We start from the raw sequence: 239,675 nt of genomic DNA, 5'->3' as shown, positions 1-239,675 counted from the left end.
TTTGGCCTAAATGCAAAGCATTATGTTTGGAGCAAACCCAACACAGTGCATCACCCAAAGAACATCATCCCTGCTATGAAGCATGGTGGTGACAGCATCATGTTATGGGGATGTTTCTAATTGGACTGGGGCACTTGTCAGGATAGAAAGGAAAATGAATGGAGCAAAGTACAGAGAAGTCCTTGAGGAAAACCTGTTGCCCTCTACAAAAAAGCTGAAACTGGGATGGAAGTTCACCTTTCAGCATGACAACAACCCAAAGCACACAGCCAAAGCTACCCAGGAGTAACTAAGGAATGAAAAGGTAAATGTCCTTGAGTGGCCCAGTCAGAGCCCCAACCTAAATTAAATAAAAAATGTGTGATTTAAAGATTTCTGTCTGTCAACCCTCCCCAAGGAACTTGACAGAGCTTGATGTTTTGTAAAGAAGAATAGTCAAATATTGCCAAATCTAGGTGTGCAAAGTTGGTAGAAACCTATCCCAACAGACTCACATCTGTAATTACTGCCAAAGGTGCTTCCACCAAGTATTAACTCAGGGGGGTGGAGACTTTTCCCCTTAACTGTGTGGAGTATGATGTGTAGATAAGTGGAAAAAAATCCTCTTTTAAATGCATGAAACTCTGAGGCACTGACACAACAAAATGTGAAAAAAGTTCAAGGGGGTGTAGACTTTCTATAGGCATTGTGTGTGTGTGTGTGTGTGTGTGTGTGTGTGTGTGTGTGTATATATATATATATATATATATATATATATATATATATATATATAGTACATGTGGTATAAACTTAAGGTTTAAATGTAACCCTGACTGAAGTACTGATGTGGCTTTCATAAAAATAAATGCAAAAGCTGCTCACTCTTTATATTTCATAGAAATATAATTCTGGAAGTTGTGCAGCTGTACCTAATAAACAATCATAGACGTGTCTATGCCTGACGTGTAAAATGTCAACAACCTGACACAATGACATTCCATTTTTAAAGTCCCATGTTGACAATGCACAGTGCAGCAGAGGGTGTCTGGCAGTATCTGCCAATGGAATATGAATTGTGTGGATCAAATGGGTTTTGAAAACATTTGTATCCCCCAAATATACAAGAATCGTGTCCTTTCATCCCTGCGGTTGGAAAAAGTGATCTGTGGGGAAAGTCCAGAGTAACTGTTAGATTGATGGAACTGTCAGTGGTTACAGAGTGGGTTGCAATGTTCTGGAGCATTGTCATCACTTACCTTTATCCTTTACACTGCCAGGAATCTATTCAAAGATTTTCCATGAACAGAGAAAAAAAAAACAAAAAAACTTGTATGTTGTCAGAATGCATACATTGCAACTAGAGCTAACCGTCTATGACAGTAATATTGAATGGATTGAATTTTGATAAAGCCACAGTAAATAAACAATATCACTAAGATTGTGATAATTTGGTACAGTGTAGTAAAAGGATGTTGTCAAACTGTGCTTGTGTTTGTTTAAAAATACAGTTTAGATTTAGAAGATGCAGATAATAACATATGTAAACTGAATCAGTTTATGGATGGATAGTGATGTCAGCTACAAGAGCGCTCTGTTTAGTATAAAATGACAAAGAAAATAAACATAGACATTTTCAAACATGACATCCTCAGTTGCTGTACCCATTTAACTTGATTTGAGGTTTCATAATAAATTGTACATGGTATGTTTTTTAGACTGGGACTTGCAATGCTGGCAGTTACAGCATATTATAAAACAGATGGATCGCTCAAAAACACAGTGCTCCTAAAATGAAAAGCTAAGTGTCCTGAAAAAGCAGCAGTTTATTCTCTTATCTACCCCCATGCAATCTCAAAAAGCTTATTTATCAATTACAATATCGTACAGTGTTCTCGCCTCCCAGCAGGAGTGTTGCTGTACTTCAGCGCTCACAAAACGAGATACAACTCTGCAGGAAGTCTGAGAGCTCTGAGGTGCTATATAAAAAAGAAATTAAAGAACAAAATATATTTTGACATTTATTTGCCTATTAAAATCAGCCTTCGAACACTGTGGCAACTTTTAAAGCCTACTGACAACTGAATGACTGAAATGAGTGCTAATGGACATTTTAAAATCTATTATCATCCGTTTTCTTTCTCACATGGTCTGATTACAACTAGGCCATAGGAGTGAGTTTGAACTACAACAAACCATGCAAGTAAAAACAGAATTGTTAATATATGGAATTACCAGACTGGTTAAAGAAGTATCCCATTTAGATCACGTGGTAAAGGTTGTGGGTTCAAATCCTGAGATCCATGTAAAAAAGTGCTGAACACATAGATGTAGTTATATATTTTCTTGGTAAAACTTCACTGTGAATGACTGTTGAAACCTTAAGAGCAAGGGTCACCCAGTAAGAATAAGAAAAGGAGAATCAAAGTGATTATGTGTTGTGACACACCAATTGTTTCACTTGGACTTCAAGGATTTGTATGAACTTCTCAGAAGAGGCTTATGTGGAGTGGAGCTTGTGGGTCTATAATATTAAAGGAAGATGGGTTCCTTTGATCTTAGGAAAAGCTTTGTACACCTACTCCATACGAGTGGTCGGAAGAACGATGTGTGTCCTTTAAGAATCTGTGCACGTTGTAGTTTCGAGCTGACAGTGCGGGAGGGCTTTGACTGCAGACTTAAATCTTAAATGCACAATTCCTACAGTAAAGCTTGGAATGTCTTACCTTCTTGTTCCCTGTGACAAGAAACCTACTGTGAAAAATGAGTCACATTTCAAACAGATTTTCTATTTTTAGACAATAAAAAAATAAGATGGATAATCTAGCCTCCAATATTTGCGCACACACACCCACACACACATATTTGTATATATATATATATATATATATATATATATATATATATATATATATATATATTATACGGTGAATTTTCCTACTGTGACTAACAATCTGATCAGGGTACTTAATATCTTGCCACTTAAAGGATTGATTCCTGGTGAATGTGTTTCATGGTAAATAAGCTAATGGTGCATATATATATATCACACTGACGGTATGAAACATATTTAAATGTGATTCAGTATGTTTCTTTTCATGAAATTGCGCATAGATTTTCAGTTTTAAATGTGTTAAGGCTTTGTTAGTGCTTTCATCCAGTACAACTTTTTCTTCACTGAAATGTTTGAAAACTACCAGTGTAAAAAACCCAGGCAGACCACAGCATTACAGTAGCTATATGGATCTGGTAAAAAAAAAAAAAAAAAAAAAAAAAATGCACAACAGTCCTGATCCAGTAACTATAATAGTGTAGGTCTGATAAACCAATGTACACGTATGGTTCATTGCAGTGCACTGTAATGGATTACACGTGTGGTTTATCAGATCTTACGAATGCTTTTTTTTTTTTTTTTTTTTTTTTTTTGTGTAATACATATGAAAATGCCATTGCCATTGCCGGTGTTACATACAGGGCTACAAATGCAGTTCAGTTTATACATATATTTGCGCAACAAATTCCTGTTGAGAACAACTGCTATTTTAACACCTATACAGCAATTAAACTGATTGATTTGTTTTGGTAAGACAATTTTACTGCAAATGGACTTTATTGTGTGTGTGTTTTTTTTTTTTATTTATTTTTAAATTTTTTTCTTGAATTCAAAATCACCGTTCTTCAACCGGCATGAGCAAGGCTACCAGTTAAATTGTAACATTTTCCCCCACAAGGTGTCTCTAACGTTGACTGAATGTATTTGTCCTCCATGTTCCCAGAAGCCATAGCAGGTAGTCTGCCTCTCTTTGTTGGTGGCGATATTTGTTGTCTGCTTGGTTGGTAACCAGGAGGAAATAAGGAGCTGAGAGTGATCCTAAAACGTTCAGTTTCAGCAGTGAGTAAATGTGACTGTTATTATAATTTGCAATTGATAAATAACGAATAGCTTATTTACTGTTTTATTAATTTAAATAATTGTTATTGGTTCGTGTTTGGAAAGTCAAACGAAACCACCGGACGAAGTTTGAGCTGTTTTTGGTCACATTACGATATTGTTTGATAACAAACTGCACACAAGTTGTTTATAAACAAAAGTGTACATAAAACACATCTGTGTTCATGATACGAAAACGTAATTAACCATGCTGGTGTCTTAGCTTTTTCATGTTGGTGAAACTACTTTGGCTTTGTCCCAGTGCATCGTGGTGCACCTAACAGGTGCCGATCATTATAACCAGCCGCTGCTAATGTCTTCATATCCCCAACATTTTTGATTCGTCAGCAAAATAAAAAAAAAAAAAATTGTCTGTTATACTTACTATAGCTGTCAGCAGCCATTTATAATGCCAACGCTTGAAACACAGACGCAGTTATAAAGCAGAAGCATCTATAGTAATATGTGGGGGAATTTAAAAGAAAGAGAGTTTCCACCAGACACACACTGCACTATTACTCGGGGTTTGTTTTGCTTTGTGATTGTGGCTCTTAAAACGGTAGCCATCGACATAAATGTAAATTCATGTTGATAAAATATTGTTTTCCACATATCACAAAATATATTAACAAATAATAGTGATCATAAACTGCTTCTATAGCGTTTGGCGAAATTTAGGTCAAATAACAGATTGTCAAGAAAGATGCACCATTGGATTTTGTTTCCTCTCAAATGGACATTCAACAGAATATTTATCATAAAACTACATTGATTTATTTTCAAGCTGCAATATTTGTAGATACCGTCCAAATAAACGCAGCTACAGCTGATTTTAGTCATTCTGGTGCATTTATAAAATATATCTCATCGCTAGACAAACATCTTTTATATTATATTGAATTAAGTTTGGTCTGCCAAGGAAATTATGAACATATGCATAAATCAATCAAAATATAAAACAAAAATATATAAAGAAACAAAATAGAAAAAAATGCGTTGCTTTACGTTTCTTTGTTGCTGGGAATATTTATGGCATATGCATTTTAGCAGTTAATGGAACCCAGACATAATTTGCCAGAAGTCAAGTCTGTGTTGTGGATATGCTTCAGGGATGCATGTATTAGCAAGAATTTGGAAATCAGATTGGTTCATCAACGATTAAGACACTGGAATTATCAAGAACACCAAATACATAGCAGAGAGGTGAAGGTCAAAGTTGCATGTAAGAAATCAATATAATTATGTAACTTTACATACTTTTATGTATTCTTTGATTCCATCCACTTGGAAAACTGATCTTGTTCACTTGATAGTTATCGGGTAAGCTTTATATTTTGGCTGATAAACTGAAAACTGATCTTCAGTGTTACAGTAAATGGCCATGCTCTTGATCAGAACTGCCCGTGGGGTTTGCGTTATTTCTGTGAGCACTGTGAGGTTCCAGTATTGTTAAGAGGTGGCTTGGTAAGTAAATTGTCCAATTTACTGGTTCAACAAGCAGTTTGTTTGGTACATAATTTCTCCCTTAGATGTATTACCCAAAGGTACTACAAATACAAGTTCATTCAGAGCATTTTATGTAAGGTACTGTTATCACAATAATGTGGGAAATCCGGTTCTACAGAAGTCCGCAGCTGCATTAAACATTGTAAAAACATTTAATCATGTGATGTCTACAGTATAGGGTAATCCTTCACTGACTTCTAGAAAAGCTCCATTATGTAAACCCTATGAAGTAAAACACACACATATATTACCTACATACATACATATACACACACACTGAGCATCAAAAGAAAGTTATCACTTATATTTGGATAAAATTCCCTAGATGTGATCGAAAAATTACAAACTCTGTTTTGGAGCAGGTGCAGTGACTTTTTATTGTGCCGATTAATAATTGACATTGTGAAGATGCTGCAAAATGATCTGTCGATCTTGGGCAGGTGTTGTGACGCTTGGTCTCCCAGTTCGTGGCCTGTCATCGTGTCCGGTTATATCGTCTCGCCAGCTTTGAAATTGATGGCTGTGAGCACCCAAGATGGTGAGCCACTGTACGCTGCCCTAGTTGAGCCTCCAACATGCTGATTGCACGAAGGCGCTGCTCTCTTCACAGAGGTGGCATATTGTTTCTTTTTCTGTGATTTTCTTTATTGCTTTTATTCAAGCTTACAATTCAACAGCTGAAATCACTCCATATCCAGTGTTCAATCAACCGTCTCACTAATTAGGTGATTAAGTGCATATGCTTCAGTCATAGTCTCTGAAGTGTGTCATGGTCAAGGGTGAATGATCGAGTGATAAAGAAACCAAAAACATTTTGTCAATGTCCATCATTTATATACCTTTTTTAAAAAATAATAAATGTTATGTTTTTTTTTGATACTCAGTATATTTTATGTATATATCTCTCTATCATGTGTCAATACTCAAAGGAAGCACTGATATGAAAATGTCTCTAGAGCATTTTACACCTGTTTTATCTGCACCTTGTTAAAATTTGCTGTCTGTTGCCAGTTGTCTAAAATGCCTAAAGCAAAATTTCTCCATATAGTTTAATGGTGTACTAATCAGCACATTTAATTGAATGCTTTGGATAAGGGAGACTTTTGTATTCTTAAAATGAAGATATTAAGTCTGTTCTAATGATCTAATCAGCAGTGTATCTAATTGCCCATGTTTTAATAATAATCTTGCTGGGTTTTTTTTTTCCACTAAAGGTAATTTATTGCCCCCTTGTTAAAATCATTAAATAAATGAGCCATGATAGGCATGAATAATGCAATGACTTAATACTACTTTTGTGTCTCAACAAAACAACTCCCTGCAAAGATACCTTGTAACAATCCCTAGGAAACGCAGAAATTACACTAATGCCAGTCTGTGACCAAGGTCTGGGGGGGAGGGAGACATGACCCTGTAAGACTCCATAAAGCTATCCTGGCATTTTGAATACAATATTGTCATATTGGTTGACAGTGTTTAATGTGACTTTCTTTTTGTTATCGCTCTTTGCTAAGGCACTGTAACCATTCCCTGTGCGGTTAGGGGAGCCTCTTATTCAACATACTGCAGCTATTATATTGGTTGCAGACAAACCACTGTAGAAGCTTGATGTGTTTAGTAGATAGATCAATATGTATTTTATTAAATTTCTCCTTTTACTGCCCCGGCCAAGAATCAGACCCACTGCCTATTAAAAAGTATCTCGATGCTAACATTTGAGCTATTGCCTGGTTGAGAAATATTTTTTTGGATTGACTTGATATATCCTTTTCCTCGATTTAATGTCTAAGTTTATCATTTTCTTTTTGGCAAGCCTTTAAATATATCTCTCTTGTAAAAGCTGACTTTGGTGTTTCCCAGGACCAGTCAGAAATTGTTTTCTCTAAAACAAAATAGAAAATAGCTTTTTGACCAATAAAACTGAGTGTATGTATTTGGGATGGTGGTGGGGAAGATTCAGGAAGCATATGTGTTTGAAGTGGGATTTATGGGTATGTATGTCTGGAAATCTAAGGGTTATTGTGTAATGTGTGTTTGTATTTGTATCTAGTATTTCTGTAATAACTGAGTAGGAAAGTTTGCTTGAAAAGATAAATAACTCTCCACATGCCAAGAAAGATATTCTTTTATGATTAATGTTTGTAACCTACATACTTCCCAAGGCAGTAAATACAGAACTACTCTATCAGATTTATGAAAAAGTAGATCATTAAGAGCTAGGCTACATAAACTGTTATGTACTAAAAATGTTGCTGTAAGATATACGTAAAGAAGGAGAACAGGCACCTCCTTGAATCACAGATTTGAATGCTGTCAGTAGCTGAAGTGTGATTGATTGTACCACAAAGGGATCATTTATTCTCTAGATGTAAAACATACAAACACACTATATCCCAGGCTATTATAGTTACCCATTTTAATAGAGCACATTGCTTAATTTTCTGTAATTATCTCATACTTTTGCAATTGCTCTGCTGGAAACTATCTCCAAAAATAATCTATGGACTTCTGGCTTATAACTACACTATAGCTGGATTTATTACTGTCCTTGAATGTCAGTGTTTAAAATCCTTTTTTAAACTAGTATTCTGGTATTAACAGCAAGACAATAATTGTGTTAGTCATGTGTAGAATTCCTGAGAAATCAGTCTCCAGCTGCATACAGTTCTCTTATGATCTTCGGTCACAAGACAAAGTACTGAAAGATTTTGCTTAAGGAGTTTCCATAACAGTGAATGTGAAAGTTGCATCTGAAGTGAGATATGAGCAGTGGGAATAGCGGGAGGGGCAGCAGATGACTAAAACATATAAGCTGCCCTTGCAGGGATGCTTAATAAGTAATGCTGTGCAGTTCATTCTTATGTTTTGATTTTCTTCCCAGTGAAATCTCAGCTGCCCACACTCTTTCATGTGACTTTTGTCTCTGATTCAAACTGTAATATTGGCATAGTTGAGGGGAGTGGACCAGTGACATGCTTTGTAATCAAAATTAGAGCTCGCAGGAACATGAACAAATATCAACTACGTCTGCACATGTAAAAATGTAAGCTTGACATCACAATTGAATAAGCACTTCCATAGATATGTTTTAAAAAAAGGTTGACATGCAGATGGACAGAGGGAATATGAACTTGAAAATAAACAAATGATCCTATAGGAAATGGTTCTCTGTTGAATGCTTTTAGATATCTGAGTCGTGATAGGACTTGGACAATTCTTTTTATTTATTTATTTGTTACTAAATACTGTATGCAGTTTGCTTTCATACGCTGAAAAGTAGAGGTTTGTAGTAGCATGATTGTTTTTATATGAAGTTCATAATCAGATTTTTTACATCGGCATATAGGGCATTAAGCATTACACACATTTTTGTTTTAAAATCTTTAACAGGTTATTGGAAACAGCATAGTTCAATTTGACATCTGAACTTATATGCAACAGACATTCATATTTAGACTAATTAATAACATCTGAGTCGGTGGGTAGCATATGAGCTGACACGGAATAACCCTTTCATCTTGTACAAAGAGTTTAAAGTGTCATTACCAAACACCATTACAGCAAAATTGACAACTATGACTAAACCACTGTTACAAAATCAGGATTTTTAAAAAAAATGATTATGTAATAAACATAAATGGAAGATTTAACAAAATAGGGAGCCATAATTCAATTTTCAGTTAGGATGAAGTCCAAAACACTCTGTCTTTGGTGTTGTAGATTATGATGCCATAGAAGCAAGACTTTCCTGAGGATATCATTATGGAGGGTTTATTTGATAACCTGTAATTCTTCTGCAAGGCACACGCTGTACTGTGTAGACATGGATTGCAGTAAGACTCCCACTGATAGCTGTTTCAGCCATTAAACACAACCAAGGCTTGCTAACGTCAAGCTCGAAGATATGCAGTGGGCGTTTTTATTTCCATCCATCTGTCGATCAGGTTTATTATAGATGTTGTTGAATTCATGCCATGCATATTTGATCACAGTTATGGCAACTAACCAATGTTACACTTGAAGAATTTAATCCTTTCAATATATCAGTTGATGTTATAGCTTAATGCTAAATAATTGATATAAAATGCTCCCCCTCCCCCAGAGTACTGTTCTTCAGATTTTATATATCTTGCACCTTCACTTTAACATATACAAGTGCCTCTGCTCAAAACTAGTGCCTTTAGCCTGATGAACACACTCGGAAACTGGGTAACATATTTTGTTGCTCCTGTAGGTGGCACATGTGCTGCTTGACACAGACCACTGAAGTGCCTCCTACTGAGAAACATTACTTTTATTTAGCAGCATGTATTGCAAAACCTTGTTTATCTCTGTGGGGAGGAAGTGAAAGGGTTTATAGAGCATTTATCTTTTGAAACTGTACACAAAAAGACTTTTCAGAAGTCATCTTTGGGGTCTGTTTCATAGAATGGCCCAAACTTCAAAGGTTAAAAGGATGAAACAAAAAATAAAAATAAAACTGAGTTACTGAATTATTGTTATTCCTTGCTTACTGGCCTTCCTGACTGTGTTCTCTAGGACTTACAAATCATTCCCAGTTTTATTATTATTATTTTTTTTTTTAATTTCTTAGCAGACTACCTTATCCAGGGCAAAATATCACAAGACAGTATAACACATTGGAGATCAACTCTGTATGTTCTTCCTAATTACTTTTGGATTGATTTCTTAAACATCTTCCTCAATTACTGCGCAAATCCGGCTGTGCAAGGTCACACCATCAGCTCTGGCAGCTCTGTCTGTGAACTGCTGACTTCACAGCACTTTAAGTTGTTTCTGGAGGTCTCCAAGGTATCTAGCCTCTCCTTATTATGCCCTATGACTTTGGAAATTCTTTGTAGAGGAGTATTGACTCATAACATTTGTGACTTTAACACAGTCTTAATTTGTGCACTATCCAGTTTAATGCAGCTGATCATATACAAATAGTTAATTAAAAGGTACCAAATTGAGTGGGAAAGTCCCTGAAACCAATTACACAGGTAACGCGTTTCATGATGTTTTAGCTTAAAGCAAATAGTTCCTCTAAATCTGAGTGAATAATGAGTGTTAAAACTTCTGTGTGAATTGGATTAACTGGGATTTGAAACATCTACAATTAAGGGTCACTACTGGCTGACTGTTGTACAGATGTGATTGTTTACGCTGGAGGTGATTAGGACTAACCATGCATGATTGGGTTAGTCAGCAGATCAGACACAATAGCAAAACCATTACTTGCCATGACATTAAGGCTAGATTTGGCCATGTTCAATTTCCCTGTCTCTTACTAAGGTTGTTTCTCCACCCTGTCTCTTCCAGTGGAGATACTGACATATCAAATGAGGATAAAGATAAAGGGATGTTTTTTATTTTTTTATATCTCATAGTTTTGTATTCGATTTCCATATTGTTTGAAGTGAAGCCATAAAATGATGTCCGTATGACTTGATTAAAGGGTACTCATGTGAAATAATCATCCATTCTCCTCTTGTCTGGACAAGTATTGCTGTGTGGGGAAGTTAACAATTTTAATGTGCTGTAAGTAAATGAGAGAATTTCTCTTAAGCAATTTCCTTTATCAATGAGAGAAATACCTTCTATGTAGTCGCAATTTGCATCTGAGATTTGGAAAATGAAGTAATCTTAAATTAGCCAAGTCAATCATGTTATAGGTAACTGTTTAAACCCATGCATGCCTGTTTTACCTTGGCTACATATTCACAATGTGCTGAACTTAACCCTCTTAGTCATGCTAATTAAATACAGATCTATAAAGCCTAAGATTTGTGACATTTGACAAGTAAGGTTTTGAAAGGATAAAAAATTATGGTAAATGATTACTGTGGAAATTCACTGTTTTGGGGGGTTGTCTTGCAATCATTACTGCCCATCCTCTTAAAATCCTGTTATTTTAATTAAATGTTTATTTTCTTGATGCTAAATGGTTAGCCTAATCAGGGAAGCAGATTAAAACACAGCTGTGTGAGTATACATTCATAGTAATAGCCAGGAAAGAGAGGATTAAAACATCAAATAGGTTGTATCCATTTTGTAAATCCAACAGTTGTAAATCTGGTCCAAGATTCTGTCTTGAGTAAGGAGTCCGAATGGCTTCTTTCTTGGATTTCTGGATAATTCTGTGCTATATCATTTTTGTCATATTTGTTTGTCACATGGTCTCTTGGCCATGTCTGTTGTAGATCTTGAGAGACCTGGCATATAAAAATAAAATGTAATAAGTAAATGAAATAAATAAGGTATTAAATGTGACACATTATACAGATCCACAGAGTTCACAAAAACTAGTGAAATAATTTGCTAATATTGAAGCATACGCATAGCGTATCCATTTATGAAGGCTTTAAATTTGTTTAAAGAAAGACATTGCAGTTTTAGATGTTTTAGAGACTGCCGATTGTGTTTAATGTAGGTCGAATTCATACATGACAGTGACCTTCAGTAAGCTTAACTATATCAGCCAACTATTAAATGGTAGGTAACTCCAAATGAACAATAATTATATCTATGTGAAGATAAGACTCCCCAGTCCATTTATATAAATCTCAATGACGAACAGAGTTTAACATGTCGAAGCTGCATGATACAGAGGATATTGCTACTGTACTACTGTCGAAGAAGGTCAGTCCACCCAATGTTGTTGTTTGGTATCATGTACTGTGTTTGTAGCAGGGAGAATGTGAGCCCTGGTTGCAAATACTTAAGAAAAGCACCATGCGTCTGAAAGCTTTCTTATTGTGAAACACCATGACCCAGAGGGCATTAAAGCGTTTCTGGATAGTATATGACTTGGTAAGAACCAACAGACAGCAGGCTGAATTAGCTTGACTTGTTCCATGATCAGGAAAGCAATGTTTAATGTACAGGCTATAATTGAATCATTAAAGAACCTTTTTTAATGGATATGTTCCCTGCTGTATACAGGATGTCTTTGTACTTTTTGTATTTGTCAGTGAAAGATGAAGCACAGTCTTGCAATAGCCTGTAGCCAAGATTATTAAATTCTTGACGGGTACATTTTGAGTCTCTACAAACAAGGGGTGGAGTGTGTTCTGGTTTATTGGTTCCGAATGTCTAGATGCATTTGTTTTTAGCGATTTACTCTGGCTACTACAATATCTTTGTTTGTGTACTTGTATGTGTGAGACATTTCATACATACGTTCCAGGGTGTAATGTAAAGGCTTTTTCGATTAAAGACACCATGCAATTTCTGCAGTTACACATTTTGCTAAAGCTTCTCATAAAGCATGCATTAGCTTTATTAACTTTTCATCATGTATAATCTGGGAAAGTGCTTTTAGCCCAGCTCTTGTTTTTTTTTTTTTTTTTTTTTTTTTTACTGAATTTGACACGGTCTCCCAGGCTACCCATAGTTTTCCCCAATATAAATTATATAGATAAATGTTTAATCAATAAATCTGAATGTCCTATAAGTTTGACTCCTCAATGATGATTCTTTATTATTTGAAAATGTGTTTAAACTTTATTGAAATAAACTTTATATTAGGCTAGTAGTAGCTGAAAATAGAAGGCTGCATTAATGCTGAAGTATTATATGTTAAACTGTTTGTTTATATATATATATATATATATATATATATATATATATATATATATATATATATATATATAAAAAATTAGGTACAAAAAACAAACAAACAGGGTTTTACTTAAATAACACGTCATGTAACATCTAGCTGCAGTTGCATAGTTTCATCTAGCAGTCATATGCTGTGTTAATTTTCTATATTCAAAATCCTGTGGTCCAATAGGAGCAGGTTTTTATATTACTTTGTGTGTGTGTGTGTCGGGGGGGGGGGGGGGGGGGGGGGCAGTATGTGTTAAGAAATAGTTTTTAAATCCACTGAAGTTGAATAATAGAGAGTGTCAGTCTGGATAGCATCCCTCCACTAAAAAGCTCTTCTGTATGTAGCAATACTTTAAAGCCTGTCTCTGTCCAAATTAAGTGAATGCACAATTCTTTCTGAGACTGCAGATAAGCTGTCAGCCAATAGAGGCACTCAGTGATAAATGTGCCAAGCACAGATTGCTGTTTAACGTGTTATAAAAGGCATCTACTCCTTGCTCTACAGTAATGCAGTGCACGTAATGCACAATAATAATAACTTCAGGAACACTGGAGGGATGAGATGTCAGTTTTTTAAATGAGAGCATATTTCTTGATCTTGAGGAGGAAATCAATGCATGAAACGTAATACGGTGGATAGCAAGTCTGGAAGCATTTCAGTAGAGCTTTTAAGGCTCATCAGTGTTAAAATATCATCTTTTAGTGCATTTTATAAATTAATACTGGGCAGAATTATTACTGCAAGAGAAACTTAAATTCCTCTTCACATTCAACATTTGTCCCATAACATACCTGGTCATGGACTGTAGATTTTGTGGAAAACTGTTGACCCTTGGGTAAGGAGCAGTGAGTTTAGCCATCTGTGTTCAGTCAATTCTTTGTCTCTGAGGTCAACAGCTTTTCTGCCCTCCATATTTGGGTTGGATTCCAAAAACATGTCATACAATACTGGTCAGTTGCATTGCTAAGAGCAGTGGAAGATTTACATTTATTTTCTAGGATAGTGGTTGCACATTTAAGCTTGTGGGTAGTTTTTCCATTCCCGTTCAATGTACCCGAAATGAGATTCCTGCAATGCTTTTTTTGTGTGCCGTTTATTTTAAACCGCAACTGCTTTCGACTTCACGTCCCAAACTCTAAGCTCTTTGAAGGTGTCTTTTTGAAAACAAAATCGAATCTGAAGCCTGGCTCCCGCAAACAGCTTCACAAATGGCTGTCCGTTGACTAATTGGCCACCCACCATTCACTGCCTCTAAAAAAGCTTTGTGACTTACTGATCTATCATTGCTAATTGGCTATGAGTCAGTGGACAGAACAGACTTGGTGTAAAGTACAGTGTAGCTGATTCAATAGGTGAAAAATTGGGACAAATTAGCATTTTCTTTGCCTTTTTTTAGTAAATAAATACAGTAGCTGAACAGGTTTAAAGGCACTGCAGCAGTGACGCAGTAATGGAACAGTTAAAAAGGATGTAGTGGAAATGCAGCCTCCATCCATTCCGGTTATTTAAATAAAAGATTCAGGCGTTTCCTTTCGACTTGGCAGGTAGACCAGTTTATGGTTTTTCGCACGCTATTTCTTGTCCGGCCCAAACAAATGTGTGCAGTTCAGATTTAAGAATTACCATATTTAAATCCCAAGTTGACAAAATCCAAATGCATTTCAAATGGCTATTAATATCTTGTAATGGGGTTGTTCTGTTACTGTGTAAGGTATCCGACGAGAGAGAGACAGAGTTTGTATTTGAAAACGCTCCGGTGTCCAGGTTTTATTAATACAAATGGACAGGCAGTTGCAGTGGTTGGTGGCCGCCAATAAGGTACCAGGAACCGTCTCCCTGCATAAACTAAATAAACTTTGATAGGATTAAAAATCCCCTAAAATACACCCTGCCTGTTGTCCTAAGGCTATCAGTTAAACACGCAGTGGTCCTAGGCTCACCCTGGTTCCACACACCGTCATGAGGGTTGTCCTCCTTCACCTCCAGGCTTGCAAAAGAAAGCACAAACAAAGAACCACCAAGAAACTGGTTTTAGATGAGGCAGGTGACCAGGGTTAATTGATTGTCAATTCTTCAATTGGCACCTGGCCACCTGCTGCACATTCTGTTCCATTAGACAGGGGGGGTTCTAATCTCCCAGCACTGCCATATCTAATCAAACAAAAAGACATTCTTATTTGCAAATCAAGCAAAAACATATTCTTTACAGGGGCAGCTCCTCAGCACTGCAACATTTCTTAAGCTGTTTAGGTAGAATTTGAGTGAAAATATAGTGAACAATTCCTACACTAGTATCATTTCAAAATAAATAGTGTAATTGGAACTGATGTGTTCTAATGGGGATATCATTTTGATTCTCATTAATTCATTGATTCATGTACTATTGTGTAGATATCAGAAGCGACATCTCTGCCTGTGTATTCTGCTGAGGTTCACTTGCAGTTCTCCAGCACAAGATGGTAATGTTGCACTGGTTTATTTGTTAGTTAATTGGTTCTGTGTACCAGATCTTGTCAGATTACAGATGAATTACTTTAATTCTCTGTTGAATCAGTGGTGTATCTGAATTTAATTCAATTTAGAAAAAAAAAATCATCTTTGCTTCTCTTTTTAGACACAGTAATTTGGCTGCAACTTGGAATAACAGATTCATTCTTCGTCCTTAAAAATAAAAAGCTTGGCCGATTTTTCTGTTACATGCTTATAAAAAATAACTGCTTTTTCATAATGGAGATGTTGATAGGAAGTGTGCATTTTGTTTTTCAACAAAATATGTTTCCTTTTGATTTTTTCTACTTTGTGAATTAAATCATTAGTTTAAAAGTTTTCAACAGCCTGATGGGAAAGGCAGCATTGCACTTACAAAGACTAATCTATCTTATTTGTCCAGGTAATATCAAGCAGTTTAGTCAATGTCATAGATTACTTACTGGATAAAGTTATACCAGCTAGGGTATTTGACATTTTATATCTGGTCTTTCTATACTTTTATAGAAGTTTGTTACTACATTTTAACATGTTAAATATAATTGGTACCAAGTTATTACTCTTACCGTGACTGTCAACTCCTAAATGGCCGAGAAGTATATCTTGAGGCTATATCTTGGGAACATCTAGTCCTTATTTGATTAAACCTGAAGTATGCCTGTTCATATGTGTCCTCGCAGTTGCAATACGAATGCTACCTATTTTTTACACACAGAAATATCACGGGCACAGAACAGTGTCTTCCATGGCATCTACGAATCAAACGGTTAACATCCCTGCCCTGAAATTCAAACCTAAACATGCACTGTAATTTCTTTCCCCTTGAAATAGTGAGTTTTTATCTGAGAATTTCTACAGCAGATCTTTAACAAGCTGTTTGAGGAGGGTAAGAAATTATTGTTGCACACCCCTGGTCATTTCTAACCCTGATACATTAGATAAATTCAGTCTTGTTCATGCTTGCTCATAGACTGCCCAAATATGCAGGAGACTATTAAACATGCCACGTGTCCAGGATTGCAGAATGAGGTATATTATTAGTTAATAAACACATTCATAATCTTAAAATTCAGAAAGTATTCCTTTTAAATTTCCATTCCAAACATACAGTACTTCATAAGTAGGACTCAGAAGGCAATGAAAGAATATCCTGTTTAGTCGAATCAGTATATTTTAAAGCAATAAAGTCTCTTATTCATTAAGACTAGTTTTCCCTCCAGAGCCTTTTGCAAAGCAGGATGTGTTGATTGATAAATTAAAAAGCTGCGTTGCTAAGTGCATTTCTTCAGTAACAAGATGCTTATTGTGTTACTCTGAAACTGATGTGAAAGAGACTGAAGCAAGCAGACTATCCTAGTGTCAGGAAGCTATACAACCAGAAAGGCTGTGTTCTAACCATAGAATTGAAGGAAGCTAGGTTCAAGAGACATGAATGCAGAAGGCACTGTTATAATTAATGGTCAATAATGTAATTATACAGTGCATGTGGGTGCTTCTGTTGGTGAGAATGCCATTCATACAATTAAGGAGGCTGTGTGGTCCAGAGGTTAAAGAAAGGGGCTTGTAACCAGGAGGTCCCCAGTTCAAATCCTGGCTTACTCATTGACTCACTGTGTGACCCTGAGCAAGTCACCTAACTTCCTTGTGCTCCGTCTTTTGGGTGAGACATTGTTGTAAGCAACACTTTTTGATCTGGGGCTTAAACCTGTGTGGCACTAGAGTGAGTCATATAAAGATGTTGGAGCCAAAAATCAGGAATTGCAAATTGAACATCAGTACTGGGGTACCCTTAAGTTTAGACTTGCTTTTCTCACTCTAGCTACTGTAGGTAGCTGACCTGTTTGTAAATTAGACCTGTTTGTAGAGTGTTGAAGCAGGGCAGTATTCTGTTTACCAGTTAATAAAAAAAAGCTTATTGAGCACCTTTGCAATGCAGTGCTAAATATGTCAATATATTTCAACCCGATCGTTGATTCTCATTACTCCTAATAGCTTTTCCAGTACACTGAACTCTTTGTACTCTTGGGCATGTAAGAAATAGAAGAGACGGGTGATGTATTGAAGGATGTGTGAGGAAATGGCCTTTGTGACAAAGGTTACATTTCTTGGCAACCAAAAAGGTGTAGAAAAGCATCGGTGCTCAACTAGGCTGGCATTTGTTTACTTCACTTTTTGGAAGAGCTTCTTAATGGTGTGGATAAAAGACAATCTTGTCAGTGATGTTTTCTATGTATGTCAACAGAACAGGGTAAGTGTTCATAACTTTGGCCTTCAAAACAGTTGGAGTCCATTGGAAGAACAGGGGATTTACATATTTGTTGGATTATCTCGACAAACACTGAAATGCCTCCTCTGGGGAAGTTTTCCAATATATTGCATGAACCAGTAGAAAAATGAAAATAATGTTTTTAATCTCCGAAACAGTATGATTTTTAAAACATTTTTTTTAGATAAATCGCTTTGCAAATTGTGCTGACTTCTAAAGAGCAAATTACATCTTTTTTCAAAAATTAGCAACTAACTTAGTTGTTTCATTCCTCATTCCACTCAAAGGGTTATAAGCACAGCAGTATTCCTATCTCAGAAAACATCTCCATACCGTTTCTTTGAGCTTATTTATTATTGTCACCCATCTAATAGCCTCCACAAAAGCTGTGCGAGAGAGTGTATGTCTCTAGTCCCAGTGTGACTTTCACCCCCCTCCTTTTTACTTTGAACAGAGTGCCTGTGTTCCTGAGAGCCCCTTCTTTTCACATTTACTGCATAAGGTTGATAGCATAGGGAATAAGGGGTAGCTGGCCGTGTTTAGTTCTGCTATAACCAATCTGCTTTTATTTCATGTTGTTCTATTAGTGTAGGTATTTTTCTTTGTGATACAAGTGGAAATCTGGTTCCCTTCAGTATTGACCAAAATATAAAGTACAAAGGCAACCTCTGTTCAATTGTCACAGTGCCGACAGCTCTCGCCGGACGTACAGCCATCTACATCAAGTAGATGTAGGTCTATATCCTGCTCTCTGCCATTTTCCAAAAAAGGTTTGAAAATCCAGGCCCTCTTTAACCAGAGTATGTCTGCCTACTACAGTATCGGTTTTGTTTGCCTTTTACTTATTAATGGTTCTCCTTGTGTGTGTTTGTCTGTATACAGTACCAAACAAAAGTTTGAGTATACTTGCTACAAACTAGTTTTTTTTCATAATTTTTCATAATGTATACGACGTAAAAAACATTTCTACAATACTTGAAAATGAAACAAGTGACAGTATACAAAAGTTTACAATATACAAAACAAAACATAAGGAGTATCAAAGCAATGTTCAAGAAAATTGAAAATTGTCTCTAAATCTTGGATTCCTCAAAATAGCCACCCTTTGCCTTAATAACAGCCTCACAAACACGAGGCATTCAGTTAACAAGTTTCAGCAGGAAATCACCCGACATGTCTTCCCAGCTCTTCTGCAGCAATTCCCAGAGATGTAGGGCACTTGTGGGTAGCTTTGCTTTGACTCTTCTGTCCAGTTCATCCCATACAAGTTCTATGGGATTGAGGTCTGGAGACTGGGCAGGCCAGGTCATTAGATTGAGTTGTCCTTCACTTTCCTTCTTCGCCAGATAGTTCTTGCACAACTTTGAGGTGTGTTTCGGGTCATTATCTTGCTGAAGAATGAAGGACTGCCCAACTAGCTGTAATCCTGATGGAATGGCATGCCTCTGAAGTATGCTATGATAGCCATGCTGGTTGAGCTTGCCATGGACTTGGTAAAGATCACCAACTCTGTCACCAGCAAAGCAACCCCAGACCATGACACTGCCTCCTCCATGCTTGACAGTGGGAACCACACATGCAGAACTCATGCGCTCACCCTCTCTGTGTCTTACAAATACTCGGCGGTTGGACCCAAATATTTCAAATTTTGACTTATCGGTCCATAAGACCGACTTCCACTCCTCAAATGTCCAGTTTCTGTGTTTTTTGGCCCAGGCAAGTCTCTTCCTCTTATTCTGCACTCTTAGCAATGGTTTCTTTGCAGCAATTCTTCCAGTTAGGCCAGCTTCACACAATCTCCTCTGAACAGTTGATGTTGAAACATCTGTACTTCTAGTAGCATTTAGCTGAGCTTGTATTTCAGGGGCAGTTAATCACCGGTTTCGCAGACTTGTGACTCGAATGAACTTGTTCTCTGATTCTGAGGTCACCCTTGGCCTGCCTGACCTTGTTCATCCTCATGAGTGCCAGTTTCTTCAAATCGTTTGATGGTCTTGGCCACAGCAGTTACAGACACTACTTGACCTTCATTTCTTAAAGTAATTACAGACTGTCTCTTTGCTTAACTGAGCGTATTTTGCCATTTCCTGCTCCCTTACATTCAGGAATGACAAACTTGTGCCTATGCTACCTATATTTATAGTAATCATGGACCCTCACCTGTTAACAATAATTGGTGACAAAAGGTTAATTAGGTAACATGCTAGTTAACTCAGAGAACATCTAACAGACACTTTTTATAACACAGTGTTATACACATTTCAGTCTTTTAACTGACATGGGCTTCAGACTGAAATCCCCTTGCTTTGGGTGACCATTTCATTGAAATTGACAAGATTTACATTTTCATTTTAAAATAATTTTTTAATGCAATTCACTTAGGATTATCAGCTTACATAAGAACACGTACAATATAATGAAATATTAAGTGTTTATAGACAAGTTTATACAGTTAAAAGCATAGATAATCATGAAAAACCTGGTTTCAAGCAGGTGTACTCAAACTTTTGACTGGTATGTGTGTGTGTGTGTGTGTGTGTGTGTGTGTGTGTGTGTGTGTGTGTGTGTGTGTATATATATATATATATATATATATATAATAAAAACATGGCTTGGAAAAATAACCACCTCTGATTGGTTAAACAGCATCACATACCGTGTGTATTGATAGCGTATACGATATCTTGCATACTGATGCGTCGATTCACACTGAATAAATCACTATGCACCACTACATTCTAAATTCCATGACAAACTGCCATGTAATTTGTTATTAGTTACAAACCACTGCCAAAAATGAGTGGCATTTCACTTATTTCCTTGAATATATTTGGGGATGAAAATCCACAAAACTGGTACAACACCAGCTTTCTGAGTGAAGACAGCAAGTCTGTCTGAAAAACTAAATAAGTGCACCAGCAAGAACAGACACGAGAGTTGATGAGGAACAGCTAAATGAAATAGAAGAAAACAAAGATTGAAAAAAACACACACAAAAAAAACTACAGTATGGGCTGGTTAATGTAAAATTAACCAGACCAAAATTATATACACTCCTTTTGTGACTTTGAAAACATTTTAACTAGATCAGACATTAAAAATAAATAAATAAATAAAAAAATTACTGAAATGGTGTGTTTTCAGTTTTCCTTAAATTAAAACTCCATCCAAGCATAAGTGTAACGTTAACGTGTTTGAGATACAGTAGTCTAACCCATTTTCTAAGTCTCTTGTACTCTGTAGCTTGTAAACAATGTATTTGGTATTTGGAGTTACTGTAAAGTGGTCTTTAAAGGGTACATAAGGACCTTTTATTTTATTGTTAAATGTTCCAATGTGCTGTTTACATAGTGTGTATATTTAATTTTTAAATTTTATTTTTTTTTGTTTTGCATTTAGACCACTTTTTTAAATTGCATTCCCTGACTCAAAGTGGCTTCCCGTGTACCAGCATGGACCACTCAGAATCCCATCATCCTCCTGCTCACTGGTAAATCCATCTTAGTTACATATGCAAGCAGGAGGATGATGGGAAATGTAGTTCTGAGGTCCATGCGGGTACACACAAAGCCATCTTGAGGCAAGGAATGCAATTTAAAAGTTTAAAAAAGTGGTCAAAATGTAAAAGGAAAAAAAAAAACAACAGTACACACACCTTACGTAAACAGTTATAGCAGCACATGGGAACATGTAACACAATAAAAGTACTCTTAATGCTGGAGGTTTTGTACAAAGGCACATGTAATAATTGTAGTGATTATCCACCGAATAAAAACCGTCTTTCTGAATCTACAGAGGTCACAGAAACAAAAAATTGTCAACTAGCCCTGTGAGTCAGAAGGGTTGGGAATGGACTTTAGCTTTTAGGTAAACAAGAAGCAAAACGCCATTTTCTGTTTGGCAGCATATGTCAGATGTAGGAACGTCTGCTACGATTTAATATTGCAGATTTAGCCCTGGAAGCAAAAAGGATATTAAAAAAAATTCAGTAGTGGTTTTTATTTAATTTTAAATAGGTTCCAGTCATGATCTAAATGAAGACTTTGTAACTTTAATAAAACTAATTGTTTTCCATCACTTTATACAAACACTGTTGACACTTGTAATTAAACTGTGAGTTGATGACTTTGTGTTATATTTGATATACCCGGGAGGGTCCCACCCCACCCCACCTGGACATGAGATTTGTCTGGGAAACCAGGAAATAGTGGTTGCATTATCAACAACGACTGCGTTCAAAACAAGAAATCACTTTGCGTAGTAGGAAATAAATACTTTGATTAGCATACTGGCTTATTCCAGCACATATTTGGCACATTGATAATTAGTTGAAAGTATTCAACTAATTCACTTTCACTGGAACATGAGTGTGATTAGGAGATTTCTTAGTCCATTTCTGAAATGTAAGTTGATCCTTTTAAATCATTCAGGGGAAGTTGGATTTGGTATGAAACAATCTTAGAAATTTACATAGTGATGCATAAATCTTTTTATAGTAAATTCTAAGCTTATAAATGCCCCAGCTGTGTGTTCATTTAGTTACTTAATGCGTTTAAAGATCCACATATAAACTCGAGCAAAAGAGACTAGGAAAAAGCCATTTTATAAATGTATGTGCTGTAATGAAATAATATTTGTTGTATGCCCAATTAATTTACATCTTGTCCTAGGTATCTGTCCAGATTAAATGCAAAGTAAAAATGGGTTCAGACATATCGTAAGGAACTCGTTTTGGAGCCCTCACTTCAAATAGACAAATAGTCGTGGGTATTTGGTATTTACAGCTATATTTTATTATCTTTAGATACTCAGATACTGAACGTTCTGTGACTGTACAATCAACACCACATTCGTTCTTTCAAACAGCCCCTTGGTCAGTGTTGTTGCGATTCAATGCTCTGTCATGTCGCCTGTACATGTTTGTCCTGCAGCCTTACCAAGACACTCCTCGTCCATTCTTGAAAGTTGTATCAATACGTAGAATGTAGAAGAAAAATCTCAGTATATAGGCTCTAATTATATAGGGAGCACTTTCCTATAACTTAAAAGATTTCTCTTAATTTGCAGCTTTAAAAATAATCCAGTGCAGTCTGCAGTAACACCCCTAATGAGTTTCTTGTTCTAATGGTCACAAGGACTTGTTTCATTAGCATGTGCAGAATATATTAAGTAGTTTTTATTTGAGACATTATTTCATAAAACCTGTTATGCTTCCTAAGGCACGATTTCTGTCTTGCATTCACATGTGACCCTTGTATTGCGTCTAGAGAACTGCTCATCAATTTGTGATATTTTTTGAGATGGAAATCTGGGTTTATATGGAAGAACCTATCATCTGTATGTCACACCTACTTTTTGTACCTACATATGATGTGATTATTATTTCTAGGTAATGGGTAGCATAACTATTCCAGATAAATTAAGTGATTCATAGTTTTCTACATTTAAAATATTTTACCTTATGTCCTTGATGGTGAATGTTCCTGGAGATGGAGTATGTTTTAAGTGTCTGTGTCTTATACTGTCTTTAAGGGCAACTCACTAGTTCAATGAAGAATGCAGTACTCAGTCTTTATAACGAACCTGTTGGGTCCAAACCTTTTGTTTGTTATATCGAGGGGTTCATTACAGCGAAAGGACAAGAAAAATGAACTATAAACTGTTGGAGTAAGTTAATGAGATGAGCTTGTGAATACAAGTAGAATTGCATGTACCTCTTCGTCTCCTGTATGCAATATTCTGCCTTTGCTTTATCCTGTTCGTTAAAGAATTAAAACGCAGTACAGAAAGGACAAATCCCAAATTGAAGCTGAACATTTATTCAAAATCAATCTGACATGAATTGTTTCAGAGTGCACCAAATCTTAATCCAACATGCAAGAATCCCAAACTGAGCTTTTATTACAAATCCTGACATGAAAAGTTTGACATGAAAAGTTCAAGTTTTTTTTTGTTGTTGTTTTTTTTCTTTAATCAAATTTGCTTTGCCACATTGTTGCTGAACAAGACAGTGTTTTTTTTTGACAACCTATATTCATGACAGAGATATGCCAGCGTTACTCCTTTTCAAGCCATTAATAAAGTTTCCAGCTTTGTTGCAACATAAAATTATTTTAGTTTTGGATGTATAGTTACACACTGCGAGTTTTTTATTAAGACAAAAGAACTGACTTTAATATATATAATTTGAGGTCCAGGGACCAAGTTCATTATAATGAAGGCCATTATAGCGAGGGTGTACTGTATTTTAACACCATTACTGTATGGCTACTTCCAAATTCTGCATACTGGTAGCAATCACTTCCATTTCCTACCCTTGCCCATTACATTTCAGTGGTGCTGTATATAAAATGACAGCTACAGTACATGAAGATCTTTTTTAAAGTCCTGCAAAGCAATTCCTTGTTCTATTGAAATGCTGGGTAAACTATAGATTAACGGATTATATACCTGTTCATACAGGAACAAAATGATGCTTGATTTACAAGGAAAAGGGGGAAAAAAAAAAGTTCATTGCAAAATTTTTAGAAGAATGACAAGTCCTTTTTGGGGCGTTTCCAAAAAGCAAGGGATTAAAGGTTAAATCATTTCACTTGAATGAGCATTCCATCTTCCTGATTGCGATGTGATCATGTGCAGAAAACCATCTGTTATAAGGACAGGGCCTTGAGTGCTGCCTGTTGCTGGGAGATTTTATCCTGAAGCCCTTTGCTTGTTCTACATCACTTTGTCACTTCAATTTCAATACATTACTTTTTTGCTTATTTAGCCCCTTGACATCACCCACTCTAGCTTTCAGCAGACAGAGATTGGGGGAGCTGCTATAATGGAATAAGTGGTTTATCAGAAACCCAAGTTATTACCAGAATAATAATGGTACAGGCTATGCAGTCATTTTGTTATATTTTATTGTCATGAGACTTTACATACAAGATGTTTCAGATTGAAACAAGCATGACATTTTATTTAGCTGTGTATCCATATGTGAAAACCAATGTAGACCTTTGTGTCCTTTTAAAACGGTGTTCAGATACAAAAGACAAGTTTCAATACACAAGCTCATTTATGTGCATTCGGACCACTTGTGTACCATATTCTGTGCTCTGTCAACATTCTTTTTTCGTCAGGGCTTTTAAATGGAGAATTCCCACTCCAGGAAAGTAATCTGTTAAATTGTTAATGAAGCAAATGGGAGCCATCTATAGAAATAGTACCAGCTCAACGATACTTCTGGGATTAGTTCTACCAATTAGAGTGTGTCATTAAGGTTAACCTTAGTCTTAAATTAGAGATTGCAGTCAGATAATATTCAACCCTTTTGCCCTTCTTGAGTCCTTTCCAGTGCCATCTTTGTTGAGCCTGCTGTAAGTGTTCACAAGTACAGCCTCACAACCTAGAACTCTTCTTTTGAGTGACAGTTTGTTTAAAGCCTTAAGCTTTACAGGCAAGTAATATTTAATCAATGTACATGGATTTTACATTATTTTGGTGCACATCCTTTGTTAAAGGCATTGGATTAGGGTAATCCTGCAACACAGTAGTTCATTCAGAGGCTGCCCTACTGCTAGGATGTGTAGTGAAGCTTCCTTTGTTAATCAGCACTGTTGCAGAGTGTTGCAACTATTTTTTTATGTAATTTTTAGCGCTGATCTTTAGCCCTTGTACTGTGACAGTAATTGTATTTGTTTGTAATAGAACTATATATATATTGTAAAATCTGTCATTACTTAAATTATTAAAGATGACTTGTCATTTGATTGTTCAAGTGCAATTAATTTAATATTGAAATTGCTGATTTATGTTTTAGATCTTCTGTATAATGATGTATTCAGTGTTTTATTGACTAAGTAAATGAATTAATTTTAATCCATTTTTTTTTTTTTAGTTCTCATCAAGGATTCATTTTCCTAGTTGATTCTCCCATATACGTTTTTTGGTATAGGCCCTTTTTGGTTCTGGGGACACAGTTTAGGTCATGGTGATCTGGTTTAGAGCTAATTGTGAGACTTGGTTTCGATATTCTTCAGCACAGGTTTTTGAGGGCATCAATCTGGGGGTAAAATCAAATGAACATACAGCTTTTCAATTCTAAAACAGCAAATGACACTAGTTGTGTGGAGCTTGACTTGAAGACACTATCAAGCCATTCAGTTATTGGTTAATATTTAATGGCGCTAAGATTTTTCATATTAGAATATAATACAAGTCCGTAATGGAGATAAAAATTAGGTATTCAGTGAATCTTGTTTTATTTTAAACTTAAGTATCAATAAAGCACATGTCATGTCAATTGAGCAGTGTTTGTATGTGTTAAATTTACATTTCTCTATCTATATGAATCCTGTTTCTCACAAAATGGTGATTTTGAAAATAATGCAGTTAACTTCTTTAGGATATTAAAGTGCTGAATCTTTTTCTCTTTATGGCAGAACAGTAATTACTCTACAGACACTCTCTCCTGCCTCCAGTTAAGCATACAAAAGGAACGTAAGAGATTGCAATTCCTCTCAACAAAAAAGCTCCAAAAGGGAATTTTTTTAATACATTTTTAGATAACCCTAGCATTTGCCATTTCATACGATGCGGCATATTTGAGCCACGGTTTGACACAAATGCTTGCAAACACAGGTGCTTGCCATTTGCACATTGAATTAGGGTATGTGTAGATGCTGATTTCCACTCCATTTATCTGACAATACAGAGACCATTGCATACCAGAGTTGGGAGGAAGATAATGCATAGTATTTATATAAAAGTCAAAAAATCACATGCTAGTTATATGGCAGAATCCATCAAACCCTACTGTCGAATAGTATAAAGCCCTGGGTGGGAGAGGAGATACTGGAGGAGTGATCACCTTCACAACAGCTGCTTGTTCTTGGGTGAGGGTATTCCAGTAATAGCATGGGATTTTAAAGTTATGTCTCTTTTCTGTATTATGCATACATGTTTGATTAAAGCAGAGTTTTAAAGGGGTTGTTTAATAACCAAGAGCTATTTTCTTTCTGTGATGCAGCCCTTACAGTATGTAAATGAGCTGTTGTCCCTGCATCGCTTGTCTTAAAAAGCTTTTAAAAAAAGTATGGAGGAGGTGATCAGAATAGTCAATGGGAGTGAAAACACAGAGAGTGACAGATGATTGGGAACACTGCAAAAAGCAGAAATATGAGAAAGAAGAAGGAAAGGTTTTCAGCTAGGAGGTGGGAATTGAAGTTACAAATTGTATTGAAGACAGCCAATATTGTTTCATCCACATCTAGCTTCTGTTTGCCATGTCTTTCTGGAACTTTGTGTCCTGCTTTGTAAATTGACCTGGGACACGTTTAAGGCCCAACATTAGTTTAACCTGTGTGTCTGCATTAATAAAAAGCACTTAACTGAAACTGAAGTCCCAGCTGAAGGAAATTACATTTCCTATCTTATATCTACTTCTGTTACACTGGGATTTAAGATGTAGTGATTATTCTTTGTGATTGCTATGTTTAAAAATGTGTCTTTGTCATAGGTCAGAAAAGCTGCTGCTGCTATCGCAAGGTTCTGTCTTTTATAGCGTGGTAGCTAGGCAGCCCCTACCCCCTCCCCGTCTGAGAGTCTGTAATAAGATTCAAACCTTAACAGCCATAACCACAAGCTGATTTGTGCTGTCTGTGCTGTCTCCGCACACTAGGCTGTTTAACATCAGTCTAAATTTGGGATCTAATGTTTTTGATTCAGTTTTTATGGTTATTAATGTCCTTTATCTATGCTTTAGTGCATGCTTTATTGAGAGTGGAGGAGAATCATAATGTAGGTGTAGACTATAATTGACCCTTTTCTTGATGCCAGTTACGTGCCTGCCCGAACAGCAGTCAGACTGCCAAACAGGTTGCTCAGTGAACTTTCTGCCAGCGATGCATGCTGATGGTTTAAAATTTCAGGCACATCTCATATATGAAGTTTATGACCTCAGGTACTGCCATCAGCCTTGATGTTGAGGCTCTGTAATATACAGGTATTAGTATTCGTTGTGTTGCAACAATTAATTATTTATGATTTGCTTAAAGCCAATGCTCCACTCTGCAAAAGCTGGGAAAAATGCACGAATAAATGATGTTATGAGAAAGTTTTAGTAGTTAATAACTACCTTGTGCACATATGCAGAAATGATTTAATCCCTGTTTGTCTTTGGAGAGAGAGAGAGAGACAGCCAAAATTAGGAATTTTCCCCGACCAAATAAAAAAAAAAATAAAAAAATCCTGACGTTTTAACACTTAAGCTGCAATTCATGAAACCGGATGTAATGCATCTGTTTCGTGGTATGCATCAGCCTTACCGTGGTGTGGATGCAGTTAGCTTGCTGGGGTCTGTCTGCCAAAGAACTAAACAACATTCTCAATTGCAGTTAGATTTATTTTTACAGGATAAGAACCTTGAATTCAGATGTCATATTTAAGAGGATCCTGGTAATATAGTAGCGGCAACAACAATTGTCTGTGCTGATTCCAACATTCATTAAGCTTTGGTGTCTAACAGAATCTCACCTTTTAAATCCACTTCAGTGAGAACCACTGCAGGAAAATACATGAGAAATGGACAGCTGATATTATTCTGTCTGAGCACCTACTCCTGGATTTCTATTTCCCTATTGAATCAAGTATTCTCCATCTTTGAGGGTTGAAAGGTTACTGAGATGTGAATAATTTTAAACATAAAGGATTAGGGTGGAACATAACTATCACTCTGAACAATTCCCTAAACCTGCAGCGATTGCCTCAAAGTGAAACATGCTTCTGCATACATGAAAAACATTTAGCATCTGTTCCATATTTTAAATCGCTTTTGTTTTGAAATCTGTTTTACAATCATGCATTATTGCAGCAACATTTTTTGTGTAGCTGGTTTTAAATATTGTGAATCAAAATCCAGTTACAAATACACATTTCATAAACTGCATTTTGCACTGGGGGAAGACTTTAATGGAGCTAAGAGATTGGATTTCAGGAAGGTGTTTATAAAGAATCTGTTGGATTGATCAGACTTGGGTCTGTTACTCCTTTGATGTGGGATTTGGCATAGATTTGTTATGGATGATATTGTTACTCAATTTGGTTACATAGTCTTTACCATGTATGTTTACAGCAGTTGTATATTGAGACAATAAAACTCATCTGTATATTTTAAAATGGTCTTGTGATTGTGATAATATAATCAAACCCTTAAAGGGTTTAAGGCACAGTTGTGCCTTGGAACACCTTGGTGTGTTAATTGTACCCCTTGCTGTGACTTAATGTGTTTTTTATTCAGTTGTAATTTTTCAAGACTTGGGACGTGTTGAAAAGAAAGATCTTTTTTTGTGCAAAGTAGGAACCCAGGATAGAGAGAAAATCAATATATAACCTCACTAGTGCAACAAATGGGCAATTCTCCCCCATTGAGCATGAAGCATCATTCATATTGCCCCGACACACATTTACAGAGTGTTGTGCATTCATGTTATTTTCATGAAGATGATTTATACTTGTTAGTGCTATACCAGTGAGGCTGCCTTCTCTGTTGGTTCCCTATAAGAGCCACGGATTGAAATACAGTGAGATGAATAGAGCATCCTTTATCAAGTAGGGTAAACTGGCTGATTTAAATCATAATGCGTTGCTCGGTTTTGGCAATTTAGTGACTTGGTATTTCCCAGATTGCAATGCTGCATTCTGTTTCCACTCCAGTGAGTATATTTTCCTTGTTGTATTTGAATCAACTGGTAATGACGTTCAAGAAGGGGTTATGGTTTCACCTCCACCACCTCTAAATGATCATAACTAACCTCTAGTTTTCCCAAGCCCTCTATGACTCATTTACGGTACCAGATCTTGACTGTCTCCTCAGAGTCAAGAATGTCCACCTTTTAACTCCCATTAGCACTGTGGCCAACCATAGCATTACATAGAAAAGCATAAAATTCATTCAGGGAGGCATGAGAGCTTTAAACTGGTAGTTGTGAGGGGTGGTGATGAGATCCTGACTTCCTGTCTTATTTGGTGTTGGGCTGCCCTGCTTGAGAAATGATGATCACGGTGATCAATTTATAAAAATGAAAATACATGTTTTTAAAATTCTTATAATAAAAAGCAAGAGTATTCTTGGGAACCAGACACATGCCAGCTTCTATGATGCGTCACTGAGTGCCGTAGACCACGAGAGGCTGGTTTATTTTAAATCCTTCTGAAAATACTGTCAGATGTACTGTCTTTTATGTTGTTTGCCACAGATCTGTGAAACTGTTACATAAACAGTATAAGTGCTTAAGAATGTTAGACAAATGAGTTGTGCAATGAAAAATGAGCCAGGCTTTTTACAGTTCATTTGTAATCTTAAATCCCAGCTGTCCTATCCTGATTTTTTACCTTCATTGGTTTTGTAGAATCTTCTTTCTCAACACACAGCTGAAGCAGACAGTAGAATGGTATAGTGCAGTGGTACTCAAATCTGGCCTTCGAGATATATTCCAGTCCTGGTCTTCATTTCAACCAGGTCGTAAATTAGTTAAATGCCTCTTGGCAGCTTCAATTCAGTACATTAGAACCTGCTTACAGTAAAAGCCTGGACTGGATTTGATTTCGAGGGCCAGAGTTGAGTATCTGGCATAGTGGCTCATTTCTTGGTACTCTTTTTGTTTTGTTGGAGGAACAAACATCTGCCTGAGCATCCTCGTACCCCACTTCCTTTATTTAAACTGTCAATCAGGCTGGTGTGTGACATCCAGTTACAGTTTGAAATATGCTTTCGCCGTCAAGTCTGCTGAGTACAAGAGTGCATCTTTATGGTAATCAAAGCTTCGACAGATATGCATTTACACAGTGGTGTCAGATGTTGGAACTGATGCTGTTAACATGATGCTGACAAATGTGTAAGCCAGAAAAATGCAGGTATAGTCATCAATTTGTCAACCTTTAAATTATCACCAAGAGTAAATGAAACATGATACAGACTGCTGAATGCCATTATTTTAATGTATCCAATAGCTGCAGTCTTCTATATTAAGCATAATAAAATATGTATGCATGGAAATTATCTTAAGTTTCCATTGATGTCCCTTGTAAAATACAATTGTATTACAAGTATTACTGTAACTATCCTTGGGTACTCCTTTCTGTAAATGTATCTGGTGCTTAAGAGTTCAAGAAAGCTCTACGTTGCCTGGCTTACTTTAAGGTAGTTGCTATTTCACCCTCTACAGTGTGTCAGTTCTCCTTAAGTGACTTTTGGTGTTAAAACTGGCTGCAAAGTTACTAAAGAAGGAAGACAGGAAAGAAAGTGTTGAAAGGAAGGATGTCACTCTCCAAACTAAACATTTTCTCTAAAATGTGCTTCTTTCAAAACTGCACACTTGAGACTAACAAATGGAAATGTATGAGGGGTTTGATATACTAGAATTTTATTTCATTAGTTATACCTCTTTAAATGTTGTTTGGACTAACACTCAGGTGTTTCTGAATATTAACCTTTATTGTCAAAAGTGTTGCTATTGACATAGACAGTGTGTTCCTCATGTTTTGAATGGAGCATGTGCTGGGCTACCAGATTATCTCGGGCCTCCTTGCAATGTTGACATTTATCCAAATGTATAGAAGAATCTATGAAGTCTTCTGGGTTTGTTTTGTTAATGTTTTTTAAATTTTGCTTGCAGAAGTCACAAGAGAAAGAAGTTGTTGATTTAACAAGTCTCAGGAGGATATGCCTGACATTGCTTGCATCACATTTCACTTGCAGATCCACAAACAGAATAAATTCCACCCATGCACTGCTGCCTTTAATGATGTTTACTTTATTAAAAAGGTTAGGTGGTATTTTCCTGATAGAGAACACAGAGTACGACAGGCCTCTCCTTTGTTCTGTGGTTTATGCTCATGTAGAGCCTCTGAACCGTCCAGGCATAATATAATCCCAATTATGTGTAATAAAGTATTTATCAGTTGAATGACTTTCTTTTCTTGTTGCTAAGCAGTCTCTGGCATGATGTAGGAGGTATACTTAAACTTTACTGCCAGCTGTCATCTGTTTGTTTTAACAGCAGGTATGACAGCAGTGTTGCTGCCTCTCAGCTAGTACCCAGGGTGAGAAGGAAGTTCAGTCTCTATGTCCATCCTCCCTTTGACTAATGTAAACTCTTCAAAGTGTCCGTGCCCTGTATTTGGGAGACAAGTGCAGATCCATTAGGAAATTAGATGGAAATGGTTATCAGTACTCATAGAAAAAAAAACCCTGAGGTGGAAAAGCTCCATGTTTGATTGCCAGTAGACTGAGCAACCTCATGCCTCCCCTGCTCTCCTTACTTTATTTTCACTCTTCTAAGATTTAAAGGTGTAGTTCCAGCTCCGTGTTACTGTAGACACTTAGTCATATACATATGTTCAGATAACCCCTGCAGAAGTTAAAGTAAAAGGAGGTGAAATCAAAGGCGAGCAAGATAAATCACAAGCTGGTAAAGTTGATGAGATGGATCAGAAGCTGGTAATGTGATTCGTATTCCATCTCTGCCATGCTGTGCTACCTTTGGTAAGGCTGGTCTTGTATGTCTCTGGTGCAGTAAGATGAATTGGCCCTTGTTGCCAGATTTATTATCTGCTTCTTGTGATGTTGTTTCATTGATTGTGTTCGATAAAGCAGGTTTCAGAAGGGGAGGGGTTGCTGCCAGGTTTTTGTTTTATTCTTGCTTTAGAGGACCACCTTTGTTGAGATGAGGGGAACAGTACAGCCTTGGGTTTATAATTGGTAACTCACTCAACTTGTAATCTTACTGTAGATGGTTCAAGCACTATATAGATATAAAGAGTGTCCCCGGGGTATGTGTCGATAGTTTGCATCCTTAGATGAAAATGTGTCGACTGCCTACAGTAGGTTTCAGTTTGTATCTCAGATTATTGTCTTTGGTAATACTATGCCTAAAGATTTGTAGGTGCTGGTTTTTGGGGCTTTGCACGAAGCTAAAACTGTTATGCATATGAATCATCTCCCTTCTCAGGACTCCTCAAATCTTGTTTTACTTTTCTGATTTATTTTGACCTTAGCCATGCAGGTTTTGGTTTGCTGCTCCCAGGTACTGCTGGTTCTCAAAGCATAATGAGGTTTGCTTACTGAAGGTAAACACCACGTAGCCTTCAAAGGTCTTCCAGTACACCACACATTAGTAATGGATTAGAATAATTTACAATGTGTTTGTTTTGTTACTCCATTCGTCAAACTGTGTTTTTAAACTGCAAGGCCTAGCATAGAGTCCGTTTTAAAGAATCATTGGGCAAGGTGCGATACTGTAGCTGTTTGGAATATGGAGCACATGAACTGTATCAATTGGATTAAAATCTGTAGTGATAGTGTCTTATCTTCAAGAGCACAGAATCTAACCTGCAGGAAAAGACAATGAATCATTCTGCACATCCTCTCTACAGGAAAAAAAAAAAAAACTTGTTTTTATCCATTCTGCAATTCTTTCCCTCTCACTGTGTATCCCTTAAAACATCTTTTATCCAGATGGTCCTGTCAGACCATGCGTTCCAAACTGCTTCTCTAACTATTTACATGGGATGAACGGCTCTGCAGTAAAAAAAACAGTGAAAGGCGCTTTCAGGTGCATACTGTACATGTGTTAGCGATCGTCACACACGCCCACTTACAATCCTGTCAGTCCTTGCATCGCTTTAACAGCACAAGTAAACAGGATACCCATGTGACAATGGAAATTACTGACAAAAACAGGTCAAAATTTGGAATTCCTGATGATATGATCTCCACCCCTGTTGGATTCGATAAGCTCATTGCCACAAGACTATTTGCTCTGAAGATTCTGCAAGGAGAGTAGGTATGTAGTAGCTCTCAAAGGGACCCCCACAGGAGAACCGCCGTCTCTCCCCTCAGTCTGCGTTAATTAAGTCTAGACATTTTCAGCGTTTATTAGGAGCTTTATTTCCTGCAGACTTTGGAAATTACTCTTCAAGCAGTTTAATAAAGTTTAAGAAAAATATTGAGCCTCACTTTTTTTTTTTTTTAATAATAACAAAAACAGCAACAAGAAGTGTCCCATTTCTGATGCTGAATTGTAATAGGCATATTGAAATGAAAATGAGATTTTTATGCGTTTCTCGGCTGCATGCCTATTTAGAGTAACAGGCAAGCTTTAAGTGCGGTTGCCGATGGGTTTCTGATTACTGTTCTCAGAAGTAAATTGAGCAGTACAGTGGCAACCCTCTTAGCCAGAGATGATGATGAGTTTCTATGCTGCTAACTTTTTTTTCTTTCCTTAAAAGCACATTTTGAGTAATTTTTTTTTTTATATATATATTTCAGTAGGAAACAATTTAGACAATTATTGTAGCCTAGCGTTATCTTGGTTATAATTTCTATGGTTTCTTTTAAAAATTGCTTTTATGCCCGTTGCAAGCCTTTTTGTAATTTTCACAACTGTCTCAGGATTTACACTTCACTTTTCACCAAATCCATGTTTGAATTAGTGGGGGGAAAATATTGCAGGAAACGTGGTTTTTGTAATACAGAAATTGAATGAAAAGATTAGATGGTGTTAGCCCACATCAACATTTGTTAAAAGCACTCTCTCTCATTTCTAGCTTTTAGATGTTTCATGCTTATTTGTAACTGTATGGATGCTTGGCAACTGGTAGCCTACCTGCTGCTTTTGACTTCATTAGAGATGCACTTAAAAACAAGTTTTGTGCATCTTTAGAATGGTTTTATTTTATTATTGTCAGACGCATTAACACATTAACCAGATAAATGTACAACCAAAATGAAGTTTGCCCCTAGAAGATGTGCGTTAACTGTGAAGAGCATGATAAAACATCGACTGCTTCCATGTACATTTCTTTAGCCACAATTTAGCCCGCCCCCCCCCCAAGAAACATAGTGCTCAAATCGAATAATTACATTTAATATCAGTGCTTTGATAATGTCTCTGGTGTTCTGTGAAATATGTATTGTGGTGAAGTGTAAATATTATTAGTGACAAAATTAACCAGCAATTATGCTTATGTACATGTGTTCATCTTTTATATTGGATTCATTTAGCAAGTAATAAGCTGTAAATGCTGTAAACCATGTGGCCCCTGAAGGCATACACTACTTTGCTGTAACAGTTGGCCAATGTTACAAAAACTATGTTGCTTACTTAAGGGTTAACCCTTTTCAGCTTTTGACCGATGTATTGAGAAACAGTCCATAAAGAAGACATTGTCTTCATGTTTCCAAATATCACCCAAGTTACTATGTCAGAGAGCTCTTAAACTTCTGTAAGTGGCAAGATAGTGTGGAGCACCACCATTGTAGCTTTAACCTCAGAGGAGTAAGCTAGATTTGCTAACCTTGACTTCTTTGAGAAGGTCAAAGATAAGTTTGGCAAACTATTCAGCTATGCAAGTAGGTGGTTGTCAGTGGTCAGTGTTGAAAGGGATCTCAAGGAACAGTATCGTGACAATATCCAGTGTAGTTGCAATATAAAGAAGCCTGTAAACTGTAACAAACATTTTCTGTTTCTCATTGTATTTATGTTGGACAAGTCGTGCTTATTAGCAGCTTTACTTTTAGGAACATTTTTGTGACTTAATGGTCATCTGATAATGTAATCTGTATGAGAAAAATGAAGTCTATGTGTCGACAGGACTAGGGGTTTACAGTATTTGTGTTTTGAGAATCTGTATTACACGTCCGAGCTGGAATGACTTGGATGTATACTCTGTAGCCATTGGGAAGTGACATCAGCAAGCAGATGGAAAAGTAACCATTGACTGCACCTTTAAAGGCCAAACCTGTCATGTACTTAATTACTCTTCTGTTAGGTGCTAGTGTGAAACCGAATAGTGCTATTTTACAGGGTGTAAATTAAGTGGATGGATTATGAGGTCTCAGTGGGGCATGGTGGATTTACAGCAGCCTCACAAAGCATTGCTTTTGCACTGTGCTGACACACCTGCTAGAGAAATCCACAAAAATGCACGCCACATTTCTTTATTCAAATGATCCATCACACATTTTTATATATTTGTTTATTTATATTCTTTACAGAAGTCCAGTAGTTACGGTTCACAGCTGCTGTTCGGACAGACCAGAGACTCAGACCTAAGGTGACAGGCATTACGTCTAGTGATGTACAAGGACTACAGAGCAGGAAGAGCTGGAGGTAAGGCATTCTGTTCAAGAATACAGAAAATTAGGAAAAAAACAAATAAAGCAACCCATATCTGGGTCTGTGCTTATTGTGTATCAATTAGCTGCAGTGCACGACCAAGCAGCGAGGTGTGTGCTTTGCTTTGACTTTCTAATTATTTTGTTCTGTGGTTAACAAGCTTGGGTGGTTACTGCCCCCAGCCAAAGGAGGATGCCACTGTTTTCTAAATATACGCCTATATTTCATTGTTTTAGAAATTTAGTCTATACCAAGCTTGTAGATTATTGACTTATGACAGGCAGATACAGAGTGACCTTCAGGGCTCCATTGTTCATGAGCCCGGCAGGATTTTAGTGAGATGCACCTCATATGTATCAGCTGTCAAGATGATTTACAAATTATTAGACTGGGTACATTTTACACTGCCATACACATTTGCTACTTCAAAAAGCTAGAGATTAAATATGTAAATAAATAAGTAAACACATATAGACCTAAATATCCACTCTCTTTAGAGACTTGAATTTGTTATATTGTAAAGATTGTGATATAAAGAAATAGCAGTAGAGGGAGGACCTCACAATCATCAGCATTAATAGTTGTTAGGCCATTCCTCAGTTGTGGAGATTTATATACAACCAATACCCATCTGTATCCAATGAGATAATAACCTCAGATCTTAATTGTCAATTCTAGTTTTGGAGATACAAAAGTTTGACCTGTAGATCATATAAACATGCATTTTGAATGTTAAGTGAACACAGTCCTGAATCTTAAGTAGATTAGCATATAGTTTGGCTGCCATACTACACTATCACTTTTGTTCTCCATACGCATTTTCTTACCTTCTAATTTAAATACAGAGGTACAATAATGTGTAAACATGTTTCCATTTTGGCTTTGTCCAAGCCTTAAAACTTCAACACAGTTTTCCCTCTTTCAGGAATCAAACGCAGAACATCTACCATGTTTGTCTGAAGTGGAATCTGGTATTAGGAATCATACACACTTCACACACCAGTGCCAAAATACTCATCAGCTCCTGAAATCCAGTTCGATTCATGTCATGGATGAGCACTTAGACAGCGTCTCTAGCAAATATTAGCATTTTTTGTTAATTGCATTGTGAATGTGTGTGCATTTACCTCTGGGGCTGACTGATATGTTGCAAGGTTTCCTATTAACAGGGTTTAAATTGTAACCCAGAAAGGAAGGCTAAACAGAGTAGGGTTAAAAGGTATCATATGCAGTGTATAAAATCTCTTCCATAAATATTTATGGGCCAAACTCCCCAGAGGGGAGCTTGCTGGAGTTTGCACCTAATCCAATTTAGAGGATACCGCTGTCACTCCCTACCAGCACCACAGAGGAAGCTTATACTATTAAACTTTCTGTGTCATAAAGAAGCAATGATAAAAAAAGACCTGTACCCCTTGGCAAACCTGTGGCAGTAAAAACACCCCGCCTTCAGTATCTCTTCAGTAATAACAATATCAATGCAATCAAATGTGGTCTTTGAGGCTTGCCTAAATATGTTAAGACTAACACTGTTTTTGGTTGTTGCTTTCAGTTTTTTACCCAATGCTGTGCTGGAATTCAACTAAATGTACTTGCAAGCCGGTGACTGTAGAAATAAATTCAGGACCTTTAAAAATGATGATGGCTTAATGAAAAGTGGTGGTAGCCCACAGGCTGCAGAGCTCTGATTCAATGTGACACGTGTGCCTAGGTGTTTTAATTGTCTGGAGGGACTGTGACCATTCCTATTGTCTCTCATTCCTTCAGGAAAATCGTGGCTGGAGTTTGAGTGATTAATCAGTCCTGCGAGATGCGGATCATTTACATAAACCTAATACTGCAAGTGTATAGAGATTTGTTTTTCCCTGTGTAGTAAAATACAGTATTTTTCCTTTTACCGTTCATACGATTATCTTTGGTTCTAAGATTGTTTGTTTTTATTGAGTTGTTGTTGTTTTTATATTCAGTGTCTCTACTGGTTGAGCTAAAGAATGCTTTAACTTCACTCTCTCATTGCTGGAGTTCAAGGTAGTGGACCCCACAAACCTGACATTAAGTGGTCATTGAGAAGCATAACAACTGGTTTATGTCAAACTGCATTCCAGAATTTGATCTGTTTAAACTAGGACTTGTGCAGTTTAAAGACGTTTTAGAAAGAAACCGTGCTGCGGCTCTCTAAATTGCCAGTGGAAGTCGACTTCATTGATAATCATTGGTTTTCATATCCATGAAGTGTACTCAGAATACAGGGCACCAAACTTATGGCTGCCATTGCTGTTTAAATTATTCCTGTAGCCCTTATCAGCTGTGGGGGTGATTTGAGTTAACCAAGCCATTAATATGGAGGGCTGGCTGATGATGTTAAAGGTTACCCTTGTTTCAGATTAAACAAGAGGTTTCACAGCATGCGGAAGATTACTACAGTGTAATAACATTCTGTAACATTTCCACCTTGATCACTGACTATTACTTTCCAATGTAACAAACCATATATTGAACCCTATTTACAACCTTCAAATTATGGTAAGGACTGGAAAATTACCTGGAAATTTAAACAGCTCCACTCTGCTAGTGGTAGCATCAAACTGCAGAAAAATAAAAATGTAACTTTGATATCTCTATTAAGAAGAAAAATCTTAACAAGAAAGTAGCTCAGGCATAAGATTAAATAAGTATTTTCTAATCAAATATTAAATATACAGTATATGACCATATTTTGTAACTAGAGTGGTGTATAGAGAAAGAGCTGTAATTTGCAGTACAGCACTTTTTTCCTCTTCTAGCAGGTTAGTGTACAGTAATACAAAGTCACAAAAGTGTAAAGTAACAAAGATTATACTGCATATCTACACAAGCGCACCCCCTGTTGTTACTTTACAAACTCATATATATATATATATTAAACAAAAAGTGTGTTGTGTGTGTGTGTGTGTGTGTGTGTGTGTGTATATATATATATATATATATATATATATATATATATATATATATATATATATATATATATATATATATATATATATATATATATATATATATATATATATATATATAATAATAGATTACATACAAAACACACAACACAAATATTTTATTTGCTAAAACGAATGCAATTTTTTCAGCTAGCTTTAGCTTTGTAGGTCTTGCTACTTTTAATGCCAATGGTGAAATTGTCGTATCTGTTCTTAAGCTTAAATACAACTGAACAAAAGAGAAATGCTCAGGGGAAGATTAAGCCTGCTCTCTTGTAACATTTCATCAAAGAGGAACATCCCTCTTGGCTCTGTGAAGCCCTTTACAACACTGCAAATTACCAGCTTTGCTTTGTAACTCTGCCCATTTAATTAATATGCTGTTTTTGGTTATGTCATTAATTCATAAGGACGGTGTTTACAGCAGTTAATTTCCAGATATCACCTCCAGGCTACAGAGCTCATAAGTAGTAGTTGTGCGTAGTGTACAGGTTAATTTTTTTAATGGCTTTATCTAAAGACTCGATGGAGATTTGGAGAAGTTTGATTGCAAGTATAACCCTCCTTACCCTGTACAATGTGATATTTTTTTATTAAATGGTCTGGATTTGATAGTGTTCTTTCTAAGACTGAATATACAATACAAAAAACACTCCTGAAGGTGCTGTTTCGTATATAGGGTCAGAAATCTGTTTATTGTATTTTATGTCATTCATTGGTTTGGAAAAACTCCAAAGCAGGAAGCATAGTGTTCTGTTTGCCTGTTGGGGAAAACCATTAAAGTTTTAATACATTTTATTTTATAATCAAACTACTAAAAAACCATTTGTTACAATTTGATCTTTCTGATGCAGTTATTATGTCTTCATCCGCTTCATTATTTTCAATACCAGGATGCCACTGGTAATGAACGTTACAGCTCACACATCATGCCATGGTATAATTTATGGTAATCAATGGCTTGTCAGAACAAATTCTCTGTCTCTCGGTACAAAAGGATGTTGTTGTCTTCACTTGGATAATGCACCGTGTTCGTCTCCAATAGCTGAAGGGCCAAACCTGAGCAATAGGGAGTGATAATAAATTCTAATCATGGGCATGCATGTTATGAAGTTGTGATTTGACAATGCATGCCATATTATTAGGCACTGATGTCTGAACATTGTTGAAGGTTCACAGAACATCATGCTACGTTTTCACCTTCCCATTCCTCTCCTCCAGCCATTCACTACTAACCACACCACTGCTCCAGTAAGGAAGAATGAAGCAGTCACTCAGTGAGGACAGACAGTGACACACACTGTTACAGATCACAAGAGCCAATTCCAACCCTCTTGCCCTGGAGGAGTCTGCAGTTTACATTGCCTGCCTTTTGCGTGTATATATGTGTGTGCTGGTATTAGCTAAAAAGGATCCTCCTCTGCTTGCCCTGCCTACTGTGGCTCATTCTGCTGTGTGGAGCTGAGCTGAGCAGAGGCATTGTAGCAGAGCTAGAGATTGTTGCAGCTCACATTACACATTCGTTCCTGGGAAATTTAAGCTGAGAGAAGTCTGATCGTTGTCACCAGGGCTTTGGACAATGTTTCTTGTGCAGTACACAGGTAATTGTCAACTTTACACTGATGGTGTGTTTTGTGTGTAATGTCTTTTGGTTTCTTGTTAGGTTACGCCATTGATTCTAGCTTGTTGTGTTTTATGTGCTTGTGGTTAGAAAGATGAATGAATGAAATAAATAATTTTATAGTAAAAGCAAGCCTTTTTGTACCACTTCAATAAACACAGTGGAAGGCAACTTGTTTTTGGTACAAGATTAAAAATAAATAAGAGCACTCTATATAAAAAGTCGTTGCTAGGTAATCAACCTTTATTTCAGTAGTGAAATAATACCGTATGCTATGCATTGGGTTCCTTGTTATCTGCACCTGGCCTCACTAACAGTGGAGATGGTTTTAGAAGGTTTCATGAGCTCTGTGATGATCTTATTTCCCTTACTCCCTGTGTATTTTCAGTGTGTGTGGTTTTGGAAAGGAATTTCCCATACTCCTGTGGTTTTAAATAATGTATGTATGCACTGTATGACAGGGTTCTTTTTACGTTTTCAATAATCGTAGAACCGAGACGTTCAAATTAAAGGACCACGACAGTATTTTTATTTCATTTTTATTTTTTTCACTTTTAACTGTTTTTTTTTTCCCACCTTTTCATTCATGTCTCATAATTCATCATGAACCATTTAAATTCTCCACACAAATGTACAATCTTTAGACTATGTAGGCTATCAGGTATAATTGCAATAGTTCACTTATACATAAAATAATGTATTTCCCTGGAGTTTTAAAACCATCCTGGTGCCATTACTAGACTAAATAAATAATCTAACACAGTTATATGCAAATATATACATTATGATATGTTGTGTTGTTTTTTCTTTTTTTTTTAACTGTGGTTTGAATCTACAAAGTTCTTGTAGATCTTTGTTACTGCGAGGGTAATTTGCAGACATTAACTGTAACTCTGTAATTGACCCTTTGTTGCTGCCTATTGATTAAAACATTCCTGCCAAACACAGCTGTATCAGTTTGATCTCCTTCCTTGCTAATTGGACTTGAGGCATGATACAGTTGTTCCCATTCCATTTCCTAAAGATTTCCTTTGCAGCATTCTGCAGAACTAGTTTGGTGCCGTGCCTCCTGATCCCATAAACGAGCAATAATGTCATTGCATTAAAGGCAGCCAAATGTCCTTTAATAAAAATGTTTTTGTTAGTTTTAGCTGTATTGTATCAGGGGTCCCAGGTTGTAATACATTACAACAGACCTGGACTGTTTTCCAGCAGTCTTTTTTTTATTTTTTTTTAAAATTATTTTTATTAATGGTCATCTACCAGTAGGCTTGACAAAATACATTATCGTAAATTATTCAAACGGTAACCCTGCCTGACATATGTATTTACTGCTGCACTTGTCCCCTGAGCTCCAGTTTTTCCAAAGAAATGTAATTAACTTGATTAGTCATTTTGCTTAATAAACACAAAAACTAAAAATATATATATATATAGTATATATATATATATATATATATATATATATATATATATATATATATATATATATATATATTTTTTTTTTTGCTAACCTTTTGTGATTTTTCTTCCATGTTTTACTTCAGGGGGAAATTGTTAATTTATGAGCGCACAGACCCAGGCTTGGCAGTTCTGTCACCAGGTAGATGGCTTTTGCCATTTTCAGTGCAGTAGGTTCTGTTGCGACAGCTGTCTCCGTTGCTCCTTAAAAGATTTTCAATGAGCCAGAGAGTGTCTTTGTCTTTTTTTTTTTTTTTCCCCTAGTGGCCAGAGGCAACACTTACATCTCCATCTGCCGGAGTGAATCATGTCAAGTTATGTCAATATGGGACCATGATGGATACAGGTCCATCGGGGAATATGACACCTGTTTGGTTTTATCTTGTAGGGCTCCGCACTGATCGATTTGTGATTACTGTACATTTCCTGAAATGCCCTGTGTCTGCGACTCTATACAGTTTGACCGGCCTATGTTTAAGATCCAAAATCGGTCAATAAAATGTAGTAATAATACTTAAAAAAATAAATAAATAAATAAATAAAATAAAAAATAAAAGAATAATCCGTGTTTGTCAAATCATTTTTAGAAACCCGGGTTGTAAATTTCTTTCATAATTTTCTCCAGTGTTTTTTAGTTATAGTTTTATGAAGTGCAGTAATGCAGCACAAACATTAAATACAGCTGTTTGAACACAATATTCAATATAAATATCTTTGGTCTTAAAAGTATTTTTAAACAAGAAATTTCTGGTACCATACTTGGTTAAAGAAGTTTACCTGCACATCCTCTCCGGTGTATACTTGCACTTATTAGATTTTTGCCTGAAGTCAGAACCTGGCCCTGGCTCCCATGAATATATCGGTCATTAGGGAAAGAAACTAACTGGACATAAAATGAGTTCAAGGGAAACAGATTTGATTTGTGTTGCATATTAAAACTTTAATTGTAAGAGCTTGACTTTATTATTTAATTTTTTTTTTTTTTTTTTTTTTTTTTTTTAAATGTACACTGAAACATAATAACACATTGTTTTTAATCCCTGATGGTGTGGCCTACTACTTGATGTTACGTTAACTGAAGTGTAATATTTGCCCCGAAAGGACGCTTGCAGCAGATGAAACCTAAAGGAGTCATTAATACACATGGCTTTTTAACATCGACATCAAAGACCTTACTATTTCCTCCAAAGACGTTTTTTAAGTTTTTTCAGTTCTCTTTCTCGATACATTTTAATTGCACTCCACACACATTACAACTCTAATATCCTGAAACAAAATATCCAACACAATTAGAAAGTACTTCCCTGCCATGGAGATATTTTAATTGCAATTTGAGATTTTGTTACATTACAAATGTAAGGGCTGTTTTCATATGAGCTGTACAGCAACCACCTATTACTTTGTAGCATAGTATTGATGGCTGAATTTTGATTACTAGGCTAGCCACCTGTATAACCGAATATGAAACCCTTGCTCTCTTATTTTAATGCTCTTAGCTAAAATGTGATTACCACCAGCAGCAAACCAAATGTAGGCTATCTCCCAGTAGACAGCTTAACCTAATTGGAATGCTGCAGTTTTTGAAAAGCAAAATGCATTTGATGTTACTGATAGAATGAGCTTGTCTTCACAGAGTATTGCAGTAATTGAGTTTCTAGTATTTGCATTGATTTGTGTGTCGTACATGCGACAGGATCTCTTGCTGCTCTAGGCTCCCATGGATTGCTAATTAAAAGCAACGGTACCTTAAGCTTAACAACTGCACGACTGATAATTGGTATTGTAACAGATAGCAGCTGGTCCCTGTTGAGAGTTGACCCATCTCTGTGTGCTGTACCAGTGCACATATTTTAAATTATATTTATATTAGAGTGCTTTGCTGTGGTGGTCTAGAAACAACAACGCTGTTGAGTGAACAGAGAATAACATTAACCTCCTGGGTCACCAAGGGAACCGAGAGGCTGGGCACAAGATCTACATCATATGTCGTGTCACTAGCCACACAGGAATTAATATTTAATAGTTTGTGATTTTATAAAGCTAAAGTATGTACAAATCCAAGGTAGGTACTGTAGATACTTCCACAACCTGTGAAAGTCCTTATTTTTGGCTTAGTTGACCGAAGGATATGAACAGAATGGTTAGATCCTGTTTCAGCCTTTTCTAAAATGTGTCCGTTGATTAAAACGTGATGGATTTACTGAAAATGCCAGAATAGTCATAGTAGAAACAGAAATACTGTAGTCATGGAAGCAACCAGTATATCAGCTTTTACTACAGTGTACCGGATTGTGGTGGGGTTTTTTTTTTCATTTTATATTTCAAGGCTGTCAGAATAAAATTATTGAAATGGTGCAGCACATCCCTTGACTCAAGACATAAACTCTTGCTTTATGGTAACTATTTTCATTGTGCTTGGCAAGAGAATGCGTGTTTTAAAGTGTGTTTTTCAACAGTTGTAATTATTTTAATTTGTTTATTAAATTTGTACTTGTTAGGGAAAACACCAATTTATGTTGACTGGAGCCTTAAACAGTAACACAGTCTGCTGGTCTGAGATGGGTAGATTACAATAAAAATGACATGTATTGAGTTAGAGCTCTTCAGTACATCTTAACATTGATCTAGAAGTGTACTGAACCCTGAATTAAAACACTTAAAACACTTGGTTATACGTGAATTCATGCTACAGGACCATCTGCTGTGTAGAGATTAATGAGGGAGGTAGCAGTCAATAAAGATGCAGTGTGATGAATGCATGCAATGAGTATTCTGCTTCTGATTGGGGGGTCAAATATTATTCTGAGCTAAGTCAGGATCGTGTTTAACCAATTTGCTTTTCACTACTTGAATACATATTTCTCTGCTGCAAAGGCTGAGTTGTGTTAGCATTGGGGGATGGAGGGGGGGTATGTTTACCAGCTCCCTGGATGCCTGCCTTACCAGCTGTTGATACACAGAGGACCCCAGTCTTGAGTGCATTCATTCAGGTACCCTTTAAACACACTCTAAATGCAGGAATTTGGGAGGAAATAAAGAAAGATAGTGTTTAGTTGAATGCGCACTCTGTATGTTTGAAAATGCTGTATTATATGTTTGGCTTTCCTGTTTTCTGTGGAGGATCTGTGCATGTGTAGAGACCTTGCACTGCCAGGCTCCTGGGGTTTTGAAGGCAAGCTATTCAGTCTGACTTAGTTTGAAGCAACCCAAGTCTGTTCCTTGTGCCATTGTGGCCCTGCAGTAACAGGCACAGAGTAAATCAGCAAGTATATTGCAGTGTGGTCGGGGTTTGTTTATACAAAATATGTACAGTAGGTACATGCAGCACACTACTGTTGTGTAAATGAATGGTCATATATTAATTCAGAACAGTTTTAAACATTTTGTCTGGTTCCATTTGGTGGCCATGCACCCTATTGAAATGTGGCTCATTCTCTGCTCTCGCAGATGAGGTGTTTTTTGTAATGATCATCTTCAAACGGTAGTCTGAAAAGGTCAGTACTTGGGTCTATAATCATCTTCATCTGTCCACCATTACCTTGCTTTCTCCCCCATGCAGATGTGACCTTGAAAGTCTTCCACTGACATGTACACCATTGCCATTGTTCAGTTATGAACTGAAAGTAGAAATATTGCCTCTCCCAGTTTAAGCTGAATTATTTTTTCTTTCAAAACTGCATACTAGAGTTATGATAATTTGTATCGTAATAGAGGCATTTAACCAGAAGCTTATCATAGCTCATTGTAGTTCACCAAGTGGTCATTCAGTAAGAACATGTATTTTATGTATTGCTATGAATACATACTATACCTCTCATTTAATTTTAGTTTAACAAAATAATCCATCGCTAAATAATCATTTGATCTTATTATGCCTCATACATCATACAAGTAGCCCATCCAGACATGTATTGTGTTACATATCATATCGTGATACATATTCTGTCATGACATTAGTGTATCATTGCACCCCTCTGCATTCAAATAAACAATATTTAACATTATTTTATTTGCATTTTATTTTGTAATATCAAACTTTGTAAAAGACTAAACAGATTTTAGATGTTCATTATTGTAATAGTGAATCCTTTTTATTGTGATAGATAAACGCAATTTAAGAAAAGCTGTTAATTTTTTTTTTAATTATGTATTTTATTATAGGTCCCCAATCATCTGTAAAATGTGAATAGCTTTCCCATGAGCCGTGTTTGATTTGTAATTCCATATTGCACTCTGGGGTATGGATGAGAGATTGGCTGCTGTCATCAGTAAGAATTATAGCAGTCAAACATCACAAGATAGCACCTAAACGCATATGTCACATAGAATTTTAAAATTCAGACATAGTTTTTTGTAAAAATTATATCGTAGGTGTCTACCGGAAGCCATAATAGTAGTGCTGTGTTTCATGTTAGATTTTGAAATTTGTCAATTTTTTTTTTTTTAAGTATATGGAAAATTACAAAGCGGAATGCAATTCAATATGTTAACGTAACATTATTCAGCAGGTTTCATTTGACTTTATGAAGCAAAATGTGTTATTTCTGTAGGGTGATGCAAAACTTTTGGGTATAGGTGTATGTGATCAGTTAAGTGGCTAGCAAGAAAGTTCACATGTTGATTAGGTTGCATACAACGGGGTTACACAACAGAGTGCCTAAGTGTGATTCCAGAATCAGAACAATGGATTATAATAACTACAGTACCACAATAGGATATTATTATACTGTGTTGTAACAACTAGTCCAGGGCTTGATTTTCAGCACGGGATCGCGCATTTTCCAAGGTACTCCCGCAGTCTCTAAGGAAGTGGGTGTCAGTGACAAAAACACTATGAGCCACATTCTGAGTAGTTCTGGTTAAAATAAATAAATAAAAATAGTGCTGGATATTTTAAGTGCCGCGAGACTTTATTCTCTTGTACGTGATTCTCTTTAAACATTATAGAAACTCCTTACACTGCAGTAAGTAAACAGTTTTACCAAAAGAAATATGATATTAAGTCTTATCTAGGTGTTGTTTTGCAAGCTGTGACTTTCGCCTTAATTCAGCCACATTCATTTTGGGGCGCCAGCGCACTGAAGGTTACTCACATAGTATATAGTCACCGTAAAATCCAGAAATGGCTTGTTTTAAAAGTACAGACTCCAGGCTTTCCATAGATGTATACAGTGTGTGTATTCAGTACTTCTAGCCAGAACTATGATTGCCTGAAGTTAAGCCTCTCAACGTGTGACAGAGTTCATAGCTTAGGTTTCATTTTGAGTCTGTTGCTCTGCATTATATCAGCTAGGCTGAAAGGGGTGGTATCATTGCAAGCTCAGCCTTCTACCCCTCCCCAATTGTTCATTTCATATTCAGGGTCAATGGTGCATTGTTGTTTGTTTTGGTTTTGTTTTTTGTTTTTTTAGCCATCCATGATTACAATATATACAGTGCCTGTAATAAGTCTACACCCCCTTGAACTTTTTTCAAATTTTGTTGTGTCAGTGCCTAAGAGTTTAATTGCATTTAAATGATGATTTTTTTCTATTAATCTAAACATTGTACTCGACACTGTAATGGGGGAAAAAAGGTTTTATTGAGAAAAATTATGTCTTAAAAATACAAAACTGAAAGATCATGATTGGATAAGTCTCCACCCCCCTGAGTTAATACTTGGTGGAAGCACTTTTGGCAGCAATTAAAGCTGTGTGTCTGTTGGGATAGGTCTCCAACTTTGCACACCTAGATTTGGTAATATTTGACCATTTTTTTTTTTTACAAAACTCTTCAAGCTCTGTCAAGTTCCTTGGGGAGCGTTGATGGATGGCAATCTTCCAGTTATGCCACAAATTTGTGATTGGATTTAGGTTGGGGCTCTGACTGGACCACTCAAGGACATTTACCTTTTTGTTCCTTAGCCACTTCAGTGTAGCTTTAGCTGTGTGATTTGGGTCATTGTCATGCTGAAAGGTGAACTTCCATCCCAGTTTCAGCTTTCTTGCAGAGGGCAGCAGGTTTTCCTCAAGGACTTCTCTGTACTTTGCTCCATTCATTTTCCCTTCTATCCTGACAAGTGCCCCAGTCCCTGCCAATGAGAAACATCCCCATAACATGATGCTGCCACCACCATGCTTCACAGTAGGGATGGTGTTCTTTGAGTGATGCGCTGTGTTGGGTTTGCCCCAAAAAGTTCAATTTTAGTTTTGTCAGACCACAAAACTTTTTTGCCACATGGCTACAGAATCTCATGAGTGACTTTTTTGCATACTTCAAACTGATGCAAGGTGGTTTTTCTTGAGTAATGGCTTCCTTCTTGCCTCCCTACCATACAGGCTAGATTTGTGGAGTGCTTGGGATATTGTCACATGCACACTTTGACCAGTCTTGACCATAAAAGCCTGTAGCTGTTGCAAAGTTGCCATTGGCCCTTTGGTAGCCTCTTTGATCAATCTCCTTGTTCGGTCATCCAGTTTGAAGGACGGCCTGATCTAGGCAGGATCTTGGTGGTGCCATACACCTTCCACTTCTTAATCGTCTTGACTGAGCTCCAAGGGATATTCAAGGCCTTTGATATTTTTTTATACCCATCCCCTGATTTTGTGCCTTTCAACAGCTTTGTCCCAGAGTTTTTTGAAAGCGCCTTGGTGCTCATGGCTGAGTCTTTGCTTTGAAATGCACTACCCAGCAGAGGGAATCTATAGGATGCTGAATTTATCCTGAAATCATGTGAATCACTACAGTTAACACAGGTGGAGGCCACTTAATTTGGTGTGTGATTTTGAAGGAGATTGTTTACACCTGAGCTAATTTAGGATTGCTGTTACAAGGGGGGTGGACACTTATCCAACCAAGCTGTTTCAGTTTTTATTTTTAATTATCTACAAATTTCTAGAATATTTTTTCACTTGGATGTTGTGGGGTAGGCACTGTATGTAGCAGTGACCAAGCACATGATTTTTTTGGAAAAGCTTTTTTTTTTTTTTTTAAAAACATATATTCTCATCTCTACCACTTAGTATGCCTGATCCTGTTGCAACTTACATAATATGAAAGAACATTCTGTGGCAGTACAAACTATCCAGTAGTTTAAACTGACATATGTAAATGACAACAGTGAAAAACAGACAGAAATAGGGCTGTGTGTGAAGAATTAAAAACAAACAAGCAAAAAAAAAACTCTGGAGCGCTGGTTTAAAAGAAATGCACCCTTTTCTTCTTCTGCTTGCAGAAAGCAGTGGAGAATGCTCTCTCACACTGAACAGCTGTTCAGTCTCCTGAAAGCAGCTTCTTATATATAGTTTTTTTTTAATATGCAAAAGTGCCATTTTTTTATTTTCTTTTTTTGCCATTCTACCCAAAAATTTTGGAATCTCCATCCAAAATTCAAGCCCAGCTGTCTCTTAGAGTATGGAAAGCAATGCTCCACGGGAGGGAAACTTTCAAGTGTTGCATGATTAATCAAAACAGCTGAGCTGTGCATAACTTGATGTACAAAGTTAAATCCCTTTGGTGTGCAAGCTTAGTCTCAGCAGGTGAAGGCAAAATAGTTTCCAGCTATTAGCCATAAGCTGGCCTACCAGAAGGCTGAGTAACAATTACTGTAGCAATACATTAACACTTGAACACTGCAGGTAAATGCTTCTAAATCTATCCTAGGGTTTCAAACCTTTGGGATCTTTTTGCTTTTTATCAAGGAGAAGATCTGAGACGTATTCAGGTGTAAGAAGTCAGTACATTTACTTGTTTATTTTAATTTTCATACCATGTAATTCAGTATATGACCATCTAATTTCTATTCAAAAGCTGTTTCAGAAATGCATAGGCTGAGCTTATAGACATTTCAGTTCATAGGGAGAGATAGAGATTGAGTGTTGTCAAAACCCTGTCGTGGAGTATTTGTAATTGGAGGCATTATGCTCTTGGCTGTGCTACTTGTTGGATGCAAGAAAATTCTAAATACATTGTTTTAACTATTATTTTTTATTGCAGTGGATGATGTGAACTGAGCGGTGTCGCTGTAGTCTGCAATGACAGGAAAAGATTTTGAAGAGCACAGAGGCTGTAGATATCAGCGGGACTTGGGAATGAATGTATGCACACAACGAGGGATGACCTGCATTTTATTTAGCGGTAAAGCAACATGTAAGAGAGCCTAAATAAATAATGGTTAGTATGATTTTAACTGAGGCCTGCGCCTCGGGTGCCTCAGCTGGCTAAGACGTTGAAGTAATAATCATAACCTTAATTCTGACACAAGTTCAAGTAACCAGTGTGTAAGTTAGGAGCTCTACCAAAAAGAAAGTCTCTTTGCCTCAATGTGGAGACAGATCTCTCGCACAGATACCACAATAGCTCTTTTACATGTTACTATACACAGTACTATATGGATAAAATAGTTGGATCAACAAATCATCAAATGGTTGGTTTTATGGATATGCTCTGTGTCATGACACTGTATTTCAGTGGTTCCTGTGGAAAATGACATGACTGCTTGTCAGCGTTTTGCAGGGTAGGCACGCCTCACTAGTTTAGAGATCACAAGGTCTCTATAAATGATAATTACAAACTTTATTAAATTCCTCCTGCTTTTTTCGCTTTAAAACAAACAGTGTGGTTTTTCTTTTATTTGTTATGAAATGTTTTAAAGCAAATATTTTCATTAAAATCCGTTTTGCTACATTGTAGTATAAATTTTAAGACGCTGAATGAGAACCTTTTTTTACGGTAGGATGACCTCCCATTCATTTTCAGCAAGTGAAAAAACCTTTCTGTATCACTAATTCACTGTGCCAAAACCACTTTGTCCCTGTCATGTTATTGAACCTGAAAGTGTCTACTGTAGCTCTTGCTTGCACCTTTTCTTTCTTTCTCACATGTTTTAATGGCTTGAACAGGGGTTTGCCTCCTATTGGTTTTGTTCTGACATTAAATTGTTACTTTTTCTCTTCAGGAAGAGATGACGCTATAACTAAATCCACTGTGTACTGCTTAGGGTCAGCAGAAGGTTATTGTTATAGAACTGTAGATTGTCTTAGTCTAACTGGGTTAGTGGTCCATGGGGGAGTGGGTTTGTTGGATGAATGAAATGTAAAACAGAACTTGTGTACTGGTACTTTTTAAAGGGTATTTTATCATGTAAAGGTGAAGAGAACAGTAGGCTATTTCAGGCAATAGGAACACAACCAACACCTTTCTTGTTTAAAGTAGTATGATTCCTTGTTCCATCTGAATGTATTAACCTGGTCCCATGCAGCACTCTGCCCTCGCTTATGTGGGGACAAATCAATTCAGATATACTTGGGTATAACTAAAAACTGCTAATAACATTTCTAACTTGCTATGAATTATTTGTGGATGGTTGATTATAAGAAATCTATGTATTTATGTAAGAAATTATAATCCTTTTGTATTGTAATTTGCCATCATAACACTATGTAACACAATTTTTGTTCCTGGGTAGTAAGTGTTATTTCCTAATTGCTTATGCCTCAAAAGTATAGAAAATGGTTGTTATTCCCCACAAACTTTGCTTTTGTGACCAGGACAGTGATATTTCAAAATATCACTATTTCCAATGGGAAAACGGGCAAATGTGTGTCTTTTCATTCACATAGTCAGAAAAAAACAACATATGAATCCAAATTAACATGTATTTATACTAAAGTAATACAAAAATGACTACAAAAGATTTAGAAGTGAATAGTTTTTCGAGATTTACGATTATACTGTATTTATAAATACATGTTAATTTGGATTCATATGTTGTTTTTTTCTGACTTTATGTGAACGAAAAGACACATTCGCCCGTTTTCCCATTGGAAATAGTGATATTTTGAAATATCACTGTCCTGGTCACAAAAGCAAAGTTTGTGGGGAATAATAGCCATTTTCTATATTTTTGAGGCATAAGCAATTAGGAAATAACACTTACTACCCAGGAACAAAAAAAAAAAAAAAAAAAAATGTTACAGGGTGTAATCTATTTTTACTATGCGCTTCTGTTTGGAATTTAATATGGCTTAATCACTTTTTTTTAATCACAAATCATCAGTTTGTGTATGTTTCCATACATTATTTTAGGCCTTAGGTGGAAAAATATGCAGATTGATGGTATAGTGACATTTTGTCACACATATGTGTTGACAGCATTTCTGTCAGTTTTGTGTACTGAGCAGCAAGTAACTGACTTTTCTTGTACAGTCTGTTATATTCCCTGGAGTTCAAATGCCATGCTTTAGTAATTCTGCATTTACTGTGTGACCTGTTATTGTCAGAATGACACCTTTTAGACAATTCTGTCAGTCACCCCCAAACAGCAGAGTCCATTGTAATCCTAACTTTTGTAGTTGTAATTCAATTATAAGCAGCTGGTATTTCTTCCTGTGCTGTTTGTGCGGGGGTGGGTGCTTGTGTGAAGTGGCAGAGGGGTTTGCAGTGCTGCTGTGGCAGTATCTAGAGTATGAAGAGGAAAACAAGAAAAAGGGGGGCATTCATTTGCAGTAGTCAAAGTCATGGACGTGAAAAAGCTCTCTCTTGCATATATATCTGCTATTACTAACCAAGAAAGTATTGTGTTCAGGGACTGTGTAATGGAACCATGTGGTGTTTATCCTCCCCACAAAAGGGATGAGTTGTGTGCTTTGGTGATGATGTGCAAATGAGACACAGATAAATTGCTGCAGATGTTCACACAAACTGTTCATGAAATAAAACTAGGAATGCACAACTCACCCAAGATTGTTTTCATATATTAAAGTACAACTGTACCCTGAAATCCACAGATTGATTATCACCACACAAGCATGCAATCCTTATATTCAGTAGTTTTTATAGGCCTTTTTCTCCCCTTCATTTTAAAGTTGTTATATAATTTATGTGTACCTAACATGACATATGGTCTATTTAGCAACTTCTAATCATATCAGTCATTGAGAGTGGACAGCGGCTGGTTGCTAAACAAGCAGGCAAATGTGAATTGACAGGTTCTTGGGAAGGCTGGGATGTTGTTTGATTCAAGGAAAGAGACTAGATGTTGGTAACGGAGGCCCTTGCCTTTCAAAGTGAGCTATCTTGGAACCAGAACACAGAGGATGCAATTGATTCATCCGAGAAAGTTCAACTAATGAGTTTCCAGTAGTGAAATAGAGCTGTCATTATGTTTACAATATTTTAACTTGACTACTTTTGTCAGTGTTTTTTTTTTTTTTTTTTTTTTTTTTTCTACTGGAAGGACACCAATTTGTTTGGTATCCTTCCAGTAATAGTCACTGAAGCCCAATGATGGCTTTCCTCATAAACCCTGTGGCCTATAGGCAAGCGCTGTGCTCCCTGTGGGTCCACAGCCAAGACCTGCAGCTTTGCAATTTAGTAGAAATTGTTTTATTAACTTTGTAAAGATTGCTTTCTGTAAAGATGGAATGCTGAGTTTATGGTCAAAATCAGTAAGTGGTAATGTCTACAGAGTAAAAAGGATGACTGGTTTAATTTGCCATGTGGAATACAATGATGCATGGCTTTGGAGATTTGAGATACAAATCTAACCACCTTAAAAAAAATAAAAATAAAACATCATATATTTTTACAAGCATTTGGTTTGGTAATTAATATACTTAATGTGGTATAATCACACTAGTTACTTTACACATTGTAAATACCTAGCTGTCTTTCAGTGAGCAGATGAGGTGTTCATATCATGGTAAAATAAAATAAATTATAAATGCAAGAGACAGACAAACACCACCACACATACCCACAGTCTTATATTCTCAATAATAATAATGTTGATACTAAGTTTTATAACAATTGAATGAGTGATGTTCCAGATATATACACATAGAGAAGAATGTAAAGTGATATACATACATATGTACGACCCCTCCACTATATTCACGTGCTTTGGTAAAAATGTTAAAAACATGAATACAAAAGTGATTTCCTGTTCAAGGTCATATGATGTGATGTGATATGAAATGTAATTTGTGTTGAAGCATGCAAAGTGACAGCGAGACCTTGTCTTTACTCAAACAACTAAAGACAAGTCACCTTGTTGTAAAAACTACTCAAAACCTTTTGATGTTGCTCTTTTGATGTTGCAAGCTCATCAGGGATGGAAATAAAACTCCTGTTGCATAGCCGTTTCACCCATTCCAGGTTTTAGTACAAGCTTGATTAGCCAAAGTGTGTATGTAACAAGCTCAGGTATGGCTTATTAAACCCCTAGTAAAACCAGAATAAGATCAAACTGCTATGCAATAGGAGTCTTATTTCCATCCCTACAAATGATGCTGATGTGCAAGTGCAGAAAAACAACTTCCTTCATAGAATATGAATGATTGAACCAAGAATCAACCCTGTTTTATGCTGCTGGTCTCTGTATTGTTCGTTGGTCAAATCATAAAATATTCAACAAAACACTTGTGTCAAGTGAAGTAATTTTCCCACAGACTAACTAGAGGTCAAAGAATCTGTGAACAATGTTCTGAGCAGGTAGGATTGTGACTTGGTTGTCAAAGTGCATCAAGGCTGTAGGGACACACAAATGCTTATACAATAAAAATTATTTTAACAGTTTGATCAATAATGAAGGACATCAAAAATGCTTTAAAATTTGGATGGCTATGTTTAATTAATAGAATCAGATAAAACACATGCACATGTACTGTAACATTACTTGTTGATTGTGGTGGACTGTGGTTCAATGGCTGATTTTATTCTCCTTCATTCAAAATAAGAACCCCAATAATAACTAGAACTACTGCCAGGTGGTTCCCAAGGCGTGTTTAGTTCTCAGTGTGCCAAGTTTAAAATCAGCAACTTCAACTGTTCCACAGGAGATTTTGAAAGTTTTTTTTTTTTTTAAATGCATCAGGCAGTCATTTTGTTTAACGTGCGTTTCTTAAGTCAGTTGTATTGCTACAGTGTCAGGGATGATGCTTGTGAAGTTTCAAGTTAGTCAAGTAAGCAGTTTGTCAACTGAGGCAGTTTTAAATTTCAGATTTAAACATTCACCTGGTGGCCATCTTGTTTTATAAAACATAACCATTTTGACATTTGTATTCCATTGTTACTGGGACAATAACTACCATGTTTGGAGTTTGTTGGTCAAACGGTGTTCAAATAGCAGCAGTTTGCTGTTAAGGGCGCATTTCGATAAGATTTGTGGCCGCCATTTTGACATTAAAATTTATCACAGAAACTTACTTTTCGCAAACTTGATGCGGGTTTGGATGCTGATGATATATGCAAAGTGTCAGATCAACCGCTTCACCGGTTCCCAAGAAGATGATTTCGAAAGGTTTCTAAAAAAATGCGTCAAACAGCGATTTTGGTTTAGGTCAACACCATTTTTTTAAAAGTCAGTTGCACTGATACAGTTTCAGGGAAGATGCTTGTGGGGTTTGGAGTTAGTCAAGTAAATCGTTTGTCAACTGACACAGGTTTAAATGTCAAATGAAAATGTATAACTGGCGGCCAACTTGTTTTTTAAAACATCACCATTTTCACATATTTGTATCACATTGTTACTGGGACGATAACTACCAAGTTTGGAGTTTGTTGGGTAAACGGTTTTCAAAAAGCAGCAGTTTGTTGTTAGGGTCGTGTTTCGATAAGATTTGTGGCAGCCATTTTGACGTTAAAATTTACCACAGCAACTTCTGCTTTGCAAACTTGATGCGGGTTTGGATCCTGATGAGATATACCAAGTTTCAGATCAATCGCTTCACCAGTTCCCAAGAAGAAGATTTCGAAAGGTTTTATCGAAAAATGCGTCACGGCGCCAATTGCAAGGACACAGTAGCAAAATTTTTCAGCATCTTACAGCCAATGTATCCAGCTTGTTACCTGCCAAGTCAGAACCTGACCGTCACACAGCCTTGAAGCAGCAGCAGTTTAAAGTTTTGGGAAGGAAAAAAAAACAAGAAGCAGAAAAAAGTAGTTTATCTGTAATCAGGATGTGTATCTGTAACCTTCAGGACTAAAGATAAGTGTGCTGTTACAGGAGCACCAACTGCACATCGGTCCAGTTATCTTCATTCAAACTTTTGCTGTATCCTACTTTTGAAGGATTACATTTAAGTTATGGATTGCTGCAGATCACCAAAGATATCCTTTACCCTTGTCAATCCGTTCACCCTTAGGAGTTTCCAAACAGTGTCAAATGCACATTGCAGCATAAAACATATCTCTGCACCGTCCGAGAGGCTGTTCCAATAGACAGCTGGGTCTCCATTAAACACAATTGTGAGGAAATATTGTTAAATTTACTTACAAGATAGATAGTCTTGCCTAGGCAACTACTAACAGAATGGTCCACGTTATATATAAAATAATATGTATTGTAGTTAAATCCTCAGTGGTCTTTCCATTATTTGCTTACGTTAGGTCAGGTCCTTTAGGAGTTTCCCCTGGAAACTCACTGGAGTATACTGCTCTGTAAACATTTCAAGATAAATGAATGCTGGGAGAAAGATCATCATCGATTGAGGGATTGCTGGAGAAAAGAAGCAATCCTCAGGGATGGTGCTGTTCAGTTATCTAGCAGTAAAACTGACCTTTCTGAATTAAAGCTGTTCTCCTGGGGATTGGTATAGAGGTATCCTTAGCCAGACTTGGGATAGTCACAGAATAGGGCTAGTCAGTAGTCTTTAGGCATATGCTTTTTCTTAAAGGTGTATGTTGAAAACGTTATGCAGTATTGTGTAGTGCTTGGAGCTAAGGGAGGACGTGGGGGTTAAAAGACCTTGGGACTGGGGACTGGGACAGAAAGTGCTTGATACTGGTTATGAAACTGATCAATTCATTGTGGACAACTGCTAGAGCTGTGTGACTTTAAGATATTTTGGTCTAATGACATGTAAAGTAGGCTAAAGAAAACCTAACATCCAAATAAACTTTTTTTTTTTTTTTTTTTTAATGTGGCTGCATTACCACAGACCTAATTTTGTCATGTTTACAAACGCTGCATTGCAGAGCTGAAAATGCAGTCGGTTTGAAGTATAAATTAATTAAAATGGAAAGGAAGAGCAAGGCTGAATTAATGGGATCCCCAGGAGTAGGTGGACGTGGTCGCTAGGGGCAGGTGGCTTTTACATCTTCAAACAGACCGGATAGAGATGATGTGTGTCATCTACTCTCTGCTCATACGTTGGATACCCACAGATTTCTTTAGGAAGGCACAGCGCAGTGCCCTTCCTTTGATGCTCTTTGTCTGTGGCTCTGCTCCACCTCTTTTCAACAAGTTGTCCTTTGATGTGTTTATCAAGCAGCTTCATGGCCCGGCATCTCCCGGAACTCACATTTAAGGTTTCAAGATCATAGACAATGTTGCATCTAATTTGTTAGAGTTAAACTGTTTCGTCACTTGTGCAGAATTATTTTTGTTCATAATAACTCTTATACATTTTTGTTAGTTTTTTTGTGTTTTTGCTCATTTAGAGCGGCCATTGGATATTTGTAGGACCTTCTTTATGCAGTATCAGAATAAGCTGTCCAGATAATCCAAGTGTCTGCAAATGTTTTTAAAAACACTTGATATGTACTCATACTCAAAATATGACCAGGCTATACTTTAACACAATACATTTAATGTATTTTTTTAATGCTGAAAGTAAGCAGGGCTAAAATCGTAAGAGCCTTAAAAAATAAGAGCTAGTAACAGGCTTTGTATGCCAGTATCAGTTGTACTCCTGAAAAATAGGCATACTCGTTACAGATACTTGTTTGTGTTTGTTACTTTGCACACCCCTAATAAACAGGATAACAGTTTAAGCTTCTTTGGGAGGTCACTCGTTGTGTGCATATAGTGCTCAGAAATAAAACCTGAAAACCAGAAACCCTAAATATTGCATTTAAAGTAAGTGGGATATTTAAAGGCTTATTTCAGACAGTGCTTGATTGACACTGGCTGTTGAGTTGTCGAATTCATTGGGCTGTAGTTTGCAAGGAGCCTTGAAGCTGGCCAGTCAAATTAATAGAACTCATATGCATGAGTATAGGTTAATACACAGCCAAATAGCCTATCAAATCGCCTGGCAAAGCTTGAGCTGCAACCCTCATTGTTGATGCAGCTAAACTCTCCATCTTGTTAACCCACTTAAGCTCATTTTGTAATTAATATCACAGAACTTTATGCAAGCAAGCACTCTTGTCTTCTCGGTATTTAGATAATAACATCACTTTTAAAATTCACATTTGCTACATTTTGGATTTTGTTTTATATTTAATTTGAATGTTGCAATGAAAAAGCTACTTTTCACTGTACAAAAATACACAGGTCCTGCAAAGTTAGAACCCCGGGAAATCAATTTTCTAGTAGTATCTTATTTGGGAAAAAAAAACCTGTTAACTAAACTTTGTGTTTAAATAAACAACATACAATAATGTCCTCATCTCTTTTCTTCCGTTATAAAAACTTCAGGGGCACGGGCAAGTGCCTTTGATTTTTCATGGCTGACTGTAGTCCTGCTTCTAGTATCTTCCAAAAATAGTTTCTTGCACAGGTTGGCACAATTCCAGCACATCAACATGCTGTAAAACACTTTGTTGTTGTGCCTGGAAAAGGACAGGTATGGGATACTTAGCTGTGTCAACCCTGTTTGGCAGACCATATGCAGTTTATGGTTATGGTTTATGGAATGTCCCAAGGTGGAAGAATCTGCTTGCACTAATTAATACTAGCTGTCAATTTTTTTTTGTTGAAACATTGAAGTGACCTTAACTGCCATCTATGGCAGCAGAAGAAGCTGTCTTTATATATTCTTAATAAAACCAATGACAAGATGACAAAGCCGGTTTTACTTTCATATTAATCATTCAAGGATTTCCATTGTAGTGGAATGCGGTAAAGTACGTATACAAATATTAACTTCAGAACACATGGGCAAAAAGAAGCAGTGTCCGTCAGACAAAAGTATTTGTACTAGCGATTTAATATTTTCATGATTTGGGTTGTTACTAAGCTAACGTCTTAAAGAAAAAAAAAAGTTAATTGCAGTAATAGCTAGTTCATTGTCCTACTGGATTCATAATATTGTACCTCACACTTCGCATGCTCTGTATGAACAGTACCGGTAATTATTGTTCAAATGTAGACTTCCTCTGCCTTATGCTCGTGCACATTTATAATACCAAGTCTCATCAAGTCATTAGAATGATTCTTCCAGCAATGGTTCTTCCCTGATGGAAGGAGTCTCACCTGTGCCTATGATCAAATTGTCAACACTTGCTTAATAGCCCCATTTACACTCCCCTTTCTACACTGTTGTACTGTAGTAGAAAGCTGAATGTAAACTGCTAATGACTGATTATAAAAAACTGCCTTTGAGATCTCTGCTACTGGTTGCTTTCTGTTCCTGGTTAAAGAGCTGGGCTGCTGTCAGGCACATTGATGAGCAGTATGCTTGTTTTTTTGACACCTGCCAAAGGCATTGTCTCCAAGGGATTATAATTTTAGTTCAGCTTTGTTTCACCCCTGATGGGACTACAATGCAAAAGCTACCCAGTCATCCACAGAAAGGTCTTTTATATTAGATAGCTATTGCTTTTATATAAAAACTCTCCTGGATTCACCTTTTCATTCCTCTATTGCATCCAGTGCAGGAACACATAATAGAATATCTTAACTGTATTAGAGGAACAAAGAGTGGGCCAAGCAGTATTTTACTCTTACAAATAGAAAGGCCCTCACCCTCTCTGACACACAGACCTAGTTTGATTCATATAATAAAGGTAAACCAAGCCAACAAACAGTGATATAAAAGAAGCCAGCTAGCTAAGGAACAGGCCCAACATGCCAGTCACAGAAAATCTCGGGGTTTGTAGCCATTGCAGAACTGACATCCTTCCAGCCTGAGCTGTAAAGTGCAATCAATACCAGGACCATTTTGATGTTATTATTTTTATGATTATGTCATTTAGCAAACACTTTTATCCAAAGCGACTTAGAGGTGAACTGTGCATCACAGCTGCTGCTGCAGAGTCACTTACAATAGGACCTCGGTTTTACATCTCTCCCAAAGGACAGAGCACAAGGAGGTTAAGTGACTTGCTCAGGGTCACATACAGTGAATCATGGCTGAGCTGGAATTGAACCCAGAACCCCCTGGTAACAAGCCCCTTCTCTTTAACCACTGGACCACCAAGCCTGCTATTAAGAGCATTGTTGTCCTGAAAGTAAAACTGTCTTCCTTATCTCCCTGATTTTGTTAAGCTCCATTCATTTTTGAAAATAGGTAGACATATTTGCATCTTTAACTCGCTTACAAAAAACAAATGCATCACGGAAATGGATCATCATCTATGGCTTTTCAGTGTAGCCTATGTATAAGCTAAACTAATATATGTATATGGTAATATTATATAGTTCTATTTAGTCAGACTTTAATTTAAATTGGTCTTTCCTATCATAGAGGTATGGCTATGTCTGGCCCCTCGTCTATACAGCCCTAAGAAGGCGGATTCATTGAAATATCTGACTGATTGATGTTAGAATCCCCGAGCAGCCACAAAAGCAGTTTTTATCAGATGGAATTAGTGCATTTAGTATCTCTCCATCATGACATGCTGAGCTAGTGTAGCATTAAGATAAAGACATTTTAATTATGAAAGTGTGCAACACCACTTTTACAGATCCCTTGTTGATGATAAAACCGCTCAACCACACTGTAAAGGTCACCATGCTTTAGGCACTTTTAGAAGCTATGACTAAACACTGTAATGGTATTTTAGAAAATAATTTAACATTCGTAAAAAGTGTGCAAGATCTTACAAGTCTCGGAATGTGTAGTTCTAAATAATTTGTGCCGAATACCCTATCAGTGAGATTATTTTCAATTGCATCCTGAAAGTTCTGTAGGTAGGCAGGCAGCTGGACAAGATTAGACTAAAAAGGGTTTCCCCATTTTGAATGAAGACCCCATTAACTCTAGATTTTTAATAATTATTTGTAATAACATTGGAAGCAATCCCATGTGAACTGTAGACAAAAATCTAATAACATTCTTCTTGGTGGTAAAATACATTTGTGATGGTTTTTCTATATGTATTTATTTATTTTTCTTTATTTTTATATTGCGCCTATCATAGTGGACCACCATCACAAAGCACTTTACAATATACAAGACTAGGGTGTATGCAGAGTCACTTACAAGAACGACTCACTTGAAAGACGGAGCACAAGGAGGTTATTTGGGCCCTGTACCAAAAATAAATGTGTGATTTCTAAAATTACATTCTTTGCTTTTTTTTTGAAAATTACTAACATTTTCAAAGTCATTTACAGTATTTCTCCCTTTTAAGTAAGCTTTCATTTTACAACTTGCATGCTTTGTGCCATGATATAAAGGTTACCATGGTATTTATTTTTTATTTTCACGGTTTATCATACCGTAGAAATTTTATACCGACCCACCCCTAATATCATGAGAAGTCATTGTTTATTACTGTTTCTGCACATTTGACATGTTTAATAAAGTGATTAGATTATTTTATCTTGCATTTGAGCAAGCCCAAGCAAGGTGAATTTGTGGAATGAGGCCAAACCGCACTCCGTGGTGTCCAGGTTTAACTGTCACACTGCAATATTATCACAGGGAGGTGCTGTTAATTTCAGAGTAATATAAATAGATAATTGAAAAATGCTTAAAATCGAGTTAGTGTGGACTTTTTGGGGATGTGGTATAGGTAAAAACACTTTTAACTTCAAGTGTTGCATTCTGAGTGAAGCTGATTAGACAGCAGTCCAAGGATTCGTTAGTTTTGTTTAATAGAATTGAAATGCATGTGAGATTTAAATAAATTAACCTTCATTAAATCCCCAGAGGATTGTCAGAATGGCAGAGGGGGATTAGGATGAATTTTCTCCTTGTCACTGATATAATGAATACTGATTACATTATTTTTGCATGAAATATGTTATCATTTAACCCTGGACTTTTGCATGTTGTAGCTGATACAGCAAGTGAGAAATCCTGTTAAATGGTCAGAGTGCCACTGGAGAAAAAGACAAGTCTGTTGTGTATTGTCATTTTAAATGCAGCAGATGCCTTGTTAGCATTCATATGGAGAGTACCAGCACTGTAAACATCTTCATTAGTAATGTCATCTATATTTAAATTGAGGCTGTGTGTGCCTGCTGGTTAAAGAGCAGAACTGTATGGTTGTGGGATCTGGGACTCGGGAGAGATGTTTGAAATCACACTTGATCAACTCTCTTCACTCTTTTGAACCGCTTTACTTCTGTCCCATGACTCATCCCAACTGGGTATACATTGTGGTCACTGTATATCCAGAGACATTCACTGTCAGGAGTGTTGCAGGGTATCCCTACAATGGTGCCGATGCATCACAGAATCTGGAGTATTAGTGGTACTAACTCATGTTAAGCAGAGCTGACTAAGCTTGTCTGATTTTAGATGAAACTGTACAGGCATTAATGGATACAGGCATTGTGGCTGTAATGTATGGTGATATTTTCTTATGGAAATGATACCCCTTGAGAGCCTCTACATGTTGGTTTGAACTGGTGCATGGTCATTGAAGTGATTATTTTCCATATGCTGTAGTTATAGGTCACGATGATGCACTTACATTTAAATGTGCTATTTGTTTGGCAGGGGAGCAATTCCACTTATGGGACAAAACTCCTACAACAGCTGCATTAAAAAAAGACACTTTGAAAATGTGGCTTACAGTGGAAATAGCAGTACTTTTCAATGCATCCTTTTACCATATAAATAAAATGATTACATGAAGAAAACAAGATAACTTAATTGTTTCCTGATATATTTATGTAAGTATAAACCCACTTTTTTGTTTTAGAAATGTGCTTACGTGGAGTGAAAAGCCTAATTAATGGACCTGTAAGGATTTTGAAACTCTTGCTTGTGTATTGCCCTGGCCTTGCAGGGAGTATCTGGCTTTTCATAACACATCAAGTGCAGCTGTGACCTTGGAGGGATGATAAAAACCTTTATTTCTGCTTAGAAAACTGTTTCGAGCCTATACACAAACCATAATCAAACCAATTAAAATTGGTTCAAAAACCATTTACTTGTCACAAAACGCATAATAACACACTATACAGTTGGAACATGTAGGCTTTTGCTGATAACCATGCATCTTGTACACTAGGTTTTTCCAGTTAAATTGCACAAGGTCTTATTGTTTCATCAGCCATCTGTTATTTTCCATTTTACTACTGTTACTTATGCTTCCCATTTATATGGTGAAAGAAATGAAAAATCATGAACTGTAAACACTGTGTGATTTTCCTGTGTTTAATGTAAGCTCTGAATCAACGCAGGGTTAATAAACTCTTAAATTAAGCTGTACATAGCTGGTGTACATCAGTAGTTTGCAATCACCATTCCTGTTGTTCGACCTTGTCATGTGTGGGTATAGCACTATGCTGCCTGCAAGAAATGAGCAAAACTCATAGCGTTGTTCTTAAATGTAACTTCTTATCTGGGTTTCTGCTGACATTGTTAAAGTGAAGAAATAATTCAAGTTTAACTTTTAATGTGCTTTGTCTCATGCTAGGGAAGTAAGACCAAATTTGGTCAAGGAAATTAGTAAACCAGGTTTTTCATGATTCATCTATGCTTTTAACTGTAGAAACCTGTCTATAAACACTTAATATTTCATTATATGATACGTGTACTTATAACATAAGCTGATAATCATAAGTGAATTGCATTCAAAAATGTAATATTATATATGTATGAGTGTGTGTATATATATATATATATATATATATATATATATATATATATATATATATATATATATATATATATATATATATACACACACACACACACACACAGTACCAGTCAAAAGTTTGAGTACACTTGCTGGAAACTAGGTTTTTTTCATAATTGACAATGTTTTACATCGTATACGTTTCTGTAAATACTTGAAAATGAAAACACATGTTACAATATACAAAACATAAGGAGTATCAAAGCAATGTTCAAGAAAATTGTCTCTAAATCTTGGATTCCTCAAAATAGCCACCCTTTGCCTTAATAACAGCCTCACAAACACAAGGCATTCGGTTAACAAGTTTCAGCAGGAAATCACCCGACATGTCTTCCTAGCTCTTCTGCAGTAATTCCCAGAGATGTAGGGCACTTGTGGGTAGCTTTGCTTTGACTCTTCTGTCCAGTTCGTCCCATACAAGTTCTATGGGATTGAGGTCTGGAGACTGGGCAGGCCAGGTCATTAGATTGAGTTGTCCTTCACTTTCCTTCTTCGCCAGATAGTTCTTGCACAACTTTGAGGTGTGTTTCGGGTCATTATCTTGCTGAAGAATGAAGGACTGCCCAACTAGCTGTAATCCTGATGGAATGGCATGCCTCTGAAGTATGCTATGATAGCCATGCTGGTTGAGCTTGCCATGGACTTGGTAAAGATCACCAACTCTGTCATCAGCAAAGCAACCCCACACCATGACACTGCCTCCTCCATGCTTGACAGTGGGAACCACACATGCAGAACTCATGTGCTCACCCTCTCTGTGTCTTACAAATACTCAGCGGTTGGACCCAAATATTTCAAATTTTGACTCATCAGTCCATAAGACCAACTTCCACTCCTCAAACGTCCAGTTTCTGTGTTTTTTGGCCCAGGCAAGTCTCTTCCTCTTATTGTGCACTCTTAACAATGGTTTCTTTGCAGCAATTCTTCCAGTTAGGCCAGCTTCATGCACTCTCCTCTGAACAGTTGATGTTGAAAAATCTCAACTTCTAGTAGCATTTAGCTTAGCTTGTATTTCAGGGGCAGTTAATTGCCGGTTTCGCAGACTTGTGACTCGAATGAACTTGTTCTCTGATTCTGAGGCCACCCTTGGCCTGCCTGACCTTGTTCGATCCTCATGAGTGCCAGTTTCTTCAAATCGTTTGATGGTCTTGGCCACAGCAGTTACAGACACTTCCAAGGTTCTTGCGATTTGTCTTAAAGATTGACCTTCATTTCTTAAAGTAATTACAGACTGTCTTTTTTCTTTGCTTAACTGAGCGTGTTTTGCCATTTTCTGCTCCCTTACATTCAGGAATGACAAACTTGTGCCTATGCTACCTATATTTATAGTAATCATGGACCCTCACCTGTTAACAATAATTGGTGACAAAAGGTTAATTAGTTAATATGCTAGTTAACTCAGAGAACATCTAAGAAAGACACCTTTATACTTAGGCCAGTGTTCTAACACCGTGTTATACACATTTCAGACTTTTAACTGACCTGGGCTTCAGACTGAAATCCCCTTGCTTTGGGTGACCATTTCATTGAAATTGACAAGATTTACATTTTCTTTTAATAATTAAATTTTTGAATGCAATTCACTTATGATTATCAGCTTATATAAGTACATGTATCGTATAATTAAATATTAAGTGTTTATAGACCAGTTTATACATCTAAAAATATAGATAATCATGAAAAACCTGGTTTCAAGCAGGTGTACTCAAACTTTTGACTGGTACTGTATAAATATGTATATATGTGTGTGTGTGGCTTAGATGTAAGTAACATCTACACTGATGCCAGCTCAGAACACCATCGACTGAAACCTGTGTGTGAGATCACTGATGTGTCACATTTGATTTAATTTGCTTTGTTTCTGTTTGTATTTTTGATTCCTGAATAAGCTAATTTTGATTGACTTTATCTGAAGAAGATTAATTATTTTTAAGAATAACTCAAACCCCTTACAGACCCCTGTGAATTCTCTGGATGACAGTCATAACACTGGCTTTTTCTTATAACTCTAAATCACAGCCCAATCACTTTTGATTGTTGTCAGACGCAGGAGTAACATTGTAATGTGACTTAACCTTGGAAAGGGTTTATGTTACAAAGCATGGTAAAGCACCTGGTTTAGCCTCAGTCTATGAGGTTCCTAGTAGAGATGTCTTTATTCTCAGGTAGATTCTCCCTTATGCCTTCCCTGTTCAGTGGATTTACATATAAATATTGCAAACTCATTACCTTTCAGGAGCACTTTGTTCATCAAAGTTTTAGCTGTATGAATTCTGTTTTAGTCTCTCGCATAAATTGTTTTGATACGTTTTGAAGATGAATGATCCCTGTATCTCTCCCTACTGTCACAGTGAGCCATTGGGCAGGCTCTCTCTTTATAAAACAAAATACATAACGTTGATATATTTCAGAAGCTGCCTTTCCCTCGGGCATGATTCGGTGAAAAGAAAATGGTTTGGTGTAGGTAGAACGCTATCTTAAGACAGACACATGGATGCTTACTTGTACTGTACAGTATTAAAGTCATCCTTGGGTTAGAAAATATAGAAATGTACAGTACAATCATGTTTCTGCCCCATTCGTACTGCTTGTGTGATTTATCAAACTAAACTTGTGTATGGTGCCATAAAGTTGGAACTGTTTCCTTATGAAGTATAGACCCTCAAAACTACATGCTCTCTGTCACATTCTTCATTTAAAATAGCTTTGCCTCTTGAGAATAAATGGTTCATTTTGAAGTGTGGCTTGGAAGGTATTCTGACAGCAGGCACAAAGTGCTAGTTATAGAACCATCTGGCACAAATTGCATGAAAAGGCTAGGCATTGTTTCTCTGCGATTTTTCAGTGGTTAAAATCAAACTTTTATAGCAGTCTGTTTTAACGATCCCAGCCGTGGAGGGTCTTGCTGGATTTCCACTGAATTAATACAATCAATACAATTTTCTTGTTGGTGTTTGAACTCAGTGGGGATAATTACATTCATATCAACAATAGAAAGAGGTCTGCAAATGAACAGGCTTGTATGTTTTAGGGTGGCAGTAAAAACAGCCATTGTTTAGATCACATGTTAATTGTTAACATATAGTTGTTGTTTTTTTACTTTTTTAAATTGATTTAAAAGCATGTACATAAATGTATCTACATTTTGTTTTTTCCTAAAACAGCTGCCTTTTAGTATTGTATGATGTTTCACTGGATTATTTTTAATTGACTAATCAGTCAGACTTCTGATCTGAATAACTGATAACATAAATTGTAACAAATGTGTAAAATAAGAATGTGTTTTTGTTTTGTTTGAGTTTAATGTGAATTATTGCCAGGAAATGTATAGAGAAACGATTTTAGTTTTAAATGTCACATTTTTTTTTTTTTTTTTTAATGAACTAGGAGTTGTACTGGATCTGTTCATTAAGGAGCAAACATACTTCAAATTCTTTCAGAAAATCTGTGTTAGCCAGTGGTCTTTTCACCCCTTTGGCCAACGAGTTCCTATTAAAGTGTATTGGTAAAGACACTCAAATGTTTTCTGTATTACTTCTGTTCAGCTTCCCTTGCTGCTGAAGGCACAAAGGTAATAATGAGTCGCTGGAATGCTTTGTGCCTTCTGCAGTATTGGCACGCTGCATACTGCTCCAAAGACATAGGTGTCTTGGGATTGTGGACTGTTTAAAGTATTCTGACCTGCCTTTGCTCAGACATTTAGCATAGGCTTTCACATGATTCTTGCAGCTCTGGCACAACTGCTTCCCAGTCCCGTGCACACAGCTCTCCGGAGAGAGGTGTATTCCCTTCCGTTTCCTTCATTATACTGTATAAATATTCATTGTGATTTTCTACAAAAATGACCAGGATCTTCAAATCCCCTGTCACATTCTATTGTTCAGTGTTGTGAACTGAGAACTGCCCTGTTGGTTAGATTTGAGGGACAATGAGACCGTGTAGCCTTGTTGTACAGCTAAAACCAAGGCTTGGATGGCAGGATTTCCTGCTTGTTAGAGCTGAGGGGCTGTGTAAGAAGCCTTGTTGTCAGGTACCTGGAACCAACACAAGAACTAGCTAGGTTTTTTACAAGCAGTATACAGTGCAAAATACTGTAACTAGTAGACTAGAACAACAACAGACTTTTTTAGTCGCATTGAGGTAGGCTCTGACATTTCAGACAAGGAAAGGTTTTGAGTGGTCTCTTCCGTAGAACCTACAGAGAGGCAACCACAAATAAGTACATTATTTTACAATAGTTTCTGATATATTTCTGGCAATTGTTTAATCGTTCTGGTTAGCTGACATTTCCTTTCAGTCTGTTTTTCTTTTAGGAATTGTGCAAGTTTGGCTCGTGATGGGATTTGAATGTGTGTACAATTTATGTGGGTGAGAGAGAACTAGTTGTACAATACCTTTGGGAATAGTCAGACACTAAGTGTTCATAAATTGAAAGACGTGTGACATAAAACACAAGATTCCCCATGTTAAGATGAATGAATCGGTATAAAATAATATTTCACAGCTGGTGGTGCCTGTGTGTTTCCAAGATTAAGGTAGAGAATTAAGACATGTAGGATATTCAGAATCTTCAGTCAGTAATGGAGATTTAAAAAAAAAAAAAAAAAAAATGTCAAAATGTGACTTCTTGCACCCATAAAAAATGTCAGTGAGACTTAAACAGTTTAGTAATGCTGAATCATAGAGCAATCTTGGTGCAGTATGTGCACAGAATATTTGGGACGCTTATAGCTAGAAATGGAGAAAAACTATCCATTGCATTTAAAGCTTTGTTTTATGCTTTCTGAAATAGTTTGTATGAAGAAGGGTACACTGTGTAGAGGTCTTGGATGCATTAAAGAAGGTTCATGTTGTGCTTTCAAATAGCTCAATGATGGTGCATTGGCTACTTTAGTTTTTTTAATTAATATTTTGAGTAGGTGGCTTAATAGTGTATCAGTTGTGGAGGGAACAAGACACTGGTTTTGAGTGCAGCAGCACATTTGAATTGCTGGACAGTATTGTGTAGAAGGCATTAGGATTGCTTGACAATGTTTTGCTTGTATGTACAGTAAGGAGGCTTAAATATGTGAGTGCTGACAGTATTGAAGGTACAGTAGACTGGATTGCATCATGACATTAGCAGGTTCAATAACTCTAGCCCTGTGACAACAGTGGGAATTTGAAGAATGAGTAGGTTCAGGTAGCAAGGACCACTTCCATTATACATTCATATTGTCACACTGGTACATCAGTCTCTTGGTAATTGATCAGCCTTGGAATGCTTCAGTATTTTACATCAAATTGCTACTTGTCCTTTTTCACATCCTACAAAATCCAATATCCTAACCTGAAAATAATACAACCGAGAAAATGGTATTGATTGATGAATGATGCAAAGAACTTGCTGTACATGCTGGCAGATGTTGATTTATTTTCCCTCCCAGTGCTGTTAGTTAATGAATCATCATAAAAGCACAGTTGTTTTACTCTTATTTCCGAAATTCAACTCTGAGGAATTCCTCTATGCTTTTACTTTTTTATTTTTATTTTTTTTGAGTAAAAAGATTCTATATAGTTCTGCAAGGTATGCCTGGGTCTTTAAGTAACTGCCTAATCAGCCAGACTAACGATGCTTCGTTTAACACAATTCAGTGGTGCACTTCCACAACTGCTGGTTAAGACATGTAGAAGTGAAGCTCAGCCATTGCTGCCACAGACGCTTTGCATAGAAAATTGTGAAAGAATGCTTTCCTGGGTTCACTGTGACATGTACACTGATCTAATCAGAATCCCTCACTACCTGAATCCTCTCTTGTGTTCTAGTGATGCATGCTGGGCGTGGACTGTTGGAACTGTACTGACACATCACCTCGGCTAGAACACTCAAAGCAAATGGCATTGCATGATTATCATGATTGCACTCTCTCGTGTGTGTTAAAACAATAACACAGTATGGCCATTAATAATAAGTACAGAGCAATTTTTGTTTTTCATTTTCATGCTTCTGTACAAAATGTTTAACAGCAAATTATGTATATATATATATATATATAATATATATCATATATATATATATATATATATATATATATCCAAGAGCTCAAAGGAATTGCAATCTTCTGGATGATTTATTATATTATTATTATATTAATAATATTATTATTATTATTATTTATAATTTTTTTTTTTTTTGTTTTGTTTTGTTTTTTTTACTAGGACTAAACCCGCTGCCCTTTGACCCTTCGACTAACAATGAACCACTACAGTTTAACAACTGTAATGGACCCCTGGTCACGGAGTGTCCTGTAGAGAATGGAGCTGAGAACAGCAAGAAACGGAAGAGACCCAGCCTTCCTCCAGGTAAACACAGCCATATCATTCGCATGCATCAATTTATTGCTTTTGTACAGATTTTCTGAATATGCTGACTACCATTTGCATTTATTTCCTAAAAATGGTATGTTTTTTCAAGAGCACTATAGTATTTCTCCTCCAGTATTTGTGTTAGTTTGGTTTAACTAAGCCCGCCAGTAATGTAACAAATGATGTTTTTATGTAAGTGGAATTTATATAAAGTACATTGAGCTACATGTTGACTTACATTAACAGTATACAGGAGAAGTACTATACACATTATTATAAACTCAGTATTTGTATATACAGTATTACTGTACGCTATTCTTTTTTCTAATCTTATCTGTCAAAGGGCTTCACTGAAACAGATCTCATTTCTAATGGGTACCCGGGACAAGGGCCAGCACAACAATACCAAACAATGTTCAAAATAAAAAATCAAAACAAATGAACACTTAAGTGATACATATGTAGTTATCCAAAAAACAGCAGTAAAACATTTTTACAAATCCTCTTAAAATATTATAGTTAACTTTTAAAACAGTTAAGATTTGATTTGGAACTAGTGCCCAAAGGAAGCTAATTCTACTCAGAGTAACCAGGAGTAGAGAAAGCTCATGAGAAAGACCATGTGTCAATAGGAGCATGAGAAAGGTTATGTGTCAGTTTTATTTCTGTTACTTGGGACAGTCATATCTGTTCAGAACTTATAGTTAAATTTTATTTTTCTTATTGGACACCTGTTATCATACATATATATATATATATATATATATATATATATATATATATATATATATATATATATATATATATATATATGCAGTGGCTTGCAAAAGTATTCAGACCCCTGACCAATTCTCTCATATTACCGAATTACAAATGGTACATTGAAATTTTGTTCTGTTTGATATTTTATTTTTAAACACTGAAACTCAGAATCAATTATTGTAAGGTGACATTGTTTTTATGTTGGGAAATATTTTTAACAAAAATATAAAAGTGAAATATCTTGCTTGCATAAGTATTCAACCCCTGTGCTGTGGAAGCTCCCAGTTTGCACCGATGAAAGAAATTGCCCTAACGGGGACACAATTACCTTACCGTTGACCTCCACCTGTGAACCATTAAAGTTGCTGTCACATTTTCTGGATAAAAACCCCACTGTTGAAGGACCATTGGTAAGGCTGTGAATCTGAAGGAAAATGAAGACCAAAGAGCATTCTACAGAAGTTAGAGATAAAGTAATACAAATGCATAGATTAGGGAAAAAATAATATCCAAGTGTTTGGATATCCCGGTGAGCACAGTTGGATCAATATTCAGGAAGTGGAAGCTGCATCACACCACCCAGGCACTGCCAAGAAAAGGCCGTTCCTCAAAACTCAGCGCTCAAACAAGTAGGAGACTTGTGAGAGAAGCCACAGGGAGGCCAACAATCACTTTGAAGGAGCTGCAGAGTTCAGTGGCTGGGAGTGGAGTAATGGTGCACCAGTCAACCATATCAAGAGCTCTGCATAACACTGGCCTGTATGGGAGGGTGGAAAGAAAGAAGCCGTTACTCAAAAAGTACCATCTGAAAGCACGTCTGGAGTTTGCCAGAAAGCATGAGAGTGACCCAGCTGCGATGTGGGAAAAGGTTTTGTGGTCAGATGAGACCAAGATAGAGCTTTTTGGCCAAAACTCAAAGCGCTATGTGTGGCGCAAACCTAACACTGCCCATGCCTCAAGACACACCATCCCTACAGTGAAGAGTGGTGGTGGCAGCATCATGCTGTGGGGATGCTTCTCATCAGCAGGGACTGGGCATCTTGTTACAATTGAAGGAAGAATGGATGGAGCAAAATACAGGAAAATACTGCAAGATAATCTGCTTCAGTCCACTAAAAAAGTGAAGCTTGGGAGGAAATTCACCTTTCAGCAGAACAATGATCCCAAGCACAAGGCCAAAGCAACATTGGAGTGGCTCAAGAACAAAAAGGTGAATGTCCTACAGTGGCCCAGTCAAAGTTCTGATCTCAATCCCATTGAGAATCTGTGGCACTATTTGAAAATTGCGGTCCACAAGCGTCGTCCAACCAACCTGAACAACCTGGAGCAAATCTGCCTTGAAGAATGGGCCAAAATCACTCCGACACAGTATGCAAAGCTGGTACATACTTACCCCAAAAGACTTAAAGCTGTTATTGCAGCGAAAGGTGGCTCTACCAAATATTAATGTGTGGGGGTTGAATACTTATGCAAGCAAGATATTTCAGTTTTTTATTTTTCTTAAAAATATTTCCCAGCATAAAACCAATGTCACCTTACAATAATTGATTTTGAGTTTAAGTGTTTTAAAATAAAATATCAAACAGAACGAAATTTCAATGTACCATTTGTAATTCAGTAATATGAGAGAATTGGTCAGGGGTCTGAATACTTTTGCAAGCCACTGTGTTGTGTGTGTGTGTGTGTGTGTGTGTGTGTGTGTATGTCTATATATATATATATATATATATATATATATATATATATATATATATATATATAATATGAAATGGCATTAAGTGATCTAATCTTTGATACCGAAATGCAAGCCACTCTAATTTACTGCAATGGTGGAATAGTCTCTACAGGGATTCATTTTTCTTTATTGACTGTTATGGTACAAGTATACTAACTTTTACTGGTGCATCTCACTGTTTTTTAATGCAACATGACTGAAGCATTTCCAGTCTAACTAAATATTAGCCAAACTTTACCTATATTTAGAACACTCTACTGCATTCATAAGGTGAAGGCTGTGTAAGAGCCAATAGCAATGTTATAGTGGCTTGATCAGCATTCAGCACTGGGGACCAGGTGATGTAGGTTATTTTGGAGAACAGATATTGGAAAATTGATCTAGCGAAGTACACTCAAAATAGGCTATTTTCAAAATTACCATATGTACTGTTGAAGGTGCAATGAATTGATATCCACAGTGTTTTGAAATACATTTCAGACTACTAAAATTGACTAGATATCAGCTGCATACATATATAAACTCGCTGAATAAGTGTTATCAACGTATCTAAAAATCCTTCAAAAAACAAGTTATGTCCCAGCTGAAGCCCTAATCTGCAAAAATAGAGGAAAGCCTAATAAACCATGCGTAAACTGACTTCCATCCATTGGTTGTAAGCTGTCTTTACTAATGGAAGCACTGAACTAATTAAATTAAGAATAACTATGAATTAGTCATTTCAAATTAATTAAAGAATGGAAGATGACACACCAGGATACAAGAGAGAGATGTCATTTAATTTTTCATTGTCCTAGAAAAATCAGACTACTACCAGGGGCAACTTAAATCGTATTCATCTTCCAAAATGATTTATCATGCTTTAATAAATTTTTTTAAAAAAAGTTGTTTTATTGGGGGAGTTTACAAAGTGCAAAGTACATTAACCCTTTCAGGACCAAGCATTTTTTTCAGTAGGATGCTCCACCAGGACCTTTTGGCTGTAGTTGACACTCTTCCTATAAAAAAATCACAGAAAATCTATTTTTTTACAGTAGCATCTTGGAAATGGTGTCCTTTTTTTCAGAACGCTATGGTGAACATTATAAAGTACTTAAGGAACCATAAAAATGTGTTAGACTATGACCTGAGGGACATTACAATACTTACTGAAAGTTTTTTTGAAAAATATTGATGTTTGGGCACATTACAAGACATTGTTTCACCCGAGTGATTATTATCAGTAATAGGGGAAAAAAATGTATATGATATGTTTTGTTCATGAAATAATATATGCTTAGGTCCTTTCATTTCTTGTTATTTATACATGTTGTAAAAACATTTATATTAAAACACATGACAGAATAAGTGTTATAATATACACTGAGTAGAAAACATTAGGAACACCCGCTCTTGCCATGAAATAGACTGATGAGGTGAATCCAGGTGAAAGCTATGATCTGTTATTGATGTAACTTGTTGAATCCACTTCAGTGTAGATGAAGGGGCGACAGGTTAAAGAAGGATTTTTAAGCCTTGATACAATTTAGGGATGGATTGTGTATGTGTGCCATTCAGAGGGTACATGGGCAAGACAAAAGATTTAAGTGCCTTTGAACAGGATATGGTAGTAGGAGGCAGGTGCGCCGGTTTGAGTGTGTCAAGAACTGCAGTGCTGCTGGGTTTTCCACGCTCAACAGTTTCCTGTGTGTATCAAGGATGGTCCACCACCCAAAGGACATCCAGCCAATGGCAGGCCAGTGGTCGAAAACAGCTCATTGATGAAAGAGGCCAAAGGAGACTGGAATTGTGCAGAGCAATAGACGGGCTACAGTTAGTCAACTGACAGTCCAGTACAACACTGGTGCCGAAAGACCCATAAAAGAATGCACAACTCATCGTACCTTGACACGAATGGGGTATGGCAGCCGACAACCTAACAGAGTTTCACTTCTTTCAGCAATACACAAGAAACTGCAGTTGCAGTGGGCTAAGGAACAAAAACACTGGACACTGGAGGATTGGAAAAACATTGCCTGGTCTGATAAATCCCGGTTCCTGCTATTTCACGCTGATGGGAGGACTAGGGTATGGAGAAAAACACATGAGTACATGCATCTATCATGCCTCGTGTCGACATTGCAGACTGGTGATGGTGTGGGGTGTGTTTTCATGGCACACATTGATTAGGCCCCTTGATAAAAGTGGAGCAAAGTTTGAATGCCATAGGATATCTGAACATCATTGCCAATCAGGTGCATCCCTTCATGGCAGCAGTGTATCCATCTGCTAATGGATTTTTTCAGCAGGATAATGCCCCATGCCACAAGGCTAGGATTGTCCAGGAATGGTTCCACGAACATGACAGTTGATTCAGCTTACTGCAGTGGCCAGCCCAGTCACCAGATCTCAATCCAATTGAGTATCTGTGGGATGAGATGGAACAAGCTATTCGGAGTAGAGATCCACTACCAGCCAACTTTACATAACTGTGGGAAGCATGGGAGTCAACATGGGCCAGCATCCCCGTGGAACGCTTTCGACACCTTGTAGAGTCCATGCCCCGACAAATTGAGGCTGTTCTGAGGGCAAGGGGGTGTAACTCAATATTAGGAAGGTGTTCTTAATGTTTTCTACACTCAGTGTAATTAATTATAAGTCAAATACATCAAGTTTATAGTGTTTCTTTTTTCAATTTTTTTATTTTTTATTAGCTCTAAACAAGTTCCTGTGATGTTTTGTCTGCCAGGCTGCTGTAAATTGTCATTGCTCTTTTAGACACTAAATGCACCTCTCAGTGACGTTACAGGAGGAAAAAAAAACTATCAGGAAGTGAACATCAGTCCTTCCCCTAAGGTACAGTGGTCCTGTGATCAAAACAAAGTGCTTTTTTTATTATCGTGTTTATACGATCACAGTCCTTAAAGGGTTAAAGTACATGTTGTTTTATTTAGAACATGCACTAGTCAGGTGAAGAAATACTGTAAACATAATTCTAGAGTTCAAACGGGCTTGCTTAAAAAACAATTGAGGTCAAACTATTCCATTAAAAGGATATTGCCTCCCCAGGAAACAGTGGAGGTCATTTTATTTTGAAGCCTATTGCTTAAAATCTCCAAGGCAGTAAGTTGCTGATTTTGTTTACACATATATGACTTTAGATGCTGCCTCAGACAGAACTTTTTTTTTTTTTTTTCCAGTGCCTGAGTGTTCAGTTTGGAAGCAAAGGAATTAATGTACATTTATGTATTGCCCTAACTTACAGGACCTCATGTAAAATGAGAAGCAATGACATTTCTGTTTTTTTTTTTTTTCTTCGTGCTCTCATTACTGTAAAATCATATAAAACTATGAAAAACAGCACCAAGCAAACTATATCTCACCACATACTACAGTGTGACGCATTTTACAAAATTTTAAATTTGTAGATAAAGCCAGAGGAAAGTCCATTGCACCATTGAGATGATCATGTAATAAATTATATCTAAATCTGTGAAGAAATTAAATTTATGCTATTTTTTTTGTTTTTTTAAATGTGTATACTTCAGTCTTTTGACCTGTTTAAGTTGATGAAAGGTATTGGAGAATACGTCTAGTTTTATTATATACTGAACCACACCAGGCTTGCTGAATCTTAATGCTCTGGCTCATGTGATATAGAATATTGTTTCACAAACCCCCCCCACCAAGGACAATCAAGCAATTGAGGAAAATGCACACTGAATTCTTTGTTGTCCGAGTACAAATCAGAAATGGCAATGCCTTTATTGATGAGCCTAATTTCGGTTTACCTAGCGGGTACTGACAGCAGCACAGTTGGGGCATGGAAAGATTTCCTAGATAACTGTGAACTGTTGTAAATAACTACCTCAAAAACAGATGGCAGTCAATGCTAGCAGCTAAAAATATCTCTTTGCGCTTTTATGCTTATTTTTCCCTTCATCAAATCTGCTCAAGAAGTCTCATCGTTCATTGACAGGACAAACAGAGATGCTTCTGGTAAAAAAAAAAAAAAAAGAATGTTAGCTTGCTAGTCTGCACTGTGCTTTAGCCAGGGAAAGACTGACTGGGACTGACAGAATTCCCAAAACTCCACTTTTACAATCCAGAGTTCTTGTTCAGCCTGCTATATTTAAAGTGTGGATCAGTAAAGGTAGGCTATTAAGGACACATGATTCTGTAACGGTTAATATAATTTTTATTTGTATGTTTGATTTGACACTGTTAAAAAAAAAAAAAACAAAAAAAAAAACAATTGCGTATTCTTAGGTTGTTGGAAGTTGCTATTGTGGATGTTACCCAGTGACCAGGTTTTAGTTTCAACCAGTTTAATGCTGCCTATTCATTAAATCAGTGGGTGCAAAAACTTGTTTGAAGTATTTGGTTATCATTCTACAATTTTAAATAAAATGCATGCTCTTTACATCCCTAACTGAAAAAAACATTGCGAAAGACTGATTCACACAGTTCGTGACTTTAAAAACTAGTTTGACAGAATACCCATTACATTTATATTTTCCTGCTCCATTACGCCTCAGAGTTATGCTCTCCTGGCTTTGAATGTTTTTTAAATCACAGTTCCAAAAGGCACAAAATGATCTTAACAATATTGTTTTACTACCATCTAATTCTTAAGTAGGAGATGGTGCTTGACAATGGTGGTGGTTTTGTTTTAACACGATTGAAATGGCTTATTAGCCAGGAATATGTGTCAGTGTGTTCACACTTCTAAAGAAAGAAACATGTTTTTTAAAGAAAAGTTGACTAAATTAGTGGTCGTCTGAAAACTGGTTGAGTTTGAAGTTTAATTTTCTTGTATAATAGAAAACTACATTGAATTTATAAAGCTTTAATTGGCTTTCTAGTAACTGCTATGTATGGCAATAAATCTGTAAAGTCCAGCTCTTTGGATCAATATACTTAGAGTGAACTAAACCTTGACTGTTTGCTTGTTTGTTTGTTTTATTTGTTTGTTATTTACTACCATAAAGGAATACAGACATAAAATAAATTTTTAAAAACTTTACAAAATGTTTTTTCTAAGGTTCAAATAAAAACATTGAACATATTTTACAGTATATTTGAATTTTGAATCTTACAAATAATGTGACGCTCAATTGTTGTTGTGAATCTGAAGGCAGCACACATACACAACCATAAAAGGACCTTCGTGGCACTCAGGATTGTGACCTTGCTCTGTGTGTGGGTACTGTTTAATGCTAACACAATACCGTTACCCCAGGGAGAGATTGTGACAAGGGGCTTAGACAAGCACCTGGGAGGGAGACATGTAAGTGCAGAAGTGTTTCTCCATAAATTGTCAGGACAGCATAACCATCAATACTAATGTGGTAAAAGCTGCCATGTGATGCTGAAATATTGTGCCATTAAAAGGTCTAAAGTGCTATTTTAACTTTTTTTTCTGCAAAACAGATGAAGTTATTTTAATTTATCATTGTAAAATTGCCATTTCTTTTAGCCTACTCTGCCTTTCAATATTATCCCTTAGTTGCTTTATTATTTATTAGCCCGAGGCACAGTGCTTTAGCACAGTGAGGAAGCCTCAGCGATGGCATATGTATGTGGGCGTCTGTTTCTGTTGAAATAGTCATGCACAGTGATTTAAAGATTAAGTAATTGCCTTGGAGACTTATTGGACAGCCCTGTATTACAGCTCTGTTTTTTGTAATTAAGGTCCTGGACCAAAATAGCCAACTTTTTAATTTTGTTTCATAAAGTTGAATGAAACCTGCTAAATAATTTTATGTTCATAAATTGAATTACATACTGTTTTGTAGTTTTCCATATACTGTATGTAACTGTATGCTGTACTACTATTATGGCTTTCAGTAGACTTGTGATATTATTTGGTGTGTTTGTTTGATTACTGCCCAGTCCCAGACCACCTACCGGCACCTCCTCAAGACACACCTTTTCAGACAACACCTCTAAAACTCAACTCTTCCCTTCTGGACAATATAGCACTCTGCCTTTTAATGCACTTGAACTTGCACTAATCTGCTCCCTGATGTAACTATCAACACTGTTATCTGCTCTTGAACTGCCCCGATATCAAATCGTACTGTGTTTTGTATTTGCTCTGATTAGGACTGAAGTCACTGTATTTTGTATCTTGCTCTTAATTTTACTGTAATTCTTTTATATATTTTTTGTATATACTGTAAGTTCCCCTGAGTAAGGGTGTCTGCTAAATAATAATAATAATAATAATAATAAAGATAAATAAAATCAAACTTTATGTCCATATAGTTTTCTTTAATTGTCTAAATCCTAAAATTCTAGGTGATGCAGTATTTTTGGCCATAGTTTTATGTACCTGTCTCGCCTTTTTATAGTCCTGTTTTTTGGGGTTTTTTTTTAATAAGAAACTATTCTAGGCTGTTTTTAGTATAAAACTGCATCTTACTCTTTGTGTATAGGGTCAATTAATTCTAAAAGTTACATAACATAAGGCAAGTTGTTTTATAATAATTAGAAATTATGGATGAGTGTTTCGAAGTTATGTAATAATTATGGCAGTAAGTCATCTTTCCAGTTGTTGCACTTTATTGATGAAGTTTGCACCTTGGTTTAGGTGAATAAAGTTGTATCATTCACAAGCAAATTACAGATATCTCCTATTCTAAAGCCTGATGAGAAGTTTACTCTGAAGCCCTATGCCAGTCAGATTGTATTTGAGTGCATTACACAGCTGATTGAACAGTAAATGTCGTCTGTGTAGGTTATGTGGCTGATTCGTTCCTTTCTCAGCGTGAAATCATTATAACAACGCCAGTCACATAGCAGATAGGCTTCAGGAACTCCTTTTAGTCTAAAGCTCTGCTAAGTTTTTTTCTTTTGCTAGAAAACTACTTGGACGTAAAAGACTTTGTTCTTGTGTCTGTCTCCTTTGTGGAAGAAACAGTTGATACACTTTTCTCTGCTGTAATTGGCAGAGCGTTTTGTGAAGTCTTGGACAATAACTGCAGTGTAGATTAAAGGATTGTGTTGATAGGTTAACCCTTAACCCTTAAATTACATGTGTACACTTTGCTGTGTCAGGTCTGTGAGCAAAGCGAGTCAGGTCTGCCATACAAAGAGTGCAAGAGAAAGTACACTCTCAACCTTATTCGGAGGTAGCCACCGAACACATGAATCTAATATCACTTTGTCTCCTGTTTTCTATTTCATGTACTTTAATCTGTTTTTATAGAACCTGTTGTGGTTTAAATGTTTAGAATGCTTTGTCATTGACATCCTGAGTGCGAGAGCTACACTCTCAGTGATATTGCTCGTGTAGTTGCTGCTAATAGGTCCCAATGGAGATGTGACTTATAATAGCAAACAGACCTGGACTCGCAGAGCACCCTTCATTTCAAGGCATTACTTAATACTGCACATCAAAGGTTAAAACTAGAGCATCTGCATATTATAAAGCTATAGATGTCTTTTTTTTTTCTTTTTGTGTCCCTTTTCTTAGCCATGTAACATGTCTTTCAATATGTTTCTTTTGTAGTTTACTTCAGTCCAATACCAGGTCTCTAGTGGGTCTAAAATGCTTTCCAACACAATACAAAATGTTGGGTCTGAGCAGTTCCCAGTGTGTAATGGGCTGTTCAGAGAGACATTTATTTATTTTTTGCATTTATATATCACTTTTTATACAAAAGTATCGCAAAACACTGTACAGTACATAACAGAAAAAAAGAACAAACCACAATACATTTGTATAGCATGTCACTCATATGACTGCCACACTCATTGCCTATTCAAGCACAGATTTAACCAGTATACACAATACAAAAGCAGCCATTTTAAAGTTACATTAAAACCCACTAAGTTAATAAAACTATTTTTATAAAAGTGTGTTTTTAGTCTTGACTGCAATGGTAACTGTAACGGTACCAGCTTCCCTGATAAATGAAGGCAGAGCATTCCATAATTTAGGAGCTCTACAAGAAAAATCCCTACCTCCGGTGTTGCTCTTGTTGACCCTAGGAATAACCAGCAGCCTGTGATCAGTGTACAGTTTGGAAGATACAAGTCAGTAACTCCTGCAAATAACTAGGTGCTAATCCATTTAGGGTCTTGTAAGATAAAAGCAAAATCTTAAAATCAATTCTATACTGCACAGGGAGCCAATATAAAGAGGCCAAAACAGGGGTAAAATGTTCACTTTTCCTTGTTTTAGTCAGAATTCTATAGGCGGTAGTCTGAACAAGCTGCAAGAGGGATACCACATGTTTTAGGACACCAGAAAAAAGTGCATTATAATTATCAGTTCTAGATGAAACAAAGGCATGTGTTAGTCTCTTCGCATCAGATACGGAAATAAATGGTCTAAGTTTGGCTGTATTTCTCAAATGGTAAAAAGATACTTTTAGTAACTTCCTAATATGAGTCTCACATGATCGGATCAGGATCAAAGACGACCCCCAAACTCTTAATTTTGATGAGAGACTGCAAGGGTCAAGCTCATGTAATCCCACATTTCCTTGTAATTGGTTCTGTGAGCACACTAGCATAATCTCTTTTTTATCTGAATTCAACATTAAAATATTCTGTGATGTCTGTAAGGCAAGTAGCTAATAACACCCAGGCAGAAGAAATTCCTGGCTTTAGGAGCAATTAGTTTGGTATCATCAGCATAGCAATAGAAGTTCACTCTGTCTGCGCATAATGTCACCCAACGGTCACATATATAATGAAAACAACGGATCTAGAATGAAGCCCTGTAAAACACCACAGACAACTTCAGATAATGACGATTTTACCTCCCCTAACAGAAACAAACAGAAACCTATCAGAAAGATAAGATTTGAACCAGGATAGGACAAGACCAGACAGTCCCACTTTGCTTTCAGGACGATTCAGTAGGATTTAGTGGTCTACAGTATCAAAGGCAGCAGTATCAAAGTCTGGTACAAATCTCAGGACAACATTCTCACAATACGAGACAAACATTTTAACTGTTGGAACTAAGTGTAACAAAAGAGCAAAAACCAAATCCAGGTACCAAATTTACAATCAATTGAATCTTATTATCTAACAAGTATCAATTAGGGGGAAAAAAAATGTGTTACCTCGATGTTAAATCGCTAAGGAAGTATGAAGTAAATTATTATTTTTACCGCTTTCAACACTTGTTGTTTATCCCTTACCAAAATCATCTTTGGGATATATTTTCATGTTTTCGTTTAACTTCAGTTTTTTTCAGAAAGGGAGAATCTTGAGGTTTTTTATTTTTTTTATAGATCTTTATAGGCCTGCTGTATAATACATTGAAAAAATGCCAGATCCACAAGAATACAAGTCTAAAAGAATGTTTCTCTACTAATCTTTGCAAGGAAATCACACTAAAGTAGGTATTGCTTATAGCCAACAGTTATCTTTAAATAAAAAAAAAAAATGCCTAAAGTATTTTTTCAATGATTGTATATTGATGTGGAGCTTTTCCATTAGGAGCCTCTCATGAAGGTATAAACCCATTGGCCAGTGCTGTTGGTTCTCAAGGGCTGCTGTTTCTACACAATCAGATTTCTGTCCAAGCCCCTGCTGTTTGTTCTTTCGTATCAAATTCCTTTCGTCTGTGTTTGTGGTTGTCTGGAAACTTGATTCAGCCTTCAAGGCCACACCATCTACCTTTTTATATTACTCTTGGCACAAATCCTGTATAAATCTGCAGAGTTTTCTGGCTGCCTGAGACTCTTCATATATACTGGTATGTATGGTTTCCAGTTTGCTAGTTGTGGGTTGTGCAGGCTGCCAATGAAAATGTTGCTGCCATCAAAAGATTTTGTGATTGCAGTGTCAGGCTTACTTAAATTTAAATTTGCTGTAACATGTCTTAATTTAAATTAGATTCCTCCTCCTTTTTATTCCCACTGACTGAACTACCATAGTCCTTCATCAGTTATACTGCCATTTTGTGGCAATGAAACATTATTATGACTTTGACTAGAATAATGCATAGTTACAACTATAAATCAGAACTAGTCGCTTAGAATGAGATGGAAACTCGCTTTTTATTCATTTTATGTATTACTTGAGTTAGAAACGATTATTCAGGGGTATTTTACATACAGTTAACATCCCTGGAAACAATGCTTTAAGTATCTACTGTACATTTTATTTATTTTCAATTTATAGAGCGCAACAGACCACAGGTGGTTTCAGAGCGCCGTACAGGACATGAATATACATATAGAGAAAACAGCACACCGCATGAAATACCAGTATCAAAACATTTGACAATACGTTCTTCCGATTTGAATTAGCATATATTGTGAAATGAAATAAATTTTAAATTGACACAGTAAAATTTCAGATCATGTTTTGTTTGCTGTAAGATTGAGTGACAAGGCGCATAGTCTTATCTGTCTGTATTCTTTGACAAATTGGCTGCTGACGAGCCAAAGACAACATCTTCTTTGGCATTTTCTTTCATGAAGTATAGAAATTCCCATCAGACGGGTCAGTCAAAGCACGGTTTCTGCTCTGGAGAGATGAAACTCTGAAACAGGTCATACAGCATGCCTACTTTAATTAGATGTCTGATGTTGGAACTTTTTAACTGTGCATGGAGTTTGCCTAATTGTCTGTCTGTTTTTTCTTATTGTGACAGATAAGGAATTTCAGTGTTAAATCAAAAGGATTAACTTCAAAATTAAACATTGGATTTGCTCCCAGCATGGAATAGAATGGCCTTTTAACACATGGTGATTTCAGACAAAACAAGTCTTATTTTTAACCAGTTGTGATTTTTTTTTTTTTTTTTTTTTTTTTTTTTTACAATTGTACATTACACTTGCAGCTTATTACTCCATATCAATGGGGACAGAGATGGAGATGTATTCAAGGAATCAAATGTTTGCAATCAGTGTATTGAATGAAAAAAAAATAGCATCTATATTTCTCTTTGATACATGTAATATATAATGTATGGAACAATGAACTACACAGACCAAGTGAAAACCACCACTGCAGTATCCAGGGTGCTGCTACTTTATTTTAGTTAATCTTGGCAATGCTACCAGATACATCGATGTGTTTGCACATGTCTGCTTGCATTCACTGTAAATGTATATCTTTAGCCAAACAGTTGTCTGTTTTATTACCCGTGAGATTGTTCTCTATTGTCTATTTATTTTCTGATTAATCCATAGTATGTGGTAACACCCATTCACTAGCAACAGCTGAAGAATGAACTGAGCCAAGGTAATGGTGCAGACCCTTCAGTCAGTCCAAGATGTCAGCAGACAGTACTGAAAGGCAAAACACCATAGCCATCATGTACTCAGTCTGTTAATATATTTTCAATGCTGTCTTAGCTAGGAGGGTCAAACAGACTATGAACAGCTGCAGTCATTTCATCATCTTAATAAATAATAAATAAACGTTATCTTTTTTTTATGAAACCAATTACTTTTGGTGAATAGGGGCAATGCTCTCCAGAATTGAGAAGTGGCTGCATGTCCTATCAGCCAGACCTTCAAATTCATGGTAGTAATCTGAATGGAGCTCCCATTGTCTGTAGGGATTGCTGGTGATAAGGAGAGCTCTAGGTTACTGTGCTGCTGACATTTTCTTAATGTAGCTCCTGACTTTATAATTTGCTGCCGTTGATAAGATTCTGGCAGCAGCTGTAGGAGTGCTGAGATAATGCCAGCTGAGGGACTCTGTTGGATGGATTGTGTACAAGAGCTGTTTGCGCATCTCTAGTGTCTACCGAGGAACAATTGGCATTTAGCCTGCATTTTATATTGGAGAGCCAAATTCCATTAGCGCCTCGGGACTAACATCTTGTAAGTATCCATCTGACACTATATATAAAAAAAGGTTTTTCGCAATAACCTGGTAACCATGTTCAGAAACCTATGCTGTTATGCTTTGTACTTTTCTACTGCGCTGGACACATGCATCTCATTACATGCATTATGCATCTGGGGTTCACTTATCAACAGAATGTCAGTCTTCATGGCCAGTTGCAGGAATTGCATTAATCTCTGGACAGGGTAGAACATTGTTTCCTTTCAACGGGCAGGCGACAGAGCCTTGGGGTGCCCAGCAGGCACCATGATAGCCGTCCCTGCAGTGGCTGCCAAAGAGACCTGGCCCTGTGAATCTGATGGGCACTGTTCCAAACATAGCAAAGGGCAGGTTCTTCAGTGGGAGCAGATCATCTCAACACTACTAAAGGGTCCACGCTGGCGTTTGTGTGCTGGGTGTGGAGGGTTAGGTCTGTCTGACATTGACAGCTGCTTCTGTCGTCTTTGTGCAAGTACGTTTAAAAACTTGACTGCAATTAACAAGATATTTCCTCAAACATTTCATGTACATATTCTCTCAAAAAAGAGTTGTTTGAGACAATGTGTACAGGTACATGTTCTATTCAAAACCTAATCAATGTGGAAGCATCTTATTATTCAAACAGATTGCCTCCTGTTAGCTAATGTGGGGAAATGCATCTGATTGAATTAATTGAGATTATTTGGAGTCTGTAGATCTCCTGTTTTTCAACAAGAAATTTATAATCTTTCACATTATAAAGATTACAGGACTTTGATTTAACTAGAACAATAGGCCTGACCATGTGCTGGATATTACATTTTGGAGAATGTTTGGCAAGAGTCTCTGATCGGTTTAAAATATCTAGCCTTAGCCCTGGTTTCAAATATCAAATCATTATGTAAAAAGCAGAGCCCTGTTAAGCTCTAGTTACAATACTAACAGTTTCCAGATGTTTCAGACCAGGTACCATGAAGGAATTTCTGTTTCTGCATTGGTTTCAAACTTTACAAAAACTAAATAAAATCCTCCTTCAGATTTAAAGAGCTGTTTACCATTATTATGGAAAGTGATACATTGGTATTGGAATCTGTGGGGGTGGGGGTGAAGGGAGGGAGTTCGCCAGTAATTGTGGCAGCAATCATAACGTTGTCCAAGAAGTGTGGGGAAATTTGAGAAACACTGTGAAACACGAACAAGAACTCAAAACAGACTTTTTTTTTTTTTATTTGTTTTTTGGATCGGCGCTGGTACAGATTCTGCATAGATGACATACTTACGTTTCATTGGATTTGATGGAGACTGCTATCTGTTAACTGAAACGTCTCCAAAGAAGTAGGGCTCTGTGACGAGGAACTCCCCGTCTATATGAATATGTTTGGAACTGGCAGGGAGGGGATTAAATTTCTCCCTGCCAGAAAAACACGTGAGAATGTGGCTGGAGCTCTAATTGAATAATTATTGATTAATTGGGCTCCAGGCACAGGGGATAAAAGCCAGGGGAGAGGCCCTGGCTGGGTGGTGTGTTTTCTGTTTGGTGTGTGTTTTTTTTTCTGGAAAGGTGTTCTTTTGGTTTGGGAGTTTGCTTTGTGTTTGAGAGGATTTTTTGTGTGTTTGAGAAGAAAGAAAGCCTTTTTGTTTGTTTTATTGTTTGGTGTTAAAGCCTTGAAACCTGACCATTTACTTTCGTAAGTTCACTTATTTTTGTTTGAACCTGTTCTCTGTTGGCCCTTGTGCCTGTTTGTTTGACTATTTTTGTTTAATAAAGAACTGTATTTTTGCCTTTACTCTGTTTCTGAACATCAATCCACTCGCCAGCCTGTCACAGGCTCCTATTCAGACGTCTTATTTTTTTAATTGAAAGATAAAGTCCGCTTCAATGCTGTTGACCTGTCTGGTGGGTGTGGTTTCTATTGCCCTTGACTCATCGATTTTTGACAGGTAGAACTGCAGTAGACGAATGTCGAAGTCTGTTTTCTTTATGATGTTCAGATTCTCTTGCTTTTGGAGCAACTCAAGTCTGAACAATAGTATTATCACGTGGCAACGATATTATTATCACTTCACTACGTTCAAGGGTATTACAAGAATTTGAATATATCATTTTAACATCACATTGGAATGTTTCCATGTTTTTATTTAAAATATTTTTAAAGTTTTTTTTATATTGCCTATGAAGAAAATAGTGGGTTAAATTTGATACACTGGTTACCTGAGGGCTGTACTACAGAGCAATCATGAAAATACTGGAATTCTATTATGTCAATTTGTTTGGTCTTTGCCTGCGAAAATAATAATGCATTCACATTGATAGGCAGGCTCTCTGATAGCAGCACTTCAGTACTATAGAGGAATTCTAATATGTCAATCACATATGATTCTCTGCTCAGTCATGCTGCATATCATTTTAATCATTGTCTTTAAAGGGTCATGTTTTTTTTTTACTGCTGCTTTTGCTTTTATGGATCCAGTATTATATTTAGTTCAGTTTATGTTCTGCAGGCACCCAGAACATAACTATATATTAAAGTTAGCAAAATATGATTTGTAAATACTGAAACCAACACCCTATAAAGCCAATAACCTCACCTTAAAGGTGGTTGGTTGTGTTTTTCTTGTGTTGTTTCTTTAATAGAATACCCTTCACTTTAAAAGCCCTCAGCTATGTTATTAACTCCAACTAGGACCATAGGCTTGTTAGTGATAAGTATCTTCTTTTATGTCTCTTTTTATGGTTTTATTAAATGATGTGGTAGTTTATAGAGCAACATCTACTACTGCTACAACAACAAACAAGAAAAAGAGATTGCATGTTTCATTTTACAAGCTTTCTCTATTATAAACGTAATGGGCCGTAATGATATTTCCCTGTGTTGCTTGGCTGATCTTTCATGCACAGAACAAACAAATTTAAAGAAATTATATATGCATAAATGTAATTGTCACTTTCAGAGTAATGCATATTGTCAGTGGGTGTGGGCGTAAATGAAATAACACACTACTCAACTACTGGGATACAATTTGAAGCTCTTTTAGTTAATCCTTGGATGATGCAACTTGATTACAAAAAAAGGGCCGTATCTGTACACTGTACCCAGAATCTTTACTCTTGAACTGTAACATGGAACCAAAGCATCTTTTGAATTGTGAACATCATTAAAGGACAGTCTCGCTGGAAATATCTTCATGCCACCACGTCAGCATGGGCCGAGAGAGGGCCTTTGTTAAAACCTACTGCAGTCTCAAAGGCCCTCGTATTGTTCAGATAAAAGCCAGTGAGGTCTGTGTTTCTTAGGAGTAGCTAAAGCTTCATGCCAAGTCTCGCTGTCATGCTGGAACTCCTTGCTGATGTGTATGCTGGGAACCCCAGCGGAGGACTGATAGTCCAAAGTCACTGATGATGGAAGGAAGGCCAGATTTAATAACTCGCTTGGAAGCATTTTTCTTTTCCCAGACCTTGCACTAATTTATTTTATGTGCTTGGTGTAGAAAGTCATGTATTATCAACTAAAATCTGACTTTGTTAAACTGGTAGTGCAAAGAGCGCTGGACTGTGCTTTAGGTGGGTAGCAGGTTAAAAAAAAAATCTGCAAGATAGGTTACAAAATTCAAGGTAGTGTCAAATCTGTATCACTTCGGTGTGGAAGGTAGTGGGTCTAGTACCTAGTTAGATGTGGCATAAAAACTTGGGGGTTCTAAAACCCAGCCTGAAAATCGAATGCTGAATGTCCTTAAGATTTCAGCTCCAAGATCTTTATCTCAATCTTGCTGGTTTGGCAGTAGTCACTGTGATGATGCTTGTGCATATAACATTCACTTGCTACAGAGCGGACATTTAGATGTTGAAATTGAAAAGTAGAGTAAAAAAGATTAATGAGGTGCGAGGGCCAGGTAATGCATGGCCACCTGCTTAGCTGCAAGTAATTCTTGAGGTAACAAGCAAAACATATATTCAAAGATGTGCTGTGTACATGAAGATGTGTCTCCTAGCTAGAAAACAGAACAAGGATGAAAGTGTATTTTACAGTACCAGCTCCCAATCAATCAATGGAGCCTCCTCTGTCTCTCTTGAAGTAGCTTCTTTTTTTATTCTCTAAAAGCAAACTATTAATATTTCATAGAAAACAGCAGCCTCCAAGCCTACAAGTCTTCGCCACTGTACCTAGACAATGGTCTGTTCCTTGGGGATTGTGTGGACAGATAGATAGATGGGAGATGCAAAGACTTACCTTGAGCTTGCCTGCACAGTAGGCTATAAAAAAAAATATATATAAATTTGCATGGAGATTGAAAGTGCACTAAAACATGAATTTAATTTTTTATCCCATTAATTGCAGACAGAGAGGTTGGCTTTCTGTTGAGAGAGCAATTAGCCTGATCAAACCCTGAGAGGATTGGTGCTTGTTTTCAGATATTTGAGCAGGACAGCTATTAAATATTGTACTCTGGTGACAGAAGCAGCAATACAACCAACAGGACGGGTGTATCAACTTCCAGGAATAGCTTAAAAAGTTATTTAGAAGAACAGTGTGGTTTGAAAATGGCTTTTAATGCTTTCTATTAGAAGTTTTAAAGGGACCAAAAAGTATTTTGTAAGCGAGGAGATATTTTGAAGACAGAAAGACATTTTGTCAGAATTAGAGGCCTTTTGATATGCCTCCTATGAAATGCTACTTGGAGCCTGTAGTACTGGCCCAGACAGTCTTAAACCAGTCTTTTAAAACTGAAAACAACCCAACCTCAAACGCCTGAGTCATCAAAATTAATTGTACCATACATCTAAAAAACCATGGCTGTCTGGGATGAAATAATTTGAAGATACCATTTAAACAAGTATCTGCAGAGATCAGGACGGCAACCTCTCCTGTGGTGACTGTATACACTGTTCAGTTATGCATGGGATGTTTGTCATTGATCGATTGTCAGGGAAACCCGGGAGTTTGCATTTATTCAGGCTTGAGGTTTCTGCATCATTTTTTTGCACAATGACAGTTTTCTCTTCTCCGTAGGGCAGGGATTTGGGTTTTTTTCTGACCTCTGATGCACTGCCTGTCTGGGCATTGCCACTGTGAGTGAGCAATAGCCAGCTGATTCCAGAGCAACAGTAACATCCATCATCATCATCACCACCACCCCACATTTCCCCTGAAGCCTTTTAACACAGAGCAGTCGTGGATTAACTTGGTTAGCAGCCAGTGCTTGCTTCTTTTTTCTCTAGAACATAACCGTTCTGAAATTTAAAAAAAAAAAAAAATAGTTATACTCTTTGTCTGTGTACCGACTTTCTTTCTCAGTGAGAACACTGGATGGATTTCACAATGTTTAAAGGGGGTGGATGACAGAGTGAGCTAAACCAAATGATTCATTGGTTGGCAGAAAAAAAAATCTGTGTTATAGAACAACTTTTCATTGTTCAGCAAAACATATTATAAAATGCCACAAATGTGTTGGCATTACAAAAAAAAAAAAAAAACTAAAAACACTGCAAGTTGTGCAGCTGTGACCAAATATTTACAAGATGGAAATAGTTGCGCTGTAGGAGTGAAACTAATGACAAACTTAATCCGTGTCTAGAGATAATCTTACTATATGTTACAGGATGTTTTAAAATATGTATCAGGATCTCAAACAAGTTTGAAAATATGTTACATGTTTTTAAAGAAGTCTCATTTTGTGCCAGATTTTTCTAGATGCTTGTATAGGTAGTGCTGTTAGTTATACCCTTTTAAAATGAAAAGCAACCAAAATTTAATAAATATTACATTTTGTGTGTCCTTGTTTTTAATGTGTTAAATAATTTGTTAATTCCCGGACTGTTTGGTTTGCTTTAAACAGAGATATTTAGATATCTTATTTAAATGTCGGAAAACTAAATGTCAGCCATAGCAGATATGTTTGGTAAGGGAAAAAAAGAATAAAGTTAAAAATCCGCTTTTTATCTATTCTGATTATTTATTTCATAAACTTGCCAGATTATAGGCAGAAGAGGCTAGATCCTTGCTGCTCTTGTCATCTGGTGTTTGTCCTGCTGTCTCGACTGGAATGAGCTTCATAGGAGTAGTTTTCCACAAAATGCAGACTTGGTAATTGTGCTTTTAAATACCAATTGTGTGTGCGTGGCGTTTTGTTTTAAATTGTATTTGTCTTGTGCAGATGCCTGAAGAATGGCTCAAGATTATGAGCCAGCTGAGTAATAGAATCCCAAGAGATTATTTTTTTTTTTTTAATATCTTTTAGAGAAGAAGAAAGCCTAGGTAAGCAGTAAGGGTTGTATATATAACTTGTTTTTCACCCTCTTATTTGCTTTTGCCAGAAGATGGATAGTACACTTAAGGGACCATTGTTAATAACATGTGGTTTTCTTTTATGACTCTTGCATATTTTACATGATAACAGTTCATGGGAGACAATGGTTGCGGGAAAGCCAGTGCATCATCATTGTCATCATCCAAGTAGTCCTGGGGCAGAGGTTATTCATTCAGATGACTGAACTATGGTCTTGGCTGGGGATTCATTGATTGACAATGAAACCTCATTCATGAATCATTATTAAGTATACATCCTTTAATAAATATACAACCAGTACATTCTAGGATTGGCTTGTTAGGTATAGTTACGCAGTTGCGGCCAAGTTTGACACCTTCTGCAAGTTCCTTTATGAGCTGCATAGGCTGTTCCTAATCCTAATGAGCTGATCTCACTACTCATTTGGCACTGGAAGTCTAATAATGAAAAATACATTAAGATTATTGAAAAAAAGGAGGTTGGTTAATAATTAATGTTTTGAATGGGTGCGTAACCTGAGTTAATTGATCAATGAAGAGTGGAGTTGCTGTAGGGGCTTGGCACTAAGTTACAGGGTGTTCCATCTCACTGGGCTAGCAACTTGAAGATTTCAACAACAGTCCCAGCACAGTCAGTGAAAAAGAAAAGCTTTCAACCGATAGATTAAAAAACATTATTGATTCTATTAGTTTCATGAGCAGGACCCAAGTTGAATACAAAATGAATTTTCTGACTTTAGCACTACAATGCATATTTAGAAAGGTAGTTAAAACACACACACACACATCCACAGCAGGGAACATTTTAATAATCTAAAGCAGAGGTGTCAAACTCCAGTCCTCAAGGGCCGCAGAGTCTTCTGGTTTTTATTCCGACTTAAGCTCTCAATTAACATAATTGATCTAATTATTTGTTCAATTTGACATTTAATATTTTTCAAGGTGATGGTTTTAAAAATGCACTTGATTCAAGGTACACTACCTGTGAAACATTTTGAGGCCTGAAGAGAAGTGTTAAGTATGTCCAGTTTCAAATTATTCGACCAATTGAGTGCTCGGGTGGAAAGAAAGCCAGAAGACACTGAGGCCCTCCAGGAACTGAATTTGACACCCCTGGTCTAAAGTGATAGTGCTGGGTCTAAATACCACTGCTTTTTACCCCCCCCAAAAAACAGTTTTGAGGGGAAATATTAATCAGTTGTGTGTGAGGAAGGGAAAGCAAGAGAGCAGAAGCTGCTCATTTTATAATTAACAAATCTGGAAAATTATGGAGCATAAGCCATTATTGTTATTGATTTATCTGTTGGATGTGGTCCATTAAGGTAGTCCTACATTTTTTTTGCTATAAAAAAAAAAAAAATCAATGGTCACCAGTAATATAAAACTGGAATACATACCTTCTGAAAGGTTTAATATTTTACTAACAAGGTGGTAAGGAAATAGGAGTCATCTTGGCAAAAAGACAGTCTGTTCTGGTATTGCTCTGCGTGGGCAGCATCATGTTGAAGAATTCCTTTGCAAAAGGCTGTTATTAGCACCAGCAGGCTTGTCGTTATCATTTTTGTACAGAGACTAAGATTAAACATGAAATCTCACCTTTGTGTTGGTAGAGTGGATGGCTGAGGAAGCTTCCATACAGCATTCTATAGTAAGGAGCTCTTTGCAGCCTGTCCATAGCCTTGGGTAGACACATTTCATTTAATATTCTTTGCTTTTGTTCTACTGAGCCATTGCCTTCAGATACTATTGTTTATTTCAGTATATAACTCCAATTACTGTATTACCAGTATTATTTCTCAACCTATTGTTTTTTATTTATATATTTTACACTTACTCAGTTCAATATCTGAAATAATGCCTAAAAGGTGAATGGAGGATCACTTAGCCTAGCAGGCAACTTAAAAATGAAAGGCACTACCCGTTTAGTAGATATTTCAGTATGCTATATGACAGGATTTAAAGCACTAATGTTTCCCATTTTCGCCTTTTAAAGATCAAAAGAGAGGTTTCTGCCTTGTTTATATGTTGTATGCAGCTGGGAATAATCGGCTCCTCTTTGGAAGTAATTTGTTAAATCAATTATGAAGCAAAGTCAATAATGTTTCTGTGGCAGTTCAGTCAGCCTGCTTTAACAACGGCAGCTGCTTTTTCTCATGTCTTTGTCATAGTTACAGAAATGGGAATATAATTAGCTTGCCGTGGGTGTGGGGGGAGCAAAGGTAACTGTATTACCCCTTCATTACAGCAGCGAGGCAGCTGTGGCAAAACAATTTAACTAGCTTTTAACTTTTACAGGGCAATGGGAGCTTTAATGCCACGGGCTGTGTCTGAAAACCGCATTAGCAGTGACAGTAGTGCTTACAGTGTTATGGCTTTTTTATATAAATGTGTACATCAGCCAGTTTTGTTTCAGAAAAGCCATTCATTTACTGATTTGAATGCGGAGCCAACACAGAAGTAACATACTGTCAGAGCCAAAACATAATTAACAATCTGCATATTAACATTCACTTCTTTGTATGTCTTATGTACCGAGTAAAGTTTCTGCTTGGATAGATTGATTAATGGTGTTTTAATATCTATATAAGTACATTTTGATCTCTAGTTTTCACCTGCTAAGAAAAATATTGGTTTAATTACTTCAAGCGTTCTCTCATTTGAATACAATGACAATTCTAAATGGCCTCTCGCTGCTGTATTAAATTGTAATCACCTACTACAGTAGTTTCTGTACATACATATAGCAGATGCTTTTTACAATATGTGTAGGTGTATATGTGTACATAACTACTTCCACTTGTATATGGTATACATTCCACATTTCTATCTACTTTAGAAATTGCATTTGAGATGTGGCAGTTTGGAACTGGCTATTTAGTGGTAAAGTCACCTTTTAATGAGCACAGATTATCAGGGTAAATATCCGTCACGAAGTTTTAGTGATTTTTGCTTTTCCTAGTCCTATGGGGTATGCTTATGATTATTTCATTTGGAAATAATCTATGGTTTGCAGGAAGCAGTTTTGGAATGTCTGGGGTTGTTTTAATGCCTTGGATGTGTGGAGTTTCCTTGTTGATTTTCTATAAGCCTAGTTTTACAGGTTTAGTTTGTAGATGTATAAATATGGTAAGATATCTGTGGTCATAACTGTCTTTCACAAAAGTGTTCTGCTATGGACACTGCATGAATTATTATTTTTTATGTTAATGAGACTCGGGTAAATCACTTGGTATGATTTGCTTCTGTGATGCAACTTTGAAATCTATAGTATTGTCTAAAATATTTGCATATTCCAAATTCAAGTGTAAAATACAATGAAAGAACCATAAGATCTTCTACAGAAGAGAAGAGTCTAGTGATGATAATGCTAATAAGAGATAAGAAATCTTACACTTCGGTTAAGTTTTATTAAAATGCCTTTAAAATGACAATTTTCAGATGAAGCCAAACAGATCTGTACATTGAACAGGTTGTACAGCTGTAAGTTAACCACAGTTTAATTTTATAAAGTAGAAATATATATAAAAAAAAAAAAATGGTATAGCTCAAAATTTATGGTATCTCAAGCAACGATTCCTTGGTGGCTGAGCTGAGTTAAGGCTTTTGTTAGTTAGCACTGCAGGATGTGAATAGGGTGGCCTAAAGTTTGCTTGCTTTTTTTTCGGTGTTGCAGAAGGAATCCGGAATATGGCAATGGACTCAAGCCCAATGGGAATGCCAATGTCAGACCCAGGAGCCTGGGCAACAGCCATGAACAACCTTGGCATGGCTCCAATGGGCATGACTGGACAACCTCTTATGTCAGGTAAGATTTGATTTTTGTCAAGTCCTTGGACAGCTAGAATGTTGAGAGTATTCTACTAATACAAACACTGTTAGAGGGGCTTTCATCTCCACCACTGTCAATCCTCTGTCAAACCTGTCACCTTTGCCGCTTTCAAAGTGCTGGTAATCATTAAGATACAGATCACCGTCTTTAACAGGATGTACAATATGAGACAGAGAGAGGGGGTGGTTACTTTGAAGGTCAGGATTGGTCTATAAAAGGAATGTACTGAAGATGGATGGGTGCAGTGTGTCATTAGGATGCCCTTCAAAAAAACAAATGCTCTGTGCGTTCTGTTCTAGTGAGTTTTCATAAAGACTGATTTAGTCTTTAAAGCCAAGATTAGATCCCACAGAACCAGGAATTTGTTTCTGCACCACGTTATGGAGGAAAAAATGAAATTTCTGGCCGTTATAATTTGAGTAAACAGATGTGAACCGTTTTACTGATCAATCAAGTATCTCATTAATTGAACATACATACAACCATACAACCATACATACATACATACATACATACAAGTAGTATGTATGTATACGTAGTTCAAGTTAAATTAGGTCTATATCTTTAAACCATTGAGTGCAAATCTTTAGGTATAGAAGCATTTAATTACACAGAACAATAGTATAGCAGATAGTACATAATTGTGTTGGGTTTAAAGGTAGACTGTTTCAGACTTACACGCCAGTTGCATTAAAAAAATTATTTCAAACTTTCAAAAGGGAATTTTGTATAAGATCTGCCCAATGAAGATCAAACAACTACATTTAAAAATAAGTAGTTTTTTTTTTGTTTTGTTTTGTTTTACCAAATATGAACTTGAATGATAGTATAGTTACATATTCTAACTTGGTGAACTTGGACATTAAGACATTACTAAAGAAAAAACCCTGTCCTATACACTTTAATTTAACAAAAGCAGAACAGTTGGCTGTAAGACAATTGAACTTGAACAATGATATTACTATTAAACCTGCGGATAAGGGAGGAGCAATAGTGGTATGTGGCTTTTCTTACTGTATAACAAGCTTTATGGATATCCTCTTTGTGATTCAATTAATAATTTGGTATTCTCTTTGTAATTGACTGATTCACCTTGGTGTGGTCATTGATCACCTGTAAGATATAATGTTATATAGAGGGAGGAGACACCTCTCTTGTGCTCTGATGAAGACCTGTTGGCGTTAGCGGTTTTGCTTCCGTCTTTTAAAATATGCATTTGTAATAATTTTTTTTTTTTTTAATAATAACTGTATTGACTGTGGATTCATGAGACGGGTGTTGCTGTCAAAAGATCTCCTGCATTTTGTTTAAACTTTGGAGGAAATTTATATGTACACATATTCCAAGACGAACTATCCCGTGTTTGAAAATATTTCGGATTCTCTTGAAGCGCGATCATACACGTTCATTACAGTTATGTATAGTTCAATTAATTGAATATATATATATATATATATATATATATATATATATATATATATATATATATATATATATATATATATATATATATATATATACACACACACAAAATGTCTTTTTTTAAATGATCTTAGTTCATGTCTTTTGGATTTTGTGTGAACGTTCAGTAAAAATTGTCCTTTTTCATGAAACTATTCAGGAATTTATACTGAAAAGCGGTTTGTAAATAATGAAATAATGGCACCTAAGAGAAATATCGATGCTTGAAAAAAAGGGGTGAGGGGATGCGATACTAGAATCTGACTGATAACTGTCCTGGATGCTGCTTATGCAGACTATACAGAGAAGGTTTCAACCAGTGACCCTCTGGTCCTGATACAGATAGGCCAGTTGCAAAACTGTGAAGTGGCAATGTCAGATATTGCTCAGGTGCCCCAGAGGTAATGAACGGTACAGCTATAGTGTGTAATATGAGGGCAGTTCATTAGACCCCAATTAGTTTGATCTTGGAGTGCATTTCACCATCCCATTAATCACTTGGAGTCCAGCTGCTCTATCCCAGTCAGCCTGTATTACAGCAACCATTAAAACCAACCAAGTGCTGCCTCAGCAGTTTCCTTATTCAGCTCGGGATAAAGAATTGACAAATCATTTTCTCTGTTTTTGATGGAATTGTTTTCGCCTGATTTGGTCCAGTCTTACTTGCAGAAATCTGAAAATGTATCAGAAGTGCCGTGGAGATAACTTATTGGCAGACATTATTTAAGATAAGCTGCTGTCTTCTCTACCACTCTCTTCCCAGCTTCATGTAAAAATCAATCAAATATTTAATCAAGCGCTTCATTTCTGATCGAGCCAATGAAAGGTCACCTCCCAGATATTCAATTTTTTTCCTGCTAAATCCTCCACAGGGATACCGCAGAGTTACCCAAGGAAAGTGTTTTTTGCTGAACCTTTTTTTAGTCTCCCTTTTAATTTGTTTTACTTTATTTATTTTACCAGCAGGGATCCTCAGAGCTCACACATCTTAACAGAGGCACCAGCAATATTCAGACCATTAGATTAATAAGTGCAATTAGAAAAACATTTTCTTTTACATTTTTATTACGGCCAGCAGCCCCACCATGATGTTTTAACACTTCCCTCACTTAGAACTGTTTAAACACCTATTGGTAAAGTCAAGACTAGAGCAGTTGACATGTATGGTATACACGTAGTGGACAAAAACATTTAAACACCTGGGTAAATGAGGGACACCAAGTATATTGAAAGCAAGGGCTTCCACACAGGTGTGGCTCACGCGTTAAGCAAGTTACATCCCAGCATGCTTAGGGTTAATTCGAAGTACAAGGCAAAACAGACAAGCAACTGCAGATCAATTGACTGCAAAATTTATTTACAGTTGTCTCTTGCTGGTAAGACTGTGGCCCTTGTTGTTGATGTGTTTAGCTGCAGCAATAACTGACCTCATATTTCCAAAGGATTTTGCATTGTGGGATTGAATTTTTTTTATTTAGAGCATTTTTAAGCGCTGGGGGATCCTCCTGGATTGCATCTATCACTTGTTTTTTTAGTTAGAAGTGGTTGATGCCCTCCAAAGTGATTCCTCGGTGCTGTAATATGCTCTAATAAAAGCCAGCTGTAGCTCATCCAGATGGGATATCAGTTGATCAAATCAACCCTTTAGTGCAGTGTTCTTCAATTGGAGGTTATTTAACTTCTCCAAATTACCCCTCTGTGGAACCTGGTCCACTTCTGACATGGAAAATGATGTGAATGTATTTTATGCATGCCCGCACCAAGCGGGGTGTAGCCCCCCTTAGCCGCCACTGATTGACAGGCTTTCATTACTTAACTTGCATTCTCGGTCTGCAGTCATTTTGGGAGTGCCAACATTTTAGACAAAAATAAATGAAATTTAGATTTTCCTGTCATAGTTTTAATAAAATTAAGATTAATAACATGCAGTTTTAATAGCATTCCATTACAGACATTGCCTTATCTGGCCCTCCAGTGAATAGAATTGAATACCACTGTTTTAGTGTATCACATTTCTATCTTGACTTTTTAACTATAATTGATTAAATCTGTGATATAAGTCCTAATTTGCTTTTGATTCTGGTTATACGAGCAAACGTTTCCTATCTGTTTTTGTCTTTCAGAATTGGGTATATTTAATTTTGCATCTTTTTTCCCAAAATTCAGTCTGCCCAAAAAACTCTGCTAACATTTAAAACTCACTTCTTCCACATTAAATCTGTCTGGTCTGAAAGTGAAATGGCCTTAAAGTGAGATTTTATAAGTTTTAAGGTTACAACCGTGTGAAGTAGGAATCTGTGGAAAATGTCCACAGGTTCCTACTTGCCTTGGTTATAACCTTATTTTGGCTTGTATGTGGGGGTAATATAGGCAGCCAAATGTGAATCCCTGATCTCCAATGTACTAGACTGTATATTGCATTTTCATTTTTTTATATATTTTACCAGGATAGACATTAACTAGAATTCCAGAGGCTTCTCAGTGAAATGACCACACTCTGCATATTGGATTTATTAATTTGCGTCGTAGGGTGGCAGTCAGAGTACATACTCATACGTCAGGTAGCATCCACCTTGTGAGCCTATCTACAGGCAGTAATGTTAGTGCTACATGCCAACATCAAAGTTATTTTACTTGATTTTAAAATCAAAAACCATAAGCCATGTCAACTTGTTGGAATGGAAAGTTTAATTGAGAAACATCCTCCAAAAAGTTTTACTTTGCTCTGTCTAGCAGTGAGCAGGAACTCTTTGAAACGCTGTATGTGGAATTATTCAAAATTTTCACATGTGTGTAGTGCACAGGTCATGATAGAATAAACTTGATGAATCCCCTCAGGAGAGACTCCAATGTCTTGCCCATAACTGATTGATGGCTGGCTCATTATATGTAAATTGTATTATATAAAAGACAGGAAATTTATTTTTTAACATTACATGGGAAAGAATCTGATGAACGGTATTAAAAAAACATATGTTTAAAATTTTTTTTTTTTTCTGGATAACTTCCCAATAAAGCAATTGGCTTTGTATTTTCCATTATACTTTTTTTTTCCAGTTCATGTTGGGCTCAACTCCCAACATCACTTATTGTAGCACAGCTGTAGACTGTCTATCACATTTCTAATTGATGTCTCAAATGGTTATTACTGATTTTTGAAGTGTATATGTAATATATAAGTGTAAAAGTCATGAAAAATTGATTTATTGCATCATACCACCTTGATGGTCAGGTGGTCATTTTTTAAAGTGAAATCTGGCTATATAGAAAACATAAAAACTTGACAGCTGGATACAAGTCTTTCATATACCCCCCACCCCACCCCCCCATTTGTTTTATCTTATTACAATGAGGAAAATAAATGATTCCCAAACTCCAGTATACTGTAAATAAAATCAGAATTAATAGTGTCTCTTCAGTGGTACAGGTAGTTGTTGCTTTTATTCTCACTACATCACTTCTCTCTGTAGACTTCGACCCTGGCCTTGGGATGATGACTGGGATTGCTCCAATGAACCCTATGATGCCTGGACTAGGAGTCTCACAGGATATGCCAGTTGTGAAGGAGATCATTCACTGCAAGAGCTGTACCCTTTTCCCTTCAAACCCAAGTAAGCTGCCTTCATTATTACTACTAACACTCTTCAAAACCCTTGAACCTAAAATCCAAATAAACTACTTCTTCCTCCGCCTCGTGTTCTATATTCCAGCTCTGAAAAGTCTCTGAGAGGTTGGATTGTTTTGGTATACTGCATATAGCTTTTGAGTGGAAGTTCTGATTCAAATCCAATACTGTAGGCTTTGAGTGGAGAATTACATTTTAACCCAAATCCAAGCCCTTGCTGTAAAAGGTCATCAGAATTTGTATTGGAGTGCATCCACAGCTATGGTCAAAAGTTTAGCATCACCTAGAATTTTAGGATTGAGACAATGTAAAAAAAAAAATATATATATATATATATATATATGAACATAATTTAATTTTAGATGTTTTATTTAACATCAGGTAATCAAAGAAATTACAAAGTGACATTGAAAAAGTCTACCAGAAGCCATGATAGTAGTTCATTATTTCATGTTAGATTTCAAAATGTCACCTTTTTCAATTTGTCAGTTTTTATATAGAAAACTACAAATCTGTGTGTAATTCAAAATGTTAATGTAACGTTGTTCATCAGGTTTCATTAGAATTTATGAAGCAAAATTAGTTCATTCTATAGAGTGATGCAAAATTTTAACCATAGCTGTATGCTATTATGTGTGGACCATTGTTCCATGGATCCCTTTTTCAATGCCTGTACCTACTATGGCCAATGCATTATTGAGTGAGATCCTGTAACCATCACATCCCATTATTGACATATTGCACATGCACCAAAAATGTATAATTTATGGTTTGGAACAAGTGATCTAATTCTCTCCACTGAGCTTTTCCAGCCACAGTTTTGTTTCTTCCAGACCCAGGCTTTTCCACAATCAGACAGGTAAAGGTTGTCACTCTTTATCCGTTCCTTTCAAAGACGGAGCACATCTGGGTGGAATTAAAAAAAAGGAGTGGGGGGAGGGTGGTTCTGTTGAAACACAGGTGGCTGTGGCAAATGTTTTGGCTTTAAAATCAAAGCAGTATTGCGCATTTTCAAATTCATATAAAGTTAGAAACAACTCTATCAAAAATATCCTACTTTCAGTCCCATTTCAAGTCAGTAGAGTGGGGCACAGCATCCTCTTTTCCAACATTTTAAACCATCACATTAATTGAATGAGGCAAAAAGGTTCTGTGGTCTAAAGGTGTGGTTTCTGTGCAATAGAGGGATTAATACTTAACTTTAATTGTAATATATAATTATTTTATTATCATTTTTTAATAATGTAGTTCTAATATTATACAGCCATTTCAGCAAATAAATACTTACAGCTGGTTTCACAAGATTATAAATAATCTTTGACTAACTAATGTTACCTTGGGTAGGTTTACCAGACGTCCCGGAGAGACTGGGAATGTCCTAGTTTTCAGCCTTCATGTTTTGTCCCAGTCAGGAACAGTACAATTGTTAAATCGTCCCGTTTTTACTAGTTTGTATTCACATTGTTCATCAGTACAAAAGTGTAGCAGCGTGCTCAGCAAGTTGACAGCATAAGGAAACAAAACAAAGGAATATATGGATTACTTGTTTTATAATTCTGATTAGGTTTTATGTTTAATAAATTATGTTCTATTTAACTTCCTGGACCATGATTTATTTTAATTGCATAAGAGTTGCTACAGCTTTAATTGAATTGATGAAAAAAAAAAATGTCCCGGTTTTTCACCCTTGAAATCTGGAAACCCTAACCTTGGGTATTATGATAAACTGGAAACCCAAGTTTACATTGTACATAGCCTAACACGTGTAGGTTCCGCAGAGTTGGATTTGTAAAGATGAAAGATAGAGCATAAATCATTATGAGTAGAAAAACTTTGGGCCTTCACTGGAGCCTTACCTGGCATGACATGGGTCCTTGTGGGAGTCACTGCCTCTTCTGAAGGAAAGGCATTATTTTTTAAACACTGCACGTATGGTACTTCTCCGAATGTGTTAGGTCCAAAATGTCCCTATTACAAGCCCTGTAATTGACCTTCGTGTTGAAAAAGGTTTCTTTGGTGTCTAAGGCAATGCTGGACATGTCGCACAGCATTTCATTCAATTCAGTGTTAAGTATACAAATGCTTTGGGTTTTTTTCTAAAGCACATTAGCTTTTCAGAAATCTATGCATTGTGGAAACTTATTTTGTGACAGCTTTCACGATGCTATTTCTGCTTTGCATGAGAATTTTCATTGACTCTCAAGATTTAGCAGAAGAGAGGAAATTGAATCAAGCCAGTGTGGGGCACAGTATGGGAAGTGCTGTAGGGTAAATTATTGCCTGCAGTCTCACAGGGCGGGCATTGTTACAAGAGCTTGTTTGTTGTTTTTGACATGGCCATTGTTGTGCAATAAATAGCAATCTTGAGATTTTTTAAACAGAAATCCTTACCTTACCCCACCCAACCCCTAACAGAACACAGTATTATGTTTTAGGTCAACAGGAAACTTATGTTAGCATTACAAAAAAGTGTTGCATTAATGTCTCATGATCTTAGTCTGCCTTGACCCCACTATACACCCCAAGACACAACAATCTGTTGAATGCTTGCTCGCTGACAACTGGCCAAATGACCAAGTTACCTAGGAATCTGTAAGCTTTTCAGAGGTTAAGTGGCCATCAAAATGGAAAAACTCCTGACAACAAATAGCTGTGTAATTACAGGAGTGATATATGGTTTTGGCTCTCTGTCAAATAAGCTAGGCGATGGGGAAAAAACTCATTCTTAACGAAGAAACTAAGTAGAGCTCATGGAGATTTAAATGATTTTTTAACAACCTTGAGGGAACAAACTAAACTGAACAAAATTGCACTGCAATTTCTATGATGTAAAGAAAATAAACAAACAATCCAGATTGAATATTGTCCAAAATGGGGGAGTATTTAAGGCATCACACTTAATTCATCCAACTGTAGTACAGGGGCCGGTTTTTCAAAACTTTGGTAATCGGATTTCTGTGTTTTGATCTGGATTATATTGTGCAATTGTGTTTTTCAAATCATCGAAACGTGACCGGGATTACTGTGATCCGGATTTTGTTTTGGTAATCCGATCGCACTTCTAATCACGATTTAAATGTTGCAGTTGGGTTTTTCAGAATTTAAAGGGGAGATCTGAGAGGTGCTGGACTCCTGGCCGACTAGGAAGAGTTCTAAAAACACATGTCCTTTATTTAAAATGTTTTATTTTTATTCAATTTAAATGTAGTTATTTAATTTCTGCTAAGTAGGCATAAATATAATAACCGACTATTTAAAAAATATATATAAAACAAAATTGTGTATTAATCGTTATTGCTACAATCTTGTTTCTTATGTTAAATTAGGTTATATCATAAATAAGGCCTGTAAAAAAAAATAAAAAATAAAAAATTTAAAAAAAGGAAAGGATCAGAATGATCCGGATAAAAAATAATCTCGATTACAAAATCCGGATCACTTTGATCCAGATTAAAAGTTTTTTTTTTGTTAGACTGTGTATGTACAGTTTGGGTGTGGGGGAAGTACCATGCTAAATTGTGGGAAGCTGTAGTACGTTTGTATGCCAGCCTTAATGCAAATAATTTGTGTTAAATAAAAAAATACAGTAAGTAAATCAAACCGTTGTGCTGGATAGCATTTTACTGACCTGTGATTAGTATTTTTAGCACTAACAGTTTTTTAGCTCCTCAATGCTTGGTCAATTTGTTCACTGGACAGGCCCTGTTAGAGTTGCATGTTTCAGCCTTTCTATAAAACTCAAAAATGTTTCCTGGAAAAAGTTGTCAGGTAGCAGTGCTGGTATAGATATTGAGTTGTTTTTTATTTTGGCAACATTGCACTTCATTGGGGGTGGGGGTGTAATTAAAAGATTTTCTGTAAATATAAGTGAAGTACAATAACAGGTGCACTCTTGATTATTCATGAGGTAGTGAGTGGATAGTGATCCATACTTTATAGACATGTAAGTACAGCCTCAAAGGAATCAGACAGGACAGGTTTTTAGATCTAAAACGCCTACATCAACTTTTTAATGTGTACAGAGAGCTGTGTTAAGCTTTAGGCAATTAGAATTAAATGTAACCTTGACTAGTTTGTAGTTTTCTTTTTCTTTTTTTTAATTTTTAGACAGGGTGTGTTTTGTTCTGCTGTCTTTGGTTGGAGAGGTGTAGGAATATAGAGGTGGCCATGTACATGTCACACTTCTGAGAACTGCTTCACCAGTTGTGATCACAAGTTAATACACTTTTAGAGGCAGTATGTATTTTTACGTAAATCTGCAAGAAATGGATGTAGGTCATGGTGACAGAATTGTACATGTTACTGATAGCTGCGGATTAATGTCACTGATATGCTTGTTTTAACGTCAGCCAGTTTCTTGACTGCTAAACCCCACTACTAATATTCACGATCAGCTCCAGATTCCAGACTTGAGTGTTGTTCATATCTGTAGTCCCCTTCATAGCCAGGATCCAAATAACCAGTGCATTCCCTCATCAGCATACCTGGGTCCAAGGATGTGATATGTACAACGTACAGAGGGCTTCCAAAGCCAAAGCACTTTTCAGCCCGTTTCATACCTCTACCTCATTATGTCCGTGCTCCTCTGGGTTCTGAGATATTAAAGATGATATTAGCAGTTCCAAAGTGCTATTTTGTTATTTCAGTTGAGCTTAAATTGGCATTAACACTTGCCTGAAAACAAAGTAACAGTACAATAAACTGGAATAGAGATTCACCTGAATGGTGCAGGGTGTATATTAAGAAGAGAAGGATATCATTCGTTTGCCTGGGTCACTGCCAGGCCTGATATAGTCATTTCTGTGTATTTCTGTATTTATTTTCAGTTCTGGTAATCCAACTTACAGGCATATTCATATTAATTTTATATCATGTTTGAAATCATTAAGCTAATTTGCATAAATAAAATACATATGTAAATGTATGCACAGACATGTCGGGTTTAAAAAAAATAATAATTCTGTATATTAACTTGGCTTCAGGCTATATTATGACTTCTTAAATATCCCCACCAATACTCTAATGCAACTAACCAGCTTTAAGTCTCAAACATGCCAGGAGCATAGGTTTGTCATTTCTTACAAACCATGGTATTTGTTTTATTGATAAATGTCGTGGTGAGTACCTAGTTGTTTTTCATGGTTGTATATTCTGGCTCTGCTTTGCTTACTTGTTTGCAGACCCAGGTATTCACGATGGCAGGGTCTCAGTGTGCCCCTTCGTTCCTCCCGCAGATCTGCCCCCCCCTGCTACCAGACAGAGGCCCCCAGGCTGCAAGACTGTGTTTGTGGGGGGCTTGCCTGAAAACGCTACAGAGCAGCTCATTGTGGAGGTGTTTGAGCAATGCGGGGAGATTATTGCCATTCGCAAAAGCAAGAAAAACTTCTGTCACATTCGCTTCGCCGAGGAATACACAGTAGACAAGGCCCTCTTCCTGTCAGGTAGGTCTTGACATGCGCTTTAAGCTTTCTTTTATAAATGAATAAAGCCAACACTCAGTGTGATCCCAGCACAAATACAAGGTTGTGACTGCAACATCTAGCTGACAACGAATTCAGTAAAGGGCTAGTTAACTAGACAAAAGCTTGACTAATAGACTACTAGTCGACTACAGCCACAATCCCTTAGCTTCCCCAGATCTTGGAGCACTTCTTTTTGTTTGGTTCAAAAACAAAATGCTAGTTCCATTGTATGGTTGTTTCGAAGAAATAATTGCCAAACCCTGTAACAAGCAAGTGCCTGGTTGGGCTGAATTGAACTGAATGCTGTTGGTCCTGTTGTTCAAAACAAAGGCTATCTGTGCAGGTTTAACCCTACCGTGCCTCTCACTAGGATACACTGCCTATGATGTGACAGAAGGGGATGTACAGAAAGGCTGAATGGGGTAGATTTTGCAGCTGCTTATCTCTGTTGGGTTTGAGCTGATAAAGGCTAAGTAGTGTAGGGAATAATAAATTGGTTAAAGAGAGGGTGTACATTATGAAAAAGAGGAAAACCATTTTCAGCCCATCTAGGCTCTAACCTCTTATGCTTATCCTATCTCATATCTCTTTCTAAGCAACTTGACTACTCCCGTAGGCATTCTAAATCATTCCGTGTATGCAAACTGTGGGCCATATATCCTGGCTGCATAAAGGCTATTAAAAATGGTATTCACTCAAATAATATTCATGCATTATTTATGGTTTTTCAGAGCTCTGTCATCTGGGCTGGGACTGTTTCTGTTGTGAGCTATGAGGAGCAGTCCATAAATAAAATTGCAATTTGATGGCTGTGCAGAGGCCTGTCCATAAATAAGCCTGCTTTTTATTTTTACACTTTATCAAATATGTATCGATTATTGGGGGTTATAAACCTTCCATGGCAGATGTTGGCTCCTCAGTGCAAACCTGCCCTAAATTCTGTCTACCCTTGTCCAGTTATCAGTTAGTCTTTCTGACTGCTTACCTGCCTACCTGTCTTTCTGCCTGCAGCTAGATAAGGATTGCTGTATTCTTTTCATCCTTGGTATTTCAGAGAAAGGCTCTAGGGGATTATTGGCATAGTTAAGGAAAGGGATTGGGGGATGGAGTTGTACATGATTAGGGCTTCTGATTTTCGGTTTTAACTGAAAAAAACAGATAAAACACCCCCGCTACAAAAAAAAAAAAAAAAAAAAAAAAAAATGAAATCGGTGGATAGCCCATAAACACCGGAAAAAAATGGAAAAACTGTGGAAGTGGTTAATCTATTCACATTGACTACCCTTTTTCCATTAAAAAATAAAACCTACTACAAAAAATACTTTTCCCAGTGCTGCTGGGCAATGTCCCACCTTCCTGACTTGCATCTTTCATTGATTTGTTCTGAATACATTAAACCCACCCCAACTACTGAGTGACAGCACATTCCTGTATTTCTATTGGAGACTCTGCTTGCGAGATTTAAAATGAGATTACAATCAGGATGGAGGCTTGTTAGTGGGCTTTAAAGCTGTACTACAGTTAAGATACAGAGGATTTAATACAGAATTGTGACAAAATGTACAAAAATGCCTCCACACAAAAACCCCGGAAGAATGTGCCCATGCCCATAGGGATTTCGTTGTGGAAGACAGCAAAGGAAAGAAGGCACAACGTAAGTGTGCAAGTACTGTCGAGTTACTACATATTTTGACAGAAGAAAAAAACACTCATGCATTTTGGAAAGTAACCCAAAACACTAACTTCATACAGTATATCAAAAACGAAAGCTCAGAACAAAAAAACTATTTACATAAAACTCGAAAGTAGCTAAAAATAACACGAAAAATACAATTAATAAAACCTGTAAATTGTGTAGATATTCCTGTAGAGAGAGGAGACCAGCTAGATAAACTAGTTGATATTTTAGATGGTATAGATGGACACAAATTTAAATTGAGGAGTAGATAAATAATAAAGATGTTTGGAGAGGCAGCTAGACAACATGGTGATTAGGACTATACACATTTAAACTTTACTATTTTCTACAAATACTCCCATGCCCCAGATTAGAAAACAGAGTTTAGTTTTTTCTCATCATTAATTCGCTATTGAGTTTAAATGCTTTTAGTTCAGATGTATTAACTGGGATACAGTACACAGTCAACAATATTTCTATTTTTACACGCTACAGTCACCGAATAATATTAGAAAAAATATTTGGTAATGTTTCCCACATTCTGATTTCATTTTCGGATGTTCCCATGAAAAGATAGGCCAGTGGTAGATATACTTAGTTAATTAACAGAAATACTGTAGCTGGAGAATTGTTCTACATTTCAATAAGGAATGAAGAAAGCATTTCCCTTTCTAGAGATTCAGTGCCCCCCTGACTCTCGCTTGTTTCATCCAGGCTACCGGATCAGACTAGGCTCCAGCACTGACAAGAAGGACACGGGGCGCCTCCACGTGGACTTTGCACAGGCACGGGACGACTTCTACGAGTGGGAGTGCCGGCAGCGCATGCTGGCGCGTGAGGAGAGGCACCGGCGGAGGGTGGAGGAGGACCTGATGCGGCCCCCCTCGCCCCCACCAATCGTTCACTACTCCGAGCACGAGTGCGGACAGCTCGCGGAGATGATCAAAGGCAGGGCATTTATTATTATTATTATTATTATTATTATTATTATTATTAGTGGACTCCCCAACCCTAAGGGATGAGTCGTTCAGTTTTATATTAATGAACTGGTCTCTGCTGTTTTTGTTTTATAATGTACAGCTGTGGCCAAATGGCATTTTGCATCACCTAAAATTTTAGGATTGAGACATAATTAAAAAAACACACACACACACGAACAAACAAAATTGTTCCAGTTCATTCAGATTCCGAGGACTTGTTCACAGCCGCCTTCGACTCACACCAAAGATTCTCAATCGAATTTAGAGCGGGACTTTGACTAGGCCATTCCAGAACCTTGATTTTATTATTTTTTTATTTTGAGGTGCGCTTTAGATCGTTGTTGTGTTGGAACGTCCAGTTGCGATTTAAAACAGATGATTGGCCAATGTCTTTTAGTATGCTATGGAATCCTTTTGACCATGTATTGGAACAAAATGTGCTGTTAGAGGGAAAAAAAAAACCCATAGAAGGATATTACCAGCTCCATGCTTGACAGTAGGTATGGTGTTCTTTTTTCTGTACGCCTCACCAGACTTTCTCCAAATATAACCAAATAGCTTGATTTTTGTTTCTTCACTCCACAAAAACCTTTGACCACAACTCATATCCATTATGCCGTCAGACTTTTCTAGAATTAGGTTCTGCATTATCATATTAAAATTTCCAGCACATTGTAGACAATACTGTCATAGCATCAAAGGGAATAAATACCTTTGAATTAGCATTTTTTGCATTTTTGAATTAGCATTTGAGTTCTGGGGAAAAAATATTGTAACTTTCCTCATCCAGAAAAGCAAAACATTTCAGTTTATACATTTAAGTAATACATATATGTAATACATGGATGAAGGCTATATTTGAGCCTTCTGAGCCATTCAAAATAAAGTGATAATACCACAGTAGTGACGTCAAAAAGTGATAATTCCTCTAGAGGAGAATATACTTGAACTTTGACCCATTAAACTCCTCAAGACCATCACTTTCAATTCAAACACAAAATGTCTCGTTTTCAGTCACTCGACAACACCCACAGTACAGAATAGTTCATTAATGATCAACAAAATGAAAATTAGTTAAAAAAATTAAAAATATGTAAAGCTAATACATTTGTATCTCAGAGAAACTAAAACGGATAATGACATAAAATCTGTACAGCACTGAAAAACACTTAGTAAAAAAAAAAAAAAAACTCTGAACTGTACTACTGCTGAACCTCATTTTCTTCTTAATATTAGCATCACAAGGGTATGCATGTATTATAAAAAAATAACAGATGGGCCTCTTCAGTGAGTCACCGGAAAACATTTCCAGCTTGGGCTTCTGTGGCAGTTCATAAACTCGACCTTCAGTCTCGTAATTTATGACGACACAGAAACCTTGGATGAAATTATTTTCCTATAAACTCACTGAAGCCCCTCTAATTCTATATATAAAGGTAATTTTGTTCTTTATTTAATATCATGTAATCAAAGAAACTACAACTACACTTGACGCTATAATCACACTGCAAATGAATAGAAGGTGCTTTGTTTTCAATAGGGAAGACGGGAATGTGAAATGGAAAATCAGTATGGTAGCCAGCATGCAGAGAGATATATAAATTGCCACTCTCTAGAGCATCTGAAAGCAAGTATTGTCATGGTGTTGGCTGAGGAAATGTATTGTGTGGAACATGCACTGTAATGATGGTAGTAGGGGTGTTGGTCAGCTTCTGTTTTCTAACACATTTGAGTACTTTTAGATTTCCATGTCCCTGTGCTAAATAATAAAGGTAAAATACGTTTTAATGGATTGAAAGATTTGATCATAATCTTGGTCTATAAACCTAGTTAGCCTGTGTCCATACTGAAAGATTACTGTCTTTTTGTGTTAATGTAGAATATATTTTAAGTAATGAAACCGAGAGAGTGAATGTTAGATTTATTTGTCAAACTCAGTAGGTTATTGAGGTAGACCACAAAGTAAATCAATCCATTGCCATGAAGGACTGTGACATTCTTAGGCATCGTGCATCACATTTATAGAAGAATGAGGAGTTTTTTCTGTAGCCAGACAATGTTTTTTTTCTCGACTGAGCTTAAATGACCACTTGGATATTGGGGAGCAGGTAGCATTGTTTTTCTAATCCCCTTGACCGCTGCCTCCGACTGCTCTCCCACAGATGACTCCAAGTTCCCTGAAGTGATTCGCATCCTGCTGACATGGGTGGAGCGGGGGGAGGTGAACCGGCGCAATGCCAACAACTTCTACTCCATGATCCAGTCCGCCAACAGCCACATCCGCCGCCTCATGAACGAGAAGGCCGCCCACGAGAAAGAGATGGAGGAGGCCAAGGAGAAGTTCATGAACGCCCTGTCTGGGATCCTGGTGCAATGTGAGTATCTCCTGTCTGCTTTCAGTCCTTCCAGGGTTTGCAGTGATGTGGTTTCCTTTTCAGTCCTGGTCCTAGTGAGCAGTGGAACACCACCAATTACCATTCACACCACTAATAGCTATATACCGCATTCAGTTCATGTGATGCTGTGGGGGATGCGGCACTGAATAGTTCTTATATTTATATCCTTAATGCTGGGCTAACTACACTGCATGCCACATCTATCCTATCCAATCGACAGCTTATCTCACCTTTGCTTTAGTCCCTGCTTCAAAACTATAGACTACAGCCTCTTTATCATGGTCGTTTACAAGGCACTTGTAGTTTGTATTGTTCAAGCAAAAGTTAAAACCATATAGATATTAAAATGTTGCAATCACAACAGATTGTTTAGTCTTCTAATCAGTTACTCATGCTGTTACAGTGAGTGTGTACTAACTGAGCACACAAGCTGAGCGGTAAGTCCCAACTAATCTGTGCATTTATCTTTAGCAAACATTTCAGTCTTGTTGCTCTGTTTATGACAGTCAATACTAGCGTCATGCAAAGACCAGAAACCCCTGCTGCTTATTACTTGACGTGCCAGCTGGTTTCAGTTCCTCTTTACTTAAGGAGAAAATCTTAATTGGAAAAATAAATACATTATTTTTGAGTGAAAGTGTATAAAAAAAAAAAAAGGATTTCCCCCCCACATGGCTGAAGAGATCAATGCATACAATAGACTTGAACCTTTGGAATAATACATTTCTAAAAGCCACCCCCACCCCCTGAAAAAAAATTACTATACACCTGTTGTCTCTGTTGCCTTTCTAGATACAAATATTTGGTATTTTATTCTGCCAGTTCCAATCAGTTGTTTTTCTCCTTTTATTATTTATTTTATATATAAATATGTCAATGTTACCTGTGAAAAAGGTAAGTCTTCTGGAGGTCTGTATCACTCTTGGGATAATCTGCAATAAATGCAATCCAGGTAGGGTCTGCTGAATTTCATTAAATACAGTAACACAGAGTTGATATTGTAGCATGAAGCTTATGCAATGCCACGTCTGTTTAGCACAGGAAATGATATGTTTAATTCAATCCTGGGCAACTTAACCTGAAGGAGGTAAGTCTGCAATACATTTGAAGTAAGAAACTATGGAGCTCATATGTAAGTGTCTCTATACTTATAACACACCCATGGCATGCAAAGCACTTTGAAAATTTGTATGAAATAGTGTTTTCGTGGCAGAATCTCGGGAGGATATTCTTTAAAAAGCTTAACTGCATTGAAAAAGTTATTGATATTGACATACTTGCTTTTATTTTGTTACTTTATATTCTGGTAAAAACTGAAGATTGTTAACAGTTACTGACCTCAATGCCCTTGATTATTAGGGATGCTGCTGCTACTTTTTTGCATCTAAAATGATCTGCCTTCCTTATGTGTGGGTTCCCTCATTCATTAAATAATGTCTAACAATAATGATGAATACAATTCTAAACCAAATTATAAATGGTTCTATTTGCTGCCACATTTTGAGGTGTATGTGATTAATTGTTTTAGCCCTTCTTTGTCGTTTTTAAGGATTGAGAATGCGCTGACCTGAAGTCTTATTCTTAATCAGACATGTTGTGACACTAGAAGGAGTCGCCACCCCACAGTGAAGGAGATTGCACTCCAGTGGGAGGTTGTATCTAGAAGGAAAAGCTGTGTCAGTACTGTAGTGCTGAAATAGGGCTGCAGTGGAGTGACGGATACCAGGAAGTGTTCTGCAAGGAAGAATATTTTTTAAATTAACAAAACCTTTCATTCTTGAGCTGCCTTGGAGATTGAGATGATGAGCGTTCGCTGAGAGCAGCAGTTGTGTCGGCTCTAACGAGTAGGTGTGAATATATCCCCAGGCACTGTGCACAGACTCCTCTCCTGTCTATTGATTCATGATGTCACATTAAAGGATGCTAAACCAGATATCGATCTCGCTGATATCCTTAACTTTAGCTTTTCCAGCAACAACCATGGAAACTGTTAGCTAGCTGGAGATGTTAATTAAAGCTTGTAACGAATGAAGGGCTTCTTGCTCAGATCAACAATATAAAAATGTTTGTTGTGGGGAGGAAATTCGAAATAAGAGTTTTCACTGGTGCCTGAAAGCTGTGGTTGATTTTTCCCCAGTGGATAATGCCCAGGTGCTGTGCATCAAAAAAAGAAATCTTGCAACAGTTCTTTTAAGCACACCAAATCCCAAACAATCATGACAAATTATAAAGTACAGTACATTCCTTTCAGAAGAAAAATGTATAGTTACCTAAAATAGGTGCCAGGCAATTTGATGGCACACTTTCATGTTTTAAATTTAAAAAAAAAAGAAATAATAATAAAAATAAATAATAATAATAATAATAATAATAATAATAATAATAATAATAATAATAATAATAATAGTAAAGTAAGTAAATAAATAAATAAAAAGATTGCCCATAAGCAAAATAGAACTGCTTAATACTCGTCAGTTTTAGAAATGATGTCAAATGCTACAAAGTGGGCATTTCAAATTGGGTAGAAAAAATCTCAAAAGGTATGTAGTATTGCTTACAGATTCCAGCTATATGCGGTTTATCAAATTCAGTAACTATGAAACCGCCTGCCTGGACAGAGTTCACATCTGCTGTGATAGTTTTGATGCAGCATGAAAGGTTACTGCTGGTGTTTGCAGTCAGGGGTGTGTTATAAAAATAAGCTACCATTGCAGTTAACATGACCGTTTTGATTTCTACATTCCCACGTGTTTTCACACTGGATTATTTTTACTGTCTGCATAATTAAGTCACTTAACACAATTCAGGTCAGGTTTATACATTTTAGGATGGCTGTATTTAGATCTGCCGCTAATTAGATAGGTGATGTAAATAACTGGGGCTTAAAAGGTCCTGAGAGATAATCCAAGTTTATTGTGGAAGTTTCATCCCCATGGAAATGTTAAACGCTGGGTTCACAGTTTCCAGGCAGCTTGGTCAGTGGATCTGTTTCTTGACACAGGTTTGTAAAATTTTACTAGACTTAAACAGGTGTTAACCTGCAAAGTGTCTGTCACATCATGCAATGGCAAGTACAGTGGTTTCAAAAAGTCTTGGGACAGCCCTGTTGGTTTGCAATGGAGGGAGTAGGATGTTTATCATCGGTTTTGCTCAGTAAATGTCATCAATGGATCGTCTTCTCTTCAAATTATTTAAGTGAGCAACCTCACAAGGGCAGCGGTACTCCACAATTTCATTAATTTTCTATAAATGACAAGCAACTGGGGTGGAGCAACCATCTCAGGTTCTTGTTGGTGAGTTCTTGGAAGAATCACAGAATATTAGTTCTCGGTTTGATGGGTGGTTGTACACATGGCAGTCAAAACAAGCACTGAAGAGGAGCCATGTTGGAGAAATCAGATTTTCAACAATATCAACAAAACTGCTTTGCTTGTTTAATAATGTTACGTATTGGTATCCATGGATGTTAATGCAATTCCTGAAAATATACAGTCCCCCATCGGTCATCATTTCTAATGAAAGAATAACATTATGGGGCACCACTGCTCTTGAAAGAGGGCTTGCTCTTAAAAATGATAGGCACATATCTAAAGTGTACACAAGTATTATTTCAGTGATACCAAGGTACAAATTAAGCAGTTTGCCCCACTACCAAGCACCACAGTCCAGCGGGGGTGACCCTTGACGTTTTTGAGTTACTGTAGCAAGCCAGGTATTTTCATGCAGTGTTCAGCACGGTCTGGTGTTTTAGGACAGCAGTCATCTCATGGCGGGACTGTGGCCGTTCATGTTTTGTTTGTGTGGTTCCCCGCTAGACATGACCCAGAACCAAAACCCCGTACAGTGCTGTAACGGAGAGTACAGCATGACTGGCTACCTACCTGATTCCACTTTTTTACTCCTCTGCTCCTTCTCATTCGCCCTCTCTGGATGGTACAAACTGGGTTCGCTATGTGACCGGCCCTGCACGCCACCACAGTTGAGCAGATTGTGTCTGTATTCCACGCTTCTGCCAAACAAAAGGCATGGGACCATTTCTCGAAAGCCCAGCGCAAGAACCTGGACATGTGGCGCAAGCAAGCAGAGGTTGGTATTTTTTTTATTCTGTTGGCATTTCTCTTTCCCCTCTTTCACCCTCTACCCACTCCCCTACTTCCACTCCTGAGATAAATATATTGCTTTTCTAACAGAGTATTGATTTTTAGTTTAGCAGGGAGTTGGGCAACTAAATGCCATAGCGCTATGAAGCTGTGTGGGGCGCCCAGAATATACTAATTCCAATTTTCTAGGACTGCATGTGCATTTGCCTCTGCTGCCTGCAACATAGAAGGTAACAAACACACTTCACTGAATTTACACTCTAAATCAGGGCTTCTCAAACTCGGTCCTGGGGACTCCCTGTCTAGACACTTAATTGAACTGATAATTTGCTTAATTAGACCTTTTTACTTGTTTTCAGCTCTTAAACAGTTGCAGAGTTCAGGTTACTTATCAAATGTTATAGCTAACTTGAAATAGGCAATTGTTCAAGATCTGAAAACAAGTAAAAAGGTCTAATTAAGCAAATTATCAGTTCATTTAAGGCTCCAATTAAGTAACTGAGAGCTCAGTTGGAACGAAAACCAGCCACCACAGGGGCTCCCCAGGACCGAGTTTGAGAAGCCCTGCTCTAATGGAATTTGTTTTTTAAAGGTGCAGATTGCGCTCATAGAAAAGGTAATGCAACCAAGTTTGGGATAGTCACAGAAACATAAGAATATAAAGTGTGTCTCATAAATACAAAGTGGGCAGGGTAAATGAGAAACCTCAATACTCCATAGCATACTCTTTGTAGCATTGGGATAATAACCTGCCTCTGTCTTTTCTTAAAAAGAGCAAAAAAAGATGTATATTAATCTAAAAAGGTCTTCTACCACAAAAGAGATCATTTTTCAGTGGTTATATAAAGGACTGAATGGCTTATTTCAACCAAACTGAAGGTTTTTGTGCTTCAAATGGAGCTCATTAATACACCAAAATGGTCTTATTTAATGTCAGCCAGCGCTAAGGGAACACCAGATAAAAGGAGCTTAGTCTATTACAGATTTTTATTAGTTTTTTTTTTTTTTTTTTTTTTGACACAATTAGGTTCAGCAGGGGTGGAGACTCAAAGATCTTTAAGTGCGGGCTTTTCTCTTGGCACTCGTTTCAGCAATCAAACTGCTTTTACTGCAGTGGAACCTTTCTTTCCCTGTACCTCTTGTGTCCTATTTCTCTCGCTCTCTCTCTCTCTCTCTCACATGTACAGAGATGCTCTCTCACAGAGGAGACAAGCCTGCTTACCTCCGACAGCGCATTCAGACTGCCAAGAGCAGCTGCTGCTGCTAACAGGACCCTGTCATCACAAGTCTCATAGACACCACCCAGAATAGCAATATATAAAATATTAATAATCCCTGCAGAAAACACAGGGATAGAAATAACTGTGGCATAGCAGTTTGAGACATTCCAATGTTTACTGTGTGCTAATGGTTAATTATGGTTGGCATAATTAAGATGAGGAGTGATTAACGGAGTTCATTGTAAAACTTGGAATGGTTCCAAGGGAGTTTTATTTTCAGTGTGTTAACCCTTTCCTGCAGCCCTTTTTACTTTTGTTTTGGCTGGTTTGTTGAAAGACATGCATCAGACCAAACGTCTGTATGCCTTTTAATCTAGGAATGGACATATTAGCTCTTAAACTCTGTAAATTAATGGTCCGTGCCAGTCCCAGATCTTACTAAGGTTGGAGTAAGGCTCCGGACTATTCAATAAAATGAGGGACATAGCTGGAACAATTACATTACAACTGCTTTCAGTGTATACGCCTGTATGTGTCTCAACAAGTGTGTGTCTCTCTGTATATATGAACCGGCTATGTATGATGCAGCATTTTGATTGTAGATGAACAGAACCAGCTCTGATCAAATCTTCTTCTACACATGGTTCAATAAGTGAGTCTTGAAGAGACTTGTTAGTTGAGTATGGCAAGCTGTTCATATTAAAAGGTAAGACTCCACTTTTACACCTGCACCTGCTCAGGGCTCCCCAGGGTGGGAGCGCACTTGTACTTGCTTTCTGATGCCCTCTCTGTGGGCAGGAATTGAGTTCCTGGTAAGTTAGCAAGAGTAATGTACCTCTGTGTTCTAGTGCTGGTAAGTGGTAATTTTAAAGAACTGTTTGTGCAGTAAATGAATGAATAACAACTGAGGTTGTATTTTTTTTTTTTTTTTCTACTGGAAAGTTATAGAACCAAGCAGATAACTCTTTTAAGTTCTCTTTCCTGAATGAAAGCTGTGAAACTCATTCATTCAACAGCTCAGGTATTGTTAGTAACGTCTATCTCCCCTGAGAGTGCTCTTAACTATGCTCCAAGTTTCTGAGCTGTCACCTCTCCTGCGGTTGAGCGAAGTGGATTTATTGGGTTAAACGTACATTGGTACAGAAGCTTCTCCTGTCCTCTTCTCTAACTGCACAGCTATGGGACTAAGTTGCTAATTCTATAATGGTCGGCCTTGTCCATCTTGGAAGAACAGTCTGTACCCCAAATGGAATTGAACTTAATTTTAATAGACAGACAGTCTAATCCCAGAGGTCTGTGGATTTCATACTTTAGTTTCATACTTTTAGTTACCTGAGGATTAAAACTAGAAAAATAAAGTCATGGAACAGATGGCAATGTTTGTTTACAGTTTTTGCTTGTTTGTTTAAGGAATACTTTAAATTTGGTGTTAACAACATCATGGTAATCAACGATAGTGAGATGCATCCTGTTCATGTAAGCAAACCAGTCAATTTTACTATTAAATGGCAATGTGTCATACAGTATGTCACACAGTGTGTCACACATAAGGCTCAACATGTTGCAGCACTTCTCCAGCCAGCCGAAAGGATCCCAAAGTGATGGAAAAGGATAGCCTTTTGGTTTGCAGTTGGTAAAACAAGCCATAATCTGTGCAGACAAAATGCATTTTTAAGGCACTGACTTGCACCTTAGCTAAAGAAATGAACGAGGAAATTAGATTATTCAAATATTCAGGTGATTTAGACATCGGAGCATGTCGCATGAAGTTGGAGTGGTGAAACCTAGAGGATTATTTGGCTAATCTGGAGGTCTCGAGAGCAATTAAAAGGCAGGTGTTTTAAATTCACTTGATTTTTTTATACATGAAGCGAAGCAATGAAAAGCATTTCTAGGCCAACATGCCATTTGAGATTCAAATTCTGGCTTAAAACAAAAGGTTTCAATTTGCATTTGCAGGAATCATTTTAATTTTAATATGATGTAATTGTTTACTTTATTTGAACTTTTACCAATTCTACTCCACATTCTCACATCACCAATCTTCGAACTACTTAAAACAAAATGAAAAACATTAACAAAATTAAGAGATAGGGTCTCTTAATATGTATTTACAGAGATGAAGCTGATAGATTGATTTCCTCACTTCCCACAGGAAATCCGGAATATCCACAATGAGGAGCTAATGGGGATCCGGAGGGAGGAGGAGATGGAGATGTCTGACGATGACATGGAAGACCCACCGGTAAACAAGGATGCGGATGAGACAGGTAGGTCAACAAGTCAGTTGACTCACCCATAATGGAAATATATCTTAATGTACCCTACATTCATCCAGGAGCATGTAGCTATCCACCGCTTCCTGCAGGCATTGCTATTTTGTCAATTTTTACATAAGACTTGACAGTACATAAAAGGCTTTTTTTGTTTTACAGATATCTGAATTTATCAAGTAACTGTCATATTGTGTTTATGTTCTGTGATAGAATTCATTAGCGAAAACACAAGCAAGATGAATAACTGACTGATGCATTTCTATAAATGGTTTTAAGTCTGGAATGCACCTTTAGAGACAATTGCATCTTGGTATGTCACTCTGGCTAAAGGCTGTCTCAGCTAATGCACATCATTCTCCTTCTCTCTGCTGTTTGGATTCCCTAGCAGATAATCTAACAGCTTTCTCCCTCTTCTTCTACACACCAGGGCACTCCTTTGTCAAATAAAACCATCTGCAATGGGCGTAATGGAGCTTACAAAATAGCTTTCCTCCCAGGTGGTTTTAATTCAGCCTAATTTAAGGTCCTTCTGAAACACCTGTCAAAGTATCGTGATTATAGGAGATGATGGCTATTTGACCCATGGTCAGTTTGGCTGGGGCCGGTGTGACACAGCACAGGGAAGTCCTCAGACAAGAGCTTGGGCAAAGTCAACAGATATTGGGTGCCAACCAAGCTTTTTTTTTCATGCAAAAAACTGAACAATTTTATATTGTTCCTGTTGTGATAGCTTTTATTTCTTTTGAATATTTGTTTTTCTTTCTTTTAATAAGGATTCAAGAACAACTCAGTAAATACATCAATAGAAACTAAATTTATCAGCATAGTGTAAGGAGTCTATAAATTCAATAACAGTGAATGTAAGAAACAGTATGAACTTTTCAAGTCAATTGTCACAAATACTTTGATTGACACGGCAAAAAAAAAAAAAACCTGGTAAATAAATGTAATCTGCTTGTGAAGCAGATTCTTCTGCTCAGTCAGTTGTCTTTTTTTGGTTTCACGGGTTCGATGCTTACTGGAAGTCTCTCCGCTTTCCATTGCTTGGCCCACAGCTCTCGTTACATTTAATCTTTAGGTAAATACATGCTAGTTTGTTCATTATTTTAGCCAGTTTTAATTGGGGCTGCCTGTTTTTCGCCTCACCCATTTACTAATTACTGATCAACAAACCTCATTAAATACTGGAGCTAATTAATCTTGATGTCTTGCAGTATGTGGTATAAGCTGAACTCTGAAATCAAGTAGCTCACTGACTAGGGTACTAGGCTGTAAGATGTTGGACCCAGGTTCAAGCCTCAGTCAGGTTCTCTATGTGTGACATCTAGAGACCATCTGTATAAAAAAGTGTGTGTTATCCATTTGATAACTCAATTGGGTTATTACATCACAAGAGCCCTGCCCAGAACCTTGAGTATTATGTGCACTATGTTGAAATCATCCACACCACCAGCTGACCACATGTGTGTTCCTTTTTTTGTGTCTAAGTGAACCTGTTTAACTTGGCAAACAAGCAGGTTTACATGTTATTTATTTATATTTTAATGTTCTTAATTGACATTTTTCCCAGAACATGCTACTCCATTAGTAGGCACAGAAAGGCAAAGGCTTAGAGGAAGTCTGCTGCTACCATTCCAGTATATCCTCTTTCAGCAGGCTAGTGGAGTAAAGCCTGAGAAGTAGAATGTGATTTGTATGTGACTCCTACAACAATGATGCATGAGAGCATTAGTAGTGACTCTTAGTAATTTACCATTACTGTGCCTGAATACAAATGGAATTGTCCCCTAATGTATTGTGCTGTTGGAATGAAGCATGATCATGTTACTATGCAGATATGAATGCTTAGAGGAAACAAGCAGCACTACATTATTAAAGATGATTGCTAGCAATGAAAACCATACATTTAGTTTAATTGGCAGTGAAATACTCACTAATGGATTTTGTGTAGTCATTGTCAAGTGAAAGTAATAGAAGTAGAATAATCTATGGCTCTGAATTTATTGTCACACAATAATATATATCTCGAATTGGGTTTGGGCAGTAATGCACAAGTAGTGCTGCTACGAGTGAAATTATCATGCAGGACACGTTAGTGATGGTAAAACAAAAGGAAGGAATTCTATAAAACTCTCAGATAAACATGTGTAGTGGATGTGTTGTGGTGTTTTACTTTGTTTCTCGTGTTACTATGCGGTTTATTTCTATATGAAGCTACAGATCCAGGGAGCATGTATAGGAATACATTTTTTGCACATATGTACATGAAGATTACAGGGATCTATCTTTTCAATATAATGTTCTGCTTCTATGGAATCAGAATACATTTATCTATAGAAAAGAAGCAGTAGTGCCCTCATTGAAATCCTTTATTGTTTACCCAATCACAATTTTTACATTGTAATTTTAATTCATTGATTGAAATGTTCGCTGTACTTTTTTCTATGTAGGTGATACAGTAACTTGTAGTGTAAATCAAGCTCAGTAGTCTTTCAATGGAAAGAATTTCAGTCTCTATATCCAATCTACTGTATCACATACTCACTCACTCACTCATTCTGTTCCATCTTCGTCTACCCCCTATTTCTCCAGGCCTGGCAGCTCAGGCGGAGGCACTGAAGGAGGAGAACGACAGCCTGCGCTGTCAGCTAGACGCCTATAGGAATGAGGTGGAGCTGCTGAAGCAGGAGCAGGGCAAGGCTCAGCTCCCGCGCACAGAGGAAGAGGATGCCACCCGCCAGCAACAGCTCCGCTTCCTGCAGCAGGCATTGCAGGGCATGCAACAGGTAACTAAGCCCTGCCCATTGAAGACTCGGGCAAAAAGCAAGTAAGCAGGTATCTTCCCCATTACAGACAGTAAGCAGCCACCACCCGAAGAGAATGGGAAAGAACGGGCTAGTAATCTGCATTAACTTTTACATTATCACTTGTAGTATAAACTGTCATAGGTTAGTGTCTTCATTGCTAAAGCTGTCCTTTTAATAAAAACAATACCATAGAATTGGAATTCAATATAAAACAGTGATGATTGTATTCTGCTTTTCATTGTTTCCTATTAGAGCCACGTGATGGATTGTACAAAATTTTGCAGTTTAGGATTTTGCTTTCCTTCCCTACCAAGCACACCTCACAAAGGTACTTGGTATTCTGATGGTACTGCAGAGATCCAAGTGGTCACAGTTTGATTTATTTATCAGAAGATGAAAATAGAAACTGAAATGTTTTCCACTGGTGCACTAGTGGTGATCCCCCTTATCTGTGCCTCCCCCTAATCCTAGCTAGGAAAGTTTATTTTAACACTAATAGGAGTTCGAAGAACCAGACTATCTGAGTGGGTAGAGCTGAAGGACAGAGAGGCAGTATGGCTGACGTTTCAAACTGAAGGCTGTCAAACTGTGTGACTGTGTGGGTAGGGCTGGGATCCTTCCTCACCTCCGTCCCAACCTGACTGTTCCTAACTGGATAACAGCAGCATGAATATTTCGTCCCCTACGATGAGGTTTCCCTGCCAGGTTGTCCCAAGAAAATCTATTACAGGGAGTATTCTAGTTCTTAAAAACAGACAAGTTAGTTTGTTTTTCACTTGCAGTGCTAAGAATGCTACGTGCAGCTTCGCATGATGTATTTATTGCAGAGACACTAAAATAGAAAGGGGCAGTTTATTCAACAGGTACAGCTGACTGGAGCAGGTATCAGCTGTTCAATTGTAGATTGCAGCAGCTACAATTTAGGCAACTACAGCTCGGTAACTATGTGAAATTTAGCTGGTTATGGCCCTAGCATATTGTCATAATCTTGAATCAATTTGTATGTATATAGTACATGTTAATATAAATGTGCATACTGTGCTATTAGCATATACCTGGTTAAATTCCAAATCAAATTAGGATAATCTCTCATTCAAATGCACCAGTTTTCTCATGATGATTGCATTCTCAAGTAAATTCAATATAAATGTCAGGCATATGGACTGTGCAATTAACGCAAATCACCTTTATATATGCACACTGACACATTAGTGATTTATAGTTGCTAGCACATTAGCAAAACCAAGTTTTTTTTTTAATCATTTAAAAAAATTAATAAAACCTAACATGAGCAACTGATAATTCTGTCTCTTTCCAGCAACTGCTGAACACCAGAGAAGAGTTAAAGAAACAAGAGGCTGAACTGGAGAAGACAAGAGAGGAGAAAGTGCAACTGGAGATCCAGCTGCAGAGCATGAAGGAGAAGGTGGATCAGCCCTCACTGATGCCTAAACATCCAGTCCAGGTTAGTATGGTGAAATCTTAAGCATTGTTATACCAGCAGCATGCATTGTGATACCTTTTTTTTTTTTTTTTTTTTATTACTTTTGATTTATTTTCTATTCATATAACATGTAACACAGAAGACTGAAACTGTAATTGTGGGCATTCATGAGCACTATTTCAAGGTAATTCAGCTAGTTGTTTTTGAATGTGTGCTGTATAGGAAGGCACAGGGGAAGCTCAGTGTCAGATTAAGTGCAATTCCAAACCTTTATTCATGTGAAGTGGTTCATATTGTAAAGTGACAATTAGTTATGCTTATATACAGTAAACCCTGGCCTACAAAGAAATGAAATGATTGCAATGAGAAAATAATTAATATATACAGCTATGGCCAAAAGTTTAGCATCACCCGATAGAATTAATTTGTTTTGCTTAATAGTCAAATGAAACCTGCTGAATAATGTTACGTTAACATATTGAATTTCATACAGGTTTGTAGTTTTCCGTACACTTAATAAAAAACTGACAAAAATTGAAAAATGTGGCATTTCGAAATCTGACATGAAATACTGTACCACTGTTACAGCTTCCTGTATACTTGTGTGATATCATTTTGTAGTTTCTTTGATTACATAAAATATCTCAATTTTGTTCATGTATTTATATATTTTATTTATTTATATATATTAGGTCTCAACCCTAAAATTCTAGGTGATGCAAAACATTTGTCCATAGCTGTACATCAAGTATTTTGGAATGACAACTAATTGAGGATAGATTATTTATTGCCCTTTCTTCTCCAGTCAGACCTCATCCTTCACTACGAATCCACTGTTGTCTGTGCTTCAAAAATAGATTTTATAAAGCATGGCCTATAATAAATCCAATGGTGGCATACGTATTATCCATTTACTTCCAATGCAAAATGACTTCTTCATTTTACCCCCTCACATGGGCTTATACAATAACAACCAACATTCAGTGTGAGTCGCCATCTGCTTGTTAAAACGTTCTGCTTGTATTTGAAGTGTGGACGATTATCTCATTAAGGTCAACAAGATATTTAGGAAACAAGTGGTCCAAGTGGGGTAGAAACTGCCAACAAATGCCCAACCCCCCCTAAAACCACAAACAAATTTATTTATTGAATAAGCCACAATATAATGTGTTAGCATATTTATAAATTGTGTAGTTTAAGTAAAAATGTATGCAAAGGGGTCTTCCGAAGGCTCTTGCAAACTTTAGCCTTAGAAAAGGTTATGTGCTTAAGAATAAACCTGGCCTTATAAAGCTCATTATAAATTTGGTTTCTGCACATGTCATGTTGATTTATTTATTGTCAGTACAAAAAAGTACAATAATATAGTCCTAAAAGTGTGTTATTTGTAGAAAAACCTTGTTGTAAAATATCAGGAAAAAACTTGAATTTAAATTGTCTGTCAATTACCCTTCTCTATCTTACCCATCAAAGTGAAAATTACAATTTTGTGCTCCATAGCTGTGTGAAAAAATAACTTAAAAGCTCATGGCTGAATATCATATCTTGTTTGAGATCAGGGGAGAGGTAAATTGTCCATATCTTGTTTCAATTAGTTTTTTTTGTTTTTTTCTCAATGTCACCAAAGGACTAAATAATGTATTTCTAAAAAGGTAAATTTTTAAACTGTTCATGTTTGGCAGACATGTTAGCGACTGGTTCATTTAAAGAACAGAAAAAGGGAGCGAAAGGTTTGGTGAACATCTTTCCTTTAGTACCATAGCACTGCCCCCCTGAATCACTCCCCACTCTGAATAACCTGCGATTTTTACAGTTGGACATGCAAGTATTGTGCCTCATTAGTTTCTCAAGAGTTTTCCTTCTTTTTTAAATTGATTTGATTGTAGCAGGAGACGACAGACACAGATGACAGAGGAAGCGACGAGAGCTCTGATCAAGGAAATGTAAGTGCAAAGCGCTTTGTTGTTTTTCTTCTGCTGTCCTCAGGCCCTGCTCTCCTCTCGCAACAACATGACAGATCATTAGAGGGCCATCGAGTGCCAGAGAGCTTTATTTGTTGGAGGATAAATCACCTTGACACAACTAGGTTACAAAATAAAATACTGGCACGTAAGGAAAGGCCTCTAAAGAAAAAATTAACCCCAGAGCGCCAGGGAGTGATCTGCACCAAGGGGTTGAGGGAGGCCTGACGGTTTGATACAGTGCAGTTAGACCGGGAGCTCCTACTGCTCCAGTCATCAAGCTGCCCATTGGCAAGGTATAGATATCCGAACTTGTCAAAGATAAGAAACAAACAACAGTGATCATTAGCACAGCAAACACTTCATTATTTTAGTTGTTAGGTTTTTGAGATGGGTGCTTCTGATACTGTCAGTGAGTAGTTTTTTTGTTGTTGTTGTTCTTACTACTTTGTCTTTAGAAATGATTTACCCAAGCACATTTCTGGAACTCTTCAGCATTTCAAAGGCAAAGAGATGAGCACTCCTGTAGGTTGTTGACCTCAGTATATTTGCAAGTGAACAATAAATATTAAACTGTGGTGCGAAACTTATCATTTTCTTAAGAGCAGCACGACCAAGGTCTTTCTTGTTTGGACAATGAGATTTGTGAATCTCTTTATAAATAGGGAAGGGTTGTGCAGACCATCCAAATTTTGCAATTCTTTTAAAAGATACATTGTATCAGAAAATTTTAAAGCAGAACTTAAAGTGAGAAATAGGCAGATGTCTGTGATTGCCTAATGCAGCTTGGACTGGGGGCTTAATTATATCAATACATTGTATACCATTCTGAGAATAGAAACCGTAGACCAGCAAACTAATCTAATATACTAATATGCACATATGTTCCCATTTGATTTGTTTTTAGTATGTTGACATTTAAACTATTTAATTACTTAGCCTAGAGTATTCTTTCTGGAAAGTTACTTGATAAGGAAACTGTTTTCCCAGAGCAACACAACTGTTAATGCATCTTATGCTGACATTGAAGGCTGATAATTTCAGTTTTCTAGTGAAGGGCTTGTGTTATGGAAAGTATTGGACGACTTCGGGAGATTCACTGTGTTTAAGCTAAACATAATTTCTTACGGTTTGTCTAGCAGGACAGCGCTGTTTTAGAAGTTGCTTCTGCAAGTCAAGAGAAGGAAAACCAACCAGAGAAGGGTCCATCCACCCCAGTAAAGTCTGAGAGAGAGGCCCTGCTTGTGGGTAAGTCTAGAGCAGGACGAGTGGGAGAACATTGTTAAAGTCCAATGCTTCCTTTAATTCTAATCAATAATAAAACCAGAAAGTGTTCATTTCAGCTCAGTTCACAAGAGGGGTTGATGTGAACAGTATTAAGCCTGATGGATTATGCTTTTTCTGAATGCAACAGCTGCTTGTGCCCTGGGTTATCACTGGGATGGCGTAGACACACGCTAACATGGTGTCTGGTTAAAGATGCCAGTCAAACTGCCACTGGCATTAGTCTGTTATAACAATCACATTTCTCGAAACTGAAATAATGTGCTCTGCGTCAGTATCCCCAAGCTCTCCAGTGAAGTATTGCTATGTGAAAGGCTACGTCAGGACACTCCAGTAGAAAAAAATACAACTACGAGTATGCCTTGTTTAAAAAGAAATAGAGCACTTCATGGGAAAGTCTGTACAACTGCCTGCCCCAGTGCTCCCTAGGAAGTAGTACTGATAGTTAAGAGGCTGTGGGGTGCTTCTGGTTTCATAACCCAGCACATGACTATTTTATTTATTGTGTCAATTCCTTTGGAGAATGAAACTCATTATATGCCACAGTGATTGCAGTGATTAGCTCCAAGGCAGTTAAGCAGCTAATGGGCTGCTATTTGGAATTAACCCACATCAATCACAATGCATTGGAGGAGAGCTGAAATAAAGATGAAATTGACCTGTCCTGCTGACAGGTCTGTTGTCCCTGGTCCTAATGTCTGCATTTCATTTCTTTTCATTGCTTTATCCCGCCTTTCTTTCACAATGGAATCCTATATTGTTTAATTATTTCCAGTTACAGTGTTGTAGAATTGAAAATGATTTCCTTTTACAGATAGTTTCACAGGGTCAGCTCTGTTCTGCTGTACCTTGCTTGAAAAGAGCTGTTATTTATTTGTTTTTTGACTCGTGTTTCTCAAAACGGTACACCCTGTAGTCCTAAAACACAAAAATAATCAACCCACAGCTGAAATAAGTGACATGATTTATTGCATTTGGCACATTTGTGTTTTTTTTATTATTTCTTTCAAATCCTTCTTTCAAGCCGCATAATCACTCTTGCATGGAACAATTTCCATTCTTACCCCACCCCAAAGGCAAGCTGTCAACAATGTGCTCTGAAACAGTAGACTAACAAATTATCACCTTATATATTTATGGTAGTGAAGTCATATAATTGAATTAATTTAATAAACTCAATTTATGTTTTGATGTGCAGTTGCAATAAAAACAACTGAAAGAGGAGTAGTACATATGGATGTCTGACACATCCCTGACCCATAGGGTCAAGTTAGTACGGAGCTGTGTACTAAGTTGCTTACCAGCTAGTACGGTACTATCTCAGGATCATCCCCAGCTGTGTACTAACTTAATACCAGTTGCAACGAAAAAAGAAGCAGAACAAAGTTGTCAACTAGCTGAGCCCTAGCTTTAGTACGGTACTAAGGATTATGGTTTGTTTTGGTGTGCTTTCAAACAGGAACTGAAGAGGGCCGGGGCTCAAAATCTGAGCTATTTGGTACAAATTATATACATAATATACTGTATATATGTGGTTTTTTATAAAGGTTGTTTTGGGGGGGGTTTCTGTTTATTTTATTTATTTATTTTTTTACAAAACATAAACATCTTAATTATTTCATTTATTTTGATTTATTCATGCTTAAGTTTTAAACTTGAAAGGGTATATTTACGCACAACAAGTACTTGTTTCATGTTTATTTTTATTTATTTTATTTTTTTTTTTTTACAAAAAAAGACCAATAACGGGGTTTTTTTTTTTTTTTTTTTTTTTAAATCAAAACGAGACTTTCCCCCAGCAAGCACCAACAAACTTGTTTGGTGTTGTATGTAGTCTAAACACAACACACAAGGACACACACATATATATATATATATATATATATATATATATATATATATATATATATATATATATATATATATATATATATTTTTTTTTTTTATATGATAAAAAAGAAAATGCATTGCGCAGGCAGAGATTAAACCCAGCACAGTGGCTACAGCACCGATCCTCTATACGAGAGCTGCAACCCCTTACGAGTGTATCAGTATTGTTGTGTTGCATCACCTACTAGTCCTGACCCCTGCCCCATGCATGCTACAGCCTATTAATATGTAGCAATGGCTAGTAAAAGCATACTTTGACACAAGTATACATATAACCTGTTATTTATAACTTAAAAATATATTACTGATATATTAAATATTGCAATTCTGTTCCATGTGGGTAGTACATAATTACTGTATGGCTTTAAATATATTCTCAATTATTTCATGATATTTGTAATAAATCCTTTCAACCTTGTAATATCGTAATGCCGTTAGATCATTTTTCCGCTATGGAAGCGATATGATCAATGTGGGGGTATCGTTTTCCGTATTGTTATAAAGTCACGAAACTCATTCCAACGCTACACAAATATATTGCAATCCCAGCAATGACATCCCTTATATATATATATATATATATATATATATATATATATATATATTATATATATATATGCATATAAATATGTATTTTATATGTAAAATACAGGTATGTAGTTTTGTGATTATGAATTGTTCAGTTACAAAAGTTGTAAATACGTTTTGTTAATATTTCACATTTATTTTACTTGGTGCGGTACTATAAATTGTTAGTCTATAGAAAGGGTTAGGCTAACTTAGTCTCGTACTTAGTAGCCTCTAGAGGGCAGCAGCAGTTATTTTTGGGTTCCTTGCAATTGAGACCTTCTTTAGTACGCAGCTGGGGACTAACTTCAGCCTTCAAGTTTGTTGCAATTGGTATTTAACTTGCGTACTAGTGTAGTACGGAGCTGCGTACTAACCACGGGATCATCCCCACTAGTACGCTGCTTTCAGTTTGTTGCTGTTGACCCATAGTGTCCAATTCTATCATTGTTTCCAGGAATAATCTCTACGTTTCTCCATGTCCATCCCTTTGGAGCCAGCATCGAGTATATCTGCTCTTATTTGCAGCGTCTGGACACTAAGGTAGGCAGCACATTTTTCTGAGCAGCTCACCGCTTTCTGCATCGTCCTATTCTGCTCCTAGGTTACTGTATCAGTAAAAACAAATTGAAAAGAAGGTTGCATCTTTACAGGGCTGCCCTCCAATTAGAGTTCTCCAGATTTAAGTAAATTCCAGTCCCAAATCAAACTTTTTCAGCCAGATCAATCTTCCATCCACAGATGTGACCTGTGTCTTAAATCATGAAATTAAACATAACACATTGGCAGTCAAGTGGTACACACCAAGACACGTGTTCATGAGAACACTCCCTCTCTGCTGTGATGTGTGTGTGTGTGTGGCTTTCGAACCCACATAGAGAAGTGGAGCCAGGAGCCTGGATATTTAAAATTCAACTCCATTTCTGCTGTGTGCTTCTTCTCATCATCTAACTCCAGAACGATGCATTAGCACTGTGGAGCCTCACTGTGCCACAGTGCATTATCTTTGCCTTAGATGAATTTGAGTTTGTTCTTCAGAAACCATAGCTGTAGCTTGTCAGAATCAAGTGGAGGAGTACTTGTTCACAAATCCCAGGAGATCCATCGCTGCGATACAAGGACCCTGTCATCAGCATGCTTATTATACAAGATGGTAAATAAACAAGAAAGAAAAAACGAGTATGTTTGATCTCCTGTGACCGGTTCCTCTCTGTATTTACAGATTAGCACTACAGAAGTGGAAACCCTGCTGGGCCGCCTGCCGAACACATTCCGGCAAGAGATCTCGGGCGTGGGGGCAAGCCTAGAGAAGAGGTGGAAGTTCTGTGGCTTCCAGGGGATTAAAATGACTTAGATGTTAGTGGTTAGACTTGTGTCCCACAAAGAAATGAACTGGGCCCAAGGGGGTTTGATTCTGGTGGTCGGAGAGACTCGTTTCAAATTACCTTGGCTCAGCAGTGATGCTAGAGGCCCTCTTCACTCACAGGCAGGTTGCTATAGTGACAGTGGTTTCTGTGCCTTGCAGACAGCCCTGTTTATGTTTCAAAGGATGTTTATTTCCTCAGGACTGATAAACGTTGAGAAAAATCAGACACCACAGTTTTCTTTCTTTCTTTTTTTTTTTATTAACTTTTTATCATTTGAAAACAGTCAGTTGACAGGCTTATTTTCGTATTGTTCCTTGCTAATATATGTATATTTTACCTTTCTAAAGTACAGGGTGTTAACTGTGTCTGAACAGGCTGAACAGAAACAAATATCTTTGCTCTATATATTGTATTAAAAAAAAAAAAAACTGAAGTGTTTTTTGTTTCTTTTTTTGTTGTTTGTGGAATGTTCTCCTAGGAGGCATATACCTGATTCTGCACAACAAGAACTTGCCCTTTTGAGTTGGGGATGTTTCTTATTTGTCTTGAATTTTCCCCATATAGTTTTTTTTTTTCTTTTTATGATTTTTTTTTTAGGCTGTACAAACTTTCTGAAAAGTACTGACACCTGAGCCTGGCACATGTGTTATAAAAAAAAAGGTTGAGGTAAAAAGGAGTAACAATCCATGTGGCAGCTAGCCCTACACTTAACTCACTAATTTCCACAGCCAAAACTATCTGTCTACACTGCAGTCAATTTCTCTAACCACAGGCATACTTCTGAGCTTTTCCGATCTGGTGCTCCAACTGTTGTGCCCGCTGGCTATCCTCTTTGTATAGCACATTGAAAAAGAGATTCATGACTGGCTGGCTGGCTGTATTGTCAGTGCATTTGATTGAACATAGAACAGGCGATACAGTATCTGCTGAATAAAATACCCATGTTTATAGGTTTATGATGCTTCGGGTTATTATTTCTCATAAGAAGAGACTGTCCTTTGTGTACCCAACCCTTCTGACTCCTACAGTAGGACAGAAAGGCTGTGATTTTGGGGGGGGTGGGGGCTTAAGTTCTGCATTTGTCATTTATGACCTTTGTGAAGTTGTTTTTTTTTGTTTTGTTTTTTTGCTTTGGTTTATTCAATACCGTAAACAACTCAAATGTAATTCTTACATATTCGCAGCTCACTAAAACTGCTTTGTAAAATTCGTTTTGGCAGCTAATATCTATTGCAGTTGTACAGTCATTAGCACTTTCTGCCTTCCAAGTCTCACAATATATTGTGTATTCGGGCTGGGGAAATCTGTTATGCTTAAGAACACAGGTGTCTGTGGCACTGGTGGACACGTGTAATATTAGTGTTTCACTGGCTCGTCCTACTGTAGAATTCTTGTGTTGACCTGCAAAAAGTCTGCTGTCAGTGTTTAAAAGGGCCTAATTCAGTGGCTGTTTTAAGTGTAAAGCTTAAGGGATGTTAATATTGTAACGACCTAGTATTTATTTATATTTAACCCTTCAGACAGCGTGGCAGTGAGTCTATTTCGCCATTAATTTTCCTTAGTTTTTTCCTGTATTGTATTGGACGTGATATATAGATTGACACAATATACAATGAGATACCTCCTTTTCATGTCTGGAGTTTATAGGATTCTTTGTAGCAATGCTGCCATCTTAAAATGTGGTATTGATTTTTCAGACAGCTTGGGGGGGGGTGATTAGTTAGGTGGGAGGCTATTATGGACTTGTAGTTAAAAACTGATGACTGGAGGAGCAAGCATTTTTTAGATCAAATCAAAAACCCTTGTAGGCAATAATGGATACAAATTTAACACAAATTAGTTCAAAAGGTGTAGCTTATGACAGTTAACTTCATGACACGTTATAATTCAGTTCTTCTAACCAGACACATTGAATGCATTTTAAAGCAGTAGAATTTTATTCCAATTGACATTTCAAGTTTTTACTTGATACGCACATTTTAGCTGGCATTGGCTTGGTAGTGTGTTTCATTCCCAGCATCCCTAGTTTAGACGGATTTACAGGTGCGCATGCACACACATGTTTACAGGTCCAGTCAGTGGGCTAGACTGCTCCCGCTCAGGTGCTTTTATCGAGTTGTGGTCCCAGTGGAAAGTCTATATAAATCTTACAACCGTTCAGAAAAGTTGACAAACTTTGTAAAGCCAGAGATTATCTGTATTGTTGAAAATTGTATTTTTTAGAAAATAAAGTACTTTTTTTTATGAATCTCAAGATGTTTTTGTTAATGTGTGTATCCTGGTTATTTGAGCTTCTTACAAGCTAAAGAAACCTTGACAGATGTAGCATATAACACTATACAAATATCCACACAGTAGTCTGGATAATAGTAATTGAAGACACAGTAAGATTATTTCAGTAGAATGAAGCAGAACAATCAAGATTGTTGACATGTGGAAGATCATAATAAATACAACACCACTGTTTTTAAAAAGCTGAATCTGGGTTTATTTGTTAGCTTACATTGAAGATGCACATTCTTACAAATGTGTGTAATTCGGCATTTCATCTGAAAAGGAACACTGCCGCAGAGTAAGAAAACTGTTCCAGCCCTGTAACTGGCAATTTCAGTCAACATAAACCATTTTTATGCTTGGATACATTCCTGGACAATTTTGAATTGTAACAAGTTTCACCCATTTTAATGAAATAAATGTTCCTACAGTTCAAAGAGCTACCATATTAATTAAATCTGTATTAGCATAGTAGTTTCCTAATGGGGTTTCATCTGAGGCTGTTAAATGTAATAAAACAAAGAAATGTGTATAAAATCAACAGCGACAGCCAAAAAGCTCAAACTAAATGCATGAATAGCCTCTATTAGGCTTGATCAATGCCTCGTTGTAAGCCTTATTCCCAAAGGGTCGCAAGTGATTTTTTTTTTTATTTCAGCTGTTTTATTGGAGGCTTAAAGCTCTTAAGTTTCCCTTACTCTGAGGAAAAGCTTTATTCATTGTAGATTGGTACATGTATGTAGTATGACCAAAGCACAGTTTTTCATTTTATTCTAATTCAGAGATTCAAATGTTTTATTTTGAGTAACATTCAGATGATACATCTTGAATGTACAGTGTGTGCACATTACCAAAGATGGACAATGCAAATTAACCCACTGAGAACCAAAGCATACCTTTGGACATTTCAGTGGGTACGACACTAAGTAGGACCGCCCCTATTGAAGTTCCCTGTGGTTCCTTGCTAGGCAGAGTAGCTTTCCCAGTTAGAACTCCACTTGACACACGTGCCATACTGGATGTCTGCAAGTGTTCGGTGGCTATCTCTAAGTTGAGGGTGTATTTCTCGAACACACTTTGCTGTGTCAGACTTGCAAGAGAAAGCACACACACAACTTGATTAGAGGGAGCCACTGAACACTAAAAATATTAGAAGTCATTCAATCTAAACACTTTATTAATATTATTATTTTATTTTTTATTTAGTTGTTGCCAATGGCTTTTTAACTTGGTTTTCTCCCCAATTTGGAATGCCCAATTATTATTTTTATCCTGTTTCACTGCTGCAACCCCCCTGGTGACTTGGGAAACAGAGGCAGAAACACATGTCCTCTGAAACGTGTGAATGCCATCCGTCAAAGCGAAACCACCAGACCCATAGTGCTAGAGGACAACACAGATCTGAATGGCTCCACTGCAGACCTGCAGGTGCCCTACCAGCCACAGGGGTTGCTGGTGTGTGGTGAACTGTGGATTGCCCTGCTGACCTAAGCCCTCCCTGGGTGGTGCTCTGTCAATTGTGCACCGCCCCCTAGGGGCCCCCAGTCATGGTCGGCAATGACAGAGCCTGGATTTGAACCTGTGATCTCCAGGCTATAGGGCGCATCCTGCACTCTGGATGGAGTGCCTTTACTGGATGCGCCACTTGGGAGCACCCATAACACTTTAATAAAACTGTGGAACAGGTGAATATTTCTGCAGAAAGGTTGTCCAGCACAGAGGACATTACATCATACACAATAGCTACATGTGTAGACATACGCAACCTCTTGAAAATGTAAAAATAAAATGATACGTTAAAAGGGGTGCAGTGAAATTAGAAGGTTTAAAGGCTTACACAAAGTAGACTCTGCTATGTTTTTTTTTTTTTTTCTGCTCCATCCTGCACCATTCTGCAGCTGCAGTAGAGGAAGCTGTCAAGGATATCGCTGAGAGCAGGATTGAAACCCGTGTCGTCTTCAAGTGTTACAGAGCCATAAAGAGTTCTCCAACGTCTGCTCAATTTTCAAAACTTTCTTGTGTACGGCTAAAGCAAAAGTGAAAAGTCAGTGAACTTCAAACAAGCTCCTGCCGCTCGTTCAGATCATGGATTTACAGGGAAATTGTTCGGATCCAGCCTATTGATCACCTGCATTCTGCAAATTTTCCAGCTCAGTAAAGTGAAACCACTTAAATGAGTTTCTGGACACTTTATTTATAGGGTGTTCTGTAACCTGTCAATCTCATGGTGGGACCGCTAGTTCGATCACATCACTAGAAAAGCTTGCTGCCTTGCATGCATAAAAACAATAAGGATCCGCCCCCCCACTCCCACCCTATGCCCCGAATCTCCTGAATATGTTGAAATATTTGGAAGTAGAATTTCCTTGCTTGAAATCCTGATCAGTTATATCCTACTGGTGGAAACACACTCACATGGCCAGTCTATAAAAGTCTCATTTACCCTTGAGCTGTAACTGCAAATTTGACTGTTGAGATCATGCTGTACTGTTTAGTCTTACACCACTAATATAGCAATTATTGCTCTTCTATCCCACATAGTACCGACCATATGCTAAAATGGTTGTGCTGCATTTCTCCTGCGTAAAGCAAAAAAAGTGCTCTTGTGAAATTGGCTAGTGAATTAGCGTGCAGAATGCATTGGCATGCTCGCTCATTTAGAGATGTCTGGTAAGCATGCTTTGTCAAGAACAGTCATTTACTGTGTAGATGCAGTAACTAAAAAATAAAAAAGCACCAACAGGCATACAGTTAATATATTAATATTTATTTAACATCAGAATGACGTGCGTTGCCAAAACCAGGGTTTTTTTTGGGTGGTTTGTCTTAGTATCTTTATCCAAGCACTGTCCAGTAAACCAAAACACTCTTGTAATATAAATCATTTGCCTCAATTGTGATTTCACACTGCTTCACTGAACTTTGGCATTTTTCATGGACTGTTCTTGTCATTTTCTAGTCCATTCTCTGTCACGCCACTCCACAAATGAGTTTTCCTAAAGCTTTGCTGGGTAAATGCCAATCAAATCTGAGCAAAAATGAATTCCCAATTCAAAACTAACCAATTAGCCCAAGCACTACTGTAAAATAACATAAAACAGAGTCCCTGTTGACTGTACAAGACAGTAATGAAAATAAGAGCTGTCATAATGTCTTAAAAGTAGGGACCTTGTTTCAAGTTCTTATCTGTGATTTGTTTAAACATTTCCATATATTAACTCAGAGTTCACATTATTTGACGAGCAGCACAAAAAAAAGAGCTGTTGCTTGTATTATAAGGACTTTTCTATTGTTGATTTAATAAGCACTATTATTTAGAAAGGTAACCTTGATAGACTGTTGTTCTGGAGTGTTGTCTTGGTTACACACGATTTAGGAAACCAGGGATAAGTTTTATGCCTGATTAAGAGTTTCAGAAGCTGATTCCTTGACTGCACAGTACTAGTACTGCAAGAGTAAGTGTGTCTCTTCTACACAGATTGTTCAGCAAGCAAATAATGGTTGACTAAGAACAATTACAGGGCACTCTGCTTCGGGTGCAACAGTCTGTACAACTTATAGTTCAAACGAAGTCTAAAATGTAGCAAACAACTACTCTGATAAATGGAAAGTCTACTTTGTCGAGAGTGATATTCTTTTAATTATAACAAACTATCTTATGTCAAATCTTTTTTCAAGTCAAGTGAAAAGTCATGGGACAAAACCCTTGCATCTAATGTGCAAGACACAAGAAAAGAAATGTGTGTTCCCATTTTAAACCAGCAGATGTCAGTATACCATAATAAGAATATGCTTGACAGACATGCATCTGTCAAACCAAGCCATCAGGTGTAGTGCTATTGGGATGTAATACTGGTACACCTAAGGGAGTAATGACTAGACCAACAGTGGACTGAAGGGGAGAGGTGGAGCAGGTACAGGAGCTAGTAAAGGGTACTAATACTAAAATAAACTTATAGTAGGAAAAGGGATCTAATTATTTCAAGGACTGGGGGGGATAGACTGCTGTTTGTAATTAACAATCCTAATACTAACAATCTATTATGTATAAATCTAATGTGTGGAGGCAATAAATCATATTTCAGGAAGAAAAAACAGCATGATCAATGGCAGCTATTTATATCCAGCACTGTTCAGATAATGAAAACTAGACCCCATGAAAAATCCATTCCCATCCATATCTAGTCCAAACCATTTGCTTAGTTATTGAGTTGAACATTCCACTTGAATTAAACACCTGAGGACCTGGTGTGGTCTTTCAAATATTTGTTTCAAGTAAACATATTTGTTTCAAGTTGACTAAGAACTGGTTACATGGCAATTAATTCCACCCAGCATAGTTTCCAAAATACGAATGTGTCATGCAAAAATGTTTTTAAACTTGCTCATACAGGTAATGACAGATCTATAGCAAGCAATGTGTCAAAGCAGCCAGGTTCCTTTGCTTTCGTTTTCATTATTAATATCCTGACAATTTTTTACACTTACAGCAAATTAAAATGGACCTGTCCTTATCAGTATTTTATGTGTGTTATTCAAGGCTGGGAAAAGATGGCATTTTTATATAATTGGTTATTTTGGTTTCCTTAATAAGACACTGCTTTATCAAACTCAACCAGCCAGGCTGTCATTAAAAACTGTTGTTTATGAAACAGAAAGTAGGTTATTTTACAGTTATTTCAAACCATTATATGTATTGTGATATAATGGCTTAGCAACATTATAACTCCTCACCTATATATATATTTTTTTTTCAAGCTCAAGTAACCCAAACAGGCCAGTTTTTTGACAAAACATATAGAACTCCTAGATCGCCATTGCTGCAGTGGTGTAGTCAGACAGAAACATTGGAACCAAACAGAACTGGAAAGAGTTAATCGCTGAATTGTGATTTGTTGTGTGTTAAGAGCCAGATTTATTAAGGTATTTAATTTGAAATTTGTATTATTTTTTGTGTTAAATAAAATTGATACTGTGCATAAGTATCTTAGATGGGTAAGGACTCGGTGTGTTTGTAATTCTGTAACAAAACAGTAAACAATACCAATCTTTCTATAAACTCCAAAGTTAAAGAACGAATAATATTGTAAGTTGAATTTCTAATTTCTACTGCTTATTTAATATCATAATCAATAAAGTAAAAATTAGAGGAACTTAGAGAAAACCAAGTAAATAAACGCTTCGATTTTACAAAGTTGTGTGCTTAATAAAAAGAGCGACTGAATTAAACATTCCATTAGTTATAAATTGATCATGTGGTCCTTTTACAATCTATTAAAGCAACTCTAAATATTATTTCCAGCGTTAGTTTTACCTATTGGTGTATATATAGGGTACTCGTCTAATGTTTATATCAGATGCCTGAGGTATATGCTAAGTATCCATTCATGTGTAAGTAAGAAAGAGGATGATTTCAGTAATGCTCTGGAAATATTAACTGTCGTTAAAACGCGCAATGGAAATCACAAAGGTTCTTGTTTTTACGTGATAATGACCTCATAAAAAGCAAGCATTGCGATCAAAAGTTTTATTATTTGGTTTAGTAATCCAGACGCGTTGAAGAAAATGGTAGAGGAATATTCTGGGAAAGAGTGCAATATTACTGCAAGACTAAATACCTGCCGACCGATTACTTAATGTACACAGACCACCTGCAAGGTATTCTGGGTTTAATTTATAGAACGACATAACGCGTGTCATGCAAATACATAGGTATGGATTTCAGTTGAATCAGATAAGAGTTACCTGGTTACAGTAACGGTTACTTAAAAAAAATAAAATAAAAAATACTAGACTATATAGCCGGGGCTACATTTTGGAATTATGCTAAATATACTAATTAATGCATTTAAAATAATCTAATCTATGTGAATAATAATAATAATAATAATAATAATAATAATAAATAATAATAATAATAATATAATAATTATTATTATTATTATTATTATTATTATTATTGCATTGGATACTGTATTTCTCATGTCGACTAAAAAGACCACATGTGTGTGTGTGTGTGTGTGTGTGTGTGTGTGTGTTACCAAGGCGACGGAGAAGCTGCTGCGCGGTTGGTTGGCTGTCAATGACGTTATAGGTGGGTAAATCCAAACAAGGGATTCTGTAAAGCAGACAAGGGACTGAGCTTGATATAAATTGACCGGTGCAACAGGAAAGACTGTGCGATAAGAGTTACAGTTGCATCGAGATTAGTTTTGGGAAAGAAAAAAAAAAAAAAACCTTGTGGAAAGTCTTCTACTAGTGCTGTGTCAATATATTGTTTCGTCAGAGAGTAATACAATATAACGAATACAGTTTTGAAACTTTAACTGACTACAGTTTGCTTTAGTTGATGCTAATCCAGCACTCAGAGGACGGCTACAGATACTGCATTTCCCGTGCCAGAAGTAACGTAGTGACAAGTGTACTGCTGTGAGAAAAAGATCTGTGAGGGGTTATTGAGGACTGTTGTCTGTTTATTAAATGGAATCTGGAGAATGTGAAAACAATGAGGACAGTACTTGTAAAGTGAGTACCACTTCTTTATTTATAATCCCAATAACAGAAACACAAAAGTTTGCATCTGCATCACATTGGATTTGATAGTTATGCAGTGTGCTGTGTTACAGCGTTTTAATTATACAACTGTAGCTACTTCCTGGTAATTCAATTCTGCGCTGTACTTCCTTTTTAAGTGATCCCTTTAAAGCCACTATGTGGTATTGTCTCGATTTTTTTTTTTTTTTTTTTTTTTTTATTCATACACAAAACCATGCTATATAATGACTGTTATTTGTATTTCTACCAGTAGAACTTGTACAGCTTAATAATTGCCTTGTGCCTTTTAAAAGTTGTGAGCCAGTGAAAAAAATTAATGGAAAATTACAAAAGGGGAAGTTGTGGCTTTGGGTCCTTAAGTGGGAAACAGAATGTTCATCATAAAAAGTGCAGCAGCGGTATATTTATTGATGAGCCAAGATGACATAGGCAAAAAGTTCACTGAAACCAAGTTTCCCCTTGATTATGCGTGACAAAGCAAAGGGGGGACTGGGGAATTCAAACTGATCAGGCCAGTTTCAAAAAGACATAGTGTGTGTTCTGTTTGGCTCAATACTGGTGCACAAAAATAATTTCACAAAGTGAATTGTTCACACCTATCCAGTACATTTCCAGTATTGTATAGCTGAACACACAACACACTCAGGGCAATGTTATATCTAATGCTGACCTCGAATCATCATTGTGCATTCCATGAAAAGATCAGGAACACTTATGAAAGACGTGCTCATATCTGGTGTTGTCAGTACCAGGCTTTAGCACTAAAAGTTGGTCACTTTAAATGGATAAGCTGTTTATTCTTGTACTTCCTCCTGTCCTAAGAGAGCAGTCAGTCCAGTTACTGTGGGTTGGCTGTGTTAGTAAATAAAAATCAAACAAAGGTGATGTTTAAGTGAGATTGTTTGCAGGCTTCATTTATACGCCCCTCAGTGTAGGTATATGCTTATTTCCAAAGTGAACCCAGAACCGCTGGGTTTAACTTTTGCCCTATTCAAACAGGGCTGAAATATTTTGGTGTGTATTTTTGACAAGTGACCAAGGTCCTGTTATAAATATTTAGCTTTCAAAGGAATGTATTCAGGTTCTTCACTGAAATAGAAAACCTACTAATTAGGACAGTTTCCTGAGGCTTATTGTGACAACATTCAGTTTACTCCTTATTTCTAATCTGTTGTGAACAGTGTCTGACTGAGTGGGTGGAGGTGGGCAATCCTGACAATGCACGTTGGATGAAAATCATCTATGTTGCTCCCTACCTTATCGGCACACTTCTCCAGCAAGGACCTAGTTTATTGGGGAATGCAAATCAGAAAGACTTAAAGGACAAGATTGATACAGGTCTCTCGGGTTGGCTACCAGCATGTTATACACATGCTCCCTTCTTTATGTGTTTGTTGGAGAATTGTGTTGCTTATATGCTTTCTGTTTAACCCTGTAGATGGTTTTTCCAATACAGCCTACCTAATTCCAGGACTACAAAACCACTCAGCCTTGTCCCAGCCTGGCCGCCCCTGGTGACTGAGCCTCTGTTTTACTCTTCCCCCCGCAGAGCCGTTCCTTCTACCCTGATGCCTTGGAAACAGCCGGCCGTGCTGAGGGCCTGCCCTTCCAAACCTCCGTCCACTCAGACATGTGCATCCTGGAGGAGGAGGAGGTGGAGATGAAGACGGGGAAGTATCACCAGAGTTTGCAGCTGCTGAAGCCCTTCAGAACCACGCACAAGTAAGCCTTGGAAACAACCATCCAACCATTAGCCCCTCATGTAGTTTGCTTTGATACAGGCCTAACACCAAGTGCAAGACGTATTAGGGAATGCAGTTTGAATGAAGTCTGGTTTTTTAAAACTCACATGACTAGACTGCAGTAAAACTGTGTTGTTGTTGAAGCAGGAATTGAAAAATACCTGCAAAAAGGTACTGTTACAGCAACACCCCAAAGACTCATAGATTGTGTACACAGTGTTCTTTTTTTATCAAAGTGGTCTGTGGAAAATATCTTTGTAATAAATAAGGAAGAGGGAACACATTAAAACTAAATCCCAGACATAATGAAATAGCATTTATATTTGTCTGGTTTTATAGCACACAGTGTAAAACGGCCATATATCTTTTTGAAGCCCTTGATAGAGTCAGGGTCGACAACAAAGCAAATCGTTTATTTCTGGTGGTGTTTTCTTAACTGTTTAAATGTACTGTCAATGCCCTGTTAAAAGGAATGTACATAATTTTCCAGGTTCAGTCTCATTCTTTACAGGAATGAGGATGCCAGTAATTCACTTTGAGTGCTTATCAATTATTCAGCTCTCCTCATCAGTGGAGGGGGAAAAAAAACCTCCTAGGGCTACATTCTCAATTGTTTTGTTAAAAAAAAAGATTAAATAAACTTAAAAAAAAAACCAAAACTACCTATTGTTTTTCTTTAGTTTTAAAATTATATTTTGTGGTTTTTTTTTTCCTTTCAATAAAATCATGCCAAGTAACAGTTTGTAGTAAAAAAAAAACTTTCAGAATTTCGCCCAGTGAGTGTTCGTGAAGTGTATTCTGTTTAGCTTGTATTGATCCACCTAGATGAATACAAATTTAAATGCACTATATACAGCAGCCACCATAGTATATTATTGTATGGTTTACTGATTATATTCAAGGATACTGGTGTAGCTCTTGCCCCTACTGCAAAATAGTCTGTTTACATTTAACTCCAAAGGGCAATCTTACAAATATTTCAATTGAAATGCATTTTCAATCAAGGCTGGTCTTCAGTCAGTGTTGTGTGTTTGGCATGCAGTGTGTGAGATACTTTGGAGAGCTTGCCTTGAAGAGCTGCCTCTTTAGACAAACTGGCTGAGCATTTCTTGTATGGGTGACTGCAAAAAAGGATTGTGGATCCATTTTGTTAGGATAGGTCAGCTTAATTAGGGGGAAATGTATATTCATTGTAAGACTATAAATGCGTATGTGTCACTCAAGTTTTTGCATAATATAATTTTAGAATATGTCACAAAACCTTAACATTGGTGTCTACTTAAAAATACTTTTAACAATTAATAATCACTTTAACTTATAACAGTTTAGTTAGTATAACATTCAACAACCCTCTTTCATGGTTTCACATGTCAGGCTACTCAATACAATTCCAAACTATTGAATATAATAATTTTGTTCAAGTGTTAGTGGGATTATAGTGCACCCCAGTCATGCCTATTACAGTGTGGAGACATCTTTCTCAACCCTCTACCCTGCAGTATTGGACAGCTGGTCCAGAGAGCAGGTAGATTACACATCCTGTTCTGAACTTACTATCTCCTCCTCAGGGATCAACACCCAATAGACAACGCAGGACTCTTCTCCTTCATGACTCTCAACTGGCTGTCTCCTCTAGGCTGGAAAGCCTACAAGAAATCCTCCCTGGAGATGAGTGATATCTGGGGGCTTTCGTGCCACGAGGCTTCGGAGACAAACTGCAGGCGGTAAGACACAGTCTTCTCAGTGTGCCTGGTGTTGTAAAGAATGGCTGTGCTGAGAACTGTAGGGGGGTCTGTTGACTACCTGTGATCATGTGATGATTAAGGTGATCCCAACCAGAACACAACAGGGAGCTTCAAAGAGAAGTCAAAGTGATTAACATCAGCGCTCACTTTTTTCTTTTTTAACAAATTCTGTTTTAAAAAAATTGATATATATATATATATATATATATATATATATATATATATACACACACACACACACACACACACACACACACACACAGGTAGTCAACAAAAAAATGGAAACTCCAATGTAGAGTCACTTAATAGGGTGTTGGGCCGCCATGTGCAGCCAGTACGGCCTGTATGCGCCGTGGCGTAGAGTCTACCAGCCTCTGGAATTCTGCAGGAGGGATGCGGCACCATTCTTCCACGAGAAAGTCAATCAACTCACGCCTGGTTGATGGAGGTGGAAAACGCTGTCTCTGTCGTCGTTCCAGAATATCCCATAAATGCTCGATTGGGTTCAGAGCTGGTGACTGAGAAGGCCATGACATGGATAACATCAGTGTCATGCTTATCAAACCATTGAGCGACCACACGTGCTCTGTGGATGGGAGCATTGTCATCCTGGAAGACAACCCCCCCCTCCCCACCAGGCAGGAAAGAAATACTGCAACATGGGGTGAAGATGATCACTCAGTACCATTAAGTGGCGATTAGCATTGACCTTGCCTTCTAAGGGAATGAGTGTACCCAAATCATGCTAGGAAAATGCGCCCCACAACCTTACTGTACCACTAGAATCCTTCACTGTTGGAACCAAGCACTCAGGGCTGTAGAGTTCTTCATGTTGGCGCCACACGTGCACTTGTCCATTTGTTGAGAAGATGGTGAAGGATGATTCATCTGACCATATCACATTTCTCCACCGCCTAGTACTCCATTGCCTGTGCTTTTTGCACCACTGGACATGCAAATGTACATTGCCAGGTGTGATGAGCGGTTTGTGCAACCCGACTGTGGTATCCCACTCTGTGGAGTTCTCGGCGGACCGTTTTTGATGAAACTGGCTGCTCTCGCCTTTTGCCTTTTGCTGATGATGTCGTTTCCTCGGAGTTCCATGCTGACATCACCTTAGACACCGTTGCTTGTGAAACATCAGCAAGTTGAGCTGTCTTGGTCTCTGAAGCTCCTGCCAAACTCACCCCAACAATCACCCCTCTTTCAAAGTCACTGAGGTCTCCTCTTGCACCCATGCTAGCCATAATTATAGGCAACCAGGCCTGTCCAGCATTTTTATACATGACCCTAAGCATGCTGGGATGTTGTTTTCTTAATTAACTCATGAGCCACACCTATGTGGAAGCCTTTGCTTTCAATATACTTGGTGTCCCTCATTTACCCAGGTGTTTCCATTTTTTTTGTCCACTATATATATATATATATATATATATATATATATATATATATATATATATATATATATATATATATATATATATATATATATATATATAATAGTGGACGCTATAGAATATCTTATTTTATCACGCGCGCTATTTTTCTGTTTTCCTTTAGTTTGTTTTGTGTTTTATTTGAAAACACAAAATAAACACCTAGCTCCCACTGGAGCACTAACTATACAGTCAGGATCGCCCTAACTAACACCCCGGACAGCTAAGCTGTTTACCGGTACACCAAAAACACAAAACCCCATAGTTTATCACTATTCTCACTATTTTCTGATTGCTCAGAACAAGAGCACACTTTCTGTTTCCTACCCCTGAGCAGCCCTGAACAGACTGGCTGCATTCTTTAAATACCCTGCACCTGGCTCTAATTTACAATTAACACCAGGTGCAGGGGATTACTAAACAATAAAACAATTAAACCATTAACACCCAAATGTGCATTCTCACATCTTCTCTGCAGGGAAGGATTTTAACCCCCTCCCTGCCGTCTTTTTATATATATAATATATAATATATAGAAATATAGATATATATATATCTATATATATATATATAATCATCGTTTTAAAAAGAGGTTTCTCCATTACAGATGAATGGAAATCGGTTGATATTACCTGGTTAGTGGTACACAGTTGCATTTCTTAAAATGAGTGTTTATTTTCAAATAAATTATAGACACTGTGCTGTTTACCTTGAAGGCCGGGATACTGCACAGTTCGTCATTTGCATTCAGTTTTAGCGAAGGGTAAAACCGAAAATTGACAAGCTGCTTTATTGTTGTAACTGAAGTCCATTGTGTTCCTGAGTTAAGTCTCTTTCTGACTCCATTTTTAGTTCTGTCAGGATGCTGTTATTTATAGAGTAGATTAGTTATGTAGTGTCCTGTTCCTGCAGACAGCTTGTGTCATTAACATTGTACCAGTTACTAATGATTTTTATACTGTGGTCATAGCTTTTAGTAGCTGCTCCTTCAACCTCCGTAGCAGGATTCTCAGTTTCTATTATAAAATACATGCAACCTTTGTTACTCAGAGACTATAGGGCCATAGTCTTGATTATCTCTGCGCACCAATAAATGCTGCTCTTCAGCTCTGTGACGCAAGTGTGAGGACACAGCCTCTTTGGAAAGGGCATGCATGTTGGAAGTTTCTAAGTTTGCAGCACTGAACTCCGTCAGCACGGATCTCTATTTTGGTCATGCTGATGTTGGTTTGAGTGCTGCAGTGTGAATTATTAAGCAAGAGCTGGGAAAAAAGGCAATTAAGAAGTAACTGCAGACAGTAATATAACAATATGCCACTAAGAATGTTATATTAGACAGTATTCCTGAGCTTTAGATCAATACACAATGTCCTATATTGTGTTTTTCCTTGAACCATTTATTCTATGCTAATGCATGAAGGGACATGTGAATTAATTATTTATGGTTTATTATACGTAATATGTGATATAAAGTGCAATAATTAAAAACATAAAAAACTAATTATACTTCCCGCAGCTAGCTGGTCAATTATATATGACTTTCCCAAGGTGTTTTGTTGACTGTACTTGTAGCTTACATTGGTTTGCATAAGCCTGATAAAGCATGTGCATATCATAAATTACTGATTATTTAAGTTTTCTTTTGTTTGATTAAAAGAAAACACGCATATCATGAGGGAGCTCGGACATTTTTCATACACAAACACACTGGCCTGCCTTTAACATGTACGGGCTTGCACAGGCTTACAGAGAACCCATTTTTAAAGAATTGACAAACAGCTTTGCTCAATCTGTATTTGTTGGTATATTTAAACATTCCCATGTATGGTACAGCTGCCATTTAATCCCTGCCTGATAGGGACTGGAATGGAGATTGCAGAGTGCAGTCTAGATAATTGCAACTCTGACTGTTGCATCATAGAGGAAATTCTTGTTTTTGTTTTGTTGTTGACATTTTCTAGCTGTCTGATTTGCAATGTATTGTTTACAGCAGGCAGTGTAGCCTAATTCTCAGCTCAGGGCTAGAAGTAAGGCTCCTATTGCATAGCACTTTTATCCATCTCAGGTTTTACTGTGAGCTTGATTTAGCCACAGTGTATAGGTACAGGCTCATGTGTGTCATATTAAACCTGTAGTAAAACCAGAAATGAATCAAACTGCTATGCAATGGGGGTCTTATTTCCACTCATGCCAGTTCCAAGTGAGCGATTGTCTCATGGAACCCTTATAGTTCTATTTAGAACCATTTAATTATATATTAAACCCATTACATGTAATTCAGTATGAAATGAATGGTTCTTTATAGAGCCCAAACCTAATTAAGGCTCAAAAAAAACCTTCTGCTTATAAAATGTTTTCTTTAAAGACAATGTATATCCACCCCAAGTTGTTCCTGTACTTAACTGCATTGCAGTTTATCATGGTAAACAACAAGACCAGCCTTTTGAAATACCATTACGAAATAGAAGAGCTGCAGCAGTATTGCGGTTTCTTGTTTTGAATGATTTTGACTGGAGTAAACCTGTTTGTTTGTTTGGATGTGTTTACAGCTAGGCCTGGGGCAAGAGGCACAGCTGCAATCAGCTTCACTCAAATGGTTATTCATTTTACCAGCAGGGTCCATTGTAATATATGTAATTCATGGCATAGTGTTGCAATAGGGAAACGAGAGAGTGAGAGAGAGTAAACAGGGCAAGGGCTATAAGGATATAAAGGGCAGGGGGAGGGGAGACATGAGGGGCTGATGTTGTACAGTGTGCGTCCGAAATTCCACTCTGTGCTTGAGTGCTTATAAATAGGAGGTCTTCTTAGGTCAGTTGCATAGTAAGAGCTTCCTAATTGCAGTCCTGTCCATCTAAGAATAAACTGTGTAAGAGCTGGGTTGACTGCAGTTTATCTATGCTTCATATGCTTAGTAATAAATACCACTCTAGCTGAAATGTGAGAGCACTTTAATGGCAATTGCACACTTTTAAAACTTTTCTGAGTTAAGGATCCTTGGATCAAATTGCGTTGTAATGCTCAGCTCGGTCATAGTGACCTCTGCCAAGAGATTAGATTTCCCTGCCTGTAAACCCATACTCCAGGTAATGATTTATGACTGACTAAATGATCTTCAATGACAATGCACTGCAGCAGCAATAGCAATTGTACAGTTCTGCACAAAGACACAGTGGTATCATAAGAACACCTACAAGGCTGGGAGACATCTGTAGACTCGTACTCTTTCGGCATAGGCTGATAGTGGTATCACAAAGGTATGAATTAAACACATTAACCTTCAACAGAACACCTCATGGAAGATTATAATTAAAACAAATAAAGCTTGAAGGTCAAGTAATACATAGACTTGTCAATCCCATTATGTTGACCTTGCTGGTGATTTCATGGTAACACTCTGACCGGTGTGTCCCAGTGGTATTTTTTTGAGGCGTGTTGTTGCACATACTGTTAATATTTTTGTTATTTAAATGAACATTAACAGGTACATGAATTATCATTCAATTCAATAGTGTAACTACATCAAACAATGAATGATAGTAATCTACAGACACTGTGAATAAGGACCTCTGATATTAGCACTGAGTCAAATTTAAGGGAGATTCATATAATGTCCTGTAAAAAGACACTGTTGTTTGTGCTTTCTCTGATCAGACAGGACAGGTGAGATATAAACTGGTTTTTACATCGCTTCTATTCAGTCTGCTTGCACTTGAGGCCAGGTGCTGCTGACAAACTGATCCTCTTCCCTGGAAACACGACTCATTTGCCAGAGGAATATAAATAGCGCCCTGGTAAACTGTAAGTCACTGCGGCACCTGCTGGCTACAATGACCTGCCAGCAGAAACTTGAAAGGTTGACATGAACATATCTTGATAGGGCGGTGGCTAAGAACACTAAGCAAATTAGCAGTGGGATATGAGACCGTGGGTTGTATTCATACATCGTTTACATGTTGTATTATATGGTTATGTAATACAACATATTGTATTATAGAGGCCCAGTCTGAAAGATCTATGAATGCACTATGAATTTTGACCCATATACAGTTGGTTGTTGTCCTGTAAGTCTATTTTATATGGATTTGTGGTGTATACAAAAGAAACTTAAAGGGATTGTTTCTACTCATAACAAACTTCCATTGAAATGAAGGAAAAGGGTGATGAAGGGAGTCCCTTTGGGGATTAAGGGCAGCGTCTGATTGAATTTACTTTGCATTTGAAGGGAATTCTGAATAGGTAGGATTTTTCAAGCAGGTTGATATCAACCATAATGATATAGAGCAGAAGATACGGGAAACACTCAATACAGTACGATTGAGGGCATGAATGGGATTTGCCCAGGTTAGGAGGGGTTGTTTGTAAATAATTCTGCTCATTTTTAGTCTCAAAAGAACAACCCCATAACTGTATAATTGTAATTCTCATAAGGGCATCTGCTAAGAAGTAGTAGTAATAATAATAATAATAATAATAATAATAATAATAATAATAATAACTGTATAATTGTAATTGTTCTGTCTCAGTCAGATGAAGCACAGAGATCCAAGTACTGCCCAGGCATGTCAAACTTCTTGGTTCAGATATATATAAGCTATTGTATTTGTGTGTATATATGTTTAGGGAAGTGTACTTCGCAGCTGCCTGTTGCTGTACCTGCCCTGTGGATAAGACTTCAGTCATAATAATTGCAGTTATTAAACACAATGGGGTTGTCATAAGTATCACTTGCACCCATAAAGGAACAAGGAATTTAAAAAGAAAGCAATGTAAACGCGTCTGTTTGCCGTGCAGGTTTGAGAAGCTGTGGCACACAGAACTGAAGATGAAAGGTAAAGACAGGGCCTCGCTCTCCCGTGTCATATGGAGTTTCTGCCAGACCCGCATTCTAGTAGCCATCCTCTCCCTGATGGTAACCATGGTTACTGGATTCATCGGCCCTGTAAGTCACTCATTCAATATAAGGGACATTTAGTATGATCTTTGCATATGAGATGGAGAAACTGCAGCAACAGACACTTATACACAGTGACAGTACCTTCAAACACGGGCACAAAGTAAATGAACTCTTCAAAGAAAAGCTTTTTTGCTTTGCAGTATAATACTCAAAGTACTTATTATGTTATTAATGTAAAGCTACTAGGATTTAAGAGAGCGCCGGTGTGTCACAGCTACAAGACTGCAATTGCTCTTTCCTTTCAGACAGTGGCCTGTTGTTATTAAGGATAATTGAAAGTCTTTATGAGTCTTTTTAAAAGCTTTTTAGAGGTCAGGATTGAGTGAGTGACGCAGCTGCTGTTGCCAGGGCTGTGCGCCCAGGTTAACAGGAAGCAGTGCAGCCTCACTGTAAAAAATTTATAAATAAATAGAACAATTCAAAACCAAAAAATGCCAAATTTATATACCCCTATTGTATGTCAGCCTTAGAACATTTTTCATTTTTTTTTTTTTTTATCTGGCACTAGGTACAGTACTGTACATGCGGGCAAATTCTACCTTGAAATATCTTCACATCTGCAGTTGTTTAGGGGTCAATACTGGTAGAAAAATAGTTTTATTTGTACCCCCCTCTGATGTAAGGTCCGGTGGGTATTTGTGCCCAAGTACACATAAAATCAAGCAAATTACAAATCTCTCTCTCTCTCTCTCTCTCTCTCTCTCTCTCTCTCTCTCTCTCTCTCTCTCTCTCTCTCTCTCTCTCTCTCTCTCTCTCTCTCTCTCTCTCCCTCCCCATCCCTATTTGATTCTTATCCTTCACTTTCACCCCATGACCTCCTTTTCTTTTCTTTCCCCTCTCCCTGGCAGGCTGTAATAATCCGCAGCCTGCTTGAGTACTCTCAAAGCTCAGAGACTCGGCTACCCTACGGTCTCACCCTGGTGGGCGGGATCTTCATTGCAGAACTGACACGCTCCTGGTCCTTCGCCCTCATGTGGGCGCTCAACTACCGGACAGGGACGCGGCTGCGTGGGGCGGCTCTCACCTTCGCCTTCGACAAAATCCTCAAACTGCGCAGCACCAAGGACGTCAGCATCGGAGAGGTCGGCCCCTATCCAACTGATATTTCACCATGTCCTAAATGGCTATTACAAAGATCATTTTTGTACTACCCTAAAATGCAGTCTTGGTTTCAATATGGAGTAGTACATGGTTCTGGTTACTGCTGTTGAACTGCTGTAACAAAATTTAAAAGCTATAATCTAATCTCATGCCATAGTTTGACGATCTTTCACTCCATTTAAACAAGTTTTTTTTTTTTTTTTTTTTTTTTTTCTGATTAAATCCATTAGCTCTTTGTTTTTCTGATCAAAACAATTGAAACTGCAACTTCCTGGTGTCAAATCTCTTGCTTTGCTTACACTTCCATTACATGCCCTGGTTGCAGCCAGGGGATTGTAGTGGAATTGACCAACAGCACAGGATGTGAGTAGCAGGAAATAGAACCGTTTTTAATCTATAGGGTTGTATTGAAACCTGGTCAAATGCAGAATGAAAGTACATTATAAAAAGCAAGCAAAGAACGAAAAGATATTCAACATGAAAAGGGCATGTTTGTTTCGTACAGCTGGTGAACATGTGCTCAGCTGACGGTCAGAGGCTCTTCGAGGTTGCCACGGTGGGCTGCCTGTTGGCCGGAGGGCCTCTCGTGGCCGTGCTGGGGCTGATCTACACCGCAGTCTTCCTGGGACCCACCGCCCTTCTCGGCTCGGCCATTTTCATCCTCTTCTACCCCTCCCTGGTAGGACTCTTTCTAACTGTTATGGGGACGGATTAGGCAATTTGACTCCACACCGCTCTCTGATGGGTGCAGGGGGTATTGCATGTTCTTGGTTGCCGATGCAGTATATACAGTAAAAATTATTCTGGTGGATAAGCACAGATCATTTATTTTTACGGGGGAAAATGGAGTTACATACCATAAAGCACATGATATATAACAGTAAGCCGGAATATTTGTCTGCTTGATTGAGTTTCTTGTTGTTCTAAAGTTATGAATTAATTTCTTGAGAATGCAATTGTCACAAATGATCTCTTGAGCCAATGATGTTCTTTATCTGATTTTGCCCTTTATTTCCCTCTCTCCCTCCCTCAGACGTTTGTGTCGCAGCTGACTGCCCATTTCCGGAGGAAGTGTGTGAGAGTGACTGACAGGCGTGTGAGGATCATGAACGAAATTCTTAATTGTATCAAATTCGTCAAGATGTATTCCTGGGAGACTTCTTTCGCTCAGCGCGTACAGAGTGCGTATCTTGCTGCCCTGTTCAATTATCTTGAATTATGTATGCATTTATATATGTATCTACAAATATGACTTGAGCAATAACACACAACAAGCAAATCCAAGTGCTTTCAGTCACCCAGGAAGTGTGGTAATTTTATAACTATTGCACACCCTGTCCTGTGTTATTGCTTATTTATAAAATGTCATGGGAAAACTAAACGCCCTGATTGTTCTTAACCACTTGTAGTGGTGGCGAAATTCACTTTTAAAAGCTGTTGACCCAGAATCGCTTTCATCTTTGTGCAGTTAGTTTAAGTTTTAAGAGGTTAAAAAAAATAGTTCCGACCCATGCTGCAGTGCACAAATTCTTCGTTAGGTGGCCCATGAAATTTTATAATCATTAATGATATGCCTTTACAGCCTCCAGATGTAGGGACAGTGTAACTGTGCTGCAAATCTAGAAGCTAAATAAAAGAAAAGTGAGTGTGAGTGAGCCTGCATTTCTAATCTGTCTCTGTATAACAATACAGGTTCAGTTAGTGTCCTCTAAAATGGATGTAATCTTCACCTCCACACAAGCCAGGCGAGAGGCAGCGCGGCCTGCTGTGTCCGTACACCAGCCCCTTCATGCTCATTCCTCTTGTCAACCCGGGCTGAGAAATGGGAGGCAGTTTGACTCAATGATAAGCACTTCACTAGTTTCCTACACGCTCTCGGACAGCTTTGTAAATTAGATGAAGAAACATCTCAATAGCCTTTTATCCCCGTTAACAAATAAATGAACTCTAGACGTCAAGTCTCAGTGTTCACACTGTTTTGTGTTAGTTTCTGTTCTGAATTGTTTTGACACATTGTCTGGGCTCTGTGTATCTGTAAGTAGGTAGAGGCAGAACATTAGCCAATTTTTGATTGATTGATTTTCACTCATCTATATTAATGAGCAATAGAGCCCAGTGAATCCTTCATCTCGTATTACATATGATTAAAAACATTGATTCCTATGTGGAGAGGCAGGAATATATTCGGTAATCACAGTAGCAGAGCTGTCTGTTACTTACAGTACAAATTTACTAACAGATTGCTCATATATTAAGATGGCAGTGGGAGAAATGAAATGAAAGGACTCCCAAATGCTATTATACATACATGAGCTGTAAAAGAAAGTGACCTCTTGAGCTCAATTATATATCCACTGCCTTGGTTCTGTCAACACAACTGTATAGTTAGTCTCATACACCAGACTTGTATTGTACATGTGTACTGCTGCACCAGTTCTGTGGACATGCTTCCGGTAATAAGACCCTGCATCATCCTGCTCTCCTCCTGTCTCTCACAGAAATCCGTGCAGAAGAGCGTGGGATATTGGAACAGGCTGGCTATGTTCAGAGTATCACAGTGGGCGTGGCTCCCATCGTTGTGGTTATTGCCAGTGTCTGCACCTTCACACTGCATATGGCTTTGGGCTTTGACCTGAATGGTGCACAGGTACAGTTAGAGGAGCACTCCTCAGGTGTGAAAGTGGACCAATTAAAGCCTAAGAACCCAGCCTTTATAATAGGAAGCTATACAGTCTATAAAATATTACACAAAATAGTATTTTATACCTCACTTCTCAACATAATCAGCTAATGGTTACACCACATTATTGTGCGCCAAAGTCATTGTTATATTAGGTTTGTTTCCCCGATAGCTTTCCTAAGTCTCAGTCAAGCCTTGAACCTTGAGCCTTAAAGCAGCACCCTGCTTTATTTTACCTGTAAAGACTTGTCTAAATGAAAGGCCACGTTTTAACTTCCTTGCATAGTTTACAGAAGTTTGAACTGAGGTTTTGATGTGACATTCCTGTTTTCTTTTCTCAGGCCTTTACCATTGTCACTGTCTTCAATTCCATGACTTTTGCCCTCAAGGTCACGCCCCTGGCTGTGCGGGCCTTGTCTGAAGGCTCGGTGGCCATCAGCAGGTTTCAGGTGAGGTAGGAGGGACAAAACTGAGAGCTGCAGGCATATTTGGTCAATAGCTGATACTGCAACGGCTTTTGGCCACCTGGTTAGACTTTGAAATGCAGAAATAAATTTAAAAAAGTTTAAATTAAAACTAGGTTGGAGAAGAATTGGAAAAGGAAATACCTAAAACTAAAATATTCTGAAATATTTGTGAACAGAAACTGTTCCTAATGGAAGAGCGTGAGGCTGTCCGGATGAAGCCAGAGGATCCCGAGAACGCTGTGGAATTCTGCGGAGCGGCGTTGGCCTGGGAAAGGGGAGGGGGAGGGGACAGACACAGGACCTCCCCAAAGATGAAGAGGAAGGGGAGGATCGAGCAGGTCCTCATTAAAGAAAAACTGAGCCTGTACATCGAAAAAGAAGGGGGGAACAAGGGAGGACAGAACGCCCTGCCCCTAGTGTCCAACATCGAACAGGACAGCCCACAGAACACAGTGACCGCAGGGCAATACCACCGCCCCCCTCTGCAGAAAACACTACGCAACATCAACCTGCATGTGAAAAAGGTAACTACCTATTGTGTAATAAAATATACATCTCAGTTAAAAAAAATAACTATATGGGGGTTTAGTTGCAAACCTGGTGATTGGCATATCAATTTGGTCAAATCAGTCTTTGTACAGTATCTAATCAATAACTGCAGGTGATATTAATAGGTTTTAAGTGAACCGTGAATGCTTTTCTATCTTCAGGGGAAGCTGGTGGGAATCTGTGGCAGTGTAGGAGCTGGGAAAAGCTCCCTGATCTCTGCTATCCTGGGGCAGGTAAGGCTTAAGTCCACCTTGGGTTTGGTTCCCTTTCCCTTAATTTAACTATTCTTTCCTTCTTTGTTTACACCCTAACCCTGCTCTCTTCATCAGTAGGTGCCGCACTGTGGATGACTGCCTGACTTGCTTCTCTCTCTTTCTAGGTATAAAGATGTGTTGGAGGCCTGCTGTTTGAACCATGACATTTCTAACCTGCCATATGGAGACAGGACTGAGGTAACTTTCCAACAAGCTACCCAGCTGCAATTCTTCCTATTTCAGACAGTTCATCAATTAGTATTTACATTCCTTTTAGGAAAAGACAATATGTTTTGAAAACCTTGTTAAGCCATTACATTAAGCAATTCTTGTTCTTCACCTAATGTTAATTTTGACGTTTTTGTTTGAGATCGGCGAACGAGGGGCGAATCTTAGCGGTGGTCAGCGTCAGAGGGTCAGCCTGGCAAGGGCTCTGTACAGCGGCCGCAGGGTGCTACTCCTCGACGACCCCCTGAGTGCAGTGGACGCCCACGTGGGAGCTCACCTATTCCACAGCGCCATCCGTGGGGCAATGAAGGGGAAGACGGTGCTGTTTATCACCCACCAGCTCCAGGTAGGGCGACCCGGGGAGAATCATTCTAGCTGTCTTCTGAATTTGCATGTCTAAAAACATTAATATTTCAGTAGCTTAAAAACGAACTATTGCACACTGTTCATGTACCAGCATTGAGCATTATTGGCTTGAAGTTGGGAATGCGGAGATTCTTGCGTGTTCAGGTAGAGCTGAGGTGTTTCTTGGTGACTAAACTGTTTTTCTCACACAGTACCTGGAGGATTGTGATGAGGTCCTGTTCATGAAAGACGGGTGCATTGCAGAGCAGGGAACACACAAGGAGCTGATAAACAGGGAAAGCGACTACGCCAACCTGTTCAATAGCATGCAGCAAGAAGTAAGCCTTTTTTTTTTTTGTTACAGCAAAGACATAAAACAACTGACAAACATGTGGGGTCAATTGTATTATAACCATAAAAGCTACAGCTTACAATATTTCTTATCATTTGTCAGTGGTTGTTTATTTGTATTAAAATGTGCATGTTTTGTGTTAATCGTAGAACTTTTTTTGACTGTAAAAACTGTAGTTGTCGTGAATGCACTACCAAAAGAATAAAAAAAAAATAGTGCAGACATATTTGTAAATACTCAATACCAGCTAAATGCAATTAGAAATGTCTGTGGAAGGGTAAGAGTGTATGATAAGTTTGAAGATCAAGGCAATTCTAGTGTTCAGACAGTGTGACAGACAGAAGGACGAATTAGGCAGCTTATAGTGTGCCGTGACTAACCTGAGTGACTGCGTTTCTAGAATCAGATCTGGAAGAACATGAGAAACAGGCCGTTGAAAGGAGAGGAGATGGCCGTGAAGCTGCTGTCTTTCAGCAAGTCTGTCAGCGTTGTGCATCAGAGCAAAGAGGAAGGTACGAACCAGCTGTCTGCTTTCAGCTGTATCTCAGGAGGAGAAGGAGAGGTGGAATTGGACTTATGTCTGAGCCCTTCAATATCCACCACTGTCTAATTGACTAGATTCCAGCCTGTTTTTATCTGCACAACCAAGTACATAATCATTTAGTGGGCCACCACTATTCAATCATCACATTTGAAGAAAATTTCTACCTTACAGTAACCTAACTAACAGTAGAACTATTACTATTGGTGCACAGATTTGGATTAAATAAACTTGAATCTCTCTCTCTCTCTCTCTCTCTCTCTCTCTCTCTCTCTCTCTCTCTCTCTCTCGCTCTCTCTGTCTGTCTCTCTCTCTCAATCCTGCAGGTCAGCTGATGCAAGTGGAGGAGAAGGGGAGCGGCTCTGTGTCATGGTCGGTGTACAAGGCATACATCCGAGCAGCAGGGGGAGCCCTAGCTTTCATTATCAATATTGTCCTCTTTCTGCTGACCACAGGGAGCATCACCTTCAGTAACTGGTGGCTCAGTTACTGGATAAAGCAAGGCAGTGGGGTGAGACTCCTTCATATATTAACTTCACTGCTACTACAAAAAAAGGGTTGACCTTGGGCTTGGCTAGTTTCACATGACTGCTAGATTAAGCAGGATTAATGTCTATTGTTGATAACAGTTGTAGGGATGTTGACTAGCTTAGCTAAAATGAACAGTGCTATGAATGTATCTCTGGAAATTAAGTCACATGGAAGTGATTGTATCAGCGATGATGAATCTTGCATTGTAACTTCTATTTGTGGCCCTGCAATATTTCAATTGAAAATGGACACCTTGGTTATCACTGCAACTATAGGTGTTTTCATAGTTTCCTCCCCTACATGAAAATGTGTAAATTACCACTTCCAGAAAACATTACGCCAGTCTTGGCAGTCACCACTGTAGAAACACATTTTATGGGAGAGTAAAATGAAGAACAAATATTCCACTCCAGTCGTTTTTTGGGGTGTCTTTCTTATAAAAAGAATTAATAAAAAATAAATAACAATTTGCTCACATTTCTATATTTACTGTCTGTGAAAATGCTTAAAAAAAACAAACAAACAAAAAAAAACATTTGTCTGAAATAAGCTACAGGCTGTGCTAAGGTATCGTCTGTGTCGCTCTTTTTCCTTAGAACACAACGGCTGTCTTAGGCAATGGGACAGTGGTCAGTGACAGCATGAGAGACAATCCTCACACTCACTACTATGCCGGGGTCTATGCTCTGTCTATGGTCACAATTCTCCTGCTGAAGGCTGTCCGAGGGATTGTGTTTGTAAAGGTATCCTTTCCTTCTACTCACAGAGGCAGCGCCTGGGCTTAAAAGAATATTGATTGATTTTAATTCTACTAATTTAATATCATGTAGCAGATGTTTGTCTGTCTTTAAACTTGTCTTATAGTTATACTTTCCATTTCTTGGTACTTTGCTCCATGGTGCACTTGTAGAAGGGGATTTCTGCTGTTACAGCACATCATTTCCCGTGCTGATTCTACATTTAGACGCCAAAGAGGATGGTACTGTATTTGGGTGGTGTGCTCCGTTCAAACAGCTGCCTCTTTAATGTCAAAGCAGATTTACTTCTTTCGCAGTAGGCTGAGCCTACATCCATTCGGCACTTAACATTCCTCAGTCTTTGTAAAGGGGAAACTCAACAGCATTGCAAAAACGCAGCCCTCGATTCATGAGTCATGATTTTAACATGTTGCCTGCAGGCTAAATCCATGTATATATACGCACTGTATATTTATTTGACAGAAGGGCACCAGGGTGAGCTCCCTATGGGTGAATGAGTGGATAAGGAGCTACAGAGCCGGGCTGGCTGAGGGGTGAGTTTGCAAGGGGCTGTTATAATTAAGTGATGGAGCTCTTTGTTTCTGTGCCCCGCAGTGCACCCTGAGAGCTGCCTCCAAGCTCCATGACCTGCTGTTTGAGAAGGTCCTTCACAGCCCAATGAGGTTCTTTGACACCACTCCACTTGGACGCATTCTCAACAGGTTCTCCAAGGACATGGATGAAGGTGAGCCTCCATCACAGAATTGGGCAATCCTTATGTGCTGGAGCTGTACCTCACTGGAATGGGATTTTGACAGATCTCCAAAGCTAGGCAGAGCACATTTATAGTACTAGTAGCACTTTTGTTTCCAGTAATACAACTAATTGAAAATCAGTTAAGCACTTATAAATTGTCTTCTGCATACGCTGTCAAATTAGTTGTCTACCTTATGCTAATGCGTTGTGTCTCTTATTGTATAAAAGATGTCCTGTCGTGCTCCGAGGACCACGAAGTGGAGCAGAGCGGTTCTTGCTTCTCAAACTGCAAAATGAGGCATCTTGTACAATAAGAGACACCCCACACATGTTCTGTTGACTTCTTATAAATCACACAAATGAAGGTTGTACTCAGGAATAGCTTAAAAAAAAAATATTTGTAATTTTGTAAAACATAGCTTTTATCAATCAACGGCGTGTGTTTAAGTTTGTAGCAATTTTGGTAATATTTTATTAATAAAAACTGGTGTCAAGTTCATCAAAATTTAAAGAAAGAATGGTTAATAGGATGATCCATTTTACAAAAGGTACCAGGTATGTGTGTCTTTTGGTTTCGTTTTGATTTTTGAACACTGGAATTAGGTGTGGTGTTTTGTGCACGGGATGACACCTGTACACCGGAATTTGCAAAATGCTTCACTGTGATTGGTTGGCTTCTGATATGTCTTGTGACTGGGTGTTATGGTTGTGTCTTGTGCTCCCTCCCTCAGTGGATGTCCGGCTGGCCATGCAGGCTGAAATGCTGCTCCAGAACATCACCCTGGTCCTGTTCTGCCTGGGGGTCGTCAGCGCAGTCTTTCCGTGGTTCCTCGTGTCCGTGGCACCTCTTGGTCTCTTCCTTTTCCTGGTTAACAGGACCTCCAGGTAACCTGCTCTTACCTATCTAAAAACGCTGTGGCGCATCCGGTAAAGGCGCTCCCATGTAGAGTGCAGGATGCGCCATATCACTGAGACGTCGCTGGTTCGAGTCCAGGCTATTCCATGGCCGACCGTGGACGGGAATTCCCAGGGGGCGGCGCACAATTGGCTCGGCCAGGGTGTCCTTGGCTCACCACACACCAGGGATCCCTGTAGACTGGCCGGGCGCCTGCAGGCTTGCCTGTAAGCTGCCCAGAGCTGCGTTGTCCTCCGACGCTGTAGCTCTGGGCTGGCTGCATGGCGGACCAGCAGAGTTAAAAGAAGCGGTCGGCTGACAGCACACGCTTCAGAGAACAACATGTGTTCGTCTTCGCTGCTCCCAAGTCAGCGCAGGGGTGTTAGCGGTGGGCTGAGCCTAAATACAATTGGGCATTTCAAAATAGGGAAAAATTACTAAATGCTACTAAATAATAACAAAAAAAATAAAAAAAACGCACAGCTGAATTAGGTGATAAGACACCTGATTAGCATTGGTATAGTTAGTACATTTTTGCTTAGTGTTGACTTAGTTAACTTTCTAAGCTGTTGGCGATGGAGACACCTGAAATGTGTTGTCTATATCCCTTGGCAGAGATTATTTGTGACACTGGCACTCTGTTGAAAGGTGCATGCGTTGCGAGTAGAGGGGTTTTATTTTTACCTGGTTGACCTGTGAAGATCTCCCAGCTAACTGTCTCGGTGTCTCCTAACAGGGTGCTGATCCGGGAGCTCAAACGACTCGATAACATCAGCCTGTCTCCCTTCATCTCGCACGTCACCTCCAGTCTCCAGGGCCTCTCCACTATCCACGCCTATGGTAAGGGCACTGACGTCCTGCATCGGTAAGAGGCCCGTATACATTACATGCGTAACACTCCTGTATTCTTCATAAGCTTCATTGTCTCTGATGAAGCATGTTTTTCAGCTTCATAATAATGATATGACACTGCTAACAAAGAAATGCCCAGCTTGCTCATCAAAATATTCCTGTAGCTTACTGGCAAAGCCTTGTATTTGAGTATAAGTACTGTATGTGGGGTAGGCTGGTTCGCAAGTTTCATTTTGTTCAGCTACTAACTCTACTGGTAAGTGAAAACATATAAAAATAAGTGAAGCAAATTCTGAACATAAATCTAATACAAATGTACTGTCTTAAAAATTCACAGCTGAATTTTTTAACAGACAACATGGTTAACGTTACTATATTTAGTCCATTGCAGAATGTTCTCTTGATGATTACGTGTGCACGCTGTGGGCATTGTGGTGACTCCTAATGAGATGGTTATGTCCCTTTTGCAGAGGATGTGTTTGGCACTAATATGCCCTGTTGTAAAAATACACAAGTCAAACAAATGCAAATAAGAAATGTATTTTAAAAAAAAAAAAAAAAAAAAAAAAACTTTTTTTTGTGTGTTTTTAAAGTTATGGCTGAACGAATAAGCCTATGGAAATGTCTGCATTAGTGCTTGGCTCTATAGACGTCTGAGTCATCAGGAAGTGAAACACTAAGGATGGACTGACAGACAGACTTGTCTCATTGGCAGGTATCGAGAGCTGCTGGACTCGAACCAGGCCCCTCACTTCCTGTTCAGCTGTGGGATGCGCTGGCTGGCCGTGCGGCTGGACCTCATTAGCATTGCCCTCATCACCATGGTAACACTGCTCATCGTCCTCATGCATGGACAGATCCCGCCCGCGTACGCAGGGCTGGCCATTTCCTACGCTGTGCAGGTAAACCACCTGTCTCCCTGCCATTAGTTTCATTTAATTTCACTCTTATTTCTGCTCCTTCCCATTTTGTATTAAATTTTCAGTCATTAATGCTTGGGGTAACGTTTTGGCTGGACTGTGTTACGAGCAAATCAGTACTAGAAAAACAGTACCTTCTAAATGTATAATTCAGTAAATTTGTTGGGAAGTTTCTTTATTTCCCATTCGCATTTTAGGGGGCTGATCGGTTCAATCACAACCCTTATAAGAAGGGCTTCAGTCAACATTCTGGGCCAGAAAAAAATCTGTCTAACATTGAATAATGTTACCCCGCTTATTAAATAAAAAGGAGGTGGAAGAAATATACTTCATATGCAATCTAGTTTAGTTATTGAGTCCAGTGATGCTGCAGAAACTGTGGCAAGCATTAGAAGTTAAGGGGAAAAATATCCCATAGGTGCAGCAGAGATAAACCGAGTCCCTAGAAGATTTACAGTTGTTTCAATTAATACTTTTTTTTTTTTTGTTCTGAAGTTTCCGTTATTCAGATGTGGTCAGTTACTGAAACGAAAGCTTTGATTGGATTAAAAGTAAGAGATTCCGAAATGTATTTGTTTGGGAAGAAATTCTTTAAGGCCTCACCTATCTGTGTCCTTCCCAGTTGACAGGTCTGTTTCAGTTCACTGTCCGCCTCCTTGCAGAGTCAGAGGCCAGATTTACATCAGTGGAGCGGATCAGCCATTATATAAAGGTACAAGCTCTTGCTAGTGTAGAATTCTGGGCCACTGGGAAGTGCTATAGACTCCAGTGAAGACATGGAGCTGGGCTTGTATAACCAGGACTGCCGCCGACACAAGATAGAACAAAGGAGGAATGGGTTTGGTTTACATAACAGGCAATAACACACACAAACAAATCTACAATTTCCCCCATGCCAAATATACTGCAAGTTCAGTTTTTACATTTCGTAATGTGTTGCTTTCATTCTTTGAGATTTATACAACAAAATGTTTTACTGTGTTTTGCAAAGTAAGATTGCATTCAAGGTACTTTTTTTTAATGAGGGTTTATTTTCAGTTACTTTGTATTGAGAGACCTCTAGTGGCCAGCATGGAGAATTAAGTCTTACAAAGGTAACAGTTTTAAATCCTGTTATAAAGTATACAGCTCCTTCTGGTTAACCAGTTAACTGCCTAGCCCTTTGGCATGATATTCAACGTGCATTACTGTTTCATGTAATAATAGAAAACAATGTGTGTACAATTTAAAGGGTGTTATGTTTAATTTGGTTATGCATTAAAACAGATATTATTCTTGCAATAATCGGTGTGTATTTTTTATTTTTTTTTGCAGAATCTGGAGTGTGAAGGTATTCGGCACATTCCCTACACCGCCCCTGCCCTCAGCTGGCCACAGGAAGGAGCAATCCGGTTTAAAGACGTGGAAATGCGTTACCGTGACAATCTGCCTCTGGTTCTCAAGAAACTGTCCTTTAGCATCAAACCCCAGGAGAAGATAGGCATTGTGGGCCGCACAGGATCAGGTATCTCTACTGAAAGACACTTCTGTTGAAATGTTTGTCTGGTGGACTAAAGTTTATTTGGCTTCACTCAAAAGTTGGCACGTTTTCTTACAGGGCATTAACAGATTTCTACCAGCATCTGGCATTTCACAGAAATGTGCAGTACAGTATGCTACCTACTGTGATATACTGAATGTACATCAATTCATATATCCAGTATCGTCTGACACTAGAGAGCTAACAAAACAATTCAATAACTCTTACCCATTGCTATAGAGGTCTCAAATTTGCAGTTGTGAAAGAAACACTTGCTATAGAACACATGTGTTTAATTATAAAACAGGATATCTGGCACTACACTAAGTTAAAGAAATATCTGTTTGCAAGCGTTGATTTCAGGCAGTATTGAGTGACCCTGACGACACAGCTGAAAGGAATTCACCATGGGAGTGAAACTACCAGACACAGAGAACACCTTAAATAAGGCTCATAGTAAAACTTGGAATGGACCAAACTCTTTGTCAATGGGAGTCTTAATTCCATCCCTGTGATGCTGACATCATTTAGAACGCTTCTGTCTGCAGTTTGTGTACAATGCCGATGCCTGTGCCTGCAGGTAAATCCTCGCTCGGAATGACCCTGTTCAGACTAGTTGAGCTGGCCGGGGGTTCCATCACCATAGATGGCATCAACATCGCACAGATTGGCCTGGAGGACCTCAGGAGGAAGCTGTCCATTATCCCACAGGAGCCAGTCCTTTTCATTGGCACTGTCAGGTACAGGAATGAATGCAGTATATGTTAATAATTAATGTCTTACCATAACCCTTCCAGTTGCTACAATACAGTATTCCACTGCAGGGTCAATCTGGACCCCTCAAGCCAGTATTCAGATGCCCAGATCTGGGAGGCTTTGGAGAAGACTCACATGAAGGCCAGTGTGAGTACAGGGGACGCTCCCCCGTTTCTAATTTTGTGGGAACAGCCTAAGTTCATTCTATCGACCCGTGCCACATTATTCAGCCTGCTGGGAGAACTGTACTTCTAAATCTTTTGGTCAGATCGTTTGGTCTTGACAGCGTGTTTGTCTGTCTACTGTCTTTTTTTTTCTTACATTGTGCTGTGTGTGTGTGTGTGTGTGTGACCTCTCAGATTGCTCAGCTGCCAGAGAGGCTGGACTCAGAGGTGCTGGAGAATGGGGAGAACTTCTCTGTGGGGGAGCAGCAGCTGCTGTGTGTTGCTAGGGCTCTGCTCCAGAGCAGTAAGGTAAGAGCATCTCGCGAGCGCTGAAATCACAGTGTGCTCTCGTAGTTTGTGATAAGGACTGAGTCATTGGGATGTATGAGGAGCAGTGTTTAAGGGATGAGAGGCAGTGTGACCTGATGGTTGTATGTGTCTGAGGTAATAGTACTTCAAGAGTTTGTGTTGAGGACCGGGTGGCAGTGAGAATGGTTGATTGTTTAAGCAATGGACAAAGAAAATTGCTGACACTGGCATAGCTTAGGCAAGTCAATCCACGCAACTGCTTTCTCCTCACAGATTTTGCTGCTGGATGAAGCAACAGCTGCCATTGACACGGAAACAGATGGGCTGATCCAGGAGACAATTAGCAAGTCTTTCTGTCACTGCACCACACTGGTCATCGCACACAGACTCAACACCGTCCTCAGCTGTGACCGCATCATGGTGCTGGACCAAGGACAGGTATGAATGCAGTTTGTTCACAAAAAACCTCCAATGTAAAACTAAACTGTAAATTGCAATTAAGAAGAAACGCTTGTCTCAGTAAGCCTGGTATTCTGTTTGGTACAGGTCGTGGAGTTTGATGCCCCTTCTGCCCTTCTGTCCGATGAAAACTCCAGATTCTGCGCCATGGTCAATGCAGCAGAAGGTGGAACGAATAAGACAGTTGATGGCTTTGCTGAACAATAGCCAAATCCAAGTTATATAAATAATCTACCTCTGAAAATACTATGGAGCACAGTTGTGGTGCAATGTGGTTGGAGGTGAAAGGCAGTGATTGTTAGTTACTGCCTTTTAATACAGATTTCTTTCTTTGCAGAATTCTGTCCTGGAGTTCAGCCTGTGAATTTGATTGTGCAATTAACTTTTACAATTCTTTATATGATACAGAAAAAGACTTTTGCACAAATTTGAGTCTTGTTCTGTTTGTATTATATTTTGTATTATTTTACAAATATAATACCATGTTATAATTTATTTTCTATTAAAGCATTATACTAATAATGATTTGCGTAAATAGCTTTAAACAAGCCCTTTCTGAGACATATTGTTTGAATACTTGAATGTTTTTATATCTTTCAAACCAGGGCTCTATGATATTCATGTACAAAATAATTTTGTGTCTCGGGTGCTGCACATGCCTCAGGAAAAAGGTTCAAGGTCAACTGGTTGGTGAAGTCAGTGTGTGCCTAATTTTAAAGGTACAGCAGTCACAATAAAGTACAGGTAGCAATATTCTTTCTGGCCACTGAATGGCACTCTTGTGCCAAGTAAGAGAAACAGTATTATACAGATGCTGTTTTAATTCTCTCAGGGGAAGAAAAAGATACTTAAGGACTGACCCATGGTAGTGGTCCACTGAGCTGTTGAAATAAATTCAGCCTCAAAAGCCATAACGCTAGCAGGGGTGCTTTCAGATACTGTTCAGTGTAACTGTGAAATACATGCAGGCAAGAATGTATAAGGTAGTTTTGAACTGGATTGCGTTTGCAGACACTAGGGATGCAGGGATCTAAACACAGTGCAAAATAAGTCTTTTATTTGTATTTCCTGTGCTTAAGTATTTCCCCGAAAGGGCTCTGTTTTTGGATGTTCAGTAATGTGTACAGTGATGGCTAAATATTGAGGGCTGTACCACCTGCAGATATATAATTGACAGGTCCTTCCCAAGTGGATCTATGCTATACTGAGGCACATGAAGCCAGTATTATACAGCATGGCATGAATTCTTCAAAATACAGTGGATTTCTACTCATTGTACTTACTGATTTCTTGTCTGCTGCAATATATCAGGGGAAAAAAAAAAGTACAATATTTGTCATTTATAATGTGAACAATTAAACAGGCACCCATTTGTTGTCATGCACTGAGCTGCTTTATAAAAATAATGCTGGAACCCTTTCCCTGTAACAGACTATGAATATAGCTGTTCAGTTGAAAAAAGAAAATAAAAAAGAACTATATGCTAAAATACCAAATGTTGTTTATTATTATTGTTAATTATGCATTCAGTCATAAAATATTGCCTTATAAGGAGTTTGTAGTGGGGTAAATTTGCAATTCTGTAATCAAAGTCTTTATTAAATAATACAGAAGCGTTTAATAATAAAGATATTTTTCTTCATACATTGTAAACTGTTTTTAAAATTAACCTATTATCATTGCATCAGATTTTTATTCAGTTTATTAATGAATGCCGCAGTTTTTCCTCTTTGTATCAAAGATAACAGTAAACTAATATTTTTTGTAAAAGAAAAGTATGTCCCAGTTTATCCTAGTGGTGTGAGATTAAAACTAGGAGGCAGTTTAGTCGATGGATTAAGCTTTTTAGAGGCTGCTGAAGGGAAATAAATGCATTACAAGCATATCATATTTAATTTATTTTGTCCTGTTAGGGCTTTCTTTGCTGATAATTCCCCTGAAAACTACCATATTGTATTTTTTGTCGAAATCAGCTTATAAAACTATAACATCTGGAGAACTACAGTATACCAGCAGATCAATCTAGATAGATCTAGATATAGAGAACATATAGAGAGATATATACAGTCAACCTTGGTTAACTAGACCGGTGGATAACTCGACACCTTTGCTTATTTCCACAAAGCCTTGTACCTGGACTTTCTCCATATAAAATATATGCATCCTGCCTCTCTTCATTTTTTAAAATTCGACACCACGCTTTACTCGTAACTCGACACTTATTACTGTTAAAATGACGAGTAGATAAATCGACACTATCATTTCACGTGACTGATTGGAAATGGATTGTTCATTCATTCATTAATTAATTCACAAGTGCTACTTTCAAAGCATGTGTTTTTTGACCATGTTTGATTTCTGTGTGAAACCCAAAGTTGTTTTTTTATATATATTTTTGTTCACACAGTTAATGCTGTATGTTTTTTGCTATTTATGCCATCAAATTAGACAGTACAAGCCAAGACCTAAAAGTATAGTCAACAGTTTGTGGTTGGATTGTTTTCGTAAAAATAACGCTGTAATTTTATGAATTGCATTGCAGTTCTTTCAAACATTTTCATAAGGACACTTAACTAAAAATAAACTTGTAAATACTATAAACATGTGAGTTCTGTTACTTATATGCATGTTAATGCCATGACTCATGTGAACCCATGGTACATTTACCATAGTGTTAGCCGAGATTGTAGGGTTTCCTTATTGAAACATGAATACTTCATAAAGATTACAGAGATAATGCTTGTTTCGATATCTGTTTTATAGAATGCAATCTTGAGAAGATTAAATATTTAAATAACGACGTGTAGTTTCAGAGATATCCATTTACGCAAAAATTACATTAGAGTATGTGGCAAGAGGGCACTTTTCTACCACACGATTGAAGATGGTGTTAAATCTATCAGAGAAAGATCCTGACTGCGGTTTATCTTAATGTAGGTACTGGCTTTGTCATCAGAATCACACCAAGAAGCTTGATTTATGGCCCTAGTTTACTGTTTCTACTTAAGTCATTATTTTTTACTTTACTGAATGGTTTGAAAAAGATTCAACATCTCTTAGTGAATGATGCCAAGGTATAAACAGAAGTCGACACTGTGTCTTAATTATTTGGGAAATAAAATTGATAGAACACAAGATGCCAGTCAGTAAAGTATACAGGAGGTGCCCATCTGATGACCCCTGCGAAGTGCCCCGCCCAGCCATTTCCAGGCACTTGCCATGCTGAGATGCTAGGCAGGCCACACTTTGATCCCGGGAGCCAGTGTTATACTTCAGTTATCAACACCGGGCCATAGGCCATGATCTTGCTGTATCTTGGCGAAAGCCGAGTTCAAAATTAACATGAACTAAATAACAGCTACACTCATGTAATAAAACCTACTACTGGTGTTTTGCATCACAATCAATGAAACAACATGTACAGACAGTTTCTCCCAGTACAGTTTTTAATATATAAACCTGAAAACAGACTTATCACAGAATCTTCTATCAAGCCAACTCTCACTAATCCATAAGAGTCCTAAACAAAATTACATTACTATTATTACACTTATCAGTCCTTGTTATGCACCACCAAAAAAAAACTGTTATTTCACACATTTGTTAAAAAACCATAAAGGCCCCAAAATAGGTGGACTCCTTATTGAGCTGTATAGTGCTGATGTCAGTCACCTTCAAGAAAAGTCGGTCTCCCTGTGTGAGCTGAAACAGGGCTCCCTGGAAGCTGGAGAACAGGTCGAACTCAGCCCCCTCGTCCCAGCACTTGGTGCCCACAGCCTTGGAGAGCAGGATAGGGTCCTGGTAAGAGGTTTTCCGGTAGATATACTGCAGGAAGGGTTGGCTCTGCTGGTCCTTGCCTCGGGGACCAACTCGGAAGTACACTTGTGAGTAGATGAAGTAAACGCCATCCCGCGGAACGACTATTTCACTGTCCTGGTATCCCATCATCCCTTGCTGCAACGCCATCCCATCTATGTTGTCCCACTGCAACTTGTGACCTCCTGTATCCTCTGTCATCAGAAAAAGAAGAACATTATAAATAGTGGCCAATAAAATCCAAACTAATTGAAGGTTAAAAGTCATCCCTCTAGCTGGGTTTGTTACCGCTGTTTAGCTTCACATGGAATTGTCTTCCAAGGTGATCAGGTCCGAGATGAATGGCTGGTTTTCTGAAATGGGTCAAAGACACATTTTGTGCTGTGGAGCAGAGAGAATTGAATGAAGCAAGGAAATCATTCCCTGACAAACGTTTTCCTCTGTCCATAGATAATGTTGTGACAGAGTTACAAGCCCTTGTGTTTACCCAGCACTGTCTCTACAGTGCCCCAGCAGCCTGCCACCCTCCTACATATACATACGCTGCTTTGAAAAAGTCAGGCTTAGAGGAAGACAAAAAGAGATACAGTAGATTCACATCACCTTCATTTATAGCTTCCTGATAAACCTGATGGGGTTAACCTCTCAAAGCAGCCTAAGCTGCCCAAAAGTACCTTCAGCATAGGCATTTTAATGGGTTCCTTACCTGTGAGTTCACGATGTAATGTGTTCCTGATATCTGACTTCAACTGCTAAATTAAAACAAAAGGTTTAAAAAAACAACGTTTAGATTTATAGAAGAGCCAACAGGTAAAATTCTCGGTTTTAGTTCTAGAAATTACTATCATTAACACCTCCTATTCTTTCAATACAAAACGGTCCCAATAATGTTGATATTATTGTCATTTACTTAAATATCTTATTTTTTTTGTCAGCTGGTGGAACACAATACCTGTTACTGATCATACAGTAAGTAAGAAGAGGTATATTGCATTGTTCAATTCAGAATTATTGGTATTTATGTATGTGTGTGTGTAAGGATATCCAGTACAGATATAAGCCTGTCAGCTTGGAGTTCAGAATGGATTATTAAAATGGTCTAACCCTCATCCTAATCTAAATCCCAAGCTTGGAATCCCAACATACCATATACTATAAATGTCACATCTTAAATCCAAGGCCAGCCTCCACATGTAGACTTACCTTATTTATAATGTGCTCTGCTTCCCTAAGCCACTGGTCACAGGCAGAATCTCCGGAGTGGGGCAATTTCCTTTCCAGAAAGTCTTGATCCACAAGATACTGCAGACACCGCAGTGGGTAGTCTCCCGATCTCACCAGCTCTCGAGTCTGTGCAAGATGGAAACTAACTATTAACTTGGATTCTTAGGTAAATGGAAACAGAACAAGGTCCTGCAGATCACTGTTTACAGACCGCTATTCACATTTAAAATACTCTAACCCTGAAATCTGGGGTTATTCCAAATAATAAATATAATCCAGTATCGAACACTGGCTCTATATACTGTATAAACCAAACAAGACTGAGGTTCCAGAGGACTGTTCTGAATGCTGTACAATTCCAACACAGGAACCCACTTTTTCATATATATATATATATATATATATATATATAAAATAACCACTGATCATTAAACTCCAGTATGTATTGCAAAAGGAACTACAGTAATTCCAAAATTACATACTGAATCATAACCACTTATAAAAAAAAAATAAAAAAATAAAAGTAGTTGGCCAATGAACACAAAGGAACTGTATCTTTTATTTAAATCAAGTTCCCTAAACCTTGTTTTTCCAATTAAATTAACACTCCTAACTGTGGTACTGTATAAAACGTGAAAATGTAACATTGTGGTGGACCCCTTACGCGTTTCTTTCTTCTTCACCTTTCACTGATCATGACAAGCTATATGCATGACAAGTTTAAGAATTCCCCAGCCTCGCCATATTGCAATAAGATTGATCTTTTCGTTTCAAGCACAAAACTTAGTACTGTACTTGCAATTAATAAATGCATTTAGAACTCATCAACAAAACAACAGCTACCAGAAAAGAAATACATAGAAAAACACACACACTTACTTTAACGTATAGTTTAAAGCACTGAATTTGTGAATCACGGTACAGAAAACAAATTGGCCATATGCAAGTTTGAAGAAACAAATCACAATATACAACAGATCTATAATATTTACAGGGGGGGTCCTGTCTTGAAAAATAAACTGTTTACAGACTACAGGCATTTATAGACCAGGACTATTTTATTTATTTATTTTTTTACCTGTTTGATTTCCATAGCGAAGTGAAAAAACAAATAAGCCGTCCCAAAGATTTCTGCACCAAGCAACAAACTCAAAACAAGCACGAACGTGTTCCATTTCCCTCCAGCTTCCTTGTTAAAAAAGAATATTTTTTCTTTCAGCTGACGATAGTTGTGTTCTGGTGGAGTTTTAGAAACCATGTCACCTTTGAGTAGACACAAGCATTATCAAAACACAACAAAGAACAATCTGTATAAATATAGGTACTTCCCAAGCACTCCCCTTTGGAAAGTCCCTAGTGATTGCAGTTCCTGCATGACGTAAGAAGTTGGGCCAAAGCACTGCCTACGAAAATGGAAGGCCATCCATGTCAAAAACGCATACGCGTACTGATCTCGACCAGAATACACAAAATAGTGCGTGTTGAAATACGCTTAAAAAAAATCAGGAATGAGGAAAATTGCAAATCAAGGCGGCGAGAGGTTTTCTTCTGCGGTGCAAATATTGGTTTGCTGAGTTCTTCTTGAGAGACAATGTTAACCGTTACACGGTTCAGTTTATATCAATGTACACAATCGTTTTTTTTTTTTTTCCCACTTATATTTATTTCAGTTTTAATCAAGCAAATATTGAGTTACAATAGTTAATATTAGATTCAATGCCAGACCTTTCAACACGTAAAATTACATTAGTTACAGTGTTACCAGGAAATTAAAGCCATACTCAACACTGCCTGTTACACACGCTAGAAACCAAATGTTTCCTTCTATTGATCAAATTAAAGAGTAAAGAGCAGGCAATAGAAATTATATGTTCTTGGGAGATACCAGTACATATATCTGAAATAAACACATACAGTGCGGTTGTTTACCCATCGAATAGCAGTTAAGACGAGGGTCCTTTCACTGTACCACTCTTGTACAGTTAGATTAAGGGGGTCTTGTTACTGTGTATGACAAGAAATGTCATAGGCAGCAGCACTAAATGATTACGTTTCCGTTTACTATTATGAAAAAACTGCAAAATAATCTACAATGAAAGTTTATCTGTATTCACCTTTGTATACTTAATAAGCCAATTCTAGCATGTAGGAAGCGTCAGTATCAGATTGGAGCCAACATTACTGAGATGGGCAGTGAAATATTTTATTTCTAACAATCCTCAACACAAAGCCTGACATATGTTAATTCAGGCCGACCATCATTCTCTTTGTCCTTTTCCCACAGAGAATCAGAAACTGCATATGATTAACTTTTAACAGAGCCAGTAATATGTTTTAGTGCTATAAACAAGCGAGAGAGAAAAAAACAGGTGCATCAAACTGACGAACATGTCAGTACATTAACACTGTTCAAGAGGAAGTATTGATAGGGTGCAAGGCAAACGTGTAGCCTGTGAAAAGGTCCAAGCGATCTCTCAAAAAACATAATGCATACAATTACAAAACTAAATGGAATACAGAAGAGCAACTGATGTGTTCACTGTATCGACAATGGTGCAAAAGAAGAAACGATGTTGTTGAATGACAATGATATTTTTCATTTTGAATAAAGCAGTTAACCTATTATTAGACACATTCAAACACTTCAGAAAACATTTCCAAGGTTATTACATTTCCAATTATTATTATTATTATTATTATTATTTATTATTATTATTATTATTATTTGCTTCAAAGCAATGTTGGAATTGCACAATGTTGCGCGCTCCTGTTTGTAACTGTGAAAAAAAACAAAAAACAAAAAACTACATATTCCGGGATGCACTGGGTTGTAAAACCAATTTAACCCCACCTATTTTTTTTTTAGTTGGTGGATCTCAGGGCGCGTCTTCTGAGTGGCTTAAAGGTTGCCAATCGGCTTACTATTCCTTAAGTAGGTTTAGCCAATGAAGCAGCATCGGCCATGTTGTGTCCCAGGAGACTCAGAGACTGTTGGGGGATCAGGGGAGCAGTCCCTATCCGGAGTTTGAGGTGGGGTATCCGGGCTGCAAGACTCCACTGGAGCACCAAGTAGATTACAGTTGATCGCCATGAGCCGGCCGTCCTCTGCGGGCGGCGGAGGCGGAGGACTCGGGGCCGGGAAAGCAGGGGGTGGAAAGCACGGTGTCTCTGCTGGGGCAGCCGCCGCTGCTGCAGCTGCAGTTGCTGCCGCCGCCGCCGCCGCCGCCGCCGCTGCAGCTGCTGCTGCTGCTGGAGTGGCCGGATCAGCGGCCGGATCAGGCTCAGTTACTCCGGCTGCCGCTGCTGCTTTGCCCACCGCAGGCCTCCCGTGCCAGGCCGCAGAACTTACTGCTGTTTTTGAGTGCCCGGTGTGTTTTGATTACGTGCTGCCACCGATCCTGCAATGCCAGGCCGGGCACCTAGTGTGCAATCAGTGCCGACAAAAGTTGAGCTGTTGCCCAACCTGTCGCGGGCCTCTAACCCCCAGCATCAGGAACTTGGCCATGGAAAAAGTGGCTTCCACTCTCCCGTTCCCATGCAAGGTAAGATGGCAACCTTCGCCTGTCTACGTATACAGTACCAAAAAAAAAAAAAAAAAAAAAAAAAGTTTTAACTTTTGTGGTCAGCCAGCACACTAAGGTAATGACAGTGGAGAAAAAAAGGTTTTGCAAAACAGTGTGGTTTCTTTTGTGATTTCTAAAAAACATATCTAGTAAAAATCAAAAAAAGCTAATCGTTTATTAAGATACTGAATGAAAAAGTTAGTGTTACTAAAGTTTCAAGTGGATCAATTTAAGGATTATTATTATTATTATTATTATTTATTATTATTGTACCAATATTTTAGCGTGGAAAGTTGTATGTCTGTTGCACTTTTGCATTCATGCTGTCTTGATGACATGTATACAGCAGGTTATTAAGGCTATTGAACCTTCCTGTTGCCTAAATTCTCCTTTGGGGGTTGTGGTCTTCCCAGGGCAGCTGTTAGTTGAAAAAATCAACTTGACAATTGAAGAATGTGTCTAGTGGTGTCAGACCTAAGAAACGGTCCTCGGTGTATTTAACGAGAAAGGGAACAAGTGGATCAGCATACTGGCATTATTGAAGTGCAATTCTCTCTTTATGTTTTTGTAAAACCTTAAGTAAGCTTGCTTGTTAAAGTTCTTTTACAGCGCTGTGCGGCTAAGGTTTTCCCTTGACACTAGCAGTGTAAACTAACTGGTGACTTTTTCAGAAGGTGAATGTAATCACAGCAGTGTTTGATCTCCCCTAGGCTGCTGTGTTGCTACAGCGTCTCTCCTGTTCAGTTTTAGACTCAAGAGAATTCCTCTGTCTGTTTACCACATTTACCTTTCAGTGCAGCCAAGTGTAAAGTTTCAGTATTCTAATAAATACAAAATCTCATAAATGCATGTTTATTGGAATTATTGCCATACATGTGCACGTTAAACAATAGAAAACAGTGCAATTCAAAGTGGTTGAAACGCAAATCTGGAATGGTGTGGCCAGGGCTTAGTAACTGTAGTTTGTAACCTTTTATCTTTCCCACCCAAGTGACTTTATAACAGGCATGCTGGCCCCCAAACCACCCACCCCCTTACACACATACTGTTTAAAATAGAATGAGATTAGCCATCTGTGCCGAGGAGGAGCATACGCACTGGTATTTCTTACTGGAACTGTTTAAGACAATTATGGGGCATTTGTGGTTGCATTTCTGTATAATCTGAAAGCAGATAAAACAACAACATCTTCTGTAATTGATTTGTTATAGGATTTTGATTGCATTACTTAAGCATTAGGGTTGCTTTTATCCAGACCGGTGGCATTGCCATGAGAAACGTGATCTCTGCTTTGTGTGATAAATGTTTCTTTCCCATTTTCTTGCAGCACTTTAATGCAACACATTTCCAGAAGATATATTTACTGCAGTAAACATTTCCATAAATCTATATGAAGAATATGCAAAAGCCTGTATAGGATCCATACTGTCCTACCTATTCAGAAATGAGTACGTGTCCTACTACTAATGCAGCTGGGCAAAGGTTATTTTTTTAGAGCCAATTTACAGTAACTTGACATTAAGGTTAAGGTTTGAAGGTGACCCCCTGCTACAAGGCTGTGAGACCCATAGACTAATATGTTTAATTGTTCCTGCAGGAGTTGTGCAAATTGTGAACCAACAGCAGGACAGCTAACTAGAGTAATTATTGGAAACGACTGCCTGCAAGCTAGAAAGACCAAAACCACCAAGACCAAGCATCCCAAACGTACTCTAAGATGCCGCAGTTAGGGATTGCAGTAGATAGTGGCATGTCAGGAAGGGGTTAAATGTTCGTACAGTACAAGTGGTGCTGCTTAGGACTGTATTGTTTCCCCCTAACTGATTCATTTGTTTGATTTGTCATATGTGTTTTCCTCCACATGTTAATGTCAAATGTAATGATTCTTAACTAAGTTCAATTTAAGCAGAAACAGTGAGACTGTTATTTCTAGATTGAACTGCTGGGGTATTGCTATGTGCTATGCAATGTCTTATTTACAACCCTGGATAATACTACGGCCCAGTGTTCCAATATGCATTTGAGGGCAGAGCAGCAATAAGGTCCACTTGTAAGAGACAAAATCTGCAGCATGGAAGGGACATTTTGTTTTGTATGGAAAGCCAGGTGGATCCCTGTGTGGTCCCTGTGTGGGCCCAGGTTAGGAGAAATACTGAAGATTGTACGTGGAGAGATGCTCTTTGTGTGTATGTATGTGAGCTGCATGCGAAGAGCCCATTTGTGCCAGCATTCCCTGTAGGTGTTTGTGTGTGGTGGGAGGAGGGGAGCAAGTGTTGCTGACAGCTCACTGATTGAGGGCTCGTCTGCTGTATGTCTTTAGAGATTGGGGTGAAGCCCTTTTATGAAGTCTAAAAAGATTGAAGGTGTCTTTGTTTGAGTGTGTGTATACATCTTTTAAAGACCATTTGAGACATTTATATAGTTGCTCAAACTCTGAGGGGAAAAGCACAATGTTTGTTGATGCTGTGAGGTATTAGAAGGCAACAAAGGTAGCATTTTACAAACAAGGTAAGCAAACCCATGACTGTGGAGGTATGCCTGTGCCTTGAATCTCAAGAGCACACTAAGATGTGCGACAGTAGCAGTAGGTCTGGATTACTGGTAGATGAAAAGTTCTGAATGTTATCCCTGGCTGTCTGTTGATGTTTGCTGTATTCTATACTGGAGGAGAGTTTATGTAACTATGCAAGGCATACTTAATAGTTGTGCATATATTTCTTGAATCTCTTATCCACTTGATAATGGCATTCTTTAGCACAGGGTGATGGTATTGCAATATGGGGCTAAGTAGAGAGTGTCTGTTATGGTATTACTGCCGTTCCTGTTCTGCATTGTAATGGTCTTAATTCCTGTGTACCAGGGTTAACGCTATACTCCCTATGAACAAAGTGAAGGAAAAGGCCATTTTCATAAGAACACCTTTTTATTCTACTTCCTGTACAAAGTGTTGGCACTACTGGGCTTTCTCACCTAGTCACACTTGAGCAATCAATTTGCTTCTACGGTACTATCCATCGCCTTATTTGTACATTTTTCTACTGCATACTTGTAGCCTGTGCAAAGTTTATGAGGAAGATCTTTTTGTGAACTGATGCTGTATTTTGGTAATGCTTGCTAAGGACCGTCATTTAGTGCAAATTGCTGAGCGTATCATCAGGGAGTGACTGACCTGTATAAACTAAACACCGGAGTTGCATAGAGCTACACTGCTCTGAAAAATTAGGGAATAGCCAGAAATGTGTGTGTGTTCTAATACTCCAATCTCCGTAAGAATCAGGAATACCAATTCTATTGGAATTGGAGCAGTAAGAACCCATTTATCAATTTTGTTGAATGATCAGTATTGCAATTTAACAGATCCAGTTGGTAGATTATTATTAATAATAATTATGCTAGCATGCAATGTAAAAGAACAAGTTAACTATTTGGAAATTAATCATGAAAATATTAATCTATTTTAAAAGGTGTTTTTTTTATCAATGAATCCAATTAACTGTGATGCAATCTGCAAGACCCTCCCACCAGTCAGCTATTTTATTTTCCCTGCTACTGAATTCCTAACATAACACCAGGTTTATAAGATTGACGATTTTTAAAGCAAATCCCTGATGAGTGATACAGGCAAAAAACTTTGTGTGGCAGTAGGCATTGTCTGGCTGAGGCTAAGAAGCTAAGGTCATTTGTTTTTTTTTTTCATTTCAATTTCACACTCTATCAACCTGAAAATCTCATCAGCTCTGCAACTCAACCATGTGAGGTATTCCTGTCTGATACTGAGCAGCCCTGCAGTGTGTGGCAAGACAACAGACCCCACAGCCACTTCTACTGGCCTTTAGGGAACCTTCGGAAATGGGGGGGCGCCCCCCGCCCCGCCCCCCCCCCGACCCCCGCATTTAATAAGAAGATTCGACATACAGAGCGAACGACACCTGTGCATTGTATCACTTTAATAATAGGGTTCAGAGACGCTGTTAAGGGCAGGAATATATCCTGTTTCTCTTTATAATACATGGTTCATTGATTAGTACATCGTTTGTTTTATAATGCATTATTATTCAAGTTAGGGGTATATCTTGTTACTTAGCATCTGTAAGTTTAGACATGGCATGTGGAGAAACTGTTCTTCATAGCATATATTTTATCAATAATTTGTTTCCTTTGACACATGTGCCCTCTCATGTTTGGAGAGTGCAGTCGATTGTTGGTACCTGCAAGGTACCTGCAACTGTTCCCGACACAGGAGCCTCTTCTAACTTCTGCTAATTGTACTGGCACTCGCGGCTGCTATAAATAGATAGCCGTTTACACTGTTAGGACTGCGGTATCTGTCAGTGCGTGTGTGTCTGGGAGCCATCAGGAGCTTGCAATCCTGATATTAACTGCTGCGTGACAGTGATTGCAGGAGCGAGGAGGTGCTGCTGTGTGTTAACCAGGCAGAGAGGTGTCTTAATAGCTCCGCCACTGCTCTGAGTCTGCCTGTTCATTCACAATCCCACCAGAGAGGAGGTTGGGGCTTCTGGGGATGGAAAGGCAGGGTTCAACGAGACTGCGAGCAAATTGAATGCACTGGGGAGAACAGAAAGATGAGAGGGAGTGAGAGAAAGCCAGGTTACACATATTCAATCGGAGTGTCCCAGACCGAGGAGGTTGTGGAGGGGGGGGTGAGAGGAGAGAACAGGAATGCCGAGGAGGGCGTTGTACTTGGCAATGGCCGCTGCGCGCTCTCGCTCTCGCTCTCTCTCTCGCTCTCTCTCTCTCTCTCTCTCTCGCTCTCTCTCTCTGTGTGCTGCAGGGTGTTTTCATAGGAGTGCTGTGTGCCTCCAGCTCTGTACGTGGATTGAGAGTGGCTGCATGGTTTGTAGTTAGCTGGGTGCCGATTTGTGGTTTGTGACCGTAACGGCTTGGTATTTAATCTATGTAGGATGTTTGTAGCTAAATCATTTGCAAAGACTTGTACATAGAGTGTGAAGTAGACTGTCTAGTATTGAGTAGATGCTCACTAGGAACGGTTTCTAGTGTGTGAGCGCTGAATGCAATGTTGTGTCCGTCTGGGTGCCTGTCTCTCCTTCAGGAGCTCTCTCCACTGCAGTGTCTGTTTGGCAGGACGATGTGTCCGGGGAGACAAGTGTGCCAGGCCCTGCCAATGCAAGGGAGGAAGGTGAGTCTGTAACTCCAGGGTGTTTGTTAACTAGCTTAAGCTGGAGTAATCAGGCTTTACTTCTGCACATTTACATCGGAAGGCAGTGAAATCTTGTTTTGTAAGTTTTTTTTGTTTGTTTTTTTTTAAACAACATCAGAAGCTTCAAGAAATGGTTTATGATTAGAAACATTGGCACCAAACTGGTATGGAATCCTACACTAATCTCTGTGTCTTGATGTTTTCCTGTTGTCTTATTTTAAACTGTTTCCAGGTCCTTAGTGCTATGCGAGTGCTGGTCCTACTGTAAAATGTCAAGCTTTGTTGTTTAATTGATTAGGACTATGCTGGATATGCATGCATGTTGCATGAGGTGCAAGTCAAAGAGTTTATTAGGGCTTTGAAAAAATTGCATTTTCTAATTAATTGGAGTCATGTTAAGGTTCAGTTCACAGTGATGAGCCCGGTGTGATAGAGATGGCATGGGATTTTGGCTGCAATATATCCTGGTTGTTCTAAACCTAGGGGGGCACTGAAACAAACTTTTATGTAAGCTGTTTGTGAAGTTTGATGTGGATTAAATGAGGAACTGACTATTTGGAAGGGTTTTTTTTTTGCATACACTGACATTTAATGATCACTAAATAAATCTGTTTTTTTTTTTAGCATTAATAATCCTATCTTCATTTGCAGAGCCTCTTGGTTTGAGCCATGCCTCCTGATACTGTTACTGTCACTGTTAATGGAACAGTTTTTAATCAGCCATAACTCTATGTGTACTGTGCTTCTGAAGGGTTTTTTTTTTTTTTTTTTGTTCCAAGCTCTTAGAAATTCCACAAGTTCCTTTTAATTAATTTTACCAGATTTGCACAGCTTTAAAACAGACCACTGATCTGCCTGTATAATCAGTGCTAGTGTATAAAGTTTTGATTGCAAAAAAAAAATTGGTGTGTGTATTTAAGGGGTGGGAATTTCGAATAATATATTCAAATATACCAAGAATAAAAGCTCCAAATACTCAGCCTCTAATTGCTCAACAGTGATAGGTCTGTAGAACGTATAGTAGCAACCACACATAGGGACACTAGAAGTGAGAAATAAGAATACACAGCAGAGGGGTTTTAACTGTAAACAGAACTTTATGAAAAGGACCGGAATCAAGCCGATTTCAGTAAACTATGGGTGCTTGTATTTGAGATGATTTGAGCGTTTTAACTTGTTGATTTACAATACCAAATACTTGTGCGGCAGGAATTACATTGCACAGTGGTCTTTTTTTTCCCCATTTACTGTTTATGTACTCCGTTAGTCAATAGCAGAACTAGGTAAAGAAGGGTACCCACCTCCCTGTCCATTATCAGTGAGGTGACTCGAATATTGGGACTCGCCCGTAGTGTGTGTGCCTCGGCTACCCTTATGATTCCCATTGAGGGAGCGTGTTTATGTGCTGAGTAGGAGGGGTTGCTGTCATTGACTTCATCTCCTTTACAGAGGAATCTGAAGGCAGCACTCTAAACGAGCCCCCTGGGCTGAATATCATTAACAAGATCAGCTTACTGAAGAGAGCCGTCACCTCAATCAAGCAGAGTGGAGCTGTTGGAACTCCCCCCCTCTGGAGAGCCAGGCTAATCACTTAGCTGTAACAGTGCAGACCGGGGCTCTCCTCCTTCCCCACCCTGGGATACCACTCTACTAATTCAGTGCTCTTGCAGAACTCTCTGCTTGTTCACATTTCATTGTGTGAGCACAGCATATGTAATTTGCATATTTTCATAAACTTCAATAAAACATCATTGATTTTTAATAGAATGGTGATGTGTCTTTTTCATAATCCTTCTCTCTTGAAGGTCATTCCCTTTTTATATTGCAAGGCTGTGTTATTTGGTTAAGACGCTTGACGGGCAAACGCAGGAAATCTGCAAAGATAAGTCTATGCAATCCCCTTACACTCTCACCAATAGTCCACATTTTCAGTTTACTTCCTTCTCAGTTGGCTTAAAGCTACAGTACAGCAGCACAGCCAAATCTATCTGGCCTGCACTGCTTCATTTTGGTGCTGTTGTGTTTTGGTTTTGATAATACCATTAAAACACTTGGCAATCCCAGGACTTTGTGGTGCTCAGACTTCATGTCCACCCAGAGAAACGCAGATCATAGCCTATTTTTAAAGAACTGAGTGACCGACACTATTCCAAGGAACCACCTCCACCCTTCCTTCCTTAATTTGCCATTAAACAGAAAGCTGTTCTGTGGTTTTCTAGCATTGCTGTGTGACCTACGCCTGACCTACATATTACACACAGCGTTTGCTGTTCCACCCTACCAGCATGTCCATAACTAATCCTATAAAGTAGAGGGGTTTCAATACCTCCCCTTCCACTGAATGAGTCTTGAGTTTTACAGCGAAGCGAAAGCTCTATTAAATCAAGCATGTCTGCGCTACACTTAATTAATGTGACGTAAGCTTGGCCAAATGCCCACCCCCCTGCGATCTCCAGGCTATGGGGCCCATCCTGCACTCCAAGCGGAGCTCCTTTACTGGATGTGCCATTCATGAGCCCCCTTGACCACTTTTTTTAAATTGCATTCCGTGTCTCAAGATAGCTTCACTTGTACCCGCATAGACTTCACAGAACTACATTTTTCCATCGTCCTCTTGCTCACATATGTAACTGAGATGGATTTACCAATGGGAACATGTAATACAATAAAATCAAAGGGTCTTTATGTACCCTTTAAGTTTCCTATTTATGTATCTGTTTTGTTATTTTCATCATGGTTTTTTTTTCTCACTCTATAATGTAATTAAAAAATTGTGACCGTCAGGAATATGCTGTAGCACTAGGAATCTAAGCTCAGGATCTGATCTGTGCATGAACCTCTTAGGATGTGATATCTCTGGTGTATTGAGAGCAATGTATAACATTCTGACATTGACTCTCTCCATCTCTCATTCTTCTCTTCTACAGTATGCCTCGGCCGGCTGCCTGCTCTCCTTGCACCACAGCGAGAAGCCGGAGCATGAAGAGGTGTGTGAGTTCCGGCCTTACACTTGCCCCTGCCCGGGGGCCTCCTGCAAGTGGCAGGGCTCGCTGGAGGCAGTCATGCCCCACCTGATGCACGCCCACAAGAGCATCACCACGCTGCAAGGCGAGGATATAGTCTTCCTGGCCACAGACATCAACCTGCCGGGGGCCGTTGACTGGGTCATGATGCAGTCCTGCTTCGGCCATCACTTCATGCTGGTGCTGGAGAAGCAGGAGAAGTATGAGGGCCACCAGCAGTTCTTTGCCATCGTGCTGCTCATTGGGACCCGTAAACAGGCCGAGAACTTTGCCTACCGCCTGGAACTCAATGGGAACCGCCGCCGGCTGACGTGGGAGGCCACGCCTCGGTCCATCCACGACGGCGTGGCTTCTGCTATCATGAACAGCGACTGCTTGGTCTTTGACACCTCCATTGCCCACCTCTTTGCAGACAATGGCAACCTGGGTATTAATGTCACTATATCCATGTGCTGAGCAGCAGTTGTGTTGGCAATGAGTGTGGAAGTTAAGAGAGAAAGAGGAACCTGTCTTAGGAGGAGGCAAAGGAGGGTCTTTGGATTTTTCTTGCTATGGAAACCCCATAGGGGGAGGTATCTTGCTAAACTCTGCAGAGTTGTGCAAAGGAGACTGGCTGCTGCAAAGTGCTCTGATTAAGTAATCTGTGTGAGGACAGGCATGATTTTGTGTTTGTGAGCCTGCGTTGGGTGTTGCTATAATGCTGCATACATGCTTTTTTTTCTACAAATTTGCAGCAGTCAGCTGACCTGTACGGGTATGTGTGCTGGTTCACGCAGTCGTCTTGTGCACTGATGCTTGGGTGTGCATGCTTGCGAGGGTGTGGACATGTACGGCACGTGTTTCTGTGCGTGCATGTAAGTATGCATCAGTGTGGCTGCGTGTGCATGCAAGTGTGTGGAAGCCAAGTTGTGTACTGTGCATAGGTAGTAAACTTACACAATGTGCACACAAGACTGCAAGTTAATGTGGAGAGCAGGATAGAGACTGATCATTGTGATTTTAATGGTGATCCCAAATGGTCCAGCTACGTAGGGTCAAAACTGATTCTGCATTATGTGATGCAGAGCAGGCAAGCTCCAGCAGAGGGCACTTTGAGGCACTTTGGAAATATCAGGCTGCAGTCACTTTGGTAGCGTAGGAATAAGCAGTGAGGAATAGGTTCATTCTGAATTGAGATTGGGAGAGATGTTTTCCCCAAAAGGTAGGACCTTATGACCTGAGAACATGGGATACTATGAGGAGAGAGTTTAGGTGCAGAAAATGTCATTCAGTCATTCTAAACCCAGCATTCCTCGACGATTGGTACAATACTTTAATCTTTCTGGAGCTCCAAAATATTCCACTGGGATATTGATGCTGCCAAGTGGGATTGAAGAGTGCCACCATAATATCTTAGAAGAACGCTTTAGAGATATGTTTGTTTGTGTGTGAGTGTGTGTAATTACCATGACATCAAACACCTACAAGTACCTCCACTGTTTGTTTTCAAACACACTTTCCCTTGCCAAAAGTATGTTAAACATACTGAAACAGTGGGAAGTTGGCTCTTTTGAGCAAAAACATATATACACACATAACGTACAGACACACTATGTTGCAATGGAAACAAAGCTATATTTAATAATAATATATATATATATATATATTTCATTCTTGTAATCTTTATGTACCTCTGGAGGTATATGGGAAAGTATATTCCGGTACTATAAATGATCCTATGTCATGGTGCTTCCTGAGTCAACAGCTTCATTTAAAAATGCCACTATCACTCTTGCAAAACGTTATTTAAAGTAGACTTAGATATTCCACCAAACAATGACAAAACTCTGAAACAAAGGTTCAACAGCAGAAGAGTTTAAGGAGATGTTTTGAAAGAGGAGCAAAATAAAATAACACAAAGTATCCATTGTACATGTTTATCTGACAGTTAGTATAATCCCCCCCCCCCTCCCCCCTTTTGACTTGCCATCACTAACGTATGAGTGTGAGTTTGTCTGCTATATTGGCCATAGTATTACCGTGTGGTTTAAGCATGGCGAGTCTGCACAGCACCCCCTGCCTTTCCTGCGCACATACACTGGGTACAGATGGGGAAATATACATTGTTTGAACAGTTTTGAATGAAAACAATGTGCTTTAAGAAACATGGGATATATAAAATAACAAGTGAATAAACTGAAACATATGAGTCAGACTATATTATTATCACACAATAATAATGTCTCATTGGTTTTGGTCTGTTAATGCACTTGTAAGTGCATTATATATTCTGACCATACATTATTTTATTTCTATATAGCAGTACTATTGGCAAGCATGATGGGCATTCTTGGACACATGATAATGTACAGGTATTTAATAGTGAGTCCGTGACCTCGGAATTGCAGGCAATCAAGCTTTTTTGTGTACTCGGCCATTAAACAGCCGAATTTCTTCGGAGTGGTGTGGCTGAAACGTTATTACTTCCCATTTTCTCATGTATTTATCCCGACCCTGATGGTTTAACTGAACCAGTTGTATTGATAGCAGGGCCCTATTTACTTAACAGCTAACTGCAATCCGTGATGCACTGCACGATTGGAGTGAGCGAGCCAGTGATAATACACAGGCGGCTTGTCTACCAGAGCTAGCTCTGGGTGTTAGCTTGAAGTCCAGGAAGCTGTGGGTTCTATTTATTCAAACAGGAATTTGCATCAATCTGGCTTTGAAAATCATATATATTTGTATACTTTCATATTTGTAAGTCTTGGTGTTATTTCCGTGCTTTTTTGTTGGATGGTTACATAGAAAGACAAATATGTATAGAGTCAGAACTCAATTGGAAAACTATTGAAGCTTCACACTATTGGACAGTCTAAATTAGTGGTTGATCATGTCCATACAGTGCGTTGTATTGTACACAAATGTATAAGTCATAATCACTAACTATTCATTAAATATTTGAATGGTCCTGCATAGGACGCTGGCATCAGGAATAATCCCATGAAATTGTATTCAGATGGCAAATCTGATTTGATTTCTTGTAGCATTTAACCTCCTGTAGTGCTTTTTATATTTTCAGTTTGCCGGTGACGCTGTAGATTCAGTGCTATAATGAAGCATTCCAAATAAACAACTGAGTAATTGTTTAATTAAACACTATAATGGCAATAAAAACAAACTTTGGCACATATCACCTCCTGTCTGTTCTGCAGTTTTGAGTTTCAGCAGTCCACCATAGAATACAGAACTGTGGTGTGGACTGTCACATGCTGTCAGAGACAGAAACTACCAGATCATGCAAAAGAGAGAATTTGTAATGGGCTGGGAAGTGGGATTGTAAAGGCGAGGTACACATGCATGGCACAAGTATGCATCTTAAGTTTATCTACAGATGGCAACACGTCTCGTCAACAATACATTTTGACATCGGGATAAAAGATTTTCAAAAAGTGATACACAACAATTATTTTTACTTCCAGCTGTTGCTCTCAATTATAGATATTCCTCCCCATATCTTCTTGCCTTTCTGCATCCTTGTTGTTAAAGGCATGCAGAATTGTTTGGTATATCGCCTGCTCGTAATAGACCTGAAGCTATGCATTAAAATGTAAACGTTTGAACCTCTACGTGTTATGCTTCAGGCCTGCCCAATGCATGACAAGCTATACATTTAACAAGTACATTCTGCATTGACTTCTAGGGGAGTGTGTCTCAGCCTTAAGAAACACATCATATCTGTAACATGTACTTTGGAAAACAATGGATAACTACACTACACCTCAATGCAGTCTGCAGAATTGCTGTCCTATCAGTATATGGGGGTGTTAAAGACAAGGTTCTCTAAGATGGGGATTTTGCCTACAGTGACAGCCAAACATTTACTATGGAAGTTGTTTTCATTGAACTATTTTTTCCATGTCTATTTAATCCCATATCAGCTCACATCCGAGTGCCATCTTTAATATCATTTCTTAATATTTATCAGATCTCATACTGCTATACAACATGCAAATTATGAAAAATGACCAATACTGAAAAATATTTACCATATTCAGCTGTTTCTTGCCCTGGTGTCAAAGAAGCCTTGTATTTTGCTTGGCGACTTTAAATATAGGTGTTCATAGAATGATCCTAGTGTACGAAACAATATGTAGCCGTCTACATTGATATCATAGAATGTGGGCTCTGGGTAAAAATGAGGTAATTTTGTGTGCATTGGCAATGAAAAGTGCTGTGCCCGTCCTGTTGAGCAGGTTATTGTTTGTAAAGTAAGACAATTCTCTATTGATTTGATGTACTCTTGTTTTTATTTACAAATCCTAATTGTGTAGATGCTTTTTTGAGCATCCATGACATTAATTTTCTGTTACATTGGGTACTATTACAATACATTTGCTTATTTAATTTTGTGAATTTATAAAAAATAAAAGTCCTGTACTACCAGTAGAAATCTAAGCTGTTTGTCTCAGTTTCACTACAAATCCATTAAATACAATTACATAGCTGAAGTTTTGGCTATGCGGTGCACTATTCAGTTTGCTGCTTTTTGAGCTCACACGCTTACTGTTCAACCAAGGATATGCCCTTAAGTCACCTGAAGATATATGGGTCAGATGTTAGTAAGTGGTTTAGGAAGTTTATTTATATGTACTTCATACCTAAGATTCAGCCCAGTTTATTACAGTCTGTTTTTAGTATCTTCATGGTATGGTGGAGGTAATCCTAAATCCAAACAAACTATCATTACCCATGCTTGATATATTTGTCATTACTAGGATAATTATTTACACATCCAAGGCTTTCTGATAATTTATTCAAAAAAAAAAAACCTAATTACAAGTATTCTAAAATATATATTCAAGATGTTTTTCTTAGCAGTACAGAAACTAGGAGAACCAGACTTTTGAAATAAATCGGTACAGTTCAGTTCCTCCAGTGCGCCTGGTCTCGACTGTGATCCCTGCCTCTCGATCTATCTCTGTCAGATGGGTCACTCCGCTCCCTGTTCTGGCTCGAGTGCTTGGAATGCCAGTGTCTGTCTTCTCTCCTGCCCCTGTCAGAGTCCCACTGGCTCTCATGCCACCGATCCCTATCCTTCTCACCAGCTTTCCCATCCTGCAGGCTACCATCGTGGTGGCGACTGCTGCTGCCCTGAAGATCTCTGTATCGGACCCCACCCCTCTCACACTCCCTGTTTCTTCCTTCGTTCTCCTTCCAGGGCTGCCTGTCCTCCTTAAATCTCTCGGAATCTGGAAAGCAACTGGTGCTGGCATACTTGTCATACCCAGAATCCTCCTTTTCTCTTTTTACAGTGGGTTGGGTCAGATATGGCGTTGCCACTCTTCCGTGTGAATTTTGGCTGTCTGAATCCCCCCGCCTCTTCTCCTTGGTCTTTTTTTTTTTCTCTTTCTTCTTTTTCTTTTCTGCAAAAAAAAAAAAAAAAAAAAATTCTTAAATATAACAGCTGTTTTGCAATACTGATAGTCCTTTCAAAGAAATGTCAATTTAATCTCAATGTTTTTTGGGGGGAATCTATAAGGAAGAGATCCACCCTATAATATCAAGGGACTAATTTATTTTTCTATAAAAGATACAGCCCCTCTTGTCACTAAGTATATTCCACTGTTGTACAAAAACTATAATAAAGCAATAATCCTAGCAAGATCCATACAAGCCTGAAAACAGTTACATTAAGATGCACTGTCTCAAATGTCATTAAACTAAGATTTTTGGGTTGGCAATAATATAAAACATCTGAAGTCCAATCTCCATTAGGTCCCGAGTTCTACCTTTCTTGCGCTTCTTATCTGGTATTTCACACTCCTCTTCCTCAAATTCTGAAGAGGAAGGAGGCGGGGTTTTTGGGGCACAGCCCTCTTCCCGTATTCGTTTCGTCACTTCATCCAAATCCTCAGAATCTTTAGGGGGACGGTAATTGGCAACATGATCCACACGGATCGTCCTGCCCTTTATCTGTGAAAGAGCAACAATGGTTTGTGAGGACCAGAAACGCTTTCAGCTTCCTGCTAGTATTAGTCTTTAACTAGTCAGTTTCTGTTTTTTATTTAGATTTACATGTCGCTGATTCTAAATCCCTGTTTCTGAATGTTCAACTAATGTTTTTTCACATAAAAAAGCATTTAGTCTATTTTAAGAAACCTAAAACATAATCCACCTGCAACAAATTGGGACACACAATGCAAAATATTGTGTAGGTGACAGACTCCAAAATGACATTAACTACCCTGCCACCAAAAGAATATCTGATTCACAACTACTGACTGAGTTTACCTTAATTCCATTGAAGTTATCCACTGCCAGAATTGTGCTCCTCTGGTCCTCATAGCAAATAAAGCAAAAGCCTTTAGATTTACCCGTCTTGTTGTCTCGCACCAGATTGATATTGGCGATCTCACCATACCTGCCAGACAAATTCCAGAGATAAGCTTGTGGAAAGGGTAGATTAAAATCAAAGCATTTTTAAAGTGTCAAGTTAATAAACAACTTACTGTGAGAACACACAGATTATGTCCCCCTCTGTCAAGTCATATGGGAAACCACCTGTCAGAAACATCAGTTAAAATGGTGAATGGCACAGATCAATAAGAAAACATACTGAGGACAGGTTTACAAACCCAGATGGCTTTGAGCTGCAATTCAATTAAACAATATACATTTTATGAAAAACATAATACAAATGAAGAAAATATCAGTAAAGTCAAATGAAAATAAGATAGCATTTTAGCACCATTGACTATATATTCCTTAAATAATAACAATAATTAAACAGCATAGCTAGCTTATCTTAATATAATGTCATCTTACATCTGCAAAAGAATTGGAAAAAAGCAATCTGTTAGGCATTTCTACTTTATATTTTTAATATTTTATATTATACATATCTACTTATTTGACGAACACAAAGAACCCTGCACATGTAATAAAAAAAAAGTTTATTGCAGGATTACTAAATTGCAAGTTTGAAGGCTGCTCCATGAAATGGTTTAACTTGCCTATAAATATCCAGGCACTGTCCTTATATTCTGCATGCCAGGAGACTTTTTCATTTATCCCAAGCTGTGCTTCCCTCTGGTTCAGTTCATTGATCAGTTTTACCTTTGTAAGAGGACTTTAAAGAGAACACAGATTGTTAGCTTCCAACCAGATTCAACCCAAGTGCATGTAACCAAAAGATTTAAAACACATAGGAAAAATTGATTGAGGTTTTTTTTTTTTTTTTTTTTTACTATTAATTGAATCTTAGCCACTGTCACACTTTTCAAAGATAAAAAAGCTAGACTTTTTTTTATCAAATTAACAGACATAAGCTTTCACCTATCCCAAGGTTCAAATCCAATCCAATGCAACTGTGTGTTTGTCCATAACAGTGCTGTCCCATTTAAAAGAGTGTTGTAAAAGTGTCACTTTGTTCATTTACAACTTGTTCGTCACAACTTGATGGCAAATAGATCAGTATAAAATAAACGGAAAGTGTGCTTTTTTTTTTTTTTTTTTTTTTTTTTTTTTTTTGGACAACATTTTTCTGGTCACATATAAAACTGAATTTCTTTAGAAAACAAACACACAAGGGTTCAGAATAAAATGAGCCCTTGAATTGTACAACAATGTACAGCTTTGGAGCGTAAACTAATTGACAGTATCACGTTGCAACGGTAAATATCCGACAATACATACAAACACGTTACCCTTTTTTGCAGCTCTTCCTAATAATAATATTTACTTAATTATATTTTGTAGAATAACGCTCCAATGTTATTACACGCTGCGTTTTTGCAGCGCAGGGTATATGCACAGTAAACAAACTGCTTCAGCGACAGCTTCCTACTCGTTGCCTGTCGAAGGATGAGCACCCGGACACAACAATGTCGCCCGGTATGTATACTAGATGATTATCTAATATATATATATATATATATATATTATATATATCTATATATAATAAATGAAAGCACTTATGAATTTGAGGTGACATGAAGTACTATTTTTATCCTTTTTGTGTTGATGAAGTCCGTTTCCGGTCGTGGCACGAAGGTGAACAATGTTGCTCACAAGGGGTTTCTTATAAGTGACGTATGTAGTACTTTGTAGTGTTTCTCATACTAGGAAACATCTCGCGGCCACTTGCGTCTGTGTAAGCTTGGTCGTCACTAACTAAATAAAACGAAGTGCTTTGACGATCGCCCCCCAGCTGTGACCAACGTAAACATGCAGATACGCGCAGTGATTTATTTATTAAGCTTCAATAAAATTGTATTTTTAGACTTGGATTATGTACTATTAAATTAATATCCAGCTGTCGCTATTTTTAGTTCATTTATTTAGTTGCAAAAATCAAGATATTTCCCCAAAGGATGTAAGTTATTCTTCCGTTGCATTTCACATTTCTAAACGCTAGGCAGCAGAAATGAATGCTTACTGGAATCTTACTTTTTATACATTTTATACATATATGTAATTAAACCAGACCTTTGGAGACGACAGGATTTTAAATGAAACAGACACTGTTAATACGTATCAGTTTCTAAATGAAACCTTTATTAAGAATGCTTTCCAGTATTCATTTATAACCTATAATTTCAATAAATTACCACCCTATAATTACATTACAAAAAAGCATATAATATAAAATCCATAACATATAATACAAATTTAGAGTCAGAAAGTCTGGTTAGTTCATTCCCCAGTCTCAAAAAAAAAAAAAAAAAAAAAAAAAAAAAACCCAATACAAAAATGTCCTCTCCATAAAATATCCCAAGTCCAATGTTGGCCATGAATTTCAGTCATCCAGAAAGCAAGTAAACAATACAAAATCATACATCATATACATTTGGGTCATTTTAGGGTTACCAGATTTCCTGAGTAATATGTATTTGTATGTATATATAAAACAAATAACAATAACAGCACTGAAAATTACTGTTTGCAATAGCACTATTACAAATTTATTAAAATATATTGTCAATTGCAGCATATTTCTAAACCATAGACACAGAAATGAACGCTTGCTAAAATTACACATTTACATATACTGTACATTCATGAATGTAACTTTATTTCTAATAGCACAACAGGACAGAAACATTGTTTACAAACTGATTGCTTCCAACCCATTTTATAGAATAATATATTTAGCACCTCATTCACGGTATTTAAAATAAAAACAGATCAAATCTTCAGACACCACTGCAAATAACAGCAAATGAAAAATATCTAGATATTAGCAGAAATTACAATTGCCTGCATAATTTTAAAAACGGGAGCTGTGATCGTCCCCAGAGCCCGAGAGGGAGGAGCTGACATCCCCAGTACCAGAGGGGAAAGAACACCAGCCAGACTGTCTGCCAGGGAAGGAGGTCCAGAGGGGGAGGAGTGCCATCTGTGCCAGAGAGGGAAGAGGAGATGCTGCCATCCCACAAACGACGAGTGTCTGCCGTTGCTTGAGTGACCAGAGCCAATGTTGTGCTCATGGACTGGGCATTGCTACAAGAGTGACCAACTCTGTCACTGCTGCTGTTGCAATGTCCAGTGTTTGCAGCCTTAGCCACTGCCAGAGAGGTCTACAGCATTGCCACTGGAGCTGCACCTAGGAGAGGAACCCCAAGAAAGGAGCTGTGGGGACACTGGGTATAGGGGGTAGCACCTGGAGGTTGAACTGGTGACCCTGAACAGAACCCCAAGCGATATCATGGGGGTTGAACGTGCACTCCCTTGCATAAGTTTTGTAGATGAAAATAAAACATGTATTAATATATTACCTTTTGCAGATGACTGGGCAAATGATCACAAACTGAAGGCTCCGCACCCTCTCCAAGCCGAACAGTTTGACCAGTTCTGTTAAAATTCTCAGTCCTGAAGTGTTTACTGCACACGATGCACCAATCCTTGGCCTCCAAGTTTTTTTTCTCTCATTAAAAAAGACCACCTCTTCCTTCTTTCTGTATTCTTAGGAAAAGTGAAATAGATTGAACGTATATTTTAAAAAAAAAAGGATTAAGTCTGTGAGGTCTAACGAGCACTCTGCAGTAAGCTAGCTGCTTACTGTAAAACTGGATCATTTGTTTTTTAATGTGGCGGTCAGCAGATGCATCTATAAAATGGCGTTAAATAGAATATCTAGGTGTGCCTTAATGTTGTATTAAAATAGTCTCTCACTTTAGAGAAAATGTTAATATGTGCTAAATCAAAACCGTTTCCAAGATTTAGGCCTAACGTTACTGTTGCTACAATGCCTCAGACATACCCGTGGAATCTAACTCCTGCCTCCCTCGATACCTTGCTATCTACCTCATGGCAAGTAGCATTGGGCACTCTCTTCCTCCTCTGAATTCTTCAATCATTACATAATAATATTTCTGCATAGGTTTAAGGTGAAACTTACAGGTGAAAAATATTAACTTCATGCACGAACAAACAGCAACTTTTAAATTATTTTTTTACCGTTTGAGAGGGATAGCTAACACAAACACACACACACACACACACACACACACACACACACACACACACACACATAATTTAAATGTAACGGGGCCAGCCCTAACATTAAAATCTTACCTACCTAGACTATAGGTATTATTGTAATATAATTATAACTAGACCATAATCCTAAATATTTAATGACTAGGCCCAACATTCACCAGTAACGGTAATTTTCCTTCATACAATCAAACGATATTATTTATAAGTTTTATTGTAATTTACATATACTGTACATTCATGAATGTAACTTTATTTCTAATAGCACAACAGGACAGAAACATTGTTTACAAACTGATTGCTTCCAACCCATTTTATAGAATAATATATTTAGCACCTCATTCACGGTATTTAAAATAAAAACAGATCAAATCTTCAGACACCACTGCAAATAACAGCAAATGAAAAATATCTAGATATTAGCAGAAATTACAATTGCCTGCATAATTTTAAAAACGGGAGCTGTGATCGTCCCCAGAGCCCGAGAGGGAGGAGCTGACATCCCCAGTACCAGAGGGGAAAGAACACCAGCCAGACTGTCTGCCAGGGAAGGAGGTCCAGAGGGGGAGGAGTGCCATCTGTGCCAGAGAGGGAAGAGGAGATGCTGCCATCCCACAAACGACGAGTGTCTGCCGTTGCTTGAGTGACCAGAGCCAATGTTGTGCTCATGGACTGGGCATTGCTACAAGAGTGACCAACTCTGTCACTGCTGCTGTTGCAATGTCCAGTGTTTGCAGCCTTAGCCACTGCCAGAGAGGTCTACAGCATTGCCACTGGAGCTGCACCTAGGAGAGGAACCCCAAGAAAGGAGCTGTGGGGACACTGGGTATAGGGGGTAGCACCTGGAGGTTGAACTGGTGACCCTGAACAGAACCCCAAGCGATATCATGGGGGTTGAACGTGCACTCCCTTGCATAAGTTTTGTAGATGAAAATAAAACATGTATTAATATATTACCTTTTGCAGATGACTGGGCAAATGATCACAAACTGAAGGCTCCGCACCCTCTCCAAGCCGAACAGTTTGACCAGTTCTATTAAAATTCTCAGTCCTGAAGTGTTTACTGCACACGATGCACCAATCCTTGGCCTCCAAGTTTTTTTTCTCTCATTAAAAAAGACCACCTCTTCCTTCTTTCTGTATTCTTAGGAAAAGTGAAATAGATTGAACGTATATTTTTAAAAAAAAAGGATTAAGTCTGTGAGGTCTAACGAGCACTCTGCAGTAAGCTAGCTGCTTACTGTAAAACTGGATCATTTGTTTTTTAATGTGGCGGTCAGCAGATGCATCTATAAAATGGCGTTAAATAGAATATCTAGGTGTGCCTTAATGTTGTATTAAAATAGTTTCTCACTTTAGAGAAAATGTTAATATGTGCTAAATCAAAACCGTTTCCAAGATTTAGGCCTAACGTTACTGTTGCTACAATGCCTCAGACATACCCGTGGAATCTAACTCCTGCCTCCCTCGATACCTTGCTATCTACCTCATGGCAAGTAGCATTGGGCACTCTCTTGCTCCTCTGAATTCTTCAATCATTACATAATAATATTTCTGCATAGGTTTAAGGTGAAACTTACAGGTGAAAAATATTAACTTCATGCACGAACAAACAGCAACTTTTAAATTATTTTTTTACCGTTTGAGAGGGATAGCTAACACAAACACACACACACACACACACACACACACAATTTAAATGTAACGGGGCCAGCCCTAACATTAAAATCTTACCTACCTAGACTATAGGTATTATTGTAATATAATTATAACTAGACCATAATCCTAAATATTTAATGACTAGGCCCAACATTCACCAGTAACGGTAATTTTCCTTCATATAATCAAACGATATTATTTATAAGTTTTATTGTAATGTACGCAATCACATTGGTGCTACTTGTTTTCCAGAACATAATGTATGCAATCACATATGTGAGATATATATATATATATATATATATATATATATATATATATAATATATATATATATATATCATATAATATATAAGTATATTATATACCTTAATATATTTTGGAAACCTTTGTGTTACTATAAAGTTAAAAAAAAAAAAAAAAAAAACGTTCATTCATAAAATGTTCATTTTATGGCATCAAAAAAGTATTGTGTCTGTAATTCATTTACAGAGTTTAAAAGTAGGTTTGTCTTTGTTTAACCAGTTTTCTATAGAGTGTTTTTTTTAGTGTTTTATTATTCCATTACGGATTTTATATTATTTTATTATTCGTTTTACTGCAAGCTTCAGTCGTATGCGTGGGCGAAGGAATAGCAGAGTGCTCGAGCCGCTGACAAAAAGCCCCGCGTTATCTACTGCCTGCAGACCAGGTTGCCTGGAACTCCGCTCACCGAATTAGTCCCTACCAGCAGCCACGCCCGGAAGACATTAGAAATGTTATGGGACTAATGCAAACCGATTAACGAAGACATTAAACAATTTTCAGGAGCAATTCACGGTGAACTTTACCCCCAGCAACACAAACAGATACTGCATGCTGTGAATATGGCACTGTAGGTTTTGTACAAGCATCATGAAACTTATAACAAATAAATAAAGACAACAACATTTTATTTGTGATACCTTTAATAGGATTAGGTGAATATGTTTCACCAGTACAAAATAAGGACCAGACCACAAGGGCTAAGTCAGTTCAGCCTCAGAAATAAACACACAGGTTGGTGAAAGACCCTCAGACCCCTTACTTTCCAAATACCCTGGTATCCCCATAGATAATCGTCTCCTCTTTAAAAATATGCTAAACATTTTAATGAGCTCTTTCCTACTTTCACCTGAAGAAAAGACCTTTGAATAATTGTTATTTAGTTAGTCCAATAAAAAGTATCACATCTCTATCTCTTTGTCTATCATCTCTGGACAAATTCGGCTACCATTTCATCTAAGAGATGGAATTTAAGTTCCTACAGAAACAGGTTTCAACCTATAAAAAATATTTTTGTTTGTTCAGTACAAAGATGACAGACTCAAAAAAGCATTACCAGTGTACAATCCCAATAAGAAACCAATAGAAGTTGAACATAGACAAATATTTACTATTTAATGTTTCAAATGGAGTATTTAAAATACAGGAACAAATTGTGCACATTCAGTATAATAACAACAGCTTTATGGATAAGTCTCGATTCTTAGTCTGTGCCTTAAGGTTTACTTCTGTTCCCTGAGCTACATTTTGCTTCATTTGTGCTGGATTTTAACCCGGGTTCCAGGTATTAAGATGAAATCTCTGCAAGGGGCTAAAATACTAAACCCAGTCTGTTCAACACAAACTAATCAGAGACCTTCTCAAGACAAGTATTTGCGAATGTCCTTTTGGTTCTTTGTCCAGGCTCCATTACGGAGTGTTGCAGAATAGCAAATGGTCTGGATCACACTGCAGAAACAGCTGATGAGACAAGAAAAGTATGGTGTTGTCGATTAAATTATCTGGTGTTTGTTGTAGCATAATGTGTACAATGCAAGGGTGCACAACCTGAAACCATTGGCCCGTATTTGTCCCCCCCAAGTCTCAACCAGCACACTGTATAAGCCCACACTACAGGGATCCAAGGAAACAAATTGCTCACACACTTAACTGAATTATTTGCAATAGGTCATTTTACCACCAATAATTAGAAATTGTGACATGAAAGGTTATATGATTGCCAAAAGCCTTCCTGTTCGGACACATTTCTTTCAAGTCTTGGTTAAAGTTTGTTCCCTTCATATTTTAAAGTAAAGCAGGAGTCATGGTCAGAGGAACAGGAACAGGTGGGTATCCAGACTGTCTAAAAGCAAGTCATTGTTAGCCCTGTGATAATTTATCTTCTGATCTTGACATAACAATTGAAATGTCAAAATCCGGAGATTAATTATTTTATGATCTTGACAACCAGTTCTCTCCCTTCCCATGTCCTCAATGAGGCATCGTACCATGATGGCTATTAGTGCCCTTTTACTAAATGCATAACCTTCTTCATAAAAGGGAAAAGGGCATGATGGAAAATTATGTAATCAATTAGCCAGGCTGTAACTTCAGGGACTGTATAAAGCAAATAAAGACATCTGTATCCCTTCATTATTCTAATGGAATAACACAGGAAGCCTAAAACAGAATCGGCCCCTGTACTAAATTTTTCGATTGAGTGGCTGACACAAAACATTCCTTATCAATAGGTGCACGAGCCTTAAGCAATAATACACGACTCTCAAACGATTCACCTTTAAAAAATATCATTAAACGTCCATGTTTCGGTGCTACAGAACCTGAATGCAAACAGTCATTAATTGTGTATTAAAAACAGTCAAAGATAAACTAGGTGGTGTCAGGTAATGGCTGCAGTGCCAAGCACACTGGTGACGTGTGAGGATAGGACACACACATACACACACACACACATTCCAGAAATGGAAATACAGGGAGAAAACAACAGGGGCGAAACCAATTAAAAAATAACAAAGAAAATTTGCAATGTTAGTCATGCTTTCATGCAAAAAAAATCATGCATATCACCCATGTCAGCATCTGATGTAAAAAAAAAAAAAAAAAAAAAAAAAAAAAAATTTCCAAAAAATAAAACAAATAGACCCAGAAGAACACAATTACTTAGTACCTCTAGCTGCAAACTGACAACAATGTTTAATCTGAAACATAAGTACCTCAGATAGACAATGGAAGCTTTTTATGTGCTAAGAAACTCAACATTGCAGTCAACCCTATATCTAACCACCTGTCTATTAAGATAATCTTAAATGCTTCCATTTACATTCTTTATAAGCAGGGTTGACTGTAAGAAATACAGAGAAAGATCATGAAGAGAAAATAATACACAGTAGATATGGTTGGTTCATTTACCTTCTCTCTGGTTGTGTTCCATGGGGATATGAGCAACGCAGATGACTCTGGCAATGATGGCATATGCTGAAAAGATCCTGCTCCTCATTTGGGCAAACATGATTCCTACCTGTTCCCTTACCTCCAGCTGCCAGTAGGCATACACAAGCGGGTTGAACAGGGAGTTGGAAAGTCCTAAGAGCCACAAATAGTTCTCGATCACTTGGTAAAGATGACATCCCTCACAGAATGCTTGTACGACACTGGTCATAAAGAAGGGTGTCCAGGAGATGGTGAAACAGCCCACCAGGATAGCCACTGTCCTCAGAGCTTTCATGTCTCTTGTGTAGTGTCCAGTCTGAGCTTGGTGGGAGCCTGCACGTTGAGTCTCTCTGATCTGCCGCTCGTGAGAGTAAGCAATCTTTAAGATGTCACAGTAGAAGAATATGAAGACCAAGAAAACAGGAAAAAATGCCACGCAGAAGACAATAATCATGTCCTTGGGGCGTACCACTAAGAACAAGGCACAGAAACCGTCATAGTGTTGCTCATTCTGGAGCTCCTTCACCATCACGGGCAAAAACCCCACCAAGAAGGAGAATAACCACAGACCAGAGAGGCATGCAGCCAGTGTGCGGGTGGTCATGATGTTAATGTACCGGAGGGGCAGCTTGATGGCCAGGTAGCGGTCGAAGGCAATCAAGAACATGGTGAGGATGGAGGCAGCACAGGGAGATGTCACACAGGCCATGCGCACGAGGCATCCAGTCTTATGTGTTATAGAGGCATGGGCATTGAAGAGCTCTGTGGCGATCCCAATTATGCCGATCCCCACCAGGATATCGGCCACAGCCAGGTTCAGCACAAAATACCAGCTCATGCTCCCCTTCTTCTGAATGAGGAGCAACAGGGCTGCTGCAATTAGGAGGTTGGTGCCAATGATGAGGACAGACGAAACGGTCAGGATCCAGGCGATGGTGGTATGGTTCATGCTGCTGTTTTAGTAGGCATCCTCTTTTTAATAAACAGCAACAGAAATGCTTTCAGGCCCTTCATGTCCGATTGTTGTTGCTGTTTGTTTAATTCTTCCTGATGCTTTTAGGGTAAATTCTCTAGCGTACACATACACGGATTACAGTTTTCAGAGGACATTAGCTGTTTTAAAATCCCGGTTACAGTGCTGCATTGTGGCAGATATTGCATCTAGATTAATATTTAGTTAGCATGCATGTATCACACACGCCCGCAAAAATATACAATCAAGTGTTTGAACTGCTCTCCTCTGTTTTCTTATTCTTCTGTTCCTATTCAGCAGCCTAGTATCTCAAACATTGTTTACAGTCACTTCAGCATCTGGAGTCTTCTGTGGCCTCAAGGTCTTTAACCCCAGTCCTGCGCAGACTGAAATCTGACTACAGTCCAGACTTCGTCTCTAAAGCTGGAATGTCTTAGTGCTCAAAATAGCATATTTTCTTCATAAGTGTTAGAGTTGAATGCTGTGGAGTAATAATAATTTTTAGTTGATGTAATGGGCGGTTTCTCTCCCTCTCCCTCTCCCTGTGAGTCTGTTGGTTTTGGGCAGTGGGATGTTCACAGTGTTAACGGCAAACACCATCACTTGTTGATACCAGTACTGAGAACCCTCCCCTCTCTGGCCACTCCATGGTTACTAGACAGCAACACATTTTCTGTGATAAGCACGCTTTTTATTGGTCTTGGTTGGTTCTATGATCCAGCGTACAACCATGTTCTGAGCCTTCATACGTGTTGACACATTGTATCTCTCTAATACACTCCAGCCTCATTAGAACGCATCAGCTCATATTTGTTTACATTGAGAGGCTGCCAGTTTGCTAATTAGTCACACCTGCATGCTCTCTGGGTTTATATCTTGAAGAATTCTGGCTGGTTTCTCTTCTGCTAATCATTAAATAACCTGTAAAAAACAGCAAATAAGAAGCTGGTCTCACATGGCACTTAGTTAATTTCATAGTGGAATAGCCCCTGTGTCTGCCATCCCATTGGTCAAGGTGGCTATCCTAAATCTAGCAGGACTACTTCCAAAATGTTCTGTAATTAATGTCCATATAAAACAGGGAAATGAAGTACAGTCAAACTTTGATTATCCGAACACCTCTGTTAGCCAAGCAGTCCCTTGTTGCCGGAACAGTGAAGTACTGTAGGTTATATTTTTTATAAGTAAAGGGGTGAATGACATCTTTTTATGAGGTTTCTTGATTGGGAAAGTCGTGTAAAACATTTCACTGTCATAATTCGATTATCAGAACAATTCGATTATCCAGACTCCCCCTGGTCTCAGTTAGTTTGGATAACAGAAGTGTTCCTGTACACGTAATGCAAATCAACCTAATTTTGGGAGGCCCAGAGTATGTAGCGTCTCAAATATCTGTTCATCGATCACTTTGAGTCATCAAAACGACTCTCAAAGTTTATGATGGAGCTGCTTTACAAAATGATGTGAGCACTAAAATATTTGTACAGTCTTTCCCCTGTTGTAAAGCAACTACATTATTTATGACTTAACAATACATTTCACGAAAGGCTTCCTGATGCCACTTAAAACTGGATGACTGAATTGATCAGATATTTGTCCTCCCCTAATACTCAATCCAGTCTGTGTGATGTTGGCACACAGAAATAGCTTTTCAGCTAAAACACTGAAGCCTAAATGTGCCCCATTTTCATAACCCAGTTCAAACACAACAGTCCTGCACAATGATGGAATGCTATTCAAAGCTGCTAGAGGTTTCAGCTCCATTCAGTCCCTCTGTTGTCAGCGTTTATACTGACAACAGCACTAAAGCAGTCAGACATCCAGGCATCTAATTGGACTTCTCTGCTGCCCTGCGCTCACCTGAAAGCCAGTTTTCCCATTGCTGAAAGTTTTGGCTATGAAGCTTTGTCAAGTTGTTTTATTTTTATTTTTTTTGAAAGACACCAGTTGCTTGTTTAATGCTTGTTTTTTTCTGAACTGAAAATGTCCTTGAAGAGAGGACTTCTCTCAGTGCTGCTCTGCTGCCTATCCTGTTTTGCCTCGCTCTTTTGCCTCAGCCCAGACCGTAACAACTGCATGTCATTCGGTTCCCGGTGAGTCAGTGCATCTTCTCTGGTCCAGATCTTATTAGTTTGGTTCTGATTGTGTTAGTTCTCCTTTTAGAGATAACAAACTACTGTAGATGTGTAGGTGTTGCTGGTGATTTGCCATCAATGGCACAACTTCTTGTTAGGAGTAGTTTGTTAGTGGATTTGGGACAGTGGTGTTTCCTAGCTTATACATCTATTCATGCATCTTATTGCTGAGGTGTAGACCCCAATGCTTTAATCACAGAAATCCACTCACAAATGCACACTTGCTGTCAAACACACCTGGCCTAAAAAGCTAGTGATAGTCTTGTTAAACACTGATTATAGTTGTTCTGCTGTCCAGTGCCCACTGTTATCCACTATTCTGTAAAGTCAAAATGTCCTCTAAAATTACCATGCAGGTTGATAAAACAGTTTTTTTTTTTAAATAAAGGTGTGATTTACAATTTCATCAGTAAGTGGAGATTGAGAAACCAGACCTTTATTTTCTAATTTATTAACCTGTATTTTATACATTACAGGAGAATACCAATTGAGCAACCTATCTCATTTGAAATCATTACTTTACATACACATTAATGGAGCTCTGACTTTTTTTTGCTCCTAAATAACATCTGCTTTAAGCGTGGATGTGCCTAGAACATTTCTGTGTGAATATTCACACACTCAGCTTGGAACATGGTTACAAATGCATCTTTACCTCTCAGCTCAACAGTATTTATTGTGACTAAAACTAAAGAAATCACCAAGTCTGGAAGATACTCAGACATTGAAAAATACATTTTATGAAACATTTGTCCATAGGCTGAATTCAGCAGCCCTGTTGTTGACACAGAAAAAAAAAAGATGTATCACAATATGTAGCTATCAAGACTGCATGTGTCATGACAAATAATAGCGTGCAATTGTATTGCCATGTTTTCATGGTGATGATTTCAAAGCCCAGTAAACTATGCATTTTGCATTGTATGCTGAAGATACTGCACACCAATGGTATATGAAAATATGAATATTCATTTTGTATTTCAGGAATCCGTTCTCTACATTTCACCATCTGTGCCAAAGGGCTCTCTGGCTATTGCGGACAGCTTTGTGAACATGGAAGCTTAGGAAAGAATTCTCTAGCTGCCCTGCCTCCTGAAGAAATATTTGATATTGATGAGTTTTAATTGAGCTTTCTTTCCTGACTGTGGACTATTAATACTTTATAGCCTGGCTTTTTCATTGGTTTATCATGGGGGTAAAAACTGATTACAATGGCCTTACATAGTTCCATTTTTATGTTTCAGACACAAAGGATTTCAACTGCTGCATTAGTAGGGCTACTTTATTATTGGTTTTCCGCAGGATTTATTTTCCCCTGTTTTACACGTTTCAAATCATAAACTAGTATGATCTGTTTAGCATGGCTGTTAAAAAGACTTTAACTATACAAGATAAAATCTGATGAAATAGCAGGAGAAAGGGCTCTCCACTTATTATCATTTACTTTTCTTTACTATGGTTAATGCTTTAAGTAGGGGTTTGATGTTTGATCTAAGTTTTCTTTTTTTTTTTTATCTGATAAAACATTTAAAAGCAATTTAAAATATGACTGTAGCACTGTTTTCCTAGTGAAATCAGGTTACACTAAAAATAGAAGTCACGCTTTACAACAGGCAGTGTTTATTGGTAAGTTAACCAGTCACTAAAAGGAATGAGCGTTGGTGCTTGCTTATTCAAGGTGCCACTGTCATTCACTTGAATGAATTGTAATTTTTCTGTGACACATGCTGGGCAGGTGGAACTACATCAGTCAGGTTTCTTCTGGTGTGGGATATGCATACTTGAATGCAATTTGATTGAATATAATATACCTAAATAAATAATTGAATAAAACCCTACATTACTGTATGATGTACTATAGTATAAGAGTATGTACTGTGTTGTATTGGGCTGCTTGTGTCAATCAGTCTGCATTGCAATGTGTATTCCCCGAAGTTAATGGATAACACTCATTCATTAAACAAATGTCATATTCTTCAGTTTGTGCAAGAGGTATCACACCATTATTTATTGAGCGAGTTTGATCTTTTAGAGGGAACAGGTTGTCTATCCCACAGCCCCCTGTTTTTTTTTTTTAATTCATTGGCTGACACGAGTCCCGCCTTTACTACCCGGCCGGCAACTTCCTGTTGGCCGGGTCCTGTTTGTGCGCATGAGCATTGAAGTCTGTATGGATCGAAATTTTTTGCAATTATTTTTTTTAATATCTTGGAAAGAACATAATTTTTACCTGAATTACCAAGTTTGTTTTGCAAGGACCGCACACACGGGTATGCGACACAAATTATATTATTACTAGTATTAGTAAGTGTGTAATTAGTCAGTCTGAGCTATTTTTAAACATGCACGGGTGTTCTAAGTGAAGTACTAGATGACATTTATTACTAGCTACGGGAGGTCAGCTGCATTGTAAATCCCTAACTCTTGGTGTTACTGCGTATATCGGTGGAAAAATCATGGCATGGTATTGCGTTTTTTCTATTGCAGTAGTTTTTCAAAAGGGGAATAATTTTTTTTTTTTTTTTTTTTTTTTTTTTTTTTGCTAATGGTTTTGCTGTGGACCAATACAGTTGCATGAAATGACATTATTAGGACATATTGTTGTTTTAAAATCATATCTGTAAGAGGCGAGTTATAAGGTACTGTAATGAATGCCTAATGATTCTTTTCATTAATGTAAAATTATTTGATTATTGTTATTGATTTGATTATTGTTATATATATATATATATATATATATATTAAGAACATTCGGCCCATCTTGCTCGTTTGGTTGTTAGTAGCTTATTGATCCCAAAATCTCATCAAGCAGCTTCTTGAAGTCCCAGGGTGTCAGCTTCAACAACATTACTGGGGAGTTGATGACCCTCACAATTCTCTGTGTAAAAAAGTGTCTCCTATTTTCTGTTCTGAATGCCCCTTTTTCTAAACTCCATTTGTGACCCCTGGTCCTTGTTTCTTTTTTCAGGCTGAAAAAGTCCCTTGCGTCCACACTGTCAATACCTTTTAGAATTTTGAATGCTTGAATTAGGTCGCCACGTAGTCTTCTTTGTTCAAGACTGAACAGATTCAATTCTTTTAGCCTGTCTGCATATGACATGCCTTTTAAGCCCGGAATAATTCTGGTCGCTCTTCTTTGCACTCTTTCTAGAGCAGCAATATCTTTTTTATAGCGAGGTGACCAGAACTGCACACAATATTCAAGATGAGGTACACACAGAGTACCAGTCAAAAGTTTGAGTACACTTGCTGGAAACGTTTTTTTTTTTCATAGTTGACAGTGTTTTACGTGGTATACGTTTCTGTAAATACTTGAAAATGAAAACACATGTGACAATATACAAAACATAAGGAGTATCAAAGCAATGTTCAAAGATATTGAAAAATGTTCTAAATCTTGGATTCCTCAAAATAGCCACCCTTTGCCTTAATAACAGCCTCACAAACACGAGGCATTCGGTTAACAAGTTTCAGCAGGAAATCACCCGCCATGTCTTCCCAGCTCTTAGAGATGTAGGGCACTTGTGGGTAGCTTTGATTTGACTTCTGTCCAGTTCGTCCCATACAAGTTCTATGGGATTGAGGTCTGGAGACTGGGCAGGCCAGGTCATTAGATTGAGTTGTCCTTCACTTTCCTTCTTTGTCAGATAGTTCTTGCACAACTTTGAGGTGTGTTTCGGGTCATTATCTTGCTGAAGAATGAAGGACTGCCCAACTAGCCATAATCCTGATGGAATGGCATGTCTCTGAAGTATGCTATGATAGCCATGCTGGTTGAGCTTGCCATGGACTTGGTAAAGATCACCAACTCTGTTACCAGCAAAGCAACCCCAGACCATGACACTGCCTCCTCCATGCTTGACAGTGGGAACCACACCTACAGAACTCATGCGCTCACCCTCTCTGTGTCTTACAAATACTCGGCAGTTGGACCCAAATATTTCAAACTTTGACTCATCGGTCCATAAGACCGACTTCCACTCCTCAAACGTCCAGTTTCTATGTTTTTTGGCCCAGACAAGTCTCTTCCTCTTATTCTGCACTCTTAACAATGGTTTCTTTGCAGCAATTCTTCCAGTTAGGCCAGCTTCACACAATCTCCTCTGAACAGTTGATGTTGAAAAATCTCAACTTCTAGTAGCATTTAGCTGAGCTTTTATTTCAGGGGCAGTTAATTGTCGGTTTTGATACTTGTGACTCGAATGAACTTGTTCTCCGATTCTGAGGTCACCCTTGGCCTGCCTGACTTTGTTCGATCCTCATGAGTGCCAGTTTCTTCAAATCGTTTGATGGTCTTGACCACAGCAGTTACAGACACTTGCAAAGTTCTTGCGATTTGTCTTAAAGATTGACCTTCATTTCTTAAAGTAATTACAGACTGTCTTTTTTTTTTTTTTCTTTGCTTAACTGAGTGTATTTTGCCATTTTCTGCTCCCTGACATTCAGGAATGACAAACTTGTCCCTGTGCTACCTATATTTATAGTAATCATGGACCCTCACCTGTTAACAATAATTGGTGACAAAAGGTTAATTAGGTAACATGCTCGTTAACTCAGAGAACATCTAACAAAGACACCTTTATAATTAGGCCAGTGTTCTAACACTGTGTTATACACATTTCAGACTTTTAACTGACTTGGGCTTCAGACTAAAATCCCCTTGCTTTGGGTGACCATTTCATTGAAATTGACAAGATTTACGTTTTCATTTAAAAATAAAATTTTTGAATGCAATTCACTTATGATTATCAACTTATATAAGTGCGCGTATCATATAATGAAATATTAAGTGTTTATAGACAAGTTTATACAGTTAAAAGCATAGATAATCATGAAAAACCTGGTTTCAAGCAGGTGTACTCATTTTTTGACTGGTACTGTGTGTGTGTGTGTGTGTATATATATATATAATATAATGTATTTATTTATTTATATAAAGAAACACGATTGATTTCAGGTTACACTGAGCTGTGTAATATCTGCTTTTCATGTCCAGTCCCCATTTTTATTTTTTTTTGGATGGGGAAATAAATACAGTACTTATTTAAGAAACTAGCCTTAGTATTATAACATCTTTTATAATACATATAAGTACTGTAATTCGAAGTTTTAATGAAGTGTAAGTAGCTGGCTTAGTTAAAAATGACACACTGTGCCTGGTCTCCAGGTGAACACAGGTGGTATGTTACCATGGAAGCAGTAACACTGACTTTCATTAATGGTGTCACCATTTTCCTGCAGACAAAGAGGCAGCTACACTCCCTGAAATGTCAAATCTGAATTGGAAGCCTTTTATTTATGGAGGTCTGGCATCGATTGTTGCCGAGTTTGGTGAGTAAGGAAAATATATACAGTAAAGTAGGTTTGTATTTGGGTACATTTCACAATTCCTGGTCAAGACAAATAGCCCTGAGCACCTTTTTCTAACTAGTAGGCCCCCTTGCTATTGTATAAGACACAGTTCAGTTACTTTTTGCAAGTATTTTTCTCCAAGTTTGCTGGTAAGTTATTATCAGGTCGTCTTTGCCATATTTTCCGCAGACTTTACCTTTTTACCAAAGTGCGAGTATAAACATGTTAGTAAAATGGCTAGGAAATTAACTGCATTGTTATTGGCTGCCAACATTCCAATGACATAATGGTTAAAAGACTACAGCCAATGGTGCATATCTCATTTAATTCTAATCAGAAAAATCACAGTTTTTAAGATAAGAATGAAGCATTGTATGAGCTCAATAAAAGGCGTGCGTAGCACTGTGCCTTGTGCGTCACAATGTACCCGAGGCTTGGGTTGTGTCACTACAAACCACTCCTTCTTGTGTGTTATTGCATACTTAGTCCAATGCACTAACCAGTGATAAAGGTGTAGTATTTGTGTACTTCACAACTTGGACTGTTGGAACACATTAATTTGTATCAAAGTACAAAGGGTGATGTTTCTGCAATTGTCTTTGTAGGTACCTTCCCTATTGACCTCACTAAGACACGGCTTCAGGTCCAGGGGCAGACCTTCAATACCCATTACACAGAGATCCGGTACAAGGGTATGTTTCATGCCTTGCTGAGAATAGTGAGGGAAGAAGGCTGCCTTGCGCTTTACTCTGGGTAAGACATTGATACCTTTTTAGTTAGTTTTAATTTTTTGAAAATGGTCTTTTTTTGAATGAAGACAGTATTAATGTCTACCAATCACTGGACCCCGGTCTTGCAAACATTAATATACGCTTCCTCATTCCACAAATAAACCCCATGCATAAAACGTCCTTTGCAAGGCTGTAGGTGGCTGATTAGAAACGAATAAAACTGTACAGTGTTTAGTGTGGATGCTTTTATTTTTTTTCTAGTCAAATGATTGTGATTCCCTCCCCCCAAATGCAGGATTTCTCCAGCTCTCTTGCGACAAGCATCTTATGGCACGATTAAGATTGGCACTTACCAAACCTTGAAACGTTTGTTTGTAAGCCGTCCAGAAGGTTGGTGTTGATTGATCGTTCTTATTTTCTTTCAAATGTTTTTTTTAACCCATTGTGTTCTTGGTTGCATTGATATAGAACCTGTATGAAAGACAGTAGTGAAACATTTTCAGTTTGATTGTTTAGTTATGATTGTTTCTAGGAAGGGAATGATTTTGTATACATACAGGTATGGGTAATTGTTAGCATTAAGCAGGTTACTTGCACAGTCATAATTTGAGAGAGGTTCTCTGAGGGGGAAAAAAAGAGAATTTTAATAGTCATCGTCACAAATTTGGACAACAATTGTAGGATTGCTCACCCAACCCAAGGAGTCGTAAAGATAAAAATGTGTTGTCTTCAGGCTGTGGTTTTGAAACTCCCAGAACTTTTGCTTACAAGGAACTGGTAACAGGGCTGGTGTGTTTTCATTTTGCTAACAGAATGTGTACCGTATATATTTAACAGAGGGGCATTTCTCGTTAATGTCTTTGGCACACGTTTGGTCAGAGTGTATAATATTTCTTTGCCTGCAGAGGTAGCCATTTTCACCATCATTGCTTTCCTGATGATCTATCTGAAAACGTAGTGACCCACATTAAAGACATTGCATATACAGTGTGCCATTTCATATCCCTTGGATGATGTTGTTTACTGTGTTAAAGAAGTCTCCTTGGAAACTACACACAATACATACTGTACATAAGTCCTGCTGGTGAGAGGTAGTGGTACTAGTAACAAGCTCTAATGTTTGTCTGCCTGATAGTAGAAAATGTTTGTGCATTGCACACAAAACAGAAGTGTGGCTGTGAATAAGCAGTATTTTAAATGTGTGATGAGGAAGTATATCAGAATGAAGCCAGCAGCAGTGGCCACAGCAGAGATCACCCTTTCTGAGAGCCGAGCATTTCACACAGGATTTAAAGTACATTACTTTGCAAAGGATTCAGATAAAAGCAAAGCTGAATTTAAAAGAATTAGTGGCACCTTTTTACTGAAACACTAGAAACGTTGTGTCCTGGATGTAAAACGGGATGTGATCCTAAGTGGTTACACTGAAGTGCTGCAGTTAGTGCTTTGCGTCTCTGCTGGCAAAGCGCAAGAATGTTAGTTATGTTTTGATATAAAAAAACACAGTTGTGTTTCTCAGTACTCAAACAGGTTTTGAACCTCAACGTTTCACAGATACAGCAGAACTATTTATTACGAACAATAATATTGCTTTAATATCAGGAAAGGGGCACAGTTGCTAGGTCAGTTTTCTGCAAGATCAAATCTGTAAAGATGTGACACAGTTATTGATAGCGTAACGTTTTCTGTTTTTAAAAAGTGCGCATGTTGCTACACTCTGCATGCACTGCTGTTTTTTGAGTGCTTGCTTTGACACAGGCTTGGTTTGACTGATGGTTGGGGACAGATCGAGGGTCCTCCTGTCAGTGTTACCAGCGCTTGACCTCTCTCACTGTTGCTCGCATTGATCAAAGACAAGTGTAACTATTGTTGATCTGTTCTCCTCCTGTATCACCTCCTGTTTGTTGATTACGGTGTGGCTAGAGAATTCATTATTCCTGTCGAACGACAGTATAATCAGTGTAGTCTGTCCTTGATTTAATGGAATCGTATGTAGAGCAGCATCTCACATTTTTCACAGATTGTAAGTCAGTCTAAATAAACATATATAGATTGTGTAGTATCATTTTCTTTCTTCATTTAATTACATTTTAGCTGATAATTACTTTAAGGTTAACATTTTTGTTTTCTAATGTCTAGTAAATGTAATTTAAAATTGTTAATATAGCTCTGCATGACAGCGTTGTGGTGGATTTTTTTTGTTTGTTTTAGTACTAATAAATGATAACCATTTATTATTGATCCTGTTATACGAAGTATTGCTTGCATATGCATTTGTTTTTTTCCTTTTTTAAACCTGATTCTGGAGTCATTTGCTATTTTCAGATGAGACGATGGTTATCAATGTTTTCTGTGGGGTTGTGTCTGGGGTCATATCATCTTCAATAGCCAACCCTACGGATGTACTGAAGGTAAGGCGTTCTGCACCCAAACCTCTGAAATTTGCTTCACAACAAATATGAACCATTCTAAATACAAATTCCACAAAACAAGACTTTGCCGGCATGTCATCAGCATTATGTCTTTTAAAAAATATATGTTAAGTCCTCCTTAATAATCGACACGTGAAGACCTGTTTCATCATATTTCTGCCATACTGTATAAAAAGATTAGATTGTTAAAACCATTGCAGAGCAGCTAAAGTCACACTGTCCAGTAGTATCTATTGCTTTAGACAGGACTGGAACAGCAATAGGCTTACCCAAAGCTACTCCTTGTCCTGCTATTGGATTTAGGGCAACTGTTCTCTCCATCGCTATTATAGGTAGTACTCAATTCAGAAGTCCAGGGACTCTCATCAATTTAAGCATGTTTTTGCTCCAGAATGGGATTTAAAGCACTTGAGCTCAGACAGCGTTCTTTTTTTCCTCCTTGCAGATACGCATGCAGGCTCAGGGGAGTCTGCTCCCAGGAAGCATGATTGCAAACTTCATTGATATCTACCAGCAGGAGGGAACTCGTGGGCTGTGGAGGGTAAGGAATGAGATCCAGGCTTATACTGTAGACATATTTGTACTCAGATTTTGCTCCAGTGTTTGTTAAAAGGCCCTGGAGTGTTTCTCATAAACCCAGCAGGATTTATCCACGGCTTGTTAGTTTTAAGAGCCACTTTTCTTGTTTTTGCATTTGGAAGATGTGTGCCAGTTGTGTAGTCCAGAATTCCGTGCAGTACGAATTTGCAGCAACCCTTTTCCCACTTTGCTTCCTGTAGGGCGTTATCCCCACTGCTCAGAGAGCAGCCATTGTTGTTGGTGTGGAACTTCCCGTCTATGATATCACCAAAAAGCATTTGATCCTCTCGGGTCTGATGGGCGATACCGTCCTTACACATTTCATGTGAGTATATTTGCAGCTTTCTAACAAAGTTAAATGTGTGAGAGCTTTAAAAATGAATTACTGGTATGACCAACTATTGCCCCCTTCTCCACACACACTTATGATAATGTTCATTGTGCTAATAAATGTAATTTACAGGTCGAAAGATATTTACAGGTGTAATGCACAGGCCCAGTTTTCTGATAAGCTATGATTGGTAAGTATGATTAGCGCCGGACAGTGGTTCACTTTCAGCCCAGTCACCCTAATCCCCACCTCAAATACCTGACACGTGCCTTTTCTGCAGTTCAACTCTTCCTTAAAGCCGCTCTAAGGCAGCAGCAGCTTACAATTTAGATCGACAAAACTTTATCAGCTTCCCCCCAAAAAAACCGATGTCCGCCATCCTTGTTCCTTCTCAGATCCAGCTTCACGTGTGGCCTGGCTGGAGCCCTGGCGTCCAATCCAGTTGACGTGGTGCGAACGCGCATGATGAACCAGCGGGTCCTGGCTGGGAACACAGTGCTTTACAAGGGAACTCTGGATGGGCTGCTGCACACCTGGAAGAACGAGGGCTTTTTTGCGCTTTACAAAGGATTCTGGCCCAATTGGCTACGCCTGGGACCATGGAATATCATCGTATCCTTTTTTTACATTTTGTTTTATTTGTATTTAATATTATTTCGATAGCAGTTGGCTAATGTAGGGAAGCATCATTTCTGAAGGAATATAAACCATATGGATAATATTGTTACGCTGACACTTATTTGAACATGTGTAGTCTTGTAATATTGCAATTCCTCCACTAAGATTCTCATGTTAAACACGGTCACACTGAAAAAGTACAAACCTATGTGTCAAGCTGATGAAGACACTAGCTTAAACTCTGGTTCTCTAGACCTTGCCTTGAATTGGAGCATCACATGCCATAAATGAGTGATTGTGTTTTAGTGATCAGCGAGTGTTATATGTTGCCAGATTATTGTTTGATCTTTTCTGCCATTATTTTATGTGTTCCTTAACTAGAGCCCTCAGTTTTTCATCACTTACGAGCAGCTGAAGAAACTCCCTTTGTAGTGGCCAAAGAAAACACGTGCTTGTTCTGTTCTCTTGTGATTGGGGGTGTCAGACTGACATTGTCCTGCTTGCCTTCTCTATGAAACTCCCAAACTCAAAATGCAGGGATTTGCTCTTGCACTGGTCACATTATGCCTCACGCTCCTTTTCATTTGCGTTGTATTTGTATGTTGTTTAATATTATTTATTTATTGAGGGGACTTGCGTTTGGACGCAAATCAATGCAAAAGAGTAAACCGTCCGTCGGGCTGCATGGCATATCAAAGCATCTCTGTGGAGGTTGTATGAATAAAGAGGGAAGAGGATGACCAATGATCGGAGGGAGGAAGGAAGGAAAGCAGGAAATGGAATTCACATCTCACAATTCTGAATGTTTTAACTTTTCATGTCTGATCATCAGGAGTCATCTGAGCAAAGACCACCCTATGCTATTTCATTAACTTGCTGACCCTCTTTGCCCTAGAATCGCCTAACACCAAAAAAGGTCCCCACTTACAGACTGCTTACATCTGCATGACTGCAGAGTCGTCAGAAACCGTCCTCAGAGGCAGCTTTGTTGTTCTGTCAGAATTTGTAGCTTTGTGTTCACATGTAGATTGCTTCAGTCGCCATTAATTGTTGCCTGTAATGTGGTCAGGGGAATTAATGAAGTTTGGTCAAGAAAGCCAAGACATTATTATAAGTAACTGTTACAGTGTTGCCCTAGTTTGTTTTTTGTCTGTAACATGGTGTGTAGTTTGTTCTTTATAGTCAAGGGTTAGACTGTGCACAGGGGGAGGGCTTAGGTTGGCCAGCTGCCCTGGGCTCACCGCGCCCCACGACCCCTGTAGTCTAGCCGGGGACCTGCGGGCTTGCCTGTAAGTTGCCTGCGTTGTCCTCTGACGCTGTATCTCTCAGGTGGCTGCATTGTGTGTCTGCAGTGTGAAAAGAAGCGGTCAGCTGACGGCACATGCTTCGGAGGACAGCGTGTGAGCACGGGGGTGGTAGCGGTGAACTGAGCCTAAAAATAATTGGCCATTCCAAATTGGGAGAAAAAAATTATAAAAACACTTGGCGACGACTAAAGTTAAGTCTCTGCAGGATTCATTGTGTTTGTGTGGAGAGAGAGCATTAGAATTTTTTTTATTTTATTTTTGTAAATATTATATTTTTTTTTTTGCTTACAGTAACTTGTGCACAGCAATAATGACCGCTGACTCATAGCGAAGTCTGGGTCTGAGCTGGGAGTACCACAAACCAGTATTTCCTGGCTCTACATGCTCAAAACACAACTGTCACTGTACACTCCCTTCTGCAATGCCTTGCCATGTCAAAAGTCTGGGTGAGATAATTCCTATTTATCTGTAAAACATCCTGAATCTTCTTCCTTAAGAATCTTGTGAGTGGTGAAACGAGCTGCATGATTTCACATTGCTGTGCTTGGGGGTTTTTCTTCACTAGCTGGCTGCTGTCCCATTATTGAGATGGTCTGTTTTGGGAGATCTGTTGCGTTTAAGCTGCCTTTGCACTTTTTAAATTGCTTCTGTGAAATGAGATAGTGTACATAGTACAATGTGTGTTATATTGTGTTTTTCTTTCATTTCAGTAAATGGAATTTATTATTTCATTGTACTATATGTAACTAAACATCTGAACAGGTGTACCCATGCTTCTTAGAATGTCTGTGTAAATTACACTCTGTAATATTTAAAAGTCTGTTTATTTTTATTTCTATGATTTTATGTTAACCACTGCAAAGTACTAGGGTTGCAGTCCTGTTTTAGAGTTCAGATGAACTTGTATATATAATCTTAACTTTAAACAACTGTGAAGTTAAAGTACATCTGAGAAGCTGGTGGTGTAACGCGTGCTGTGCTGACAGGAACATAACTGAAACCCACTTCGCTGTACTGTACCCCTCAATTAGCCAGGTCTTGAACTGTCAAGAAGCCCCTATTGCTCTGCCCATCGCGTTGTCCCTCTGGCCCCCCTTCCTCTTCTGTTCTCTGATTTGTTGGCTGTAGTTACAGTGGTACATACAGTAACTCAAACAGCTACAATGAGAAACTTGTTTGCTACATCAGTTCTGGTTTGGATTAGAATAATCGCAAAAGGCCTCTTAGAAAAAAACTGATTTGGATTCCGCTCAGTCCCTCCCAATTGGAGCGAATGGTTTCTCTGTTTCTGAACAGTTAAATCTCCAGAGGATTTTAACACTGTCTCTAGGCAACTCTGACTATCCCATTGTGTGCTGCTGAGTGAAGCTCCGCCTGTACTAGTTCTACCGTACAAAAGTAGGCCATATATCACTACTCTTTACTCAACCAGCAATTATTCTGTCGAATGAAGAAGGTAAAAACACTAATCAAGGTTTCAAAAAACATTTTCCTAACTCTTTTTGCATAATGCATTTCTTGATAAGTCCCTTACTGTTTTTGCTGTAGCTCCTATATTTTCAGGCTTCATAGAAGTTTACCACGGTACAGTTTCACAGTAAAGTCACAACCAGGTCTGAGTCTCAGCCTTCTCTGGCTGTCCATATTGTATTTTCATATTGACATAAAACAAAGTTTTGGTCGAGGGATTTTATTTTTCTACCAGACCAAATTTATTTACATTGCGATAAATACAGTGTGATAGAAATTCCACACCGAGCATCTCCTAAACTCACAATTTGCAATTCAAAAGCTTTAAATAATAGTATAAACTTAAAACATTTACACGTAAACGTATTTCAGCATATACAAAATCATATACCATTCTTCATATCTTCTAGATGTTTTGGTGAATGTTTTCATTGCATTTACTGTCATTTTTTAACATTCTCCAGCACCTGATATTGTTTTTTTGTTATACATTGTTTTTTTTTTTTTTGTATTAAACCTTGTTTATTACTTAAAGCTTTTAAATATGTTAGGTATTCTAAATAAGCAAAGCAAAGCTGCAGAAAGTTTCCAGGGTCATTGTATTTATGTCACCCTTCTTCCATTCATACAAGAACTTGTGACACAGCTGCTGGAACTGTGCTTTTGCGTGTGGATAGAGGGCTGGCTGCTGTTGACACCACAGGAGATGGTGTCAGTAAAGAGAAACCACTGTAGAAGGGGGTAGACAATATTTTTGTTTAATTTTACTTCAATCACATTAGTTGCACATTTTGTTGTGAGACCATCAGGGGCTTTGTGAGAAGGACCACTCCCCCGTTAGCATGACTCTTGAGCTTGTCCTGCTCCTGGCACTGGGACGGACACCCCTCTTCTATGTTCAGGTGGTACTGCTGCCTGTAGTAACAGCGTGACACCAGAATGAGAATAAACATCTCCATTACCAGCCGCTGCTGATTCATAACTGTGAACAACGAGGGAGACTTTGTTTATGGTTCTGTTCCACATTTGGCTGTATATATATATGTAGACTAACATTAACGTCCCAGTGCTGACCAGCAAGTTAATGATCCTACCCTGAGCCTGGGCCAGAATAAGAACACTCTAAAAAAAGCAAAAAAACAACAGAGTTTCAGTTTCCTGCGCATAGAGACAGAAAATCACAAATGCTAAGTATTTTAAGGCTACAACCTAAAATGATTTTGGTTTATTGAAACAAAATGTTGATTACATAGCAAGGTTTTATCAGGTTAAACACTGCTGTTGTAACTTCAGCACAAAAGTTTCTTGCATTTTGACTGTCTTGTATGACTACTGCTAAAGACAAATCAAATACTCAGTAGGCATTCTTGTTGAGATTTACATTACAATGCATTGTAAAAACATGTGGTTAGCTATCTGTAGGGTTACCTGGTTTAAAGCAAACTTGGGTACTATGTTGTGCCTGGAGGTTGGACTTTGCTTGGTTGAAGAGATTCCACATTGGCGATAGTGAGAGTATGAATGCAGCAACAGAGATTATAGTTATCCAGAGGAAAGCGCCATTTACTTTCATCTGTAAAAGGAGTGATGTAGTCAAGGTTTAGTAAATACAGTACAATCAATGTTTTTTTTTTTTTTTTTTGCTTTTACATTCATTTGCTTTTTTTTGGGATACGTAATTTTTTTTTAAACATGCTAGAATAAGTTGCTTGTTCCTGTATGGCAGGTCACATGGTCTAATTGCATTTGGGAAACTGAGTGAATCTTACCAACAGCACAGGAAGTGATTAGGTCCAAGGAAGCGACAGCAATTTAATCAGTTGTGTTATTTTAAAAATGCTTAAGTGAAATAAATACAAAATCAAATAACCAATGCATTTTCAGATCAAGCACAGATCAAGTGTTCTTGCTGGTGTTTTACTTTTCCCTGTTCATAGTTTCCGTTTGTCCACAGAACTGTGGCAAAAAACAGCAAAATGGGTCTCAGGAGAGCTGCTTGCAGTGTCCCAGAGTTCAGAACAGTTAAAGTCTTCCTACCAAAGCAAAGAAAGAGACGTACAAAAGGAACGAAGACAATGCCAAACCCTACGATGAGATCACTGACTGAATGGATCAACGTCAATTACACCAAATTAGTGGCCGGCTTTATTCTGATTGTACTGTATATTGACAAGGATTAAAAAAGACTCAATCATCTTTTAAAACAGACTTTCAGGACTTGGCTTTTGAAACCAGAGCAAGGTGACAGTTGCTACATGCTAAGAATTCTTATTTGACCATGTGATCATAGCACTTGAATTGGACAGAAGTGTGTCCAAAAGACCCAAACACAAGGTAACTGCACTTAAGATCGGTTTTACCCAAGTAATGACCTACAGTGGACTATTTGATGATCCAACAGCTGAGGTACTGTATATACTGTATGTGACTATGTATAGGCCAGGGATGGAAATAAGACTCGTGTTGCATAGCACCTTTACCCATTCCAGGTTTTAATATGTGCTTGATTAGCCCCAGTGTATAGGTAACACGCTCAGGTGTGTCTTACTAAACTGCAAGTAAAACTAGGAATGGATCCAACTGCTATCCAATGGGATCCCTGGTACAGGCTATAAAATGTGTGCTTGTTTCCAGTAGGGATCACTTTTTTAATTAGTCCTAAACATAGAGTTGAAGTTGACATTTCTGCATCGGCTGGTGTGTGTGCTTTCATGTGGGATAAATATATATGTAAAGCAATAAGAGACACTTCACTGTTGCGGTTCTTTTTAAAAAGGCGTACCTGGCCATTGGTATAGTAGGTAGACAGTCGCAGCAGCAGCAGCAGGGTCCAGTGCTGATCTTCATGGGGACTCCATGCAGCCTGTGGATGAAGGCATCCTCTCCACCATACTCCTCCACTATCATCACCAGGAACTTATGGATACAGATCGTGAAGTAGCTACAGAAAGGGGCAGTGGATAAGGTGACTACCAGGCTGTTGCTTTGCTTCGGAGAGGAAAGAAAACATTTCAAGCCTTTGTTAATGCAACATGGATGGAGGTTTCTGTCTCCTGTAGCAAAATGTAGGTGAAAATAACAAACCTTCAAGTAAATCAACAGCTGTTTCACAGGATTTTTTTTTTTTTCTTTTTTTACTTCGGCAACTTGTCTGTAAAAAAGCTTACATGGATGCAGTGAAGTCTGTAAACATGGTTGTTGAGCGAGGTACCCAAAGTCCAAATCAGGAAGTGGCTGCTATGACCTAGAACACATTGGACAATAGATTAGATTCTGGGCTTTTACAGAATCGAATTGCAAATGTATCAGTTTACTGTTATATTGTAAAGTTATCCTGGTTTAAAAGTTAGTCGCTCAATTTACAAGAACACTGTAGCTCAGGCACAGGCAATTGAAGTGTCTATAATGTATGCCGTGTGCATAACTCATCGGGCTTGTTGTAGAATATAGAATATAGTCCATATAGAAACGTTTTACAAGCAGACTAAAAATTATAATCTGGGTCACAGAGGCAGAATTAACCGCATACTTACCGGTGGCGCCCCAGTGATCCAGATGTAAATCGTCCTTTTGTAAGAGAAGGGTGTTTTACTCAATAAATACACGATTTCTTCGAGGTACACGAGATTTCCCAGAACAGTCATCATTGTTAGAACCCCATATAGCGTGCTAGTAGGTATATCAATGTCTATAAAGAAATACATTGTTATGTATAGCCTATTGATATATAATAATAATAATAATAATAATAATAATAATAATAATAATAATAATAATAATAATAATGTTTTATAAGTTTGCATTAGACTTCAAACATTTTGAACGGTTTATAATTTACTTTCTAAAAACAAATACACAGACCTTCGAGGCATTAATGATAACATTAATGCCGCATAAGAAACGCTGGATAGCCATATTTTACCGGTTTCTTTTTTTATTTGGAATCGTCCACCTATCTGGTATCCCACGTCTGTAGCAGTTGTCATTCAGCACTGTCTATGTAAAGAATCTGCTCTGCTATCGGAGGATCACCTTCACATCCAGGAGGCTGGCTAATATTTTGCTCCATTTGCACAAAATTCTGAAGAATAAATCTTTCTAACTTTTTTTTATTTTTTTTATTGAAAGTGAAAAAAATATATGAACAGCTTTTTAGAATTTTACATCAAAACACAACAATGCCCCGTCACCGTGGGGAAAAAAACCGTCCCTGGACCGCACACATTCTTCACTGCCCGGCTGCCTGGCTGTTCCAGACTTGAGTGTTGTAGGAGAGAGAAGAGGGGGCGCGTACTGTCTGCTGAGATATTGAAGAGTGCATTCAAGTTCATTGGCATGCATTCTCACCAAATACCAGTAGAGGGATAACTATTACTGCACAATGCAATTCGAGATTAAAATTAATGAGCTGCAATGTAGTAAAAAGCAATCCGCAACATAATGTCATTTGCAGAATTGATTGTCTACATATATTAAGTAAAACATCGTGAAAGTAAGCAATTCTATTTCATAAGGGATTCAAACAAAAGTTCTTTATTAGAAGCAAAGCTGCAAGAAGTTGATTTTGATTTGTATACAGAATAATAAGAATGACCTTCTGGGAAGTTTTGATATATTCTTTAAAGATGAAACGACGCAGAGATTCAACTACATAACTATGTAACTTACAGCAAACTGCTTCGGACACCTTATGTGTAAAATTCATTCTGTAATTGTCCTGTAGCTAAACTGCAGGTTTACTAATAAATTCAAATAGCGATTCCCAGAACTGGGTTATGAAAGTTTCAAAATGAACAGGCTTAAAAAAAAAAAAAAAGGAGCTGCAGAAAACAAGGCAAACCATGGTAACCTATAGTAAATACACAGCGTACTCAGAAAAGCATGGTGAAAAGTGACAAGTGAGAACGTGTTTTTTAAGCATGAGTTATCATCACACATTTAGGATGGTAATGAGGACAGCCCCATTATACTTAAAGGCAGAGAAGTTAAATATTAGTGCAAACCACTGTCTGTTGGAAATTAAATAAATGATCCTGTATTTTATACTAAAAGTGAAAATCCATCAGCCATTGACAGTCTCCCTCTCCTTTGTAGGTTCTTGAAGGAGGCTGCTGACTGCTAGTGTGTTTTTCGGATGTTATGAAACACCCCACCTAGCCTTAAGTCTTTCCATTACTTCTTCCATTGTTCCTCAAAGTAGTGACAGCTGCTCAGCACTGTTTGGTTGTCTTCCTCTAACATGCTTAATCTAATGAAGCCACCTTCGTATTGTAATAGACTCATTGCTGTCAGCAAGCAGACAGTGTAGGGGAGCATGTAGGACAGACAGGGTAGGAGACACTTCACAGTGGTGAGAGTATAGATTGGTTTTCCAATGACACCTTGTTTGCAAATGTTCTTAAGTACAACACCATCATGTGCAGCTATGGCCAAAAGGTTTTGCATCACCCTATAGAATGAACTAACTTTGTTTCATAAAGTCAAATGAAACTTCTTGAATAATGTTACCTTAACATATTGAATTACATACCACTTTGATAGTTTTCCATATACGTAATGAAAAACGGATTGAAAAATGTGACATTTCAAAATCTAACATGAAATAGTGTACCACTATTATAGCTTCTGGTAGACTTTTGCTACATTATTTTATATATATATATATATATATATATATATATATATATATATATATATATATATATTTATTTTTTTTTTTTTATTGTCTCAATGCTAAAATTCTAGGTGATGCTAGACTTTTGGCCATAGCTGTATAGTCTCCCAAGCAAAATCAATTACAAATGTTTAGTTTGTTTGACTAGTTAATTCAGATTTCATTTAGATTTCTGGACAAATAAAACATTTCTGATCTGCTTATGAAATCCCCAATAGTTTCAAATGAGCCCTACAACAATACTACAGTAATTACCCTTATGAATATACATGATGGTAAAGCCAAACAAGTGTTTCTTTAGTTCTTGACTATAAACTTACTGTAGTACTGTACTGTTTTGCACCTGCTTCTTAAACACCAAGATAAAATCTATACATTCCGGGATTTCCTTCTTAATCAGCACATAAGGGCTGGGTTGGTCTTTCTCTCTCTCTCACCTTCAAAGACTGATCCAGATCATACATGTTTAAACAACTGACATGTGACTCATCGGTGTAGTCTGGATTGCATGCAAAGCAGGAACAGACTGAACAAGGGCCAACATTTGAGATCATTTACTGCTTCCTGAGTGAAAATCAAGAATCATTTTGTTTTCTTGGCACTTTTCCCCACAGCTGGTGCTGATAGCTCATTATAATTTAATGAGCAATTCCAGGTCTTTGCATTAACACCCCAACATGTTTCATCCCTCCCTACTTTCTCACTACAGATCATTTGGAAAACTGATTAGGCCTTGCGATTCTCTACCATATAATAGCCTGTATGCTGACTGCCAACAGGTGTCCCCCTACAGCAGGTTTGCAAACATCAATCAGCCCTGTCGCTGCGTGTGAGCGTTTCACCTCCAGCAAAGCTGAATGAGGTCAACACCCCCACTGTAGGGGATTCTAACACTGAAGCTGGTAGTAAACAAATCCTAGTTCAGTCCAGTTCCATTCACTCACAAACAATGTCATTTTTTTTTTTGTTCAATCTTTCCTACTTGTTGCACATTTCTATTTTAAACACAGTTGTTTTAGTGTTTGCTGTTTTCTGTTTCAACAATAGCAGCAGTCGGAAGAGACCTTTGAGGTCTTGAAAGCCTGTGAATAATTATGATTTAGTTAGTCCTCTCAACCTTCAAGTTCCAACTAGGGGTTAGTGTGGGAACAGGAGAGTTAGAGAAGAGAGGTTAGGTGCAGATAAGAATCAGTGAATTAAGACTCCAATGGATTTCAATTACTTCCTGGTGCAAAAGCTTAGTAAATCTGTCTCTCTGTGTTTAGTTATTACAAGGGACGTCCTGTCTGGGCGACTGTGTTAATAAAACACTGTTTTACTAACGCTGCCTCACTTTAATTATTGCAAAACTGTGGTTTAATAAACTGGATTAAGAGGAGATTTTCGAGAGAGTTTCAGCTTTGTTTACCCATGGGATTCAAAGCAGCCCGTTTGCTTTGTTTATGTAGTTTTGTTAGAATAGGCAGCAGTCTGTTTCAATTGCTGGGTGGTGCATTTTGTTTTGTCTGACTCTTCCTATTGATGATAGATAGAAGTACAAGGATCTCAATCTGCCAGCTGTTCCTGAAATGATTACACCGTGTAACAATTTTTTTTTTTTTGGTTCCTGGGTAGTAAGTGTTATTTCCTAATTGCTTATGCCTCAAAAGTATAGAAAATGGCTATTATTCCCCACAAACTTTGCTTTTGTGACCAGGACAGTGATATTTTGAAATTTACCTATTTTCCAGAACATTCCAGATAGATTCAGTGCTGAGTAAACTTGGAGTAACTTCTAGAACTTTCCAGTAATATAAATAGTAGTATAAATACAGGGGCCTTAAGCCCACCAGTTCAGTTTAGTTTCAGCTGCCTAAGTGGATACATATCTGCATTTTTCTGAGATGGCATCAAGAGGCTGCAATGGTGGCATTCCTGATGGGTTTCCAAGGCGGTTTTACCAAGTTTCCCTGCTATGTTTGCCTTTGGGACAGCAGGGACACCAAGGCGCACTACCACAGGCAGGACTGGCCACAGCGGACCGAGTTCTCTGTGGGGTGGAACAACGTCAAGTGGGAGCCACTTGTGGACCCCCGGAAGGTGCTGATGCCACCACTGCACATCAAATTGGGCCCTATGAAACAATTTGTCAGAGCTCTAGCTAAGGAGTCGGCAGCCTTCAAATACCTTCAAGACTTCTTCCCTAAGCTGTCTGAGACAAAGGTCAAAGCCAGTGTCTTCGTCGGACCACAGATAAAGAAGATCCTGGAGTGCAGTGAATTCCCCAAGAATCTCACTAGTAAGGAGAAAGCGGCTTGGAACAGCTTTGTCGCAGTGGTTCGGGGCTTCTTGGGCAATCACAAGAGCGAAAAAACTATGTGGAGCTGGTTGAGACTCTGGTGATGAACTATGGCACAATGGGCTGTAGGATGTCCCTCAAAGTCCATATCCTCGATGCTCATCTTGATAAATTCAAGGAGAACATGGGAGTGTACTCGGAGGAGCAAGGCGACCGCTTCCACCAGGATATACTGGACTTTGAACGTTGCTACCAAGGACAGTATAACGAGAACATGATGGGAGACTACATTTGGGGGCTGATTCGTGAAAGTGATTTACAGTATAATCGTAAATCTCGAAAAACTACACTTTTTCTGACTTTATGTGAACGAAAAGACACAAATTCGCCTGTTTTCTCATTGGAAATAGGTACATTTCAAAATATCACTGTCCTGGTCACAAAAGCAAAGTTTGTGGGGAATAATAGCCATTTTCTATACTTTTGAGGCATAAGCAATTAGGAAATAACACTTACTACCCAGGAACAAAAATTGTGTTACACATTATTATGTGAGTGAGGCTTTATTTGTTGGAATGAAGGTGTGTTCTGTTTCAGACATCTCACCCTAATTTTAAAACTCTGACGTGATGATTAAAACCACACAGAATACAAAGTGCACTTTCAGAACCATTTCAAGTTATCCTTTTAAGATGCAGTCAAGCTATTTAATTGAACAGTAATTCACCTATACAGCAAAGCAAGTAGTGTTACACAAAGAGCAATTCACTTTATGTAGTGTACTTGCTAATATAATCTATTGTATGTTTTTGTACTGTCCCTCTGTATGTAAAAGGCACGTGTGTAAATGTTAATATGGTTTCTACTGAGCCTTCCCTGTTGGAAATTCCTGCAAATATGACCAGCTTTTTAAAGAATATATAAATTGTGCTGTGTGTATAAATACCATGTCACTTTAATTTACAGTATGCACATATATTTTTTTAAAATATAGTTGATATTTCAGACAGACATAGAGAAAATAAAGAACTAACGAGATATGTAGGCCTAGTTTTTACTGCGGCAGCGGCAAACACTGCGGGATCAAGTTGAAAGTTTTCAGACGGCATTCAAACAGCTCTCATGATTAACACACCACACTGCATTTTTCTAAAGAAAACATTTTCATTTAACAGGTAAGAGCGCCAAGGGGTGTGCTTGGGCGTGTCTCCTGGGCGAGAGAGAGAGAGAGAGAGAAAAGCGCCAAGGGGTGTGCTTGGGCTTGTTTCCTGGGAGAGAGAGAGAGAAATATTTGGGTTGGGCGAGCTCACACGACGGCTCTTCTTCTATTGCATTTTGACCTCGGTGTGCGTAGTGCGGAAGACAGAAACTCGGAGGTAAGGATCCGCGCATTTGCTTACTTACTTTGTTTTTGTTAATGTGTTGATATAATTAGAAGGCGGATTTGTCTTTTGCAGGAAACTTTTCCAGTGTCTGTTTTAATTTTATCTTGACTTATCTTTCAGCCAGAATGTCAGCGCCACTCAGTCAAGCTGGTGTCCAGATGAGCACAGGACAGTATTCCCAAGGTCCGGTACAGTTTACCCAAGAATCAGTACAATATTCCCAAGTACCAATACAGCACTCCCAAGGATCCGTGCAGTATTCCCAAGTACCAATACAGCTTTCTTCAACTTCAATACCAGTTTCTCCAACTCAATTGTCTGTCTCGCCTTACTCAACTATCTCACGACAGTACGGATCGCAGCTTGCTTCTGTCCAGTCTCCGGTGTACCTGACCACAAATGGCTCTGCTCACACCGGCAATGTTGTGTACGAAACGGTGCAGTACCTGGTTCCCCTAGAAAGGAAAATGGAAGGCTATGTTTTGGTCGACAGCCAACCCAGGGAGCAACAGCTGCTATCACCTTGCTATGTGCAGAACGTCAGCAGCTACAACAAGAACAACGTGGACACGACCGTACGGACTGTGCAGACTGTGGAAACAGTGCCAGCGGATAAGGAGGTAGGTTGACCCGTATAATAATGTATTGAAATGGCTGCTGTCGCTGTGTGTGATGTTTTCGTGATTTATTTTATTTTATTTTTTACTTGGAGAATATTTAATAGACGCAAACAAGTCAAAAACATAGGTGGTCTGAAAATATGTACACAAACCTGTATAAACTATGCGCGTAACTAACTGATTAACCATGCTTTGAACGCTATGTATGTTTATCATGTTTTGCTGTTTTTCCCCCGTGATCGCAAACTTGTTTGAGGATGTAATAGTGCATTTTTCAACGAATTTACAATCCAACCCGTTCTAGAATGGTTGTGACCCATTGTAGAACAATCTGGGTTTACTAGACCCGTTCTAGAACTGTGCAGGAGGCTTGAAAAAACTAAAAGCATGTGAGTAATGCATCATACAAGTGTGTCTCAGCCAACATTTTCTTTTATTATAACTCAACACAATAGGTTATTATTAGTTTGTATAATACCAAAGGGGGAACATGAGCGTTTTTTTTTTTTTTGTTAACATTGCAAATTGTCGCCTAGACAACCCTGGGAATATAGTTTAGGATCTCTAAAATCTAACAGTTTAAGTCATGCTTGCACACACTTAAGAGCGTTGCATTACAAGACTAAAAACGGTCCAGCTTTGTGACATACGATCTCTGGTATAAGGTGGCACACTTCATTTGAAGTTGTCATTGTACAAGTTGTGTGCATATCACCTTCATGGCGTCCTATAGAATGGCTTCTGTCTTTTAAGCGTGCAAAATAAAATAGCTTTGAGAGATCCAAAAGCCATGCCTGCAATATTGTTTCACTTTGAACTGCATGGATTTTTTTCTGTCTTTCTTTTTTTACCTTAATATGTATTGATTTGGTGTACGAATATGCTGCTTAGTTTTGGTTTAAATATTAATATGTCCAGCTTGTGTCTGATTATTAGACTACCACCAAAGAGAAAGCAGTCTAGTCAGCGTGTGAATTCTAATTTAATTGCGACGCATTTAACCTCAGCGGTGCAGAATTGTATGAGGATTTGAATCCAGAGCTCTTATAGCTGACAAACATGCATGTTTTATGGCATTCCTGTTGTGAAGCACTTACAAAAAGGAAACCTGCTCTGAATAAGGCAACACAAGGGAGGCCCTAGCAGTAGCATAGCTTTTTATATTTATAAGGTGTTGGTAATGCCAGACAGTCCTGTATTCAGCCTGTACTATTTAAATAAGACTCCCATTGTTTGATCCATTCTTGGTTTTACTAAGAGTTTAAGAAGACACATCTACGCTTCTTACCTGTACACACTGTGGCTAATCAAGCTTGTAGTAAAACCTGGAATGGGTGAAACTGCTATGTATGAGTCTTATGTACATCCCTGTTATGTTTTGTAAGGAAACATGTAATACAATTATACATTACAGTAACTTAATATTAATGCTGCTGTTACAACATGCCCATTATCCTAGGAAAGTACACACCTTTATATCAGTAGGGCAGGGTAATTGCACACAGCCACACCAAGCAGTGACTCCAATTACAACTTCTTTTTGTGAAACTGATGTCTTCCATTAGCAGTATCAGGGATAAACAGGGAGTTTTTCACAACAGTATGTGTGAAAATCTGGTTTCTGTTCCATGCAGCTAAGCGGATAAAAAAAGTCAGACACCAGTGAGGCTTTATGTCATCTGGACTTTCACTAATGTGAGAAAGCTGGCTGGACATCGCCCGAATGCCTTTTGCAGACACAGGATTTTGTGCATGGCTGTGTCAGCTTGCCAGCTCGCTGATTCAGAGCAAACAGGAAAATAGAACTGTTGCTCCTCGCGTGAAGTGGAATTCATCAACAGCAGTTCTACCATCGAGAGCCCGGTCAGAGCTGTGTTATAACCAAGCTTTAAGCTGAGAAAGTGGAAACAAAGCCTGTTCTTTGAATGTCTTGATAGTTAGGCGGTGCGATCTGCACAAAAACCATGGGTCTCAACTGAAAACATGTTTGTATAGCCTGTGAGTGGATGGGTCCACCCAAACAGGTTGCGGCATGCATCCAATTTAGCTGAGCTGCTGTAACTGAGATGACTGCTTTAATAACTGTTAACCATGGCTCATCTCTTTGCAGCACTCTGTAATTATTAACACAACGAGAGGTGTAACTCGCGGGGGGGGGGAACGTTTCGGCAGCATGCACATTGATGCAGGTCCCCCTTTTCTTGGTTCTATGCTTGTTTATTTGACTTTAATGCAGATAATGTAAACACCTGTTATTAATTGTGTGCCAAATTATTTTTCACATATTTCCCTGTGTCCTTTTATTCTGGTTGGTTACCTCACAATTATCTGACAAAAGTTGCATTCAACTGATTTATTGACAAGTTTGAAATACTTATTTTTTATGGGCAGTTGAAGAACTCCTTAATTAATGTTCAACTCCTGAGGCGAGTACAGAGGAGATGGGGAGATGGGCCATTGTGAGAGAGGGATTACTATCCCTTAATAAACATGTTAGTCAAGAATGCATCTGGGGGGTGTTAGAATCGTAAAAGGAGAAAGATAATTGATTGTCTGCTCTCCCACCCCCCCTCATAACTCCATTCCCATCCAGTTAGAGTGCCCCACCTAGTTACAGGCAGACCTGTAAAAACACATTGGTCTCCAGCAGTTTTATATGGCATCATTATTCTGAATAATAGGCCACCAACGTGTGCACATTTGACCAGGTACACTTTTAAAAACCACAACTACAGTATCTCTAAAGCGGTTTTGTATATAAAGTGTATCCCTTTACTGCTGATTAGAGGAATATATGTTTTTTTTTTTTTTTTTTTTTTATTCCTGTTTACATCTCTGAGTTTACAGAGTTTTCATTTTATTGTATTGCGGGACAAGTAAGAATTGTGGTGATTGCCCTTTGTGTAAAAACAACTTGCAGCCATTTGTGATAGTAAGAGGATGGCTTCTGTCAGAGAAGAAATATCTTCAGTACAAACTAAAAAAAAAAAAAAAAAAAAAAAAGCTTTTTGAAGGGGTTATCACTTTAAATAAACCATGTCTAGGAATTCTAGTAGTCAAAAAAGGACTATTGTCCATTTGCAATACATTTTCTATCAGTAACTAAAAATAAGTATAAAAAAATAACCATGTCGAGTTCTGTGTGCTTTGAAGATTGAATTCACGTAACACAGTACTTATTGCAGGTTTAAGCAAATGTTTTTGCTGCTCAGGTCTTAGTTGGTGATTTTGTCTTGTTTTTTTCTTTGCATGAGAAGTCTTCAAATGGGAAAGGAGTCTCTTGGTCAAGCCAGGTTAGTTCCAGCAGAGCTTCAACTCCTCCTCGCAGTCCTGCTGTGGTAAGTACAAACATCCCTGAGCTGAAACCTGTCACCTAGTCACCTGGGGCCCAATCATTATGTAGGCCTTTACCAAACAAACTGCAATTGCTGTGGTTCTGTACTAGGTAGAATCCTGCTAAAGTCTTCATAGCTGTCTTCATATGCCTAGAATTATAGTTGCACATATACAGTGTTAACGTGACAACAACATCAATAAAATAGAGTGCGTGGGTGTAAGGTTGAAAGGAACTAATGAGGTGATGTTCTATTTTGGGGTAGATTTAAGTAAAGGGTGGAGTGCAAATAATTACGGGTACAAAACTCAAATTGCATGCCAGCCAAGCAATTATTTTGCACTGCGCCCTATGTAAGCTTAAGAGCAATGCAAATTACTCAACACACACAAATAATGGTTCGTAATTATGATAATGAGGGTGAGTTTATTTAGCGGCCGCACTTGCAGCCAAGAGGTGTCGGAGTTAGGAGTACAGAGAGCAGTAGGCGCTGTATGACATTTGTGGAGAACGAAAATACAAACCAAAAAAAATATGTCACAGCAAGGACAGCAAAGTCCTCTTGGCGCACTGAAAGGACTCTCAGCTCCTGAGAAGGAGCTGAGAGTCCTTACAGCTGAGGAGAAAGCCTCAACCGACATCATGCTAAGTATCCTTAGGAAATGATAAGTCTTGGCCTGCCCTTTTCAGCATGGCATCAGGTTTAACTCACCATGAGATGAGGATTATATTAATAATTCATTAAGGGTTACATTTGAATAATTCTACCTCTGCCCTTATTGTGGCTTTCCTTAAACTTCCAAATAACAAACACTGGGATAACTGTGCAGTTATTTATTGCCATCCCAGCATACAAAAAAAATCAGTTTACTTTGTCACAGTTGTAAGCATAGTGGTGCCATTATTAAAATGTAACCCCAGTGCTAGTTACAGTTAGCTTTTTAACTCTGAACTTAGTTCAACCCACTCCGCTTCAAAATATTCTGGCACGCAATGCACTAAAGCTGGTGTAGCTCTTATTCAAGTGTGAAGAAAACCATCAGAAGAGGTTTGTGGTAAAAACTGAAAAAACTATTGTTTATGAAGACATCAGACTTGTTCTTACAGCTGTTGCCAAAACTTTTGCATCACCTGTAATTTTAGGATTGAGACTTAATTTCAAAACAAACAAACAAAAAAAAAATTAACAATTTAGATATTTTATTTAACTTCATGTAATCAAAGAAACTACAAAATTGATATCGCAAAACTCTACCTGAAACCATAGCAGTAGCACAGTAGTTCAAAATGTCACATTTGAAACTTGCTGTCAGTTTTTCGTTAAACTGCAAAGCGCTACAGTGGCTTGCGAAAGTATTGACCCCCCTTGGCATTTTTCCTGTTTTGTTGCCTTACAACCTGGAATTAAAATGGATTTTTATTTGGATTTCATGTAATGGACATACACAAAATAGTCCAAATTGGTGAAGTGAAATGAAAAAAATAACTTGTTTAAAAAAATTCTAAAAAATAAATAACTGAAAAGTGGTGCGTGCATATGTATTCACCCCCTTTGCTATTAAGCCTCTAAATAAGATCTGGTGCAACCAATTACCTTCAGAAGTCACATAATTAGTTAAATAAAGTCCACCTGTGTGCAATCTAAGTGTCACATGATCTGTCACATGATCTCAGTATATATACACCTGTTCTGAAAGGCCCCAGAGTTTGCAACACCACTAAGCAAGGGGCACCACCAAGTAAGCAGCACCATGAAGACCAAGGAGCTCTCCAAACAGGTCAGGAACAAAGTTGTGGAGAAGTACAGATCAGGGTTGGGTTATAAAAAAATATCCGAAACTTTGAACATCCCACGGAACACCGTTAAAGCCATTATTAAAAAATGGAAAGAATATGGCACCACAACAAACCTGGCAAGAGAGGGCCGCCCACCAAAACTCACGGACCAGGCAAGGAGGGCATTAATCAGAGAGGAAACAAAGAGACCAAAGATAACCCTGAAGGAGCTGCAAAGCTCCACAGCGGAGATTGGAGTATCTATCCATAGGACCACTTTAAGCCGTACACTCCACAGAGCTGGGCTTTACGGAAGAGTGGCCAGAAAAAAGCCATTGCTTAAAGAAAAAAATAAGCAAACAAGTTTGGTGTTCGCAAAAAGGCATGTGGGAGACTCCCCAAACATATGGAAGAAGGTACTCTGGTCAGATGAGACTAAAATTGAGCTTTTTGGCCATCAAGGAAAACGCTATGTCTGGCGCAAACCCAACACCTGTCATCACCCCGAGAACACCATCCCCACAGTGAGGCATGGTGGTGGCAGCATCATGCTGTGGGGATGTTTTTCGTCGGCAGGGACTGGGAAACTGGTCAGAATTAAAGGAATGATGGATGGCGCTAAATACAGGGAAATTCTTGAGGGAAACCTGTTTCAGTCTTCCGGAGATTTGAGACTGGGATGGAGGTTCACCTTCCAGCAGGACAATGACCCTAAGCATACTTCTAAAGCAACACTCGAGTGGTTTAAGGGGAAACATTTAAATGTCTTGGAATGGCCTAGTCAAAGCCCAGACTTCAATCCAATTGAGAATCTGTGGTATGACTTAGATTGCTGTACACCAGCGGAACCCATCCAACTTGAAGGAGCTGGAACAGTTTTGCCTTGAAGAATGGGCAAAAATCCCAGTGGCTAGATGTGCCAGCTTATAGACACATACCCCAAGAGACTTGCAACTGTAATTGCTGCAAAAGGTGGCTGTACAAACTATTGACTTTGGGGGGGTGAATACCTAAGCACGCTCAAGTTTTCTGTTTTTTTGTCTTATTTCTTGTTTGTTTCACAATAAAAAATATTTTGCATCTTCAAAATGGTAGGCATGTTGTGTAAATCAAATGATACAAACCCCCAAAAAATCAATTTTAATTCCAGGTTGTAAGGCAACAAAATAGGAAAAATGCCAAGGGGGGTCAATACTTTCGCAAACCACTGTATATAATTCAATACGTTAGCGTAACATTATTCAGGGGGTTTCATTCGACTTTATGAAGCAAAATGTGTTTGTTCTATCGGATGATGCAAAACCTTTGGCCATAGCGGCACATGATGGTGTTGAATTTTGTTTACGATCTGGCATGGTCAAGCATACCAACCATTGGAAGTGTTGCAGTTGGTTATATGGTGTATCGGGCATAACTGAAAGCCAGACTCTACTGCAGATATATTTTATTAGTCTAGGCTGATTTACAACAACATCTTTAGACAAGGAGCTTGTAAACCATCGTTGGGAACTGGTTTTTCAGTTTCATTAGTCTGCAGTATTTTGTTTTAAACCCTAGGGCAACTTCAAGACCAGGTCTTGCTGGCTCTGTGCAGTTTACATACATTTTCCTATCATCATCTAAAATGTGCAAGTTGTACATTCTTTTAGAAATTAAACCTGAGCCAATAGGCTGGATTGTAGCTGGGGTGAGCTGCTCAGACATGCCCTTGACATCGTACAGCACAGACCCTAGTTACTAGGGGGGAGTCATTGCAGAGGCAGGAGAGTGCATTTCACTTTGACCTGAGCATGAAGATTCACTGGTCCTTTGCAAATTCTTTATACTATATCCATGTTATGGTAAAAGTCAGAATATTGGTAAAATGTTGACATTTACCAAGCAAAACGGTAAATGTCCGAAATAAACATAATCTTTTACTTCGGACATTTCCCGGTAAGTCTCAAGAATAGCCAAGTGGCTTTGGCTAATGACCGAATGTATCACATTTCACGCATTGTAAGGGTTCAGGAGTCCTGTGTAACTCCAAGTGTCACAAGAGTCTACCATGCTCAATAAGTAAGTCAATATATCTATTCCCTATCTTTGTGTTGTAACAAAGTGTAATTTGTTCTGTTGAAAAAGGAAGGTCCAAATGAGTTAATTGGCATTTAACAGAATGCTATTTTTCATCGAATTACTCTGTATTTAGAGTACAATATCTTTGAACACCATTTTAAATTGTTTTATACACAAATTTACCAGAGTGTTGGTTGTTCTGCATAAGTGGATCACAATATCGTTCAGTACCATGTTGAATTGCTCAGTTGTGAATTACTGTAAGCTCATTAATGATTATTTTGTTATTGGAAAATGGGTATGCAGAAATAAATATTCCTCGACAATGATTATTTTGTTAATTCACAATTTATATGCAAGAATAAATTAATTAGTCAGATATACCTGCATTTACCAATAAGCTTCAGTAAATCATAAGATGAACCAGTTAATGTTTGATTTCTTGCCATCATTCAGTCCTAAGCTTATCATTCAGTCCTAAGCATACAAGTCGAGCCCTGTCTATCTATTGCAGAGATGCATGTTTCTTTTTTAACTTTTCCTCTCTGTTCGTGACACAAGCAAAGGGTTATACAAATTGCACGCCCGTGCTTTGCATACAGTACATGCATATCTGTGCGTTTTAATACAGCTGTTCAGTTTCTGTATAGGCATCTAGCAAATACCTGACTGTGTACACTACAGACCCAGTGTTATTCAGAATTAAAATCTGAACATATTGACATCTGAGTGTGTGAAAATTGCCATATTTAGATTTGTTGATGCAATTCATTGTTGCCGTTTGTAAGTCAAGCAATCAGAAACCTGACCAGTAAAATGAGTCACGGATCTTTCTTGTAAATGATGAGTTGAATGTTTGCAGAAATAAACTATAAGCTGGTCCTGATTGCACAGCTATGACTGGATTTCATTGGTAAGAGAAACACTTGTGCTTTGCAGGTGTGCTGAGCAAAGCTTGAGAATCTTTCCAATTTACTATCAGCCCAATTTACTAGCTAGCTTTTTTTTTTTTTTTTTTTAAAACATTTTATGTCTTTTTGAATTCTGTTAACTTATCTTTTACCCAAACCTGTGAAGTTCAGTGCTTCTGTACATCAAACAAGTTTAAAGTCATTGTCCACCAAGGGCCAGTGGGAGTGGTTCATTTATTATGGTCTCCGTGGTAAAAAAACGACTTTATCAGCAACTGGAATAAAAACCGCATTGGTTTACTGTTTGAATGTTTAGGTGGGGCCTTATAACCCCCCCATAATAGCAAAACCTTGTCAACACATTGGAGCACTGCCAGTTCATAAAAGTTAACAGGAAACAAGAGACAGTTTCAACAATTAAGCAGTGAAATGTTTCTTGCCAACCTTGTATTAGTATATTTAACTATCAACCTCCCTGGGCTAAGACTATAAAGTACAAGATGCAACATTGCAAAATATTTTTTTCATAGTAGCACAATACCATTTTGCCTTCTTTCTTTACATACCACGAGAAAAGGGTGGGGTTCTTTTGCAAATCATAAATATTTTTGTTTTTGGAGGGTGCATTTCCAGAGAACCTGAGGAAGGCATGCCAGCGTGGAGGAAATAGGCAGCGTGGTCTAATTAGCGGCAACATTTGGAGCCCTGTCAGTTAGCTGTTCAAAGTTTACAGAAGGCCATTTCACCACTGAGCAAACATGGCTGGGCTGTTGTGCAGGTGCTTGAATAGAGTTCTGTCATCCTGCACAGGTAGCTGGGTAGCCAAGCCTCGGGGTTCCCAGTCAAAAGCTACCAGAGATAGAACCCCCCCAAAACAAATATATTTATACTATATATATATTTAGAAATGCACTCCCCACCCTTTAGTATTGGCATAAAGAATGTAAATTTCCTTATCTGTGTGCTGTCAGAGGTTATTAGAAAATAAGCAGGTGGTATTCTGATCCTCTCGTTTCATTGTTAAGCTAGGGTGAATTGTTTTTATCGCAATAGATATTGCATGGTTCAGTGCGTGAGCAGGGGTGTAGCTCAGGAGACATGAGTGGAATGTTCACACCTCAGTGGTAACATTTTTTTCTCATATGTGATATTTTATATATTGTTTTAATCACTACTCTCATAGACATTTATTGACCTCACTACTCTTAGACATTTATTGACCTAGGGTAGTACCTTGATGAATCATTTGGGCTTCTGAGTAAAAGCGGTCTTGCCCATGCTGATAGAGAAACACAAAGCTGTTACTCTGCTTGTATTTTTTACTCTCACTGTTTGAGATTGCAGTAACCTTGCATTCCACAGTAATCATTGTCAATATAATATATCACTGAAACAAAATGTTTTTGTTGCTGAGTTTGAACAGTATTCCTTTTTAGGAATGTGATCAAGCTGGTTTGGTTAGCCTATGTGGGAGAAAATGTGCTGTTTTTTTAACTGACCCAGGTCAGTTTAATCAGTGATGCTTGAAGCCCATCAGATTGGCCAGCACTCCATTCCTCAAGCGACAGCCAAGTTTCACACAAAGCACGTTTTCTGGTGCTTGTTTCTGTACTGCCCAGACTATTCACTCACAGCGGATAGTTGGGTAAAATGGGAAGGTCTGAATACCTGCTTCCAGTTTTATTCTATAACTGACTTCATTAAATTCGCAGAGAAATATTTACTGACTATTCTTCAATAGTTTGGACTGGAGCGGTGTATATAGCTGGTAAAACAAACCGCATGATACACCCTTTCTGAGCAAATACTAAGAACTATATAAAGCAATGCACACATTTTATATTTAAATATTCATGTTGTTTCATCAGTAATAATGAATTAATAGTGGATGTAGTACAGTAAGGGATATGAAAGTTTACTTTATAAAGGAATTGCGAGAGAAGCATCCGACTTACTAAGAAACTTTGCAGAAAGTCAACCCTGCTAGAAGTGGAGTTATTTCTGCAGTGCAGCTTTAGATTTCATAGATGACCATGGACACAATATAAAAACGGATTTCCCTATGGAAGCCAGCACATTTAAAAAAAATATTTGTATATGATAAGCATTAACACTCACAGCATTTACTCTGATTTTTACCTCATAGACCTACTCTGCAATTGTGCAATATCCATGATTCTCAACTCCAGGCAGGGAGGAATCTTTTTTTTGGACAAGAATTGCCCCACCCCCAAAAATAAAATTTTGATCAAAAATCATTGACATTTTTTGTATTTGTGTTTTTTCTTCTTCATTATAGAGTGAGGTAAATGTCAAGGTACAAAAAACTCAGGAAGTCTCCTATGACACGGGTCCAAAGTTGGACAATCGCTTTTTTGGAGTGCTCCTTGCTGAACTGCACCGCAAGAGCTTAGACATCTACTCCTGCATCTACGAGCATGTGAGCAAAATCCGAAGCAGGTACGAGCCATAGGGCTTTTCTTTTGCCTCATTTATTACAATCTATTTATTATAATCTGCAGAAACAAGCAGCAGAAATACCTTGGCTCACATTATAACCATCATGTAAAACAATGTAATACAAACACATGTACTTAATAAGAGACCTAATAAGCATCCAAGACCTGTTTTTTTTTATTTTTTCATTATTTTTATATGAAACTAGAATCGCTTCCAGAACTGCTTTCTATTTACCTGTATGCTGATGGCAATGATTTATTTGTATTATTTACTAATTCATGTATTTTTTTTTTTTTTTTTTTTTATATATATATTTTTTTTTTTTTTACAGAATAGAAATAAACAAAAAAACTTGACTTGTTGACTGGATTTCCATTGGTGACATAAAAATACACTTTGAACACTTATTGTAAAATTGAATGGTTTGCTTGAAACAATGGAAACATTTTGAGAAAAGACACAATTACCTGACTTGGCAATATTTGTGTTATTTTTGCTTTTAAAGTGATTTTTAGTAATAGTATTAATGCATTTTCTATTTAGAGCTCATAACTTAAACCAATTAATTCATGCATAAATTAAATCATTAATAAACACAATTCACACGTAATGTCTAGAAGAGTAACTAGCAATAAGTAACTTTACAGAAGGGCTACCCGAGGAATTGCAACAAAGTCAGTATTTTCAGGGCGTTTTACATTGTCTGTTAAATTATTTTAACTGTTCCGAGTGGTGTTATCCGTCCTAGGTCGGTGTACAGGTCTGCAGTGCTGATGAAAAGCACACTTTATCAGTACAAACCTACTTGTTCATGTTTAGGGGTGTCCCGTGGCCCTTGTGTTGTTTTCCAGGAAGAAAACGAGGATGTTGAGCATCTGATTCCCAAGGGAGTGTCCGATCTGACCAAGCAACAGATCAGCTACCTTCTCCAGGTGAGCCGCTCAATATTGAACTTAATGACACAAAAATAATAATAATAATAATAATTATATTATAACACAGTAACCACAGTACCAGCTGTGACAGGTTAAGTAGTCCGATCTCTGGTTTTAAGGGAGCAACTCATACCCTCCCGCCCCTTGCTGAAGCACTGCTACTGTGTGCTCGATTAGGAGTGAAGGGTTGAATAATGTTTCGTATTCAATTTTCTGAAGGAGATTTTTAAAAAGTGACCAGAACAAAAAAATACAACAAAAAAAAAAAAAAACATCATAATGGTAGAATAAATGTTAAAACTTGACTGGAAGTTGAAAACGAAGCCAGCATGTCGTTGACATGCGTGGGTGATGGGAGTTGTAGTTTTCGTCCGTATTTCTGCTGATTGGAAACGCGTTGTACCAAACAAATTACTAATCTCAAAAGACACCGCGCACCCATATGCCTATTGCATTGTGACACCCAGAGCATCAGTAAAGTGAGGTGTATTTTCAAAGTTTAATATTATGTTATCACTTCCTTTCTCTGGGAACAAATCTAGTTTTTGGTGTTTTGTTTCTCTGTTAGTATTTCTTGTGTTTATATTATTTTAGCCCTTTCCCAACTGTGTTTGTTTATTTTCCGAGGGGCAGGTAAATGCTGTCATTTTCTGATCTCCTTTATGGTATATAATTATTTTGTTGCTCATTTATTTGTTTAGCACATTAAGTCCATATAAAATGTGCTTGATTTGTGTGTGCCTTTCTCCTGCCTTAACAGCTTTGTTTAGAAAATATTTTATGCATGTGCCAGTGCCGTTGTCTTGAACTCAATGATATATCAGTGTTGTATACAGTGCGTTTTTAACACTGTACTGAACTATGTCTAATCTGCTGTCTTGTCTGCTCAGATGCGGGTGACCTCAGAGAAGTCCCTGCGGCTGCTCCTTACCACCTTCAGCAGTCTCCGAGAGGAACTGATTCACCTACAGGACGACCTCAGGGTAAGACCCAGATCTCGTTACCTTGATTTCCATAAAAACTGCACTCCTCACTGGGCAAAGTGTTCAGGACTTTGTTTCTGTTTATCTGATCATGCAACTTACCCCTTTTGTGTTTCCCCACTGCACCCTGAGATTAAGCAACACTGGCCTTTTTGCCAGTCCCAAGCCTCTGGATTCAGACTTTAGCAGCAGCAGAGTGTAGAAGTATTTGATTCCGATCTTCTTAAATCTGCAGCTCAGTAATACACCCTATAAATGTAGATGGTAGACTGTGGTTCTGTTACCTTTTCTTCAAATAGGCATCATGCTCTAGCCTGAAGTGTTTTCTGTATACCTGGTTGTATAACCATTGCTGGGACTCATCTCTTTCACCGTCTCGACCCACAGAGACTGGAGAGTGACAAGGAGGCCCTGCAGAGGGACCTGAACTTCAAGAACAGTCAGGCCCAGCAGTACGAGAAGCTCCTGGAGTCCGTCCGAGTAAATAACCGTCAGCTGCAGGTAGGCCCGCGTCCACCCTCTACACCTCAACCACGACTGGGACTAGAGCAGCCTTCTAATTACAGCCCGTGTGCAGTGACGTCTGAAGTCTCAATACTGTAGTTATTTTTTTACTAGCACGCTTACTTTTGGATGTTATGATTAGATCTGTGGCAAAAGGTTTAGGTTTTCTGCTTGCTTTAATAGATTACAGTACTTTTCTGGAATCAAAAAAAAAAAAAAAGTGAATTGCACAGCATGATCCAGTGATCCAAAAGGTGATCTGGATTTTTATTTTTGATTGTTCCTTCATCGTATCTTTTTTCCCATTCCAGAACGCCACACGTGTGTTGGTTTGTTTCTGTCGTAACCCTAGTAGCACTGATTGTATTTAGTTTCTCATCTATACAAGTTTAAGGTATTTAGCATCTGATACACCACAGACTTGGGCGACTCTTCGAAAGATCAGTTTACAAAGATCAGCCGTCCGGACTCCCTTCTTTCTGCCTGTCGCTGGCAGCGCTCTGGTGACTGTGCCCCTTGTCTCCCCTGCATGCAGCAAACCCTGAAGGAGAGCAACTCGAGTAACACGAGCCTGGAGGAGAAGATCCTGGTTTTGAGAACCTCAGGCTCCGATAAAGAATACCGACTGAAGGAGCTGGAGTACAGCAAGAGGGTGCTGGAACAAGAGAATGAATTGCTGAGGCAGCAGGTAACCTTCCCAATAGATAACATTGTTAGAGACTAGCGCACCCAACTGTGTAAAACATTATAGACAACTAGATATAATAATACCAACATTGTATATCTCTTACGTGTATGTAGCTCCCAACCTTTTGTTTGTCTCACTAGATCGCTGGTCAGAGCAACAGCCCCAGTTTCCAGGCGAAATCAGAAGCGATCACTAAACAATACACGGAAATGACCATCACCCTCCGTGAGGAGAAGGACAGGGAAATCAAAGCACTGACGGTAAGAAAACTCGCACCCAGCCTCAGAGATGAAAAACTGGGAGCCCTTGTTTCCACTGTGGTTATAGTTGAGTACTGGGACACCGTGCAGGATGGTGGTCTTTGCAACCATTGTGTTAAGAGATGAGCCAGCTGCGTGGGCAACCACTACCACGTACATTTGCATATCTTGCAGATTAAGGGATTTTCTAATTATATGTGCATTCTGCAACTTTTTGGCAAGTCACAGTAGTTATAAGAGCTAAGAATTAGAATAGGTCAAGAAGGCAGTGTGGCTTTGTGGTTAAATCAGGCTACTGCCAGGCTGTTTGGCTTATTGTTTCAAGCCGATAGACTTAAGGCAGAGAAGTCTTGTATTAAAAGTACAGGACTCCACCGATACATTTTCTATGATGAGCTGTGTTTCTATTTCAGGAACAGCTCCGTAAGTTGCAGATGGAAAGCTCCTCCAAGTCCAGCAGTGATTACAGCACCCAGCTCCGGCTGACTGAGCTGCTGACATCCCTGGAGCAGAAGGAGGCCATCATCAAGAGACAGGAAGAGGTAGATAACGGGGCTGCTGCATCGGCTGAAATCCTCTGATCATCCAGTCATCTTAAAACTTGCATTGCTAATGTGAAAACAAAGGGTTAAGATCAGGGTTTCTCCAGAAATAGCAAAGAAGTAGATTCTGGAAGCGGGCAGAAATCAAGAAATAAAGTTGCATGATTTAATTGACCACTGATCTGGGGAATTTGCTCACAGTGGCCTCTCCACTTCCTTGTCCTTTTTTTTTTTTTTTTGGCGAGAGGCTCTATAATCTGTCGTTGCTTTCTTTTTTTTCAGGAAATAAGGAAGTTTCGGCTGGACAAATCCGAAATGGAGAACCAGTCCAAGGGCGTTACCAAGACCATCATCACCAAAAAGTAATTTCTGTAGCTGCCTAAAATAAATAGATAGCTTTATGGAAAGCCACAACGAGATCCAGTAATTCATGTATTTGTTAATTGCTTATGGAACACACTAGTAGCTAAACCACTTCTACGGTTTACATATAGCCATGTCTAGCTACTTTCAATTTCACTAAACTACCTTTTATTGAGAGGCTTATGAATATGACTCCTGTCGTTTGAGGCTGTTTTAAATGGCAGCGTTCTCTCGCTCTCTTACCCACAGGTACAGAAACCAGTATCCTATTCTGGGTCTTCTGTCTGATGAATACCAGGCTACCTTGCCTAGGAAAGAAGCAAAGACCATTGTGATTGAGAGGACTGGGGAGATGTACAAACATGTAAGTCCACACCACGGCACTTTGCTCTGATACCCCCCTTTCCCCGTCCTGACTTCCCTAGCCTTGTTTCAAGAAGGTGCTGAAAGCTTAGCGTATTCATTCTTACTGGGCTTTTGCAAAAAGGAAAAACTAATAGTTGTCAGACTGGAGAAATAGCCCTGTGAGCCAGTAAGTTTTATAACAAAAGCAGTTCAATAAAGGAGTAGCATTTAAATATGAAATGGCTCAGTTTCTTTAAATGTTACCAAAAAAAAAAAAAAAAAACAATTTAGGAAACGACTTAAAATGTATGATTCTGGTCCATTAACTTGGGAGGTTGCTTAGCAACCAGGGGTGCTATAGAAAAGCTTAAAGAAACCATGCCGATACAAAACTGTGTAGAAGAATCTGCTGCCACAATGGCTGAGGGTGGCGTAAATATAATCCCTATCTGGAGCTAAAGGTAAGATTTTAAAAAAGCCTGCAGGCAAACTGATGTTTCTGTGCAACTGACTTAATTTGTATATAATTTAATATGTATTTAGATATTTTGCTTTTTTTTTTTTTTTTTTAATATTCTACAGTGTGTATAAATAAACTGCTCTGTAGTTGTAACGAAAAGAAGTATTCTACCTCTTATACATAAAGCATGTTTGTTCTGTTTTTGACAGGAATACATAACTTCTCCTTAAAAGAACTCCTTGATTCTTACAGGAATGAACCCGCTGAAGAACCCATCCACATAAAATAACTAATACCTGCATGCTGCTATTTTATTTGCTCTTAATGTTCTGGCCAGTGCTCCCTAACCTTCTGAAAGAGGCCTCGCTAATGTTTTGCAATTGAGCTGTGTTTGGGTGTACAATCAAACATGCATTCTCTCACACACTGTGGACTGGACCTTAACAAAAAGAGGGAAACAAAATAGTGTTTCATGCTTATTCATTTATTTGTTTTTGTGTAAAATTATTATTTTTTATTTTAAGACGCTTCATCTGATTCTTAATTTTGAAGTTTTATTTTTACTTCCTTGTATACTACTGGGCAGCGAGCTGTAATGGAATGTGCATGGGTTATAATGGGGCCTGTTTTAAAATGCTGTTTGCTGCATGGACTGGCATATGGCAAAGATGGGAGTCTTTGTGTCTAACTAGGCAGGGGAAAGCAGGACCAGGGCCATGTCCTCTGGAGCATGAAGGGAGAGGTGGCCAAGTGGTTAAAGATGAGGACTGACTGGACCTATGCAGGAAAGTGCAGGATTCCTTCACTTTCCACAGACCAGTACTAATCACTCATTAGTGTAGGCCTAAACTAAGTGTCTGAATTCAGAGAATTACTTGCCTTAGATTAAGGTTTGCACCTGCTTAGAAACACTAAAGCCCTTTTAAAAACTAAAATTAAAAAAAAAAAACTGTCAATACAGACCATATGAACTATTCCTCGATTTTGAGTAAAGATGGTAAACTTCAGGCAATTATTAGCCACAACTCATAAATATACTGTCTCCTGTCCCACCCATGCTTTTAATCCCTCAACCAAAGCAGCAACCTGTATAGTTTCCTCTGTTAAGCAGAAATAATACATAAAATATCTACCTGCCCACCCATTGGTTTTTAAATGGTATTTCAGTCTATTTGATGAGTCTAGTTCTGTTTTGGTGGCATGTTTATCTTGTTTGTTTTTTGTGGGATTTTGTTATATTTTAATAAAGTCGAAACTGTCTGTAAAAGGATTGTATGCGTGTTTGATGTGGTACAGCACATTCAAAACTAGAGTATTATTGAGTTTCCTCAATTTAAATCATATGTGTGCAGTTATCCAAACCTCCTCTCCTTTTCTCCAAGCTGTAACTGGCCACACTAGAGAGCAAAGAGGACATTATATATATATATATATATATATATATATATATATATATATATATATATATATATATATTATGACAAAGTGTAGTGCCAAAAAATGGGTTTGGAATGCTGTGCCATCACCTCCACCATGTCTTCATACCAAAATGTCATGATACACAATTTATATACAAGAAAACCACAAATTGATCTCATGGCACTGGAGGGAGAATGATTCTCACAGACAACCATGCAAATTCTATTGAACAATTTAACAATGCACAACTTGCAACAATGTCATGGAACATGCATTCCAAATTCCAATGTATAAAAAGCAGAAGTACAAACTCCATGATAAAATGGAACGCACTCAGATGTACAATGGCTCTCAAAAGTATTTACCCCCTTGGACTTTTGCACATTTTATTGTGTTACAACATGGAATCAAAATGGATTAAATTCGGAGATTTTGCCACTGATCAACACAAAAAAATCCATAATGTCTAAGTGAAAAATCTACAAATTGTTCTAAATTAATTCCAAATATAAAACTGAAAATAATTGATTGAATAAATATTCACCACCTTTGCTATGACACACCTAAATAAGCTCTGGTGCAACCAACTGTCTTTAGAAGTCACATAATTAATTGAATGGAGTCCACCTGTGTGCAATTAAGGTGTTTCATATGATTTCAGGTTAAATACACCTGTCTCTGGGAGGTCCCAAAGTTGGTTAGTACATTTCCTAATAAAAACTACATCATGAAGATGAAGGAACATTCAAAGCAAATCCAGAATAAGGTTCTTCAAAAGCACTAATCAGTGGTAGGATATAAGAACATTTCCAAGGCACTGAATATCCACCGGAGCACAGTAAAGTCCATTATTAAGAAATGGAGAGAACATGGCACGACTGTAAATCTGTCTAGAACAGGCTGTCCTCAAAAGCCGAGTATCTGGGCAAGAAGGGCACTAGTCAGGGAGGCCACCAAGAGGCCTATGGCAACTCTAAAGGAGTTAGAGTCTTCCACAGCTGAGCTGGGAGACACTGCATACGGCAACAAAAGCCCGGGAGCTTCACAAAACTGGCCTTTATGGGAGAGTGGCAAAAAGAAAGCCGTTGTTGAAAAAAACTCACATTAAATCTCAGCTAGAGTTTGCCAGAAGACATGTGGGAGACTCTGAGACCAAGTGGAAGAAGATTCTATGGTCTGATGAGACCAAAATAGAGCTTTTTGGCCTCAATGCTAAGCAATGCTAACGCTAATTAATTTAGAACAATTTGTAGATTTTTCACTTTGACATTATGGATTTTTTTGTGTTGATCAGTGGCAAAATCTCCAAATTAAATCCATTTTGATTCCATTTTGTAAAACAATAAAATGTGGAAAAGTCCAAGGGGGGGGGTGAATACTTTTGAGAGCCATTGTACTTAATTGGACCTGCAGCTTTATGTCTATATAGCAGACATCTTCAGACACACCTCCCTATTTTGTAATCCTACAGGACAGACTCAGCCACTTCCCTTTTTCTTCTTTGTTTAGTAGCCTTCAAAAAACATGTAGGTTCATAACTAAATCTACCCAGGTGTGTGGACCAAATCGGCACTTTATAAAAACCTAAAATTCTAGAGACTTATTCAAGGCATCTCTCATTCAAAAAAGAATAATTCAGTCCTGCAGGTAAATATTCCTGTATGCTTTATAGAAGAGAATATAAAGTTGTTATAGCTCTTCGTGCCTGCCTTGCCTTTCTAGCCAACACGCTCAACTGGTTTTGAGATTTTATTCAATCCACTGCCTTCAAGGCTTTTGGACAGTTTTCAGCACATTTCAGATTCTGAGACCTACTGCCCGTGGGAATGCTTGTGTTACAGTTTACAACAGCAAGGCTGTGACAGACACACCCAAAGCAAAGTTTTATTATATTAACTGTTTTTTACAGGCAAAAGATCACTTTGTATCAACACTAGTTATGCATGTTCGTACAAGTGTACTGTGCACAAGCGCATATTCAAATGTGAGTAAGTGTGTGCTAGATGTATGTAGGCATGCACCAAATATGCCCATGTGTACTAGCAAACCGCTTTTTCTGTTACTATACAGTATGTGTGCACATTTATTTAAGTATGCCATCTAAGAAACAATAAAGTTACAGAGCAGAACATTGTAAAGGAAGTAATAGGGACTGTTACCAGCCTCTCTTACCAACTGGCTGCAGGCACTGGATGCAGTTCTTTGAAGTGGCTTCAGAAGAGATGGATTAGAGGACTGATACACTAGAAACGAGGATACTAAAGATTCAGGACTTGTTTAGTGCATGTGTCTACCCAGAACGATTACTTGATTTGAGTTGTCTGGGTGACCTGCTGTACAGTTCAGAACCACAAGTGCATACTGTACAGTAGAGTCAACTAAACCTGCAATTATGTAATCATGTAAAATGCAATCAATCACCTTTTAAATAATAATACAAACAATTGTACAATACACAAGCACCATGCTTTAG

The 239,675-nt window shown here is 38.1% G+C and overlaps 7 protein-coding genes, 1 long non-coding RNA gene and 1 pseudogene across 16 annotated transcripts; 5 read left to right on the top strand and 4 right to left on the bottom strand.

Moving 5' to 3' along the window:
- The first annotated feature begins 3,793 nt into the window (after positions 1 to 3,793).
- LOC121318781 (ecto-NOX disulfide-thiol exchanger 2-like) lies at positions 3,794 to 131,163 on the top strand. Of its 7 annotated transcripts, none has more exons than XM_041255832.1 (16): positions 3,794 to 3,868; positions 35,822 to 35,936; positions 69,939 to 70,082; positions 94,306 to 94,437; positions 99,393 to 99,533; positions 104,782 to 104,988; positions 107,402 to 107,635; positions 109,830 to 110,042; positions 114,043 to 114,149; positions 117,539 to 117,653; positions 120,252 to 120,445; positions 121,785 to 121,931; positions 123,797 to 123,853; positions 125,014 to 125,119; positions 128,070 to 128,155; positions 128,835 to 131,163. In XM_041255832.1, exons 2-16 carry the CDS (start codon positions 35,903 to 35,905, stop codon positions 128,964 to 128,966), a joined length of 2,049 nt encoding a protein of 682 aa, XP_041111766.1. In that variant the 5' UTR covers positions 3,794 to 3,868; positions 35,822 to 35,902; the 3' UTR covers positions 128,967 to 131,163. The 7 variants fall into 7 exon arrangements, with proteins under 7 accessions (XP_041111766.1, XP_041111764.1, XP_041111762.1 ...); XM_041255830.1 differs by having other exon boundaries at positions 125,011 to 125,119; XM_041255828.1 differs by having other exon boundaries at positions 104,728 to 104,988; positions 123,800 to 123,853.
- Positions 131,164 to 137,427: 6,264 nt separating this feature from the next.
- Positions 137,428 to 163,297, top strand: LOC121318778 (annotated as a pseudogene).
- Positions 163,298 to 165,531: 2,234 nt separating this feature from the next.
- On the bottom strand, positions 165,532 to 168,509 carry LOC121318786 (tumor necrosis factor ligand superfamily member 10-like). Of its 2 annotated transcripts, none has more exons than XM_041255841.1 (5): positions 168,222 to 168,509; positions 167,123 to 167,269; positions 166,626 to 166,668; positions 166,208 to 166,300; positions 165,532 to 166,113 (listed from the first exon to the last, which is right to left on the bottom strand). In XM_041255841.1, exons 1-5 carry the CDS (start codon positions 168,399 to 168,401, stop codon positions 165,707 to 165,709), a joined length of 870 nt encoding a protein of 289 aa, XP_041111775.1. In that variant the 5' UTR covers positions 168,402 to 168,509; the 3' UTR covers positions 165,532 to 165,706. The 2 variants fall into 2 exon arrangements, with proteins under 2 accessions (XP_041111775.1, XP_041111773.1); XM_041255839.1 differs by having other exon boundaries at positions 166,626 to 166,671; positions 168,222 to 168,508.
- Positions 168,510 to 170,022: 1,513 nt separating this feature from the next.
- Positions 170,023 to 183,345, top strand: LOC121318785 (E3 ubiquitin-protein ligase Siah2). Its single transcript, XM_041255838.1, has 2 exons — positions 170,023 to 170,685; positions 178,813 to 183,345. Exons 1-2 carry the CDS (start codon positions 170,233 to 170,235, stop codon positions 179,362 to 179,364), a joined length of 1,005 nt encoding a protein of 334 aa, XP_041111772.1. The 5' UTR covers positions 170,023 to 170,232; the 3' UTR covers positions 179,365 to 183,345.
- On the bottom strand, positions 180,490 to 186,021 carry LOC121318788 (RNA-binding motif protein, X-linked 2-like; the record flags this gene model as incomplete). Its single annotated transcript, XM_041255844.1, has 5 exons — positions 180,490 to 184,313; positions 184,680 to 184,863; positions 185,182 to 185,311; positions 185,400 to 185,451; positions 185,904 to 186,021. Coding segments are annotated over 5 exons (984 nt in total), but the record flags the coding sequence as incomplete, so codon positions are not given.
- An 8,229-nt stretch (positions 186,022 to 194,250) lies between these two features.
- LOC121317873 (glucose-dependent insulinotropic receptor-like) lies at positions 194,251 to 195,228 on the bottom strand. Its single transcript, XM_041253969.1, has one exon. The coding sequence runs from the start codon at positions 195,226 to 195,228 to the stop codon at positions 194,251 to 194,253; it is 978 nt and encodes a 325-aa protein (XP_041109903.1).
- Positions 195,229 to 199,512: 4,284 nt separating this feature from the next.
- Positions 199,513 to 207,909, top strand: LOC121318784 (brain mitochondrial carrier protein 1-like). 2 transcript variants are annotated; one of them, XM_041255836.1, is made up of 9 exons: positions 199,513 to 199,657; positions 202,629 to 202,718; positions 203,345 to 203,492; positions 203,766 to 203,860; positions 205,796 to 205,881; positions 206,348 to 206,443; positions 206,682 to 206,806; positions 207,208 to 207,424; positions 207,821 to 207,909. In XM_041255836.1, exons 1-9 carry the CDS (start codon positions 199,540 to 199,542, stop codon positions 207,860 to 207,862), a joined length of 1,017 nt encoding a protein of 338 aa, XP_041111770.1. In that variant the 5' UTR covers positions 199,513 to 199,539; the 3' UTR covers positions 207,863 to 207,909. The 2 variants fall into 2 exon arrangements, with proteins under 2 accessions (XP_041111770.1, XP_041111771.1); XM_041255837.1 differs by lacking the exon at positions 199,513 to 199,657 and adding an exon at positions 199,970 to 200,026.
- A 3,327-nt stretch (positions 207,910 to 211,236) lies between these two features.
- LOC121318789 lies at positions 211,237 to 215,679 on the bottom strand. Its single transcript, XR_005950631.1, has 6 exons — positions 214,130 to 215,679; positions 213,741 to 213,895; positions 213,375 to 213,451; positions 212,990 to 213,148; positions 211,636 to 211,780; positions 211,237 to 211,329 (listed from the first exon to the last, which is right to left on the bottom strand). It is a non-coding gene; the product is annotated as an uncharacterized LOC121318789 (long non-coding RNA).
- Positions 215,680 to 219,421: 3,742 nt separating this feature from the next.
- On the top strand, positions 219,422 to 236,418 carry LOC121317872 (protein POF1B-like). The gene is made up of 13 exons (XM_041253968.1): positions 219,422 to 219,535; positions 219,665 to 220,164; positions 223,422 to 223,502; positions 230,543 to 230,709; positions 231,419 to 231,635; positions 232,529 to 232,621; positions 233,009 to 233,122; positions 233,661 to 233,813; positions 233,954 to 234,073; positions 234,487 to 234,615; positions 234,898 to 234,977; positions 235,228 to 235,342; positions 235,993 to 236,418. The coding sequence occupies exons 2-13, from the start codon at positions 219,670 to 219,672 to the stop codon at positions 236,011 to 236,013; spliced, it is 1,785 nt and encodes a 594-aa protein (XP_041109902.1). The 5' UTR covers positions 219,422 to 219,535; positions 219,665 to 219,669; the 3' UTR covers positions 236,014 to 236,418.
- Positions 236,419 to 239,675: the final 3,257 nt, after the last annotated feature.

The sequence above is a fragment of the Polyodon spathula genome, chromosome 7 (genome assembly GCF_017654505.1).
Source record: "Polyodon spathula isolate WHYD16114869_AA chromosome 7, ASM1765450v1, whole genome shotgun sequence".
Lineage (NCBI taxonomy): Eukaryota > Metazoa > Chordata > Actinopteri > Acipenseriformes > Polyodontidae > Polyodon > Polyodon spathula.
The sequence above is the reverse complement of the archived record's forward strand: the minus strand, read 5'-3'. Positions and strand labels throughout refer to the sequence as shown.

What these genes read in the sequence shown, in the direction of transcription:
- LOC121318781 (XM_041255825.1), top strand. Translation starts at nt 35,903, where the DNA reads ATGTACAAGGACTACAGAGCAGGAAGAGCTGGAG. An exon ending in TGGACAACCTCTTATGTCAG is followed by an intron (nt 94,438 to 99,392) that starts GTAAGATTTGAT and finishes TTCTCTCTGTAG; the next exon opens with ACTTCGACCCTGGCCTTGGG. An exon ending in CATTGCAGGGCATGCAACAG is followed by an intron (nt 120,446 to 121,784) that starts GTAACTAAGCCC and finishes GTCTCTTTCCAG; the next exon opens with CAACTGCTGAACACCAGAGA.
- LOC121318786 (XM_041255839.1), bottom strand. Translation starts at nt 168,401, where the DNA reads ATGGTTTCTAAAACTCCACCAGAACACAACTATCGTCAGCTGAAAGAA. An exon ending in TCGCTATGGAAATCAAACAG is followed by an intron (nt 167,270 to 168,221) that starts GTAAAAAAATAA and finishes CATCTTGCACAG; the next exon opens with ACTCGAGAGCTGGTGAGATC. An exon ending in CCATGTGAAGCTAAACAGCG is followed by an intron (nt 166,114 to 166,207) that starts GTAACAAACCCA and finishes TTCTGATGACAG; the next exon opens with AGGATACAGGAGGTCACAAG.
- LOC121318785 (XM_041255838.1), top strand. Translation starts at nt 170,233, where the DNA reads ATGAGCCGGCCGTCCTCTGCGGGCGGCGGAGGCGGAGGACTCGGGGCC. An exon ending in CTCTCCCGTTCCCATGCAAG is followed by an intron (nt 170,686 to 178,812) that starts GTAAGATGGCAA and finishes TCTCTTCTACAG; the next exon opens with TATGCCTCGGCCGGCTGCCT.
- LOC121317873 (XM_041253969.1), bottom strand. Translation starts at nt 195,228, where the DNA reads ATGAACCATACCACCATCGCCTGGATCCTGACCGTTTCGTCTGTCCTC.
- LOC121318784 (XM_041255836.1), top strand. Translation starts at nt 199,540, where the DNA reads ATGAGCATTGAAGTCTGTATGGATCGAAATTTTTTGCAATTATTTTTT. An exon ending in TGCCTTGCGCTTTACTCTGG is followed by an intron (nt 203,493 to 203,765) that starts GTAAGACATTGA and finishes CCCCAAATGCAG; the next exon opens with GATTTCTCCAGCTCTCTTGC. An exon ending in TGGGACCATGGAATATCATC is followed by an intron (nt 207,425 to 207,820) that starts GTATCCTTTTTT and finishes TAGAGCCCTCAG; the next exon opens with TTTTTCATCACTTACGAGCA.
- LOC121317872 (XM_041253968.1), top strand. Translation starts at nt 219,670, where the DNA reads ATGTCAGCGCCACTCAGTCAAGCTGGTGTCCAGATGAGCACAGGACAG. An exon ending in AAAATCCGAAGCAGGTACGA is followed by an intron (nt 230,710 to 231,418) that starts GCCATAGGGCTT and finishes CTGTTAAATTAT; the next exon opens with TTTAACTGTTCCGAGTGGTG. An exon ending in CTGGGGAGATGTACAAACAT is followed by an intron (nt 235,343 to 235,992) that starts GTAAGTCCACAC and finishes TGTTTTTGACAG; the next exon opens with GAATACATAACTTCTCCTTA.